Below are 288,358 nucleotides of genomic sequence, written 5' to 3' on the forward strand. Positions count from 1 at the left end.
AGGAGTGTATTTCATACCTTCCACTCATGTCACCATGGTCCCCAATATTCATCCCTATCATCCATGATAGGGACAGGGGTGAAAAAGACTTACAAGGAACCCAGGCTATCAGATTGTGGTAGTCCACATAGAATTGTTTGGATGGGGGCTGGAGAGAATTTCCAAGATCTGACAAGTATTACTCCACACAGATGACAAAGAGTAATGGATTGGCTGTAGGTAATTCATGGTCCTTATCAGAAGGTAATGGGAAGGATAACAACTTAGCACCATCTTGGTTTACTCAAAGCTCTTCTTTGCTGGTGATGCAAGCAATAGCTTGCTGTGGTTTACAAATTCTCCATTTTATCCTCTCTATTCCAAAAGTTGTCTTCCTCCTCCTTTCCCCAATGCTGTGTGTCTTTTAAAATTGTCTTTTAGGCAGAGAATGTTGCCCTCTATAAGAATGCAACCCCACTTTTCTGACCTGTGCTCTGGTGCATGGATATTTTGGTTAACATGTGAGTATTTATAGTTTTTTTTGGGGAGGTTCTGTAGTGCGTAGGTCCAATCAAGTTGTTTGGACTTGGGGAATGAAGTTCAGTGGCTGCAAGTAGGCAGCATAGATTAATTCTTAGAAATATATGCCACTGCAATAACATACTGTTTATTGAGCTGTGCACACAATGAGCCAAACACTGCATAAGGGACTCTTCAAACATTTTCTCCTCCAACAAATAGGAAAGATGCATATTACTATTCCATTTTAACCAATGAGGAGATTATGAATCTGAATGTACCACTAATTCCCAGGCCTGAGAATGCAATTGGATATGTCTGATTCTGGAACATGTGATCTTTCTGATAACATCAGAAGGCTAGCCTGCCTCATTATGAAATTTCCAAGGTCTTTTTTTCATGTCTCATTTTTCTTTTGGTTCATTTTCCCTTGTCGCCAGTGTTCAGTGATAGGTCCTATGTGATCCTCTGGCATGTCAAACCCAGATCTGACAGCGTTTGTTTATAATGTTACATTGCTGCTGTTGTTTTTTTTTAGACTGCATTTCTGAAATTAGGTTTTGGAGGTTAGTTCCATGTAGAGGAGCTATTCCCAAAGAGCCTTGCAAGGGTCTGTAGGTGCTGGAATAAGATTTTTCTAGCATTGTTTCTTATACAGTTTTGCTAGACAAAAATTAGGCCAAGTAAGACAATACTCTGCAAAGAGACTGTGTAGTAGACACTGTAGTGCCTCCCCCAGTTCCCCCGTGTTGTGCACCCATCTTCTCAGCTTCTGTGAACGTCAGCTGCTCATGTTTCACAGACACTCATCTTTTCTGGAAAATTACCCTGGAATGAGGGAAACTATCTGGCCTGCAAAGTTATGGGGTATAAACTTCTTTTTCTTCAGAAGGGGTGCCTCTGAGGTGTGGATTTCTCTCCAGACCCCTCTATATATCAGGGCTAGACCAGACTATGCCTGAGACCACATTCTTGCTCAACATCTTCCTCTTGCTCTTCCTACCATCCTTCCTTCACAGGTTTCTCATAAGAGTGCTGTCCCAGCAAACCACACGTACTTGATTCTTGTCTCAGGCTCTGCTTCTAGAGATGTTTACCTAAAATAGGCTGCTGATATCAGTCTGGTCTGTTCTCAGCACAGAATCTTGAATTTGATAGCTGAGCAAGATCTATTTTATTTCCAACAGCTATTCCTAATTGTGTTCGAAGGAGTTATTTAATAGATTTTGGAGACATTAAAAAGGCTATTTGAGAACAACTGAACCCACTTATAAAGTAACAACCATATAGACTTTTCAAGAAAGTTGACTCAAACATAAGTAATCCAACAACTATGGATACTATGTAATGGGTCCGTGTACTAATTTCTGACCTTTTCCCCCTTGACCAGATAGATTTTCCCCAAGGGCTTATTCTCTCTTGTCTTCCAGTCTGCACTTTCTTTTCTTCCATTTGTCTGTGTTTTGCTGTGAGTAAATTGCTACTCTTGTCTCACACTATTTTTATTTTTTGCTGGCATGCAAGGAAAGTGGGGTTTTCATTTCAGAATGCTGAGTCTCAGTCTCTCCTTACATACTTGTTTGAAACTTATTTTAAATATTTTTAAGTGCTAAGTGCTAAATATTTAATGTTGTGGAAATGCTTCTTTGTTTTGAGGTCTTTTGCTGTCTGCCTAGGGCCTGCATCCGTGTGCTGCAACTCTGTTATTTTGCTCTTCATTATACCCTGCCTTTTTCCTGAAATGATTCTGATCAGTGTCTGAGCTGAAAACAAATCCCTTTTGGGGATGAATCAGGGCACCACGACAATTCCTGTGTAACCTCACCAAACATCCACTCTTGTTGCAGATTAGAGGCTCTAACTGTTGAGTTACTTCATGTCCAATATACTTTGAGTAAATGATTTAGTCTGATATACATTCTTTGAAGTTTGTGGTTTCTGGTAATGTTGCCTATGAAGGTTTTTAAGTCAGTTTTCCTTCTGAATATGTCGTTCTGAGTTTTACAAAGTGGGCCTTAAAATCCTTCAAGGAGGGAGAAAAGAGTAGAATCAGAAACTACTATTTATTGTATCTTTTTTTTGATATAGGAAAGCAATTATTGAGTTAGGCAATAGGTTGGGAAACTTCTTATTTGCAAGGCCCCTTCACCATCGCATATCCACTGAACCAATACTCACTGACATACCTTTGTCCACACCATTCCCTCTGCTTGAATGCTTTCAGCTTTCCTGTCTACTAAGCTACATTTCATTCGTGTTTCAAGATCATATCCCACTGTCCTTAAAAAGTCTTTTTTAACTGTACTGTCCAATTCTTACATGACTTTACTGTCTTTTGAACTCCTAAAGCATTACTTGTACACGAATGGCAAATAGATGTCATTGCATATGCATACTCTGACTCCTGGTGGCTACCAACTATATTGTGTTGAGAAGATGTTAAACTCAGGCTCTATCCAGGCTTGTTGGGAAAAGGAAGTGCTGTAAACTAAATGGTTGTGACCACCTCAAATTCATATGCTGAAGCCTAATCCCCAATGTGATGATGTTAGGAAGTGGGCTTTTGGGGGTGGGGGCGGGTAATTAGATCATAAGGGATTAGAGCCCTTATAAAAAGAGACAGGGGAGAGATGGTCTCTTTCGCTCTCTTTCTTGGCCTTGTGAGGATACAGTGAGAAGGTGGATGTATACAAGCCAGGAAATGACCCTTCTGAGACACTGGATCTGCTGGCACTTTGATCTTGGACTTCCCAGACTCCAGAACTATGAGAAATAAATGTCTGTTGTTTAAGCTGCCCAGTCTATGGTATTTCTGATACAGCAGTCCTAACTAAGACAAAAAGTATGATTGATTGGGAATGTCTCCCATAGGTATCAATGGTAGGCATGGCCCTATGTTTGACATACTTGGTTTATACCATTCATATAACAATTTTTAAAGTTATTGTTTAGAAACATAATCTATCTCTCTAGCTAGATTGCATACTCACTGAGCAAGTGGACCATCTACTTCTCTATAGCCACAGAGCTTAGCTTCTCACACAGAAGGTATTTTTCATAATAAACCATTAATGACTTGTACGGCACAAATAATATCTATAGGCTCCTACAGCTTCATTGTTCTTTAGATAGTTAAGAACTCCTCTTGGAGCTTCTCTTGAGTGCTTAACCTAAAACCAGGCGGAAATGCACAATTCAAAGAATCATAGGCATGAAACATGGTTTCACAATTAAAATCGAGAGAAAGAAGGTGAAGCTCCATTTGACTTAGAAACACTAAAAACACCCTTTCATTTGCCTGTGGGAATTTTTGTTTTTAAAAATTTTCCATTGCAAACAATGATTTTCAAAAGAAAACCGCTTATTAAAGTGAGCTTAAAACTTAAGTTGGATCCTTTCACGGAAAACTAATTATGAATTATATCTTTATTAAATACATATCCACAAACATGCAAAACTTTCCAGATTGGGAACATATTTCCCCACTAAATCTAAATCCTAGAAGAGTTTGCGTCATTAAGGAAAGAAAACGAGCATATATTCAAAGTCCAAATTCATTAAACAACTGAGAACAAGGGTCAATATATGAATGAACAATCTGTTTGTTTAACTTTCAAAACGTTTCTGAAGTTTCTGATGTACCATAGGGATGTCTGTTTCTTTGGAGGTGAATAAGTAGAATAGTTATTACCAAGTCCTGGACCTCAACACTTGGTTTATTTATAATAAAAAAAATCAGAAAATTGTGTGACAGCAATCAGCATGTGATCATTAGTGGAAAGTATAGAATTTACCTGAGGGCAATTTTCAGACTCATTCAGCAGCTTGAGAAGCCCAATAAACTATAAAGACAAATTTTTAGAATGACATCTTCCAGTGAAGGAATTAACAGTACAATTTTTATTGTAATTGAAAGCCAAAAGGTACACATATTAAGTGTCTAATAGGTGTCAGGCATTGTGCCACACATTGCATACTTACAAAAATGAATAGTTCGAAAGTAATTAGAAAGAGTATGGGTCTGACACTTCATTATTACGGATTAACATCTGGCAGTATAACTAATTGTGGAAGCCTGGGGAGGTTACTGATCTTTTCTGAGCCTCAGCTTCATTATCTATAATCTAATGATGTTGACTTCAAATGCTGTTATGTGAAATAGGTGAGATGAAATAGATCTAAAGACAACTGGGAGAGAAACAGAAGCTGCTTGTAGAAGACTTAGGTGGGAAGCTGCCTGTTGTTGGGAGATAAAAGACCACATGATGTAGGATAGAAGCCTTTCTTGAAAAAGGGAGAATATATTAGTCGGAGGTTCTCCAGAGAAACCAAACCAAAAGGATCTCTCTCTCTCTGCCTCTGTCTCTCTCTAACCAAATATATGATGGTGGTCTCATAAGATTATAAAGAAGCTGAAAAATTTTCATTGCCTAGCCACATCATAGCCATTGTAACCTCACAGAGCAACACATTACTTACGTGTTTGTGGTGATGCTGGTATAAACAAACCTACTGTGCTAGCAGTCATATAAAGGTATAGCACATACAATTATGTACAGTACATAATAACCAATAATTATAATAAATGACTATGTTACTGGTTTCTATATTTACTGTACTATACATTTTATCATTATTATTGAGTGTACTTTTTCTACTTACCAAAAAAGTGTAAAACAGCCTCAGGTAGGTCCTTCAGAAGTATTCCAGAAGAAGGCATTGTTATCCAAGGGAATGATGGCTCCATGCATGTTATTGCCCCAGAAGACCTTATTTCAGGGTGAAATAAGAATGGGGGTAGAAGACAATGATATTGATGATCCTGATGCTCTGTAGGCCTAGGCTAATGTATGTGTTTATGTCTAACTTTTAAAAATATATTGTTATTTTTAAATTTTTATTTTTATGGTTACATAGTAAGTGTATGTATTTATGGGGTGCATGAGATGTTTTGATGCAGGCATGAAATGTGTAATAATCACATCATGGAAAATGGGATATCCATCCCCTTAAGCATTTATCCTTATGTCACAAACAATCCAATTATATTCTTAGTTATTTTAAAACGTACAATTAAATTATAATGACTATAGTTATGCTGCTGTTCTATCAAATACTGGACCTTACTCATCAATTCTAACTCTTTTTGTTGTACCCTTTAACCATCCCCATCTGTCCACCAACCCCCTCACTACCCTTCCCAGTATCTGATAACTCCCCTTCTACTCTCTATCTCCATGAGTGCAATTGTTTTGATTTTTAGATCCCACAAATAAATGAGACCATGTGATGTTTGTCTTTCTGTGTCTGGCTTATTTCACTTAACATAATGACCCCCAGTTCCATCCATGTTGTTGCAAATGACTGAATCTCATACTTTTTAATGGCTGAATAGTTGTCCATTGTGTATATGTACCACATTTTCTTTATCCATTCATCTATTGATGGACACTCAAGTTGCTCCCAAAACTTGGCTATTGCAGACAGAGCTGCAACAAACATGGGAGTGAAGATATCTCTTCGATATACTGATTTCCTTTCTTTTGGGTATATACCTAGCAGGGGAATTGCTGGGTTGTCATATGGTAGCTCTATTTTTAGTTTTTTGAGAAACCTCCAAACTGTTCTCCATAGTGGTTATAATTAAATGTACATTCCCAGCAGTGTACTAGGGTTCTCTTTCCTTCATGTCCTTGTCAGCATTTATTATTGCCTGTCTTTTGGATATAAGCCATTTTAACTGGAGTGAAATGATATCTCATTGTAGTTTTGATTTGCGTTTCCATGATAATCAATGATGTTGAGCACCTTTTCATATGTCTCTTTGCCATTGGTATGTATTCTTTTGAGAAATGTCTGTTCAAATCTTTTGTCCATTGTTTAAATTGGATTATCAGATATTTTCCTATAGAGTTGTTTGAGCTTCTTATAGTAGTCTGATTATTAATCCCTTGTCAGATGTGTAGTTTGTGAATATTTTCTCCAAGAGTAGGAGAAACTGTTTGTCTCTTTATTCTATTGATTGTTTCCTTTGCTGTGCAGGAGCTTTTTATCTTATTGTGATCACATGTGTCCATTTTTACTTTGATTGCTTGTGCTTATGGGGTATTACTCAAGAAATCTTTGCCCAGACCAATGTCCTGGAGATTTTCCCCAATGTTTTTGTGAAGTAGCTTCATAGTTTGAGGTTTTATATTTAAGTCCTTAATCCATATTGATTTGATTTTTTGTATATGGTGAGACACAGGGGTCTAGTTTCATTCTTCTGCATATGGATATCCAGTTTTCCAAGCACCATTTATTGAAGAGACTGTCTTTTTCCCAGTGTATGTTCTTGGCACCTTTGTCAAAAATGAGTTCACTGTAGGTGTGTGGATTTGTTTCTGCGTTCTTTATTCTGTTGCATTGGTCTATGTGTCTGTTTTTATGCCAGTATCATGATGTTTTGGTCACTATATCTTTGCAGTAAGTATACTTTGAAGTCAGGTAAAGTGATTCATCCAGTTTTGTTCTTTTTGCTTAGGATAGCTTTGGCTATCCCGAGTCTTTTATGGTTCTATATAAATTTCAGAATTGTATTTTTGTATTTCTGTGAAGAATGTCATTAGTATTTTGATAGGGATTTCATTGAATTTGTAGATCGCTTTGGGTAGTATGGACATTTTAACAATATTGATTTTTCTATTCCATGATCATGGAATATTTTTCCATTTTTGGTGTCCTCTTCATTTTCTTTTGTCAGTGTTTTATAGTTTTCATTATAGAGGTCTTTCACTCTTTTGATTAATTCCTAGCTATTTAATTGTTTGTGGCTATTGTGAATGGTATTAGTTTTTTGATTTGTTTTTCAGATTGTTCACTATTGGCATATAGAAATGCTGCTGATTTTTGTATGTTGATTTTGTATCCTGCAACTTGACCGAATTTGTTTATCAGTTCTAACAGTTTTTTGTGGAGTCTTTAGATTTTCCCAAATATAAGATTATGTCATCTGCAAACAAGGATAATTTGACTTCTTCTTTTCCAGTTTGGATGCTCTTTCTATCTTTATCTTTTCTGATGGCTCTAGCTAGGACTTCAAGTACTATATTGAATAACAGTGGTGGAAGTGGGAATCCTTGTCATGCTCCAGATCTCAGAGGAAAGGCTTTCAGCTTTTTCCCCATTTAGTATGATACTAGCTCTGAGTAGGTCATATACAGCTTTTATTGTGTTGAGGTATATTCCTTCTATACTCAGGTTTTGAGGGTTTTATCATGAAGGGATGTTGAATATTATCAAATGTTTTATCAGCATCAATTGAGATAATCATTTTTTTGGTGTTTCATTCTGTTGATGTAATGTATCACATTGATTGATTTGTGTATGTTGAACCATCCTTGCATCCCAGGGATAAATTTCACTTGATTGTGATGAATGATTTTTTAAATGTATTGTTGAATTTGGTTTGTGAATATTTTGTTGAGGATTTTTGCACCAACATTCATCAGGGATATTGGAATGTGGTTTTCTCTTTTTGATGGGTCTTTGTCTGATTTTGGTAGCAGGGTAATACTGGCTTCGTAGGATGAGTTTGGAAGTATTCCCTCCTCATGATATTTTTCTGAATAGTTTGAGTAGGATTGGTGTTAGTACTTCTTTAAATGTTTAGTAGAATTCAGCAGTGAAGCCATCAGGTCCTGGGCTTTTGTTTACTCAAGGACTTTTTATTACAGCTTTAATCTCATTATTTGTTATTGGTCTGTTCGGATTTTTGATTTCTTCCTGGTTCAATCTTGTTAGGTTGTATGTTTCTAGGAGTTTGTCCATTTCCTCTAGATTTTCCAATTTATTGGCATATAGTTGCTCATTGTAGCCACTAATGATCCTTTGAATTTTTGCAGTATCAGTTGTAATGTCCCCTTTGTCATCTCTGATTTTCTTTATTTGTATCTTCTCCCTTTTTTCTTAGTCAGGCTAAAGGTCTGTCAATTTTGTTTAACTTTTCAAAAAACCAACTTTTGTTTCATTTATCTTTTATATTGTTTTCTTAATTTCAATTTCATTTATTTCTGCTTCGATCTTTATTACCTATTTTCTTCAATTTTGTGTTTGGCTTGCTCTTGCTTTTCTAGTTCTTTAAGATGCATTGTTAGGTTGTTTATTTGAAGTTTTCCTTCTTTTCTGATGTAGGTATTTATGGCTATAAATTTGCTTCTTATTACTGGCAAGGGAGTGTCTATCCTTGGGATAAATTTATCCCTGGGATGCAAGGATGGTTCAACATACACAAACACAGCATACCATAGGTGTTGGTATGTTGTGTTTCCATTATCATTTGTTTCAATAAACTTTTCCATTTTCCCCTTAATTTCTTTATTGACCTACTGGTCATTCAGTAGCATATTGTTTAATTTTGATTATGTATATAGTTTCCAAAATGTATATTGTTATTGGTTTCTAGGTTTATTTCTTTGTGGTTGGAGAAGATTCTTGGTATTTTTTTTTAATACTTTAAAACTTGTTTTGTGACCTAATATATAGTCTGTCCTTGAGAATGATCCACGTGCTGAGAAAAGAATGTGTGTTCTGAAGCTGCTGAATAAAATGTTCTGTAGGTAGCTATTAGATCTATTTGGTCTATAGTGCAGATTAGGTTTGAGATTTCTTTTGATTTACTGTCTGGAAGATCTGTTTAATGCTTAAAGTAGGGTATTGAAGTCTCCAGCTACTACTGTATTGGGATATCTCTCTCTCTTTAACTCTGATAATATTGCTTTACATACCTGAGTGCCCCAGTATTGAGGGGATATATATTTAAAATTGTTATATCCTCTTGCTGGATTGACTCCTTTATCATTATATAGTGACCTTCTTTGTCTCTTCTTACAGTTCTTATCTTGAAATGTATTTTGTCTGATATGATATAGCTATTCCTGCTCTCTTTTTTTTTTTTGGTTTCAATTCCATCCCTTTATTTTCAGTCTGTGTGTATCTTTATAAGTGAAGTGTGTTTTTAATAATCATTGGGTTTTGTTTATTATTTTAATCCATTCAGCCACTCTATATCTTTTGATTGATTGGAGAGTTTAGTCCCTTGATATTCAATGTTATTATTGATAAGTAAGGACGTCTACCATTTTGCTATTTGTTTTCTGGTTGTTTTGTGGTCTTCTCTTCCTTATTTCTTCCCTTCCTGTCTTTTTTTTTTTTTTTTTGACAGTTTCGCTCTTGTGCCCAGGCTGGAGTGCAGTGGTGCAATCTCGGCTCACTGCAATTACTGCCTCAGCCTCAGTAGCTGAGATTACAGGTGCCTGCCACCACGCCCAGCTAATTTTTGTATTTTTAGTAAAGATGGAGTTTCACCATGTTGACCAGGCTGGTCTTGAAATCCTGACCTCAGGTGATCCCACCCGCCTTGGCCTCCCAAAATGCTGGGATTAGAGGTGTGAGCCACCGTTCCTGGCCCCTGTCTTCTTTTTAGTGAAAGTGACTTTCTCTTGTGTTATGATTTAATTTTTTTATTATTATTTTTATGGATCCATTGTATGTTTTAAAATTTGAGGTTAACATGAGGTTTGCAAATACTATCATATAACCCATTATTTTAAATTAATGACAACTTAATACTCATTGTATAAATAAACAAGCAAAAAGATAACTGATAATTCTACACTTTATCCCCCGATTTTTAAATTTTTATTTTTTAATTTATATCTCATTGTACTCTTTATTTCTAATTTTTTAAATTTCACTTTAAAATTTTAATCTATTTATGTATTTATTTATCATGTTATGAGACTGGCTAATTTTTGTATTTTTGGTAGAGGCAGGGTTTCACCATGTTGCCCAGGCTAGTCTTGAACTTCTGGGCTCACATAATCCACCTGACTCAGCCTACCAAAGTGCTGGGATTACAGGTATGAGCCACCATGCCTAGCCAGTCATTGTACTCTCTTTGTCTTAAAAAGCTGTTGTAGTCATTATTTTTCAATGGTTCATCATTTAGTCTTTCTGCTTAAAATAAGAGTGACTTACACACCACAGTTACAGTGTTATAATATTCTGTGTTTTCTGCGTACTTGCTATTACCAGTGAGTTTTTGCCTTCAGATTATTTCTTACTACTCATTAATGTCTTTTTCTTTCTGATTGAAGAACTTCAACACTTCTTGTGTAGGATAGGTTTGGTGTTAATGAAATCCCTCAGCTTTTGTTTGTCTGGGAAAGTTCTTATTTCTTCTTCATGCTTGAAGGATATTTTTGCTGGATATAGTATTCCAGTGTAAAAGTTTTTTTCTTCAGCACTTAAATATGTCATGCCACTCTCTCTTGGCCTGTAATGTTTCCACTGAAAATCTGCTTCCAGATGTATTAGAGCTCCATTTTATGTGATTTGTTTTATTTCTCTGTGTGCTTTTAAGATCCCTTTTTTATCTTTGACCTTGGGAGTTTGATCATCAAATACCTTGAGGTAGTCATCTTTGGGTTAAATCTGCTTGGTATTCTATAACCGTCTTGAACTCAAATATTGATATCATTCTCTAGGTTTAGGAAGTTCTCTTTTATTATCCCTTTGAATAAACTTTCTACCCCCTATCTCTTTCTTTGCCTCCTCTTTCAGCCTAATAACTCTTAGATTTGCCCTTTAGAGGCTATTTTCTAGATCTTGTAGGCATGCTTTTTTGTTTTTTATTGTTTTTTCTTTTGTTTCCTCTGACTCTGTATTTTCAAATAGCATTTTTTTCAAGCTCAGTAATTCTTTCTTCTGCTTGATCAATTCTGCTATTCAGAGACTCTGATGCATTCTTCAGTATGTCCATCACATTTTTCAACACCAGAATTTCTGTTTGATTCCTTTTAATTATTTCAATCTCTTTAAAAAATTTATCTGATAAAATTCTGATTTTCTTCTCTATGTTATCTTGAATTTCTTCGTTTCTTCAAAACAGCTGTTTTGAATTATCTGTCTGAAAGGTCACATATCTCGGTTTCTCCAGGATTGGTCCTGGTGCCTTATTTAGTTCATTTGGTGAGGTCATGTTTTTCTGGGTGGTCTTGGTGCTAGTAGATGTTCTTTGGTGTGTGGGCATTGAAGAGTTAGGTGTTTATTGTAGTCTTCACTGTCTGGGCTTGTTTGTACCCATCCTTGTTGGGAAGGCTTTTCAGATATTTGAATGGACTTACGTGTTGTTTTATCTAAACAGTTTCTGCTTTAGGGGACACTTGAAGCCCAGTAATGCTGTGGTTCTTGCAAAGTTGTAGAGATACCACTTTGGTGGTCTTGAATAAGATACAGAAAAATTCTATGAATTACTGGGCAAAGACTCTTGTTCTCTTCCCCTACTTTCTCTCAAACAAATGGAGTCTCTCTCTCTCTCTGTGCTGAGCTGCCTGGAGCTGAGGTCATGGGGACCCAAGCACTCCTTTGGTCACCACCACTGGGACCTCAGTGGTTCAGACCTGAGGCCAGCACATCATTTGGTCTTGCCCAAGGCCCAGTGTAACCACTACCTGAGTGTGGCCTTTGTTTGGTTAAGGCCCTAAGGCTCTACAATCAGGAGGTGGCAAAGCCAGTCAGATTTTTGCCCTTCCCTTCAGAGCAGTAAGTTTTCCCAGGCTCTAGGTAGGCTCAGAGCTGCTATCTGGGAACCAGGGACTGGAGTCAAAAACCTTAAAAATATTCCTGGTGTTCTATTATATTGTGGCTAAGCTGGCACTGTAACCATGGGACAAAGCCTTTTCCACTATTCCCTTCCTTTTCCATAGGCAGAGGAGCATCAACCCATGGCCACCACCACCACAGGCCCATGGGGAGTACTGCCAGACTACAGCTGATGTTATCTTCAGGCCCAATACCTCTTAAGTCAGCTTGTGGTGAATGCTCCCTGGCCTGGGACTCACCCTTCAAGAAGTCTGCTCCTCTGGTCCAGGACAAGTCTAAAAATAGCATTCAAGACCCTAGGCTTTGATTTGGGGACCTCAAGAGCCCAATGGTTGCTCTATGACTGAGCTGGTACTTAAGGTACAAAACAAAGTCCTATTTACTTTTCCTTCCACTTTTGTCAAACAGAAGGAGTCTCTCCCTGCAGCAACCATAGCTGGGAGTGTGCTGGTTCTCACATGAAGTCAGGTCTTCTAAGTCTCATCCAAGGCCTATGGCATACTACCTGGGTATTGCTGCTGGTTATCCAAGGTTTCTTTAGTCAGCAGGTGGTGAATCTTGCAAGGACTAGGTCCTCCCTTTAAGACATCTGGTTTCCTTTTGGCCTAGGGTGTGTTTACATGTGTAATCCAGGAACTTGGGCCTGGAATGAGGGCCTCACAACTCTGTCTAGTACCCTATATCCAAGATGCAAGACAAAGTCCACTTTATTCTTTTCTCTCCTCTCTTCGAGCAGAAGTAAGGAGTTGCTTTTTTATTGCTGCAAATTGCACTCCCTGGTATTGGGAGCGAGGTGGCACAAGCACTCCATTAGCCATCTGGCTGGTATCTCGAAGGTCATGTGCCCTCCAAGTCCACTGGGTCTGAGCCCAGCACAGCATAAAGACTTGCATAGGAATTTTCGTCCTTGTGGCTTAGATTGCCTTTCAAGTTTATTTAGGACCCCAGAGCCCTATGGCCCACAGTGGTGAGGCTTGCTGGTACTCTGAGTTCTGACCACTGGGATGGGTGATTCCCCTCTGGCTAGGGCTGGTCTAAATACTTCCACCATGGATGGGTGTCAGCTGAGTTTAGCCTGGTTTTGCTTTTATTAATAGTTGTGACAGGGCAGCACTGAGTTCAATGCAGGGTCCCACAATTACTGTACTCTCCCTTCCCCAAGCACATAGATTCTCCACATCGCATGGATGCTGCTGGAGGGATGGGGAAGGGTGGCATCAGCAATTCAAGACTGTCGTTCCTATCCTTTTCAGTACCTCTTTCAGCAATATAAAGTTAAAACCAGGTACTGTACTTGTTCACATGATTTTTGATTCTTATGAAGGTGCTTTTTTTGTGTAGATAGTTGTCAAATTTGGTGTTTCTATGGGGGAGGATGATTGGTGAAGGCTTCTATTTGGTCATCTTGCTCCACTTCCTCTTCCTAATAAACTCTTGACCAAGGTTCACACATATGAATGCTATTGATAAATAGGACATGTCAGTAGAGGGAATCTGATTTTTTTTAGTAGCATTTGCCTTCTTTGTTTTTTCCTCTTAGGGTTTTCTCTTTTTATTTTGAAATAACTTCTGATTGCCACTACTATCTTTCGTTCTTCTTCACTTCCAGGACTCTAATACACGTCTTCTTATTGAGGGCATTCTTGTATTATAATCTGGTTAGGCCAGCAATCTTAGGTGGTCATTTTCAATAAGAATTACTGAGAGGGTGCATAAAGAATGAGAAGGTTGACATTGATATTTTGGAGATGAGCAAAAATAAGTTGCTGAGGTAAAGTGGTAGAGGAAAAGATAATTGAAAGTAAGGCAAGGAACAGCGTGTCTATGACATTGACTGGATTTTCAGTCATGTTAAAATAACCAAGAACAATGACAAGAATTGAGAGGAAAACAATGAAATAAGAACGATGTCTGAGGAGTTAGGAGGTGGCTGTAGGATGTGGGAACAGCAAATGACGTAGGCTTTGAGCATGCATCTCAAAGGAGCTGAGGTTTTTGGAAGTGAAGGGAGGAAAAAGTTCTGGAAATAGCAATGAGGATCTGGAAGGACATGTGTCAACCTCATTCTGCTCATACAGAGTCACTGAAGCTGTGGGATAAAAACAGCAATCTCATGAGAGGACAGGAAAAGAAGCAGTGTCCTTGGGTTCAGCCAGGTTTCAGCTAGTACAAGAAGCTGAAAGAAACTTTAGCCTGTAACTTTCCCATAATGTTAAAAGTTTCTCCTAGTTTGGCACTTGGCACAAAATTGAAGTAGAATATTAAATCCATTTTAATATGGAACAGCTACAATTTCCAGTTATCAGAAAATGTTGATAAAGATACGGACATCAGGTCTAAGGTACCAACTTATTAGTTGTACAAATTTCCAGGAACTCTTTTTATCCGTGGTGAAAAGCCTAAATTAGGGTTGTTTTGAGTGAACGTTCAAAAGAGAATTACTCCTCTATCATATTGAAGAATCTTGCATATATATATATATATATGCATATATATTCATATACATACACATATGAATATATATATTCGTATACATACACATATGAATATATATATTCGTATACATACACATATGAATATATATATTCGTATACATACACATATGAATATATATATTCGTATACATACACATATGAATATATATATTCGTATACATACACATATGAATATATATATATTCATATACATATACATATATACATATACATATATTCATATACATATACATATATATTCACTTAGAGGTTTTTATTTTTGTTAGAATGTAACTTTCACATCAAATGAGTATCAATTTTATTTTCTGAAAAAGTATTAAAACTAAAGCATTTTAATTTCTATTTTGTTTGGGGGAAGCCAGTCTTTTTAAACATCAAGTTTTGGTCTATAGATCCTTTCTTTTCCTTTTTTTTGTAACATTGCAATTCAATCACACAGAAATGTTGAAAGTTTGAGAATCCCTGTCATAAATGGTAAGAAAAAGGCTCAGTGTCCTACAAGGACACAGACACAAGGCTAGCACCTGCTTGTGAGAGTTAGCAAGTGTGCTGCAGGTTTTTCTGGGTCATGTTCAAGAGAATAATTGGCATTCACATGTCTATAGGCTATGGGTTTTCCTTCTAGTTGTTGAAATATCAGAATAGTTGTGGGCCCCAGAGACTGAATGAGATTGTTAGTCATCAGTGACCCTACAGTAATAGCAGAACTTGCTTAATTAGAAAATCATGGGCACTTATGTAGTTTGTATTTTCTTATTGAAGAAGTTTCTTCAATAGAAATAACTTACTAAAAATCATCCGGAACAAAGCCAGGTTTCTGGTATCCCCAATTCAATGTCACTCCCTTCAATGAAGGACAGCTTGGGAGCTAAAGTGGAACAGAAATATGATACAGATTTTCAATATGGTACCACAGGAAACCCTACCATTCCTTTAATTCTAGAAAACTACTCAACTTCAGAGAGTTGGCCCAATAATGACTTGATTGCTTTACAAAGTGAGATGAGCTCACACATAAAACACAAAATAAACATTCAGGAAAATGCTCTTGGTGTTATGGTACATCATGAATAGGAATGAAATAGAATTTACCAATAATAAAAGGCTCTTGGGTAGAAGGACTAAATGACAGGCATTATGCCTTTCAGACCAGGGTTCCCAGTATAATAAACTCTCAAATGAAAGTAGAAATTTCTAGAAAACTGACTTTCATTAAAAATGCAGTTTATGGGAAAATAGCAACTTTTTTTTTCTTCTGTGGTCTTGATTGTTCTAAAGCATGCTGTGGCAAGGGTCTCAGTTTTGTATGAACCTCCTTTAAGAAATAATTTAGAGTCATAGACCATTAGAATGAGTTAAAAGCAACCCTAGTAAACCCTATTTACGTTCAGATGCTCCTTGACTTACGATGGGATTATGTCCTTATAAACCCAATTGTTGTGGGAAGTCACGGACCCCGAATGGAGGGACTGGCTGAAGCCATGGCAGAAGAACATAAATTGTGAAGATTTCGTGGACATTTATTAGTTCCCCAAATTAATACTTTTATAATTTCTTATGCCTGTCTTTACTGCAATCTCTGAACATAAATTGTGAAGATTTCATGGACATTTATCACTTCCCCAATCAATACTCTTGTGATTTTCTCTGCCTGTCTTTACTTTAATCTCTTAATCCCATCATCTTCATAAGGTGAGGAGGATGTATGTCAGCTCAGGACCCTGCGATGATTGTATTAACTGCACAAATTGTTTAAACAATATGAAATCTGGGCACCTTGAAAAAAGAACAGGATAACAGCGATGTTCAGGGAACAAAGGAGATAACCACTAGGTCTGGCTGCCTGAGAGCTGGGCAGAACAGAGCCATATATCTCTTCTTTCAAAAGCAAATAGGAGAAATATCGCTGAATTCTTTTTCTCAGCAAAGAACATCCCTGACGAGAATGCTTTCCCAAGGGGAGGTCTGCAAAATGGCTGCTCTGGGAACGTCTGTCTTTTACGGTTGTAGATAAGGGATGAAATAAGCCCCGGTCTCCCATAGCTCTCCCAGGTTTATTAGGATGAGGAAATTCCCGCCTAATAAATTTTGGTCAGACAGGTTGTCTGCTCTCAAACCTTGTCTCCTGATAAGATGTTATCAATGACAATGTGCGCCCAAAACTTCATTAGCAATTTTAATTTCACCCCAGTCCTGTGATCTTGTCCTGCCTCCATTTGCCTTGTGATATTTTATTACCTTGTGAAGCATGTGATCTCCGTGACCTGCACCCTATTTGTACACTCCCTCCCCTTTTGAAAATCACTAATAAAAACTGGCTGGTTTTGTGGCTTGGGGGGCATCACAGAACCTGCTGACATGTGGTGTCTGACCCGGACATCCAGCTTTAAAATTTATCTCTTTTGTACCTTTTCCCTTTATTTCTCAGACCGGCCGATACTTAGGGAAAATAGAAAAGGACTCATTTGAATATCAGGGGCTGGTTTCCCCCAATACCCAATAAGTTTATAAGTTGAAAATATCATAAGCCAAAAATGTATTTAGTATGTCTAACCTACTGAATATCATAGCTCAGCCAAGCCTACCTTAAATGTGCTCAGAACATTACATCCTTAGCATGGTTAACTGTCGTCAGTAGTGCTGCCCCACATTACCAGGAAATATTATACTGCAGCCTGGGAAAATAGCAAATTTCCAAATTCAGTGTTCAGGCTCTACTGAATGTGTATCGCTTTCATATCATTGTAAAGCTGCATAGTTGAGTTATCATAAGTTGGGGACTCGCTGTATGGGTAAATGAGAGTCCATTTGTTAATGGTAGAACTGGAAAGAGAACTCCATCTTTTTGTCTTTTCTCCTCAGTCACCTCCTTCTTCTTCGCAGCCCAGAGTGTTTTCTCTTCTAGCTTGGATGTTTTATCACTTTAGTTCAAAGTTGAAGCAAAGTTAAACATGATACTATATTTCTGCTTATAGAAATAGAAGTAACTTCTGTTTCAAGAAGTCAATTTGAAGGCAAACACATATAAATGAGAACATAAGAGTGATTTTGCATCTATAGATACAGACTTTTTGAAAGGCAAGAAGACAGAAATAATCAGTTATCACATATGAAATGTTCTTAAATTATGTATTACAACTTTTAGGAAAGAAAATAGAAATGTGATCTGTTTACCAGGTTTCAATTTCCATATAGCTTTAAACTGTTCTGGAAAAATAAACTTCTAAAAGCCAATGTAAGTTTAAAATGTCATAAATAAAAAATGTATTGAGAAGGCAGACCTTTCTCTGCATTTGCTACTCAGGTTATCATATGATTATATGTTCTGGAGCAAATAGATTGTACTATAAGTGTGGGTGAGCTCTATCTGAATTGCTGAAAATTGTCATAAAGCTTTATTTGAAAAATATCCTGTAAAGATAAAGACTTAAAAGTTTACTTATTCTGTATATTTGTAATTTTGTGTATTAATTCCTGTCAAAATTCTTATAGAAGACTCACTTTTAAAGAGTAATAATTGTAACAGTTTATAATTATTGGGCTTGTGCTGTATCTTTTAAGTTTTAGAGGCTTTTTTGGGAGATTCCAAATAGTTAGGTTTTATTGTAAATATTCTTTCTCATTTTACAAATTCACTTTTCTTTCACTAGCTACATTAGTTATAAAATAAAGGAAATCATCCTGGTTTTCTAAGCATCTGGCTTATATTATTACTCATCAAAGGAGCAGGTAATCAGTTTTTTCCAAGAATAATTAAGAATACTTCAGAAATGTAGAGAGAAAAGAAAAGAAGAATTCCAAGCCTCTTGAATTTTCATCTTCATTACAGAGCAAACAAACCTTCATACTTCCATTACTCTATAAAATCATTCATGGCACAAATGTAAACTGATGTGTTTCTTTAGACCAGAGGATGAGTTATAAAACACCTGTTTTTTTATTATGCATTATTTTTCAGAAAGATGATTAATTTTTAATGAAATTGTGGGTTGATCAGTTAGAGAAGTGAGGACATGGCTATGGACAAAAATAAGCCCTAAGCTATGGTGACTCAGTTTTGGGAGATCAGTAAGGAATCTTCACAACCCTTGAATACTAGGATGCTCTGATGGATTAGAGTAAATCTAAAGGGCATGAATGTAATGAGCTCTCTACAAAAAGTAGCTTAAACATTGGCCTATCTTCTAGTATTAACACATCTAAAGAGGCAATCAGAGAGCTGGAAAGCATCTGCAAGGTCTGGAAGAGGGGTTCTGAGAGGAAGTTTTGTCTAAGCACAAGTGTTCTAGTCTGCCTGGCTACGCTGCTGCTCTTAGAGATGTGAGCATCAGGAATTGGGATTGGTTCCAAATCCCAATTCTATTTTCCCTGCTTTTCTTTGTATTATACAACCTTATGGCTATAATTTATATTGCCATGCAAATTTGCATGTGTGGTAAGATGTATCTAACTGTGAATATAAATAATATTAATTTTAGCAGTCACCATTTATAGAAAGCCTGTCATTGTACAGTATTATGTCATAATCATAGCTTGCTGCCCTATGCAACCTCAAGTCTCTGCTCCCCACATTTTGGCACAGCACTCTGACCACCCCAGGTGTGGCTCAAGAAGGTCCAGATATGGCTCAGATTGCCCCTCTGGATGGCATAGGTGGCAAACCTATGTTTACCAGAGGTGTCCAAGCAGTGCCATAAGTGTGCAGAGTGCATGAGCTGTGGGGGCATGGCTTCCTCCACCTAGATTTCAAAGAGTTCCCGGGAGAGCCTTGGGTCCCAGGCAGAGAACTGCTGCTTGGATGGGGCCACCACACCATTGCACCACTGGAGCAATACCTACTGGAACATGAGGGTGGGGCAACTGAAGAAAGCTCCCACTAGGGCAATGCCTTGTGGAGCTGTCGGGGTGTGGCAGCTTTCAATATCTCAGACTGTTAGAACCACTAAAGTGTGATTCCAGCCTGGGAGAATCATGGGTACTTGATATGGTTTGGCTGTGTCCCTACCCAAATCTCACCTTGAATTCTAATAATCCCCACATATCAAGGGTGGGTCCAGGTGGAGATAATTAAATAATGGAGGCAGTTTATTCCATACTATTCTTGTGGTAGTGAATAAGTCTCATGAGATCTGATGGTTTTATAAATGGGAGTTCCTCTGCACAAGCTCTCTTGCCTGCCACCATGTAAAACATGACTTTTCTCCTCAGTCACCTTCTGCCATGATTGTGAGGGCTCCCCAGCCATGTGAAACTGTGTGTCAGTTAAACTTCTTTCCTTTATAAATTACCCAGTCTTAGGTATGTCTTTATTAGAAGCATGAGAACAGACTAATATAGTACTTGACTTCAACCTGTGACAGACACAGTGTGGATGTCACCTGGCAAAACCATGGTAGTGGGATCATCTGTAGTTCACAGGAGCCCACTCCTTTCTTTATTGTGTCCTGAAGGAAGAATATGGAATTAAAGAAGATTATTGTCAAGTGTTAAGATTAAATGTTTTCCCTAGCAGGCTTTAGATTTGGCCAGGTAGTGGGTAGAAGTCCAAGTTCCCCATTTAGTCTTAACTGACACATTGGTTGGAGTGGTAGGCCTCATTACAGGCTGGAGGGAATGCATTACAGGCTGGAGGGAATCCCACCTCCAAACTTGGTATTCCATTCTTCTTTCCTATTTCTCCATTTTGGAATGAGAATGTCTAACCTATGCCTGCCCCACCATTGTATTTTGGAAGGACATAACTTATTTGATTTCACAGGCTCATAGCTGGAGTGGAATTTGCCTCAGGATGAATCACACCCTTGAGTCTCACTCATATCAGATTTAGATAATATTTAAATGAGACTCTGGGCTTTTAGACTTTTGAGTTGGTGCTTTGGGAACTATTTAGGATGGAATGGATGTATTCTGCACGTGAGAAATACATAAATGTATGGTATGAATGTTTGTGCTCCCCAAACAAAATTATACTTTGATACCCAATCCACAGTTCAATAGTCTTAAGAGGTAGAACTGTTAAACGGAGGAAATTACGTCATGAGGGTGGAGTCCTCATAAGTGGGATTACTTATTTCATAAAAGAGACTTGAGAGAGCCTATTTGCTTTCTCTACCATGTGAAGACACAACAAGAAAGTGCCATCTATAAGAAACAGGCCCTCACTAGATACTGAATCTACTTATGCATTAATCTTGGACTTCTCAGCCTTCAGAACTGTAAGCAACAAATCCTGTTGCTTTTAAATTATTTAGTCTAAGGTATTTTGTTATAGCAGCCCAAATGGACAAAGACACTCAAAAAATAAGAAAAATGATTGAGATGAAGTAGGGGATCGGATACTCTCAAAGTGACAAATGTTCTTATTGGTCTTTTAAAAAAAATGATATTATGGTAATAATACCATGAAAATCCCTAGATTTATGCTTCTGGGAAGATGAAGTAGACATACTTCTCTCTATTCCTTTCACCAAGTACAAATAAAACACTGCACATTTATATAAAATAAACATAAGAAAGTACTGGAAAATAAGAGAAGGTAGAATAGCTAGAGACCTCAGCACCTGAGAAACAATGTTGTAGTTCTTTGGGTCTCATTTTTGCCTCCCATATCTGTAACTTTGAGATGAAGAATCTGGCAACCTGGAAGCACCAATGGGTTCATATTTACCCAAATGAATGTCTTCTCTCTATATCCAAAAGACAAGAGGCATCCCAGCAAGATAGAGCACTTTTTAGATAATAACTGTTATACTCCAGCCAAATTTCACAGAAAAAACTGTGGTTCAACCTCCATTTCCACCAGCAAAGGCTCAGTGGGTAGCCTATACTTTTCCATATGTGAGGCTGTAATAAAGAACTCCAATACCCCTGTCTGGGTAGTGTAAGAGCAGACCAAGTATGGAGGTGGGACTTTCATTCCTTCCAGCCTGTAATGAGGCCCATTCCTTCAATCACAATATCAGTTAAGACTAACTGGGGATCCTGGACTTCCACCCTAACCTGACCATGATGATTTGTCTTTTCCTTTCCCTGCTAGGATGGTGTTAGAGGAAGCCTAGTGAAGAGTCAGGACTTTAACTATCACCTAGAAAGAGAGACCACAAGCACTGTAGCATCAGTGGATCAAGTGAGGAGTTGGAATACTTAGCCTTGCCAAGAAATAACAAGGAGCCAATGGAAGCTGAGAGGGGAACCCAGCTTTCTACTTTCATTTGTCAGCAATGAGGTGATGCTCTATTTTCCCCTGCCGGGGTCAGAAAAAAAACAGCTAAAACAGAGGTTTAAATAAAATCTAGAGTCTCATAACATAATACAAAATTGTCCAGGTTTCAACTGAAAATCTTTTGTCATACCAAGAATCAGGAATATCTCAAACTGAATAAAAAAGACAATGAATAGGTGCCAACACAAAGAAAACAGGTGTTAGAATTATCTGAGAAATATTTTAAAGCGGCCATGATAAAATTCTTCAATGAGCAATTATGAATATAATTGAAACAAGTCAAAAAATTAGACTCAGTAAAGAAGTGAAAAAACCTCAGAAATAGAAGATGTAACTCAACTATATGTTGTCTACAAGAAACTCACTTCAAATATAATGATACAGGGAAGTTGAAAGTAAAAGAATGGAAAAAGATATATCATGCAAACATTATTCAAAGGAAAGTTGGATTATATTAGTATAGGACAAAGTAGACTGTAGAACAAAGAAAATTACCAGAAATAGAGGAGGACATCATACAATGATAAAATGATCAATCCGTAAAGAAGATACAGCAACCCCAAATGCATATAAACTAAATATATAAATTATATACATATCTCTGTTTCTACCTTTATCCATCTATCTCTATCAGATATATGTAATTATAGTTGTGGACTTCAAATCTCTCTCTCAACAATTGATAGGACAAACATACAGAAAATCACCAAGAATAGAGAATAACTCAACATCATTATCAACCAACAGAATCAAAGGGGTATTTATAGAGTACTCCGCCCAACAATACCAGAATAAACATTCTTTTCAAGTGCCCATACAACATATACCAAGATAGGCCCTATCCTAGACTATAAAACAAACCTCAACAAATTAAAAATAATTAAAATCATACAGAATGTGTTCTCTAGCAATAATGGAATCAAACTAGAAATTAACCACTTTAAGATAACAGGAAAATTTTCAATTACTTGAAAACTAAACAGCACATTTCTAAATCATCCATGGGCCAAAGAAGTCTCAAGAAAAGAAAACAAAACAAAACAAAATACATTGAACTTAATGAAAATGAAAACACAATGCAGCAACAAATGTGGGACACAGCTAAAGCAATGTCAGATGGAAATTTATGTTACTAAATGCATAATTTATTAAAAAAAAGAGGGGGGGAGGTGGGCGTGGTGGGTCATGCCTATAATCCCAGCACTTTGAGAGGCTAAGGTGGGGGTGGATCACGAGGTCAAGAGATCAAGACCATCCTGGCCAAGGTGGTGAAACCCCGTCTCTACTAAAAATACAAATATTAGTTGGGTGTGGTGGTGCTCACCTGTAGTCCTACCTATTCTGGGGCCTGAGGCAGGAGAATCGCTTGAACCTGGGAGGTGGAGGTTGCAGTGAGCCGAGATCGTGCCACTTCACCCAGCCTGGTGACAGAGTGAGACTCTGTCTCAAAGGAAAAAAAAAAAAAAGAAATCTCAAGTCAATAATCCAATTCTCGCCTCAAGAATCTAAAGAATGAAGAGAAAAATAAACCCAAATAAAAGGAAGGAAATAATAAAGATAAGAGCAGAAACTCATGAAACTGAAAATAGAAACACTTTAAGGAAAATCATTTCCAGTCTTTTGCATTTGCTGAGGAGTGTTTCACTTCCAATTATGTGATCAATCATTGAATAAGTAAGATGTTGTGCTGAGAAGAGTGTATATTCTGTTGATTTGGGGTGGAGAGTTCTGCAGATGTCTATTAGGTCCGCTTGGTCCAGAGCTGAGTTCAAGTCCTGAATGTTCTTGTTAATTTTCTGTCTTGTTGATCTGTCTAATATTGACAGTGGGGTGTTAAAGTCTCCCAGTATTATTGTATGAGAGTCTAAGTCTCTTTGTAGGTCTCTAAGAACTTGCTTTATGAATCTGGGTGCATATATATTTAGGATAGTTAGCTCTTCTCATTGCATTGACCCCTTTACCATTACGTAATGCTGTTCTTTGTCTCTTTTGATCATTGTTAATGTAAAGCTTGTTTTATCAGAGACTAGGATTGCAACCCCTGCTTTTTTTTGCTTTCCATTTGCTTGGTAGATCTTCCTCCATCCCTTTATTTTGAGCCTATGTGTGTCTTTGCACGTGAGATGGGTCTCCTGAATACAGCACACTGTGTTAATATTGTTATGTGTGAATTTGATCCTGTCATTATGATGTTAGCTGGTTATTTTGCTTGTTAGTTGATGCAGTTTCTTCATAGCATTGATGGTCTTTACAATTTGGTGTGTTTTTGCAGTGGCTGGTACCAGTTGTTCCTTTCCATGTTCAGTGCTTCTTTCAGGAGCTCTCGTAAGGCAGGCCTGGTGGTGACAAAATCTCCCAGCATTTGCTTGTCTGTAAAGGATTTTATTTCACCTTCACTTATGAAGCTTAGTTTGGCTGGATATGAAATTCTGGGTTGGAAATTCTTTTCTTTAAGAATGTTGAATATTGGCCCCCATTCTCTTCTGGCTTGTAGGGTTTCTCCAGAGAGATCCGCTATTAGTCGGATGGGCTTCCCTTTGTGGGTAACCCAACCTTTCTCTCCGGATGCCCTTAACATTTTTTCCTTCATTTCAACCTTGGTGAATCTGACAATTATGTGTCTTGAGGTTGCTCTTCTTGAGGAGTACCTTTGTGGTGTTCTCTGTATTTCTTGAATTTGAGTGTTGGCCTGCCTTGCTAGGTTGGGAAAGTTCTCCTGGATAATATCCTGAAGAGTGTTTTCCAACTTGTTTCCATCACTTTCAGGATCCCTTCCTTACACCTTATACAAAAATTAACTCAAGATGGATTAAAAACTTAAATGTAAGACCTAAAACCGTAAAAACCCTAGAAGAAAACCTAGGCAATACCATTCAGGACATAGGTATGAGCAAAGACTTCAGGACGAAAATACCAAAAGCAATGGCAACAAAAGTCAAAATTAACAAATGGGATCTAGTTAAACTAAAGAGTTTCTGCACAGCAAAAGAAACTACCATCAGAGTGAACAGGCAACCTACAGAATGGAAGAAAATTTTTGCAATCTATCCATCTGACAAACGGCTAATATTCAGAATCTACAAATAAGTTAAACAAATTTACAAAAACAAAACAAACAACCTCATCAAAAAGTGGAAGAACAAACAGTTCTCAAAAGAAGACATTTATGCAGCCAACAGACACATGAAAAAATGCTCATCATCACCGGTCATCAGAGAAATGCAAATCAAAACCACAATGAGATACCATCTCATGCCAGTTAGAATGGCGATTATTAAAAAGTCAGGAAACAACATATGCTGGAGAGGATGTGGAGAAATAGGAACGCTTTTATACTGTTGGTGGGAGTGTAAGTTAGTTCAACCATTGTGGAAGACAGTGTGGCGATTCCTCAAGGATCTAGAACTAGAGATACCATTTGACCCAGTGATCCCATTACTGGGTATATGCCCAAAGGATTATAAATCATGCTACTCTAAAGACACATGCACATGTATGTTTATTGCAGCACTGTTCACAATATCAAAGACTTGGAAGTAACCCAAATGTCCATCAATGATAGACTGGATAAAGAAAATATGGCACATATACACAATGGAATACTATGCAACCACAAAAAAGGATGAGTTCATGTACTTTGCCGGCACATGGATGAAGCTGGAAACCATCATTTTCAGCAAACTAACACAAGAACAGAAAACCGAACACCGCATGTTCTCACTCATAAGTGGGAGTTGAACAATGAGAACACATGGACACAGGGAGGGGAACATCACACACTGGGGCCTGTCAGGGGCTGGGGGGCTGGGGGAGGGATAGCATCATGAGAAATACCTAATGTAGATGACGGGTTGATGGGTGTAGCAAACCACCATGGCACATGTATACCTATGTAACAAACCTGCATGTTCTGCACATGTACCCCAGAACTTAAAGTATAATAATAATAATAATGATAATAATAATAATAAATAAAATAAATAAAATAAAGAGTTATTTTTTGAAAAGATCAATACAATTGACAAAATTCTGGAAATACTGACAGAGAAAAGGAGGGAATACACAATGAGCCAATTCCTCTAAAAGCACAAGCTCCTACAACTCACTCAACTTGAAATAGATAATGTGTTAATACTAGCTTAATAAAATGAATTGGAAAGTGTTCTCTCTGCTTCCATATTCTGAAAGAGATTGTGTAGAATTGGCTATAAATCTTTGATGGTAGTTTGTGCTTTTGAGGAATTGGTTCATTTTATCTAATTTGTCAAACTTATGTGTATAGGGTTATTTGTAATGTTCTTTTATCCTTTTGTGTATACAGTTATGTATATAGAGTTATTTGTAATGTTATCATATGCTTTTGATGTCTGCCAGGTGTATAATGATATCCCTTGTTTTTTTCCTGATATTAGAAATTTGTGTCTTCCCTCCTTCCAAGGATGGAAGTGCTTGTGTCTTCCATCCTTCCAAGGTATGGTTCAAATATTGAATCATCCTTACATCCTTTGTATAAGACTAGCTTCATATAATAGCTCACAAATGCAAAGTAGGTATGGTGGCTGATGCCTATAATTCCAGCACTTTGGGAGGCTGAGGCAGGAGGGTTGCTTGAGCCCAGCCCGGGCAACGTAGCAAGACCTCGTCTGCACAAAAACAAACAAACAAAATAAGCATGATGGTGCATGCCTCTAGTCCCAGCTACTTGGGAGGCTGAGAAGGGAGGATTGCTTGAGCCCAGGAGCTTGAAACTGCAGTGAGCTATGATCACTCCACTGTACTCTAGGTTGGGTGACAGAGTGAGACCCCATGTCTAAAATAAAGAAAATAAAATAACAAATGAAATTTTATGAAGCCAGTCCTATCCTGATACCAAAACTAGACAAAGGTAGTACAAAAAAGGAAGACTATACATCAATATACCTTGTGAATATAGATGCAAAAATCTTTATAAAAATCTTTAGATAAATCAGTAGGATTCAGCAATATATAAAATAATTATACACTATGTCCAAGTAGTGTTATACAAAGGATGCAAGGATGGTTCAATATTTGAAATACATGAAAACCAATCAATATAATCCACTATATTAACATGCTAATATCAACCGATGCAGAAAAAGCACTTGAAAAAATTCAACATCCATTCATGACAAAAAATCTCAGAAAAGTAGAAATAGAGGGGAACTTGCTACATGATAAAGAGAGATTCACAAAAAACACCTAACTTTATACTTAATGGTGAAAAACGGAATGCTTTCTATCTAGGCAATGGTATCTACTCTAAGTATTCTTATTCAACATAGAGCTGGAAGTTCTTGCCAGTAAAACATGGTAAGAAACGAAAACCAAATGCATATAGATCAGAAAGGAAAAAATAAAACTGTCCATATTTGTAAATGACATGATTTTCTACATAGAAAACCCCATGGATTCTAATACTAAACAAGTTCAGCAAGGTTACAGGATTAGAGACAAACATATAGAAACCATTTGTATTTCTACATACTAGCAATTAACACAAAGACACTAAAATTAGAAAATATAATACTATTTAAAACCACTTCAAATAAAATATTTAGTGGAAATCTCACAAAACATGTAAAATTTTTGGATCAGATACAACATTGATTAAAGAAATCAAATAAGATCTTATAAATGGAAAGCCATACTGTGTTTATGGGTTGGAAGACTCAACATGGTAAAGGTGTCAATTCTCCCCAAATTGATATAAAGGCTGAATGCTATTCTTATCAGAACACCAGAAAGATTTTTACAAATATATAGTATAGACAAGATTATTCTAAAATTTATATGAGATAAAGCTAGAGTATCCAAAATGATTTTGAAAAAGCAGAATAAAATGAGAGAACTTGGTCTACTCAATTGTAAGACTTATTATATAGTTATAGTAATCAAGGTAGTGCAGTATTGGTAGAAGTGTAGACACATAGATCAATTAACAAAATAACCCACAAAAATAATCTAAAATTATCCCCAAGTGTTTTTTTCACAAAGGTATAAAAGGCACAAAATTCAATGGAAGAAAGAGAGCCTTTTCAACAAATGGTGCTGGAGCATTTAGACATCCATAAGTTAAAAAAAATGAACCTTAAAACATAAATCTCACATCTTACATAAAAATTGACTGAAAAAGGAGCACTAACTTAAATGTAAAATGTTAAACTATAAAATTTTTAGAAAAACATGAGAGAAAATCTTTGAGATCTGAAGCTGGACAAAGAGTTCTTGATTTGACATGAAAAACATGATCCAGAAAAGGAAAAGTTGACAAATTGGACATTATTACAATTTAAAATCTTTTGCTCTGAGAAAGACCCTGTTAAGAGGATAAAAAGACAAGCAAATCACAAAATATTTGCAAATCACAAATCCAACAAAGGACTAGTATCTAAAATATTTAAAGAACTCTCAAACCAAACAATGAAAAAACAAACAATCCAATTAGAACATGGGCAAAAGACATGAAGAGACATTTCATCAGAGTATATACAGATGGCAAACACATGAAAACATATTCAATATCATTAGCTATTGGGGAAATGCCAATATAAGCCACAATGAAATGTCACATTGTGTATATAACATTTTACATTCTATGCATGTAATGAAATTTCACATGTACTCCAAAAATATGTACAAATATAATATATCAAAAAAGTAAATATAAAAGAAAATCACTAGACACGTATAAAAATGGGTAAAATAGAAAGTACTGCTCACACCAAATACTGACAAGAATGCAGAGAAATCCCATCACTTATTAATTACTAGGGGGAATGTAACATGGTACCATCAGTGTAAAAAACAATCTATCAGTTAAAAAACTAAAAATACAACTACCATATGATTCAGTAATCACGCTCTTAGGCATCTATCCAAGAGATAAAACCTTATGGTTGCATGAAAGCCTTTACATGAATGTTTATAGAGGTGTTATTCGCAATAACAAAAAACTGGAAACAAACCAAATGTCTTTCAATGGATGAATGGTGAAACAAACTGTGGTACATCCAGACCATAAAATACCACTGAGTAATAAAAAGGAACCAACTGTTGATCCATGCCACAACCTGGATGAATCTCCAAAGGATTATGCTGAGTGAAAGAACACCAACTCTAAAAGGTTATATATTATATTATTTCATTCATACAACATTTCCTAGATGACAAATTCTAGAAATGGATTAGTGATTGCTAGGAGTTAAGGTGGGGATTTGGGCTGAAGGGAATTGGATGTGGTTATAAAGGGGAACATGAGAGATGCTTGTTGTGATGGAAATGTTTTTTATTTTGACTCCATATCAATATTCTGTTGTGACATTGTGCTGTGGTTTTGCAAGATGTTACCACTGGGGGAAACTGGGTAAAGAGTATGTGTGATTTCTTTCTACTATTTCTTACAACTGCATGTAAATCTATAATTTTCTCAAAATAAGTATAGTTTTTAAAATCCCTTATGAAAAAGCAATAATGTAATTTTCACTAGGTTAACCTAAAGTGAAAGGATACAGACCTAAATGTAATGTCTTAAAGACATCAAGGTTAATTTCTTGTTAATGTAACTATCCCAGGTAAGTGTTCAAGGGAAGCGGTGGGTTCTTCCCCATGTGATAATTCAGAGACAAGGGTGTGATTCCAACATCCGCTAGAGCCTTGCTATCAATGATTGAGGCTCCAATGTCATATCCATGGTCCCACTGGTAGAAGGAGAGAGTACAAGAGTAGATTGGCCCTCTGTGTGTGCAAAACCTTGACCTGAAAGTGGTTCATATTTCTGCCCACATTCTGTTGAAATTTGGCCACATCTAGCTCCAAGGAAAACTGGGGAATGTAGTCCCTGTCAAAAAAGCAGCTTCTGAGATAAAACCATGAACAGGAGAACAGATTTTAATGGACAGATTCCTGCTTGAAATCTAAAAAAATTCAAGGAATTTGAAAGAATAAAAAAGAAGAAAACAAATGCCCTGGCTTTCCTGTTCCATTCTCTCTACTCCCAGAGGTCACCACTGTTAGGGTGTGCAGTATTTCTTTTCAGACTTTTCCTAGGCATCTACACATGTATTCATAGATAAAGAGCCCCCACAGGGAGACTCACCAAAATGAGTGCATGCTCTACATAACATTGAACAACTTTCTCTTTTCACTTACCAATATTTCTATTGTTCTCTGTCACTGCCTTTCTGTCTCTACCCACACAGACACACACACACTTCATTTTAAAGAAATGCTTCTATTATATCCATGGTAGAGATGTATTGCACAGATTATTTATATTACTATGGAACCATTACCTTTTGCCCCATATATAGACTGTTTCTAATTTTATGCTACTATAAGTAGCACTTAGTTAAAGTTTGGGTAAAAAGCTGTTTCTCAGTTTAGTATTTTTCCAATTATGAGATTCAGATATAGAACTAATTCCTGGGCCCAAGACCACTGGGTAAAAGGCCTGCAAGTTTCATTTTTTAAACCCTTGTCTCTTTTTTTGGATGCCTTCGTGTGTTTGTCAGCTAAGTTTTCCTCTGCAAAGGTTTACCAAATTTACTGAGTTCAAAAAGCCAAATTTTATTTCTGGATTTGGTTTGAGTTTTATTTTACTTTTTGGTGTTCAGGATTCTCATGTTAGTATGTATGTGGAAAAATAGGGACAAGACACTGTCTTATTCTTGGAAAATTGCAATTTCTCATTCTCAGGAGATCGTCTAATAAAAGGCAGATCCCTGGGTCAGTCATCCTGGACTGTGCTCTGCAAGGGGAGAAGTCGGTAGTATTAAGGTCATTCATACACACAATTTATGCTTCTTAATTTAGAAAAGTTTCGAAAAACTTATCAATTCCTTCCTGGCTGGACAATTCTCTTGAGTTTGCAGGTCCTGACACTAGGTCTATCCCTTGGGCTTCTGGCTGTCCTCAGCCTCAGATCCTGGCTTCAGGAAGTGTAAGAACTTCTCTCTTGGTCCTATATCTGCTGATTAGCTTTGCATTGGAACAGTTTTTACTGCTCAGTTGACTCAACGAATAATTCTGCTCTGGTCCTTCTGGTTCCTCTTCTCTAGGAAATCCATATTTTTTCTCTCTCTTATCTCCCTGTTTTATGACCTGGCCCTTTCTCTTCTCTCTGTATAAAAGTCACAAAAGCATTTTCCCCCCTGTGGGAGTTTATTTCTGCCTTATAAGTGTTCACTGGGTTCTGCCCTGCTCCTCAGTCAACCTTACTTTGGCTTGTTTCCTCAGCTTCCCTCCCTTGTCCTATTTATTTCCCATCTGACCTGTGTCCTTCTGTGTGCTTTACACTTGATCAGTTTGATCACTTATTTTACTACTACAGGGTAGCAGGCGTAGAGCCCGGCAGCCCCCAGTGGGAGATGGCAGAGATCTGGGTTAGCAAAGGAGACTGATGATGAATCACTGTCGGGCAGACAGTGTGGTATAAAGAAAGAGCATGCAATTTGGAGCTAGAATGGCATGGTCAAACCTGTGTGTGCATGTGTGTATGTATGTGTGTGCATGTATGCATGTATGTGTGCATATGTGTATGGCAGACAATGGAAAGCAGAAAAGCTGGGAAATAAAACAGAAAAGAAACTTCAGCACAGCCAAAGGAAAGGAATAAGGAAACATATCAGGGGCTTTAGGGAGGTCTAGAAGAAGAAGGATGGAAGAAAGTTGTCTGAGAATAATTTTTTAAAGTATTAAGGGCATTCTTTTCTTAAGAAAAAAAGAAAACTGGTGAGAACAAAAGCTAGACTTCATGGAATTAAGGAAGAAATCAGTACAGAGCTGAAACTCAGGCTCTGGAATCTGACTGCCTGGGTTTAAATCCCAGCATCACCACATACCAGCTAATTAATATAGGATAATCTTGTTTCTCAAGTTCTTCACCTGTGAAACGAGGATAATAATAGTGCCTGCCTTCTAGGACTGTTGTGAGGATTAAATAAGACAGTACGTGTGTATCACTTGGGGTTCCATCAGAAAAGCAAGGCTACTCTAAGTAATAAAGAAAACAAAATTTATTATAAGGATGTGATTTTGTAGAGATTGGGGGAGGAGCCTATGTCAGACTGTGTATCTCTTCATCTAGTGTTGGGCCTAAAGTAGCATGAGGGTACCCAGGCCGGCAGCTAGATAGAAATGTGGGTGTGAGCAAAAGCAAAGACAAGCTGGACCCCATGAGGATGAACTGGAACTTAAGTCTGTCTCTTCCCACCAGCAAATTCGATGCCATGACTAACATGCAGGAGCAGCTGTGCCCCTCAACAAGATGCTGTGTACATGTGTGAAGGAGCTGAAGGAGGAGATAAAGCAGGAATTGGAAGAACAGCCAGTGACAACGTGAGTGAACTGCCGAAGTGCCTCGTGCCTCCTGTTGACCTTCAGAGCATCAAAAACATGGGTGGGTCTTCATTTCTGCTTTTTAAATATCATGCAATATTTATCTTGTGACCTTCACTGACATGGAATCATTTGGGGATGGGAATTCTGGGAAAAGTATTTCGAGCTTAGCTATGTTGTCATGGTGCAAAGGAGGGTGATGGTCCCCAAGGCCCACTGTGTTTGTGGTGGAGGTGGTTGCCGTGAGGTGGAAATCTTTCTGCTTCTTCCTGTCACGGTTACCGACAGTGTTTCAAGCTGGCAGATTGGAGCTCTGTCCTCTCACAGCTGCTGATCAGAGCCCTCTAGTCCTCCCCATGCACAAAGGCCCTTCTTCTTAGGCCCTGCTGGAGCTATTCTTTCCTCTTGAGAAGAGGTTTACTGTAGCCATGGAAACTTGGTCCAAAACGGAAACTTTTTGTTTCCCATGAGAGGTATCACACTGCACACCTTTGGAGTTCCAGCTTATCTACTTGTCCTAACCTCACTGACTCAGACTGTTTACCCAGTTCAGGCAGACCCTGCCTCAGCACCCCTTGACCCCAGTACTGTAATCCTCTCAGCTACATTAGAATGGTGGGCTGCCTTCTCCAAGAAACCACAGCCATTTTCTCTGGGGATTCCTGCTGGCTTTCTGTGCACCCCTGTGAAACACTGGTTTTCATATATAAACTAAAAGTGTACACATAAGGAATGAAGAATCCATAACAAGTCTTCTGATTTATCTGCTCCATGCCTCAGTTTATTTGTATGGAAGATAAGGTTGTCAACCACCTTCCTCAAAAGGACATTCTGAGGCTTCACATTGAAGACTTGATATTTATTAACCAGGGTCATATGAAAGCCCCAATTTAATCTCTGTAAAAATGCTTTGAGTGTTTCAGACATAGGGACCATATAAGCATAAAGAATTTTGCCCATAGCTCTTGAAGGAGATGGCAGTCAGTCAACAGAGGCATGGGTCAATCCTTGGTTTACCCTGCTTTGCACTGTGCTCAGGCAAGTTAAGTGGGGAATTGGAGGTGATCAGCATGTACTATGCTGGTTTATTAACTATTAACTATTCACATACTGAACAAAAGATATTCTGAAAATATTTACCATATAAGACTAAGTCACTATTAAAAAACTACCTACTTGTGCAGTAAGAATTTTTTTATTATTATTTATATTCAAAAAATTACTACAGTGCGACTGCCTCTTAATAGGATAATACCACTCTTGGGGGGCAAAAATAGTTAAAAAAAAAAAAGTGACCTTTCTATGTGCCACACATGACAATATACACTTTCACTTAAATATCTCCTTTAATTTGCTCAACATCTTTTCAGGTGGATATTATTATCTCTGAGGATCAGAAAGGTTAAATAATTTGTCCAAGGCCACCAGCTAGTAAGGAACTATATTAGGTTGCTTGTATTAAAAAAAAAAAAAAACTATGCTCTTCTCACTATCTTATCAAACGCTAATAGTTGCTTTCTAGCTTAACAGCTGTATTATTTAAGATTTACTCTTTATGTTCTTTCTTGTGATGCAGTGGCAATATAAGTAAAATAAATATAAAATAATCTTGTAAATACTATAGCTATTAGAGCACACAATTACATTTGTAGTATATCTAAACTTATAGAAGAGCAAATAATGTTGTTACTGTTCTTGTGCACTTAGGAAACAGATTAGACTCCTTCAAAGAATGATTGTGTAAGTGGGAAACAAATAACAACTAAAATCATGTGAAGGGAAGGCCAAATGCATTCAGTGCTGGGAAGCTCTAGGGAACCGAAGCAGGCGAATATTTCAGAGAAAGCAGAAGCATTATTAAAAAACTACTGACTAGTGCAGTAAAATCATGGCATTTTGCTGTTTGGTGTGGGGTATGATTTCTATTTTTCCAAGAGTGAACAATCACTAAGAATCCCTCATTGTTTCTCGTCTGTGATATGTTGGAAAAGTGACTTTCCAAAAGAAATCTATTTGCTTTAATTATCCAAATCTCAAACCATAAGCCTAATAAAAATCATTTTGTGTTCAGCATGAAGGGAAGGCATAAATAAATAAGCACACATTGTATTCACATGAGCAGACAGCTGAGTTGAAATAGTGAAACTTTCAGAAGTAGGTGTCAGAAACATGACATGAATACAGTGAAAGACAGTCCCAGTTGTTTTGCCATGTTGCAGAGATTGATAGTGTATGAAGAAGTATACTGAGATGCTCGGCATGGAGATGTGTCCTCTAGGGCAGGAACCAGGGAAAGGGTCTGGATGGGAGAAACCCTTGGAGCTCCTCTAAGTCACTGTTTTAAATGGAGGCTTTCCTTGGTAATTAAACATGGTATTTGTATAATTTTAACTGTAATCTAAGTTCTTCTGCAGAGAGTAAGTCTTGTCAAAAGGGAGATTTCTAGTCCTGTTGAGCACTTTAGTGTGTTTGGTTGTGCAAAGGGAGGGAAGGAGCTGGAGAGAAATACATTGTTTAAAAGAGTGAGAGGAATTTGGAGCTCCTGGGAGCAAGGTGGGAGGAATCAGAAGGGATCAGGAAAGAAGGGCAGGGAGATAGTGGAAAGCCAAGTGCCAGGACTCCTCCTGAGACTCTTTGTTGATATCATCAGGTCAAGTCTACTAAACTCAACACATGATTTATGGGAGTGGATTTCTCATAAACAATGGTGAGAAGACTTAGTTTTGCTTCCAGCTTGAGCTAGCGCAGCTCAGAAATAGCTTGCAGTTCCTCCTTCTGGGTGCTCTCAAAAGTCCTACAGTTAATCTAAGACATAGATTTGCTCAATGCTGTTTACTTTTAAGATTACTTGTAGTTTGAGACTTAAAAAGCATAACATGCAAATAATTCCTATCCTTTTCCCCCAATCCCTACCTGAGCTGAGCTGTCTCTAAGAGCACTAGAGATTGGAGGGGGTGGATGCACAAGAGGACCTTGTGGAGCAGCCTGTCAGCGAGTGCTCTTTAAGTTGCTTTTGTGGAGGTGGCGATGGATCTGCAACATCACACCCACACCTTGTGACTGGGGCTAAAGCTGGAGTTTCTTGCCAAGGAATAGAATATAATCAAATCTCTAGCTCAGGTCTTGGATTTGATTTCTATCTTAGTGGGCTTTGTTGACTGATTTAACTTCTTACAGACAAAAGTCATGGTCATCTAGTACCATGACCTGGATATGTAAGAGGTGAGAGAGTGTGCTGGTAACAGTGATTTTTCTGATGATGTCAGTACTCCATGGCATTCTGAAATGATCACAGAGATAGTTTCCCTTGACTCCCACCTGCAAGGCAATCAAGTCTAGCATTCTGCCCTCAAAAAGTCTACTCACTGAAATCAATTTTTAAAATCATCACTAGTCAAACAGGAAGTGATAGACGCCGCTTGAGCAGTTCAGGGCAGGGCTATGCAGTTTCAGAAGAGCTGAGTTTGGTCTGAGGCCTCTGGAGAAACCTCCACTGCAGAGGCTGGACTTGCTTCTGTATCCCTGGGGAAGCCCTTGGAGGGTTTTTAACAGGGTGGCAACAGGATCAAAGTGATACTTTAGGAGGATGATTCTGGCTTTGAGGTTGACTCTGGGGAAGAACCACCACCAAAAAAGGCATTGCAATGGTGGAGGAGCTGTGAGCACACGGTGCCAGCAGGTTGCTGCCAAACAGGCTGCCTGACCTTGCTGTGCTGCCATGGGTCTCTTGTTGTTGCCCTATATGGCTACAGACTGCCACTCAGTCACGGCCTCCCTCATTGCTAGCCTGCTCCTCTCTTGTTCCTAAAAGTGTCTTCCCTTCTGTTTCAGCTCTCCCAATACCAACTCTGTCTTCACCCCAACACCAGTTAGAACCCTTACTGAATGTCACTTTCACCTATACTTCATGGTGCCCCATAAACCTCTTCTTGGGTTCCTTCACCTACCTATATCACCCCAAGCATGTTATATTCTTGTTTCCCACAATCTTCTCTTGCTTAGAGACCTCTTTCTCTCATGCTTTATGAGTTACTCATTGCTGGTAATGATTGATCTGTGTTGAGATAGAAATATAGAACGTATTTGAGAAATAAATTACAGGCTAAGGTGGAAATGCTCATATCTCATCATCTCCTTATCATCAGACCAGAGCTTATCTTCGATGCTGCTTTGCTTTCCCAGGTCACACAAAGCCAGCGGTCACTGCGACCAAAATTTACCCTTCCCTGCTGAGAAAAATAAAAACTGGAAGGAGAAAAACAGATTTTTAATATTCATCTCTGGAGGCTATGAAGTTTACAAGACAGAAGAAAGGTATTATTTCCTCAAGGAGGTGGAATATTTCTGAGTGTGGTAGTCTCTGGATGGTGGTGGAGGTGGGGACAGAAGGGTTAAAGAGAGATGCAAGAAAAGAGAGGCCTAGTCACTGAGACTGCTTCTTGTGTAAAAAGCAGGTAGGGACTGGCTTTGAAATCAATCAACTGACTCAAAGAAGAAATAACTGCTTAAATCTTTATCAGAGTGCAGTATAAATTCCATCTGAGTGTGTGTATGTGTGCACGTGAGTGTACGCATGTGTGTATGTATGTGTGTATACACGCATGCTGGAATTCCTTGCCTTCTGATTAGAACATGTACTGCAGTAGCATCCTCAGTGTAGGCTCCAAGGTGGCAGGGACAGTGTGCCCTTGGATATAGTCCTAGTGGCCAAACTGAGGAATCTTTCCCCACTTCTCTCATCCGAGGCTACCTTGGCAAAGGAGATAATAACTTTCCTACACTGGTTACACATTACCACCATGCTATTGGATTTTTCCCATTCTCTTTAGCTGGCTTTTTCTGAGCTTTGGGAGCTCAATATTCTTTAGGCATAACAGTGGGGTTCGGTTAAATTTCTCCTGTTATCTCTCCACCTTTCCAAGTGGCAGTGCAATGCTGTATGTTTCCTATTGGTGCTGTAACAAATGACTACAAACTTAGTGGCTTAAACAATCCAAGTGTGTTATCTTAGAACTGTGGAGATCAGAGGTCCTTAATGAGTCTCATTGGACTAGGGGTACAGGGGGCTCTCTTCAAAGGTTCAAGAAAGTTCAGCTGTGGTCCAGCTTGCAGGCTCCTCAGCAAAACCAAAGCCCTGGAGGTAACAGGAACTACCCTTTCTAGAAGTCAGGTTAGCATCAATCTGCTGTTACTTCAGGTGGTGCATTGAGGGTCTCACACTTCAAACCAAGGGCTCTTCAAGTATTTCTTCCTTCAGTAGACACAGAGCTGAGTACAATCTGCTCAGTCTTGCTACATTTTTGGTGATTCTTCGTTGCCTGGTGCTGCCCCATCCCCACCCGACAGCTTGCTGTATCTGGAACCTCATCTGAGTCCTGCTACTGCCCTCTTGGTTGAGTCCTTGGACCCTCATTGTCCCATTCTTTTTATTTTACTTCACAGGCAAGGTCTCACTATGTTGTCTAGGCTGGAATGCAGTGGACCAATCATAACTCATTGCAGCCTCAAACTCCTGGGCTCAAGTGACCCTCCTGCCTTAGCCTCCCAAGTGGCTAGGACTACAGATGCATGCCATCATGCCCAGCCTAACCTCCTTGTTCCACTCTTTCTCTGCAGAGTACACTATACTCCTTAGATGGCTGATTCTTCTGTGAGCGCAATAGATGTTTCTTGGTCCTGAAAGCTCATAGATTTATTCCCAGCACTAGATCAACACGATTTGCCCTGCACTGCTTCATTGCATTGAATTTTATGATTTTAATATCACATCTGCAAAAGTTGTAAACTAATTTCTTAGTATTTAATGTTTTGGTTCTCCCCCCACCCACCAGCTGCCTGTGATTGAAAGGGAGAAAAACAACTTTGGCAGCACTAGGGGTGAGCAGTTTCATGTTTGGGATCTCTCTTTACCACGAAGGCTCTTGTGAGATCCATCATGAATGACAGGAATTTGGCCCAAATCACAAGATGCCTGTGATTTAAAAAAAAAAAAAAACCTGGTTCCCTCGGTTGTGAAGAAGCCTATATATTTGTTTCCATTTTGGTGATGTTTTAACCCTTATTATTCTATGAATAATTTTCTTCTGGAGTCCTAAACATCAGGACAGATGTGGGAAGGATGGGGCCTTACCTGGATGGATTATTCTTCTTAGGACATTTCTCTAGAGATGAGATATGAACCTAAACCCTCTTTGGAATTATATGTTGCATAAGTCAGCAGCTTCTTTCTCCTATGGCCCCCATCATGCCTCTACCTAACCCCATCCTCTCTTCCTCACCAGCTCCTCTATCCCTCACCCAATCTTCTGCTAATACTGCTAATATTGCTCAAATACTCAACACTCCAACATGAAGGGCCCACACAATTTTTTGTGTTAAAAAGTAAAAAAAAAAAAAACCCACAAAAAAACCCTTAGCCCACAAAATCTAACTCTGCCCAATCTCCACAAAATACCCTCCTTCATCATCCATAAGTTCTAGTGAAATTAAAGTGCTTCAAGTGTTAGGAAATTATATGAGAAAGAGCTGAAAGAAGGCTGCCTTACCATACTTCCAATATAAAATTGCCTTTTTGGAAAGTGAGAACATTTTTAGCATGAGAGCTTTGAGCTTTGTAGGTCCTATTCCTACTGAAACCAGTAAATCCCAGCATGCTCTTATGGTTCACTGTACTTTCTCTATTGTAGCACTAATCACACATTTTTAGTATTACTTGTTTGATTACCATCTTTCCCAGTAAACTACAAATACCTGTTGATTTTACCACAAAAAGAACAACCATTGTGTCTTAGTTCATTTTGTGCTGCTATAACATAATATCACAGACTGGATGATTTATAATAAACAGAAATTTATTGGCTCACAATCCTGGAGGCTGGGAAGTCCAATATTAAGGTGTTAGCATCTTGTGAAGACCTTCTTGCTGCATCATCCCATGATGAAAGGCAGAAGGGCAAAGAGAGGGCAAAAGAGAGAATGAATCCACTCCCAAGATAAAGACATTAACCCATTCATGAAGGCAGTGCCCCCATGACCCAAACACTTCCTATTAGGTCCCACCTCCCAACACTACTGCATTGGGGATCAAGTTTCCAACATTTGAACTTTGGAAGACACATTCAAACCATAATACATTGTCATGACCAAAGAAAAGTCCATGTCTTGAAACCAGCATCTTGTGATTCACCGTGTCCAGATTTAGATACTCTTAGGTATGAACATATTTAATCAGTTCATTATGTGATTTTTACCTTTACCAGTCTTGTAGGTGGCATGCATTGGAGCTGTGATATGAACCCCATCCAAAGACTCAATCTTTGAGAACTTGGAAATAAGGGCATACTTGCCTTTTGAAAGTTAAAATTTCAGAAAGTTAAGCACAGACTAGATAAAATTGGAGAGATTAAAACTCTCTTTGAAAAGAGGCACTCCCTGGTTAGGGCAAGACTTACCTGAAAGTAAGAAATGTGCCTCTAGCGGTCTATCAATTTTGTTGATTGATAGACCGCTAGCAAGATTAATAAAGAAAAAAAGAGAGAAGAATCAAATAGATGCAATGAAAAATGATAAAGGGGATATCACCACCGATCCCACAGAAATACAAACTACCATCAGAGAATATTACAAACACCTCTACACAAATAAACTAGAAAATCTAGAAGAAATGGATAAATTCCTCAACACATACACCCTCCCAAGACTAAACCAGGAAGAAGTTGAATCTCTGAATAGACCAATAACAGGAGCTGAAATTATGGCAATAATCAATAGCTTACCAACCAAAAAAAGTCCAGGACCAGATGGGTTCACAGCCAAATTCTACCAGAGGTACAAGGAGGAGCTGGTACCATTCCTTCTGAAACTATTCCAATCAATAGAAAAAGAGGGAATCCTCCCTAACTCATTTTATGAGGCCAGCAACATCCTGATACCAAAGCCTGGCAGAGACACAACAAAAAAAGAGAATTTTAGACCAATATCCTTCATGAACATTGATGCAAAAATCCTCAATAAAATACTGGCAAACAGAATCCAGCAGCACATCAAAAAGCTTATCCACCATGATCAAGTGGGCTTCATCCCTGGGATGCAAGGCTGGTTCAATATACGCAAATCAATAAATGTAATCCAGCATATAAACAGAACCAAAGTCAAAAACCACATGATTATCTCAATAGATGCAGAAAAGGCCTTTGACAAAATTCAACAACCCTTCATGCTAAAAACTCTCAATAAATTAGGTATTGATGGGTCGTATCTCAAAATAATAAGAGCTATTTATGACAAACCCACAGCCAATATCATACTGAATGGGCAAAAACTGGAAGCATTCCCTTTAAAAACTGGCACAAGACAGGGATGCCCTCTCTCACCACTTCTATTCAACATAGTGTTGGAAGTTCTGGCCAGGGCAATTAGGCAAGAGAAGGAAATCAAGGGTATTCAATTAGGAAAAGAGGAAGTCAAATTGTCCCTGTTTGCAGATGACATGACAGTATATCTAGAAAACCCCATTGTCTCAGCCCAAAATCTCCTGAAGCTGATAAGCAACTTCAGCAAAGTCTCAGGATACAAAATCAATGTACAAAAATCACAAGCATTCTTATACATCAATAACAGACAAACAGAGAGCCAAATCATGAGTGAACTCCCATTCACAATTGCTTCAAAGAGAATAAAATACCTAGGAATCCAACTTACAAGGGATGTGAAGGACCTCTTCAAGGAGAACTACAAACCACTGCTCAAGGAAATAAAAGAGGATACAAACAAATGGAAGAACATTCCATGCTCATGGGTAGGAAGAATCAATATCATGAAAATGGCCATACTTCCCAAGGTAATTTACAGATTCAATGCCATCCCCATCAAGTTACCAATGACTTTCTTCACAGAATTGGAAAAAACTACTTTAAAGTTCATATGGAACCAAAAAAGAGCCCGCATCGCCAAGTCAATCCTAAGCCAAAAGAACAAAGCTGGAGGCATCACGCTACCTGACTTCAAATTATACTACAAGGCTACAGTAACCAAAACAGCATGGTACTGGTACCAAAACAGAGATATAGATCAATGGAACAGAACAGAGCCGTCAGAAATAATGCCACATATCTACAAGTATCTGATCTTTGACAAACCTGACAAAAACAAGAAATGGGGAAAGGATTCCCTATTTAATAAATGGTGCTGGGAAAACTGGCTAGCCATATGGAGAAAGCTGAAACTGGATCCCTTCCTTACACCTTATACAAAAATCAATTCAAGATGGATTAAAGACTTAAATGTTAGACCTAAAACCATAAAAACCCTAGAAGAAAACCTAGGCAATACCATTCAGGACATAGGCATGGGCAAGGACTTCATGTCTAAAACACCAAAAGCAATGGCAACAAAAGCCAAAATTGACAAATGGGATCTAATTAAACTCAAGAGCTTCTGCACAGCAAAGGAAACTACCATCAGAGTGAACAGGCAACCTACAAAATGGGAGAAAATTTTCGCAACCTACTCATCTGACAAAGGGCTAATATCCAGAATCTACAATGAACTCCAACAAATTTACAAGAAAAAAACAAACAACCCCATCAAAAAGTGGGCGAAGGACATGAACAGACACTTCTCAAAAGAAGACATTTATGCAGCCAAAAAACACATGAAAAAATGCTCACCATCACTGGCCATCAGAGAAATGCAAATCAAAACCACAATGAGATACCATCTCACACCAGTTAGAATGGTAATCATTAAAAAGTCAGGAAACAACAGGTGCTGGAGAGGATGTGGAGAAATAGGAAGACTTTTACACTGTTGGTGGGACTGTAAACTAGTTCAACCATTGTGGAAGTCAGTGTGGCGATTCCTCAGGGATCTAGAACTAGAAATTCCATTTGACCCAGCCATCCCATTACTGGGTATATACCCAAAGGACTATAAATCATGCTGCTATAAAGACACATGCACACGTATGTTTATTGCGGCATTATTCACAATAGCAAAGACTTGGAACCAACCCAAATGTCCAACAATGATAGACTGGATTAAGAAAATGTGGCACATATACACCATGGAATGCTATGCAGCCATAAAAAATGATGAGTTCACGTCCTTTGTAGGGACATGTATGAAATTGGAAATCATCATTCTCAGTAAACTATCGCAAGAACAAAAAACCAAACACCGCATATTCTCACTCATAGGTGGGAATTGAACAATGAGAACACATGGACACAGGAAGGGGAACATCACACTTCGGGGACTGTTGTGGGGTGGGGGGAGGGGGGAGGGATAGCATTGGGAGATATACCTAATGCTAGATGGCGAGTTGGTGGGTGCAGCGCACCAGCATGGCACATGTGTACATATGTAACTTACCTGCACGTTGTGCACATGTACCATAGAGCCTAAAGTATAATAATAATAATAATAATAATAAAAAGAAAAAAAAATTTAAAAAAAAAAAAAAAAAAGAAATGTGCCTCTGAGAAGGGGACATATTTCTATGCTATGAAAGCATAGACAAAGTGAGATCACTAATGCAAAAGTGAGCATTGGCCATTTTAAGCACTTGAGGAAGAGAGGAACTCTTATCCAATTATCCAATAGGATGGGTACCATTGTCAAGATCATTCTTATCATGCATGTGGCTCTTTCAGGTTATGTCAGTTGGATGCTACCAAACACATCTCTAACCTCCATAGTCACTGAGTGCCCTTCCAAGTACAGGGGAGATTTAATGCAGTTGCCCTCAGGGAGACCAAGTAGTATAGATATGCCAGTAAAGTTTGTCCCTCAACATAGTGACTGTATTATTTTCAATGTGAGCTCATAAATTATTATTTTTGGGCCTATGTGACTTTTTGAGGTTGGTAAATGTAAGTCCTACTCTGAGAAGTGAAGTTCTCCTCCATGCACCAACACGTCAGGTTCCTGAGTCTGCAAGGCTGAGGGTGTGTCTCATGGATCCTTGGAAATTCATAAGTGTAATGCAGACTCTTCTGGCACCACCTCTACATCATTGTATGCTTTTTGCTATAATCATCTATAAATCCACTAACTTGAAACTATTATTATCATCAAGGAAATAATTACAATAAACTATATAGTAAGGCATGGCACCAATAATAGTTATTGCCTGCATGTTATTCTGCAACTCCAACATTTAATTTTGCAATCAAATGCTCTCAGTAGCCAGCCACTTAGGAGCACTAGGGATGCTGTTACAGGTACAAAACCTCATTCCAACTTTTATCAGTTATGTGACCTTGGGCAAGGGATCTAATATTTATGAGTCTCAGTTTCTCCATCTGAAAAATGCAGACAATAAAACTCAGCTATCAGGATTATTGTCAGGAATAAATGAATTCTTACCATGCAGCAAGTATTTATATCAGGATAAGATTGATTATCCCAAACCTACTTTATGCACTCTTTAGCTATGTGCTTCTAGTAATACCACTGCAGTAGAAGATATATTTTGGTACTTCATTTCTTATATGCCTAACATGAAGGAAAGAAAAGGACCCCAATACATTAAAATTAGGAACTTGTAAGTTTCTTTGAGTTTATCAGAAAAACCCTTAACAGCTTTTCAACAGTGATGGTGGGTTTCATTGTAATTTATCTTTCTGTCAAGATTCCATGACCCAAATACTCTGCATTTGAAATTGAAATTTTCTAAGAATATCTTTGGAACATCTTCATTTAAAAGTGGTTCCTTTACAGTTTGCTCCAGGGAGCTAAAGAGAATGTTTACTTAGGAAATGACCTGAGTGATTCATCCTACATGTATTATAGAAAGGGAGACTGCGGCAGAAAGAACTGGCTGCTATTTCCTCCCTGCAAGGCTGGCTCTAAGGAAGTGATTGGAGGGCCTTGTAGAATATCTTTTATTGCAACCCCACTGTTGCTTGTCCTTGTCTTTGACGGAGCACATGAGCAAAAATAAATAAGAATATAGATATTTAGGCTGGGCGCAGTGGCTCACACCTGTAATCCCAGCACTTTGGGAGGCTGAGGTGGGCGGATCACCTGAGGTCGGGAGTTCAAGACCAGCCTGACCAACATGGTGAAACCCCATCTCTACTAAAAAAAGTTAGCCAGGCGTGGTGGTGGGTGCCTGTAATGCCAATTACTCGGGAGTCTGAGGCAGGAGAATTGCTTGAACCCGGGAGGTGGAGGTTGCAGTGGGCCGAGATCACACCATTGCACTCCAGCCTGGGTGACAGAGTGAAACTCTATATCAAAAGAAAGGAAAAGAAAAAAAATAATATGGATACTTAAAGGATATGTTTAATAGATACATGTTGAACTCTGTATACTAAAGACATGACTTTTCCCCCAGCATCCATTGAACGTTTATAAAGATGAATAATATATTAGAGCACAAAACAACATGCCAATGAATTCCTCAAAGCAGAAATCATATGTACCATATTTTCTGACTATAGTGCACAATGGTTTAATTAACACGCACTAAAAATCAAATAAAAAAGAAAAACTACAATTAAAGATAATTTATAAGTGAATGAAAATAGAAACAGCTATCTAATGTGGTCGAAGCTGAACTCAGAGGAAAATTTATAACCTTGGATGGTTTTTATTACCTAAAGAAGGAGTAAAAGTAAATAAACTAAGCACATAATTTTCAAAAAGCTGATAAAAACAAAGATAGACAAAGAAAAATTTTGCCATGTATAGAAAAAGATGGATTCAGGTAATAACCTGAAAACCTGAGTAAATAATGCCAGTGGAGGAATTCTAAAGATGATCCATGATCTTGGAAATAGGTCTTGTACTTTTCCTGGGTGTGTTTCCAGGACTTTGGTATGTCCTGACTTCCATGAAGACATGGAGGATGTTCAATAATTGTGTAAGCTTGAAAATGAGCTGACAGAAAAACCCTGCCATCTTTTCATTTGCAAAAGGGGACTGTTAAAATAAATGGCTATTATCTTGTTAAAATTTCAAGGTATGGATAAATTTGTATTATCCACAGGAAGATTAAAGACCATTTAAAACTTCTCATTGAAATCTAAGAAAAAACATGCTCTAAGGGTCAAAACACCAGGTGTTGTATGAAACACACAACAGAGTGGCAACTTAGCAAAATCTAGGAGATAGTTACACGATGTCATTAAACTAGTTTTAATTTTCTGTCCGAGTTATTTTTAAGAGTTTCTGTTTTGTGATAAATCTGTGGAGCACACCTGCTCACTCAGTTTCCTGGGGATGCTATTTTGGGCAATGATGAATTTTCTTTTATTCCCAGATTTACACAGCCTACTCCCTGCTGGTGTTTGCTACAGCTATCGGTGTGATAAAACTAATCTTTCTCTGGAGTTTTTCACTCTTGGAGTATACAGGTTCCCACTTTAGCTTATTCTCCTACCAACTCAGATCCCAGAGTAGATTGTCTTCATTCTTATCATTATGATTGTGTGCTTTTGCCCTTTGTAAGTATTTCGGTGAGATGTTGGAAGAGAGGGGATAGTAGAAGCATAGGGGCTATTGGGTGATCTGATATGAGAATGCTTTACTGCAGAATTTCCCAAACTATGTTCCTTGGAATGTTGTTTTAGGAGAGGCTAATAGGTGATCCACAGTTTTAAATCTCCTTTTTGGAGATTTACTATGAGAATTAGCAAATTAAAGGCTCTGAGAAGTCCTGAGTAAAGAAGTCAGGTTCACTTTATTTAAATCTCAGCTTTGTTCTCCCACACACCACTTTTTCACAGCTGCATCTCTGACTGCACCTGGCTGTAGGCTGAGGCTGGCCAGTAGATTTCCTTCTTGGCTCTCTCCTCCTTGGAGTAGCCAATTTCCTGGACAACTGGCTCTTTTGTCTTTTAACAGTACTTGGCACCAAGGTGTTGTGATCTTCCCACTGGTTTTTTCTCTCTTTAATAGCAAAGAACACTAACTCTAATAGATCCTGCCATATTCTACTCCACTATCTGCTCTAAATATGCAACCCAAATGCTGGACCCTTCCTTTTAATGGGAGTGAATGAGTGTGTGTGTATGGGTGGTCGTGGTGGTGGTGGTGTGTGTTGTGTATTTAGGAAGGAAAAGTGGTCTGTGAAATCAACCATCTGTGAAATCTAGCCATGTGGGCATCTAACTGTCTGTGAAATCTAGCCATCTGGATATCTACGCATGGGCTCTCTTTGCCACCCTGCTGCCCACGTGAGAGGTGCTGTAGATGTCTGCTAGTGATGGGAAGTAAAGGAAGTTCTATTCTCCACCTTCTGGAGCCCTGAGGAAGGTTCACTCAGTTCTTCATTTCAAATTTACTATAATAGAAGTAAAGTCTTATGGCACTGGTGATGAAGTATAGGGCATATCTTGCCTGGTGCAGCTAGGTATGTACCATCCCTTGGCTGTAGGCAGGGGCAGGAGGTAAGGGGGTACAAGGCTGTTTTCTTATACTACAAAGCGTATCCCTCAGGTTCCCTTTTTATTCTTCATATGGACACTTCCCCTCCTTCCCTGTCTCCTCACCAGAGTATCTCCTGAGGTCTTCATCTCTTCTCCACTCAAAAATTATGGTCCTTCCTTTAGCCATTTTCTGAGTCTTGCAAACCTTTAAGACTTTGGTAGGCCATAGCTATCCTTGTGCTTTTAATTTCTGCAGACAGGCAGGAGAAAAAAAGCTGTGGCTCCTAAAATCTCTGTGTTTGTGTAAGCATTCATGGAAATCTATACTATGAGGAACATCTTGCTTTTTCCCTTAGGTCTGGATGACTCCAGATCTTTAGGGAATACTAGATATCTTGTATTTAGAGGGGTAATTGCCTGCTAACACGATGTTTGCAATGCTTTTGGGCCTCATTGTACAGAAAGAGCGTTTTTCTCTTCTAACATTGACTCAAATTACAAAACCCCTGCTTCTGTTATCTGTTTCTGTATAGCAAATCACTCCAGAACATAGTGACTTAAAAAATCCCCACATAGTTATCTTGCTCATAAATCTGTAACTTGGGCAGGGCTCAGCAGGGATGACTCATCTCTGCTCTGTGATGTCTGCCACCTCAGATGATGAAATATGTAATCTTTCCACAGGGTCTTTCCTGCATGGTGGCCTCAGGGTAGTTGAAATTCTTATGGCATCTCAAAGTTCCAACAGTGAGTGTTCCAAGAGATCAAGGCTAAAGCTGCTTTTAAAACTTAACCTCAGATGCAATCTGAGATGGGGTCATTACTATGTTTTGAATATGGTTTATCCCCTCTGAAACTCATGTTGAAATTTGATTGCCATTGTGGCTATATTGGGAGGTGGGCTGAATGGGAGGTATTTGGGTCATGGGGAGAATCCATCATGAATAGATAATGCTATCCCAGGGGTGTGAGTGAGTTCTTGCTCTCTTGGGACTGGGTTTGTTACTTCAAGAGTGAGTTGTTAAAAATCAAGGCTGCTCCTCACGTTTGGTCTCTCTCTATTTCTTTGCACATGCCTGCTTTCTATTCTGCTTCTCTGCCATGTTATGATACAGCACATGGCCATCGCCAGAAGCCAAATAAATGCCAGTGCTATGCTTCTTGGACTTCCTAGCCTCTAGAATTGTCAGCAAAATAAATCTCTTTTCTTTATAAATTAACCAGTCTCAGATATTCTGTTATAGAAACAGAAAATAGACTAAGACAGACTTGTAGTACTACTTCTGCTGTGTTCTATTGGTCACATAAGACCAGCCCTGATTCAGTGTGGGAAGGGACTACACAAAGGAAAGAATATGAGGAGGTAGGGATCTTTGGGATACTACCTTGGAGGCTAGATACCACATCTTCTTTCTATTCAACTGTAAAAGGCAAACTGATTTTTAAGATTCATCTTAATTAAACATGCATATGATGTGACATCACTGTACCAAAAAGTCAATGGATATCATGACAGAAAGAAGAGATCAGGACACATGTTTCTGATGCTCCTTTCCAGCCACTGTATTGTTTTTATTAAATGGAATACTGAATTAGAGGCAAAGAGCATTTGTACTAGGCATCCAATTTTACAGAAAGGCAGTCATATGATCTACCCTGGCTCTCAAAGAATCCATCTTGACATTGTACACCTGGTTTTGCATGTGGCATCAGAGAGGGGGGAAATTCTGGATGCTGGCTTTAAGATAAGAGTAAGGCATCCAAACTTCTGTGAAACCAGCAGCCATCCCCTCTCAGTTCCCAACTTCACACTGAGTGGGAACAAAAGAAATAAATGGAGATGAATGATGCTTTGGTTTGGGAAATAATGCTTACATGCATAGGATGCATCCACTTAAATCTTTTAAAAACCATTGTTCTAATGATTTTATTGCTCTGTAACAAAATAAATCAAACTGACATTGATTCCAAGGTGATTGTGAATTGAAGTTTAACCATGTTAATGACTAATAGGATGGAAGTTTGAATGCTAGGAGGCTTGAGTAGGAAGGCATCACAGTATATTGCATTCTTGTAAACATTAGTACAAGTACAGAGTAATAGAGATTCCCCTAGATGATGCTAATTGGGCCCCTAGTTCCTCTACTTTCAGAAGGATGAAGCATTAGGATTCTTTTCCATTTTACATCTGCTAGGATTTCATATACTGCCCTAAAGAAGAATGGATTCCAATTTGGCTACATTTCTTCTAAGATGCTGTTGTTTGTTCCCCTCCATGTTCCTAGTTCCCCGCAACGTAGGCTTAACCTTCCAAGTGGAGTCCTATAGGACAGCATGAGGGAAAAATGCTGCCTCCAATAGAGAAGATGTAAAATGAAAATGGAGACTTTTTGTTATAGTCTCTTCCCCAGGTCCATCGCCTCCAAGCAGGGACTTCATAACTGAAAGGGCTGTATAATCTTCAATAAGTAAGAACTCTCTGCTCCACCTTTCCCCACTTCTCCTCCCCACTGTATCTATGTCTCGTGTCCTGCTCTGTCACCCAGGCCAGTACCTAGAACAGCAGGAAGGATGGCCTGTCATCAGTCTTTAGGCAGGTCAGGTCTTTGGAGGTGATGCCATGTCAACATAGCCCTCACATCTAATGCACACCACCAGAGAAAGAAAGAATAAGCTGGACACTCTGGACAGCACAATCACAAAGAGAGGGAGCCTAGGGAGCACTGGAATGCTGGGGTCTGGGAAGCAGGCCTTTCTGATGCTTTGCACAGAGATTGCTTGGGGCCTGAAATGTGATGACACTGACTGATTGGTACTGGTGACATAGGTCTGGAACCAGGATAATACTTGGCTACATGGATCTGAACCTTGCACTGGGCTACCCTGCAAACTGGAGCACACTCCAGTGTGTTAACTTACACCACACAGACAGGAAAGGAGTGGGATCCTGGGAGATAGCTGTGGTTTACAGTCCTACTGCTGCTGCCAAGCATGGCATCTGGCTCTGCCTGCTGACTCTCTCAGCCTCGTCCCCACCTGTGGCAGCCTGGATATGCTGTGCAGTGGGCCCTCTGTTTTGTGGCTGTTACTCCACAGTCTCAGATACTTGATTCTTGTCTCACTGTTTCCTGGGGGGCTGGGTCAGTGCGGCAGCTCCTTTGGGTTGACGCAGTGTGAGATGAGGCAGAGGCATCGCAGCAGAGCTTGCCTACTGCAAGTGGAGGATGAGCCAGCAATCAGATGTTTTCTAGTACATCAAGGGGGATGAGGCCTTTCTTTTTTCCACTGAGGACTCTGATAAAGCCATCTTGTTCTTCTTCAGAACTCACGCAGATCTGAATGCCAAGGAAGGAAAAAACAAAATACTGTCAGCAAGAAAGAAGTTAGAACCTGCAGCTTGAATCCCTGCTGACTGAGGTTGCAGGAGCAACAAACTGGAAAAGGGAGAGCAGTTTCAGGGTGGGAAACCAGCACAGTGAGAAAAAGGTTTGACAAAAAATTAGGCAAAAACCTAGGTTTGGAATGAGGCCCAGGCATTGAATGTTTTCTGAAATTTAGCTTTATGAATGAAGATCAATAAAATGAGGATCAATAGTACTGTGACCCTCTGAAGAGTCACTGTGAGGACAGAATGAGATAATAATGTTTGTCATGGAGCCTAGCATGTGACATGCAATGAATTCTCAAGACATTATTTTAAAGGACCAAAATTATAGCTATCATTCAGCAGACTCCTGTCATGTGCTCAGAATTTTATATGTGCCTCATATAACATCAGGAAGTCAAAGGGAACTATTTCACTCCTGGCCTCAAGCAAACAGATGCTAGCATTTCCCATATTCCAAAATAAGGCCACCTATGCTAGACTTTAAAAAGGAGTTGATAAACATTCATTTGGATACTCTTGCCACTCATCACTTATCGGCCACTGAAGGGCATAGAAGGGTGGATGTGGCCAGATGAAAATTAGAAGAGGTTTATGAACAGAACTATTGCTGTGTTGTGAGTTCCTCCTGCCTCACCTGCTTCCATGGATGACAGGCCTTGTCTTAGATTGGATTCCCCAGAAACAGAACCTGACACAGGGATCCTTGTGCAAGTGACTTATTGAGTGGGTGCTCTCAGGAGGTGGGAAGTGAGGGATGCAGGATGGGGCAGGGGAAGGAGCCCAGCAATGAGAGGTTTTCAGCTGGAAGGCAGTCTAGCTTGGTTCCCCTGGGAGCTCTGGAGCATGAATTGCATCACAGAATTGTCTCACTTTGAAGCTAGGGCTTCAGAATTTTGAACCCCATGTCAGTCAGTCATTGGCCATTGGCTGGCCTGTAGTGTGAGGGGCATAACCTTCCAGGAGAGAGGGTCCTGCTCTCTCATAAGGCCTTCCCTGAGAAGGGCAGCTGTGAGTTGTTCCCGGCCAACATAGCAATTGGGAGATGAGTGCACCCACCTGGTGAAAGGGATCTGAGCAAGGCTCCAATAGAAACCACCACAGTGGGCTCTTCCATCATGTAGAAGAAGGGGCTTGAATAGGACACTCAAAGAGCTTGATTTGTGACTCCTGGAGCTTGGGACATACAATGGACTGGTATCTGACTCATGCTTCAGAAATCTACTGTGTGAGAAACTTGACTAGATAGAGGCTCAGACAGTGATGTGAAGAGAAGATAATTTGTAAGAGTAGAGGATGTGTTGACTGTTTCATGAAGAACAGATGTGGGTCTCTTGTGAGAGAAGTAGCTGATGGGTCATGTTAGGTCCCTTGACATGACTTCAAAAGGGATGGTCTACTTGATTTTCAAAAGCTGAGACCTGCAGCTTTTTTCATATGTTTGTTAACAAACCTGCACGTTCTGCAAGTGCATCCCAGAACTTAGAGTATAAAATAAATAAATAAATACATGCCCAACATAGTACCAGATGCCCTAGGTGATACAAAGGGAGCACAAAACATAGTTTTTGCCCTCAGAATAATAGGGTCTAATCAGAGTGAAAAATTGTACCTCCACAAAATAAATAAACAAACAAACAAATAAATAAATGCAGACACCTGGCCGGGTGCAGTGGCTCATGCCTGTAATCCCAGCATTTTGGGAGGCCGAGATGGGTGGATCACTTGAGGTCAGGAGTTCATGACCAGCCGAGTCAATGTCGTGAAACCCCATCTCTACTAAAAATACAAAAATTAGCTGGGTGTGGTGGCGCACGCCTGTAATCCCAGCTACTCAGGAGGCCGAGGCAGGAGAATGGCTTGAACCTTGGAGGCAGAGGTTGCAGTGAGCCGAGATCACATCACTGCACTCCAGCCTGGGTGGCAAAGCTGAGACCTGCCATTGCCCATGCCAGTAATACTGAAGGGGGGAGGCTCCAGTGATGAGCAGGGAGTGTGTCTTGGAAGAACACACAAAAATGCCTTGAGAGGAGGATTTACCTTTACAGTTTGCCAAAGAGTGTGTTTTCTCACCTACTTCTATGTGTCAAAATTCAACAACCCTTAATACGAGTCCTACCAGTCAGCATCAATAAAAATATAAACACCCGCCCTTTGAGTAGACTGGTTCTAGGTGAAACACGAACCATGAAAACATGTTGAATTTAAATATTTAAATTAAAAAATCAAACTTGAAAACAATTTATTGACATATACACACAAGAATGCTGTATTGTGGTGATGTGGAAGAGTGAGAATACTGGGCAAGGAGTCAGAACACTGAAATTCTGGCCAGAGCTAAGAGCCTTACACCATTACTCCATGCCTTGGAACAAACAAAAACTGGACTGACCCAAAAAATGTCTTTTGGGTCATTTTCAGAGCATTTCATCATCTCTGTGAAGAACAAATTTCAATTCTTGGAGCAAAAATACCACTGAGGTTCAAATGTGTGCCTGTATATAAGATAGACCTTTGCTTTTTTCTCTTCTCTTTCAAGGTTTTTATGCAGAAGAGAAACATTGCTTGATAGAGGCTGTGGAAGAGTTGTTCGGAAGTGTCTCTGAAATAGGAAGCCAAGAAGCACAGTGGTTCATGCTTTGTTGAATGCACTGGCTTATTTTCAACCTTCCGGTTTGGCATCTCTAAAGTGCTTTGATTTTGGGAGACCTTTTTAAGGATGAGAAGTTTTGAAGATGATGAGTACAAACGGCTGAACACAAGCTTCAGCCACTTTGACTCTATCCAGAAATGAGGGATCCAGAGTTTAAAATTCTGATGGTAAAATACATAACCTCTCAGCCTTGAGAATCTACCATTTTAGGAAACAATGGCAGAGCCTGAAACATTTCCATTCATTTAGAGGCAGAATGGAAATATCTTCCCAGAAGATTAGTTACGGGTGGAAAAGAGTGGAAAGTGAGGACAGAGGAACTCTTTTGGTTTGGAGGGCCATAAGTAGAGGGTGACCAACTTGTCTCGGTTTGCTCAGTATTTGTTCAATATTAGCACTGAAAGTCCCAAGTCCTTCAAAACCCTTCAATTCCAAACTGTAATTGAACAGTTGATCTCCCTAGCAGAAATGTTTTACTCATCAGGTCCAGTTAGAGATATTTTCATTGTCTAAGGATCCTCAATTTCCTGCTTTCCTTATTTATTCACTCATTCAACAACTCTATTGAGTACCTACTATGTGTTAGATACCATTATAAATGCTGGGGAACTAGTGCAATACAAGACAGACAGATCCCTGACAGAGCTTTCTGGGTACAGCTGTCCCAGCTGACATTTATTGAGAAATCAACAATGTGGTGAGTGCAAGGGCTGTGGCTGTTTTGATGGCTGATTGTCCTGTGGACAACATTTAGTAATCTGACTGACAACATAAAACATAACATTTTTTTTGCATGACTTAATGAATAAAGAAAAGAGTACTAATGGGAATACTTATGGAAACCTGATCCAGCCAATGGGGTAAGAAACACCTTCTTGAAGAAGTGACATTTAAAGAAAGAGAAAAAGGTGTAGGAAGGAGGAAAATAAGACTAGAATCAGAACAAATTCCAGCATCAAGAGATTGGGACACTTTGAAGTAATGGAAAAAATTCAGTGTACCAAAACAGAGAGATGGAGGGAGTAATGGGTGTAAGATGCAGCCTCAAAATCTGTCAGAGCCTAGAGTATGCAGGAAATGCGAGCCACGCTAAATTCTGCTAAGACCTTTGGCTGACCTTCTGACCTGTATCATGGACTAGAATTGAGCCACAAGCAAACCACTAAAATCATCACCGACAAGGAGAATGGGATCAATTCAGTTAGCATTGCCTGAGTCATTTAATATATAGGTGGACAACAGAACAAAATCAGGGCTCTGCAGCATGGGAAAAGGGCAAATAGGTGTTAAAAGGTTTTAATTGGAGGAATGAGGTGGTCAGATTTATTTAAAACAATTCTTTCTATTCTCCTTTCCCCTCCCTTCTCTTCCCTTCCCTTTCCCTCTTCTCCTCTCCCCTACCCTTGACTTTCCTCCTTTCCCTTTCCATCTTCATCTGTCCTCTTTTTTTCTCTTGCCACCCATTCTCTCTCCATCCTTCCTCCCTCTCTCTAACCTAAAGAGACTTCCCGAAAGCCGGACAAATTTTCTTCCCATACTGATAAATCCTGACCTGACCAGCCAGCTTGTTGACATGAGCATCATGTATGCAGCAGTGGTAAGCTGGATGTCCCAACACCAAGGTAAGTGCAGCATATGCAGAGCAGAGGCACCCCACATAGACAGCATCCCATCTCTAGCCAGCCCAGCACATACCTAACCATGTAGCTCAGCTATGGCCAGCTCCTCAGCATCTCTCAGAAACTTTGCTTTCCTAGTATGGAACACAGGCAGTTTACGGTCTTCTGGATTTGAATGACTTACTCAATTTCTTCCCAATCTCATTCTCCAGAGCCTAGACTCTTTAATGGCTTGGAGGTCCTTGCTTTGGAGTTAAATGTTAACATTCAGTGTTCAATCTTTGATATTTTAGACTCCTGATCACACATCCATGTCCTCTACTTTGGTTTTTGAATTTTGTGGAAACTGAGCTGGAGCCAGACTAATTCACTCATCGTTTCAGCTGGGCAACCTTAGTTCTGCATCAATCACTCACTGTTCTAGAAAAACTAAAACCTTGAGGCAAACACTGATGATTGGTACTCATGGTCATTTCTGTCGTTTTCCCACGAAGCAGAGTCCTGCCTTTCATTCTGTTGCCCATCCCTATCCTATGTGACTTAGGTAAATTTAATTGATCCAAGTCCCGTTTCTATCCTCTTGTTAGTGATTCTTAGTGGTTTACATAGAACTTAGTTCCAGCCAATGAAGCAAGATGAAATATCTGCTATGGAACTTCTGGGAAAGTTTTTTTTCTTCCCCCCTATTAAAAGAGATGCCTTAACAAGAAAATCTTTCTTTCTCTGGAAGGATTCCTGGAGTGGCTGCAGCCATCTGTGACCACTAGGGGACGTAGCTATCATTTCAAGGATGGCTTAGCAGAAATGTGGAAGAATTTGGTTCTCTGACCAGAGGATCAAGCCACTGAATTATCAACCCAAGAACTGACCTCTATCAGACTCTTTATTATAGGAGTAAAATAGACCCTTTGAGTTTGAGTTTGAGTTTTGTAACTTGAGATGTTTATTCATTTGCTATTACTGTTGTAACAAATCACCACAAACTTAGAAGCCTTAAACAACACCATTTATTATATCACAGTTTTGTAGGTCTAGTGGACTTGGCTGGTTTTCTCTGCTCTGGGTTTTATAAGGCCAAAATCAAGGAGTCAAAAGGGCTCTATTCCTTTATTTCTTTGCTTTTTCTCTAGGGGAGTATTTAATTTTAGGCTCATTTAGGATGTTGCTGAGTTCAGCTCCCTGTGGCTGGAGGACTGAGATGCCTGTTTCCAGCTTCTAGAGGCCACCCTCATCCTCTGGCTTGTGGTCCTCTTTCTCCATCTTCACATGCATTAATGGTAGGCTGAGTCTTTCTCATACTTTATCTCTCTTTGACTTACACTTTTACCTCATTTTTCATCTGTTCTCCTCTGCTGCATCTCCCTGACTCTAGCCAGATACATTTCTCTGTTCTTAAGGGCTCAAGTGATTAGATTGGCCCACCTAGACAATCTAGGATATCTCCCTATCCCAGAGTCCATAACCTTCATCACATCTGCAAAGTCCCTTTTGTGTAAAATCTGGATTAGTTTCCTGTTGTTGCTACAATAAATTACCCCAAATTTGGTGGCTTATAACAACACGAATTTATTATCTTACAGTTCTAGAGTTCAGAAGTCCTAAGAACAAGGTGCTGGCAGGGCTGCATTCTTTCTAGAAGCTCTAAGACAGAGTCTGTTTCCTTGTCTTTTCCAGCTCTAGAGGTCATCGTCTATATTCCTTGGCTCACGGCTCCTTCCTTCACCTTCAAGGCCAGGAGCATAGCATCTTCAAACCTCTCTCTCTCTGACCCCAGCTTCCATCATCACATCTCCTTCTCTGACTCTGGCCCTCCTGTCTCCCTCTTCTAAGAATCTCTGTGATTACACTGGGCTCATCCTGATAATCCAGATAATCTACTGGCCACAAGATCTTTGACTTAATCACGTCTACAAAGTTCCTTTTGTCATATAAAGTAACATATTCCAAGTTTTGGATATTAGGACCTGGGCATCTTTGGGGAGTTGTTATTCTGCCTACCGCAGGATAAAAGGACCAAGACTATTACAATAAAACATTTTAAAAATTGCAGAAAATATGCACATATGTCTCAAAGTTCTCCTTTCAGACATGCTGAATGCAGTAGGTTGAAGGAAGACTTGGCCTCAGTGTTATAAGGAGAAAATATCTTGAGGTAAAGAGATGATGCAATGAGACGCAAAGAAAACATGCTGTATAGCAAAGGCATAGATTCAACCTAAATGCCCATCAATGGTAGACTGGATAAAGAAAATATATGTACCCCAAACCTGGGGTACATATACACCATGGAATACTAAGCAGCCATAAAACAACAAGATCATGTCCTTTGCAGGGACATGGATGGAGCCGGAGGCCATTATCCATAGCAAACTAACACAGGAATAGAAAACCAAATACCGCATGTTCTCACTTGTAAGTTGGAGCTAAATGATGAGGACACATGGACACACAAAGGGGAATAACACACACTGGGACATTTTGGGGGGTGAAGGGTGGGAGGATGGAGGGGATCAGAAAAAATAACTAATGGGTGCTAGACTTAATACCTAGGTGAGGAAATAATCTGTACAACAAACCCCCAGGACACAAGTTTTCCTATATAACAAACCTGCACTGTACCCCTGAACTTAAAATAAAAGTTGAAGAAAAGAAAAGAAAAGATTCTGTAGAAGAAAGGGACTGACTGAGAAGAAAAGTCTACAAGGAAATAAATAGTAAACTAATATGTATTAGAAGCAATGACAAACTGAATTGAAACTTCAGAAAAATCAAAGTGAAGTGAGGACTATCTTGAAACAGTCTCTTGGGAGGAATTAGAGAGAGATAGAGAAGTGTAAAATAATAAAGACATTAAAACTGTAAAGGAAATATGGTAAACTAGAAATGATCCAACCAAAGAATGATTAAGCTCCTGGAGAAAGAGGCACTGAGAGCGAAGGGCAAATGATGAACTAGAGAAAGTATTGGTCACATGTGGTACACCAGACATAAATATTCTTCAAAGGAAGAAAACTTTTTAAATAATGTAAGAAAATGGGCAAAGTACATAAATAGATTATTTAAAAAAGCCCTATATATATGAGATAAAACGTAAGCCTCTTTAACCATCCAGAAAATGCAGATTGGCATGAAATATTATTAATCTATCAAACCGACATAATGAAAAATAATAATGTTCAGTTCTTGCAAGCATGTGATGATCTGGATATGCTCATGAACAGCTGGTGTGAGCGTAAGTTGGCACGACCTTTCTGAATGCAATTTGGCAGTATGCATCAAGAATTGCACAAGTCTTGATCTGTTTTCCTCTAAATTCCAAAGTACATCCTAAGAAAATAATCAGAGTTAGAGACAAATATTTATGTTCAGAGATGTTCATTGCAGTTATCAATAACAGTTTAAAAAATAAAAACTCTGAATATCCAATAACAAGAGAAACTTAAACACATTCCTGTACATCTAGACTAAGGATTGGCAAACTTTTTCTATAAAGGGCCAAGTGCTAAATAATGTAGGCTTTGCAGGCCATCTGGTCTCTGTTGCAGTGACTCAACTCAGCTATTTAGTTGTAGCATGAAAGCAGCCGCAGACCATACATATATGAATAAATTTAGCTATGTTCTAATAAAACTTTCTTAAAACCTGTGTTTTGATAAACATTTAATGACTAAATTTTTTAAATGTTAGGAAACTAAAGAGGATATGATATCAAAATATGAATTAAAAGTTTGGCGTGAAATATGCCAATGTTTATGTTGGTAATAATTTAATGGTTGAATTGCTTATGGTCTCTATTTTATCTTTTATACCTCTTAAAAATATTTTCCCTCAAATTGTCTCCAAAATAAATGCATTTTGGTTTTATAATATAAAATATTTTTTCTTTTTTTTTTTTAAAGCTTTGATAGAACACAAACAATAAATGAAAATGGTTCTATAGGTGCAATAAAACTATGCATGAATTTAAAGAATTTTTTTTCAGGAAGATCTTTAAATAATGTTTGGTCAACTAGAGTAAAATAGACTGAATTCCACATAAATATTCAATTTATGGACTTAATTAATTTTCCTAAGTATTTTAAAGTCCACTTTTTAGATCAGTATTTTTTGTTTTCTTTTTTAAAATTTTTATTTTAAGTTCCAGGATATATGTGCAGGATGGGCAGGTTTGTTAGATAGGTAAATGTGTGCCATGGTGGTTTGCTGCACCTATCAACCCATCACCTAGGTATTAAGCCCATGTGCATTATATTTTTATCCTGATGCTCTCCCTCTCACTACCCCACCACGCCCCTGCCCTGACAGGCCCTGGTGTGTGTTGTTCCCTGCCTGTGTCCATGTGTTCTCATTGTTCAGCTCCCATTTATGACTGAGAACATGCAGTGTTTGGTTTTCCGTTCCTGCATTAGTTTGATGAGGATAATGGCTTCCAGCTCCATCCATGTCCCTGCAAAGGACATGATCTTGTTCCTTTTTATGGCTGCATAGTATTCTATGGTGTATGTGTACCATATTTTCTTTATTCAGTCTTTCATTGATGGGTATTTGGGTTGATTCCATGTCTCTGCTATTGAGAATAGTGCTGCAATGAACATATGCATGCATTTATCTTTATAATAAAATTATTTATATTCCTTTAGGTATATACCCAGTAATGGGATTGCTGGGTCAAATGGTATCTCTGGTTCTAGGTTTTTGAGAAATTGCCACACTATCTTCCACAATGGTTTAATTTACATTCCCACCAACAGTGTAAAAGCATTCCTATTTCTCCACAGCCTCACCAGCATTTGTTGTTTCTTGACTCTTTAATAATCACCATTCTGACTGGAGTGAGATAGTACTCTTTGTTGTTTTGATTTGCATTTCTCTAATGATCAGTGATGTTGAGCTTTTCTTCATATGTTTGCTGGCCATATAAATATCTTCTTTTGAGAAGTGTCTGTTCATGTCCTTTGCTCACATTTTACTGGGTTTTTTTGTTTGTTTTTTGTTTTGTTTTTTCTTTTTTTTGTAAATTTGTTTAAGTTCCTTGTAGATTCCGGATATTAGATCTTTGTCATATGGGTAGATTGCAATAATTTTCTCCCATTCTGTAGGCTGTCTGTTCACTCTGATAGTTTCTTTTGCTGTGCAGAAGCTCTTTAGTTTAATTAGATCCCATTTGTCAATTTTTGCTTTTGTTGCAATTGCTTTTGATGTTTTTGTCAGGAAGTCTTTGTCTGTGCCTATGTCCTGAATGGTTGAGTTAATTTTTGTATAAGGTGTAAGAAAGGGGTCCAGCTTCAATCTTCTGCATATGGCTAGCCCACTTCCCCAGCACCATTTATTAAATAGGGACACCTTTCCCCATTGCTTGGTTTTGTCAGGTTTGTCAAAGATTAGATGGTTGTAGATGTGTGGTCTTATTTCTGAGACCTCTATACTGTTCCATTGGCCTATGTATCTGTTTTTGTACCAGTACCATGCTGTTTTGGTTATTGTAGCCTTGTAGTATTGCTTGAAGCCAGGTAGTGGGATGCCTCCAGCTTTGTTCTTTTTGCTTAGGGTTGCCTTGTCTATATGGGCTCTTTTTTGGTTCCATAAGAATTTTAAAGTAGTTTTTTTTTCTAATTCTGTGAAGAATGTCAATGGCCATACACCCTCCCAAGACTGAACTGGGAAGAAGTTGAAACCCTGAATAGACCAATCACAAGTTCTGAAATTGAGGCAGTAACAAATAGCCTACAAACCAAAAAAAAACCCAGCACCAAACAGATTTACAGCTGAATTCTACCAGAGGTACAAAAAAGAGCTGGTACCATTTCTTCTGAAACTATTCCAAACAATTGAAAAGGAGGGACCCCTCCCTAATTCATTTTATGAGGCCAGCATCATCCCGGTACTAAAACCTGGCAGAGATACAACAAAAAAAGAAAACTTCAGGCCAATATCCCTGATGAAGATCGATGTAAAAATCCTTGGTAAAATACTGGCAAACTGAATCCAGCAGCACATCAAAAAGCTTATTCACCATGATCAACCTGGCTTCATTCTTGGGATGCAAGGCTGGTTCAACATATGCGAATCAATACATGTAATTCACACATAAACAGAACTAAAGACAAAAACCACATGATAATTTCAATAGATGCAGAAAAGGCCTTCAATAAAATTCAACGTCCATTCATTTTAAAAACTCTCAATAAACTAGGTATTGAAGGAACATACCTCAAAATAATAAGAGCCATTTATGGCAAACCCACAGCCAATATTGTACTGAATGGGCAAAAGCTGGAAGCGTTCTCCTTGAAAACTGGCACAACAAAGATGCCCTCTCTCACCACTTCTATTCAACATAGTATTGGAAGTTCTGGCCAGGGCAATCAGGCAAGAGAAAGAAATAACAGGTATTCAGATAGGAAGAGAGGAAGTCAAAATGTCTCTGTTTGCAGATGTCGTGATCCTATATCGAGTAAACTCCATCATCTCAGCCCAAGCTTCTTAAGCTGATTCACAGCTTTGGCAAAGTCTCAGGATACAAAATCAATGTTCAATAATCACAAGCATTACTATACACCAACAACGGGCAAGCAGAGAGCCAAATCATGAATGAACTCCCATTCACAATTGCTACAAAGAGACTAAAATACCTAGAATACAGCTAACAAGGGGAGTGAAGGATCTTTTCAAGGAGAACTACAAACCACTGCTCAAGGAAGTGAGAGAGGACACAAACAAATGGAAAAGCATTCCATGCTCATGGATAGAAAGAAAAAGTATCATGTAAATGGCCATACTGCCCAAAGTAATTTATAGATTCAATGTTATTCCCATTAAAGAAATGTTTTATGGTATTTTAAAGTTGATTTAATAAGGATACATTTTAAAATTTAAAAATGAAGAGGCCAGGTGCAGTGGCTTATGCCTGTAATCCTAGTACTTTGGGAGGCTGGGATCGCTTGAGCCTAGGGCTTCGAGACCAGCCTGAGCAACATGTCAAAACCCCACTTCTATATTAAATATAAAAATCATCTGGGCATGGTGGTGCACACCTGTGGTCCCAGTTGACTGGGAGGCTGAGGTGGGAGGATTACCTGAGCCTAGGGAGTGAGACCCTGCCTCATAAAAAGAAGACGAAGAAGAAGAAGAAGGAGGAGGAGGAAGAGGAAGAAAAGGAGGAGGAGGAAACAGAAAACATACTTGTGTCAATGCAAACTCTCATTGTGTTCATAACAAATGGATAACTTAATTGTATTTGGAAACAAGGGCTCTGCAAAAAAAAAAAAAACAACAAACAAACAAAAAAACAATAATTATGAGACAGATTAACCCTAGAAGTAGAAAATGTGATTTAATCAAAGATGTGAATTGCATTTATCTTTAGAATCAAATTTCTTTTATTTTCTTGTTAATGTCCATTTGTCTCTTTATATTTGTAGGGCTATAAATATCATATTGGCTATTTTCTGGTGCTTACTGGGTAAGTTTAGGTGGCATTAACCACTGCAGATGAATTCCTCATTTAGGCTTTATTCTTTAGTGATAATGGTAGCCAGGAAAATGACTTCTGCTATGCATCTGTGGGGGCCAGGCACTGTGCTAAGGCTTTATATAGGTGAGCACATTTAACTCTCACATCAAGTTCAAGAGAGAGATGCTACTATGCTGATGAGAAAGTTGACATTCAGAGGCTACTTTGTCAAAATGACACAGGATATAGATCCATTTCTGTATGACACTAGTATCTGTGCTCTTTCTATTACATACTCCCTGCAATTAACAAGCGTATTTTGAAATCTTCAACCTAAAATAACTTAGGACACTGAAGTGAAGACAAATTTTGAAATTTGTTTCTAAAATTGATTTTTAAAAGGCATTTTTTCTTTGAAATGGCTGATGTATTTAAAAAATTGATACTATGTTTATTACCTGAGTGGTGAAATAATCTGTACACCAAACCCCCGTGACATGCAATTTGCCTATATAAGAAACCTGCACATGTTGTACCCCTGAACCTAAAATAAAAGAAGACAATAATTATGAGCAGACTCATTTGGTTCCAGGTTCAGACTGAAATGCTCTGTTGCATCTTGAACGTGTCTAGCTGAAGAGGCTGAATTGTTTGCCTTACCTCCTCCACACCCCAAACCCCAGCAGATTCAGTTTAACCATGAGGGCAGAGAATGCAGGTATGAGGCCCATTCCCAGAAAAAAAATTGTGGGGAATATGCCAAGGAATTGGTGGGAGTCACTGAACAGATGTTCTGCTTGTAGAAATTGGTCAACTTGAGCAAATTTTAATTTGCCTTCTGGTTTCACTGATTGTATTTTAACAACATAAAAACAATGTTTGACCTCAAATGGGAAAGCATAAGATTATTCTGAAAAAAAAAAAAAAACAAACATGCTAGCAAGATTATTGAGTAACACTTTGCCAGTAAAGATGAACATTCTTCCCAAATTTATTTTATTCAAAAGACTTTCCAAATTTTTGGAACAGGAAGGATACAGTTGGGTAAACTTGGGGAAGGTTGAAGTGTTGGCATGGAATCAAGCTGGGAAAAGTGCCCATTTGCTTTGTGAGTTGTGTATCGCATCAGAGATGGGGTGTCAGTCTGATGATGATGCCTTTGCCTGGAATCAAGAATGACCCAATAGGGAGCCCACATGAGCAAGAACTTGTTTTCAGGAGTCCTTTGGTCCCAAGACAACTGCCTTTATGACACTCGTCATTCTTGGGAACTAAGCTGCTCTTTACTGTTCAGAGTTCTTTCCACATTGTTCAGGGCACATGGCTAGTGGAAAGCCTTGACTTGGAGTTTGCAGACCTGTGTTTACGTTCCAGCCTGGACACTTACTAGGCTTTTGCCCCTTGAGCAAGATACATAACCTCTATGAGTGTTTGTTTTCTCATTTATAAAATAGAAATAATGAATCCATAAAATTCACAGGGCATGTGTATAAACTTTATTTATACAGTGTGTCTGTATGACATTAAATAATGACTAATAATTATGATTCTTATAACAATTATTATTGTGACAATGTTTAAGACAGTATTAATTTGTTCTTTCCTTTTCTGTGAGCCAGGGACTAGAGATAAAAGTTTCTCTTTCAAAAGCAGACCCCAAAACAGGTCATCGCATCCAAAAAGGAATAGTCATGTGGGGTTTGCGTATACTTTTATAGGAGACAGAGTGGTCAGTGCAGTCTTCCAAGGGTAGGGGTAGTAGGTTTCCAGGGGTATTGTCATTAAGGGGACTCTTTGGATGCCACTGCTCTTTATAGGCAGATGCTGGCTTCTGCTGTTACCTCTTTGGGGAGTGTGCAGGCAAGTGATAGGTTGGCAAATAACAGCCCCGGGGGAACAAACAACTTTGGGCAGAAAATGAAGGATCAGGTGCTCTTGAGTGAGGTATATTTCATGTCAGCACATTGATGACTTTTGATCTCTTTAAACATATAGTCTGTCTACAAGCAACCAGGTAAAAGAGAGCTTGTGCAATTTACAAAATGCAATGTGTCCTGAAGTGGGCATATCATATAAGCAATTTTTATAAAAGGGAAGGATGTCAATTTCAAGTAAAACTGTAAAACCAGGGCAAAACCATAGAGCCCAGTGACCCAATTTCCTAAGGATATTAGAGATTTTAACAACCAAAAATCGTTAGATGGCATACGCCTCTTGGGGTTATTGCATCTATATAAGCAGCAGCAGATAATGCAATTCGATATAGCAATTGTTGGATATGGTGATGTGTGTGTGTGTTGTGTGTGTGTGCATTTGTGTACACATGTGCAAAGTTGAGGCCCAGGAAAACCACAGCAACACTGTGTACCTTTATGTTATTAGATTCAAAAGACAAGATTGAGTATTTTAAATTGTGCTACTTTTTAAATTTTATTTTTGTAAATATATGCCATGAAAGTAATTTAAATGGAAGAGAACAAAGCCATTAAATTTTTTACTACCATTGTATCATTAATATTTATTTGTTCATGGTTTATGAAGCCATCATTTAAGATGGTGACACAATATTTGAAGATATCTGCCCTCTCTCCTAGGTCTCTCCTCACTTCTCCAAAGGCAGAAGATCTAATTGCACCACAGGTGCCAGGGGTTTCTCACTGTCTCTTAAAGCTTCCTCCTCTTTTGTTCCTTCTGGGAGGGAATCAGGCCATCTTATGCCAGTTTTGCCACAGTCCTTTCTGCTCCCTTTCTCCCATGGGGCATCTGGTACCATTAGATTCTCAGATTCAGGCCAGCCCATGGTGGGTGGTAAGGTGGGTGGGCTGTGGTGAGGCCTCTTAGGTCTCTAGATCACATCTGGTACTCTGTCTGGTCTACTATGGTTTCATGAATGAAAATAGGGCTTCAGGTCCTGTCTGCATCTCTCCCTTTGTGTTTATCTTGGGAGAACAGTGACTGGGATCTGGGTTCAGATTCCACTATTCCAATTCCATAATATTATCATAACACCATCAAAATTGCTTAGGTTCCTAACGTCCATTAAAGAGAATATTGTCATTGAGTTAATCACTTCCGTTGTTTGTGCAATTGTTCCTAATTCTCACCATCATGAATATCACTCTGATGACTGTCTTTTTGCATAAAGTCTCCCCCTGTTTACTTCAGGTTATTTTCTTGGATACATTATAGAAAATGGAATTACTGTATTCATGAAGTTGAGCAATTTCATGGCTCTAAATACATGGTACCAAATCAGTATCCAAATGAGTGGACTAATGTCTCCCAGCATTTATGAAAGTGCCAGTTTCAATGACTCCATCTCCACCTTTGTTAAAATATATAGGGAAAATAATACTCAGAATTATTGGTCTCTTGTTTTCAATGATTTTCATTTACTTGAATTTAAAGGGAGGGTGAGTTACTTTTTTTTTAAAAAAGCTGTCCTCCATATTATCATTTTTCTTTAGATTTTTCCTTTTAAAGATTCTTTTGAATAGCCATAAAGAAAAGGTAAATTGGCCAGGCGCGGTGGTTCACGCCTGTAATCCCAGCACTTTGGGAGGCCGAGGCGGGTGGATCACCTGAGGTCCAGAGTTCGAGGCCAGCCTGACCAACATGGAGAAACCCTGTCTGTACTAAAAATATTAAAAAATTAGCCAGGCGTGGTGGCTCATGCCTGTAATCCCAGCTGCTCTGGAGGCTGAGGCAGGAGAATGGCTTGAACCCGGGAGGTGGAGGTTGCTGTGAGCCGAGATTGTGCCATTGCACTCCAGCCTGGGCAACAAGAGTGAAACTCTGTCTCAAAAAAAAAAAAAAAAAAAAAAGAAAGGGTAAATTATTATTATTTGAGGATATATTTGTTAGTTTGAAAATGATAAAGTCAGTTAAAGCTACATGTAGAATATACAATGGTTGATTAAGTGGGGCAAAACAATTTTTAAAACTACAAATCAGCTATAATTTTAAGGTAATGATTGATTTTCTTGTGTGACTTAGAAACTATCTTTGAGGCAATCCTAAAAAAGGCATTCAAGATATGTTTTCAGCAACTCTCTTGAACAGAGATGTATTAAAATTATTAATGCCTTTTTCATTGTGAACTTCCTTGTAGGGCGAGCCTTATCAATTTCAACTTCAGGCATTCATTACCTTGGGAAATAATACAATTCTTATACCAAGAATGCAGAAAGAAACAGAAAAGATTTTTGACTCCAAAGTTGAAAATTAAAGGCCTCTGTGAGACTTTATTGGGAGAGGAAATAAATTTTTAATTCCACAAATCCTCCACTAATATATCAAGAACAAACCAGGCTGGGGTGCAGTGGCGCGATCTCGGCTCACTGCAGCCTCCACCTTCCTGGTTCAAGAGATTCTCCTGCCTCAGCCTCCTAAGTAGCTGGGATTACAGATGTGTGCCACCATGCCCAGCTAATTTTTGTATTTTTAGTAGAGACGGGGTTTCACCATGTTGGCCAGGATGGTCTCCATCTCTTGACCTCGTGATCCGCCCTCCTTGGCCTCCCAAAGTGCTGGGATTACAGGTGTGAGCCACCGAGCCCCGTCGTAAGTCCAAGCATATCATTTTACTCTGTAGTGAGGACACAGGACATGACCTGAGGGGAGCTGCAGTCAGAGAAGAAGGGAGGGTAGGAAGGCCTGTCTCTGCTGGAAGACAAAGACAGGAAGAGTAGGCCAGAGAGTTAAAGTGTGAGAATGCTGTTTCTTTGTCTCTATCAACATTCCAGCCATGAGATAGTGGAGCTTAAAGACATACAAATGTGGGGGTTCACATTTTACTTCTCAGGAAAATTGACAGCATCAAAGAGAACTCTACATTCAACATGGCCCTGGAGCAAGATGGTGACAGGCACCTCTAGATTAGACATACAGAGACGTTCATTTATGAGCCTGAGATAATATCTGGTTATCTAAATTTAGTCCGTGTCTTTTGCAGTGATATGAAGGTGTTATGGGCTGCAGTGAATAGGTAGAGACTTGGAGTCCAGATAAGAAAACCCAAGAGGTTCCTAATAGCAACAACTAATAACAAAGTATTCATTAGAGAGCACTGAAGAATTAACCACACCATTGGTGGACGCTAACTCAGAGCCCGAATGAGAGAAGCTGTCCACATCAGAGACCAGTGGTCCTCTGAGAAGAGCATGGGGGACGAGATGTCCTCACCCGCCACTATGACGTTTCGTTTATGAACAGGTGTCACCAAGTGAGATTCCTAAAATTTTAGTTTGCATGTTTAGCTCCTACAACACTGACATCATTGGAGTAAGTATATCTTTTCTCAAAGTGAATACTTTGAATGTGACTCCACTCATTCAGATTTATACATATTATTAAGTTTATTAAAATGACACCCTATTTGGCTGATATCTGGAATGTGTTTGTGTGATTTACTCACCTGATTCTCTTTCAGTGTTATCTGCCCCTGTTCTTTACACCCAATGAAGGTTCTAACACATCTAAAAATCTTCTCATTTTGTTGTAGTCTCTGAACAAAGTTGGCTGGAAAGAAGCCAATTCTGTCTTGAATTTTCCCCTGAAAGGAAAAAGGAGGCATGCATCCACAATTGTAGCATGTATTGTAATTATAGTTACCAAATGATTTTCTCTTTTTTTTAAAGAAAGAGGAACACTTACTTTCCACCAGTCTTCATTGGAATCCTCTAAAAGAGTAATTATGTCTCCTGGCCTAAAATGAAGAATGAATGAGTTAGGTAAAGGAAAAAAAAAGAAAAATAAGATACTTTAAAGTCAGGAGTAATCATTTCTCATTTACACAAATAGTCTTAAAAGAAATAGAAATAAAGTAAATATAACTTTTACCAGTTCTTCCTACCAAGAAAATAGCTGTATTACACATTGAAGGCAAACATGATTTTATGCTGTATTTTAAAAATAACTCTTTTTTTTTAACAGAGTCTCACTCTGTCGCCAGGCTGGAGCGCAGTGGCGCGATCTCAGCTCACTGCAACCTCTCACTCGCTGGTTCAAGCTATTCTCCTGCCTCAGCCTCCCGAGTAGCTGGGATTACAGGCACCTGCCACCATGCCCAGCTAATTTTTGTATTTTTAGTAGAGATGGGGTTCCACCATGTTGGCCAGGATGGTCTCAATCTCCTGACTTCGTGATCTGCCCGCCTTGGCTTCCCAAAGTGTTGGGATTACAGGCATGAGTCATCGAGCCCGGCCAAAAATAACTGTTACCTGTAGTTTGATACATAAATGATCATGAAGCTCCAAAATTTCAAGATATAAATCTCCCTTCTTCTCAGCCCCATGATCTACCTCCCATCCCATGTGTCCTTCTAGACTCCTTCCCACACACTTACATTTATACATAGATATGTACATGTATTTTTTGTTTAGTATTGACATCTAGAATTGGTCATTATCTTTATCATTATCTACACCTTCCCAATACCTTCTGAAAACCTAGCACACTTTTGCTTAGCTCCATTTTTCCTGTCTGCCATCTTTTATGCTGGTGTAATTGGAGTTTTGTACTAGATTTGTGTATGTGTGCATGTGTGTGTGTGTGTGTGTGTGTGTCTACATCATTTATCAAGAATTACTTGGGTTTGGCTGAAGACTAATGTGTTTTTGTTGTTTAATTCTTTCTATTCAACACAGCTGTGACAATTGGAAGACTGTTATTTTTCACACTGGGAAAATTTTCTCTACTATTTCATGTTTTTCTCCCATCTTCTTTCCTTCTGGAACTTCTAGTCAACACATGCTGGACCTTCTGAATCCATTCTCACATTTTTTGTCTTTCTTACACACTTACAGTCTTATTTTCCTCTATGTTCTTAAATTTTTTTCTCAATTTTATTTTCCTGATCATTTATTTTGTATTTGGGCTTGTCTCTTGTATTATTTATCATAATACTGAGAATTGTTTTAGAAAAAGTTTTCAGAAAACATTTTTAGAAAAAAATAGTTTCTAAGGGTTCTTTATTATTTCTGAAAGTTTTCTTTCTTTCTCATTATTTCCTTATTCTCTTCTGAAAGAGTTCTGAAAGTGGCTTTCCATCATGGATGCAATGTTATAATGGATTGTATAGAGATTATTATATTTTCAAAACAATATTTCTTTCTTTTACTGAATATTTGTTTCCTCTGAAATTAGTTGGCCTATCCTTTATCTTATTACTTCTTTTTCATGTCAAGTATTTTTTCTAAAATCTAATGTTTCTTGGTTATCTCTTTTTATGAAAGACTGAAAATGGAAAATGGAGGTAGGTGGATGTGGACAGGCTTCTCCACTATTCTATACCTGTGGTCTGCCATGGGTCTCCCTTTCAAGTGCAAGGGCTATTTACAGGCTCTGTTTAAGGGAGCTGCGTGTGTCAATTGGTGCATCTCCTCCCTTTTGGATATTTGAACGTATAGCAGAAAAGCAGTATGGTGCCACCTCCTCCTCCTATCCTAATAGCTGTAGCAAGGAGGATTTTCTTACCACTGGTGAGAGAAAAGGTCAGTTTATTTTTCTCCTAAGTAGAGCTGCCTTTTCCTTTTTTTCCATGCCCTCTAGAAGGTCTGAAGGTCCAGAGTTATCTCAACACAGTTCTTATTTCCCAGGCTTCTATGCTCACATAAGAGCCCTCCTTAGGCATGGGTTCTTTTTCTTTAGAGTACAGGTGTTGGCTTAATTCTGGAGTTCAACATCATTCCTGCCAATTGTTCATTATAAGTAGTAATGTGGTGCTATGAATACAGTTGAGACTGTATCAGTTATGTATTGTCACAGTAATGCCGTGTGATAAACAGACACAAAACCCCAATGGCTCACTCACAGGCCTGGGTGTTGGCTGGCTTTTGCTGAGGTGACTGGGGTGACTTTGCCCTATTCCACATTTCTCATTCCTTGGAAGGTCAGTTTCATAGCAATGATCAAAGTTCAGGAGCAGTGCATGGAAACATGCAAAGCACATGATGCCTCTAAGGCTTAGATCCAGAACTGACACATTGTCACTTTGCTTCATTTCATTGGCCAAATTAAGTCTCAAGGCCAGTTCAGACTCAAGGGATAGGGTAACAGGCTCCACCTCTGTTTTGAGAGGAACTGCAAAGTCCCATGACAGGGGCATGAATATAGGGAGGGGTGAATAATTAGGGCCATTAATGCAATCAATCCACTGCAGACTCTCATGCTTTTCAGTGAAGTCCTGTGCATTCCGTGTCTCTTTAAATGTGCTCCTCCTTCTATAGCTGTTTTGTCCTGAGTATTCTTTGGTCTCTGGTCATCTTCATTGTTCACAATTCAACTGCATTTGCTGTAGTCTGCGAGGAAATTCCCAAGATTTCTGGTTCTCTCTTAGCATGTGTTCTTGTTTTCTAGTACTGCTATAGATGTGTTAAAAAAAAAAAAGTATTTTCTGACACATTTAGGAATTGGAGCAAAAGTAGATTTGCGTATTCATTTTGCTATTCTGATCCAATCTCCTTTGCTGTCATTTTCAATTCTCAGTTAATATCTATCTTCATCAGGGATTCCAAATATAACAGGCTTGTCACACTTGGAGCATTAAGCACAACTGGCATTTTGGTATTTCAACAGTCACAGTTTCATGCTGATGCCACAGAAAGCGAGGTGGCTGAAAATCACTCTTTCCCAGGTTAGGGATTTAATTAAGCAGCAAGGATGAAAGTCAATGTAGAAAAATCTTCTAAGCCCCAGCAGATTTTATTTAAACCAGTAACCTAAGAAACCATGAGTTAGTATCAAACACAATGACTTTGCTGCTGCTCTGGTAGAAACTGTAAATAGGGAATAAAGCTGGGGGAGGTACCTTTCCCTAAGAGTGAAAGAGGCAGACTGTGGGAGGTACCTTTCCCTAAGGGTGAAAGAGGGTGCTGCCTGCATCCAACCTCTATTTTTTTTTTTTATTATACTTTAAGTTTTAGGGTACATGTGCACAATGTGCAGGTTAGCTACATATGTATACATGTGCCATGCCGGTGTGCTGCACCCATTAACTCGTCATTTAGCATTAGGTATATCTCCTAATGCTATCCCTCCCCCCTCCCCCTACCCCACAACAGTCCCCAGAGTGTGATGTTCCTCTTCCTGTGTCCATGTGTTCTCATTGTTCAATTCCCATCTATGAGTAGGAACATGCGGTGTTTGTTTTTTTGTCCTTGCGATAGTTTACTGTAGTCTACTGAGAGACTCACTCTTGGCTGTGCCTAGAGGTGGACAGTCCCCAGCACTTGACCCTCGTTAACTGAATTACACATTAGAATAAGGCACTCACTGGGATAACAGGCTATAATCTTATGAGAAATACCAGACATACTTCTGGAAGTGTGATAAGGGTTCTGTCCTTTCCTAAAAAAGAGCTCCACCAGGATCAGAAAATTGCTTGGTGAGTGATTTATTTATCCATTTATTATTTCCTTGGTTTTTGTTTACCCACTCATTCAACAAATATTTATAGAATGTGGGCTCTGAAAGAGTGTCATCTTACTAGGCACTGGGTTTACTCTGGTGAATAAAATCCTCACTAGAGCTAATAGTCTAGTGAGAAAGATAGATAATAAACAAGTAAATAGATAAAACATTTAATAAATAGATACTAATAATAAACATATCATATATAATTATTAAGTATATAATTGTAAATTGGCTTAAGGACTATCAGGGAAATTAGAAGATGTAGCCAAAAAGGACCAGTAGACTCCTCTTGAGATTAGTCAAATACTCTAAGTACCTGGCAGAGATAGCCAATGCCTCTTTTTCACTATAGAGAGGATCTTGCTCGAGGGTAGCCCTTGAATCCAAGGTAGTGGTAGTAACTCTCTAACATCTAGGCCAGCAAATCTGTGGCTTGTGGGATTTTTTACGGCCCCCATACCCTTCCAGGCATCACCCAACAATCTCAGCACTCTTTCCCACAGAGTCTGCCTTCTGATTTAGAATCGTTTTCAACACTGGGCTCTAGGTGGTGGATCTGAGTAGGCATGCAAGGTAAAACCACTCTGTGTAACATAACTTATTATTTTTATATACATATATTTTATTTATTTATTTATTTTTTGAGATGGAGTTTCACTCTGTCGCCCAGGCTGGAGTGCAGTGGTGCTATCTCGGCTCACTGCAACCTCTGCCTCCCAGGTTCAAGCGATTCTCCTGCCTCAGCCTCCTAAGTAGCTGGGATTAAAGGCGCCCGCTACCATGCCTGGCTGATTTTTGTATTTTTAGTAGAGACAGGATTTCACCACGTTGGCCAGGCTGGTCTCGAACTCCTGACCTCATGATCTGCCTGCCTCAGCCTCCCAAAGTGCTGGGATTACAGGCGTGAGCCACCGCGCCCGGCCCGCTTATTATTATTTGTTAAAAATTAGTCTTGACCCAGTTTTGAGGCTCTAGCTGGAGGCTGGTCAGTTCCCCTTCTTAAGCAGGTGATTAAGTCCCCACCCCAACAACTTGTTGATGAGGGCTCTTGTACTCTGGGCCACTCTGTACCACCCCTAATGTCCCACTCTAGAACCAGGTACTAGATAATGTGGGACATCCCCTGTGCCTTGGAACCTGTGAAAATTATTCAAATTAATCAATCTACAGGGAGCCCCTGGAAACCTAGCCTACCCCACAGCCTGCCATACATAATCTGCTTACTGTAGCTCCAGCTTCCTGTTACCCTGACTCCCACAGCAACCTTCGGTGTTGCCCTTAGTGGCAGTCCTTCACTCTCAACTGTGAGTTTTCTTCTGTACCCTTTCTTAATTTAGTTCTCTTCTCTTGCCATGGTGTTGGTGTGTTGTGTGATGTCATCAAAGAAACAAATGAAAACAGTCTGCCAACTGACTCAATTTAGGGAGAGCCTTGACATTGGTCCCAGAGGAATGGTGGCCTAATGCTTAAAATTCTCCTTTCCCCAGGTTAGACTTGGCTAATCCATGACTCTGCCCTCAGTTGTTTCATGCTTCTGTGGCTGTCAGGCCCTTTCCATGGAATAATTCTTCATTCAGGTTATCACACTACAGGCACATTTGAGAAAAGTACTTCTCTGGCTTAATAGTTATTCTCTTGCTTTTAGGAGACTTTATGTTCTTGATATATTATGTCTAGATTTTACAATTTAACTCTATTTCCAAATTCTTGGGACCAACTTGATGGGCCCCCAGTTACTTAAAAAACATTTCCTTTGCTTAGTTCAATCAGAGCATTGTACATTTAGGTAAAGGTTTTGCTTACATTGTAATCCACAATTGTATACCATGATATAAAGTATAACGCAATTCATAAACAATTGAAGCATCAGTTTCCTTTAGTGAAAAGAGGTCAGAGCACCACAGCTGGCCTTTTGCTTTTGTTTGCTCAGTAAAATTTGCCATAAGCCCAGAGGAAGGTTTGCAAGTTAGTTATATAATGATTTATAGGAACTCTTGAAATGGTGAAAGGGCTGTGGGCTCACAAGAATTAGAGTAAAATAACAAAAGCAACTACAGAATTATGGCTTACCAGTGAGGAGGACAGGGTTTAATTTTGAGTGTGTGTGTACTTGCACACATGTGCTTGAGAACCAGTGGTTGCTTTCTGGGTTCATTCTCAGCAGTCCTGTCTCTCTTATTTCTCAGTTTTTCATATGGGCATTGGAACCATCTCTTCCACCACCAGGTAAACTGTCTGCAGGGACTCAGTGTACACAGAGGGTGTGAATGATACGAGCTGAGCTTGGCCAGCTACATGGAACTATTCTGCAAGATGTTAGAAAGATGGTTTGATCTTCCAGGGTGGGCTCTTAGAGGAAGGAGTATGAGTTGTCCTGAGGCATCCCCCGCCCAGCCCAGCCTCTCTCCAATCCCCAAGTAGAGCACAAATTCCTAGGAGAGGAGACATGACACCCTCCAGACGAGGACACTGCTTCTGAGAGAAACACTTTCTCTACTATCTGAGACAACCTGAGACCTTAGATTGGCCCTACCTTGGGGAGCACATGGTAAAAGCAGAATGCCCTAGGGCCTTTGCTTTCTGAATGTTTTAAAATTCAAAGAAAAGGAGTCTCTTCCATTTCTGCCCATTTATCCTAGGAAAACTATATGACATTCAAGTATTTTCTAAATGTTTATAAAATTTCAGGTATTGGGTGTGCATTGGGGGATACAAAAATGAAAAAAATTATCTAAGCCTGGGTTTTCTTATCTGTAAGTTTAGGATAATAGCACTTACCCCATCAATATTTTTTGAGGACTAAATGACAAAATATTTGTAATGCATATTTAGATAAGCCCCCATTAGATGGTGGCTATTATTGTAAGACATAGTTACTGCCCTCAAGATGTCATTAATTTCAAAGGATAAAGACAGTAAACTGTTTAAAGTAAGGGTCATCCTTGAGGGAGAAGCAAATGCTAGGGTGGTAGGGAGATGACAAACAAATATAGAATTGATCCCAAACAAAAATCCCAAATACATGTCTCTTTGAGGATTGGCTATCTCAATTATATTTATATACTTATATATTATGCATGATAAATTATTGTGAGCTATATTTACTTTACAAAGTTAAATCTTTTTCTTCTTTTTTTTAAAGACAGTCACACTCTGTTGTCCAGGTTGGAGTGCAATGGTGCAATCATGGGTCACTGCAGCCTCTACCTCCTGGGCTTGAGCAATCCTCCTGCCTCAGACTCCCAAGTTTCTGGGACTACAGGTATATGACACCACTCCCAGCTAACTTTTAAAATTTTTTATAGGATCTCACGATGTTGCCCAGGCTGGTTTCTAACTCTTGGCCTCAAATGCTTCTCCTGCCTCAGCATCCCAAAATGTTGGGCTTACAGACATGACTCACCATGCCTGGCCTCAAAGTTAAGTCTTTATCACTGTGATTGATATTCAGTAGGGCTTAAAATTGCAATTTTCTTGTAAACCTACAGTTTTTCACTTGTAAATTAGAAGATTTATTCTAATCATTGCCTTTTATGTTTATGTCTCATTAGATTTTTGGCAGGGATGTTTGGTTAATGAAATAGCCTTGACTTCAGTGGCTTCAGACACTAACATTTGGTGTGATTCGGAGCTATGGAAAACCTTCTCCCTCTCTTCATACTATCCTTCTTCCCCTTCCTTGTCCACTCCACACAGTGACCACAAAGGTGTATCAGGGCCCAAGGGCTGGACCTAGTATTCTATTACCCAGGTGGCTGATTGTAATGGAGATGTTGGCAGGGTTGAGCCTAGAGGGCGATGGCAATGTTCACTAAATGTTGTCATGAACAGTTGCATTTTCATACAAGTAGGCAGGCTAAGAGAGATTTCACCATTTACAGGCAAGGTTTGAATCTATGACTAACTCCACTAAATCAAGCTGCCTCTTGCACCACCCATGCTGTGTCAAAACTCATCAGAACTGCCCACTTTACTATATAGTTATTTTGAGCCTCTTTAATATTTCCTGCCCTTTCTCATTCATTAGGCAAAATGAACCTTAAATCAAGTTTATAGCAACCAGTCACTCAGCAAAAATAGATACCCTTGAAAAACCAAGCTGAAGGGGGCAGAAAAAGGAGACAGCCAAATGGCTCCATTAATCTTAGATCTATGACTTAATTTTTCACCAGACTTATTTCCCAATTTACATTATCTTGGTCCAGAATCTTTTACAGTCTTGGCACATGGGTATGTAATAAGGAACTCCTGAATTTGCATTTTGATTTTGTCTTAAGCCTGATATCCACAAGACTGCCTGCACTTTCCCAAGTCCATAGACCAGCTCAGAGAAAAGCATTCAACTGAAGGGCAGTTTGGAAGGAATTTGGTAAATGTTCTTGAACTGTCATGGATCACGCTCTCCAGAACCTAATTGAGAGAGGCATTTGAGTGAGAGGGAGGCTGCTAAACACATTAGTGACATTTGGGAAGATCTGGGTTTCTTGACATAGTGCAGCATCAGAGCATAATATGCATCAGAGACTTTCCTCAAATAGCCTTAATTGCATTTTGATGTCCTGGTGACTGTGAAGATTATTTTTAAATCAAATTGGTGCATTAGAATTACATTTAGTTTTAATTAAGTTGATGCATTTGCCAAGCAGTAATGTACTTAGAGAATAGAAACGAGACACCAAGGGAGTCTTACTCTGTCTTACTCTGCTTTGAAACCTTGCAGGGTGAAGGACATTAGAATGTACACAAGTCACAGGTCAGAAAGCCAATGCAGACCTGTGCACAGAGCATTGACAGAATCGGGAAACCTCTGTTCTGGTTTTTGAGTCTGCCACTCACTGGCCCACTGCCTATCTCTGGATAAGTCACAGTTCTCAGATAGTGCAGATAATCAGAATTCAGGAGGAAATTTAACCATACAGATTTCCAAGTAGGATTTGACTCTCTAGGTCTAGGTGAAGCCCAGGAATCTCTATTTTAATAATATTTTTTAGGAGATTCTTATGGCTTGTAACAAGTGACTTAACCATTCTAACTCAAGTTTTCTCCTCTGTGAAATACTACTTGCTTAGGTAACCTCTGAGATTTATTAAAAGAACTCAGGAGGATGCTAGGAAAAATTACGAAAGACTTTGAAATGGGCAAAAAACATGACTGATCTGGATGTCCTGTCTGGCATATCCTTTGAGATTACCTCCCCTTTGTCAATGCCTTTGAGTTATTTTACATCTCAAGCAAGTCGCAGAAAACTGGTATTAAAGCAAATGATTTTTGTCCAAAGAAATGCAAGTGAATTTTGCCTGGTGGAATATAGTCAGTGATTACCCTTTATCCTGTGACTACTGACTGGTTTTGCATCTATTTATAAATTCCTGGCAGCATTCCTCATTGCCTATGTATATGTGATGTATTGAGTTCTCCTTTGAACAAGGTGGAGCATCTTACTGGTTCTCTCATTAATTAATGAGCCATGTAAAAATTCTGACATGTGTTCAGTTTATATTGCATGAGAGTCATGTTTTTATCTTAAATTTAAAAAATTATCCTTTAACAGGAGTGACTTCTCAGTAACACGCTCTATAGATCACAAACTTCCTGGTCTTAGCAACCATACTTAACAAACCTAATGCACTTGAAAGAAGTGATGTGAGCGGCCAAAAAGGGATAAAGTAAAGTGCTACCTACTCTTTCTGATTAAAATAGAATTGTCAGCTTTATCAGAGAGAAAACTTAGAACAAATGAACCTAGGATTGAAAGTGTGGTGGAGGAGAAAGATCAGTGGACTGGGAGTCACCTCCAAGGGTTCTAGTCCTAAGCTTCCATTTTCTACCTGTGAATTATTGGGCTTGGTTCTCCTACCTCACCTCCAGAAAGAGAAAAAAGAACCATACATTGTCTCACTGGAATATGAACTAAACAGCCAAGCGTCCATTCACTAAGCATTACCAAGTTTTAAGGCAGTCTTTCAGAATCAAGACTGGAATTAATGTAGTTATCTAAATATGCTCCTGCCTCTGCATGAATTTTCACCACCTCTTTTTGTAATGAGGCTTGCCTTTGCCCCTGATTTGGCACCTCTTAAAATAATTATCTGGTTCTGAAGTTTAACCCCATTATTCCCTTATGCTTTCCTCACTGGAGAGAGAGTGACTGCTCACTAACCAGGCTTCCCAGCCACCCATGGCCCCTCTTCCTTCTGGAATCCCAGCTTCTTTCATGTCCCTTTGAGGCTGCTGTAAGTTACCTGGACTACCTCACACCCACAGCCCTGCACACTGGATTGTAACTTCTGGTCTACTCTTCTGCTGGTCCCCTGGCCCATGACTGCCTGAACTCTTTGAGAACAGGGCCTGTGAATGGTTCTCCCAGAAAAGAGCAGATGCTTGGCTATCATGTGATGAGAGGTGAATAGATGAAGTAAATCCTGGAAATAGCATACACGAGTTCACATCACTTTTAACTCTTTTTAAAGTAGTGCTTTGAAAATACCCCAAAGAGATGAATTCAGGCCATCCCATCTCCAGAAATTCTGGCAAATACTAACTAATGAGAAAAATGATTGCTTGCTTTCATTCAGACTTGCCCAGGGAGAATCTGAGACTTGCTGCTTCCAGGAGTGGCCATTCATGAATCTAAATTTGCACTTGGAGTTACAAAAGAAGATAGGATTTTCTTTGAAGCCCCCCCAAATTTAGGTGTTCTGACATACATTGAAGCAGTAATTAATTTGTATTTCGTTTAGGATTTAATAAATACTGAAAGAGCAGTTCTCTCTTTTCCTCTCTTGGCTTATAGTCATTTTTTTTCCTTCTTTTTTCTACCCTTATGAAAAATGGCCATTATCATATAAATCTGTTTGAGGAGAGCTAATAAAAATGAAAATGACTTAGATGTGGGAAGTCAAAATGAATTCTTTGGAACAGGCATTGTATGATTGCTAAAATTGCATTTAAACTTTTAAATCTTTTATTTACTCTTAATCCTTTGTTTCAGTGTCCCTAAGATGTTTTAGGAGTTTATGTTTACTTGAAGTCATTTATATCTGCTGATTATTTACATAAAATATCAACTCAGCAAAGTCATGAAAGTCATTGTTGATTGAAAAGTTTTTATCAGCTTAAAAAAGGTGCCTTGGTGTGAATAATAAGTGATGACTCCAAGACTCTGTTTTGCAGACTGCTGAGCCCAAAAGCAGTGAGGATAATGTGACTGGTTATGTTGTAAGTGTTGAAGGCAGGATTTAATTTCATCAAAACTAAGTGTGGGTTATCAAGCTTTGGCTAACAATGTGTGTGTGTTTGCGTGTGTGTGAATGAATGTGTACTTGAATGTGTATAAGTGTGTGTGTATGTGCATGTATGTGTGTGTGTGTGACTGTAAGTGTGTGTGGGAGGTTATTTACATGTATAAGTGTATCACACACACGTACATACCCACTTGGCCAGAAGGATGATGTGACACATGGTCTGTGTTAATTCACAGAGCAGTATATGATAATAATGACAACAGTGCTGATTATAATAGGGTTCTCCAGTTTATATTCTATTTTCATTAATTAATTAATTTAGATAGATAGATAGGGTCTAGCTCTGTCATTCAGGCTGGAGTGTAGTGGTGTGTTCATAGCTCACTACAGCCTCAACCTCCCGGGCTCAAGCGATCCTTCTGCTTCAGCTTCCTGAAGAGCTAGGGCTACAGGTATGCACCACCATGCTTGGCTAATTTTTTATTTCTATTTTTGTGGAGATGGTGTCTTTCTGTGTTGCCCAGGCTGGTTTTGAACTCCTGGGCTCAAGCAATCCACCTGCGTTGGCCTCCCACAGTGCTGGGATTACAGGCATAAGCCACTGCACTTGGCCATGTATTTTTAGCAGCATTTAAGAGCTTTGTTCATGAATTAAACTGGCAGTCCATAAAGTGTAGTTTTCAGGGCTCTTCAAAAAAGTTGACAATAAGGGTAATTGGTGGAACCTGTCCAAGACTCTTAATTTCAGGAGATTATCCACTATACCACCCTGCTATACCCTGATAGAAGAACCTGGGTAGCCCTTTAACGTTATCAGGCCTCAAATTTTCAGCAATGTTTGAGACCCCATGCATGATGGCATCACAGCTTGGGTATCAGTGATAAAATTTCATATTGTAGCTCATCATATCAACAACTGCAAAACCTGTTCCCAAGATAAATATTGGATATCACAGCCCCTTTTTGCTGGACCAGTTGGACAAGGTCTCATTGGGCCTGCTCAAAGGGAGAGTCTTTAACTGTGTTTTCTCTACTCTGTATCCTTAGGGTGGTGTTAATGAGGTTGCTCAGAAGACTAGGAGAGAAAACACATTGTGAAAAGATGTAATTATGAAGAAAAGGTATCTAAAATCTACTGTGACCTCACTTTGTACTGGGCATGAAATTCCACATTTTATTTATATTATCTTGTTTAATACCCAGTCTTCCTAGGAAGGAGAAAACTGAGGCTCTAAAAGATTAAACAGTTTGCTAAAATTGACACAGATAGTGTCAGAGTTGGAAACTAGACTCAGGCTTATCTGACTGCCAGAAATTTCTCTTTTCTGTTTTGCCAGCTTGCTGTCCTGCTCTCTGCCCTTGATGGTGGAAAAATAGAGAATTATCATGGTCTGCATTACCTCCAGAGGTTTAGGTGGGAAATAGCAAATTAATTTATAAAGGAAGTTTATTTCTACTTTTTCATGGCAGTGTGGAAAAAAATAAAGGAAGTTTATTTTGCACTGGAACTGTAGCAAAGGAGACTGTATAAACTCTCTGCCTTTATATGGGATTTGGAGACTAATGATGGGTCCATGGCACTTCTAAGAAAAGTATTCACTCACCTAAGAACAAGAGGGCAGCAACCAGCTCTTCCTCTTGTGAAAGGAAAATAAAATCTCAGGACTGTAAGCTCACTATGTCAAAGGGAAAAAATGAGGGCCGGGCGCGGTGGCTCACGCCTATAATACCAGCACTTTAGGAGGCCGAGACAGGTGGATCACGAGGTCAGGCGTTTGAGACCAGCCTGGCCAACATGATGAAACTCCATTTCTACTAAAAATGCAAAAATTAGTGGGGGGTGGTGGCCGGTGCCTGTAATCCCAGCTACTTGGGAGGCTGAGGCAGGAGAATCACTTGCAACTGGGAGGCGGAGGTTGCAGTGAGCCAAGATCGCGCCACTGCACTCTGGCCAGGGCAACATGAGTGAAACTCTGTCTCAAAAAAAAAAAAAAAGGAGAAAAATGAAAAACTGTTAAGCTTGGGATCTGAGTCACGCAACAACTGCCTTCCTTTTTGTTTCTAAATGGATAGTTGCAAAGATAGAAGGCCACATATCTCCCCAGGTGGGCTCCCTCAAATTGCTCACAAGGGAATTCCTTGTGGGTCCCAAACTCTTTACCCTAAAACGGAGTTCTGTTGAATCTCACCCTGACAATATAAGTTAACAGCTTTTCTTCACAGGTACAGGACAAAGACAAGACAAGAAAGCATCCGTCCACCTACCTGAGACAAATCTGACTACTTCCTCTACTCTGTGTTTATTCATATCTTATGTAAAATGCAGATTTACTGCTGAACACCAGACAAATGCATAATTGACTGTTCCTCTACCTCCTTTCACTTATAACATGTAGATTCAGTTAGCATTAATCAAAGCCTCACGAGAATGGGATCACGTATCTCACTACCTACCCTCCCCGCTTTTATTCTTTCCTCCTTACCTTCCTGATGCCCTTTCCCCTTCAAACACTGAAGTCTTCAAAACCCTTTTTGGAAAAAGCACAGACCACTTATCCTACTGTAGCTTGCATCTCTTTTTCCCAGGCACATTCTCAACCCTGGCAAAATAAACCTCTAAATTGATTGAGACCCGTCTCAAACAGTTTATGGTTTATACTCTCTGAGGCCTCCCCTTCCTGTCAGCTGTGAGTACTTCAGTAAAGGCTTAGCAGGGCTTCTTCCAAGTTGTCTTAAAACCGTAGTTATTTGTGAATGGAACCACAGGCTACTTTTAGCCTCCCCCTTTACAATTTCTTCTTGATGAATAACATTTATCCTAGGCTCAGGCCCATCTGTTCCAGGAAACAGGCCCCCTGACTAACCACTCTCAGCTTGGTTTGCTTCCTCATTTGTAGTTTCCATTATATTATTATTATTTATTTATTTTTTTTGGAGACAGAGTCTTGCTCTGTCGCCCAGGCTGGAGGGCAATGGCGTGATCTTGGCTCACTGCAACCTCCACCTCCCTGGTTCAAGCAATTCCCCTGCCTCAGCCTCCCGAGTAGCTGGGATTACAGGCACACACCACCATGCCCGGCTAATTTTTTTTGTATTTTTAATAGAGATGGGGTGTCACCACGTTGGCCAGACTGGTCTCCAACTCCTGACCTCAGGCAATACGCCTGCCTTGGCCTCCCAAAGTGCTGGGATTACAGGCGTGAGCCACCTCGCCCGGCCTACAGTTTCCATTATATTATCATAGACTTGATTTGCCCACTTAAGTGTATATGCCAGGCATAGCATTAGTTCATTTAATCTCCACAATACTCATTCATTTGTCAAATAATTATTATCTACTATGCATCTACTATGTTTCAAGAATGAGCTCATGCTCTAGGGATATGAGGGTTAGTAATTACAGACTTGTTCTCATGGAGTTCACAGGAGAGATAGAGACTAACCAAATAATTCCAGAAATATATAAATACAAGTAGAGGTAACTATTTGCGAGAACTATGGCATCATGAAAGGATATAACAGAAGAATGTAATCCAAAGTAGGGTAACAGGAAAGGCTGCAACAAGGAAATGAAATTTGACCTGAGATCTAGTGGATGAATCAGAGTCAACTGGAAGAGTGTGCCTGTGTGTGTGTGAATGTGTGTGTTTGATGGTTGTGGGTAGGAGGATGGAGGGAGAAGCAGACTCTGCAGGAAGAAAAATCCTTTGGCAAGTGGGTGGTGTGGTCCTTTTGTGAAAAAAAAAGAAGGCCAGTGTAGATGGATCAGAGAGGTCACCATGGATGAGACTGTGGGTCCTGGAGTCCCCAAAAATATTCTAGATTTTACCCCAGGGCAATGGGAAGACATTGGACAGTTTTGAGCAAATATGTGTGTTTTGAGCAGACTTAGGGCAGGCAAAGTGATTATCTCCTTTTACAAGTCAGGAAGCAGAGGCTCAGATGGTTAGGGTAACTTTTTCAGGACTCATGGGGGTCACACAGCTAGACAGTGACTTGGCTAGGACTTAAACCCAGGTCAACTAATGCCCACACTTTTTATTCTTAAACATTCAGTGAATGCTCATATATTCTCTCTCTCTCTCTTCTCCCCTCCCCCTCTTTCGCTCCCTCTCTCCCTCCTTAATTCTGGAAAGGAAGCATCTACTTTTGAAATACAAAAAAGAACTGACTGGAATTAATATTATTAAGGTCCTACTATGTACCAGATATTGCTATCTTATATAATCACATCGATGCTAGATCTAAGGGCGGTAAGGGCAGGACTTATTATCCCTGTTTTCAAGATGAGAAAACAGATTCAGAAAGTTAGTTAGTAAGCCTTATTGTTAGAAAGTAGAGAAGGGATGTGAATCATTCTGTGTGACTCCAAAGATGAGATGAAGCCTGGAACACTGTACTGTTACCTTGGTGCACTATCACCCATAGTGGATAGGAAGGGAGAGGAAGACTGAAAACACAGAGACCAGGAAAGCTCTTTTACAACAGTCCAGGTAAGAGATGAAGGTGGGAATAGATACAGTTGATTTTAGGCAAAGAGAAGAGTAGGAATTGAGCATCAAATACATTTTGGGCAAAAGTAGAGTGAGTCCTCTCCCTGGCTGGCTTGAGGCCTGGGCAGAGGTTGACATCATTCATCCTAAGGGGCAGGTTTGTGGAAGAGAGGGCAGAGCTGCCATGCTGTGTACATTGCTGGGGTAGGCAGGTGGGTAAGTGAATCTGGAGGTTCGGGGAGAGGTCTGGAGCATTGGCCTTTGGCAGAAGCTTTTCTTATTATTGAGCAGATATATAATGAATATTTGCTGATGTGATGATTCATCTGCTCTGATTTACAACTGCTGTCTTTGCCAGTTGGGTCGTCTTTGTCCTCAAGCTCACACTCCTAACATATCCTATACCCTCACTTCCTTGTTCTCTTTCCTGAGGGCAATACCCAGTGTACTCCCCTGGATCAGAAGGTGGGTGGATAAGAATGCTATTTTGTTAAAAGGAATTTTTTTCTACCTTATGATCTGAGGAGAAAAAGATAATTCACAAAGCTCCAGTTCATTCAAAGAGTTATGCTGAATCCCAATGCATTCCCAAAGGATTGCCTTACACATTCTAAATCAAGTGCCTGGCTTTTAAAATGGGAACCTACAATCTCTTGGCAAAAAAAAAAAAAAAAAAAAAAAAAAAGTAAGTGTGATTTATCACTCCAATCTTGCAGTCTATGCAATGCAGACGTTTTACTTCTGGGAATGGATAGTCCTGATTGCTTCAAAGCAGACTGTAAACGTTTCATTCGTGACCAGACAACTTGACTTCTAATGGCCTGCAACCAACTAAAATAAGCATGCAGAGTGACAACCACCACCAGGCAGCTAGACATCATTCCTCATTATCCCAGTAACATTATTTTTTTTTTCTGAAATTACTTTTTTAAAAAAATGTTATGACTTCAGAATAATCTTCTAATATAAAGCTGTAGGATCTCTATAATAGAAAGCTGTTAAATCTTAAATGTTACACACCCAAATGACAATCTAAAAAGGACCTAATATGGTGTACTTATTGCAAAGTAAATATATGCCACCCTTGTCTTCATCAGCAGATAGTTAATTGTGGGTCATCTGCTGAAGGCATGGCTTCATCCCAGCAATGAATTCTAGGCAGGCTCTGCTCTGGCTCACAGGGCTTGTCATGTCTGTAACAGAACAGGGCTTCACTCGATAAAGGCCGTCTCCTCCTCTCCCACTGATTATGCTAGACTGTTCAGGTAATATTTACAACTTCAGCCAGTGAGTTCAGCATGACGATTTTACTCAGCAATAGAGAAAACTCAGATGTACAAGAGCTTAATTGTCTCTACAAATCTAAGGAGCCAGGACTCAGGCCCCCAAACTTTGCTCTGGAAAGACCCAAGAATCACCTGGCAGCAGATCTCAACCTAATTGTGAAACAAAGCTGACCTCAGAGTGTGAGCCAGGGAGAGAATTGTGAGACTCCAGCAGGATAAATAAATCTGCTATGATGTCTTGCTGGATATTATATCCACCATGAGATGTGGTGGAGCTGCTGGAACTGATCCTGATAGCATATGGAGCCTGGGAAACAGGGTCTAACTGAAGCATTTCAGTGGCTGTCGCCATTTATAAGAGTTTGGGTAGGTGAAAGTGGAGAAGGGTAATTTCACTGAGGTGGTGGACCATGCGTGGGAAATGACACAAACCTGAAGAATTGGGAAAGCCCAGGTCATTCCAGTGTGGAGAGGCAGGCTTTCCAGAAGCCATGTGAAGAGAGTGACTGGTGATTGATAATTTGGCTGGCACAGCATTCAGACAAGTGGCGTCTACCTCCAAATGGGGGCTATTTTCCCAATGCTCTGGCAATTAAATAGTTTTGAGTGCTGATTTATCTCTGCATTTTTTTTAGAAGAGGAAAGAATGAACCTCCAAGGGACCATTTGACTGGAAAAGTAGCCTTTTCTATCCTGCTCTAGGATGGGAAAACACAGAGAGCCCTATCATGAGATTACTCACATTTTGGGGTCATGAATGCATGGAAGCAGAAGTCTTTTCCTTGAGATAGGCCAGTGAATACCACATTATAAAAACTGTGGTAAGTACTCGTTGCTGAGTGTTTATGATTATAGGCACCAATGTGTTTAATTTCTTTTCTATCATTGTAGTCTCACCAAATACCTTAAGGGGAAGAGATCATTATTATTCTTTTATAAATAAGGAAATCAGAGAAATGAGATATTTATAAATTGCTTAAGGTCACACAACAAGTAGGATGTGAACCCAGAATTGACTCTAGCTGAACAACCCCTGAAACACGAGGAACCTCAAGCTGTGGTAAGAGAATGGTTTAGATTTTGAGAAGGTCGCAAGGCTCACCTATTCTATCTAGTATTTCAGTTACCACCAAGTGGATAGTTCCTAGTTGACTCTGATAGTTTTAGTTTGATTTTTCTATCAATGTTAATTTGGAGATTAAATATATATATTATATATAAATATATTTTAATTATACTTTAAGTTCTGGGATACATGTGTAGAATGTGCAGGTTTGTTACATAGATATACATGTGCCATGGTGGTTTGCTGCATACATCAACCCGTCATCTACATTAGGTATTTCTCCTAATGCTATACCTCCCTTAGCCCCCCAACCCCCAACAGGCCCCAGTGTATGATGTTACCCTCCCTGTGTCCATGTGTTCTCATTGTTCATCTCCCACTTATGAGTGAGAACATGTGGCGTTTGGTTTTCTGTTCCTGTATTAGTTTGCTGAGAATGATGGTTTCCAGTTTCATCCATGTGCCTGCAAAGGGCATGAACTCATCCTTTTTTATGGCTGCATAGTATTCCATGGTGTATATGTGCCACATTTTCTTTATCCAGTCTATCATTGATGGGCATTTGGGTTGGTTCCAAGTCTTTGCTATTGTGAAGACTGCCACAATAAACATACGTGTACATGTGTCTTTATAGTAGAATGATTTACAATCTTTTGGGTATATACCCAGTAATGGGATTGCTGGGTCAAAAGGTAGTAGTTCTGGTTCTAGATCCTTGAGGAATCACCACACTGTTTTCCACAATGGTTGAACTAATTTACAGCCCCATAAACAGTGTAAAAGCATTCCTATTTCTCCACATCCTCTCCAGCATCTGTTGTTTCCTGACTTTTTAATGATCACCATTCTAACTGGCATGAGATGGTATCTCATTGTGGTTTTGATTTGCTTTTCTCTAACGACCAGTGATGAGGATCTTTTTTTCATGTTTGTTGGCTGCATAAATGTCTTCTTTTGAGAAGTGTCCATTCATATACTTTGCCCACTTTTTGATGGGGTTGTTTTTTTCTTGTAAATTTGTTTAAGTTCGTTGTAGATTCTGCATATTAGCCCTTTGTCAGATGGATAGATTGCAAAAATTTTCTCCCATTCTGTAGGTTGCCTGTTCACTCTGATGATAGTTTCTTTTGCTGTGCACAAACTCTTTAGTTTAATTAGATCCCAATGGTCAATTTTGACATTTGTTGCCATTGCTTTTGGTGTTTTAGTCATGAAGACTTTGCCCATGCTTATGTCCTGAATGGTATTGCCTAGGTTTTCTTCTAGGGTTTTTATGGTTTTAGGTCTTACGTTTAACTCTTTAATCCATCTTGAGTTAATTTTTGTATAAGGTGTAAGGCAGGGGTCCAGTTTCACTGTTCTGCTTATGGCTAGCCAGTTTTCTCAACACAATTTATTAAATAGAGAATCCTTTCCCCATTGCTTGTTTTTGTCAGTCAAGCAGAAGAAAGAATATCAGAGATTGAAGATCAACTTAATGAAATAAAGTGTGAAGACAAGATTAGAGAAAAAAGAATGAAAAGGAATAAACAAAGCCTCCAAGAAATATGGGACTATGTGAAAAGACCAAACCTACATTTGATTGGTGTACCTGAAAGTGATGGGGAGAATGGAACAAAGTTGGAAGACACTCTTCAGGGAATTATCCAGGAGAACTTCCCCAAACTAGCAAGACAAGCCAATATTCAAATTCAGGAAATACAGACACCACCACAAAGATACTCCTCAAGAAGAGCAACCCCAAGATACATAATCGTCAGATTCACCAAGGTTGAAATGAAGGAAAAAATGTTAAGCGCAGCCAGAGAGAAAGGTTGGATTACCTACAAAGGGAAGCACATCAGACTAACAGAAACCCTACAAGCCAGAAGACAGTGGAGGCCAATATTCAACATTCTTAAACAAAAGAATTTTCAACCCAGAATTTTATATCCAGCCAAACTAAACTTCATAAGTGAAGGAGAAATAAAATCCTTTACAGACAAGCAAATGCTGAGAGATTTTGTCACCACCAGACCTGCCTTATAAGAGCTCCTGAAGGAAGCACTAAATATGGAAAGGAACAACTGGTACTAGCCACTGCAGAAACATACCAAATTGTAAAGACCATTGACACCATGAAGAAACTGCATCAACTAACAGGCAAAATAACCAGCTAGCATCATAATGACAGGATCAAATTCACACATAATAATATTAACCTTAAATGAAAATGGGCTAAGTGCCCCAATTAAAAGATGCAGACTGGCAAATTGGATAAAGAGTCAAGACCCGTCGGTGTGCTTCATTCAGGAGACCCATCTCATGTGCAAAGACACACATAGGCTCAAAATAAAGGGATGCAGGAATATTTACCAAGCAAATGGAAAGAAAAAAAAGCAGGAGCTGCAATCCTAGTCTCTGATAAAACAGACCTTAAACCAACGAAGATCAAAAAGGACAAGGAAGACCATTACATAATGGTAAAAGGGTCAGTGCCACCAGAAGAGCTACCCTAAATATATATGCACCCAATATGTAAAGCACCCAGATTCATAAAGCAAGTTCTTAGAGACCTACAGAGAGACTTAGACTTCCATACAATAATAGTGGGAGACTTTAACACACCACTGTAAATATTAGACAGATCAATGAGACAAAAAATTAACAAGGATCTTCAGGACTTGAACTCAGCTCTGGACCAAGCAGACCTAATAGACATCTACAGAACTCTCAACCCCCAGTCAACAGAATACACATTCTTCTCAGCACCACATCGCTCTTATTCTAATATTGACCACACAACTGGAAGTAAAACACTCCTCAGCAAATGCAAAAGAACGGAAGGAAATCATAACAGTCTCTCAGACCACAGTGCAATCAAATTAGAGCTCAGGATTAAGAAACTCACTCAAAACAACACAACTACATGGAAACTGAACAACCTGCTCCTGAATGACCACCAGCTAAATAACGACATTAAGGCAGAAATAAATGAGTTATTTGAAAGCAATGAGAACAAAGACACAATGTACCAGAATCTCTGTGACACAGTTAAAGCAGTGTTTGGAGGGAAATTTATAGCACTAAATGCCCACAGGAGAAGGCAAGAAAGATCTAAAATAGATACCCTAACATCACAATTAAAAGAACTAGCGAAGCAAGAGCAAACAAATTCAAAAGCTAGCAGAAGACAAGAAATAACTAAGATCAGAGCAGAACTGAAGGAGAGAGAGGCACGAAAAACCCTTAAAAAAAATCAGTGAATCCAGGAGCTGGTTTTTTGAAAAGATTAACAAAATAGATAGACTGCTAGCCAGACTAACAAAGAAGAAAAGAGAGAAGAATCAAATAGACACAATAAAATATGAGAAAGGGGATATCACTGCTGGTCCCACAGAAATACAAACTACCATCAGAGAATACTATACACACCTTTATGCAAATAAACTAGAAAACCTAGAAGAAATGGATAAATTCCTGGACACATACACCCTCCCAAGACTAAATCAGAAAGAAGTCGAACCCCTGAATAGACCAACAACAAGTTCTGAAATTGAGGCAATAATTAATGGGCTATCAACAAAAAAAAGCCCAGGACCAGATGGAATCACAGCCGAATTCTACCAGAGGTACAAAGAGTAGCTGGTACTATTCCTTCTGAAACTATTCCAAACAATAGAAAAAGAGGGACTCCTCCCTAACTCATTTTATGAGGTCAGCATCATCCTGATTCCAAAACCTGGCAGAGATTCAACAAAAAAGAAAATTTCAGGCCAATATCCCTGATGAACATCGATGTGAAAATCCTCATAAAATACTGGCAAACCGAATCCAGCAGCATGACAAAAAGCTTATCCACCTCGATCAAGTCAGCTTCATCTGGGGATGCAAGGCTGTTTCAATATACGCAAATCAATAAACATAATCCATCACATAAACAGAACCAATGACAAAAACCACATGATTGTCTCAATAGATGCAGAAAAAGCCTTCGATAAAATTCAACACCCCTTCATGCTAAAAACTCTCAATAAACTAAGTATTGATGGAAGGACAAAATAATAAGAGCTATTTATGACAAACCCACAGCCAATATCATACTGAATGGGCAAAAACTGGAAGCATTCCCTTCAAAACCAAGCACAAGACAAGGATGCCCTCTCTCACCACTCCTATTCAACATAGCATCGGAAGTTCTGGCCAGGGCAATCAGGCAAGAGAAAGAAATAAAGCGTATTCAAATAGAAAGAAAGGAAGTCAAATTGTCTCTGTTTGCAGATGACATGATTGTATATTTAGAAAACCCCATCATCTCAGCCCAAAATCTCCTTAAGCTGATAGGCAACTTCAGCAAAGTCTCAGGATTCAAAATCAATGTGTGAAAATCACAAGCATTCCTATACACCAATAATAGACAAACAGAGAGCCAAATCATGAATAAATTCCCATTCACAATTGTTACAAAGAGAATAAAATACCTAGGAATCCAACATACAAGGGATGTGAAGGACCTCTTCAAGGAGAACTACAAACCACTGCTCAAGGAAACAAGAGAGGACACAAACAAATGGAAGAACATTCCATGCTCATGGATAGGAAGAATCAGTATCCTGAAAATGGCCATACTGCCCAAAGTAATTTACAGATTCAATGCTATCCCCATCAAGCTACCACTGACTTTCTTCACAGAATTAGAAAAAACTATTTTAAAGTTCATATGGAACCAAAAAAGAGCCTGCATAGCCAAGACAATCCTAAGCCAAAAGCACAAAGCTGGAGGAATCACACTACCTGACTTCAAACTATACTACAAGGTTACAGTAACCAAAACAGCATGGTACTGGTACAAAAACATATAGACCAATGGTACAGAACAGAGGCCTCAGAAATAACACCACACATCACCAACTATCTGATATTTGATTAAATATATTTTTTGATTCCCTATTAGGCCCCACCAGATGCCAAGTGCATTTAACATTCAACCTTCATGAAAACTCCCATTAGCAGTTCTGTTGAGCATGTACTAAAGTGGTGCTTCCCAAAGTGTGTTCCTTGGCCAGCATTGTCAGTGCCACCTGGGAACTCCTTAGGAATGCAGCTTCTTAGGCCCTGCCTCAGATCTGATGAATCAAAAACTCTGGGGACAGGGCCTGTGTGTTAACCAGCCTTGCAGGTCATTAGATACATGCTAAAGTTTGAGAATCACAGCTGTAAAGCATTAGGAGGGGCACAGATGGAATTACTTTTTCACATGGAGAAATACTGACTTTAAAATTTTACTCTTTTTTTTCTTTACAGAAAGTTTTTACCTCATTTCCAAATCTTCATTCTCCTGTGGTACAAATTTGTACAAGGCAACGTAGGTGTTCATCTGTAATGGGTCTTTGGAAAGAGATCCCTGAAAGAGAAAATAAAAGAAAAATGAGAAAAGAAAGGTGAAAGAAATTGAGAGAGGAAAGAAAGAAAACAGGAAATGGAGAAGTCATTGCAATGTAATTTCAGTGTATGGATCATAAGTGTTAAAATATCTAACCATTATTAAAGATTTTCTTTCAACTTTGCATTTATTTTTAATTTCTTAACTGAGGTTGGTTTCACTATAAACAATTTGAAAACAATTATTTGGAGCTCTTTGTCAGAAATATTGCAATTTTCTTCAAATAAATTTTCTTTGATAATATAGTTGTTCATGAAAAATGGTACAGGTTAGACTTCAGAAATGGGAATATTCTTTCTAAAGAAAGAGGGACACATGAATAGTAGTGTATAACTCTCACTTCCTAAAATTAACTGTTTTGTCAGTTAGCCGAAAAGTTGGTATCTAGTATATCAAAGGGAACCAGGTATATTCATCTGGCAATTAGTTCATTTATGTTGAGAAAAAAGCATAGGTTTTGGCATGAGACTGATTTAGTTTACATCATGGTACCACCATCTATTGGCAATGAAACTTTGCAATAACGACAATACAAGCTGCTGTTTTATAGTTTGTTGTGTGCTAGGTATTATGTTACATACATTAGCATACTTGAACTTAACAACAACTCTGTTAGGTAGATTCTGTTGTTGTCCCCAATTTACAGATGATAAAAGACTCTTGTAAGTATCATATAAATATTAGCTGTTATTACTAACCAAATAAATGTTAATGCTATAAAAACATTTATGCTTTATAATAAACAAGTTAAAATTATATATTATCTCATATATAGTTGCATCATATATCTAACTATATACTAATATAAATACATGCTATAAATTTATAGAAAACATACACAAAAGCTGTACACAACTATATATATCTTTTTATCTATAATTCACTCTGCTCTTCAAAGCTCAGGTACATTATATATTATTCTAGTCTGTCTAAATTTCACATATGTAAATGAACATAAAATCTGACATATGCTATAAAATACAGTGATAATATATTATATAATTCTATAATCTACACATTATATAACAGAAACAAGAGGTGCACAGTGCAATGCTTACCCTTTTTACCTTTTATGCACTGTGCTAGTTCTGTTTATTCCATGCTATGGTACGTTGTGCTATATTATTCTATTCTCTAAAGATGCTGGTCTGGACTCACTAAATTGATTTCATGACCCACTTGGATGGTGACCTGCAGGTCTATCTAAGGACTGCTGTCTGACTTGTCTTCTGTGACATCCATAAATACCTGGTGGTTTATGTTCTTCGCTGAATCTCTGAAATCATCAGTGCCATTTTCTGGATATGTAAACACTGAAGGAGACAAGAGAAAGCAGGTGCTCTATGAATCTAGTTACCATTTAAAAAAATATTCCTGAAAGATGGCTTTATTTATTCTAAGTACCATAGCTTCTACTTTACTACTTATTGCCTTTTCCTCACCCTCTGTGACCCAGCGTTCAGGTGGTCTTCCACATGTCTCTTCTCCTGCCTCCCCATGCAGCATTCTGCACCACCTTCTCTGTGCTCCCACAACTTTTGTACATGCCTGACTAGCACTTGCCTCTTGTAATGATTGGCAGTAGTGTGTTCATATTTGATCTCATTTGGTAGCGTACCTCTCAGAAGCATTTGTCCTTGTTGAATGCATCAAACCACTTGTTAATGGGGTGGTGGGTAAGGTATAGTCCAATTTAGTTGTATTTGAGCTGCCTCTTCTAAATATGATTCTTTAATCTATATTCAATATCTTGATTGTAGTTTCTTGAAGATATCTACATTCTATTTTGAAGATTAAAGCTTTAGTTTTAAACTTCAAAATATTTCCTTGATTTCTTATTGTCAATGCATTGGGGCTACTATTTGGTTTTTCTTTTAGTTTATTCTTGGGAAGTATAATTTTCTTCCTTTTGTATTTAAGTATCCACTCTGTAGCCTTTGATAGTGGACAAAGCTTCACAAAATGGGCAGGAAGTCTGGGCACCGTGGTTCACGCCTATAATTCCAGTACTTTGGGAGGCCAAGGTGGGTGGATCACTTGAGGTCAGGAGTTCAAGACCAGCTTGGCCAACTTGGTGAAACCCCATCTCTACTAAAATACAAAAATTAGCTGAGCATGGTGGCATGTGCCTGTAATCCCAGCTACTTGGGAGGCTGAGGCAGGAGAATCGCTTAAGCCTGGTGCGAGGTGGAGGTTACAATGAGGTAAGATCGCACCACTGCACTCCAGCCTGGGTGATAGAATGAGACTCCATCTAAAAAACAAAAACAAAAACAAAAAACAAAAAACAATAAACAAAATTAGCAGGAGTTTTCATTGTCCACATACCCAGCTGTGGGAGGTTCCTGATGGATAATGCGACTTCTGCCTTATCTAGTTTGGTCAGCCTAACCTACATCCATGACTTATGTCATAGCTTTATCATTCTCATTATATGTATTTTCCTTAAACAAAAATGTGGTAAATATTTCCAAGTTTATATAATAAAGCTTTGTTCTTTAAATTACTCTACCGTTTCGATGACTTGAAATTTTTAGATTATACATTGCTGCTTTATTCTTCTCTTTGATTTCCCTTCAGATTATCAAGGAAATGTCAGTAGAGGGAGGGGATCACCACAGAAAGTTCTATAACCTATTTCATTAGTGCACTGACAGTCTTTACTGTTCTTAAAATAGCCTCAACAACAGTGATACAGAAAACTTGCTTCAGAACAAGAGCCTCTGTAAATGTACGGATGCTTATCAAATATCTATTCTTCTTGGCTTATAGTTCAAGAGTTTATGGATGCAATTCCATTATCCCTAGGAAGCCAATATGCAGTCATTGGTGGAGCTCTGGTTTGTAAGTAACCAGAAAACGAAGGCCCGGTTCTATGAATCTTGTGTCAGTATTTGGCCACTTAACTTGATGTTTACCAGTCTAAAAGGAGTAGAGATTAGCAAAACCTTTTTCTGGTATTGTGTGACTGTCTGAAATCCTGCTGTAAACACTTGATTCCCTAAGTATAAAACTGGACACCTCTGAAAGAATATTAAATATTTGAATGGAAATATAAAGAGAGTCTTCCTAGAAAATTCTTGATTTGGCCTAAAAGGGCGTCTACATAAAGTGCATATACAATGTTCAGTGTGGATTGATTTTACAATTTTGTAATTTCACATTGTTTTAATTTTTGTATTGAATCTCCCTCTGGCCATCTGGCTCAAAATGTGTATCATCTTTGTAAACTTTGCTGAAAAATATTTGAAGTGACCCTATATATGTTTTCACGTATGGTTGCAAGAAGAAATGGAAGGTTGCAAAAATAATTTTTAAAACCTATTCCAACCATTTATAAGACTTTGAGTTAATGGAAGGGGAGAAAAGAAAGGTAACTACCAAAAACATATCATACACCTTTTATTTTTGGTGCTTTAAATTATTTCATGAAAAATAATTTGGTTGTTTATTTCACCCTAACAAGAATTCAAAGAATATGTCTATTATGTAGGCATAGTTTCTGATGTTACAGAAGCAAAATGAACCTTTAGTTCTTACCCCATCCCCAAAGAACTTTCTTCTTTTCCTATCCCATATGCTGTCTTTTGTTTTTTACCTTGCAGACCTGTGAGGCCCAAGACCACTGTGTTTTTTAGTCAGATTATTATTTTTTTAACCTAGTAATGCAGCAAGTTACATTACTGGATTATCTGATGTGAGCCCAAATTTGGATCCCTGGAATAAGTTCAACTGGGTAATTATACAATGTCTTTTAAAAATACTTTATGGGTTCAGTTTACTGAGATTTTGCTTGAGATTTCTGCATCTGTATTCAAGAGAAAGACTGGCCAGTGATTTTCCTTTTTCATGACATCCTTGTTTGGGTTTCAAGTCAGTACAATCCTAGCCTCATAAACTGAGTTGGAGAATGCTGCTGTCCTTCCTCCTTGCTACTTCTTGTTTCTCTGAAAGAGCTTATGTAATCTGAAAATTTTCTCTTCCTTAAATGTTTCGTAGAATTTACTTATAAAGTTTTTCAGGGCTAGTATTGTCATTGTGCAAAATTTAAAATATTGATTCAGCTTCTATAAATATTATAAGAAAATTCATGTTTCCTATTTCTATTTCTCCTTGAGTCAGGCTTTAATCGTTGATATCTATCTTTATATCTGCCTATTTAAAAATGTTTTAAAATGCATTGGCATGAAGTTGGTTATAAAGTTCTTTGGTTTTCTTTTCAATCTCTGTTATGTTTCTCTTTTTGTATAGATTTTTGTTTCATCTCTTTTATCTTAAAAAATCATTAGAGATTGTAATTTTGTTGAAAAAACACTCAAGATTTATTGATCTATCTTTGTAATTTAATAATTTCTGCTCTTGTCTTTATTATTGCCTTCTGCTTTTCTGAGTTTATTCTATTTTCCTTAAGTATAGTGCTTAGATATTACTTTTCAGACTTTATTATTTTTTAACACTCATTTTAAAGCTAAATACTCAAATCCCAACTTTAGCACTTTGGATACATGTTTTGATATGTTTTCATTCTTATTTAGCTTTAAATATATTCCAGGCTTTATTATGAATCCCTTTAACATGTGATTTTTTTTTTTTTCTTTTTGAGACAAGGTCTTGCTCTGTCGCCCAGGCTGGAGAGCAGTGGCACAATTATAGCTCACTGCAGCCTCGACCTTCCAGGCTCAAGTGATCCTTCCCCCTAAGCTTCCACAGTAGCTGGACTATAGACATGTGCCACCCTGCCCGGCTAATTTTCTTAAATTTTGTATAGAGACAGAGTCTCCCTAAGTTGCCTAGGCTGGGCTTGAACTCCTGGTATCAAATGGTCCCCCAACCTTGGCCTCCCAAAGTGTTGGGATTATAGGTGTGAGCCACCATGCCCAGCCCAAGCTATAAAAATTTTAGAAGTGTTTTTATTTTACAAGTTATTGGTTTTCCTAGTTATCGTTTGACTATTGATTTCTATCTAATTTGCACTGTGGTCAGAAAGATGTATTCTATATAATAATAATTATTTGAAATTCGTGAAATTGGCTTTATGACCTAGTGGGTGACCAGTATTTTAAATAATTCCATGTGTTCTTTTTAAAATTAATTTTAAGTTTAATTCTGGGGTACATGTGCAGGTTTGTTACACATGTAAACATGTGCCATGGTGGTTTGCTGTATCTATCAATCCATCACCTAGGCATTAAGCCCAGCATGCATTAGCTATTTTTCCTAATACTCTCCCTCCCCCACCTCCTTCCCCTGACAGGCCCCAGTGTGTGTTGTTCCCCTCACTGGGTCCATGTGTTCTCATTGTTCAGCTCCTACTTATAAGTGAGAACATGCGGTGTTTGGTTTTCTGTTTCTGCATTGGTTTGTTTAGGATAATGGCTTCTAGCTCCATCCATGTTCCTGCAAAGGACATGATCTCATTCATTTTTATGGCTGCATAATATTCCATGGTGTATATGTATCACATGTGTTCTTAAAAGGAATGTGAATCTTCTACTTGTTAGATGGAGTGTCCTTTTTGGGTAAATTAGATTAGGATTGTCAAATGTGTCATCAAATCCTCTGTATCTGTACAGAATATTTTTGTCTATCTGGTTTGCCAATAACTGAGAGGCATCTTAAAATCACTCAAGAATTTTGGAATAATTTTGTCAATTTCTCCTTGAGTTTCTATCATTTTTCAGGCTATGTATCAGGTATATGCAAGTTTAGAATTTATATCTTCAAATGAAGTGAACCTGACCATGTAAATAACACTTTTAAATTCTAGTAATGCTTTCTTGGTCTTAAAGTCAATTTTTCACACATTAATCCAGCTATATAATTTTTTTTGCTTAATATTTGCCTGTGGTTGCCCCTTGGTTTCTATATCTGGAAAGTTATTTATTCTGCCTATGTTTTTCTTTCTTCCCTCTGCAGAAACTTAAAAAAAAACTTTTGTTTTTTTAACTTTCTACATCCTTATGTTTTAGATATTTATAAGCAGTATATAGGTCATTTAAAAAATCTAGTCTGAAAAACTTTATATTTTATTCAGAGTGCTTAAATCAGTTTACATTTATTTTGATTACTGATAAGTTGGGATTCCTTCCTAACATTTTATTTTGTATTTGTCCCAAATTTTCTATGCTTTTTCTTCTATTTTGCCACTTTCCATCCCTTCTTTCTTTTGAATTGATTGATTTTTTTCTCCTTCCCATCTTTCAGTTTGGTTCCCTTTCTGGTTTGGAAGGTTGAGTCTATTTTTTATTCCTTTAGCAGTCATCTTAGAAATTTTATGAGATATGTTTTAACAAAATAGAAAGTGAAATAGTATATTTAATCTCCTCCCAAGCAATACATAATCTCTGAATGCCCATTTCCCACATAAAGTCAGTATTTCAGCTAATGTTTTATTAACAACTTTTAAAAAACATTATTTTAAAAAATGTATCCAGTGTTTGCTTAGATTTAACCACATGTTTACCACTTTCTTTGCTCTTTATTTCTTCTTACATTTTAGTCTTTCCATTGAGGTCATATTTTCCTCTTTGAAGTACATCTTTTTAAAATGTTTTGAATATAGGTCTTTCTTAATTGAACTGTAAATACAGTTTTTGTCTGAAAAATATATTATTGAAAGATAGTTTTGCTTCATTTACAATTCTAGGTTAAGAATCACTTTTCTTTCAGCAAACTGAAGATAGCATTCTACTGTTATTTCACTTATACTGTAATTTGTAAGAAGTAACAGTCTAATTTTCATTTCTTTGTAGGTAATCAGTCTTTTGTACTGCATTTTATGTTTTCTTTTATCTTTGAAATTCTGCAGTTTCAGTAACCTATGTCTAGGTATAGATTTCTAAATTTGAGTAATGGTGTCTTTAATCAATTCTGGAAAATTCTTCACAAGTATGTTCTTAAATATTGTCTCTCTCTCATTCTCTTTCTCTCTCTCTCTTTTTGAGACAAGGTCTGGTGCTGTCTCTCCCAGGCTGGAGTACAGTGGCATAATCATGGCTCACTGCAGCCTCAACCTTCCAGGTTCAAGCAATTCTCCTACCTCAGCCTCCCAGCTAGCTGGGATTACAGACAGGCACCACCCCGCCTGGCTAATTTTGTATTTTTTGTAAAGATGGAGTTTCACAATGTTTCCCAAGCTGGTCTCAAACTCCTGGGCTCAAGCAATTCTCCTATCTCGGCCTCCCAAAGTGGTGAGATTACAGGCGTGAGCCACTGTGCCCGGGGCCCCATTCTCTCTTTATGTACTTGTAAATTGTCAGTTAGATGCATGTTGGACTTATTCATCTTTCATGTCACTTTTAATCTCACAAATTCTACTACTTTGTCTTCCTAACTATACCCTAACATTTCTTTGGTTCTATATTTTAGGGAACTAATTCTCTCTTTATGCCTAATATGTTGTTAAACCCATCAATAAAATTTCTACTTAAAAAAAATTCTCGAAGTTCTATTTGACTTTCCTCAGGCTTACCTGTTTACTTCTGATAGTCTCTCTTTCCTTTGTTATGTTTTATGGTCCATTTTTAACATTTTAAATGTATACAATTATATAGTTATATATTTCTTAATTTGATAATTCTTACATGTAAAGTCTTGAAAATCTGACCATAAAATTGGTTGTTTCTGCTAATACTTACTCATCATGGCTCATTTTCTCATGTGTTTGGTGAATTTTGATTGTTAGCTTGTGTTCTTTGAGTGTTCATTTCTGAGAAGTTTTTGAGGTCTGGTTTAAAATTTTCTTCCTCTAGAGAGGGTTTATATTTGTTTCTGCTGAATGCCTGGTGATCTTACTGTACCTGGGCCACTTTAAACTATATTAAACTAAAATTTCATATTATTATATTATTTGCCCATACAGGTAGTATGAATTCAGGCCCTAAAATCCAAGTAAGAAGACTGTTTCTTTCTTTCCTCCTTTCTTCCTTTCTTCTCTCCCTCCCTTCCTTTTCTCTGCCTGTCTTTCTTTCTCTTTCCTCTCCACTTTTTTGTTTCCATTCTTTTCCACCTGAGTTAAGGCTGATATAGCATATTCCTCTGCAGGAAATTCTCTTTTTCCAGTGATCCTAAGGGTATCTTTTGGGGTATTAATATGTTTCAAAAGGGCCTTTCATCCAACCTAATACGCTGGCCACTCCCCATTTTATTGTCTATTGTTCATAAATGGGGCCTATTATTTCCCAAGCTAAGGCTCTAGGGATGTGCACAGTAAATCCTTTACCTGCTTATATCTCTGAATTCATGTTTTATTGTCATTCCTAGACTCTAAGGAATTGCCTTATTTTGCTGCCAGCTCAGCCATGCATTAACTAGAATTTTTTTTAGAACAATTCTTTCTCTTAACAGTTTTAGGTGTGCTAAACTGGGAAAAATTCCTCTGAATATCCAGTTCTCCACATTGCTGGAAAGGGAATCTTCTGTTCAACTTTAAAAAGATCTTTACCTGAACTTGATACAAAGCATGTGTTGCAGAAACATACCACAAATGTTTGCATCTGTAATGTAGAAATTATCCACTGGAGTGGTACCAAAACCAGGGGCATCTGCCAACTTAACCACGAAAATATCTGCTCTTTTTGACACCTTAAAATTTGAGATATTGAATTAGTACATGCTAAAGGCTAGGATATATTTTCCAGATCTGAGCTTGCCTTTTTTTTTAGAATAAAATTTCTTTGCTTTAGTGCAAAGTGAGGTAATATTCGATTTTGTAATATCCTTAAGTGGCTGTGATTAACCCAGCCCTTTTTGAAGAAAATTCTAGGAATTTGTATTGCTTATGTCCTCTTCTGTCTGTTTCTCTTCCAGGAAAATTATGATCACATACAGTCATTCTGAAATGCAATTACTGAAGGCAGCCAATAACATTATTATTTGGCATTTGGAGCTGAAATAGGCAGTCCAGATTTTACTTCAGGCGAGATTTTACTTCTCTCTTTGCTTGTTACTTTGTTATGAGTGAAGCTTCTAGCAGTTAAGCCAAAGGTGAAGACCAACAATTTCCTCCATGTATATTTATGATGCATCCAGGAATAGTGTTCAAAACAACAACCAGAAATACTCAGACCTGCCAAGGATCATTTATAAGAGAGAAAGGAGAGACTGTACTCTTAGCAGTAAAGAAATTAGTATGAATTGTACTTCCTTCCAATGTAGCTTTGGAGATATTCCTCAAGGAATTTGACATAATAGCTGGCTGGAAGAAATGACACCTGTATGCACTGCATGTTTTTTAAGACATAAATAAACATGTAATGCAGAACTGGTTGTGACTGTAATCCTAGACACTGCTTCTGAACAGCAACACCCTCCTTGCATGACTGAGAAGATCTGTGGGAACTTGGACCACATATGTAGGGTGTTTTCTCCATGTTGTTTCTCAAACTGCATGGACAGGACATTAAAGCCAATCAAAGGAAAGTGTTTTGAAGCAAATTGCTGCATAATTAATCCACCTAGCTTCTCAGGGTGCATTGTAGAGAAAGCTATTGCTGATCAAAAGAATTGTTAATACAACTCCAACACTTTTTGGGTGTTTATTGCTTGCTAAGTTCTTTCACCGGATCTCTTTGAAAAAGGCTGTGAAAATGCCCCTTAACACAGAAGAGATGGAAAATTGTCAACTTGGTGTCTTTGTGTGTACTACTCTGTGACTTAGTTTCCTTATCTATACGGGGGGTATTGTGTGCATGTGTGTATATTGAAGGGGAGGGAATTGGACTAAGTGACCTCTAGTCCTACTTCTTAAACTTTAATGAGCCTATGAACCACAGATTCATATGCAGATCCTGATTCAGCAGGTGTGGAATGGCCTGAAACTTGCTATTTCTAATAGGCTTTCAAGTGATGCTCATGTGAGTTGTCCATGAGCCACATTTAGAGTAGTGAGGCTCTACCTGCATCTCTGACACTTTACGACTGTATGATGGCTTTGTTAATAGCAGTGATGCTACATATCAATGATTGCTAAATATAGCCCTTCCTATTTTAAAATACGATTAAGACCACCTTTTGAGAGAAGAAACTCTCAGTGTAAATTGTGTTCTAATTCCTCAAGGAATTGGCGAGCAACAGCATAGACAGAGCCAGGCCAGGATGGCTGAGGCAGAGAGTTAAGCAGTGAGCACATGCTGGGCATAATTTTGAGAAACAGCAGATAGAGTTTGCTGATGGATTACATCTGAGGTGTGAGAGGAAGAGGGAGTCAGGGCTGATGTCAAAGACTTTGGCCTAATCAACTGGTTGAATGGAGTTCCTATTTACTGAGCAGAGACAATTGTGGGAAGAGCCAGTCTGAATGTGTGGCTGGGTGAGGGGATCAAGAGTAAAGTTTGGGTATGTTAACTTTAAGATGACTATTCTGCATTCAGATGTCAATGTCCAATAGGTGATAGGCATCTGGAGGCAGCAAGGAAGCCTAATACTGAAGATGAAGTTTGAGTCATCAATGTATGGATAGTATTTACATTCATTATCTCATCCAAAGATCATAAGAATCCTATGGATTTGGTGTTATTATCTTCATTTTAGAGATGAGGTGATTGAAGCAGAGAGAGGCTAAGTCACTGCTTCGGGATCACACGAGCATTCAGTGAAGTCCAGCACTCTGCTTCCAGAGCAAAAATGGGCCAAGGACCAAATGTTTCCAGCTCAGTTAGTGAGGAGGAGGCCAGCAGTGATGTTGATGAGAAGAGTGTCAGGGGAAGGGGGAAAGCAGAGGTCAGACTCAGGACTGAGCAGCTGATCACACTTAAAGCATTATCATGCAAGTCTCTGGTGAGTCAGATATTGAGAAACTTTAGGGCTGCTGTTTAAATTCAGTTGCTGGTCTTGCAGTGCCAGACAGTTGGGCTGGGATGGCCCTGCTGTGCTGCTGACCCGCTATAAAGTTCCCCTCGAAGCCAATACCCTCTAATTTGTCTCTCTAATGGCACTGCTAAGTGCTCAGTGGTTGTTTGCATTATCTAAAAGTACAGTTTCCCTCATGTGATGCCAAAGAATCCTTACCCCAGTGGTGAGCTTTAAAAGATGTGTGTGGGCCTGGCAAGGGGGGGCATGGTGAACACTGGCACTTATTTAGGAAGGAAAATCCTGGGGCAGCTGAGCACATGGTGCCTTGTGGGAATCACACAGGCATAGTCCTAACTAAAGAAGAGCCATAAATGAATTCCCAGAGTGAAGGAAGTAAAAGTGATACCTCATCAGAAAGCTGTTGACAAAACAGCTATGTGGTATTGAATGAAGAATTTCTGCATCCAGACTGGAAAAGGCAGGGCTTGGAGTGGAGTATGGAGGGGTAACTTCTGCCATGAGAATGCATTCAGCTCAAGTTAACAATGCAACTCAGGTCCTGCAGGACTTTGACTAATACACTTTTGCTAATGATAATAAATGCTTCATAAATATTTTTTGATAAATGAGTGAAGGTTAAGTAGTTATTGATGTCAAAAAGGCCTAGCAAGAATGCATCCATAAGGATCTGGTCACATGTCTTTCAGCTCTGGATTACGAGGCGGCTCTTTCTTAATGTCAGCAAGTGGAAGTATGAAGTTAGCATTTAATAAATATTTTAGAAATCATTATAACAAAGACTTACATTATTAGATTAAATAATTTTAATATAGAATGTTTGGCTGGATTGTACATATCAGTTTTTTGAGCTTCTTAGTTGTCTCTGCTGATGAAGGAGCCAAATGTGAGGCCCACATTTCCCTCCTGGGCCCCACCACCACTTGGTTTCAGGTACCTAAGGTGTAGCACAAATTAGCTTCTCTGTGGTATGGTTTGCTAATCTAATCTAGCTCAGTGGAGAAAATGACATATTCACAAAAAGTTCTGGAAGCGACTCTTAAACCCCAATACAGCTCAGTTTATATATACATATATACATATATATATATAAGAGTATATATACTCTCGTAAGAGTATATATACTCTCATAAAGTATGAGAACTCAGGATATAGAGCTCAGGAAGATATTAGAGCAAATCACTGAAATCCACCGGAAACAATGCTCACATTCTCTCCAGAACATTGAACACTCGCCCTGATTAAATTCCAGAGCTAGCAGAGAAAGCAAGGGGACTGGAAATCAACTTGATCTGCCCACTGACCCTGACTCATGTGATCACATTTGTGCTGTGCCAACTCCCTCACTCACCGCTGTTGCTGCGTTTCCTTAGGTCATACCCGCCTCCTGGCCCATTGGCTTCCTCAGGAACCTCCACAAGATCTGAAGTCTTGGAGGAAAGAAGAAAGAGCATGGGATGAGCAATGTTATATCTGTGAGTCAATTGAGCAGAGATTTTGGTGTGAGAGAGCTTAGGTAGAATTTGCATGACACATAAGGACCCAGTGATTGCTGTCTTGGCTGTTGGGCTAACTTCAGAGAAGCTATGTCCATTCGTGGGCACTGTACCTCCCTTCAGGTGTCTATAGCAGGCTCAGGCTTGGTGATGGTAGGTATCCAGTGAGTATTGAATATTCATGAATGTCTAGAAGCACAGGCCACAGCCAGGCTTCTTCCCAGGAGTAGGCAACAGAGAGAAATCAGGATTCCTGTCCATATCCTGTCACTTAAAATTTTCAATGAAACACTAGCTCTTTCTACAGGTGTTTTAAATATTAGTTTTAGAGAATGGGATGCACTATGGAGGGATGCACTACTTAGGTACAAGTTAAATACTGTTTCCACTGCTGCAAAATTAATTGTTTTTATAATATGTATCCTGACTCTCTTTTTAAAGTGAGTCACAATCATTCTTCCACTTAGGTTACAGAAATAACAAGAACAAAAACCACAATAATAACAATAACAGCACTCTAAATAGCTAATGGTTCCTGATCATTTACCATGTAATGTTTTTAAGGACTTTATAGATACCATCTCATTTATTCCCCAAATTAATCCTATGATAGACCAATTTTTCAGAGAGGAATCTGAAGCCCGGAGAGAATCAGTAGCTCTATTTGAGGCCCCATAGTTAATACATGGTGGAGCTGGGGCTGTGAATCACAGGCGTTGCCTCCAGAGCTCGTGCTCTTAAGCATTGTGCTTTATTCATTGGTGTGCTAAAGCATCTCTGTGGGCTGGTGAGAGTCTCATGGTTATCACACTGGTGGCATGAAATGGATCACCACAGGAGTTTTACTCCATGGAATTGGCAAACGCTACAAATCAGGGTCCAGCTCTGACTTGGTTGTTAAACATTTACTAGCATACCACTGAGTGCCTCTTTCAAAGGGCCACGTGAAGCAGCTTCAGTCTAACTGGCTCTATCCTCTTCACAAGAGGAATTTAGGGGGCCTCTGAGGACCGTCACATATATATATATATATATATATATATATATATATATTTTTTTTTTTTTTTTTTTTTTTTTTTTTTTGAGATGGAGTCTTTCTCTGTCGCCCAGGCTGGAGTGCAGTGGTGCAATCTCGGCTCCATTTCCTGGGTTCCAGCGATTCTTGTGCCTCAGCCTCTCAAGTAGCCAGGATTACAGGCACGCACCACCATGCCTGGCTAATTTTTGTATTTTTGGTAGGGACAGGATTTCACCGTGTTGGCCAGGCTCATCTTGAACTCCTGACCTCAGGTGATCTGCCTGCCTCAGCCTCCCAAAGTGCTGGGATTATAGGCGTGAGCCACCACACCGGGCCTGACAGTCATATTTTAAAAAATTATTTATTTATATCTTATCAGAGAGGGACAAGTTATCTTCTTAGCTCTCCTAGCCAGCTCTAGAGCCTTTTAACACCACCCTCCAGAGACTGATTTTTGTTACAATTTAGCTTTAAGATTTTTTTCAAACACTGTTACTATCATGACACAGCAGAAAGAAAAAAAAAGTCACAGGGTCTCTAAGTCACTCATGTCCTGCTCCCTTTGAAGCTCACAATTTCTGTATAGAAGTTGGTTTGTAGAGAATTTCATTTGTTAATTTAATCTTATGAAACTGAAGATTATTCATAAACTAGCCAACTAACTCCTAGAATGTTGTTTGAATTTAGTTTCTTTTAGCCTTCCCAAAGCCATCAAGCCTTTCATATTTTAGAACATTTGAAAGTACATTGAGGAAAACGTAACAATTTGGAAACAGCCAAGCAGTGACTTCTCAACAATGTAAAACAAATGCCTCTGAAGCCTTGGAAGAAAATAAAGCTGTGGAACAAAGCTTTGCTATGCAGGCATATGTTAACTTTAGGACATAAAAATACTAAAAATAAAATAAAATAAAAAATGCAGGATGCTGAAGTTCATTATTACTGACCTGCTGGCAGGAGCAAAATCACTTTAAAATACCAATCAATGTTTCTGTTTTCTTCCTTTGAGGATGGTTGGACTTTGGGGAAAGAGTGAAGTGACAGATTTTAAGTACAATTTGGTTTGTCTTTGTCTCCCTGCAGCTCTCAGAACAATGCCTTCACAGAGCTAAACTCCAACAAATATCTACTGGTGGAACCAGTGCCAGTATAAGTGGATGGTGATAAATGGACATCCCTTTGACACTCAGAAAACTATGCTTTTTGCTCCTAAAACCAGTCTGTAGGGTCCAGATCTTGCTAAAGACAAAGCTATATTAGAGATGAAAGCAAATTGGGACATCCCCAATTGTCCCTCTGGTGGTCTTGCTGCTTCTTAGCATCAGCCCCAAATGAGGAGGCTGACATGTTCATTGCCTACTATGGAATGTTTCCAAGGAGGTCTGTTTGTCATAGTTCAGCAAAGCTCAGAACCACAGGAGCAGCCATCTACTGCTCATGCAGACAGATCAGAGCCATCTCTGGGGAGCTGTCTCTCCGCAATTGCCTCTATGTGCTGGGTTTTCAGTTGCCCTGCCACCAATGCCAGCCTCCCACAAGCGTGGAAGAGGCTTGCACTGAAGTGAGATGACCTACTGGCTCTCACCAAAGATTTCAGAAAGGCTTGTTCAGGATGCTGGTCAAAGTGGACAGAGATCTCTCTACTCTGACCAGTTTTGTTTGTGCTTTTCCTTTGATTGCTGGGTGGCATCTACAAACAGTCTTGACTTGTAAGGGGAGATGGTTGCAGGCTGAGTGAGCTCTGTGTGGCTTTGGGGAAGCAACTCATTGACAGCAATGGCCCTCCTCACTCCCCTGAGAAAGGAGATGCAATGTGGTACATGGGGTTAGGGAGATGATTAGCATTCTTGGATCTCTGTTTCAAACTTCAGATCCAGGTTTGTGGCACTGTAAATGTGTCACTCAAATGCTGTTCACACAGAGAGGGAGTAAGAGCAAAGGTGAAGAGGAGAGAGATAGAGGGCTGATTTCTTCAGAAGCAAACTTTAGTTTTTAATTTAACTCAGTAATTCTCCAACTTTAATGTGCATCAGAATCACCTGGAGGGTTTTTTAAAATGGAAATTGTTGGGCTCCCCAAATCAGATTTTCAGATTTTGCAGTTCTGAGAGACAGAAACCCAAATTTGCATTTCTAACAAGTTTCCAGGTGGTGCTGATGCTGCAGATCCAGAGACCACACACTGAGAACCACTGATTTAGCTCATTGCCAGCCCTCTATTACAGAAGTTTAGGCAGTTTTGACTGAGGAGGGTGCTCATTCATTCATTGATTCGTGCACTCACCACATATGTATTGACACTCTGCAAAGGGCTCGCAGAACCTGGGCCTTTATATTGTTACAAAGTTCTCCAGGGGATTCTGATATGCCCCAGCATTTGAGAATCACTGGTATAAAGTAATGAAAACACAAAGCTGTGAATAAAAGAGTCCTTGCATTTAAGGAGGTTAGTCTGAGGAGAGGACTGGGAAAGTGAGAGAAAAATCAAACAAAAAAGTGAAAATTACTAAGCAATATATGACTAATGGATTAATGAACTGGATGCTCCGAGGGACCAGGGAAGAGGTGGGTGCCCAACCAGACCCAGAAGCTTGGAGAGATGTTGTCTGAGAGAGGTGGAGATAGTTTGAATGTCTGGACAGAGCATGGCTATGCAGAAAACGGCAAACTGTGCCCAGAGCTTAAGGTGTGAGAAATGAAGTGTTGTGTGGATCCTGGAGGATCTGAGGTCAGTCTTCAAAAGTCCCTTGTTAATTCTTCCTCATTCTTCACACGTTTCTTGAGTATTCACTATGTGCCAGGCACTCTATGAGTCCCTGATGTAATAAGATGAATAAGGAACGGGACCTAGATACTCATCAGACACTCAGTATTTATTCAGGGAATAGACACAAAGGCAGATGATTACAATGCAATCATGTATATTCTATAAGAAAGGAATTCTTGAAGGTTTGTGGGAGGAGCAACTCACCATGCATGGGGGAGTCTGGGGACTCTTCATTATTTGTGTAAAAATAGAGTGGGTCTTAAAAAATTTCAGCTCGGTGGAGCAACATGTTCTAAGGAATGGATATGTTATAGGGCTTGGGGATTTCAGGGGAAAGTGGGTTTTTAGGGTAATGACAGGACTCATATGCCATGCCTAAGAGTTTGGGCATTGTTGTTCTGACATAAGCAACTTAATAGAGGATTTTAATTAGGGAAGTTGCTCAAAGCCTTTCTTTAAGGGTTGATAAATCAGGGGGTACTGTTAAGGGTAGGCTCAAAAGGGTAGCACAGTTATTTCTTTATAATAATGTAGGTTAGAGATAATGAGGTTCAAACCTCTAGTACTGGTGATAAATACTAAGGGTATCTTTGATATTATTTCTGAGTTTTGAATTATAGGACCTAATCATTCATGGAATATGAGTTTAGTCTGAATCTGCTGATTTTGCAGTATCTGTAGGACTGGTTTGGCGCTTGGTCAAGAGGAAATACCTGAGGGAGTCATCAATGTAGAGATGGTGCTTGAACCAAAGGAATGTGACAGAGATCAACCAAAGAGAGTAGAATAAGAAGACCAAGCAAAAGCAGACCCCTGGGAACACTTCAACTTAAGGAGTTATAGGAGGACACATCACAGAAGGAGATGGGCTGAGCACAACAGGGAAGTTACCCTTGAGTAAGTCAGGGGTTTCTAACACTGCCCAAGCATGAGTGGCTCTGGGAAATGCCCTTCTCAGGTAACATAATTGCCTTGTTAATGGATTACATCCTTGTTTAACTTCATAATAATTCAGGTTCAAAGAAAACACTGTTAAGGCTAGATGCGTAATGAAAATGAAACAGCTGGGTGCGGTGGCATGCACCTGTAATCCCAGCTACTCAGTACACTCAGGCAGGAGGATCGTTTGACTCCAGGAGTTTGAGGCCAGCCTAGGCAACACAGCAAGACCCCATCTCTAAAAAAATTTTTTTAAATGAATTAAAATATAGAATAGTAACAATTTCCATCCATTGAGTGTCAATTATGTCAGGCCCTGTGCTAAACACTTTATGTATATTATTGTTACCCAACCTAAGCAGCCTTTATTTACATATAAATCCTACCCATGTATGCTTTGTATATTTTCATCACATTTAGCACCATTTTTATCCTTCTTTCAGTAAAAGAATTAGCATTATCTTTTGGATGCCAAATAACAATGATCTCCTCCCTAAGGAGGTCATCAGGTATCTTAAAATGACACACATTATCCCCTCACTGCTTTGAGGCAATGTCTACTGAAGCGAAACATTTTTCATCTTTACTATGAAATGCTTCAGTACTCATATGACACAGTCATTATAAGATCCTTAACACATGTATGTTACGTTCTCAATCTTAATAAAGTGGGATAAGACATATAAAAGTGTGTTTTTTTAAAAATGGTAAACAATGCCATCATTGTCAAATTTTTTCGCTATTGGTTTGGTCTTCAGAAATAAGTTGTGAATTCTAAGGGTACAGAGCTATGTCTTCCTCTTCTTTTGTGTCCCCTACCGTGCTGGTAAACTGTAGTCCCTTCATTCATGTCTGCTAACTGAGTAGAAGAAAGAACTATCTGATGTCAATTTTATGTACAGTAAGGAAAAAGAGTAAAAATTATTTTTAGTTCTTTCCTCTTAGAAATCAGTGGATGCATGAAGAACAGGGCTTTCAGTGAGTTTAAAGATGGCTTTGAGGATAGCCACATGGCAACAGGCAGAGGACCTATAAACCTACCTACTTGCCTACCCAACCTATTCACCTACCTACAGTCTTGTGGCTTAAACTGCACCCAATAGAGGACCTATAAACCTACCTACTTGCCTACCCGACCTACATTCCTATTCACCTACCTACAATCTTGTGGCTTAACCTGCATCCAATGAGGAAGCTGCTTCATCTCGGTCTCTGAGAACCCCTCCCAGGCATGTGCCCTGCCCCTCTTCCCACAATCCACCTAGTCACTTGATGTTGAGAGGACTCAGTGGGGCAGACCATTTGAAGGCTCATCTGTGTCTTGCCTGGAAGCTTCCAGCCCAGCAGGGGCTGCAACAATGTAACTGGCAACTAGGTGCTGGCTATCCTAAGTGGCCATGTGAACTGGAAAGTCCTTGCCTCTTTGCTGGAGGAATGGTGGCTTTCAGCATGGGCTGCAGAGTTGTATGGCATCTTGGAGCATTTATAGAAATTCTGGTTGAAACAACCAGACAAGATGATGATAACAGGTCACAGAGATGCATGGAACAGTCAGTTTAAGTCAGATAAAACTTAGGAGAGGTGCTTGGAAGGGTGAGTGTCCCTCAGGGTCATAGTTCAAGTACCTTTGAGAGGGCAGTTTTTGTGTGCAATCAAGAGGTGTGCCCTCTCTTAGAGAGAAAAGACAAAAAGATGTGAGAAATAGCTGTGTCTTTGAACTGGAATGTAGCTAAAAGGAAAACTGGAAATAGCCAGGATTTCCAAGTTCCTGACCATTGTTTGAGCCAAACATTTCTGTGTGTTGACTCATATGTTATTTAATATTGGTGGGAGGGTAAAGGAGAGGGGGTCCATGGGAAGGGTCAAGGAGCATGAGGCCAAGGGGATGGTCTTTGGGCAGGAAAGTAAAATAATCCCTGGGTGTTGACAACAGGAAGTTAATCCTTAGTGGCTCAAAGCACTTTGGGTTTCTCTTTGGCAGGTACCTGACTCCCTGAAGACCTGCCCTCATGAAGCAGTTAGGTGAAATCCCCCATACTGCAGTGTCTGAGGCCCGCTCTGCCCAAGACCACCACAGACAAACTGAGGAAGGAAGAGGATAATTACAGAGGTTCTGTGAGGTGAGTCAGAGCCACTGCCGGAGCTGCCCTTCTTTGTCCTCTGGGCCAGGGAGGTGCCAAAGCGGAGGGTCTCGTAGACAGGGTCCACCTTATTGCCACAGGCTGCAACAGAAGAGAAAGTTCATCTGAGGAAGCTCATCTGAGAGGACCCAGTCAACTGCCTACCACATCTCCTGGGTGAACAGCGCCTGAGAAGCAGGCTCTGTGCAGAGGAACTTAGCCTCTGGGTAGACAGGGCTTTCATGGCCAAGTGTTCCTCACAGATGCACCCCCACCCAGCATGTTCCCATTGGCAGGTCCTGCCATGTACCAACTAGTATTCTGCTCCCAAATCCTCCCTGATTGGATTTCCTCTTTTGTTACTCCTCTCTAATTTCCAGGTTCTTGCAGGGATCAGCTTTATCTCCTCTACTGGGAGGCTGTGCTCACCAAGGTTCAAAGACTTGAGACACAAAGTTTACAGTAGGAGGCAACCGTTTTAGAAATAACTTGTCACTACTGGGCCTCATTAATTTCTAATTGAAAGCTTTCTAATTTACAAATTTCTAGTTTAAAACTTGCCCCCCCTAAAAAAAGCAAAAATAGATGTCGAGATTTTCAGAGAGAGAAAAAAAAATAATAGAAGTAAACTGAAAGATATTGTTAGAGAAGAATCCAAGCCAAAGCTATCAATAAATATAGGGCATCTTTTGATCTTCATTAGAGAATAATATATTCACTGAGCTCCTACTAAGCATTGGTGTATAACCTATATTTATTTTTTATAGCAAATAATGAAAAGCAGCAATTGCTGTTCTCATTTTGTGGGGGTTGACTGGTCAAGTAACTTGTTCAAAGACACACAGTTGTCAATGGGGAGCTGGGCTTTGAGCCTGGTCTGGGGGAAGCCATGCTCTGTGTTCTTTCCACTCCACCATGCTGCTGATGGTGGAATTACTAATCAGTAGCCTTTGGGATTTAGGTGTTTTCTGAGCTACATCAGGGAGAGGATGAAAATTCCTGGAGAATTTGGTCCACTTTATGTTTCCCTTCCAGCAAAACACACAGTCATACCCCAAATAGCCACCAAACAAACACACAGAGATACCCCATGGGTTTTGCAGCCATGGGAGGACAGTAGCCATTAATGTTAACTTTGCTGCTTCAAACTCAACTCAACCCATCAATGTCCCAACTCACCAATGGGCATAACTTCTTTAATGCAGCCAAACTGTTCATGAATGAGCAAGGGGGAGCTGTAGTAACGCCGAAACCCCTTTGGCTGGAGAGAGAATGAGGAAGGCAAGGGGTTAATGTCACTGGAGATGGAGAAAACCATACAAGAGCTCCCTAAATAAAACCAATTGGTTTCTCCAGGAGCACCCTCCTGTCTCCCATTAACATGCTGACTTATCCTATAATTCCACAATTTAACCCCAGCAGGGACACAGAGGCAGGGAGGAATAGTGGCAACACGCAAGTTACACTCTATCCAGAAAACAAGGTCCTGGCCCTGGCCTCCCCAGTCCTGTCTGTTCTCCTTCTGCAGTGCACTGCAGCCTCCTTTGCATCCCAGATCCTCATTGCCTCCTGGATTACAAGTGGACTGCCACATATTATTTCACCACAGTTTGTTATTGTGGTTTGTTAAAATAATATAAATAAAAGGCCTGGGCATGGGCAAGTGGACATCAGAGGGAGGCCTAAAAACTCTTGCATATCTGAAGAGCTTTAACCAGAATCATTTGCTCTGTATTCTGGATTCTATTCTTTGTTTTTCTGACCTCTCCTTCATGGTCTGTCTTGGCTTATGGGAATCACCACTGGAGAAGAAGTGGAAGCAGGGGAGGCAGAGGTTTGAGAAAAGAGACATTGCAAATCAGAATAAATAGATAAACTAAGAACCTGGACTTACTATACTCCATCACTGGATGGGAACTTGGTGGCCCAGTCCCTACTAGAATTCCAGAATCCTCTCTAACATTCCTGGAAAGTGGTGTCCCTTGTCGTTACACTGTCAGTGAAGGGAGTGGGTGAAGAAGCATTCACTAACCCTGGAGGCAAGACATTATCTTTTATTGTTAAGACTTAGTATCCACTGATCTTAAGTCTTTCCCCAGGAGCCTCAAAGGACAATGGAGTTACTCTTCTAAATTTTAGGTCTAAAATAGTTGAAGACAGATGTTGATGTCCTGTTAATTATTCTCTAGGGTAGACATTCTTGGTCCTTTCTACAATTCTTTGGCCATCCTAGTTTCAAATACCCTCAAATGTGCTCTGTATTGCTTTTTGAAAAAAATTTTTGAGACAGGTTCTCACTCTGTCACCCAAGCTAGAGTGCAGCTGCGCAATAATGGCTTACTGAAACCTCTGCCTTCTGGGCTCAAGTGGTCATCTAATCTCAGCCTCCTGAGTAGCTGGAACTACAGGCACACACTACCACACTCAGCTAATTTTTAAATTTTTGTAGAGACAGGGTCACGCCATGTTGCCCAGGCTGGTCTCGAACTCCTGGGCTTAAGTGATCAACCCACCTTGGTGTCCAAAGTGTTGGGATTACAGGCATGAGCCATTGTGCCTGGCTTGAATTGCCTCTTAATCAGTATGTGGCACCAGGCCTGAAGCCCATCCTCCTGAGATGGTATGATCAGCCATCTCAAGGGCCAGTCAATCTCCCTTGGTTTGGCCAACATGATTCTGTTAAAGTGGTGCAGATATTTATTACTCTCTCTTCTTTTGTGGGGGCTTAGCTCTTGTCCTCTCTTGCTACCCACGGAGCTGACCACAAAAGAAGCACTAGGGTGACCAACCATTAGTTTGCCTGGGGCTTAGGGGGTTCCTGAGATGCATGGCTTTCACTTTTAAAACCTGAACAGTCCCAGGATGTGGGACTTTCAGTATTAAAACTGAGAAAGTGCCAACCTGGGAGAAGTTGGTCACTCTGTTAATGACCCTGACTCCCTTTCAAGGTGGGGCATTGTTGATTAGGTTGACAAAGCCCTTGTCCTTGTTTTCTGATTATGCCAATTAGGAAGCCAAGCTGGCAGCCAGTTCTGGGGTGCTTTGCTCAGGGTTTCAGGGAAGGATTTTGGAGGGGGTGATCTCACTGCAGCAGGCAAGTGCCCTAGCAGAAAGGTGTGGGCCTCACTCCTGGCACAAGCCCTTACCAGCTTGCCCATGCACCGCTGGGGTGCCAGGCCATCTGTGCACTTGTGGTGGATGCTCATCTTACAGGCTTTGCAGCGCAGTCCATGCTTAGCATTTGTTCCTGTCAGGTACATGGCAAACTTTGGTTAGGATACAACCTGCCGTTTCCTGCTGATTAGTCTAAAATCACAGAAAACGAGGTTCCCCAGGTAATTCTTTCCTACAACTTTTTCATGAAGCTTTCAAAATAGAAAAAATACATATGCGGTAGATTCTTTTGCTTTCTCCTACATTTTCCACCTAAGGTATACACTCTGGTTTATCTCCATCTTTCCTATTCACTACTCCAGCAACTCTAAGCCTCCTCCATGCCCTTTGTTCTCTCAATTCAAGCTAGTAAATTCCATTTTCTTTGCCTTTCATGTAGGTTACTCAATTCTGCTTTTCTGTGTCTTACTGAGTAGTGCAAGTCCTGAAATTTCATGTATTTTCTTCTGTATTTCTATCACAGGATCTGAACTGTTGGACAAATTCTCCGGAAAATGACTGATTAAGGGGGAAGGGCAGGTCTGTGTGAGAATGGGGCTGACAGTCTCTAAAGAAGGGGAGAGAGGACTCAATCAGATGCCAACCCCAGCCTGGGGAAAGAGGAAGAAGATGCGAATGATAATGAAATTGTGGCTGCGGTGAGTCACTTAGCTTCTTGGGACAGGGTGCTATTATGGAGTGAGAAGAAAGAAGGCTGAGAAGAAAAGGCAGAGAGCCATCCTGGTATCTGCATGCACAAAGGCCCAAGGCAGGAGCACTGGAGAGGAACTGGGAGGCCCAATAAGAGGGCAGGGTGTGGGGGCTTCAGGAAGATGGCAGGTGCTGCACACCGGTGTTCATTATTTCAGAAAGTGGCTGGATAAAGGTTAAGACAGGATGTTAAAATGGGTGTGTTCTGCCTTCATCTAGTCTAAGACAAGAGAATGCCATCTGCTCTGATATCCCAAAGTAAGATGGTAGGTTCCCAGGCAGGTCTCAAAAAGGTGCCCAGATGGATTTTTGCCACTCTTAGATGACCAAGCATCTCATGTATTAGAAAACAGGAAGAAAGGTAAGGTGGTGGAGAGAGTATTTCTTTGCAGAGTTGTTGAGGCACTATCAGTCTTATCTCTCCTCCTTTACCATGATGAGAAGGATAGGGTGTGCTCTGTTGTCTCCTCAGTCCTGAGAGGGTCTCAAGGAGACTATTTTAACAGCCTGACCTATATGAGTCTGTGGGACATATGGCTGTGGCCATACCCATTCTTGGAAAAACCTAAAAATAAGAGACGTGGGTGGCCAGGGGTCCTGTCAGCCTACTGAGGAGACAGCTGTGTGAACAAGGCCTGCACTCCAAAAGCTTGTTAGGAAAAGGGTTGGTGAGTCCAACAAGTATGTGATTCTCATGGATCAGATATGGATTATGTAGAATGCTATCCAAGATGACAACCTGGGGAGACAACAGGATTTCAACAAAGTAAGTCTCTTTAGAGGGGAGATACAGGAATGAATATGTCCATGTAGTATGAGACATGAAGTCAAGATACCCCACTGTACAGCACAGCTGTCCACAGACCCAAAGTGAGGATGTCCTAAGATTACAAAATCCACCCTCTTCTCCACAATTGCCTCACCATCTAGCCAGTCTCATTGCTTCATCTCTTTTTGTCCTTCTCCAACTCAATGTGTGTGCAGTGGTGGGGTAATGTTTTAAAAATGTAATCAAATCATCTCTATTTCTTGCTTAAACATCTTTCAGCAGGTTCTCTCTGCCTTTCTGATGTATTATAAGGTGCTCATCATACTGGCGAGGCTCTGCATGCTTTAACTTAATCTCAGGCCAATCCCTCTTGTTCACCATGCTTTAGCCATGTGGTCTTCTTATAGTTCCTTGAATACTCGAGCTCTTTAATTCCTCAGCTCTCTACACATGCTGCTTCATATGCTTGGAATGCTGTTTCCATCACTCTTCAGTTGGCTAGCAACCCCTCAGTCTGTGGATCTCTTGGCATTTCAATGAAGCTTTCTTGAAAACATTTCCCACCCCTGTCTAAATTATCCTTTTCCTCTTACTTTTTCTCCCAACACTCTGTGGTTATCTTTCACATCATTTATCACAATTATCATTTATTTGAAAGTTTGTTTTAGTCTGCCTTTCCCTCTGGACCATGAACTCAATGAGGCTAAGGACTGTGTCTGTTAATTTGCCTCAATATTCCCAGCTCTTGAGCATGATGCCTGATAAACACATTTTTTCATGGTCACTCATGAACTGAAGCAATGGTGGCTGGTTTGAGATAATTCATGGAAGTTGATTAATCAACGATGCATAAATAGTATTCAAGAGCTGAAAGGGGGAACTTGAAGACCTATTTGTATTATTTTATTTCAAAGATGAGATGCCTAAGGGTCCAAGTGGTAGAAGATTTGCCCTAGGTTGGAGAAGGTCCTGCCTAGTTTCACTCTTTCATTGCTTGTTCTAAATATTTCCTCTGTTTATTTGGGTTGTTTAACCTACATGAAGATGATGTTGGGGCTAACTGGATGATAAAATAAGGGTGGGTAAAAACCTGGCATGCAACCTGGAAAAGCAACAGGCAAATCCCTGAATGAGAAAAGAGTTAGAAACCCTTCAGGAGGTATGTTACCTGAAAACTTTCTTCAGGATGGCATCATTTAACATGATGTGTGTCTGCTGTCATAATCACTTCACAGAAAGTTGAAGTGACACATAAACACACTATAAATTATTGGGCATGTATGCTTGTTTATAAATACTCATTGAAAAGTCCCTTTTCCTGTTTGAGAATAACTATTTCGCTGAAAGACTGCTATGCTTTTAAAAGACTGGACTTTGAAAGCAATTACTTACTTTTCGTTTTCAAATTAGAGAATGCTATTTGTGCTCTATGTGGGAATTTAAGTAAAAGCTTCAAAGAGGAAGTTATTTCATTGTGTGCTGGACTCTGAAATAGTATCATTATATGTTAAAATATATATATTTTATTCAGACCCAAACACCATGATTTCAGTTTTCCTTGTCTGTTCTTATACATGTAGTACACTGTCTTGTATGAACCAGACCACCAGCAATTATTTGGTATCTGATGTTCCAATGTCCACTCTGGAATACCAAGAATGATTGAAGAGGAAAGCTTGCATTCTGCAGCTCAGAGAATAGTTCAAAGGAATAATTCACATCACAGCAGTGGCATTAGTTTATTGTAGCAAGATATGGAGAAGCCATGGTCTGACTTGTTTTATCACTAGTGACCCCCATCACAAAGTCGTTGCTGCAAGTGACCCTTATGCCTGAGTAGAGTAGGAAAAACATAGTTTTAAATTTGAATCTGTCTCAGTCTGGCTCTTTAAATTTAAGAAAACTACTAGCATTTCTGGAACCTCAGCTAAATCATTAAATGGGACTAGTATTACCTACTCTCAGAGTTGCTAACAGAATAGTATCATAATGTATGCAAAAGGATTGCATGGGTTTAAATACCTGGAAACAAAGATGCCACTGAACTTTGGGTAAACAATGGTGGACTGTTCATATAAATTTCCCACTTAGTCCTACCAACACCCTACTAAAATTACAGTCCAGGAATTTAAAAACAAAGCATATACTCCAGAGAACAAGGTTACTGGGAGAAATAGCAAGAGTAGATGAGAGTTTAACATATATTTGGAAGATAAAAGGCAAGTGGAGATATGGTAAGCAACTTAGTAGATGATAGGAAGATTGAATTTCTCAGTAACAACTTAGAAACTAGAAGATGAAATTTCAAAAGCTGTTAAAATTTTCTGAGAAAAAAAGATTTTCAACCCAGAATTTTATACCCAGCCAAATTATTAACATGTATGAAGGTAGAATAAAGATATTTTCCAATCTTCAGGGGTTCAGAATATTTACTTTACACATACGTTTTCTTAGAAAACTTCTAGAGAATATGACTCAGAAAAATGAGGGACTAAATCAAGAAACAGGAAAATATCAGATCCAGTACATAACAGAAGAACTGACAACTGACACTGAGGAGTGGTAAGCGGTATCCCATTATGATAACTCTGCAGTACCTGTACACTGGAGCGTCAAGAAGAAGTAAAGCAGCAGACTTGGAAAAAAATAGCACTTAAAAGTTTGTTGATAGCCAGACACAGTGGTTCATGCGTATAATCCCAGGACTTTGGGAGGCCAAGGTAGGTGGAGGCCAGGAGTTTGAGGCCAGGAGTTAGAGACCAGCCTGGGCAACATGGTGAAACTCCGTCTCTACTACAAATTCAAAAACTAGCCGGGTGCGGTGGTTCATGCCTGTAATCCCAGCACTTTGGGAAGCTGAGGTGGGCAGATCACTTGAGGTCAGAAGTTTGAAACCAGCCTGGCCAAAAAACCCATCTCTACTAAATATTCAAAAATTAGCCGGGCATGGTTACATGTGCATGTAGTCCCAGTTACTCGGGAGACTGAGGCATGAGAATTGCTTGAACCCAGGAGACAGAGGCTGCAGTGAGCTGAGATTGTGCCACTGCACTCCTGCCTAGGTGACAGAGTGAGATTCTGTCTCAATAAAATCAATCAATCAATCAATCAATCAATAAAGTTTATTGATACCTTTGAGGTTTTGATACTATAATAGATATGGCATTTGACAAATCTGTGAAGGCATATAAAAAATAATTATAGATACATGAAATGTTTAGGAAGTAAAAAAGGCAATTTTTAATTTGAGGAAAAATAAAATCTGTGTAAGATTGTAAGAAATGTACAATACTTGAATCAGAAGTTAACAATAGTCACAATAGGGCATAAATTGGCCATGTATCACAAAATTGTGATAAAACTACTTCAGAAGATGGAAGTAAGGAAGCAAAGATTGTGATATGACTCTTTGTGGAAGGTGACAGCAAGGAAGAAAGAAACAAGGGGTGTTGCTGGAGATATGAGAGCTGAACCCTCATCTTCTATAGCAGGAGGCCAACAAAGTCAATAAACAGCAGCAGAAGCATAGCATTTAGAAATGCTGAAATAAGTGACAGAAGAAACAATGAAAGAGGACAAAAGTGGTTGCCTTTCAGATGCGAATCTGGGATGAGACAGTTTCTGTTGTAGAACTTTCAGTACTATCTGCCTTTAAACTATTCTCATGAACTACTGTAACAAAAAGCAGATTAAAAAAATGAAGTCTCTGGAAACATGGTCAAGTCATCCCTCAGAATGATGTGGCTCTTGGGATACGGAGATGTTGGGAAAACATGGGGCTAGCTCATCACATAAGTCATCAGTTCTTCCCTGGGCATTTGAAGTTCTGGGCTAAATTAAGACAGTTTTATGAGTTACAGCTGAAAATTATTAAAATGTTAGTCATGATGTCCAAATGGAGTTTGGAATGGATCAATGCAGGCCAATACAACACTGATTAGGAGGTAGGCAGTGCGCTGTTTTATGAGCGTGGTATCATTTACCACTATGCTTAAGCGAGCTGTCCGCAGAGAGCCAAATATTGGAGTACAAAGACATCTGTACATAAATGTTGGAAGAAAATATTGAAAAGCTTTTCTCAATGCTGGTGGATGAACCTACTACACTAAATGGCATGCATCAACTTTAAAAAAAATGAAATTAATTACATATATCTGTAAAATAATAGGCTGGACTCATTTTGATAACATTTTGCCATTGAGGCATTGCTTAATCCTCAATCCAATTTCATATAATGTCAGAGTTAAAGATAAAACAGGATAAAAAGGTGATTTACAATTGAGATTACTTAACTACAAAAATAATTTGGAGAATGAGTAAACATAAACTTGTATAAGAAAAGAAATGTAATCAGTACAGTACTTAAATCAACAATGAACAACAGTTATAATTCTTGTTAATAATTAGTCTGCTTCCAGATTACACAAGTATAGAATTACTCCTATAATTTATTTGATGAAATTAGTATAAATTAGTCAAAAAGACTCTTTACTATGATTTAAGAAAAAATATTTTAAAAATCTGTAACTGCATATATAGAAATGTCCATAAATATTGCTTAGCTTATATAAAATATCTATAAGTGATTCTAAGGTAAATACAGGCAAGATAGTCCAAAGACTTTCTAGGCATCTGCTTTTCCAGGTTTAGCTATTGGACTCCTCTCAACATCCACCAGTACAGGGTCATGGCTGGGAGAGGGGGCTGTGAGGGATGCCTGCATCAAGAGTTGTGCAGAGCCCAGAGAAGGTCAGATGATCATGTCACAGAAGGGTCTTAAAGCTGGAGAGAGGAGAGCAAAAGAAATGGATAATTTTCAGTGCCAAGGCAGACAAGAGGAATTTAAGGGCTAAGGATGATGCAAACAGTAATAATGATGACAGAGTCAGTACTTTTAAACTAAAGGCTATAATAAAACTGGTGCTAGACAATAAAAACAGGCCTAATAATGCAGCTAGCTCTATTCATCAGCAGTTTGTCCTTGAATATACACTAACACAAGGAAGAAAGGGAATCACATGGAGATCACTGAAGCAGCTCGCCGCCGTGCAACCCCTCCCTACTTTCCTTGCTTCATTTTCAACATGACACCTTGGGTTCCTCCTTTGCTTTATCAGATCATTTATGGTTCCTGGTAAGGGTGGCTGGGTCATGCCTCTTGAGGGCTGCTCATGCTGCCTTCCCTGCCTTTCTTGTTTGACTGGTAAACAGTCTTACTTTCTATGAACCACCTCTAAGTACTTTCCAAAGCCTCCTGCACACACACCCTCCTTCCCTCCACAGGGAACCCACCACTCTCCTCTGTCCCCTCATCGTTTTCAGAGCACCTATTACAACAGGACATCTCCTCTTCTATTATGTGGGACTTGACATGAAATGGTGGTTCCTTTACCTATGGGTCCCTGTGGTCAGTGAAGTGCTTGGTACAAAGTACATCACTGTCCATCAGGAAAGATTAGCCTACCCAGGCCTGGGCAGGACAAATGTCCAGGCTGAGAGAATACTGGGGCTTCACCCCTTTAATTCTATGGAAAGAATTGGACTTGTTTATGTGGCCCCTGACTCCTGGAGGCCTGCATGACCACCAGGTTCAAACCTGTCTACAGATCTTTATGTATGGGCTTCCAGCTGGCTAGCCTTGCTTTTTATTCCGATGTTCTAATGTGACTGCATCTAGAACTCTCCAACCTCCCAGGTCACCCTGCAATGCAGGCCAGATATTGTTCCATCAGACTCCTGCCTGACCTAGGAGGCCGGCTGAAAGCTGATTCTGGGAGTCACTCTCTCTGTCTCTGCTACTGGCTCTTCATATCCTCCTACTCTCCTCAAAGTAGATGTTGAAATCTATCTAGACAAGAACTAAGTTAGCTGTGCCTCTTGACCTTTATAATTTTGCTTGTGGACTTCTCCCTGTTAATAGCTTGCATTGGCCTCTGCCTTCTCCTTATAGAATGAGTTTTCACCATGCCTCCCCGGGTGACCCACGACAGCCTCTGTGAATGCTTAGTTATCCTGACAGATGCTTCAGATTTCTATTACTGCTTTTACCTCACATATATAACCCAGAAATGCCTGCCATCATATACCTAAACACATGTAATAATAGGAGTGTGGAAGCATAACAATTTAGTCATAGTTTCATGTAGTGATTCAATGCAAAGGCAACTGACTAAACATATAAATAAGGCCTGAATGATCACATGTCTGGAATATTGAGTTCCACAATCAGAGGAATGCATAAATTATACATCCTTAGTGCCATTATTGAAATCTGTGGCTTCAAAATCCAAGAAATCACGATGATTTGAAGAAGTCAATGCTCCATAGCAGAATTAAAAAAAAAAATAACATGTGATGTATTTTCATTACTTTCACATGCTACTTCTCTTTGATGTGAAGTAATGATGTGGAGACAATTTCTAAGATTCTGAAATCATATAAAGCCAGCTAAACCAAATGGAGCCACTGAGCATGATTTTCCCCTTCTCATATAGACAAAGGGTAATTTGAAAGAAAAAAAATGAATTGAGGAAAAAATCAAACTAAGTTTGAAAGAGTTTGTCAGTGAATACACACACACACACACACACACACACACACACACACGAGAAAAGCCATTGTATGAGAAGTCAGAAACTTGAATTTTCATCCTGATTCTACTTTTTTACTTCTGTATTCTTACATTTGAATAGGAAAGAAAAAAGGTAGGAAGGGATTAAAAATGATTGAACTCTTATGCACCATTAGGCAATTTCCTGGATGCTTCCTCGCTTTATTAATAAAAGAACATTACCTTTTATATTAAAAATATTATTATAACAGGGGAAGTAGGGATAATAGATAACTTCATTGGAAAGAATGAATAAATGTTGAGTTGGGATGGGTATGTAATTCACTGGCTGTGGAGCTCATATTGAAACTTTTCTGTCCTCTTATGATCTCAGCAGTCTGTGTGGCATTTCCATTGCTTTATTTTTATAGGTTATGCATGAAGGCCCAACAATATGCAGCTAGTGAGGACAGGAACAGGACTAGGGTCTGGGTCTACACAACTCTGAAGCCCAGCTCACTTCCCTTCTCCTCATTGCCTCTGCCAGCCATCTGCACGCTGACAGATCTCTACTCTGTTCTGGTCTAGATTTCTTCCACTGAAAGTGAAAGGGCATCTGTGCCTCTCTCAACACTGTCTATGATAATGATAAAATTAAAATATGTATATGTAACCATGGTCAATGAGGATGAGGTTGAGAGAGAAGTAGCAAGAGTTTTCAGGTGCCAAAAGTTTACCTTAGAAGATTCTGGGGCTGCAACTATCCTGGCCCAATACCCTCTTCGGAAGGGACATTTGTCTCTTTGGAAGAGAAATGTGATTCTCATCACATTCGTGGTGGCTTACATATGGGGTCTCATAGTTGACAAATGTGAACAGGAATTTTCAGGGTGGCCGGCTGCTGTAGAGATGTGGGTACCCATAATAGATTCCTATAAGGGTCTTCAGCCCAGTATATATACTACAGCCCAGTATAGGCCTTTGGAAATATGTAGCATGCACACACTATTGCCAAGCCCTCCAAGCTGGTGACTACATACACTATCACTAACACATTAGAAGTTAAAGGTGCAGATGCAGTAGCTAATGTAAGTGTATGCTGCTCTTTCTAGTTTTGTCACACACCTAACTATTCAGGGGTTTATTTTTGTTTTTTAAAATGATATTGATGAATAGTCCTTATTTAATAAAAACAATGTTCTCAGCTTTGTTGATTCTTTTAAAAGCTTCGAAGAGTGAAGCCAGGGTGGCGAAGTTCAAATACAGGAATACAGAAGTAAAAAAAGTAGGATAACAATTTTACAAATTTTTAAAACCTCTATGTATAAATTATATTATATTTGGGTGTTCATATATGAATATGTATGTGTATGTACATACATATATAGTTTATAAAGACACCATGGCGGAGTGGTAAAAGTCATGCTTAAGGCATCAACAAACTTAGGTAATAGTATTCAGCTCTGAGACTTTGAACCAGGCACTTGATCTCTGAGCCTCAGTCTGCGCATCTGAGAAAGGCTGTCATGAGCACAAAATGGGAAAATGAAGGGGCCCTCTCTTTGGAAAACATACATCTCCATGCAAAAGTAAGTAGTGTGATGGCTAGAGGGTGTATCGTCTGCAATTCCCCATAGTGATTTTCCTGAGGTCATGATTTCCAGATTCTTTAGGCTGCACTGCATGCACATAGCTAACTCAGGTATGTCACCTGTGATCAGGCATGACCTCAGATAAAGCACAGGCTATATGGTTTGGCTGTGCCCCCACCCAAATCTCAACTTGAATTGTATCTCCCAGAATTCCCATGTGTTGTGGGAGGGACCCAGGGGAAGGTAATTGAATCACATGGCTGGTCTTTCCTGTGCTATTCTTGTGATAGTGAATAAGTCTCATGAGATCTGATGGGTTTATCAGGGTTTTCTGCTTTTGCTTCCTCCTCATTTTCTCTTGCTGCTGCCACGTAAGAAGTGCCTTTTGCCTCCCACCATGATTTTGAGGCTTCTCCAGCCATGTGGAACTATAAGTCCAATTAAACCTCTTTTTGTTTCCAGTTTCAGGTATGTCTTTATCAGCAGCATGAAAACAGACTAATACAGTAAATTGGTACCAGTAGAGTGGGGCATTGCTGAAGAGATACCTGAAAATGTGGAAGTGACTTTGGAACTGCATAATAGGCAGAGGCTGGAACAGTTTGGAGGGCTCAGAAGAAGACAAGAAAAGGTGGGAAAGTTTGGAACTTCCTAAAGACTTGTTGAATGGCTTTGCCCAAAATGCTGATAGCAATATGGATAATAAGATCCAGGCTGAGGTGGTCTCAGGTGGAGATGAGGAACTTGTTGGGAACTGGAGCAAAGGTGACTTTTGTTATGTTATAGCAAAGAGACTGGGTGGCATTTTGCCCCTGCCCTAGAGAGCTGTGGAACTTTGAGCTTGAGAAAGATGATTTAGGGTATCTGGTGGAAGAAGTTTCTAAGCAGCAAAGCATTCAAGAGGTGACTTGGGTGCTGTTAAAAGCATTCAGTTTTAAAAGGGAAACAGCATCAAAGTTCAGAAAATGTGCAGCCCCACTATGCTATAGAAAATAAAAACCCATTTTCTGGGGAGAAATTCAAGCTGGCTGCTGAAATTTGCTTAAGTAGCAAGGAGCCCAATGTTAATCCCCAAGACCATGGGGAAAATGTCTCCAGGGCATATCAGAGGTCTTCATGGCAGCCCCTCCCATCACAGGCCTGGAGGCACAGGAAGAAGAAGTGGTTTCGTGGGCCAGGCCCAGGGACCCCATGCTAGGGACTTGGTGCCCTGTGTCCCAGTCACTCCAGCCATGGCAGAAAGGGGCCAATGTAGAGCTTGGGCTGTGGCTTCAGAGGGTGGAAGCCCCAAGCCATGGCAGCTTCTATGTGGTGTTGAGCCTGTGGGTGCACAGAAGTCAAGAACTGATGTTTGGGAACCTCCGCCTAGATTTCAGAAGATGTAGGGAAACGCCTGGATCTGCAGGCAAAAGTTTGCTGCAGGGGCAGGGCCCTTATGGAGAACCTCAGCCAGGGCAGTGCAGAAGGGAAATGTGGGGTGGAAGCCCCCACACAGAGTCCCACACAGAGTCCCTACTGGGGCACTGCCTAGTGGAGCTGTGAGAAGAGGGCCACCATCCTCCAGACCCCAGAATGTTAGATCCACTGACAGCTTGCACCGTGTGCCTGGAAAAGCAGCAGACACTGAATGCCAGCCTATGAAAGCAGCTGGGAGGGAGGCTGTACTCTGCACACCCACAGGGGCAGAGCTTCCCAAGACCATGGGAACCCACCTCTTGCATCAGCATGGCCTGGATACGAGACTTGGAGTCAAAGGAGATCATTTTGGAGCTTTAAAATTTAACAGCCCCACTGAATTTTGGACTTGCATGGGCCCTTAACTCCTTTGTTTTGGCCAATTTCTCCCATCTGGAACAGCCATATTTACCTAATACCTGTACCCCCATAATAGGAAGTAACTAGCTTGCTTTTGATTTTACAGGCTCATAGGTGGAAGGGACTTGCCTTGTCTCAGATGAGACTTTGAACTGTGGACTTTTGGGTTAATGCTGAAATGAGTGAAGACTTTGGGGGACTGTTGGGAAGGCATGATTGGTTTTGAAATGTGAGGACATGAGATTTGGGAGGGGTTAGGGGTGGAATGATATGGTTTGGCTGTGCTCACATCCAAATCTCAACTTGAATTGTATCTCCCAGAATTCCCATGTGTTGTGGGAGGGACCCAATGGGAAGTAATTGAAACATGGGGGCTGGTCTTTCCCTTGCTATTCTTGTGATAGTGAATAAGTCTCAGGAGAACTGATAGGTTTATCAGGGGTTTCTACTTTTTCTTCCTCTATCAGGGGTTTCTGCTTTTTCTTCCTCCTCATTCTCTCTTGCTGCTGCCATGTAAGAAGTGCCTTTTGCCTCCTGCCATGATTCTGAGGCCTCCCTAGCCATGTGGAACTATAAGTCCAATTAAACCTCTTTTTCTTCCCAGTTTCGGGTATGTCTTTATCAGCATCATGAAAATGGACTAATACAACAGGTCTATATACAGCACTCTACTCTCTGTTATAAACAACTTCCAAATTCCTCCCTTACATATTAATTTATAAGCAATTAAGTTGATCCTTGCTTTATAAAAGTTCACTTTAAACATAAAAGTAGGTAACATGTGAAAATTTTTGCATCAAATCAAGAATTCTGGCCATACTTCATGAACTTCAAAATCTGGCAAGATCAGCCTCTTGGGAGAAATCATCGGCAGTCATTTTTGATAGCATTTGAAATGGGAGATTTTGAAGATGGCAGACAGGAGGCAGGACTAGCTTGCAGATCCCACTTGGGGAGACAGCAGCTTGTGCAGACTCACATCATGAACTTTTGCTCTAAGAACTACCACAGGAGCATACCAGGAAAGCTGAGAGAATCAATAGACCGTTTGAAGAAACTGGATCACCGCTACAGACTCCCTGAGACAAGAAAAACTGATGAAAGCTGATGTGCTCTTGAAGGTGCCACCTCCTGGCTGGAGGCCAACCAATACAAAACCAGTGCAATAAACAGAAACATAACCAAGGACTCACAGAGTCTGCTTCTCTCCCCAGCTACCTCCACTGGAGCCAGTGCTGGAATCCATAGGTGAAAGACCTGAAGATGGATCACATCACAGGACTCTTTGCAGATACTCCCCAGTACCAGCTTGGAGCCCGGTAGCTCTGCTGGGTGACTAGACTCAGAGGAGCAAAAATGATCACTACTGTTTGGCTTTCAGGAAGCCCCATTCCTAGGGGAAACAGGAGAACACCACATCAAGGGAGCACCCTGTGGGACAAAAGAATCTCACAGCAGCCCTTGAATCCCAAATCTCCCCTCTGACATAGTCTACTCAAATGAGCAAGAACCAGAAAAACAATTCGGTAATATGACAAAACAGGGTTCTTTAACACCTCCAAAAGATCATACCAGCTCACTGGTAATGAATCCAAACCAAGATGAAATCTCTGAATTGCCAGAAAAAAAATTCAGGTCAATTATTAAGCTAATCAAGGAGGCACCAGAGAAAGGTGAACTCCAACTTAAAGAAATAAAAAACATGATACAGGATGTGAATGCAAAATTGTTCAGTGAAATAAGTAGCATAAATGAAAAACAATCACAACTTCTGAAAATCAAGGACACTTAGAAAAATGCAAAATGCACTGGAAAGTCTTGGCAATAGAATCAAACAAGCACAAGAAAGAATTTCAGAGCTTGAAGATAAGGCTTTCGAATTAACCCAATCCATCGAAGAAAAAGAAAAAAAAATTAAAAAAAATGAACAAAGCCTCCAAGAAGTTTGGGACATCCAAACCTGAAAGTAATTGGGGTTCCCAGGGAAGAAGAGAAATCTAAAAGTTTAGAAAGCATATTTGAGGGAATAATCAAGGAAAACTTCCCTGGCCTTGCTAGAGATCTAGACATCTGAATACAAGAAGCTCAAAGAACACCTGGGAAATTCATCACAAAAGATCATTGCCTAGGCACATAGTCATCAGTTTATCTAAAGTCAAGACAAAGGAAAGAATCCTAAGAGCTGTGAGTCAAAAGCATCAGATAACCTATAAATGAAAACCTATCAGATTAACAGCAGATTTCTCGGCCCAAATCTTATAAACTAGAAGGGATTAAGGTCCTATTTGTAGCCTCCTTAAACAAAACAATTATCAGCCAATAATTTTTTATCCAGCAAAACTAAGCTTCATAAATGAAGGAAAGATACAGTCTTTCCAGGCAAACAAATGCTGAGAATTAGCCACTACCAAGCCAGCACTGCAAGAACTGCTAAAAGGACCTCTCAATCCTGAAACAAATCATTGAAATACACCAAAATAGAACCTCCTTACATCATAAATCTCACAGGACCTATATAACAATAACACAATGAACAAAAAAGGTATTCAGGCAACAAATAGCAGGACGAATAGACTAGCAACTCACATCTCAATACCAACATTGAATGTAAATGACCTAAATGCTCCATTTAAAATATACAGAATGGGAGAATGGATTAGAATTTACCAACCAAGTTTCTGCTGTCTTCAGGAGACTCAGCTAATACATAAGGACTCACATAAACTTAAGTTAAAGGGGTGGAAAAAGATTTTACATACAATTAGACACCAAAAGTGAGCAAGAGTAGCTATTCTTATATAAGACAAAACAAACTTTAAAGCAAATGCAGTTAAAAAAGAAGAAGAGGAACATTATATAATGATAAAAGAACTAGTCCAACAGGAAAATATCACAATTCTAAATACACACACACACACACACACACACACACACACACACACACACAGATATATACATGTATTATATATATATACATATATATGTATTTTATATATATAATGATAAAAGGACTAGTCCAACAGGAAAGTATCACAATCCTAAATATAACAGCAGGTGCATATAAATATATATGCACCTATAAATATATAAATATATATATATATAAATATATGTGCACCTAACACAGGAGCTCCCACATTTATAAAACAATTACTACTAGACCTAATAAATGAGATAGACAGCAACACAATAATAATGGGAGACTTTAATACTCCACTGACAACACTAGACAGGCCATTAAGACAGAAAGTCAACAAAGAAACAATGGACTTAAACTATATCCTACAACAAATGGCCTTAACAGATATTTACAGAACATTCTACCCAACAACTACAGAATATACATTCTGTTCATCAGCACATGGAATGTTCTCCAAGACAGACCATATGATAGGCCACAAAACAAGTCTCAGTAAATTTAAGAAAATTAAAATTATATCAAGTACTCTCTCAGATCACAGTGGAATAAAATTAAAACTATATCAAGTACTCTCTCAGATCACAGTGGATCACAGTTGATTTTAGAAATCAACTCCAAAAGGAACCCTTGAAACCATGCAAATACAGGGAAATTAAATAACCTGCTCCTGAATGATTGTTGGGTCAACAATGAAATCAAGATGGAAATTAAAAAATTATTTGAACTGAATGTCAGTAGTGACACAACCTATCAAAACCTCTGGGATACAGCAAAAGTGGTGCTAAGAGAAAAGTTCATAGCATTTAAATGCCTACATCAAAAAGTCTGATAGAGCCCAAATAGACAATCTAAGGTCACAACTCAAGGAACTGGAGAAACAAAAACAATCTGAACCCAAACACAGCAGAAGAAAAGAAATAATAAAGATCAGAGCAGAACTAAATGAAATTGAAACAACAATAATAACAAAACAATACAAAAGATAAATGAAACAAAAAGCTGGCTCTTTGAAAAAATAAATAAAATTGATAGAGCATTAGCGAGATTAGCCAAGAAAAAAGATCCAAATAAGCTCAATTGCGTATGATACAGGAGATATGACAACTGATACCACAGAAATACAAAAGATATTCAAGGTTACTATGAACACCTTTAAGTGGATAATCTAGAAAACCTAGAGGAGATGGATAAATTCCTGGAAATATACAACCCTCTTAGATTAAACCAGGAAAATATAAAACCTCTGAACAGACCAATAACAAGCAGTGAGACTGAAATGGCAATAAAAAAATTGCCAACAAAAAAAGTCCAGAACCACACAGATTCACAGCTGAATTCTATCAGACATTCAAAGAAGAATTGGTACCAATCCTATTGACACTATTCCAAAAGATAAACAGTAAATTCTCCCTAAATCATTCTATGAATCCAGAATCACCCAAATACCAAAACCAGGGAAGAACATAACAAATAAAGAAAACTACAGACCAATATCCCTGATGAATATAGATGCAAAAATCTTCAACAAAATACTAGTGAACCAGATCCAACAGTATATTAAAAAGATAATTTACCATGATCAAGTAGGTTTCGTACCAGGGATGCAGGGATGGTTTAACATATGTAAGTCAATAAATGTGATACACCACATAAACAGAATTAAAAATGAAAATTACACGATCATCTCAATAGACACAGAAAATGCATTTGACAAAATCGAGCATCACTTTATGATTAAAACCCTCAGCAAAATCAGCATAGAAGGGACATACCTTAAGGTAATAAAAGCCATTTATGACACACAGCCAACATTTATATTGAACAAGGGAAAGTTGAAAGCATTCCCCCTGAGAACTGGAACAAGACTAGGATGCCCACTTTCAACATTTCTATTCAACATAGTAGTGGAAGACCTAGCCAGAGGAATCAGACAAGAGAAAGAAATAAAGGGCATCCAAATCAGTAAAAAGGAAGTCAAACTGTCACTATTTGCTGATGATACAATCCTATACCTAGAAAACCCTAAAGACTCATCCAAAAAGCTCCTAGAATTCATAAAGGAATCCAGCAAAGTTTTAGGATACAAACCTAATGTACACACATCAATAGCTGTGCTATATACCAACAGTGACCAAGCTGAGAATCAAATAAAGAACTCAATCCATTCCAGAATAGCTGTAAGGAAAACTACAAAGCACTGCTGAAAGAAATCATAGATGACACAAACAAATGGAAACACATCTCATGTTCATGAATGGGTTTAATCAATATCGGGAAAATGACCATATTGCCAAAAGCGATCTACAAATTCGATGCAATTCCCATTAAAATACCAACATCATTCTTCACAGAATTAGAAAAAACAATCCTAGAATTTGTATGAAACCAAAAAAGAGCCCACATAGCCAAAGCAAGACTAAGCAAAAAGAACAAATCTGGAAGCATCACATTACCCAACTTCCAACTAAAGCCATAGTCACCAAAACAGCATGGTGCTGGTATAAAAATAGGCACATAGACCAATGAAACAGAATATAGAACCCAGAAATAAAGCCATAGACTAAGCAAAAAGAACAAATCTGGAAGCATCACATTACCCAACTTCCAACTATACTGTAAAGCCATAGTCACCAAAACAGCATGGTTCTGGTATAAAAATAGGCACATAGACCAATGAAACAGAGTATAGAACCCAGAAATAAAGCCATATACTTACAGCCAGTTGATCTCTGTGACAAAGTAAAGAAAAACATACAGTGGAGAAAAGACATCCTATTCAACAAATGGTGCTGGGATAATTGCAAGTCACATGTAGTAGAATGAAATTGGATCCTCATCTCTCACCTTATACAAAAATCAACTTAAGATGGATCAAATGTTCAAATCTAAGACCTGAAACCATAAATATTTATGATGATTAATACTGAATGTGAGTGTCAACTTGATTGGATTGAGGGATACAAAGTATTAATCCTGGGTGTGTCTGGGTGGGTGTTGCCAAAAGAGACTAACATTTGAATCAGTGGGCTGGGGAAGGTAGATCCACCCTTAATCTGGTGGGCACAATCTAATCAGCTTCCAGTGAATATAAATCAGGCAGAAAAATTTGAAAAAGAGAGATGGGCCTAGCCTCCCAGCCTACATCTTTCTCCCGTGCTGGATGCTTCCTGCACTCAAACATCGGACTCCAAGTTCTTCAGTTTTGGGACTCAGAGTGGCTCTCCTTGCTCCTCAGCTTGCAGGCAGCCTGTTGTGGGACCTTGTGATCATGTAAGTTAATATTTAATAAACTCCCCTTGAGTACTGTTAGTTCTGTCCCTCTAAGAGAACCCTGATTAATACAATATTCTAGAAAATAACATTGGAAAAACCCTTCTAGATATTGGCTTAGGCAAAGACTTCATGACCAAGAACCCAAAAGCAAATGCAGCAAAAACAAAGATAAATAGATGGGACTTAAACTAAAAAGCTTCTTCACAGCAACAGAAATAATCAGCAGAATTAACACACAACCCACAGAATGGGAGAAAATCTTCACAATGTATACCTCCAACAAAGGACTAATATCCAGAATCTACAAGGAACTCAAACAAATCAGGAAGAAAATAAAACAAACAATCTCATCAAAAAGTGGGCTAAGGACATGAATAGACAACTCTCTAAAGAAGATATAGAAATGGCCAACAAGCATATGAAAAAATGCTCAACATCACTAATTATCAGGGAAATGCAAATCAAAACCACAATGTGATACCACCTCACTCCTGCAAGAATGGTCATAATGAAAAATTAAAAAAAATAGATGTTGGTATGGATGTAGTGAAAAGGGAACACTTTTACACTGTTGGTAGGAATGTAAATGAGTACAACCACTGTGGAAAACTGTGGAGACTCTGTAAAGAACTAAAAGTAGACGTACTGCTTGATTCAGTAATCCCACTACTGGCTATTTACCCTGAGGAAAAGTCATGATACGAAAAAGATACATGCACATGCATGTTTGCAGCAGCACAAGTCACAACTGCAAAAATATGGAACCAGCCCAAATGCCCATCAATCAACTAGTGGATAAAGAAAATGTGTAAAAATATATATATATACACACACACACCATGGAATACTACTCAACCATAAAAAGGAACAAAATAATGCCATTCGTAGCAACCTGGATGGAATCAGAGACTATTGTTCCAATAACTCAGGAATGGAAATAACTCAGGAATGGAAAACCAAACATCATATGTTCTCACTAATATGTGGGAGCTAAGCTTTGAAAAGGCAAAGGCATAAGAAAGATACATTGGACTTTGGGGACTTGGGGGAAAGCGTTTTCAGGGGTGAGGGATAAAGGATGGCACATTGGTACAGTGTATACTGCTCGAGTAATAGGTACACCAAAATCTCAGAAATCACCACTAAAGAACTTATTACGTAACCAAAGCCACCTGTTCCCCAAAAATCTATTGAAATAAAAAAAAATTAAAAAATAATCTGACAAAGGGCTGATGTCCAGAATCTACAATGAACTCCAACAAATTTACAAGAAAAAAACAAACAACCCCATCAAAAAGTGGGCAAAGGATATGAACAGACACTTCTCAAAAGAAGACATTTATGTAGCCAAAAGACACATGAAAAAATGCTCATCATCCCTGGCCATCAGAGAAATGCAAATCAAAACCACAATGAGATACCATCTCACACCAGTTAGAATGGCGATCATTAAAAAGTCAGGAAACAGCAGGTGCTGGAGAGGATGTGGAGAAATAGGAACACTTGTACACTGTCGGTGGGACTGTAAACTAGTTCAACCATTGTGGAAGTCAGTGTGGTGATTCCTCAGGGATCTAGAACTAGAAATACCATTTGACCCAGCCATCCCATTACTGGGTATATACCCAAAGGACTATAAATCATGCTGCTATAAAGACACATGCACACGTATGTTTATTGCGGCACTATTCACAATAGCAAAGACTTGGAACCAACCCAAATGTCCGACAATGATAGACTGGATTAAGAAAATGTGGCATATATACACCATGGAATACTATGCAGCCATAAAAATTGATGAGTTCATGTCATTTGTAGGGGCCATAAAAATTGATGAGTTCATGTCATTTGTAGGGACATGGATGAAGCTGGAAACCATCATTCTCAGCAAACTATCGCAAGGACAAAAAACCAAACACTGCATGTTCTCACTCATTGGTGGGAATTGAACAATGAGAACACATGGACACGGGAAGGGGAACACCACACACTGGGGCCTGTTGTGGGGTTGGGGGAGATATTTGGAGATTTGGAGATATACCTATTGTTAAATGACGAGTTACTGGGTGCAGCACACCAACATGGCACATGTATATATATGTAACTAACCTGCACGATGTGCACATACATGTACCCGAAAACTTAAAGTATAATAAAAAAAAGAAAAACTACAAAAAAAATTAAAAAAAATAAAATGAGAGTTTTTTTATAGACACAGACATATGCTTCTTGTGTTTCAAGATTTTGGATGGATTTTAGAGCCACACATTCCTGGATTCAAAGCCCGGTTCCAATATATTCCATCAAAGGTGTAAGGAGGACAGAGAGAAGACTTTAATAGCCTAATGACTGAGGATGAAATTAAAAGAAAAATTATTTCAGGAACCCCTGCCAAAAGGTACATTGTCTACACAATTGTAAGAATAGCTTTTTATCAAATCATTGAGAGAATTCCCTTCTATGAAGTTGCACAATATAACAAAAAAGCTTCTGAATTAATTTTATAAGTTGCATTAAAAATGAAACCAAAATTTCTCGAAGCAAAGAAGAGAAACTACAGATGAATCTTACTTATAAGTGTAAAAATTTTAAATCAAATGTTAGCAAAACAAAGTCCACCTTGTACAGAAAGAAGAGTCACATGATCTTGTCAGGTTTTTTTTCCCAGGAATGCAAAGATCACTTATTATGAGAAATAGCTGTCAACCTAACAATCATATAAAATTGTTATAACAATCATATAAATAGACTTCTCATTCTGACATAAACTGTGACTAAATATGGGACAGAAGGGTACTTCCCTATTATAATAAGGAATACACATGTGAAATAAATTTCTATGATATGTAATGTGGAAACATTAGAATCTCTTCCTCACCATCCACAAAAATTGCTCTCATCAAGGTTACTAGACACCATGATCCACTTGGCTAAGTGCCACAGTCAAAGTCCTTCCCATAATTGAGCTATCAACAGCATTTGACAAGGCTGATCATTCTCTCCTCAATCTATTTTCCTTTTTGGCTTTGAGGACAACACATTTTCTTGGCTTACACCTACTACACTGGTCACTCCTTCCCAGTCCCTTTGCTAGTTCCTCCTCTTCTACCCAACTTTTTAACATTGGAGGGCTCCAGGGCTCAGTCATTGGTCCTCTTCTCTGTCAATACTTACTCCCTGGCTCATATCAAAATGTCTTATGCCTTTAAATACTATTTATATGATGATTATTTCAAAATTATATCTCTAATCTAGACAAGACTCTCAAACTCCAGACCTACTTATACACCTGACTGCTTGACACTTTTTTCTTTTGGCTTGGCTGTCAAATAAACATTTCAATTTTAACGTGACTAACACTGAATTTTCCCCCAATGCATAGTCCAGAATCTACACAACTTCACATACTCCAAAACTGATAGTAGACAGTTTCCCTATCTAAGTTGATGGAAACTCCGTTTTTCAAGTTGCTTAGGCCAGAAACCTTGGAAGCATCCCCATCTCCTATTTTTCCCATACAGCCAACATGCAGAAAATCAATCCTGTTGGAGTCATTCAAAATATATGAACAATCTGACCCCGTCTCTATTCTTCCCGCTGTACCTTTATCTCTTACCTGAATTACTGTAATAGCCTCCTAACTCTTCTGCTTGGGTCAATCCTCGCCCCCACGCCATCGAAGTCTATTTTTCACGTAGCAGCAACACCAACCATTTGCAAGTATAATTAGATCCATGTCCTGTAATTACTCTACAGAATAAAAGCCAAAGTCCTTGCAGTGGCCTACAGAGTTGCACAAAATCTCTCTGCTCCTTTACTCTGTGCTCTTTATTCGCTCTGTTTTAGCCCCACACTGGCCTGTGGCTGTTACTTAAAGACACCAAGTATGCTCTGCTTTGAGGTTTGCTCTAGCTGTTTCATTCACTTGGAACACTTCTTCCCAGGAGTTCCTTCATTTTCTGCAAAATTTACTCATATTATCTTCTTGATGAGTCTCACTCTGACCACCTCATGTGATACTGCAACCTGCCCCCTGCCTCTGCACTTCTTTCTCTTCTTGTTTGTTTTACATTTTCCTTCTTTCCATATCATTTATCACCTTAGGAAATTATCTATCTACCTATCATCAATCACCTTCTTACCTATCTATTCATCTCTATCCATCCATTCATCCGTCATCCATCCATCGTCTCCCCAGTTAAAATGTCAACTCTTTGAGAGCGAAGATCTTTGCCTGGTTTGTTCATTGATGCATCCCAAGTGCTCAGAACACGGCTTAGCACAAGAGGAGATACTCCATAAGTATTTGCTGAATGAATTCCTCTTTAAGTTTGAAAAAATGCAAAGATGTCTGATATTAATAATACTCAGCGTGCTTATTAAATAAGAAAAACATTTCTTGAAGGGATGCCAATTTTCAAGTGGTTCTGCAGATTTGCCAGAATTCCAGTTGAAATATCAATGGGATTTGGGTGGGGGACTTCGTAAAATGATTCTAAAATTAATATTGAAAAGTACATGCATGAGAATATCAAATCAGTTTTGAAAAAGAATTTGTTGTAAACATCAATAGTACTTAAACTAGAGAGCTACTGGAACTAACAAAATAACCAATAAAGTGAATTGAGAGCCTAAGTATCTTTAAGAATTTAGTTTTTGATAAAAGTGACTTTTCAAATCAGCAGTGAAGGAGGAATTATTCAACAAATATTGGTGAGTTAACCTGGTTGATTTTTTGGGGAAAACACCAGATACTTAATTCATAGCATATTCTAAAATAAAATTTGGATGGGTTGCAAAATTTAAACAAAAGTTGAAACTACTAAATTAGTTGGAGAAAACATAAGTCCTAGGTTATTTATTCTTGTGTAGAGAAATCCTCTCTAAGCATCATTTTATGAGAGAAAGCAATATACCAAAAGATTGGTACATTTTGCCACATAAAAATAAAATCATTAGTACAAAACTGAAAGGCAGATAAATTAGGAAAGATTATTGCCTTATATAATTAAGGATATTATACAGTATTATATAGGATTTATAAGCAGTTCCTACAAATTAACAGAAAAGGATAACTAAGTCAAAAATATATTGTCTAAGGACATAAACTGACAACTTGAAAAAGAAATAAAATGGAAAGTTAAGCATCTAATAAATCACATACTTAATTATTAATCAAATAACTAGAAATAAGAATAGCAAGCTATCTATTTTTTTCCCCATCAAATTTGCAAGATTGAAAAAACCCTAAAAGTTACCATCATTGATGGGATGCAGGGTAATGGTCACTCTCACACACTACTGCTGGAAGAGGAAAATGGTACCACAGTTGTCAGATTAATTTGAGGACATGCATCAAAAGCTTTAAACATGTGCATTATTTTTTGATGAAGCAATTTTAATATTAGAACTGCGTCTTACAAATTAATTAAGCGTATCTGCAAATATTTAACTACAAAGATGCTTACTTCAGTTTGGCATATACTAAAAAATGAAAAACAACAAAATATCACAAAATAGGTTATTAGTTAATGGAAATGTGGTACATCCATAAACAAAATATTTTGGTCGCTGAGATAATTTTTAACTAACGTTTTAATTAATGTTCACAATACAATGTTAAAGTGTCAAAATTAGGGTAAAAACAAAAATATTTAGAAAACTCTCATTCAAAATATGCATATACATACATGTAAAAAAAGTCTAGCAGGGCACACACCAAGATGTTCATAATATGTCTATCTGGATTGTGGAATTGTAATTCCTTTTGTTCTTGTTTTTGCTTACTTGTATTTCCTCATTTTCCATAATGAGCATATTTTCTTATATTAAGAAATAAAACACTACATATTTTTGAAAGGAAATGTTATTATTTTTGAAGAATTGGCTATTCAGGATTTTTTTGTGGTTTCATACGAATTTTAGAATTGTGTTTTATACATCTATGAGAAAGACATTTGAAAATTTTGATAGGGATTGCATTGAATCTGTAAATCGCTTTGGGTAGTATGGACTTGTAACCATAATAGTTAGCTTTCAATGCTTTATAGACTTCAAAGCATGTTTTTTAATTCACATTTTCTGACAGGTTTTCCAGCCTCTGCACTACTGACACTGAGGCCTGATAATTCTTTGTTCTGTGTATGTGTGCAGGGCTGCCCTGTGCATATTTAGCAGCCCTGGCCTCTACCCACTAATGCCAGCAGCACCCCTTCTCCCACAGTTGTAACAACCATAAATATCTCCAGACATTGCCAAATGTCCCCTGGGGGTAGGGTTGCCAGATAAAATACAAAAAGCTCAATTAGATTTTAATTTCATATAATAAATTTTTTTTGTGTGTTAGTGTTTCCCAAATATTGCATGGGACAAGTGTGTCCCAAATATTGCCAGTGACCTATTAAAAACATTTGTTGTTTATCTGAATTTCAAATTTAACTGGGTGTTGTATCTTTTTATTTGCTAAAGTGTGAGGCAAATTGCTCCAGTTGAAAACCAGCAATGTAGAGCAACAGTTACTTTCAGCTATTTTTTTTAATAGCTGAGGAACCTGGCTTGGGGAGGGAAGTGCTTGGTCTAAGGCTATAGGGCAAGAATGGTGCAGAGATGAGATGTGAATGCAGGTATCCTGATTACAAATTCCCTCTTCTTTCCTTTGCATAGAAGAACTATTCATCTTTATTCCTGAAGGGTTGAAACTGAGAGGTAATAAAGATCAAGGTCACTTGACACAGGACTGTGCTCAGGGTTGCCAAGAAGTAGAGACTGCATACATTTTCTCTAACATGGTTCTTTGAAGTTAGCTATTATTCCTCACCTAACAGATGGAAAATTGAGGATCAGAGAGTTTAAACAATGTTACTAGATTAACTGGTTAGTGAGTGGTAGAGCTAGAATCCTAAAGGAGGTCTGACTTAATGCATACCTGACATTGCATTTCTGGCTGGTGTCCTTTACTTATTTATTCTCTCCCTCTTTCATCAACTAGGCTTACCTGAAACCTTCTAGCTAGATTTTCTGGTTGTATAAAGATACAAGTTCTTTGATCTATCATAATTTGGAAATCAGGAATAAAAGAATAAACTGGTCCAGAAGTCTTTTAAAATACCGTTTCTGACCAAAACCAAATCATGAAACCATTTGATTTTCCTTTTGGATATGGTGCCTCCTAAATGAGGAGTTCATTAAAAGAGAGACAATGGTTAAGCTAGAGCAATCTGTAGACTATGTATTAACTTCTGGAAAATTAAAAATTGATTCTGTTATGCTTTTATTTTAAAGAAAATATGGGATGTTATGGTTCTTTGTACACAACAGGATATTGCTGCTAAGAACTGTAGATAGTTTGGTAGAGAGTCATTAACTCCTATTCATCCTTCAATACCCAACTCAAATACTACATTCTTTATGGAACTTTCATTGACCTCTTCCTCCTGAGGTAGAACTATTGTTTCCACATGTGGCTTTCCCTAGTACTTTGTATATGCTTTGGTTCAGGTGTTTTTATGTGTATCCCCAATTATTTACCAGGATAATCTGTATATATGAAGCATCTGTGGGGAAAAAAGAAAGAATTAGATGAATATGTATGCAAGAAACAAAGTAAAGATGTATTAAAAAATAAAATTAGCTCTTTTCTCAACTAATTTTGTATTTCCTTTTCTCTCTCCCCAGTACCTAATGCCTTTCACATAACTCTTATAAGTTACTTGCTGAATTTTAGTTTCAGAGAATTTTGTCAGGAAGATATGTTAAAGCCTTGCAACTAAAAGTGTAGTTCATGGACTAGCATCACTAGCATTACCTGAGACCCTGTTAGGAATGCAGAATCTCAGGGCCTAACCAGATCCACTAAATCAGAATGTGTATTCTAATAAGACTTCCGGGTGACTTAGATACTCACTAAATTTCTGAGATGTCCTGGCTTATAGATCAGCAGCCTAGGAAAAGCAAATACATATGCGTTGAAGTCCTTCATTTCGGGTACATGACAAACATCACTAATCCATGACAATTTTTTCTCTAAATTGAGGTGCAGGTTTAGAAGCTTCTTTGGTGAGGCACTTTCAATCAATTAGTATGGAAGTTGGTTTGCCCTCCCAGATCTAGCCAACCCTCTCATTTTACCGATAAACTAAGGCTCAGAGAAGCAAAGTGATTTGGTAGATATCATACTGTTCCTTCACGCAGAGCTGGAATTAAAATACTAATCTCCAGCCTCATGGTCTTATGGTCTTCTTGTCACACCACACTGGGAAGTTAAGCAGACATGGCTCGAACCAGGGCTTACAAGTGACCTCTTTCTCATCATCCCAACAGGAGACCTAGATTACTTGTCACTGTCTTCTCAGTGTGATATTTTAGAAAGAGCTTGATATTTGGAGTTAGATCATTACAACTTAAACTGCCCCTAAACTTTAGATATCTCTCAATAGTTACAAAATTTTCTATTTAAGGGGAAGAAAGGGAGCATATTTTCTATCACAGTTGAACTCTAGTATGGGGCCTCAATGAAAAATAACCCATTCCATCTCTCCCCTAGTCCAAGTTCAGTTGAACAAGATGGTTTCCAAGTTTTCCAGGAAATTCAATAATATAGTAATTCAGCAGTGACTTTTGAAATGCCATCAAGCAAGCAGAAAGGACTCTTTAAAAATGTGAAGACCCCAGGGCCATCTTTCTCTGCCTGTGTTCCCCACTCCTTGCTCTATTACATCTTTTCCAACCCTGTCTTAGCTTTAAAAAAATTAATGGCATTCATTGTTTATAAATGCCTCTGTTGATCTTTCCTATTTCGGTTCCTGACTACTAGTGGAAAAACTCTTTCTACTTCCCCCGCCCCTCACCCGCACTTGGCTTTAAAAATAGCAATTAGAGTTAGGTTGGCTGAGGACCTTGTGGTTGGAGTCCACAGCCTTTGCCCTCTGGGTCGCTGGTTCACATCCTAATACCATGGCTGGTAGGTTTTTCTTCTCTTTTGTGTGTTTTGCTTAAAGTTTTGGGAGGAGGTATCCTCCTGGATGATCATTTTCTCACGACCATCTGGGAAACATCTGGACTTGACATCCCTGATCCCGGTATTAATAATATCTGCTATGCTGTCTTCTTCTCCTCTTTTCTGAAGTCTGCAGTGTTCACAATTTCATGTGCTTTCTTCAGAATTGCTCTTCTAGCTCAAGGCTGAAGAATTTGTACTGATCCTCAGGTCTCCAAAGAATGGACTGGCCAGTTCATGCTCAACCCCTTTTCCCTATTTCCAGACTGCTTTCCTAGGAATTTGATATACGGTTAATATCAACCTGCTTTTCACACATAAAGACAGCTTTAATAATAGTGAACAGGTTTTAAGTCGTATAGTCCACAAAGTCCTTTCACATGTATTACTTTAGCTGTCAGTAAATTCTATGATGTATGTATTGTTATTTCTACTCTCATTTTAAAGACACTTAGATTGAGAGAAGGTAAATCAGTTGTCCAAGACCACTCGATCCACCAACCCTCTGACTCCTTGGCATGATCCTGCCTCTCTCCTGTCTCTTGCAGGTCTATATTTTGAGTTTGTTTGTTTGTAATGATCCATTTGCTGATGTTCACCTGTGGCACTGTTGATGACTGTTAGGGGCACTGAAAAAGTTTTACTTTCTATGAATCCAATGAGACAAAGTTCTTACTTAACCTTTGTTAGTTACTGGAGGTTTGAGCAAGTCAAACTAGGCAGCATGATCTTAATTCTTCGGGCAATGAGGTAGTGCAAACATTCTTGAGAAAAGCAGTAATGTGATGCCAGTTTGTTTCCAGAAGAGATATGGCAGCAATGTATTAAGTGGATGAGGAGATATAGATAAAGGGAAATAACATAATTTAGGAAGTTCTTGAAATAGTTTGTATGAAATGTACTAAAGCCTGAACCAGGGTGGGAGCTGTGGGGAAGAGAAGTGGGTGCCAATGAGAGAGAAGCCACAGAAGTAGCACTGACACTGTGGTCATGGAAGGGATTCTCAATAAAGGGGCCAGGTAGTGAGGATGAGGTGCCATCTACCCTCAGAGAAGAGAGAACATCAGTGAAGTGGCAAGTTTTATTGAGGGAGGAGATGCTTTGTCTCACTGTGGATGTATTTAAGCATTTTGGCACCAAGAAGGCATCTGGGCAGCAAACTTCTGGCAGTCGATGTAAGAGACTAGACCTCCGGAGAGCAGGGAGGCCCACAGCAGCTTCGCATGGTCCCTATATAGCAGGGGGAAATGCAGTAAGACAGGGAAGAAGCAAAGTGCCTTGAAAGTTACTAATAACTGAGCATGACTCATTTGGGTACTGGCTCATTTAAACTTGAAAAAACACCTATTAGATAGGTGTCTTTTTTTCTATTTTTTAAAATAAGAAAATAGATACTCAGAAGGAATTCCTTGAAATTTCCTTACAAACAGAAATATTAGGATAACATCAGGCAAAGTGATATAGTTCTTTCAGGTCAACAGAGTCAGGCTCGTTCATCGTCCTTCATCAGTTTTAATTATATGTGATTCTTGGCACTTCTCTTTATGACATTATAAATGAAGGGATGGTGTCTGGATCTTAGATTGCAAAGGATCTGGTACAGGCTGAAGTGGATATGAACCCTTTAAACCACAGTCTTGCTATGACAACAGAAACATACTTCCCTGACTGGAGGCAGGAGTGTGTGTGTGTGCGTGTGTGTGTGTATGTGATGCACATGCATGTACATGTGTATGTATGGGCCTTCCTATGTTTATTTATTATAATGTTGTTGAGGCAGGGGCTGCAGGGTTGCCATACGCTTCTGCATTTTCTTCCCAAGGTATGCTTAACATGTGATAGAATGATACTTGCTTTGTTTCTGTGGTTGAACAATCAGATAGTGTTTGATAAGACTATGGAGAAAACACTTTAACAGGATTTAGCCATATATTTCTCTTCCCTCTATACTTAATAATTGGGTCACAATGTAGACACACACACACACACACACACACACACACACACACCTGCCTGTTTTACTGAGTCCCAGACATATACAAAGGACTGCCCTATTTTATACTACCGGCCCAGTTCTGTCATTTTACGATGTGGTATCCACTGTGGCTGCACAACCAAGAGGACCATTCTAAAGTAGGTCAGTGGAGCATTTCCTGTTATGGCAGCTGAATGATAGTGCAGGATGACATTTTCCAACTGGTCTCCATCTTCTTTGTGTTTATAGCTGCAGCTGTCCTATTCCTGTGGATTCCTAGCCTTTACACACAGAAGTAAGAATGAGTCAAAAGGCAGGCAGCCTCTCAACTCTGTCATGGCTTGGTCTGAACCTTAGGCAGGAAGGCAGGAATCAGCAATATCACAGGCAGGAAAAGGCTTTGCAGCTTCAAGTAAAGAACTCTTAAGTGCATCCAGGATTCATTGCTGTGTCTACTTTCTGTCCACCTCAAGCTTCACCCAAATTCCACCTCAGATAATTTCTCCTCCTGTCCTTCTGACCTGGGCAATATTTCTATTTATTCCTGGATGGAACAGGGATAAATATATGAAACACAACTGGTCTCAGAAGAACATGAAAATCTGTATTCAGAATATATGTGCTGTGATATTACTAAATAGTATCAATTTGGTGAACTCTAGGGAATGACTAAAAATATAACAAAAGACCACCTTAAATGATCAGACATTCTCCCCTTTCTGGTCTATTATTTAGTCACTGAAAATATGTTCCTGTGGGTCACTTCTTTCTGCTAAGGTATGATCTGAAAAGGCTCCTAAAATACAAGTCTCTTTTTAGGGGCAGGAAAAACATTACTTTCCTGAAAGATCATCTCCACACAGTGGTTCAAGAAATCACCAAAGCACTTGCAAACATCATGAGCTGTAATTTGAGAGAGACAGCCTCTTTCCTTTGGCTGACTTAAAAAATATTCCCCCCTCCCTGAGTTTGATCATTTAAGACTTCAGTCAATTACTATTAATAGTAAAATAAACAGTTTACAGGAAGGAAGTTCTGTATTTTTTTTCTTACACTGATAAGATAGAGGCAGTGTCTGACAACTTGGCAAATTTTTATTTTCTGGAAAGTTGAATGCATATGAAGACGTTCTCTTGCCACTTGGTCCCTTTCTCATTCTTAATAGTCATGAGATGTTTAAGGATGGAGTGGAGAGGGGAGATAGTATCCATGTCTTTCTAAGATTAGCATATATGTGTGTCTGGAATTGGTGGGTTCTTGGTCTCACTGACTTCAAGAATGAAGCCGCGGACCCTCGCGGTGAGTGTTACAGTTCTTAAAGGCGGCGTGTCCGGAGTTTGTTCCTTCTGGTGTTCGGATGTGTTCAGAGTTTCTTTCTTCTGGTGGGTTCGTGGTCTCGCTGGCTCAGGAGTGAAGCTGCAGACCTTCCCGGTGAGTGTTACAGCTCTTAAGGGCGGCGCGTGTGGAGTTGTTCGTTCCTCCCGGTGGGCTCGTGGTCTTGCTGGCTTCAAGAGTGAAGCTGCAGACCTTTGCGGTGAGTGTTACAGCTCATAAAGGCAGTGTGGACCCAAAGAGTGAGCAGTAGCAAGATTTATTGCAAAGAGCGAAAGAACAAAGCTTCCACAGTGTGGAAGGGGACCTGAGCGGGTTGCCACTGCTGGCTGTGGCTGCCTGCTTTTATTCTCTTATTTGGCCCCACCCACATCCTGCTGATTGGTAGAGCCGAGTGGTCTGTTTTGACAGGGCACTGGTTGGTGCGTTTACAATCCCTGAGCTAGACACAAAGGTTCTCCACCTCCCCACCAGATTAGCTAGATACAGAGTGTGGACAGAAAGGTTCTCCAAGTCCCCACCAGAGTAGCTAGATACAGAGTGTCCATTGGTGCATTCACTAACCCTGAGCTAGACACAGGGTGCTGATTGGTGTGTTTACAAACCTTGAGCTAGATACAGAGTGCCGATTGGTGTATTTACAATCCCCTAGCCAGACATAAAGGTTCTCCACGTCCCCACCAGACTCAGGAGCCCACCTGGCTTCACCCAGTGGATCCCGCACCCGGGCTGCAGGTGGAGCTGCCTGCCAGTCCCGCGCCTTGCGCCCTCACTCCTCAGCCCTTGGGTGGTCGATGGGATTGGGCGCCATGGAGCAGGGGGCGGTGCTCGTCAGGGAGGCTCTGGCCGCACAGGAGCCCACCGGAGCGGGTGGGAGGCTCAGGCATGGCGGGCGGCAGGTCCCCAGCCCTGCCCCGCGGGAAGGCAGCTAAGGCCCGGCGAGAAATTGAGCACAGCAGCTGCTGGCCCAGGTGCTAAGCCCCTCGCTGCCTGGACACTGTGGGGCCTCCCGGCAGCTCCGAGCGCGGGGTCTGCCGAGCCCCCGCCCACCCGGAACTCACGCTGGCCCGCAAGCACCGCGCGCAGCCCCGCGAAGCCCCTCGAAGCCCCGCGCAGCCCGGGTTCCCGCCCACGCCTCTCCCTCCGCACCTCCCTGCAAGCTGAGGGAGCCGGCTCCGGCCTTGGCCAGCCCAGAAAAGGGCTCCCACAGTGCAGTGGCGGGCTGAAGGGCTCAAGTGCCGCCAAAGTGGGAGCCCAGGCAGAGGAGGCGCCGAGAGCGAGCAAGGGCTGTGAGGACTGCCAGCACGCTGTCACCTCTCATATGCATAGTAAGAAAAACAGATTTAGAGAAATATGTGGTAGTACAATGACCAAAGTCAATGAGATGAACTAGACTCTAACAGTTCCTTTGGCTTCCCAACTTCCACAAACTGGTACCCAAAATGGGGTTCAGATATCCTCCCATTAGCAATTTGGCTTTAGGATATTCCGGTCTGATCACCTGGATAGGAGTCTGGGTGGGATGGCCTTGGAAGGCCAGGGAGAGCACCAGAAGGCTTGTTGAGCCCACCTTGCCCACCTACAACTGAAGTGTCAGTCATGGAAGGAGGCCCCACAGGCCTTTGGCTTATAGTGGCAGGGGCTCCTCCTTTCTGCCACTTTCTAGGTAATGTCTATTCCCCTTTCCTTTGCTACTTCTCAGTCTCTTACTTGAATTTATGGTGATGTCAGACTTGGTGTTCCCAGATATCAGTATAGGGCCCCTCACACAGTTGGTGCTTAGTCCATGTGTGATGGATAAATGATTATTTAAGTTATCTGCAATTCTACCTTCTTAATTCTTGGTATTTTGCTTTATGTATCATAAAAATGATCATAACCATATTTCTGATGATAATATTTCTTGCTGGTTGAACACTCATTCACTCACTTAACAAATTCATACTGGCCAACTATTAAATAGGTGCCGGGCTTAGTGCTAAGGACACTCCAGAGAACACAGAGAACACAGCACACCATGGTGTCTGCCCTCTGGAATTTATGTTGTCACATTTGCGATGTGCCAGTCTATGTGACTGCATTACACAACCTGTCTCCTTTACCCCTTTAGACAATGCCATAAGGAAAGGCACGCCTTGAAAAGTTATACTATATTAAACAAAAGGCAATTATAAATAGCATCTGCTTTTGGTTGGCAATAAAATACAAGAGAATCAGATAGTATGATAAAGGAATCAAAAGAAGAAATTTTAAAAATATGCTGAAATGATGTGTGGGGTATAGGGAAGCAAAAAATAAAATTTCACAATCTAAGTCCTTCTTAGAGGCAGTGAAGGACAGACCTGATACTGCAGCTGATTTAATTGCTAACATAAAGCAGCAGTGTCCAGGTCTTTAGATTTTATAGACTAATATAAAACGCAAGAATGTGCTAGTAACTTCAGTGAGAGCAAAGCAGACAGGGAAACAATGCTAAAGAGTGGATCTGAGTAAAGCCAGCAGAAAGCCCTGAGTTGACCTCTGCTCACCAATCTGCCCCCACCTGCAAGAGACTCATTAGCTAAACAAGTGGGATCCATGGCAATTTGCTCCCTTATGTATTTGCTACTCACGTTTTCTTCTTGAAAAAATATTACTGAAAATAAACTTTGAACAACTGAGAAACAAAACAACAATAAGAGCTTAAGAAAAGGGAAGTTAAGTACAGCTAGAAGAGAAGATTTGAAATATTCCCAACACAAAGAAATGATGAATGTTTGAAGTGACGGATAACTTAAATATCCTGATTTGATCATTAAACACTGTATGCATGTATCAAAATAACACATGTAACTCATAAATAGGTACAATTATTATGTATCTATGAAAGGGAAAGAAAAGAAGAAAAAGAATTGGGAAGTTATATAGTAATAGAATAGAATGGTGGTGAATATTGAGACTGGTTAAAGCTAGAAATATCTAACAAGATGTATAAATCTTGTTATAAAATTTGTATATATCTTAAGATTTATTCTCAATCAAAAGTATGAATTATAAAACACTGAAATAACAATAAAAATCTGAATTGATTTTTAAAATCTGGATTAATCTGCAAAAACAGGAAGGAGAAATACTGTTGCTAGGGAGGTGGGAGTTGAGATGAAAAGTTTGGTAAATTTATCTGAAATCATAGAGGAACAAAATACCATATTTATTTTTACTTTTTAATAATTTGAGAAATGTAGAATAAAGAATGTTTTTTGAAACTCTCAGAGGTAATTATTAGTAGAAGAACATATTATATATCTGCCAAAAGATGAGAAGCTATTAAAAAGAAAGAACACAGAAACCACATGTGAAACACAGTACACACACACAAAATAGAAGGAAACACAAGCTAGAAAGCATGTAAATCATAAGACAGAAGGAAAGCCAAATATTTCACTCATGACAAGAAATGCAAATCCTCTTCTGTTTGAGAATAAAAATTCAGGTTGGGCAAAAAAGAAATCTAAAAACAAATTATGTTTATTTTCAAAAGAAGCACTTACAGAACATGACAAAAAAGGCTGAGTGTAAATGTAGATAAAGGCCTATCAAACAAACATAAAAAAAACTAAGGTGGAAATATTATTATTAAAGTGGAATTAATGACAGAAGCTTTAAATGGGATGGGATGCCACTGGCTGGGTGCAGTGGCTCACACCTGTAATCCCAGGACTTTGGGAGGCCGAGGTAGGTGGATCACCGAGTTCAGGAGTTTGAAACCAGCCTGGCCAACATGGTGAAACCCCATCTCTCCTAAAAATACAAAAGTTAGCCAGGCTTGGTGGCGGGCACCTGCAATCCCAGCTGCTCGGGAGGCTAAGGCAGGAGAATCGCTTGAACCTGGAAGGTGGAGGTTGCAGTGAGCCAAGATTGTGCCACTGCACTCCAGCCTGGGTGACAGAGTGAGACTCTGGATAGGATGCCATTTTATTTGGGTATGGATATAATTCACAATGAAGATATCCCTGTTATGACCTTTGTGCACCAAGTATCTTTGCATTAAAATATGCAACACAAAGGAGAAATCAAGAGAAAGATGACAGATGAGGGAAGAGGGTCTCTGTGTCAGGCTGCCTTTTGGGCAGGTTGGAGCCTTGATATACTTGGGAGTGACTTTTAGAAAAATCAGAAAATTTTTCCATGTTGTTCTTCTATTTTTGCTTAAATTTGCTTCTATTTCTGTTGTTTTTATTTGAAGGCAAACTATTTTTTTTCCCATTTACTAATGACTTTTAAAAATACTCACTGTGTGCCAGGTGTATGCTGTGTAGCTTCAGTGGGAATAGGCACATAAATTAGAGCTGGCTGTATCTTCAAGGAGCTTACCAAAGTCTACACTGTCAATAACATGGAAATTCAGAGGAAATAAGTGATCACCATAGAACTGCAGAAAGCATTTTAATTGGGTCTTGATAGATGTAGGACTGGATTGATAGAGAGATACAGTAGGAAGGAAGGGCATTCAGATGTTCTAGTAGGAAGAGCCAAATGACTAAAAATGGGCCCAGAAAATAGTATTAGGACATTCCATGGAGAAGTGAATACTTGTGGGAGAGCAGTGGGAAATATGGTAACAAGAGCAGGCCTCCTCACTTCCTCTTGTCCTGTCTTCTCTTTTGATGGCAGCTCAAGGATTTTTTAAGATGACATGCAATGCTCCAGAGCACAACAGTATCCCCTAAAGAGTGTCACTTCCATTTCTGTGTGAGACTCTAGGATACGTCCTCCTTGAAGTCTACCAGCATCAATTTTTGCTCAATCTTTGCTGGAAGGATTGTGGTTTACTGTTTCATTTAAGTAATTTTCAATGACAGATTTCTTAAAATACACAGTACTTGGCAGCAGGCATAAAATTTCAGAAAAATAATAGCAGACACTAACTTAAAAGTATGTTGTGGTTTTTTTAGTTGAAAGGTGCTGTGTACAAGCCATATGTTCATGTGTGTCATTTATAATTAATAATCTCTGTGAGAACACTGGATGGACCTTATATTGAAGTCTTAACAACTCTAATGAATCTGCCCTTGTGAGCATTAGAAATTCTCTCTGAATTATGTATATTAAAGAGATACATGCCAAATTGTGTTCAATAGCAGCCAAATGGAATTACGGAAAAGTAGCTGTTGATAGAGAACTCCTTAGTTACAATCCATTTGGCCCACTGCCTCTGTTCTCCACTGAGAACACCTGGGTTGTTTTCAGGATGGCAGGACTTCAAAATGCTAATGTGTGCTGTGAATATCCGAAGGGGGTAGGCTAGACAGCATTTTCCAAGCACATAGTTTATCCCCTCCTCTAATCCACAGAGCCTACATCTTCTTTCTTAATTTTTTTTTAAGAGATGAAGTCTCACTCTGTTGCCCAGGCTGGAGTGCAGTGGTGTGATCATAGCTCATCGTAGCCTCGAACTCCTGGGCTCAAGTGATCCTTCTGCCTTAGCCTCCTGAATAGCTGAGACTACAGGTGTGTGCTACTATGCCTGGCTAACTTTATTCTATTTAATTTTACTCATTTTATTTTTTTTTTAGAGACTGCGTCGGGAGTGGGGGGGTTCACTGTTTTGCCCAGGTTGGTCTTAAGCTCCTAGCCTCAAGCTATCCTCTTACCTTACCCTTCCCAGTAGCTGAGATTACAGGTACAAGCCACTGTGCCAGTGGAGCCTACTTCTGAAACTGCTTTAAGAAACTCCTCTTGTTAGTGTTTTGAACTCTGCCTCACAGTATCATCTGTCATTTTGCACTTGGGACTCCAAGTGAGTTTAAACGTTCTTCCAGATGAGATCTTTTCAACTATTTTAAGATAACAGTTTTCAAAGTCTTTTCCAGGCCAAACATTGCCACCTCCTGCAAACATTCCTTATCTGCTGGGTCACCATCTCCTTAGCATAACTATGTTCCAGCTTTACTTATTTTCACTTAAAATTCCGTGACCAGGCTGGGTGCGGTGGCTCATGCCTATAATTCAAGCACTGTGGGAGGCCGAGGTGGGCAGATCACTTGAGGTCAGGAGTTCAAGACCAGCCTGGCCAACATGCGAAACCCCGTCTCTACTAAAAATACAAAAATTAGCCAGGGACAGTGGCATCTGCCTGTAATCCCAGCTACTTGGGAGGCTGAGGCAGGAGAATTGCTTGAACCCAGGAGATGGAGGTTGCAGTGAGCTGAGATTGTACCATTGCACTCCAGCCTGGGTGACAGAGCAAGACTCCATCTCAAATAAATAAATAAAATAAAATAAAGTAAAATAAAATAAAATAAAGTAAAATAAAATAAAATAAAATAATAAAATAAAATAAAATAATAAAATATAAAATAAAATTCTGTGACCATAATTAGTAGGATTCTCTCAAGTGCTGAATGTGCAAAGAAGAGAAAGGAACTATTTGCATCTGTTGGACCAGACATTACACTGCATTTTTTGTCCTGTAGTAGTAAAGTAGCAGCAAAGTTCTGGACACCAGAGATTAATAATTGCATTGGGCAAACTACTGAGTTCTGGGTGCTGCATTTTAAAATGGAAACATACTATGGCCCAAAGGAGAGGATCTATGTGAAACATTAAAAATAGAAGTTTTAGAGAGCATTTGCATTTTATTATTTACAAGCTGTACAGCTCCTAAAACAACTTCAATTAAATGATGGACAGAACCTCAGAGATGCAATTTCATTCTAAGAATACCCAGAGTTGACATTTACTTTTTAATATTCCCCTTGATCTTTGTTTGGCCTTTCTTGCCAAGAGACAACTTCATCGATGAGCAAACATTGCTTTGTCTTTTTAGTTCAATGTCTTTATGTATGTGTGTGTGTGTGTGGTGTGTATACATATATATAGTTTTTCCATTCAAGGTTTGATTAATGACTTATGGCTTTGTTGAGCAATGGGATGAGGTCAGAATAGATCAGAAAACAACCTAATGGTCAAACAACAGCCCAGCAGGAAAGTCTGGGACTCAGTGTAATGTATTATTTTCTCATGATATATTATTCATTATAATGGCAATATAATGTTTTAGGTACAGCAATTGCAAGGTTCATCTGCATTTTAAATTTGTTCCTAGTGGGGAGTGTTTTATACTTCATCTTGTAGCATTAAAGTATGTTTACAGATATGGTGGACCCTTGTCCTGATCTTATTTATCATTCTAGTGCTGTGAGTGTTGGCAGCCAATGACTCACAGATGCCCCCCTTTTTTTTCCAGGGAGCTGTCCTTGGCCAAGAGGGATGCTCCTTGCCTGGAATGCTGCACTCTCACTACTTCCTGGGGGCAGACATAGCCAATGACTGAGGGACAGAAATGTACAAAGGCTAGTCCTTTGTCTGAAGGTAGGACCACTCGGTGGAATCAGTCTGACGCAGATTCCAGCTGAGACCACACCCTTGCTTAGCTACTTCCCCTGCCTCTCCTGCTTATTTGACTCTCCTTCTGCTGAGGGCACTCCCCAAAACAAATCCCTTTCATAAGACACCCCATCTCAGGCCCTTCTTCTAGGGATGCTTTGCTAAGACATTGTCATTATTATTTTCCCCAATGGATGCCAGTTATGGAAGTGAATGATTTTTTGTGTAGCAACTGTATAAAGAAACTTTAAATTTTAGGCAATGAAATACAGCTTTTGAAATATCTGTTTAGGAAATATGATTCCATTTAATATGCTGTGTCTTCTAAGTGAATTTCAATTAAAAACATTTAGTTAATTTAAAAATAGTTTTTGAAACAAGATATCTGGCAATAAACAGAATGGAGTCCCTTAGAAACATCTCCTTATTTGATGAAGTAGACTCATGCACTGAGTTAGTTATATTAATAGTACATGTTGACTTGTTGAAGTCTTTGAAATTTCAATGAGATGCAGATTATCACACAGATTTAATGCTTTCCTGAAATGAGTCATTGTAGACAGTTAATTCAATGTAAGATAGAATGCCATAAATGGAGTACATTTAGGTGATACACAGTGAAGCTGAGTTCTCCCACCCCTAACTCTCATTGTCAAGGCCTAAGAGTGGATCTGCTTGGTGGAGGAAGTATGTTCCTCTAGCCAAGTACAAGAGACAGCTCAGAATTCTCTTAGACTAAGACTCAGTATGGAGTCCTGGTGACTCAAAGGCAGGGGCATTCAGCACTGAAGCTGACAGACACACCTAACTGCCTATTTCTCTCATGTCTCCATGAAGAGCTGGGTTGATCATCTTTGGCTTGCTTAGGTGACCAAAGTTTCTGGGAAGGGATAGCTTAAGAGGTGATCATAAAGGGTAGCAATGTGTTGAAGGCAAGGTTAGGTTAGCTGGAGGGCATGCCACGGTGCCTGCTTAACACTACAGGTCTGAGAGCCTGGTAAGTAGCAGTTTCAGGCATCAAGTCCAAGGGCAAGGGCCTAGCTGGCAATAAGAAGCTAAGGAAATTGGAAATGGATGGGCAGTGAATGAGACTGGGGTCCTGGTCTACTTTTATTGATCAGGGATCTTATGGCAAAGGTGTGGCCTTTCCATCTTCAAGGCACAGGTGTTGGGAAGGAACAAATGTGAGTCCTTGTAAACTGAACTGTGAGTGTACACGGAGAGTGTCAGGTTCATTTTATTTTTAAAGAAGTATCTGTCAGCTGGAAAGTGCATAGATGAGGTTTGATTCTTCTTGGCTATCATTATATAGCCTTTGGTTCCCAGTAGAAAGGAAAAAACAAACAGCTTTAATATCTTTTCTGAGATGTCATTCTAAGGGGATAATAGCAGGTAGTCTTTCCCTAAAATCTAGAATATGAGGATAACCTGTGGCTTGAAGGAAAGAAATCTTTAGGTAATCTGTGTGGAGACAGAACGCTATGTCTGAAGGGTCAAGAAAGAGAGAGAGGCATATCAATTGTGCTCTATTATCAGATAATTAAAATGCCCTATGTATTGTTTTAGGAAGTTAGAGCATACACCAGCCCCTACTTCATCTCCATTTCTTTTCCTCTTCTCACCTCCTTCCTCCTGCCTTTTCTTTCTCTCCCTTTCCTTTCTGCTCCATATCCCCTTTCTAAACCCCTTTGTTCTTTCCTGAAAGGAGCCTAATATTTGGTATATTTTGTTTCTGTCCTTGAAAAGAGCAGTGAGACTTGTTGATTCTTTTTTTTTCTTTCTTTATAAAGATAAAATGGCAGCTGCAACGTAAATTTATTTCTGACAAGAGAAAAGTGCAGTGCAATTCTCTTTAGCATAGGACATTTTTTTTTAGTGATATTCAAAATAGAGTCTTTCAAAATTGTTGTTGTACTTGAGGTGTACCTAGAATCCTCTTTAGGGTAATGACTATGACATTCCTCAGAGGTGAACTCATTTCTGTTACTCATTTTTAAAAACACATCCTCTGTCTTTTCACACTCATCACAATGAGATCTAAAATAGAGGCTCATCATCACCTATTTAAGGGTTATTTATGAATAACACTGCCTTGAAAAGGCCTGGTGGAAATGTGTGTGGAAATTGAAAGTGACACAGATTCAGAAGCCAGGCAGGCACAGAAACTAAGTTAGAGGCTGAAGTGTCTAAGTATTGTTGAGCATGAGACGTGATGAGACCCTCCACCGCCCCCGGCCCAGCAACCCCAAGCTGACATTCAGATGCTAGGCATTAAGTCCATATGGAGATGTGAAGTAGAAGGGTGGGAGCTCCAAGACTTAGCAGACTCTACCAAACAAAAAAAGATCAGTAATCCAGAGGGCATCCTAAATGGTAGATTACATACTGAGCCCATTCTCCACCCCTCCCTATATCCAAGCCCATTGCCAGGTGGCTTGCAGTCCTTGCTACTAGAGATGGCAGGTAGGGGCTAGGGGGTTGCCCCTGCCTTGGCTATGGATTTGGCCACATAACTTAATTTAGCTAACTAAATGCCAGTAGACTAAGTCACAGTGTGCCACCTCCGGCCCAAGGCCTTAAGAGGCTTTGCATGCTCCCAGTTGTCCCCGCCATGAGAAGTGCATGATGTAGCTAGCCCACTGGTTCAAGGAGAGGGCAGGAGATAATGAGTAGAGAGAAGATGCAATAACAAAGCTGAGTCTGGATCAGCCAAATCTCAGCTGATCTGAAGATGCCTGAGTGAGAGTAAAACATGGCCATTTTTAAAGAACTTCTAAACTTTTCAGCACTTTAAAACTACTTTTTAGGTGGCTTTTAGGCAACTTTCTGGTGGAAATCTTTGACTGATACAAGCACTGTTCCTAAATGTGGCCATTTAAAGGAAGAAAATGAGTCATAGGGACTAGAAAATGAGAACATGAGTACATAAAGGTTTTCTGAAAACGAGAACATGAGTACATAAAGGTTTTCTGAAAACGAGAACAAGCCTTGTGTGTGATTGTAAGAAGGGTTAATATTGCCCACCATTTTGAATATCCTACCCCTTAACTGAGCCTTGGCAAAGGGTGAGGAGAACTGCAGAACCCTGACTTCCAGGCCATATTGGATGTCACTGATATGACCATGCACATATGACAGACATTGGCTTTTTTTTGGGGAAGCAACAAACATTCCAGGTCTCACTTGTTGCCCATATGCAGTGACAGGCTGATGCAGGTGTTCAAAGACCCAGACCTCGAGCCTCAATGCAAGAACACGCTAAAGGACTTTAGGGATCTACAGGGGATCAGCTGAAGTCCTGATTACAACTATATCACAACCCACTTCTCCCACTACCCAGTGCTGCTTCCCTTACCTTCTCACAAATATTGTTCCCCAAAGCACTCCTGAATGATCTTCCCACATGTAAATCTCTGAGGCCTAGCATCTGTCCGTAGGTACCTGGACCCGTGGCATACCACTCTCACTCAGCTTTCCGGGGGTGCTGGGATCTGGAGAAAGGGGTGGGAGGCCTTACCCACTATCATGTGGTTGCAGACTTCACAGAAAGTGGGCTTCTTGAAGATGTATTCCTGAAAGGCATGAGCCTTGCCACCTGGATGCAGGCCAGCCCTGGCGGGTGTGGACGTCAGGCTTCCTGGAGCAGGGAGTGGGCTGGAGCTGGGGCTGATCTCAGCCACCATGTGTGCTTGCAGTTTCGTGTCTTCGCTGTTGGTTCGCTGGAAGAAGTTGTCAGCACTTTTGCTCCGTAAACTCTTGGTCTTGAAAGAAAGTGATCGTTTTAGTTTCTGGAGCTGCAATGCAATGACAGAACAGTCTCTCTTATGATCAACGGATCAAGCAGACCTAGGCTGTGGGGGTAAGGTCTGCTGTGTGCACTACACAGTCCCCACTGACACCCTCAGTCTTGAGGAGGCTCATAAATGTCCCTGTGTGGGTGGGGTGATGGCAGTGCCTAGTAAAGAGGGAATTTCCCCCGCCCCTGCCACTAAGCCAGATGAGCAGAAAGAGGTCCTATTTTGCCTTTGATTCTGCCCCTGCTCCTCCTCCCCTGCCTCCTTAAAGTCCTACCAGTGTGCTGTCAAAGTGTCCCGCCACATTGGATTTTGATATAATTTGCCTTTTGAATTTGAATCATTGGAAATATTAAGTATACAAACTCATGGGCTCAAAGGCTACATGTGTAAAGCTGGCCTTTCTCTCTTATGATCACTTAACAGCCACTTGTCTCTGCACACAGCAAAGCAGAAGAGTCTATTGTCTGGCTCAAAATCAATCTCGCTGAACTATCCACAGAGCACAAACCAGGAACTCTCAAGTCTGCTTGGGTCTGAAGCATATGGATAAGTAACCTGTGTGTGTGTGTGTGTGTGTGTCTCTGTGTGTGTGTAGGACATAGGACATATTGTATTATCCTTTTGACTTTCTCTGCTCTTCCTGCTGCCCTCCCTCTTGTTTTGGCCATGACAAACTAGACCATTTCTCCTTTGCCTCTGGGACTTATGAAAAGGCACCAAAACAGGTTTGGAAAAGCACAAGATTCTGACAGGTCTGGGTTTGAGTTTAATCTACCCCTCTATTCTGGCTCCAGGAACTGGAAGATTCCGGACTCTGATGACAGCTTGCACCATGGTGCACCTTGCTCTGTCCATCCCCACAGTGGCCTTTTAAAAGTCTCTCCTATTTACTCTGTTTTCTCATCCCTAGTCCTTAGTACGTAGTTTTTCTTTTCACCCAGCAACAAGTCACTTCACCTTTAAGGTGGTTTCTTTTTGTAATTGAATATCCATGGGAGTTCTTTCTGTTGCCTGGAATAAACATGTATGGCCTAAAGCTGCAGAAAAAAAATGCTCAGATATCAAACTAAAAAGCTTCTACACAGCAAAGGAAACTGGAAGAAGCTGTCAGCACTTTTGCTCCGTAAACTCTTGGTCTTGAAAGAAAGTGATCATTTTAGTTTCTGGAGCTGCAATGCAATGATGGACCAGTCTCTGTTATGATCAATGGATCATGCAGATCCAGGCTGTGGGGGTGAGATCTGCTGTGTGCATGGCACTATCCCCACTGACACAGAGTGAAGAGACAACTTATAGAATGGGAAAAAGTATTTGCACAATATGCATCAGACAGGAGATTAATATCTAGAATATACAAGAAACTCAAGCATCTCAATGGCAAAAAAAAAAAACCTCCAAACAATCCAATTTAAAAATGAGAAATGATCTGAACAGACATTTCTCAAAAGAAGACATACAAATGGCTGACAAATATATTTAAAAAGTTCAACATCACTAATCATCAGGGAAATGCAAATCAAAACCACAGTGAAGCATCATCTCACTCCAGTTACAACAGCTATTATCAAAAAGACAAAAATAACAAATGCAGAGAAAAGGGAACTCACAGACATTTTGTTTGTGGGAATGTAAACTAGTACAACCACTATGAAGAACAGTATGGGCGTTCCTCAAAAAGCTACAAATAGAACTACCATGTAATTCAGCAATCCCACTGCTGGGAATTTATCTAAAGGAAAGGGAATCATTATACTGAGGAGACATCTGCACCCCCACGTTAATTGTAGCACTATTCACAATAGCCAAGATATGGAGTCAATCTATGGGTCCAACAACACAATGAATGGATAAAGGAAATATGGTACGTGTACATGATGAAATACTATTCAGCCATAAAAAAGAATGAAACTCTGTCATTTGTGGCAACATGGATGGGACAGGAGGACATTATGTTAAATAAAATAAGCCAGGAAAAGAAAGTTAAATGCTGCATGTGCTCACTCATATGTGGAAGCTAAAAAAAGTTGATCTCGTAGAAGTTAAAAGTAGAACAGAGGATACTAGAGACTGGGAAGGGCAGGGAGAAGGGAGGATAGGGAGAGATTTTTTACTAAAAAATGACAGCTAGATAGGAAGAATAAGTTCTAGTGCTCTATAGCACTGTAGGATAAGTATAGTTAACAACAATACATTATATAGTTTCAAATAGCTAGAAGGAGGATACTTTTGAATGTTCCCAACACAAAAAAATGATAAATGTTTGATGTTATGGATATGCTAATTACCCTGATGTGATCACTATACATGTGTTGCAAAATCACTATGTACTCCATAAATAGGTACAATTATTTTATGTCAATTAAAAATAAAATCATAAAAGTAATTTAAAAAGAGAAAAAGAAACAAATGGTGCTCAGTACTCTTGTCTAATAAGGGTCTCCATAAGTGTGGTCAGACTCCCCCTACACAATATATCAGACAAGTTTATACGGCCTTGCCAAGCCCAACCAGCTCTGTCTTAACCCCGTAAGTTCCACTTCAAAAGTCCAGGAAGATATGGTGGTCATTAGTGTTTGGGGTAGACTACAAAAAGACTGCAGTTCTCTCCCCTTTCCCTTATCCATGCACTTTGCAAGTGAATTTGCATCTCAATCTATCAAAAGGAGCCTAGTTTCCCACTCCTTGAATATTGTTGGTTTCTGAAATTTGACCAATAGAAGGCAGCAGAAGCAATTTTAAGGCAGTTCCAAGCCCAGGCCTTAAGAGGCCTTGCATGCTTCTTTCCTCCCTCTAGAAACCTACCAAACTGCCCAATGTAGCCTGAAGGATTATGAGACACATGGTCCAGTCAATTCCCTGCCACTCTAGGATAGAGTCCAGAAGCAGAGCCACCCTGCTGTCCTGCAGGCATAAGGGAGCCTAGATGAGACCAGAAGTGCTGTCCAGCTGAGTCCTTGTCAAATTGTCAACCCACACACTCTTCAACTAAAAAGATGACTGGTGTTCTAAGTCATTAAATTGGGTATCTATTGTGTGTACACAGCAATAGATAACCGGTACAATGCTGTTCTCCCCACCCTCCTGCATGTTATGCATGTGGTGGGATTGTACTTATTTGCCCTCCTGAAGTCAGGTGTGGTTGTGTGAAGCCAGCTCTTCACTTCAGGGAGCCATACAAAAAAGAGGCCCTGCAAAGCCCTCTGAAAAGCCCCACTAGGGCTGCTAATAGGACATCATCAGCTAGCAAAGGCTATCCACAGAAGCTGTAACAACCTGCAGAAAGGTCAGAAAGAGTGGGCCAGCTAAGACTTTTGTCCCTTTCCCTCTGCCCTGTGGCTCAAACTAACGGAGGAGTCAGAACTGCCAAAGAAGGGGGAAGAGGGAGGTGTCCCTGAGTTATTGTGGAGTTGCTTGTTGCTGAGGCATAAGCTAGTGTATCCTGATGGATACAGGGCAGTGAGTCCTGTGTCCTTGGGAGCATAGCATTGATTTTGAAGAGGACACCTCATCTCTGAAAAAGCTAAATGAGAGGGGGCTATGAGACAATCATTCATTGAGATTGAGCCACTTTGAGGTGAGGACCTGGATGCAGCAAAGGAGCAGTACAGACCCTCTTCACTTCAAGTCCTTCAGGCTATAAACTGGACTGATGCTGGAGGAAGGGAGGCTTACACAGGAGGTGAGACTGAAGTTTTATTTTAGAAGGACATTTAATACATTAAAGTGAACAGGAAGGTAAAGAATCTGCCAAGGTTTTGTCATGGGATGTGCAACCCAGGGAGAGGTTTATCAAAGTAAACACTATCACACAGAAAAATCAAAATCATTTACTGTTTGCTCCCTACTGAGTTCAGATGATTCAATAAATTGACTACTCATGTCTCAAAATCAGAATAACACCCACCCTGTCGTGAAGGACACAGAGGATAATGTGTGGGAGAGCCCTCTGAGAACTCCACAGGATATAAGTGGATGGTGGATGATGGGGGACAAAAGTGGGGAACCAAGGAGCTGGGAATACGGAGCTGAGCTAACTGCTTCACCAGGCGACCTATCTTAATCCTCCCAACCATTCGGTGAAGATGCGATTTTACCCCTGGAGAAATGGAAGCTGAGGGTGGTTAAGAAACTTGCCTAAGGTCACACAGATTCTGTGAATCAAGACCAGGGTTCAAATTGAATCTGCCTTCCTCCAATCCCCATCCCCATGCTCTTTCCACTGCTGGTGAGTCTTTAGGGGATAGATGGAGGGATAGAGGAGAGTTATCCCCCACCTCCAGGGAGATGACACTACTTCTGGCCATCAGTGAGGATGTGGAGCAGGAAAGCAAATTTGCTTTTTGGGGAACTATTTCTTTCATTTTATATATTTCAAATTTCTAAAAAATGATAAAAGAGCATGTCTTGTTTATCAAAGGAAAGCATCAAATGTCACTGCATGGCCTCTGCTGCCAGGACAGGGAAAGTGACGGGGAGGATGCTTACACACATCCAGTCTTGTCTCCCTCCTGTGCTCAGGTGCTTTACTTCTCCTTTCAAACCCTTCGTCATATGTGGTGTGGTGTTCTGTGTTCCCTGGAAGTTTATGTATGATGTTCAAGTATGATACTAGGAAACCTGCCACATTTTTCTTGCTCTGGGTGATGTGGCTTGGAAATTGTATGAAGCCATCGGACCCTGCCTGCCTCTAGAGCTGGAGAATTTGTTTTGGAAGTCAATGTGACTTGTTCAAGTGGAAATCTTAAGAGAAATACCTATAAGTTAAATTGAACCCTAGACATGAGCTCAAAGGAACATGCTTTCTCTAATTATCCCTAAAAGAGCAGAGGCCAGATGAGAACATACGAAATGCAGAAATAGAAGCAAACCCTGATAATCACAGATGTCACAAAATGATTAGCTTCCATGTACCACTGCCATGGCCCAGCTCCATTTTATTTATAATAATAATGGTAAAAGAAACAGATATTCTTCAGAACCTTACCATGTGCTTGAAACTACTCTATATCATTTACTTCATGTAATCATCCTAGCAACCTTGTGGATAGGGGATCATTCATTCATTAAATAATTCATTCAGGCTGGGTGTGGTGGCTCACACCTGTAATCCCAGCACTTAGGGAGGCGGGTGGATCACCTGAGGTCGGGAGTTCGAGACCAGCCTGACCAACATGGAGAAACCCTGTCTCTACTAAAAATACAAAATTAGCCAGGCGTGGTGGCGCATGCCTGTAATCCCAGCTACTCGGGAGGCTGAGGCAGGAGAATTGCTTGAACCTGAGAGGTGAGGTTGCGGTGAACAAAGATCACACCATTGCACTCCAGCCTGGGAAAACTCCATCTAAATAATAATAATAATAATAACAATAATAATAATAATGTCAATGAATATCATGGGTACTGCTCTGAGCTAGGCATAGACCTTGATTTGGGGGCTACGGCAGTAAAAAAAGGATTAAAACCTTCCTTTTAAGGTTTTAAGGTCTAGTGGGTGGAGATAGACTATAGGTAGATAATCAAAGTGGTAAATAATATAAATTTGGAGAGGGAGAGGAGGTACAAAGGAAAATAAGGCCAGAGTTGGGCATTAGAAGGTGACAAGGAAGGCTTCTATGACCGGTGACAGTGGAACAGAGACATGAAGTAAGCAGTGACTGTTTGAGCTATACTGGAGAAGAGCATTGTGGGCAGTGGAAAAATCTAGAGCTGAGGCCCCAACAAGAGATCAAGGGAAGGGTATCTGAGAAGCACTGGGAGGTCGGCATGTCTGGTTAAGAACAATGAGGGAAAGAAAGAGCAGAGATGTCAAGGCTAGCTTCTTGCTGGACCTTGTAGGTCATGGCACGGGCTTTGGAATTTATCCTAAGGGTGATGGTTTTGAACAGGGAAGTGACAGGCTCTGACTTTTATTTAAAAGGGTCACTCTAGCAGCTGTGTGGAATACCAACTGTAGGAGGGCAAGATGGAAACAGGGAGACAAGTTGGGAGAGGAGACTCTTGCGATAATCCTGATCAGAAGTAATTTTAGCTTGTATAGTTATGGTAAGATATGGCTGAATTTGGAGTTGAGTTTTGAATAAGTTTGAAATGCTTATTTGGAATTCAAGTGGCGTTGCCAGTTAGGCAGCTGGATATATGATTCTGGGATTCCAGGGAAAGGTCCAAACTGGAGTAATACCTTGGGAGTAATTAGCATATTGATGGTATTTAAAACCATGAGACTAGATGAGATCACTACATAGGCAGTGAGTGCAGACATGGAGGAGAAGTGATCTGAGGACAGAGCTCTGGGGCATTCCAGTATTTAGAGGACAAGAAGATTGGTAAGGACAAGCAAAGGAACTTGAGAAGGAGAGGCTGGTGAGGAAGGAGAAGACTCAAAGAGAGGAGTGTGTTAGAAGCTGAGTGAAGAAAATGATTCAAAGAAGAGAGAATAGCCAAAAGCATGAAATGAATCTTAAATAATAACGTCAAGTAAGGCGAGGTTTAGGAATTGGTTATTGTATTTGGTAAAGGGAATGTCTTTGGAGGCCCTTAATAGTAGCAGATTCAGTGAAGTGGTGAGTGTGAAAACCTAACTGAGGAGGTTTCAGGAGAGGATGGCTGGAAGAAAAGTGAGCAGAGGTAGTGAACATGGACAGTTGTTTTGAGAAGCTTTGCTATAAAGAAGATTAGTGAAAAGAGGCAATATCTGAAGGGAAATGTAGCATCCAGGGAGTTTTTTTTTTGGTCATGTTTTGTTTAAATACAGGAGCTTACTCCAGCATGTGTTAAATCTGATGATGCATAAGAGAGAAAGGGTCATGCTGGAGCCATGTCCGTGGGTAGTTGAGAAGAAGGGTTTCCTTTAGATTGGAGTGAGGCAGGCCACCATAAGGAGAAAGATGGAGAAGAGTTGGTGGAATTGGTATTGGCTGGATGTGGCTTTTCTCTTTTGATTGCTTCTATATTCTCAGTGAATAAAGAAAAAAGTCTGTCTCCTGAGTCAGAGACAATGGGAGGTGGAGGGAGGAGGTGTCCAAAGTTGAAAGGGAGATGTGGAATAACCATTTCAGAGACAGGGGAGGGTGAATGGACTAGAGTAATGCACAGTGGTAGGATGGGAAGGTAGCTCAGAGGGTCCATTTTAGGTTATTTCTTCATTTTACAGATGAGAAAACAGAAAAATGGCAACTTGCCCAAAGTTAAATGGCTAGCAAGTTGCAGAATGAAGATCTGCATACAGATCTCTCTGTCTCCAAAGCTCTTAAAGCCAAATGGACTTTCATAAGGTATCCCACCCTTGATGTGCTCTTAGTAAAATTTCTCTGCTTAGTGTGTTTTGTTTTCTGGTGCCTGCTGGAATTTCAGCAATAATCGATGTGGTTGCCAGGTTGAGCAACACTACTTATATGGCAATTAGTCAGGGAATGCAGAAACTGGGAGTCATGAGAGCACTGGAACACAAAGAATTGCAGCCTGAAGGTGAATGTAATAGCAGGTGTATTGATTTACCAGTCTGTTCTGCAGCGGCACATCAAGTTAATTAACCAGTGTGCACTTGATTATTTCTGCCAGGATCTAAAGTCCACGCTATATGGGAAAGGGGTGGTTCTGATACAAAGAGTCTGCCCACACAGGCAGTAAATTAGGAGGCACAGTCACCGTATCAGCTCAGTTTCCTGCCCATTGACATTTAACCATAAAGTCAGTTGCCACTATACAGACATTTCCTTGGCTATTTAACACTGTACCAATAATGCACTGGCTTTTACTTCTGAGTTGAAACGAAGTCATCAGGGAACCTTTGACAAGCGAATGTTTCCTCCTTGATACTCACATGTGGTCTACATCTTTGATTTTTAAATGGGCATTTTTTCTTTTTTACGTTTTAACTTTTCTAAAATAGTTATGCCTTGTTCATTGAATAAAGAGCATTGAAATGCTCATTATTTTCATTTTTCTGAGAAGATATTAAACCATTAAATGATGACATCTAAGAATTGAGGAAATACCTGTCATATTATGGCCTAATAGCCCTCGTGCATTGACTCTCGAAGCCAGCTCCCTTCACACTCCAGCTGCCATGCAGATTCTCCTCATCTATTCCAAGTTTGGCTGATGGTGTAGTTTGTCAAAGCACTTTCTACATTCACCCCTAACATTTTACATGTGAACTCAATGGGCAGAGAGTGAGCATTGGGGGTCTTTAGAAATGTAGTGTTTAGTATGAGGATTAAATTTCTCACCAACAGTTTTACCCCACTCACAGCTTGATTTCTTTTACGGCAAGTACAATACATTCCAGGTGCTGATTTGCTTTAGTTTCGATGGTAACTTCAAAGTTGAAATATTCTTCTTACATCTACCTGGCTCTGTCATAGCCAGCTCCAAAAACCAGTTATTAATGACTATATTGGTAAAGCAACAGTTATTAGATATGATTGATTGCATGCTCTGCCACTGTTGAAATGTATGGTCTTGGGAAAGTCTCTCAAGCTCCTTGGCTTAGGTTCTACCAGTAAATATAGAGGATGAGCTCAGTGGCTGCAAAGTTCCCTTCCAGCTCTGAGAAGTCAGCATGGTGAGAAAATACAAAAGACTTTAAATAGTCTCCACTTTTAGGAAGTCTAAGATCTAATTCTGGAGACAAATAGCAATGCATAAAACTTTCTGAGGGTGACACAAGCCCTATATTTATATTAACAAGTGAAGTTGAGTGTTTTGATCACTGCCTACTCTAATATGTCAGAAACAGGAGCTATCAATGGAGGCTGAAATAGTCAGAGGCATTCTTTCAAACCTTGAAGTATGAATCAATGTTAAAACACATAATTCAACTGTTTAAGTGCTCTGATGGCATCCCTCAGTTGTAGGTTATACCAGGTTCCTTACTGTGGGAAATGGGATCCTTCCTGATGGATTATGGCCATCCACCTGTCCAGTATTATTTCTAGTCATCCCCTCCTGCACCCCATGCACCTAGATATACTAAGAGCAGGCCCCAGTTTTCCAATGATACATAAACCTTAAGTGCCTTGGTTTGTTCTTCCTGGGAGGTCTGTATCTCATTCAGTGTATCTGGAACATGCCTGGTTCACCTAACTTTAACTTCTCTGTGGAGTCTAGCCTGGCCCTCCTTGCAGATGCTTCTGGGCACTCCCTCCTATGTGACCCCCAGTGTGCAGCATGTGTGATATGTTACCACCCTTCCTACCTCCTGCTCTGGAGCTCTCCTGCAGACCATGAAGCCTCTTCCAACAGGAAGCACAGTGACTGGTACATAGTAATTATATTAATTTACTACCAAGTAGTTATTGTACTCTTATTATACACCAGGCTCTATCCTAAGGACTTTACATGGGTTATCTTTTGATTGTCAAGCTAACCCTATGAGGCAGGTACTATTACTGTCCCTATTTTATGGATAAGGAGAGGGTGGTAGAAAGAAGTTAAATAATGTGCCCAAATCTTATAGATTGAGAAAATGGGACCGAAAGATGTTAAGTGACATGCCCGAGGTCCATAGAAGATGAGATGCTTTGAGATGCTTAATAAAACGACATTTTTTTTTGTTTTGTTTTGAGACGGAGTATCACTCTGTCACCCAGGCTGGAGTGCAGTGGCACAATCTTGGCTCACTGCAACCTCTGCCTCCTGGGTTCAAGAAATTTGCCCTGCCTCGGCCTCCTGAGTAGCTGAGATTACAGGCACCCACTACCACACCCAGCTAATTTTTGTATTTTTAGTAGAGATGGAGTTTCACCATGTTGGCCAGGCTGGTCTTGAACTCCTGAACTCAGGTGATCCACCTGCCTCGGCCTCCCGAAGTGCTGAGATTACAGGTGTGAGCCATCATGCCAGGCCTAAAGCAAAAGTTTTAAGGCTCCCCTTGTGTGCAGAGATAGAGGAGCCTTTCATACCTGAGGAAGAGACACAGGGAAGGTTTTGGGGTCAGAATGGCTTTGTTGCCCTTCCCAGCTCTGCTGGTCTCCAGCAGTGTGAGTGTAGGAAAGTTATTTAACTTCTCTGAGTCCCAAATTCCCCATGCATAAAATAGGAGTAATAATAGGTTCCCTGCAGATTTGTTGTGAGGATTAAATAAAATAAAGCATCTAAAGCATCTGGCAAGGTGCCTGGCACTCAAGGGCTACTTCATAACTCTGACTTCTCAAAATCCCTACCACACCTCTGCCATATCTGGTGAGGCATGTGGATGCCACTGTAACAATACAGGGCGATTGTTATCACCTTCAGAGCTGATTCAAAGATTCCTCTTAGGAAACAGAACTGAATATATGCAGAAGAAATACTTTGAATAGCTACCTGGCTAGGGAAGATGGTTCCAAGGATCAATCTCAATTTAAAAATAATAGCCCTTTTTTCTACTGAATACTGAGAGGAAGTGAAGTTTGCAGATGTAAGGTCTGAACTACAAGATGACAAGCAGTAATAGAAAAGGAGTTAGGGGTGAGGGGAGGCTGCCACGAGGGAGTTGTGCCAGAAAGAGCAGGGAGGAAACAAATTCTGGGGTGGTATGGAGGCAGAGATTTTTGAGTAAGAGAACTACTGACGGAAGTGTGCTTTATAAACCTCTCTCCCTTTTTTTTCGCCTCAAATTCTTCAGTAAATTTAGTACATTGCTCATTGATGTTTTGGGCAAGAGGCCTCCTTTTCAGGGAGAATGAAGAGGTGAGTTCAGAGAGTTAGCACCTGCATTATAATGGATTGTATGGCAAGTTTCAGAGCACGCTCCTCAGATCTGGAATCCTGTCAGAGAGAGCCCCTGCCTGCTCAGGTGGCATTGAGGTTGCAACTGAGAGTATGGGTTCTGAGCCATCCAGTTCCTCAGGTAGGAGTCATGCCAAGCTGTCTGATGCCATGGCCATCAAGCCCAACACGGGCGGCAGTGGCCACTCCCCACTCTGCATTCTGAGTTGCTGCTCCTGTTGCTGTGTGACAGTGGGGAGAAAGTGTACAGTCCCAGGGACCACACTGGTGTTTTCCCCCAAGAACAAAGAGAGTGCTGGGCCCTAGGAAGGTCAATGAAAGAGAAGATGGAAATATGATGGCTGGCTGGCTGTCTAAAAGGTAGAAAAACTGTGTTGAGAGCAGTGAGGATTTTACAGTATAGAGCTTTCTAGATTCTGATTGATACATCAAGTAGTTCTAGAGATTAAGTGATGGACAGCAGAACAAAAGGATTTACATTCAGTACTATGCTAGGTTTCATTTATCAAGTACTGCTTCTTATAACGCTGTGCAAATAGTGGGTATTTGCTGCCAGCTGAACTGTATCCCTCCTCAAATTCTTATGTTGATGCCTTAATCCCCTCAGAATATGACTTTATTTGGAGACAGGGCTTTTTCAGAGGTAGTTTAAAATGAGGTCATTAGGGTGTACCCTAGTCCAATCTGACTGGTGTCCTTGTAAGAAGAGGAAATTTGGACACACAGAGGAAAAATCACGTGAGGACACAGTGAGAAGGTGATTATCTACAAGGCAAGGAGAAAGGCCCCAGAAGAAACCAATACCTTGATCTTGGACTTCTGGCCTCTAGAGCTGCAAGAAAATAAATTTCTGTTGTTTATGCCACCCAGTCTGTGGTACTCTGTTATGGCAGCTCTAGCAAATTAATATAGTTCTCCATAAAAGCTCTCTGAGGCAAATATTATGCTCCTAAAACATCAATTGCAATAAGAAAGAGCTGCACTGAGGATATTTATATAGTATTTCTACTGTTGCACAGGCAAATATATTTAGCATTTGCTCCACTGGTTAATAAAGATGGAAACCTGGGCAGATTGTCTTGTCCATGCTGTATTGTCTGGGACATCTTCTGTCACATATTTTCCTGGAGACCTCCTGCTCATTATCTAAGTCTCAGCTCCAATATTGCTTCTAATGCCCTGCCTCAGGCTCTCCCTGACTTCTCCACATAGAGCTCAATATTCTATGCATGCAGGTGCCCTATCATTCTACCATAACCTGCAGCAGTAAGTCACCACAACTGACATTCTGCATACTCTTATTCTATGCGCTGAGGTCAAGGACTATTCTTTTCATCTTTGGATCTCCAACACGCAGGTACAGGCTTTGGCATAGGATAGGCATTCTATGTTGAGTAATTGAATGAATGGATTGCGTGCCTTACATGTTTGAATTCCCCACATTTAGTGGGAAGAAAATGACAGATGAATCATCTCTTCAATCTTCTGGCCTAGAACAGTGTTCTGGCCTAGAAGACTCTTTGAGTCCTCCCTTCTCTCATCTTGAACCCCATTTTCTACCAGTAACCAAGGCTAATCTCCCTTTCCTTAAAAATATCTCTGGTATTCATCTCTCCTCTCCAAGACCCTGACCCTTTTCACCTGTGTTATGACCTCCAGTTTTCCTTTATAATTTATTCTTGCAGTCTTATCTTCCAGCAGCCTGGGTCAGGCAGGGGCTAGATTCAAGAAACCATGGGGGTACATGAGGTTATCAAGCCAGTATAGTGTAAGGAGTTGGAGCAGAGTGAAATAGATAACAATGTTCCTGTGGACCCTGAGGCCTGAAACCAAAGGTGGAGTTATACAACTCAATTCCGAGGAGGCAAGGAGAAGTGGGGGCACATACTCAAGACTGAAGAGCTACCATGGTGGCCAGGCAATACCGAAGAGTGTGTTCAATCCAGAAAACAAGTGTATAGCCTTGAGGTGGCCCAAGGACATGCAAGGGGAGGAGGCATCTTCCATGCTACATATGTCAGCCCTTATGGACAGAGAGAGAGAACTGTGAAGGCTCTGAGCAAGTTCCAACCTGTTCCCCACCACTCCCAGGCCTCCTCCTACAGTGGACAAGGCCTAGAATGGGTGCAGAAACACATTGGCAGTCATAAGGAATATCTCTCTTTGCTCTGGTGCCCCTCATGTGTTCTCTGGGGCAGCACAAGGACCAGAGGTTCATAGTGGGACCTGAAAAGGTCAAATGAAACAGTTGGATTCTTATAGAGAAAGGCTCCTGAATTCCTGACTGGTGTGTCCTTGAGGACCTCTAGGAAGCAGTCCTCCAGATAACTTCCTCATTTCACAGACTCTAAGTTAGTAAAGGGCATAGCATTTTATCTAGTTAATAGACCTGAAACCTTGGAATCATCCTTGACTCCAATTTCTCCCTTCCTCTTTATATTCAGTCCATTAGCCAATACATTAGTCAATGAGACTTTCAAAATATATGCAGAATCTACCCACTTCATACTACCTCTACTATCATTATCCCAATCTGACATCTGGTCTCACCTGTACAACCGCCATCCTCAAGGTCTCCCTGACTGAATATATTAGCTGTATTCTATTTCTTGCTCCATGCTCCATACTTCCTTCAAAGTGGCCAAGAGTGATTACTTAAGATGGAAGTCAGACCATTTTACTACTCTGCTCAAAACTTTAGCGTAGTTTCTCTGTAGTTACAATAAAATCTAATGTCCTTTCCGTGATCTGACCTCTGATCATTCTTACCATTCTCCTTCATCACTTACTCTGCACCAGTTCCTCTGGCCTCCTTGCTGATCACAAACACACCAGAAAACTGCTATGTCAGGGCCTTCACCCCTGTTGTTCTGACTTCCTGTAATGCTCTTCCCTTCCCATGGTCTTCTCAATTCTCACTTCCTTCAGGTCTCTACTCAGGGGTCATTCACAAGAGACTTCCCCTGATCCCTGTGCTCTATCCCCATTTCCTCTTCAGAGCACTTATTACTATTTGATTTTGTTTCTTAACTTTTTATTTTGAAGACTTGTAAGCATATCGAAAATTGGCAATAATAGTTCCATGAATGCTGGTATACCCTTCACCCAGATTCAACAAATATTAATATTTTGGACAATTTGTTTTTTATTGTTCTTTCTGACATCCAGATATTATTGTGATTTGTTATTGTCATTGCTATTGTTATCATCACTGATCTGTTTGGGAATAAACTGCAAGCATCAGGATCTCTTATTCCCAAAAACTTCATTCAGTCTGTCTCTCTCAAGAATAACATATTTTTATGTAAATACAACATAGTAAATTAACATTAATGTAATACATTAATGCAACTCATACTCAAATTTTACAAAGAAGAGCTCTAGGGGGCCTCAGTCACATCCCACTCTGGATAAGAGATGAGCAGAGCAGAACTTGAGCAGAACTAATAACACCTTTCATAGCATTAAAAAATCTGCTTCAGGGTCTAATCTAGGATTATGCATTGCTTTTAGTTTTCAGGTATTTTTATTCTCATTTAATTTGAAATAGCGTCAGCTTTTCATTGTTTTTTGTGACATTTTTAAAGAGTACAGAATAATTGTCTTGTAGAATGTTCCTCAGTGCGGGCTTGCTGATGTTTCTTCACAATTCTGTCAGGTTACACATATTTTTGGTAGAAATATCACAGAAGTGACGCTGTGTTCCTCTGGGTACATCATTATTAGGAGGTATATGATTTCTTCATATTATATGCTCATTTCTTTGTTTCTTTGTTGAATATCTGCTTTGCAAGCTAGAATGTAGTTTCCACAAGGGTAGGGAATTTTCACTGCTCTATTAACTTCTGTCTCTCAGAATCTCAAACTGAGCCTGGCACATGTTAGATGCTCAATAAATATTAGCTGAAAGACTGAATCTAGAATCTAGTGAATCCGGAAGTGAATCTGGTGAATCTAGAAGTGATTGACTCTAAAGCCCAGGTACACTTAACTACTAGATGAACTGCTTACCACAGCATTTCCCAGAGAATTCCAGGAAAATGTCCCTATCCTACATATTCTTGAGCAGTTATAGCATGCCAGGCAGCCTGTAGACACCTTGGGGAGACAGAACAAAGCACATAAATGGCTCAGAGCTCTCTGGCACTTATTTCCGAGGCTGGCCCGGAGGGGACACTGCATTAGAGGCCTGTGGCAATCCTGGTTGGAGGAGAACTTGCAAAGATTTCACATACAAGAATTCATATATGATGCATATTGGGATGTGAAAGAAGGTCGAGGTGTTTCACAGGCTCACAGTGTTCTTCATGGAGTCACATTAGCCCCAAAAGCATGGAGAAGGTTCTGCTCTGCTCATCATTTATCCAGAGTGGGACATGATTGAGACCTCCTAGAGCTCTTGTTTGCAAAATCCCCTGTGGACTTGGAAGTGAGAAAGGTGGAGGCTAACTGGAAGAACAGACCACAGCTCATTTTCCCAACACAGGTTCTCAACCCAAGGGTTAGGCCTTAGTTAGGGTGTTTGTGGATGGGGCAAGAAGGAGGCTGTTGATGGGGATGAGTGGAAGGTCAGTGAGTTAGCTGTCACACTTACATTTTGCTTTAGATGGGTTGGATTTTTAATACCTAAAAATGAGACCCTTATGACCAACAATGAAAGCCATGAGACCTTCCCAAAATGTTGTTGAGAGGTGATGAACAGAATTTCAACCAACCAACCAAGTTAGAAGAGTGTGATGAGAAAAAAATAAAGCTAATAGCTGAGGGTAACCTTCTGAGTTCAGCCCACTTAATAAACTAGTGACCCTATCCTTATTTAAAAACTTGTTTTCATATACGTTACAGAATTTGATCTTAAAATTAGTAGTGGGGTTAGAACTTGAACCCAAGCTTCTAAGTAACATCTGGAGACCTTTCGTCTAGTCTGGTCCTGCTTTTCTGTATTGTATTGGCTCAAGAAAAATCTATGGCTTGAAAAAAGTAGCTAACAGATTAAGACAACACTTTATATGCAGAATACTTTGTGTATTTCAAACAATGTGTATAATCCTTGACTTTTAATTTTCAAAGCACTGCAGTATACTACTAAAGCTACATGTTAGATTTATAGGAACTTAGTAAATGGTTTTTGATTAAATAGCTTGCAGCTTTAAAGGCTGCTTGGAGAATTAGAGCAGCAAGTACAATCCCAACTCTGTTTAGAGCCTCATCTGATGCTTTCCTTGATTTTTATAATCTATCTAGCAAGAGATAAGATAAGGGCAGTTTCCTTTGCCAAATGAACAAGGAGACTTTCCTTCCTCCTAATAATTAAGAAAAACCCTAGAGTTAGATTACATCAAGTGAGAAAAAGAAACTATTGATGTTAAACATTAGCTATTAGGTGTTGGAGAATTATTCTGAATTTTTCAATTCAGGAGGGCTCTGGATTCCCTTTTTTCTATGAAAGAGCAACCCAGTAATACATTATCTGAAATACTCTTTGTTTTGTTTTGTTTTGTTTTTTGTTTTTTGAGAGAGAGGGTCTCGCTGTCAGTCAGGCTGGAGTGCAGTGCTGCAATCTCAGCTCACTGCAACCTCTGTCCCCCCCAGGCTCAAGTGATCCTCCCACCTCAGCTTCCTGAGTCGCTGGGACCACAAGCACACGTCACTATTCCTTGCTCTTTCTTTTTTGTATTTTTGGTAGAGACAGGGTCTCACCATGTTGCCCAGCCTAGTTTCAAACTCCTGAGCTCAAGCCATCCCCCTGCATTGGCCTTCCAAAGTGCTGGGATTACAGGGATGAGCCACCACTCCCAGCCCAGAATATTTCTTTTTCTAACATTTTCTTTTAAAATAATATTAGTCATAAAGAAAAGTTGCAGGATAGACTTCATACACACCTTTCATCCAGCTTCCCCTGCTTAACACCTTGTATAACCGTAGTAAATTGATTACAACCAGGAAATTAACACTGATATAAAACTATCAACTTATTTACAGATCTTAGTAGAATTTTGCCTTATCAGAATTAGTCGTCTCACTATTGACCTTTTTTCTGGTCCAGGATCCAATCCAGGATTCCATATTGCAATGAATTGTTCTTTCTTTAGTTTCCTTCAATCTGTATCAGGTCATTGGTCAGTCTTTCTTTGTCTTTCATAACCTTGAGCCTTTTGAAGACTACCGGCCAGTTATTTTGTAGATTATCCTTCAAGTTGGGTTTGTCTGATGTTTTCTGACTATTATATCAAGGTTATGTATTTTTCACAAGACTAAGACAAAAGCGATATGCTCTTCTTAGCTCATCATATTAGGAAACACTTGATGTCAACGTCTTCCATTACTGGTGATTAACTTTTGTCACTGGGTTAAAGTAGTATTTGCTGGGTTGCTCCACTGTAAAGTTACCTCTTTCCCCTTCGTAATAAATATCATGTGACTATAAGATTTTTTAAAAAATCATCCCATACGTCATTTCAAAATGTGACTATGAGACTTTGAGATGGAAAATATCCTGTACTCATCATACACTTGCCCTCTAATTTCAACATCCATTAATGAATTTTGCCTTCAAACTTATTACCTGCTGTCTGCCTAATAATGGTGTTCTATTTCTATGAGTCATTCTATATTTATTAATTGGAATCCTATTGCAGAATTATCCTTCATTTATTTATTTATTTATTCATTAATTATTCATTTCTATCAGTATGGAATGATAGATACTTGCTTTATTCTATGGGTTACAATTCCTGATTATCATTATTTATTTTGTTGCTCAAATTGTCCCAGGTTTGCTCATTCAGAGCTCCTTTTAGTTGGTACCTACATCCTTTTTGGCATGTCCCTTTCCCCAGTCAGTTTTGAACACTTCCCTACTTTCTAATACTACAAGATTTTCCCAGGCTTATCTTGTATTTTTCCTGTCCTGGTCTTGCAACCATGCATTTCTTCAAGGAACCTGGCTAGTTTTATTGGGGAATGGCATTTAGAAACTGAGATGTCTGGGTACTAGATGTGCTTATTGCTACTGGGGTGGCATTAATTTTAGGCTCTAAAATTCCAGATCTCTTAGTGGACAGAGCTAGGGAATATATAAATGAGTACGCATACACCTATATATATGTATCTATATTTTTATATCAATCTATCTGTAGAAATATTAAAAACCAGGGGTTCATATCAATGCATTCTCTTCTTTATTAAAATAAACTTCATTGCTCCATGATCGATATTTACATGGCTGAACTCTAAAACGAGTGTCCTTTAAACTATACTAGAGGAAGAGAGAACAGTTGTTTTTTTTTTTTTTTTTTTTGGGAGAAAATACACAGGGCAAAAGAGAGAAATTGGAAAAAATATGAAGAGCAGAGAATCTACTTAAAAGAGCAGCCATATAGTCACTTGATAAATGTTTGTTAAATTAAGTGAGTGGGGGGATCTTTTCATTTCCACAAATACTTATCAGCTACATGCTCCTGTCATCTGTTCTGCTGGGGACAAGGAGAAACAACAACATGCCCCTCGTCCTCAAGTTTTCACTCACTTGGGGAGAGAGATACATGAACAGATCCATTATATTCATTATATGGCATTAAACTCAGTCTTGTGAGAAAAAAATTAAAATGTAGGGCAGCATCATTTTTGGAGGCATATTTTAGGACAATAGATTATTTGTGAGCAAAAGAAGAAAAATGAGGAGGAAGGGAGCTTCAAATTCAAAGCCTAAGACAGGAAAAGGTCTCGATAATGTGTTAATAAGCCTGACAACATCTTGTAGCAACAGATAATTGCTGTATGTGTTAAGCAAGGTAAGAATTTGCTCATACTTATATATTTACATCCTATAATATTAATAATGATACACACATGGTAAACAAAATACAGTACAAAAAAAGAAACTTATCGAGAAGTAAGTCTTCTCACATCAGAGCTCTAGTTCAACTGAGGATAAAACCTTTATGAATAGTTTCTTCTTCCAGCACTGTTCTGTCTGTATGCCTGTGTATAAGTGTATAGATCGCCTCTTTTAAAAAACACACATCTAATACACAATGTATATTTTTCTGTATCATGATTTTACATTTCATAATATATACTGGGGATCCTTTTATTATATGTATCTAGTAGCATGGGAGATTTAACTTATTTCTTATTGAAGCCTAATATTTCATTGAATGGAGACAGCAGAATAATTAATTATTCCATTTTCTAATGCCACTGCTGATCTAACAGGAGGCAGAGCTCAGGCAGTAATGCTCACTAGCCCGCCACTCACCTCCTGCTGTGTAGCCCAGTTCCTAACAGGCCACAGACTGGTACTGGTCCATGGCCCATGGGTTGGGGACCCCTGGTGAAAATGCTTACTATTGGAAAAGCAAGGGACTGAAAAAGGAAGTCAGGTTATGTGAATTTCCTCATTTTATATGGAGAATAAGTAACAATGATTACAGCAATGGTATCAGTTACACTAGCATTTGAGTCTTTCTGTGTGCCAGATACAGTTCATAGAACTTTACAGTTCTTTTAATCTTCTGATCCACGCTATCTGGTAGGTCCTATCATTATTCTTAGTTTGGATAGAAGAGGAAAAGGATGTGTTATTCTATTCTCAGTGCTAACTAATACTATAGAGGTACATAGTTACAATAGTGTTAAATAGAATTTTAAAAGTAGCCATTAGTATATTTTACAAATTAGATTGTCTTCAGTTTATCAGGAAAAAAGTTCATATGGCAAAGAATAATTTAAAAGGAAAACAAAAAAAATAGCAAGGAGTATGATAATCTCCAGAAATAGAAAATAAAATGACAGAGGCAAAATCAAACATATGGCAGTTGTTGGGGCCCAGAAACCTATACCCCAAATATGGCGCTTTGACAGGCCGAGCTGAAGAAGCAGCCTTATGGTGTCTCGGGCCTTCCTCTGCTCCTGTCTCTCAATCCTCTGTGTTTTCCAAAGCACAGGATGAGGTTGTTCTCTGAAGTCCTCTTATCTGCCTAAAGTCCTCTTATCTGCCTAAAGTCTGGACCTGCCAAAGAAGAAAACAGTTACCTCTGGTCTCTTCCCTGACCTGAACAGACTTTTGTCATAAACCATTGTCTGCTCTGAGGGTCCAAAAAACTTTCTGTCAGGCCATTGTATGTTCTTCAAGCCCGTTGAATTCCCCTAAAAATCATGTGTTGCCCCCTTAAATCATCTGCACTTCCTCATCTCCCTTTCTCCTAAGAAGAAGAGTATATAACCATCTTTACCCCATTGTGTGGTGGTACAATCACTCTGTGATTCTCCCACACACACTAACAAATTTGTATGCCATTTCTTCTACTAATTTGCCTTTTGTGTGTTAATTTTTGAGTGAACCTTTAGGGGGTGAAGGAGAGGTTTTCCCTTTGTCCCTGCATAGTAAATGTTAATGGGTTAGGTTCCAATTAAATAAATTTACAATGTAGTTTAAAAGAGCCACACTAAAGCCAAAATAACTCGTAAAGATCAAATAAGAGAATTAGGAAAGAGAATGACAAAATGCTGACAAAGAGGAGGGCTTTGCAGTATTAATATTAGACAGAATTGAATTTCAGTTGAAAGAAGTTAGTGAGAGTCAAACTTAGTGGTGAATGGTACAATCCAAAATTAAGTTTAAATAGTTATGTTATTGTGCACCAAATAACATGACATTAGATTATTGAAGATAATTTTTTTTTTTTTTTTTGAGATGGAGTTTCACTCTCGTTGCCCAGGCTGGAGTGCAATGGCGTGATCTCGGCTCACTGCAACCTCCACCTCTCAGGTTCAAGCCATTCTCCTGCCTCAGCCTCTTGGGTAGCTGGGAGTACAGGCATGCGCCACCATGTCTGGCTAATTTTGTATTTTTAGTAGAGACAAGGTTTCTCCGTGTTCGTCAGGGTGGCCTCAATCTCCCGACCTCAGGTGATCCACCCGCCTCGGCCTCCCAAAGTGCTGGGATTACAGGCGTGAGCCACCACATCAGGTCAAAGATAAATATTTTAAACTATAAGAAGAAATAGAAAGAAATGAATCAGTAGTAAAATACTTTGATATCCTTCAATCCATGATTAATCTCACACTGTAAAAGAAAGTATAAAATATATGAACAATTGAACTTATAATATTGATTTAATCGAGAGTATTAAGATTTTTACACTTCAGTAAATAAATTTTATTTTCAAGTGCCTAGGAAACACTCACCAAAAATTACCTTATAAGAAACCATAAAGGAATTCTCAATGAGTTCCTCAGAATAGATGATTAAACAGGCCACATTCTATTAGCACAGAACTGTAGAATCATTTAATAACCCAAAGGCAAACATTAAAACACCTAAACAACTGGAAATTAACCCCCACCTCTCATTAGCATGTATGCATGCACACACACATCCTCTTCTGTTTCAGGGTATTAAAAATAGTTATGAAAATAATAAGTGTAAAAACTTTAAGAGATACTATCACAGTTGTATTTAAGAGTAACTTCAAAGCCATTAAAGAGTTCATTGTTACAAAGGAAATAGTGCATATTGGTGAAGCAAGAAGCAATTAAAAAATTATAAAAAAGAAAAAGGAAGCCCTAAGAAATCAGGAGAGATACCGAAAAATCATAAAATAGATAAATCAAAGAACTAGTTTATTGAAAAAAAAGTTAAAATAGAAAAATTTACTTAGTCTAATCAATAGGAAAAGAAAATATCCCACTAAAACAAAATTTAGAATAAGAAAGGTGGTATAACCACAAATGCAAATGATTTGAGAACCTTCACTCATATACTTGAATATTTGGCCTTAAAAAATAATCTCTCTAGGAAAATGTAAATTGCTAAAATTAATTTGAAAATGAAAGAATAGCTGATTAGCTTAAACATCAAAGAAAATATGGAAAATGATTTTTAAATAATTATCTGCAAAGGAGTGGCTGGACTGGTGTTTTATGGGCAAGTTTCTCCAAAATGTTAAGGAACACATAAATTCTATAATACGTAATCTGTCCCATAGCATAGATCCAATTCATCTTTTTTCAAACCTATACTATTCCCTTGCTGGAACCCAGTGAAGAGCATGTGAACAGAAATATAGAAATGTCCACATTCTACAAACCAATTTCCTTTCTAAATACAAAGAGAAACTTTAAGTAAAATACTAGGAAACCAAATAAATATGTTTTTCAATTATATTCTGTGGTCAAATAGGGTTTATTCTAGGAACAAAGACTATTATTTACATTGTTCTGAAAACTCTGGCTGTAAACTGTAAAGCAAACAATAGAAAAATTTATATACGTGTGTGTGTGTTTGTGTGAGTGTTTGTGTGTGTATAAGTACACTGGACTGTAAGAAGAGTGATCATAAACTATGCTGATTCCCCTGAATCCATTCCTGGATGTGCTACATAGACAGGAAGAAGGTTGAAGGCTCCAAGGACACAGGAAAAGAGAGACACTACTAGGCCTTTGGGTTCCATTTATATGGGAAAAACATCTTAAACTTAGAAGAGAGCTGAGCACCATAGCATACACAGGGTATCATTTTTTTAGGGGGGCCCTTCCCTCTCCTACATGGCTTTAGGAAGTTCATTGCCTCCCACACTCTTGTCCATGCAGAGCATTTATGCAGCAATGCCAGTTTGGGGCACACTGGAGGCTGTGGGGTCGCAGAGAATCTTTGGATGCCTGGTGCCATGAGGGGCAGATATATCAGGGGTAGGCCAAAGACCTGCCCCAAAGTTCTCCCTGGCCAAAAAAAAGTGCCTAACGTGAAAGTGCAGGGAAGTTTCCTGAAAAGCAGCATTACTTGGTTGGGTGATGGGGGTTGTAAACAGGGAGTGGTTGAATCCAGATAACAGTACCAGAGGAAGCCTGCTCTTTGGTGCATTACTCACTCCTCAAATAAGAGCAAGGGACATGCTCAATGGCTTGCGCTTTTGCTTCCCAGACCAGATATAAATTACCAGCCAAGGCAGCAAATACTCCCAGGGGAATATAGCCCTCAGGAAAAAATAACATGGCATAGAGAAGACAATGATTGGGCCAGAATAGAATATAAACTTAATATATGCATAATACATATCCTAAAGAATTAAAGGGCAATGTCAGAGGCATGATGCAAGAATAAGCAGTCTTTCACAGGGAACCAACTGGAGATGATGGGCACAAAAAATACAAGACTTGATATAAAGAGCCCAAGAGAAGGACTGAATAGCAGCAAGGATAACTTTGTGCAGATAATTAAAATGTTTTATTAAAGTATATATAAAGAGACCTGAATAATAGGAAGGTATACCATGTTTATGAATGATATGCCAGAGTGCAGTGGCATGCTCATGGCTCACTGAAGCCTCAAACTCATGGGCTCAAGCAGTCTTCCCACCTCAGCCTCCTAAGTAGCTGGGACTACAGGCATGTGCCACCATGCTTGGCCAATTTTAAGAAAAATTTTGGAGATACCATGTCTCCCTATGTTTCCCAGGCTGGTCTTGAAGTCCTGGGCTCAGGTGATCCTCCCACACCAGCTTCCAGAGTAGCTAAGGTTATAGGCATGAGCCACCATGCTTGGCCTGACTAACATTTTTAGTAAGTCAGTTCTTTCCAAGTTACTATAAAAATTAAAAGTAATTCCCAAAGGATACTGAACAAATTAACATCTGCAATAAAAATTGTATTACAGAATAAAGGAACCAGAATAAAAAGCCAAAGTCCTATCTAGAAAGAGGAGCAAAGAGAGTAATATCCTAACTAGATTTTAAGACATACTAAAAAGCCACAAGAATGTTAAAAATACATGATACTAATTTTTAATAAATATATATTTATAAAATACCATATACAACCATATATATCAATGGAATTGAATGTAAACATAGAACCCCAAAACAGGTGGGTGAGTGCATGTAGAATTTTGTGAATACCAGAATGGTTTAGGACAAATTGGATTCCTTCTTCTCCTTGTGTTACACACAGATTTACAGTTGAGTTAAATATCTAGGGTGGTTCCAAGATGGCCAAATAGGAACAGCTCCAATCTGCAGCTCCCACAGTGAGCGACGCAGAAGATGGGTGATTTCTGCATTTCCAGCTGAGGTACCGGGTTCCTCTCACTGGGGCTTGTCGGACAGTGGGTGCAGTACAGTGGGTGCAGCGCACTGACTGTGAGCTGAAGCAGGGGGTCAGGGAATTCCCTTTCATAGCCAAGCAAAGCTGTGACAGATAGCACCTGGAAAATTGGGTCACTCCCACCCCAATACTGCGCTTTTCCAATGGTCTTAGCAAACAGCACACCAGGAGATTATATCCCACGCCCACAGAGCCTTGCTCATTGCTAGCACAGCAGTCTGAGATTGAACTGCAAGGTGGCAACGGGGCTGGGGGAGGGGCGCCTGCCATTGCTGAGGCTTGAGTAGGTAAACAAAGTGGCTGGGAAGCTGGAACTGGCTGGAGCCCACCGCAGCTCAAGGAGGCCTGCCTGCCTCTGTAGACTCCACCTCTGGGGGCAGGGCATAGCTGAAAAAAAGGCAGCAGAAACCTCTGCAGACTTAAATGTCCCTGACTGACAGCTTTGAAGAGAGTAGTGGTTCTCCCAGCACGCAGCTTGAGATCTGAGAACCAACAGACTGCCTCCTCAAGTGGGTCCCTGACCACTGAGTAGCCTATCTGGGAGGCACTCCCCAGTAGGGGCAGACTGACACCTCACATGGCCAGGCACCACTGTGAGATGAAACCTCCAGAGGAATGATCAGACAGCAACATTTGCTGTTCAGCAATATTCGCTGTTCTGCAGCCTCCGCTGCTGATACCCAGGCAAACAGGGTCTGGAGTGGACCTCCAGCAAACTCCAACAGACCTGCAGCTGAGGGTCCTGACTGTTAAAAGGAAAACTAACAAACAGAAAGGACATCCACACCAAAACCCCATCTGTATGTCACCATCATCAAAGACCAAAGGTAGATAAAACCACAAAGATGGGGAAAAAACAGAAGAGGAAAACTGAAAATTCTAAAAATTAGAGCGCCTTTCCTCCTCCAAAGGCACGCAGCTCCCTACCAGCAACAGAACAAAGCTGGACAGAGAATGACTTTGACGAGTTGAGAGAAGACGGCTTCAGATGATCAAACTTCTCCGAGCTAAAGGAGAAAGTTCGAACCCATTGCAAAGAAGTTAAAAACCTTGAAAAAAGATTAGACGAATGGCTAACTAGAATAACCAATGCAGAGAAGTCCTTAAACGACCTGATGGAGCTGAAAACCATGGCACGAGAACTACGTGATGCATGCACAAGCTTCAGTAGCCGATTCGATCAACTGGAAGAAAGGGTATCAGTGATGGAAGATCAAATGAATGAAATGAAGCAGGAAGAGAAGTTTAGAGAAAAAAGAATAAAAAGAAACAAACAAAGCCTCTGAGAAATATGGGACTATGTGAAAAGACCAAATCTACGTCTGATTGGTGTATCTGAAAGTGATGGGGAGAATGGAACCCAGTTGGAAAACACTCTGCAGGATATTATCCAGGAGAACTTCCCCAACCTAGCAAGGCAGGTCAACATTCAAATTCAGGAAATACAGAGAATGCCACAAAGATACTCCTCGAGAAGAGCAACTCCAAGACACATAATTGTCAGATTTACCAAAGTTGAAATGAAGGAAAAAATGTTAAGGGCAGCCAGAGAGAAAGGTCAGGTTACCCACAAAGGGAAGCCCATCAGACTAACAGCTGATCTCCTGGCAGAAACTCTAGAAGCCAGAAGAGAGTGGGGGCCAATATTCAACATTCTTAAAGAAAAGAATTTTCAACCCAGAATTTCATATCCAGTCAAACTAAGCTTCCTAAGTGAAGGAGAACTAAAATCCTTTACAGACAAGCAAATGCTGAGAGATTTTGTCACCACCAGGCCTGCCCTAAAAGAGCTCCTGAAGGAAGCACTAAACATGGAAAGGAACAACGGGTACCAGCCACTGCAAAACATGCCAAATTGTAAAGACCATCGATGCTAGGAAGAAACTGCATCAACTAACGAGCAAAATAACCAGCTAACATCATAATGACAGGATCAAATTCACACATAACAATATTAACCTTAAATGTAAATGGGCTAAATGCTCCAATTAAAAGACACAGACTGGCAAATTGGATAGAGTCAAGACCCATCAGTGTGCTGCATTCAGGAAACCCATCTCACATGCAGAGACACACATAGGCTCAAAATAAAGTGATGCAGGAAGATCTACCAAGCAAATGGAAAACAAAAAAAGGCAGGAGTTGCAATCCTAGTCTCTGATAAAACAGACTTTAAACCAACAAAGATCAAAAGAGACAAAGAAGGCCATTACATAATGGTAAAGGGATTAATTCAACAAGAAGAGCTAACTATCCTAAATATATATGCACCCAATATAGGAGCACCCAGATTCATAAAGCAAGTCCTTAGAGACCTACAAAGAGACTTAGACTCCCACACAATAATAATAGGAGACTTTAACACCCCACTGTCAACATTAGACAGATCAACGAGACAGAAAGTTAACAAGGATATCCAGGAATTGAACTCAGCTCTGCACCAAGCGGACCTAATAGACATCTACAGAACCCTCCACCCCAAATCAACAGAATATACATTCTTCTCAGCACCACACTGCACCTATTCCAAAGTTGACCACATAGTTGGAAGTAAAGCACTCTTCAGCAAATGTAAAAGAACAGAAATTATAACAAACTGTCTCTTAGACCACAGTGCAATCAAACTAGAACTCAGGATTAAGAAACTCACTCAAAACCGCTCCACTACATGGAAACTGAACAACCTGCTCCTGAATGACTACTGGGTACATAACGAAATGTATGCCTCACCACCCCAAATTTGTAAATTCCTTGTAGATTGGATTAGGCCTATTTAGAAAGAAGAGCAAAGATAGTGATATCCCAACCAAATTTTAAGACATACTGCAAAATCATAGGAATTTTAAAAATACATAATATTTTAGGTAAAACCATATATATCAATGGAATTGAATCAAACATAGAGCCCTGAAACAGGTGGGTGAGTGTGTGTAGAATTTTGTGAGTATAAGAATGGTTTAGGATAAATTGGATTCCTTTGTCTCTTCATGCCACACAGAAATTTACAGTTGAATTAAAAATCTAAATGTGAAAGAATAAAACTAACAAATGACAATGTAGAAGAATATCTTTGGCACTTTGTATGTTTCTTAAAGCAGTTCTCAGTCTTTTTTACCCCGAAAGACTTTCTTTCCTCCCACTGCAGACTCTTTTAGTTGTATACTCAATTTCCAATTCCTGCTTCTCTTTCCCTTTAAAAAAAAACCTCTATTTTTCTTGGAACAGCAATGTATCCAGCTTTCCTTACAGCTAGAAATGGCCATGTGACAGTTTTGGCCAATGAAATGTACATCCGATGTAGCTTTCTCGAGAGTTTTGCTTTCCTAATAAAAGAGAGAACATGGTTGTCCCTCCCTTTCTTTCCTTTCTTTCCTTTCCTTTGTTTCCTTCTTGTCCAGAACATAGGCATAATGTCAAAAGCTACAGCAGCCCTCCTGCCATTTCAGTGAAATAAGCAAGAGTACCTAAACCAACCAGACAAGGTGGCTGAGCAAAGGAAGATCTTCATGACTTTGCTGAGTAGTTGAACTAAGACAGCCATTTCCCACCTCCAGACTTCTTGCTATTTAAGAAAAACAGACTCATAATTGCTAAGTTAGGTTTTTCTGTTACTTTTAGTCAAAATTATCTTTAACTTGTACAGTTAATATATTTAACTGGCATAGCACATATATGCTATACTCCCATGGGCATATGTAGATTTTTGATAAATCCAAAATATTATTGTGAGAAGTTAAATCTGCAAAATTTTGAAATATCAGGAGACTGAGACTCAGAAAAGCCAAGTGACTGCCCCCAGTTACATGACGATAGTAAGTGGTGGAGTCAGGAATTTAGGTCTCCTAAGACCTCAAAAGCCATGCTTGTGACCCACCCATATTGTCTCATGACAGGACATATGTGCTGCCTTCACAGCCTACAACCCTTGGCCTAATCTCTTTTAGGGGACCTACAACCTGGGGACATCTCATCATTGTCTCTGGAAAACCTCATCATGGAAGAACAGTCTCTCCTGGGCTTAGATGCTATGGTCTTACTTCCTATGGTGCAATTTGTTGGCAGAATACTCCCTGCCTTTCCTGGGCACTTCTTTTAAGAGTCAGTTTGGAACTTCTCCCACTAGCACTCTTTGATCCTGGTCATTTTCTCAAGCTGAGATGCAAATATATTCTGTGTGTTTGAGGAACATCAAGGAGTTGAGCTTCAATGACTGGAGCAGACTAGGAGAGGGAGAGGAGGAGGCAGAAGATACAGATAAAGTTACATATGCAGATTCTTGATAAGGACTCTAGATTTATTCTCAGTGTTATATAACATCATTACTTGACTCTAAAGGAACTGACTATTAAAAAGATTGTACTGACTTATGACTTATAGAAAGAACCAGCATTTCTATAGACAGAAGATGGCTTAGGCCAGGGGTATGGCAGTGGACATGGTAAGAAGTGGTATGTTCTGGACATATTTTGAAGTTATAGTCTACAGGATTTCTTAGTGGGTTGGATGTGGGGTTTGAGGAAAAGAGAGTAGCCAAGGATGGGTTCAGGTTTTTTGGTTTCTATAGTTGCCATTAGAGGGAGTGGCCATTTACTTAGAAGATAGACAGTGTGAAGAAGCATGTCTGATACATGAAGGGGATAGATATTCGGCAGTTGCTTTTTATGTGTTAATTTTGTGTTGACTATTAGACATCCATGTGAAGATGTGGTATAAAGAGAGTTCAAATCCCCTAAATGTATAGTCCCAAACATCACACAAACTGATTGTATGTGCCAGAGGCCAGATGACAAGGCACTAGATTGAACTAAGTGGATTACGAGACATATAATATTTGAAGATAAAGACAAAGATCAGTCAGGAATTACAAACACCCTCAGATGTTAGTTTTTCAATTTCAATTTGCTGCTGAATACATCAATGTGTTACCAAGAATATGGGTGTGTGTGTTTGGTTAATTGTCTCAGCCTGAGTAAATGTACTGATTTAATACAGACAATAAAAAGAACTGATATCCTTTAAGCTTTTCTCCAAAACAAACAGAAAATATCCAAACACACATATAAACACAGTCACTATGTAGCACAGCAACCTAATCAATGGCAATGGGCCCTGGGGAGCTGTTTGCCCAAAATGGTCAAGCTGCTGGGATCCAAATTTTGGTTCTGATTCTAATAGTTCTATTAGCCTCTTTGTTGAATGGAAAATGTAGGCTGTTGAGATAATTTAAAGAAAGAATCCCCATAAAGCTCTTAGTACAGAGTCTGGGCACAGTATCAACCCAATAAACATTAGTTAGCTACTATTACTTACATTCACAGAGCATGGGATATAGACACACATACCCACGAAACACATAACTTAACACTTGTGCACTGATAAGCATATGAGCAGGCGAACACACACTAGTAAATCGATATATATAGTAATATGTACACAAATACATAGAAAATGCCTTATATTTTCTTATTCCCTCACTTCCTGTCTCACCTGCCTTTGTAATTGATAACATTTCTTTTTAATGCTTTTCAAGAATGGAAAGATTTTTCTTGTAAGAGCTGGCTGTTACTACTGATGCCTGCCATGGCTCACAGCGGGATGAATGACAAATTCAGCAAATCACTTTCTCTAAAAATAGGCCACTCCAGATGATCTTTGGCTTCGATTCACATTTCCATATACCTTTAAAAGAAAAGAAAAACTCCATTCTTGTAGAGACCTACTGCTAACTTATTCCAAGCAATATGACTTGATGAACATGAACAAATCTCCTCTCAAGGTCTGCAAAATGCCCTAGCTTTCCCTCATCTGTTTATTGGATTTACATAAAATAGAAATATAAGGCTGACGGATTTCTCTAGACACTGCCAGTAGAATGTTCATTCTGTTTGGCTTTATGGAGCCACTTACCTGAAATATATTACCTTGATAATTTAATGCATGACTTGCCTCCTCTATTTTTACCCAAGATGCACGTGGATAGATGGAGTGGATATAAGATACCTTCAAGTCAGTGTCACTGTGCAGAATCATTTGTGTTGCTCTCAGCACTACAGGCCAACTAAACTTTTGATGGACATGATTCCTCAAGAGTTCACTTGGCTTTCTGGGTCAAGAACCACTCAGTTCACATCATCCATAGGGCTGGGATGCATGTTTATGGCAAAAATAAAACAACAACGAAAACAAGCAAACCTCACTGAGAATGTATTTTTATATTGGGAATATCGACTGTTGACCCAATGGTAATGGAGCCTGAGCATGAATTCTATTTACCTCCTTACAACCTCGTTAAGCATAAATCAACAAAATTCTGATTTGGACTACTCTGCTCCACTGATTTGGATTGGAAAGGGGCATTCAATCAAGCTTTTAATATCAATTCATCAACACCCTCTCTAAAGTCTGTCACTGGCACACTTACTCTGTGTTTTCAAACTGGATAATGCTAAATCTGGAAGTCTATAGAAAATATGTCAAACCCATGTTTAGATACTTCTAGATGCTGTTCAGGAAAATCAGGGACAATTGATTTTGCAAATTTCATGTTTGTGACCTTGACATCAATCCTTTGCCAGAGGCAGCTTCTGTCTACTTTGTTGCTGATGTTATTATCATCATCATCATTAATGTTTCCCACTATAGTATGTGAAGTAAGGGTACCACAATATTTTGCATAATTTTGCTGTGCTCTGTGGAGGGTATCACAATTAAAAATTGATACACCATCCACCTAATCATTTAGGTGTTTACAATTGGAGGTATATGAAACCGAGTTTCAACCTGGTCTAAACAATATTGTTTCATACAACAAGAGGTCTTAATGCAGAGAGACTCTAGGGACAGTTAGTTCAGCAGCAGAATGACATCACTAAGGACTCAGATTCTCTCCATTCTTTTACTTTGCCTTCCTCATTCCAGCCTTAAAGCTGGCTTCTCTCATGGTCAAACAATGGCTGCCCATTTGCAACTATTCAGAAGCAGAAGAATGATGGCATTTTCTCTTGTATGTGTTCTAATCAGTCTAGAAAACCTTTTCCAGGAGCCTCACCATTAGATTTCCTTCAGGTCTCATTGGCCAGAATTGTAACAACCATGATTGCTTTAACCAATCAGGATTTGCGTCTTTGGTGTTTGGACTGAGAATATGGTAATATGGAGTAGGGTGAATATCAGAGCAATATTAGCATTTTATTAGAAAGGAAAAAGAGGAATAAGTGGCTTTGGGGTAGGCAAACAATAGGGTCTCCTAAACATACAGAGACCCCTGGTGGAGAATGACAATAACTGGGCTAGTGGTAGGAGTAGGAGGAGATGAGCAGAAAGAAGGGGATAAGGAGAAGAGGAGGAAGACAACAAAGACTTAAGGGAGCAGGAGTACATAGTCCCCTCCCCTAAAGTGTGGGCAGGGCCTATGGAGAGGATGGGATAGTAACTCCCTTGATTAGCTTACATCGTATGGGAAAAGTGATGGGATAGTCACTGTGATGATTGCTACGTTATGTTATTGTATACAAGAATCCACCCTAGCAGACTGGAGTGAGACTATCCTGTTGTCCTTGAAGAAGTAAGCTTCTAGGTTGTGAGAGGAGGGGGGCCATGTGGCAAGGGTCTACAGTGGCCTCTAGTTACTGAGCACATCCCTGGACTATGGCTAACATGAAAACTGGGACCTCAGACATACAGCTGCAAGGAAGTGAATTCTTCCAACAAGCAGTGAACTTGGAAGAGGACCCCAAGCCTCAGATGAGGTTGAAATCCTGACACCTCAATTCCCTCCTCGTAAGATGCTAAGGGAGAATCCAGCTAACCTATACCCAGACTCGTAACCAACAAAAACTGTGAGATAACAACTTTGTGTTGCTTTAAGCTGCTAAATTGGTGGTGTTTTTGTTATATGGCAATAGAAAATTAATACACCCACTTTGGACTGTTGGATAAATGAGAAATAAACTTCTTCTTTGTGCTAAAACACTGAACTTTGGAGGTTAATAGCATCTAGTGTTACCTTAGCTAAATACAATGTCATTAACAAAGTGGCTCATATAAAAGCATTAAAAGCCCCATCAAATGTGCAGTGACTGGTGCCTCTGGAAATCTTGCTTTGGAGACAATCTTCTGGGGCTGGCCCAAAGCCTGGCTCTACCTGCTAATGAAATGGAATTCTGAATGGCTATGACAGATTAGTCATCATCCTTAAATTTTGGCACTTCTCATTTATGGGATCTGGCTTCCACCAATTCATTAGGATCTGGGCCAGATATATAAAGCATGATGCCTCTGAGATCCACCAGGATTGTCTGTCATATTTATGCAGCAGGAAAGGCCTTGTGTTTCTGGCAGGTGCTAAAGGTTTATCTATTTTTTTTTTGGTTTGTTTGTTTCTTGTTTTGTTTTGATAAGACAAGCACTACTAACATCCGGCCTACTCATAAAGGGAAGACGGACATAATTCAGCCTTTTTCAGCCTTAAAGTATAACATAACTTTTTGAATAGACCTAATGGCTCTCACTTAAGTGAACATATAGTATGTGCCAGGTAATGTGCTATTAGTCTACATATGCTTTTCCATTTAATGTTTACTACAACCCTAGAAAGGAAGTAATAGGTCTTATTTTGTTGATGAGGAACCTGAATTTAGAGAGGTTAATCCATGTGCCCAAGATCGTACCTTTTGAGTGGCAGAACCAAGAATCAAACCCAAGTTCATGTGATTCATTCATCCATACATTAATTCATTGGTTATTCCTCTAAAACTTAATTTCCAGGCAATAGTGAATATTGTGTAAGATAATAGAGCAGGAGTTGGTAAACTTTTTCTGTAAAGTGCTAGTCAGTAACTGTTTCAGGCTTTCAGGTCAACATAGTCTGTCACTACCACTCAACTCTGCATTATAATATGAAAATAACCATAAACAATGTGTGAATGAATGAACATGGCTGTGTTTCAGTGAAAGTTTATTTACAAAACAGGCAGTGGGCTGGATTTCTCCTGCAGGCTGTAGCTTGCTCAGCCCTGGTCTAGAGGGAAGACTGACACATTATATCACATGCTGGTAAGTGCAGAGAACGGTCATGCAGCGGGAACTGTGGTGCACAGCCCAGATCACCAGCCTTATTCCCTTGCTGTTGAAGCATTGTTGGCTGCAGGTTCGCAGTGAAGGGGGCAGCCTCAATCAAGACCATGTCCTTTCCTTGGAGGCACGGCTGGTAGATGTGAGAGTATAGGCCCCATGCTCTTTTGCCAATTTAGAACAACTCTGATGGACCACTCCAGCTTCAGAGCTCCTCATGCAATTGACCAAGGCCTTTGCTGTAACTGCACTGCAGTTCAACATCTCCCTTAGCCCATTCTCACTTTCCCTGGTGTCTTCTAGGGCCTTTTCCCAAAAGTGCCTCTCAGAAACTACCTGCATGTGATTCTCCATCTCAGAGTCTGTGCAGCGAAGCAGACCTAAGCAGGCCATTTAACCCAGGCTGCTGGGTAGGGAGGGGGCTGAGGGTTGAAGAGAAAGGTTTCCTGATCAAAGTTGTGTCTTAAAGCACTACTGGGACCATGCTAATAGAGGGGGCAAGAAGTAGGGGAAACAGGAAACAGTCTTCTGGTCAGAAGGAAGAGATCTGCTAGTTGTGGTGGCTCATGCCTATAATCCCAGAACTTTGGGAGGCTGAGGCATGAGAATTGCTTGAATTCAGGAGTTCAAGACCATCCTGGGCAACAAAGTGAGACCCCATCTCTACAAAATAAAAATTAAAAAACAGTCGGGCATGGTGGCATGCGCCTGTAGTCCTAGCTACTTGGGAGGCTGAAGCAGTAATTGCTTGAGCCCAGGCATTTGGAGGCTACAGTGAGCTATAATCACGTTACTGCACTCCAACCTGGATGACAGAGCAAAACTCTTGTCTCTAAAAGAAGAAAGAAGAGATCTGGTTAGAAGGGCAAAGAAATGGAAGCAAGAAACACATGATGAATTCACTAGTTCACAGTTGCTGAACTGTCATGTGTGGCTGGGGATTTAGCTATATCATATATGGAGCTGGGGAGGAGGCAAGGGTTAGATCATGCGGGGTCTTTAAATAGCGATCAGTTGTGTATCTGGGGATGGAGTAACTGCTGAGCGACAGCCCTAGGTGGTGAAGGAGATCCTTCTCCACCTTTCTACCATGAAATTGGAGGTACAGTGCCGGGAGAAGCTTTCACTGGAGAGGGCTGCAGGAAGCTGTGTGTCTTGGGGAACTCCTGGCCTCAGTGACTCATTAGACAGAGAAGCTGTGAAGACCCTCAAAATACAAGGGAGCATAATTATCACAACTCAAGGTTTCAGAGCACATGGTGGAGGGTTGGAACACTTGGAGAGTGTGGCACAGTAAGTCAGGGGTAGCAAGCTCAGGTAGGAATGGAGATGAAGCTGAAGAGAGAATTGGTGGCTGAGGGGTTTGCATTCGGGTTTAAGCATGGGTGGCCCCAAGGTGAGGCCGGCAGCTTGGTGCAAGCCTCCTTCTTCATTGAGGGCGACCCTGCTGGCACAGGGATCTCCTGAAGCTCAACTACAACCTGAAAACACTGTCCTTTCCTATTTCATAGTTTTTAAAGTAAACAAGAATTGTATGATATTTTAAATTTTTCAGATAATATATTAGGATGGCACAAAAGTAATTGTGGTTTTGCCATTTAAAGTGATGACAAAAACTGCAATTACTTTTGCACCAACCTAATAGATGCATTTGTAATAAAGAATATATAATAGCTGTATATTATAGAATTTATAATATCATCAATCTTTGTATTCTATACACAAACAATTGGTAACAGTTTCGTGCGTATAATTCCAGAACCATTTCTGTGAATTTACTAACATATATTTACTTTTATTTAAAAACATCTATCATCTGTCTACCAATTTTTATAAACTTTTTACATGAATGTGTACACATGTTGTTTCATGACTTTCTTGGTTCATGTCAGATTATAGGCATATTCATAACAAATTTTAATAATATTTTTCCATGCTATGGGATATAGTATATTGTACTTAATCATTATAATTATGATACTGATAGAAATTTAAGGCCTTACTAATTTTTGCTGTTATAAATACTGCTGCAATGAACATTATCATACATATATGAGTATTTATATACATGAGCATAATATGATATAAACTAAGATTTGTGGGTGCTATTATCAGCTGGTAATTGTGCTAAGTGCTTTGCATGTGTTATCTCATTTAATTCTCACAATTACCCTTTGAACTAGGTTTCATTATGATCCCAATACTACAGAGGAAGGGAATGTGCCTGAGAAAGTTTAAGTAATCTGCCATTAATTTTCTCAGAAGAATGGTAGACTGAATTTGTCAATTTGCATTTTAAAAAAAGACTTGTTGGTATATGATTGGAATCAACTTGAGCTTACATATTTATTTAGGGTGGATTGACATCTTTACAATATTGAGTCTTCTCATCTAAATGTCACGTTTTTCCATTTGTTTAGATCTCCTTATTTGTCTTTCCATAATGCTTGTATATTTTTTCACATAGGACCTACATATTTCTTGTTAGAGATATTCATAGGTGTGTCATAGGTATTGTTGGTGTAAAGGAATTTAATGGAATTTGTGTTTTGTATTTTGAACTTGTAGCATACAGAGTTGTGTTACAAGATAAAATATAAATACCTTTCAAGTCAGAGTCACTGTGCAGAATTGCTTTGTTAATGCTTTATCCAGGATTTAATTTCTATTTGTGCTCTTTAGGGAGACATGTTGATGACTTGTTTTTTTCAGAGTCATTCAAATTACTCAGTATTGGATTCCAGATTGAATAGACTTTCTGCTCAGAATCTGAAACCGTGGCACCCTTGACTTTTACTCTCAGTTTGATGCCCCTTTGAGTTTCATCATGATAAGGTCACCTGTTTCTTAATTTCTGGAAATATTAAGGATTTTTCTCTATTTTTGTAGTTTATAAATGCCACATGATTTTGCTAATTGTGTATGCAAAGTTCTTTCCATTTTATTTTTCATTTTTCACATATCATTTTTACATTTTTTGTTTTTACTGCATGGCACTTCTATTTTACTTTCATCGCTCATTCCTTATTGAGTCGTTTCAACTTGAACACATAACTCTTTCTTTTCTACTGAATTTTTTTAAATTTTCTTTTTCCTATTAAAAATTTTCCACTAAAATGGAGGTGAAAAGAGATAACTAAAAATAAAAATAGAAGAAAATTGAGAATTTAAAAAAATAAACTATTTTTTTCCCAGTGGAGATGACTGACTGGTTGACCTGTGTCAACTTTCAATATTTCAAGACCTTCCTTTTATTAATTATCTGTCGTTTGTTCTATGTATTGGGAGATTTCCCAACTTTATCTTTCATTTATCTGATTCAGTCTTCAGAATTGCTCATTCTATTTTTCAGGCCTTGCATTGATTGTTTTAAAATTACTTATTGTAACTGACAAAAAATTAGACAGAAATCTGATTTTTCCAAAAAATTCATTCCTAGGCATTGATTGTACCTTTTTAAAAGAAATAAAAAACAGTTCCTTTGAAATGGTCACAATACTTCTTGAATCTCTCCAAAGATATCAATTAGAAAGTTTTCAAGGCTAGCTATAATCCTTGTGTTACGTCTTATTTCTCTGGGTTAGTTGTTTGGTTTGTGCACAGTGGTCCTTTTGGTTTATGCTTTAGTTGTCTGTTCATATTTAAAGGTGAAGAACTAGCTTGATCATGTGGGTAGCTAGAATGAGTTTCCTCTGCAGATAAGGCTCTGAGTAGACAATTCCCCTGAACCCATCTGAGGTGGGAAGACTCACAGGCAGACTTTGCTTTAGGATACGTGGGTGGGATCAAGCAGGCAGGATGGAGACTCCCACAAATGCCAATGTATGGAGGCTTTTACTCTGGAATTTGAATGTTTTCGTTTATACTCCTTCTTTATATTCCTGTATAGAACTGCCTTCTGTTTATTGTTATTATTTTCTTGCAGTTTACAACTTTTGAAGTCTAGAAGTATCTAGGACTCTGTTCCCTTGCCTAGCCCTTAAATCCATTTTGGGTGACTTCCTACACTAATGTCAGATGTTGTTTAGACAGAAACCTTGAGCCTTTAGCATTGAGCAAGTTAACTAAGTGCTGTAAGCTTCTAGCTCTGCATCTGTAGAGTGGGCACAAAACCAAGGCTTCTTTGAGAGGATTATTGTGATGATTAAACAGAATAATGCATATAGGATTGTATGTAGTAACTGTCCGGCACAAGCTAACCTTCCTTCTTCCTCACTGCCCTCTTTCTCCCCATCTTCTTCCTCACTCTTCCCTTCCCTTTTCCCTTCCTTCCTTCTTCTTCCCCTCCATGTCTTGTGTTTCTACTTTTATTATTATCATTACACCAGGATTTGGACCATTTTCTAATTATCTTATTCATTACATTATTCACTCTTTCTTTGGCTTTGTAGGGAATAGAAGTTAAAAACATATGTAAGAGCTTTTCCTACAAGCCAATACTGCTTCAGGAATATGAATGTGGAAAAGTTTAAAACAAAAACAAACAAACAGACAGGGACTTAGAGTCAGAAATGAATCTCAGTGTAGACACATATTAGGCATATGACCGTGGGCAAGCGGCTTTACTTTTCTAAGCCTCCACCTCTCTAGTTTCATCATCTGTGAAATGAGACTAAATAAAATGATGTACCTAAATCACCTTACGCAGCAAGTCCAAGTGAAATGTCCATCCCCTCTTCCCTTCCCTTTCTTTTGTTCTGCCAAACTATGCCATGATGATCATGCTGCAGACCTGCTTCATGGGTGAGATCTGTGTGTGGGTGCATCGGGCCCTGCACTTAGATAGACCCCGAGTTTGGTTAAGTGCTTTTTGCTATTGCTGTCTTGAAATTCTTCAAAATGTTTGAACAAGGAGCTCTGATTTCCCTTTTGCACTGGGCCCCCCAAATTATATATCTGGCTCTGCCTTCTGTGATTCAATTCATTAAACAATCCATATTTCTGTCTTGCTAGTAGACAGGGAGGAAGCAGGTTCCCAGGTGCCCAAGGACAGCAGCTGGGGAATCCTGTCTATGGCTGCAGCTCTTCCAGTGTGATTTCTACCCAAGTTCCTAAAGCAGCCAGTGTCCTTGCATTCCCTGCAGCATTTCTAACTACAGTTCCAATTTGACACACTGGTTATTTTCTATCCAGGTCCTTAAGGTAGCTTTCTGCAAGGTTTTGGAAATAAAGCAACTCATTGCCTTTTTGTTAATGACTTTTAAAAGAATGAGCATTTTACTGAGCATAAGAAACCCTCTAAGAATATACTGGAAAAGGCAGGCTCATGCTGTGGATGAACAAGAGTGTGTCCTTCAATGTGAAATCCCTGCCAAGGAAATGCATAGCTGAGAGGTTCCCTTTGCCTCTTTCATGACCTGGCTGACCATCTGTTCCTTTATTTCCAGAAGGAATGGAGACTCTTTTCCACAAAAAGTGACTCCAAAATGTAGAGATATGTACATTTTTAGAGGCTTGACTCCTGAGTAGTTTCAAAATAAACACAAAACATTATAGGGAGGTTTCAGTGAGCTAGTCTCAGCCATATGAAGCCGACCTCCTTTGCCTTCTTTAACCAAGTCCACAGCTGGGGAAGAAGGGATATGGGGTATGAAAGGTTGGACTAACCCAGTGTGGTCCTGGCATTTTCCTCCTTGCTACATGAATTAATTCTGGCCATCCATGGAGTGACAGAGGCTATAATCGAAGCCCTTTCATATGAAGGGAATATCTACAGGCCAGCCTGGGTCAAGAGAACACCTGCATGTAATTATGGTCAAAGCAATAAACAAATAGGATGGATATCACAGGCACTCAGAGTAGGTATTTACCTCTATGGCAGTGGTGCTCAAAGTCTGGTCTCTGTATTACTAGCACGAGCATCAGCAGAAACTTGTCAGAACTGCGAAATCTCAGCTCTCTCCCAGTACCTACCAGATCAGAAACTCTGGGGATGAAGTCCAATAATCTGTGTTTTAATTGGCCCTCTAGGTGATTCTGATGCACTTAAGTTTGCAGCCAACTGCTCTATAACATTCTTGAAGGTCATTATAGGATGTCCCAACCCAGTGTATAGGTCTAAATGTTCTGTCTTGTGGATTTTGCTTGTAGTATGTGTGTGTTATTGCGAGAATAATTCAAGCTCTGTAAACCTCAGTTCCCTCAACCCTAAAATCATGGGGTTATCTGTGATGATCTCAAATGTTCCTTTACATTATATTTTCAGTGAACTGAGATTCAGAATGCTCCATTAAGGCTCTTGAATAGTTATATAACACGTGGACAAATGAACATTTGACAGTAGCTGAGCAGCAAGTGCTGTGTGTCTGTTTACATATTTCTATCTCTGTATCTATCCATTTATCTCTCTATTATCTATCTGAATCTGAAACATAGTAGCCCAGGTTTGGGAGTCATGTGACCTGAATTTGACACCAAACTACTTATCCTGTGTGAAATTGAGAAACTACCCACCTCGCAGGGGATGAGACATTGAAAGCAAAGTGTTTAGTGCTGGGTCTTGAGCAGGAAAGCTTCCACAGGTCACTCACTATTACTTTACTGCTTGTACCTCTTTCGACTGGGGCATCAACCCACCACCTTTTAAGCACTTTAATCCTTTCTTTCCATGTATTAATTTCCTTCAGTGTTTTCCAAAGCACTTGCACATGAGTGCCTCCATTTTGCATGGGGCTGCCTAAGTCATAGAATTAGCAGTGGCTGGTCAAAGCTGGCTTAACCTTGAGGCACAATCCAGGTTGACTCCAGATCTGGGCTTTGATTTATCTGTGACTTCAGTGTCAGTTGGGAGACCATTTTAAAAAACTGTGAATGTATATGAGTCAATTTAATTGAAATCTTTCCAAGATTCTCGAGTAAGTTACCCGAGAGCCATGGTTTTTTAATAAATTGAGTTATTTTAGATTGAAGGATGGCCATATGAAGGGACAAGATCACTAAGTCTGTCTTAGGAGAGCAAGGCAGCTGGGCCACCTGTCCTCCATCACTAAGCACTTTAAATTGGCCAAATGAAATCTTGCCAAGTGCTATCCCTCCCCTCCAAATGGTGTTTTCTGAAAGGAAACACCCTCCCTGAAAATCAATAGTTCACACTTTCTGCTGTTACTCAGTGTCGCGCTGGGGGTAACCAGCCAGTTCCCAAGGCCAAAAGCGCTCATAGACTTATGTCAGGTGTCTATCAACCCATTGTCAAATGCAGCACTCTTCTTTTGAAGCAAAAATTGTAATAAAATTCCAAATATTAGAGCATGGAAAAGGGAAACGACTGCTCTGGCTAAAGAGGCACGGGCAGGAACCCACTGTAGAGGGTGCTGTGGGTGCCCAATCCAGACCCTCCCTGTTGGGGCCCTTGCCCTGTCTCCCAGTGGCTTTGGCAGGCAGATCTCTCTTCCTTTAGAGAATCAACTAATGGGAACTGTCAGTTCCCTCAACTAATGGGAACTGTCAGTTCCCTCAACTAATGGGAACTGTCAGTTCCCTCAACTAATGGGAACTGTCAGTTCCCTCAACTAATGGGAACTGTCAGTTCCCTCAACTAATGGGAACTGTCCACTCTGGGAGATTGTACTCCTCTCCCTATTCCATTTCTAGAGCCAAAGACTAGCTGATACAAAGTTAAAAAAAAAGTCCTGCCATATTTCTTTAAGGGAGGGGAAACTCTGGTGCACTCTGTACCCCATGTGGGTCAGGCCAAGGTAAGACTTTACGTGAGACCACATTCTTGTTTAGCCCTCTGTCCTGCTGTATCCTATCTAGGGTTTTCTCCTGACAGCACACCTTCCATGAATTATATGCTTCTGAACCTCAGGCTCTGCTTTTTAGAGACCTCAACTAGAGGTGAGGAATAAGGGATGATAGAAAATCTGAACTCAATACCTTCCACAGCAACAGCAACCTGTATGTCAGAAGGAGGCTCCTTCAAGTCAGATGATATGATCTGATGGGTGACTGTTTTCTTCCCTCCCTCCCTTCCTTCTCTTTTTCTTTCTCTCTCTCTCTTTCTTTCTTTCTCTCTCTCTTTCTTTCTTTCTCTCTCTCTCTTTCTTTCTCTCTCTCTTTCTTTCCCTTCCTCTCTTTCTTTCTTTCTTTCTCTTTCTTTTTTAACATACCTTCATAGATGGCAGTAAAATAGTCTTACTACAAAGCTCATAAACTGGCAGGTAACATTTTAGTCTGACCGTCAGGGGATGAGGTTAAAGTTGCTGCTCTCCTCATGAGCTTCCTTCTGTTTCACAGCTGCTGCCCAGAGTCTGGGAACCAGATGTATGGGCTCAGAGAGCTAGATTCAGGCTCTTCGTTTAGCTGTCCAACCAGGCTATGGACAAACTTACCAGTGACGGTCCAATTGAGAGCCAGGAAAGATCCTGCCATGGAGCTAGCTACTGCCATGGAGCTAGATGGCTTGGCATTTTGCTCTTGGCTGCTCAGACACAAGTTTTAAATATCTCCCATCATCAACACTATAATGTATTACAAATTGAGCTTAGGTTGTTTTATTTTTGTTTTTTTTTGCTGCCTGCTGCATGCAAAAGTCATCCTATTGGCAATCTATGAAATAAACTTTGCCAAAATAATCCTAACCACAAGAACAAACAAAGAAATAACATATGAAACAACTTATATTGCTTTTTCAGACAAGCTCATAAAATCCTTGAAATTCTAAGAGCACTTGGGTGATCCGAAGTGGATTGAAGTTATTCATCCTGGAAGGTAGATTTTTCACAATGATTAAATATCTGCACGATTTGGAGACTTCAGTAGTCTGAGCGGTGGTCTGACATGAGGCCTCTTGATTTTACGTCATGTTCTTTCTTGTATTCATGGGAAGAAGCATAAATTATATGCTTTATTTTTGTAAACGGATTTTTCTTCTTTTGCTATTTTTTTTTTGCCTCATGCAACATATTCACGGAACATTTATTTTGATCATTTTCACTTACGAGACATGTAACTGAATAGAAGAGATAGTGCCCAATATGGCAGCTTAACAAGATCCACTCAGATATTGACAATAATGAAATCTTATATTTGAGAATTTATTTCTTCAATGTTAATTAGAAGGTCAGATCCATCGAAAATAATGACCAGTAAACTGATCAACACATTAAGCAACCAGCAAAAATGTATTAATTAAATAAGTGAGTACCAGCAACTTTAGCTTAATTGATTTGCCTTTTAAACAAGAGTTATATGTAACTAACCTGCACATTGCACACATGTACCGTAAAACCTAAAGTATAATAATAATAATAATAATAATAAAAGAAAAAAAAAGAAATTTCAAATCTATCAGGAACTCAGTATCTGACAAAATGACTTATAGGAAACATAACCAAGAATAAGAAAATATAAACAAAAAGTCTGAACTACCAGATTAATCACTAAATAAAAAACAAAAACCAAACACAAAACAGTAAAAGACAAAACCGTGTTTACTTTTCTGACTGTCCATTAGGCTCAGTGTCCATTTTGTTTTGAGGAACAAAAAACTCCAACTAGTTTGGTGATTTATTTTCCACTACAAACGCAAATTAGCAGAAGCAAATTAGAAGCCTTAGAGTAGACTAGAGAGAGGGATAGTCTCTGTGTGGGAGGAGATAGTAAAATGTAAGAATCAGACACAAGAACCAGGAGAGAATAGCAGTATAGAGTCATTAGTGTGAGGAAAAACTACCTTACGTATAATAAGTTCAATAACTGGCATTCAGAAGAGTGATTCTGAGTAATTAGGAAAAGGAAATTATAAAAACGATAAAATTGCTTTGAAATTTACAAAGCATTTGCAACGCTGTTATTATATGGGAATGAAATTACATTTGGTATATTCTGCTTTTAAAAGCAGGGAAATGTGAGCCAGAAAGATTTACAAGCAAAATTATCAACAGGAAAAATGCTTGGAACATTTTCATGCCCCCCATTATTAGTATGGCTTGATTCTCCCAGATGACTCCTTTCCTGAGCATCCCAATGAAGCATCCCTGTACTTCTGTGAGATGGAAAGCACTAATTTCCCCTAAAATATGGAACTCTGGAAAAATGTAGTGACTAACTTTGTATAGTAGTAATAATGTGTTATCAGAAAATTATCCCTAGCATTTTTCAACCATAAATCTGATGTAAAAGATTTATTGCATTTGTATCCTGTGATTTTTATTATTTTTTATAATATTATTTTTCCAAGGAACTTCATCTCAAATTTTTTAATGAAACTAGCAGAAAAATATTGTTCAATAAACCGAGATCCAATCTATAATTAATTTTTCATATGTATATCTAAGTCATGTATACTCTGCTTGATAAAACTTTGGTTCAATATCTGCTAAAACAAAATATAAAAAAAGAAATCAATATGAACATCTCTAAGCTTGTTGAATTCCAGGGTGGGACTCCCATTGTGTTTTTAGAATAAGATTAACTGGGGAAGGAGGAAATAAATTTCTATGATGAAAACTATGATCAGAGAGTTTTCTCTCTCGCGGAAGTAAATATTATGTACCAGAAAGACTCTAGGACTGAAGTAAATTACTCTAATCCAATGTCTTTCTACTTGACTCTCACCTTTTTTTTTTTTTTTTTAACTTTGTGGAGAGATGCTTATAGAAGGCAAAAATCAATGTATTTTCTTGTTGTATGATTCTGGCCCTTGCTGCTATCTTCTTGCTACATGAGGAGATTTAAATGTAGATTACTGGGACTGACAGTCAATCCTTATGACTGAAGGTTGACTGATAACCTACATGGACCAAGCAACATAGAAGAGAAGAGCTTCCATAAGCAGTGAGACTAAAACTTTTAATTCTTGATGACTTTGTTTGCACCTCTTTCCATCTTGCTTCTTATCTTCTAACTGCTAACATTAGCCCCTTTTGCTCTGTCGGTTCTCACCCCACCATTGGAATTTTCCTTGTCTCCACATTTCTGGCTCTGATCTTAGAATCTCTATTCATGTATTCTGGTCATTCACTCTGACCAAATAGTCTCTAGCCAGATAAGGGCTCTCCTGATCCCAACTTCCACCTCTTGTGCAGGCTCTGTGAAGATGGGTCCCTGATGAGGAAACAGACACTTCTACTTGTCATCGAAATTCCTCTCATGTCTGCTCTTTTCTCTTTCTTCTCATTTGCTCTCTGTCATCTTTTAAAGACTGGACTACTCACCTCCCTGGCTTTAGGTGCTCCCCATGCCAATCCATCTTTCACTTCACTATTACAATATTAGTGACTTCTCTTATCCTCACCTTTCAAATCTAAATCCCTGTGCCCAGTTTCCAAGACCTTCATCTGACCTCTTCAGCTTTCTTGTCTGTCTCTTCCCAGTATGCAATTTCAGTCAAGCCAGTTACATTGTTTCTATCTTTGCAAAGTTATCCATAAGATTAAGTTCACATCCAATCTTTTTGACGGTTACTATGACTGCTACCAACTTACATTTGCTCAGGGCTTCTTGGATCATAAAATATTTATATATATATATATCTTTTGATTCTCCTATTAACCTTTTAAAAATCATTCCTGAGTTATCTCTCTCCTTCACATCTCACAGTATACATTCATAGGAACTCTTGTTGATTTTATTTCTAAAATATTCCTTTTTTTTTTTTTTTTTTTACAGAATTTTACTCTGTTGCCCAGGCTGGAGTGTAGTGGCACACAACCTCCGCCTCCCAGGTTCAAGCGATTCTCCTGCCTCAGCCTCCTGAGTAGCTGGGACTACAGGTGTGCACCACCACACCCAGCTAATTTTTGTATTTTTAGTAGATACAGAGTTTTGCCATGTTGGCCAGGCTGGTCCCTAACTCCTGACTTCAGCTGATCATGCCTTAGCCTCTCGAAGTGCTGGGATTACAGGTGTGAGCCACTGTGCCAGGCCTATATCACTTCTTAAATTGTCCACTATGTGTTACCAGATTCTCCCTAATCTGGACTGCCATAGCTTTCTAACTGGCCTCCTTACTTTTACTCTTGCTATGCTGCAGTCCCACTGCATACAGCAGCCACAGTAATCTTTGTAAAATGTGAGTAATGTACTGTCCAGATCCTCCTCCTCCCTGGCTTTCTCCAGTGGTTTTCTTTCAAACTTGGATAAAAATCTAAATTCCTTAGCACGGACAATGAAGTCCATAGGACCAAGCCAGCACTGTCCACTAGAGCCTTGTGCAATCATGAAAATGTTCTCTAATCTGTGGTGTTTAATACAGTAGCCCCTAGCCACATGTGCTTACCAAGTACTTGAAATATGGCTAGTGCTACTGAGAAACTGATTTTTAAATTTCAATTAATTTCAATATAAACTTAACTAGCCACATGTGGTTAATGGCTACCATATTGGACAATGAAGATCCAGCCACTGGACTCACCTCTCCATAGGTGAGTTTAGGTGTCTGTACTCACCTCCTGTTATTTTTCCTGTTGTTTACTCAACAATAAGCACCCAAGATTTGTAGCTGCTCTTCACAAATGCAAGCCTGTTCCACCTCTGGGGCTTTGCTCAGATCTCTCCTGCACCGCCGGCTTCTTCTCTTCCCCTAGATCTTCACACAACTCATGCCCTTACTCCATTCTGGTTTCTGAAACAAAACTTACTTTTTAACAGAATCCTTTTCTGGTCACTGTCTTAGAGAGTTTGAGCTGTTGTAATAAGAATACCACAGACTGGGTGGCTTAAGCAATCAACATTTATTTCTCACAGCTCTGGAAGCTGGAAGTCTGAGATCAGGGTGCCAGTATGATCAATTTCCTGCTGAGGGCCTTCTTCTTGTTTCATGGATGGCTGATTTCTTGCTACATGCTCACATGAGGGAGAGCAGAGAGAAGAAGGAAGCTCTCTCTTGTCTGTTTTTATAAGGCCACTAATTGCATCATGAAGCTTTCACCCTCATAACCTAATTATCTCCCAAAGGCCGATGTCCAAATACTATCACATTGGAGATTAGAGTTTCAACATAAATTTGGAGGGCACACATATTCAGCCCATAGCAGTCAGTCTATGTAAAATAGCTCCCTGTGCTACCCTATTCCACAAGTACTCTTCTATTTAGCTTTATCACTGCCTAAAATAATGTTATGCTTTTTTTTTTACCTTGTTTATCATCTGTCTTCTCTACTTTCTCCAGAAGTACAGGTTCAGAGTAGGTGGAAAATGAGTTTTAGGTAGATTGAATTTTCTAGGTGATGCTGAACAAAGGGACACAGGAGCAAGGGAGTTGAGGGTGTTTGCAAAGAAGTAATTACGATGAAGGAAAAGTAGAATCTAAGAACCTAAAATGGGTGAGGAATAATGAAAGGAGGGTAAATTCACTGATTTAATGGATTTTATGCTCTGGTGTGGCTGAAATGCTATTGGAATAGAAAGGCTAAAGAGAATTAGATGGTAGCCACAGAGTGGGAAGCTTGAAAGGGAGATTCTAGAGAGGGTGTAATGCTTGTTTGAATGAAGTCTTGGGAATGCTCATGGAAGTGGGTGGCTGATATGGAAGAGGGTGGAAGACAAGATCATAGGAGAAGAAAAGTTTAAGGACTCAGGAGGTCAGGGTATTTGGAAGAGTCATCTTCAGTGTGTGAAAAATCATAAAGGATTATGTACAACAGGAATAGTGCTGGAGTGAATTAGGGTAGGCCTGGCTTTAGTAGACAAGACCTCCCTGGGATTGGGAGGTGACTGCTGATAACAGCAGGAAATAGGAGAATCTGAGAGCATGGATTTTAAAGCTGTGAGTTTTAAGGGAAGAGAGACAATGAACTGGAGGCAGCAGTAAGGCTGCCTCCCTGGCCACCAGGCATGATGAAGGAAAAAACAACCATCACCTGAAAGCTCTGCAGGGGCCGGGCATGGGGCTCATGACTATAATTCTAGCACTTTGGGAGGCTGAGATGAGAGAATTGCTTAAGCCTAGGAGTTTGAGACTAGGCTGGGCAACATACGAAGACCTCATCTCTACTAAATAAATAAATAAGTAAATAAATAAATAAATAAAAATTAGCTGGGCATGATTGTATGTGCCTGTAGTCCCAACTACTTGGGAGGCTGAAGTGGGAGGATTGCTTGAGCCTGGGAGGCTGAGGCTGCAGTGAGCCATGACTGTACCACTGCACTCCAGCCTAGGTGACACAGTAAGACCCTGTCTCAAAAAAAGAAAGAAAGGAAAGGACTGGATATTAGCATAAGAAGTGAAGGACTCATCAGAGAGGAAGTTGAGGATGAAGAGGATTTTGCTAAAAAGTGAATTCTAGAGAGTAGAGTGGAGGGTATTGACCTGCAGGGAGGTTGGACGATGGACAGGATTAGCAGATGTACAGATATGTTCAGAGAGGAAACTATGAGAGGAAGGGGCCTTGCAGCCTTGTGCTTCTAGTGATTGACATCACTGGGAAAGTGGTGTGATGGGAATCTTTTCCAAGGTCTCCAAGTCACCTTGTTCTGAAAAAACAGAGTGTTAGAGGGGAGGGGAGGGAATGTGGGATCTTATCAAGGCATACAGAACTCTGGTGCTGCTTTTCACTCCCCTGATATCAGTTTGGAGGGCAAGGGAGCAGTGGCATTCCTGGGAGCCTTGGGGTATTCTGGGACTTCCTTCTTTATTCCTTTCTTCGTGTCTGACCTCAGTCCTTCATTCTGTGGTCACAGTTGCTTCCAGACCTGAGAAAAACATGCTGGCTGTAACTTCAGCTATGAGGGCCATTAGAAACAGGCAACAGGTACATGTTTCATTTTCAGACAAATGAAGCATGCTCTGGGAGCTGCAAGACATCTTGTCTTCTCTCTACCTGCTGCCAAACAGCCTCCTCCCTGCTCAGCCCACCCCACTCAGGATCATCAAGGGCTTCTGGTTTTCTGGATTGGTTGACTCCATGGATGATGCTTCTCTATGGAGGAGCTCATCAGAAGAAGAGCACATAAGAAAAAACAAATTAGAAAAAAACAAAAACAAAGAGAGCACAGAAGAAGAAATGGGGTGACAGCTGAATCAAGAATGATAAATTCCATTGAGGGTAGCTTGAATTTAAGATGTGGGCATCAACAGAGACTGTCCAAAGGGCAGCAGGATATATTGGTCTGGCGATCACTAGAGTGATGTCTGGATTGGATGCAGATTTAGGAGTTTTCAGCTGGTGGATGAAATAATAAGAAGTAAGATTTAGCCCAGAGAGATTATGAAGCATGAGAAGGGCTGGGGGTGAAAAACAGAATGCTGGGGAAGAACAATATTTGAAAGATGGGCAGAGGACAGATTGCCAGTGGGATCAAAGAGCAACTTCTATAGCAGTAAGAGGGGAACCAAGAAAGAGTGAGAGATTGAAAGAGGGAGCAAGGGATCCTTTCTTTTGGTAAGGTGGAGATGTGAGCACTCGTGCTTAATGCTTCAGATTTCAAATCCAGATCTAAGGAATCAGTGTTACACAGAAATAGAGACGTATAAAAGAGGGTATGAACAAGATGGAATTCATGGGAATCCTGCCAGAGAGAGGGAAGATGGGATGAGACTGAAGAAAGTTCCCAGGGCTGTCCTCCTATAACCCATCTGGAGATGTTATGAAGATTTAAGTAAAATGGATAATTTTCTGGTAAAATACAAGTTAACAAATCTGACTCAAGCCAATTTCGGAAAAAAGGAGTAGAATTTAATAATGGAAAAAAATTTTCAAATTTTGTTTTAAGATAGGTGACAGGTTTAGATATTATTGGCATTTTTTTAAACATTCAAAGAGAATATTATTTGTGGGTTCCATAAAATGTTCCACACATAAAAATACAAAAACAAAATAAAAACATTCATGGACATATTCCCAATTCATTTTCTGAAACTTGGCATAGCCTTAAAAATAAAATCTGACCAAGAACACAAAAGTGACAGTTATCGAACAATCTCCCTTATGTATGTGGATGTAAAAATAATAAAGCATTGGCAATCAAAACCCAGAAGTTTATTAAAAGAAAATCCCCATGGCCAAGTAGGACTTGTTCCAGGATTGTAATAAGAGTTTAATATTAGGATATCTATTAATATAATCCATCAGATAAAGAGGCCAAAGGACAAAAAAAAAAAAAAAGAAAAGAAAAATCACATGATTACCTCCATACTTGCCAAAAAGTCATCTGAAACAATTTCACATCTATTCCTGATGGAAATTCTTCATAAGCTAGGAGCATGACCTATCTTTAAGATGAGAAAGACTGTCTCAGTTTAATTGTGAACATGAGTGGGATGTCTGGAATTTGTGTAGAAGGGGATCTTAAGGAATGACTTAGTTGGAAATGGATTTGTCTTTAAGTTGAATTTGCAGTGCACCACGTGATTTTTCTCAGGCTGTATAAGTACTTTTGGTGGCTTCTAGAGTGGCTAGTGGTTTACAGGAGAGCTAAGGCCACCTGTCAGCACCAATACTGTACAACATTACATGTATAGTAAAACACTAGTGGCATTTAAAGTTAAGTCATGTGCCAGCCTGGTATCTCTCTAATATTTACCATACTTTTGGAAGTTCTCCAGCAATAAACCCCTGTCCCTACCCACTGCACTTCCTTTCCCTACCAAATGAAAGAGAATTATAGTTACAGAGGCAAAATTATTATTTCACATATTATGATAATATGAAAATAATAGCTGTCATTTACTTGCTATATGCCAGGCTCTGTGTTAAGCACTTTACATACACTAATTAACTTGAATGGCGATGCCGCAGAGGACATTATTATGCTCACTTTATAGAAAGCACAGTGAATCTCTGGGAAGTGAGGGACAGGAAAGCTTGTTAAGTGGCATCCCAAACTGGCACAATGGGATTTGAACACGACTGTGTCTGTGCCCATGCTCTGAACTAGTAAGCAACATTGTATTTCTTTGTTAATGGATAAGAAATGGAATATAAATGATTTTAGATTATAAAATTAATATAACAATGAATTTCTTATGTGCCAGCTATCACCAGTTAAAAAATAAAAAATATAAAAATTGTAATTCATAATAGTAAGTCAGAGTATAAAATACTGTGTGCTATGTTCTTAATGTTTGTGTCCCCCTGAAACTCATTTGTTGAAAATTAATCCACCAGTATGACAGTATTAAAAGGCGAGGCCTTTGGGAGGTGATTAGGACATGAGGGCAGAGCCTTCATGATTTGGATTAGTGCCCTTATAAAGAGGCCTCAGAGAACTACCTTGCCCCTTCCACCATGAGACAACACAGCTACAGGATTCCATCTATAAACCAGGAAACAGGCCCTCTGCCGATGCCTTGATCTTGGATTTTCCAGCTTCTGCAACTGTGACAAATACATTTCTGTTGTTTATAAACCCAGTTTGTGACGTTTTGTTTTAGCAGCCTGAATGGACCAAGACACTTGGAAAATAGCCAACAAAGAATTTTGGCAGGAAATATTTGAAGACAATTTCAAGCATTTATGAGAGGCATAAAAGACAGGCATTTCAATAACTACAGATATACTATGTTTTTGGATAAGAAATCTCATTATTGTAAAGATTTCACTGAAATAATATTAGGAGTTTCATGAAATTACTTTCAAAATATTGTTTTTATAATTTGGTAGAAAATGAAAAGTTGAGTGCAGATAAATATAAAACTTCCAAGAGGGTACTTGTATTATTAATTATCAAACTCTATTATTAAGCTACAATAATTAAAGCATGATAATAGTCATGCAAGAGTACAGTACAGTAATAAGTGCAAAAATAAAGTTACAAAACATTAGAATATGACAGATAACTCTAAAAGAGAGTCTAATACATATTACCATTTGTTACATAAAAAACGTAAAATTTCAAATCAGTGAAAAAAGAATAAATTATTCAACAAATGGTTTTAGAAATACTGATTCATCATTTGGGAAAAAATAGATTTCTTCATACTACATAATGATATAAATTCCAGATGGATGAAAATGATAAAAGCAAAAAGTACATATTGAGGATCTAGAGAAACGATACAGGTTATTTTATTTTTCTGTTCTCAGGGTTGGGAAGTCCTTTCTAAATATAATTGAAAAGAAGAAAACATAGCTAAATAAATTTGAGACATTTAAAACCATAAAAAAGGAAACTTCTACATTGAAAATGTAATAAAATTGAAAAAAGACAAATTTCAATCTGGGAAAATGTTAGCAATGTATCTGAAAGGTTGAATTTGATATTTATAAATAATTTTTTTAAAACCAATAGGAAATGAATAAACAGTATTAAAATGGACAAGGACATGAACAGATAATTCACATACCAAAAAAGACAAGTAATAAAAAAGCATGAAAAATAACCCTTTCAATGAAGAAATGTAAGTAAAACGATAATAAAATTCAATACTTCTGCATCATTCAAATTTGCTGGTTAGAAAGCTATAATACTACAATCCAACAACAAAAACCAAACAGTCTAATTTTAAAATGGACAAAGGCCTTGAGTAGATATTTCTCCAAAGAAGATATACAAATGACCTATAAGCACATAAAAATATGATCTACATCACTAAACACGAGATACCATCTTGTACCCATCAGGATCCACAAAACCCAGAAAATAACAAGTGTTGGTGAGGATGCAGAGAAACTGGAATCCTTGTGCATTACTCGTCAGAATCCAAAACTGTGCGACCACTGTGGAAAATAGGATGGCAATTTCTCAAAAAATTGAACATAGAATCACCAGATGATCCAACAATTGCAATTCTGGTTATATACCCATAAGAAATGAAAGAGGAGACTTCAACAAGTATTTGCACACCCACTTCATAGCAGCATTATTCAGAATAGCTAAAAGGTAGAAACAGCCCAAGTATTCACTGATGCATTAATGGATAAACAAAATGTAGTATATACATACAATGGGATATTATTCAGCCTTAAAAAAGAAGGGAATTCTGATACATGCCACAACATAGATGAGCTGTGAAGACATTATGCTAACTGAAACAATTCAGTCACAAAAGGACAAATATTATATGATTTATCTTATATGGTAAAACCGGAATAGTCAAATTCATATAGATAAAAAGCAAAATGGTAGTTGCCAGAGACTGGGGAAAGAGGGGGATGGGGAATTAGTAATTAGTGTTGAATGGGTACAGAGTTACAGTTGGAGATGATAAAGATGTTCTGGAGATGAATGGTGGTTATGGCTGCACAACAATGTGAATGTACTTAATGCCGTAGAACTGTACACTTAAAAATGGTTAAAATGGTAAACTTTATGTTACGCATATTTTACCACAGTCAAGAAAAACCTAGGTTGGTTTCGATGTCTACGTGGAGTGGAATTTAAAAAAGAAGGAAAACAATGAACTAGAAACAAAATTCTTACCAACTCAGGTTGATGATAAAGAAATCTTAGTTTAGACTTAAGGTGGACAAAAATAAATAAGTAAATAAAATATTTATGTTGGAATTCTTATTCATGGATCTGCCCTCACATAGATTTGAGGCTTGAATTTAGACAACAAAAGTTGGTTTGGTAAACCCCAAACTGAAAAAGTAACAAAATTTGGTTCCTCTCAATGATGTCCTAGGGGACTTGACAAAAGCAAATACTCTGGAGTGAGAACATGCCCATTCTCTCCACATGGATTTAAAGATTCAATGCAGTTCCATTCAGAATCCCAGCAGGTGTTTTTGTGCAAATTGATCAGGTGATTCCAAAGTGCATGTGGAAATGCAAGGAGTCAAAAATAACTCAAATCTGTTTTGAAAAAGAAGAGCAAAGCTCCAGGGCTTACGCTACCAGATATCAAGACCTTTTAAACAAAATCATTACATTTAAGACAGTGCTGTACTGGTAGAAGGTTAGAAAAAGAGGCCAATGGGCAGAATAGAAACTTCCACATATACAGTCAAATTATTTATGGATAGCCAAAGTGGTATAGTCAAAATGAATCTTGACCCTTACCTCACACCATACCAAAAAAGCAATTCCAAATGAATTGTAAATCCACCTGTGAAAGGCAAATAATAACAATTCTAGAAAATAATAATAGGAGAATATCTATATGACTTTGGAATAGGCAAAGATTTCATAAGCAGTATACAAACAGCACAACCATAGAAGAGAAAATGTAAGAATTAGGCTACATTAAATTAGGAATTTCAGTTAAGAAAAAAGGTAAGCCTTTTTTTTTCAGTGTAGAAGAGAGTATCTGCAATACATTTTTCTCTCAATGTTCTCATATCCAGAATATGAGAAGAACCCCTACAAATTAATAAGAAGCAAATAACCCAATAGAAAAATGGGCAAAAGAACAACTGCACAAGAAGATATCAAATGCCGTAAACATGTTAAAACTGCTAAGCTCATTAGTCATTGGGGAAATACAAATTAAAACCACATTGCAATACCATTAATTGCTTATTAGATGGCCAAAATGAGAAAGACAATATGAAACAATGGTAGCACAAAGAGTGGATTGAAGTCTTATACATTGCTGGCAGGAATATGAATTGGTACAGCCATTTTGAAAAGTATGTTAAAGCTGAACATGTGTATACCCTATAAGCCAGAAATGCCACTTCTAGGTATATACCCAATAGAAGAGCTTCATATGTGCCACAAAGAATATATATAAGGAATGTTCATAGCAGTGTTGTTTTGGGCATATAGCAGCCCAAAACAAGAAACAATCCAAATGTCCATCATCAGTAGAGTAGGTAAATAAATTGTGTTCCATTCATACAATGGAATGTTATATGGTAATAAAAATGAAAACTACTGCTACCTACAATGGCACAGATAATTTCAACATAATGTTGAGTGAAAGAAGTCAGGCATAAAATATTGTATGATTCGATTTATCAAAAGTTCAGAAATGAGCAAATAATTTATGTTGTTAGAGTGAGGATACTATTTACCTTTAGGAGGTTAGTGATTAGAAAGGGGTACAAGAGAGATTCTGGGGTGTCAGTAATATTCTTTTTGTGATTTACGAGGTGGTCACACAAAGGTCAAGAGTTTATCTTTTTGAAAATTCATCAAGCTATAAACTTTTAATGTGTGCAGTTTTGGGGATGATGTACTTCGATGAAAAGTTTACTAAAAAAAAGACTATAATACAACTTTTTCTGAGGTCACTGTGGTTATGAGAATAAAATAACAGACGTGTTTATACTCAGACCTAGTTAATTCTATTTGTCATGAGACTGATCAGAAACATATACAAATATTTATGCATTGGAATGTATACTTTATTTTTTTAAATGTATGAAATCTGGGAAAGAACCTAAATATGAAATCAGAAGGGACTGATGAAATTGATGTGGTAGAACAATGAAATGGAATATTAGGCTATCTTCAATATTTGTGTGGTTGATTACTTAAGAGTATAGGAAGACTACATATAACATTAGGTGGAAGAAAAAGCAAAACTTGGGTTTATGTATACACTATTCTAATTCTGTTTTCAGTGGGCATCTGTATAGAAAATACTGATGCTTGAGATCTCTCTCAGAGATTTCAACTTAGTGGTTCTAGCCTATGGCTTAGGTTCCCTTGGTGATTTCAATGCAAAGCCAAGGTTTCGTTTTCTTTCATCTTCTTTCCTGAATAGAAGTTAAATTCCTGATTAATAACAGCTTCACAAATATGTATGAGATATGCTGGGCACAAAGTAGGCACTCAATAAATAATTGCTGATAGATGGACACAGAAATATTTCTGGGAGATTCAGGGCATGTCTTCATGGTTAGAGATTTCTTTTTCATAGGTTGGATTGTGGTCCAGGTTCAGAAATAACCCTCCAGGAATGAGGGTCACTTTGGTCCATTGCTCCACTAGGGCACTGGGTGGCTTATAGCACCATTTCAAAATCTAAGTCACATGCCGGTGAGTCTATGGCTTATCTTCTTGGGGATGCAAAATAGCTGAAGTGAAGTCTCATTGTAATCAATTAGCATAACTAAAAGCCCAAAGAGGTAAACTCAGTTACATTACGGTAATGTCAGTTGTGGTTATTGAAATTATTCCAATGATGACATTTGGGGTTGGCTGGTGGTAGCAGTCATCTGATTTGAAACAAATAGAGAAAATAAATAATGTTTATGTTGGTGTATGCTTATAACAAACATATTAGGTGTATTACGTATTCTTAGGCCTTACAAAAACCACACCAATTGGGTAGTAGCAGCCCCATCAGCATCCCCATGAGGAAGCTGAGGCTTTGAGGTATTAGGCATTTTCACGAGGTGTGTCAGTCTCAAAGCCTATAATTCCTCAATATCATCAAAATGTGACCTTGTGTCATATAATTGATGACAAAGAGATTTATACCAAACCTTCACATTAGACACTAGCAAGCTTTCTATGTTGTCAATAAGTCAGTAGGAGAAAAGATATTCATTGAAATAAGGGATAATGGGACATTATTTATATTCCCATAAATATATTATTCATATTCCCATATATATTGTTTATATTCAGTGGTCTCTGTCAAGCCCTTAAAAAATAAATTAGGCTGTCATCTTTCTGAAATAGTTAGTGGGAAGATAGAAGGGTATGATACATCAGTGGCTTTCAAACTTATTCAACTCAACTAATTTCATAAAGAAGAAAACCCACAATTACATTAAATTATATTATGACTTGTGCTTACAGAAATTTGCTCTGAGGAAACTGTACTGGCATACCAAAGTCCAAGACGGGGTTTGTAGGTAAGGGTATTGCCAGTAACTATCTGTGTGATCTCAAGCAAGTCACTGCCCCTTTTTGGGCCTCAATTTCCTCAAGAAAGAGAAAAAGGACATTAAGATAACCTTTGAAGCTATAGACCCTTTGTGAATCTGAGATAAGCTATAAATTCTTTCCCTAGATGATGCACATATGCATGTATACGGACAACTTTGAATGCTGGTTCAGGTTGTTCACAGATTTTCCAAAGACTATTTGTGGGCTTCTAAAGAATATAGTGGCCCTTAGTTTAAAACACCTGAAATATGTGCTAATTGGGATTATAGTCATGTTTATGAAAATAACCCTTATCCTTGAGAGATGCAACCTGATAGCATATTTACGGGTGAAGTTATTTCATGTCTGGAATTTGCTTTAAAATGATCCAGTATGTGTAGGGTGGTGGTGGTGGTAGTAATACATAAAATAATACTGTCCATGAATTGATTGTGAAGCCACATGATTAGGTCCATGACAGTTCTTTATACTGTTTTCTCTACTTTTGTGTATATTAAAATTTTCCATAATAAAATAAATTTTCACAATGAAAATGATCTAACCTTTCTTGGCTTCCACTTCCCTATCCATAAAATAGAAATATTAACAGAATCTTCTGTTGTGAAGATTAAGGTTGTATCTGACTTACAGTGAACATTCAGTAGATGCTTACTATTGTTCTCTCAACTATGTAAATATATAAACAGATTTAAAAAGACATAAGATACAGATCAAAGTATTATTAGTAGATGCTTCTGGATGGTAAACCAAGAGCTAATTTATTTTTCTTTTCATCATTTATGTCTGGACTGTTCAAATATCTACAAAGAGTATTTGTTACTCTCATAATAAGACAAAAAAACCTAAGTCTTTAAAAAAAGTAATTGTAAGTCTTCCTTGAGAGAGTTTAATGCCAAAGGGGCCTGAACCATGTTTGTCCCACAAGATATTTTACAAACAAGAGCACTTCATGGAAGAGTAAGATGGAATGCTTATTACTGTCTTGTTCACATTTTCCTCACCAAGCTCTCATGCTCAGGGTCAAAGATCCTTATAAATGCCAGTAAGCTTTAACATGTGGCCTTCCTAGAATAGAATGAATTGAGCCCTCCTCTCCTCCAGTTTCATGCCATCCTACTCCCTTACCTTACCACACGTTCCTCCATACTAGCAGTTTAGCCTTTTTTAAGGGGCATGGATCCCTTTGAGAATATCATGAATGCTATGCCAAGAAAAATTCACATTTAGGCATACAATATTGCATTCAATTTCCTAGGGTTCATGGGCCGTCATAGTTCATCTCCACTAATTAAGCTTACTGAGGCCATGACATCAAATTTAGGAATGTAGAAACACACATCCGGTGTATAGACCACTTTGAGAAAAACTAATTTGTACAAAACCATAAGCCAGATAAATTGGTGGATAATTATGGGCATTACATATGTGGTTTTTGCTCTGCCAAATAATTTCCATTAGGACATCTATAAATAGCAAATCCATATAATGCATTTGAACCATGCCACTGTTTGCCCAAATGCTAAGCCCTTTCCAGAACACGCCTACTGCAGAGCAACAGGCCTATTCAAAAAGTTCAATACTAGTTTTACTCTTGAGTTTAGCTACATTCATTTATAGAATTCTAGTTTAGCTACATTCATTTATAGAATTCTAGTTTAGCTACATTCATTTATAGAATTCTAGCTTTCCTCTAAAATGGCCACTAACCTATATCACTCTGGGGACTGATGTTCAATGGGAGGCAATGATACCCAGAAACTTTTTGACTGAGGAGAGGTAGTGCATGTGCATGGGTTATCAGATTGCTTTGGAGTGGATCATTTGAGATGAGATGGATTCCATCTCTTTATCTCAGGAAGGAAAAGGATAAACATGATTGAGTCCTCACAGTATACCAGGTAGACATTAGGGCCTCTCATGTACTCCTCACAATGTCTCTGGAAGTGGGGGCTTTTTCCCTCATTTCCAACCGAGTTTTAGAAAAGTTGACACACATACACCAGGTCTGGCAGCCAGTAAGTAACAGGAAAAAAATATAAATAAATAAGATGTAAAGCTTTCGGGCTTAGATTACCATCATTGATGGTTAACTTCAGGGGGCTGGGAAATGTACAGTGCCCAGTATCACACCAAATCCCCAGAGCCACTCAGGCTGTGATTTTCATCCTTCTGATCGTTATCAGTGGCTTCCAGGGATGCATGTGAAGAGAGACAGGATCACAGTCTTCCTTGCCCCATCTGGCCTGTCCCTATCCTACGAACTGGCAACCCCTTTCCTTTGCTGGTATACACGGACTGCCTCACATTCCCCAAATGCCTGGGGATCGCACAATGAAATCAGAATAAAGAGCCAGGAGCTCTATACTTAAAAGAATCCACATAACTACAAACTCCATCTTAGGATTTCCACCACCAGCTGAGTTGCCATTTGGCATTGCACTGCTAGCAGCCACATTTTACTCTATCCTCTTCCAAGATTTTCAAACATGTGCCTGGCACCCACGAGAGTTTCAGAGGAAGTGTAACAGTGACAGGAGAACTGCTGCGGGCTTGGTTTTGTGTATACGTGTTAGTGTAACTTTCATAAAAGCAAGTATAGGTTCTTAGAGTATTAACTTTCACAAGAGGAACATCAACTTTCAGACAAACGCAGGCAAACCCTTTCTTTTTCTTTTTCTTTTTTAGTGAGTAGTATCTGAAGGTAGGGGTGATCCCTGTTAAGCAAAAGGTCTCTGAGACCCTTGGGATACATACATGCTTTTCTGGCCCAGTACTCAAGCTTTTCTGGAAGAGTATCCCTCGGCTGTCTCCATCTCTCAGCCTTCAGAAGCCACCTAATACCTACCTACACGTGCTTTGGACACAAGCAGGTTCAAAGCACAAAAAAACCAAGCCACCACCCCGCAAGAAATCCAGCTCTGAACCCGGAGCCACCATGAATTGCGTGTGTGAATGTGTGGGCGGGAAGGCTGGGTCCACAGGGACGTGGTCCAGCATCGTGAGCAGCGGGTCCTACCGGACGTTCAAGTCTCAGCGGGTCCTACCGGACGTTCAAGTCCTACAGCCCTGGGCTAACTAGCAAGTCTCAGACCCCCACACCCGTGCTAGATCGGAGGAGAGACAAAGCTGGACCGACAGGAGAGGAGAGTGAGTTTGTGTTCTCTTGGGGGCAAGCGTGCTCGGTACCTTGGATTCCTGGCTGCTGGTGGATGCAGGAGAGGGCGGTTGCTCGGCGCCCACCGCCTCCTTGGGCAGCCCGTCCACGCCGTCCTCGCGGGGGCCGCTCGGAGGGATCATCGTGGCCGCGCGGGAACGGTGTTGGGCTCCCGGAGGAACAGCGAGGCTTCTGTCCTCCTGCGCGCCCTGCCCGCCGCGCGCCAGGCTGCTCAGCTCCGGGTCCTCGGGACTCCCATCCTCGCCGAGGCGCCGACGTGCCCTCCTCCAGCCTCGCTCCCTCTCCCTCCCCGCCCTGCCCACCTCCCCGGCACTTCCGCGGGCGTGGAGGAGAGTGCGCCCTGCCCCGCCCCGCCGCGCCCGCGGCCACCTCGCTGGCGACCTCACAGTCGTGACTGCCACTCGGCAGCGGGCGGGCGGGCTTCTGCTCGCCCGCAGGAGGAGGAAGGAGGCGGGGAGGCAGCTCCAGGGCGGGGCTGCGCGGCCAGCGCCTGGAGTAGTGAGGGCAGGCAGGGGGCAGCGCCCTGGAGAGGGCTGGGGGAAGGCTGGGCGCACGCCGGCACAGGGTGGGGGTGATTCTTCAGAGAGGATGCTGAAAATTCAGACCCAAACCCCAAAGAATAGAAAATCTGTGAATGATATAGCCAGAAAGGACCACTTGCAACAACTCGCTCATTCCTTACCCCAAGAATAGTGACTGAGAGAGACAGTGACTTAGCTAAGCTATTTATAGGGTTCAGTGACAGAGAGCAGGGGTCGGAGTGGGGGTCCCCTGACTCACGGTCACTGCGCTTCCTCCATTCAGCTTTGATCTGAAGCAGAGAGATAATGCAGTGTGTATATGGACACCTGTTCCTCGTTTGTTGTGCACTTATTGTACTAAACCCTTTCTTTTTACCTTATTTAATCCTCCCAGCTACTCTATGCGTCTAGGGATTATCACTTCCATTTTGTAGATGAGGAAGTTGAGGCTGCAGGAAGGCTGAGTAATTTGCTTTAAGTCACTAAACTATAATTGGTGAAACTGGAATTTGAACACATTTGGGCTTCAAAATCCATGCATTTCCGACTGTGGAGCCTCAAATCTAGGCCAGGTCTTGGCTGAAGAGCAATTGGATGTTGCAGTATAGCAAGAGATGAGGACTGTTCACAGAGGGGCAAACCAGCCTGCCTTACTAAATCTTTTGGAAACATAGGAATAGCCCCATTGAATAAAGATACAGAGGGTCCAGTTTCTTTTGAAGACAACCTCAGTGTGCAGGGAAAAGAAATACACCTAGATATTTAAAAGCCTCTTTTCCCCCATTAATACAAAATACCCTCAATTTTTTAAAAGAAAATTGCAAACTTCTGTTCAGATTTTTAAAATCAGCTGTAGATGTTTGCAAGAACAGCTTCATGGATGTGCAACCTGTGCAGTCACACAGGGCCCCACACTGATGCTGCCATCTTGAAATTCGGTAAAAATATTTAACAAGAGATCACATTTTCATTTTGTACTTGACCCTGCAAATTATGTGTTTGGTCCTGCATCCATGCCCTAGTGCATGTCTTTTAGAATAAACTTACTCTTACTCTTTCCATCCCAGATGTCAATTGAAAGTTACTGTTCTAAGTGTCAGCCTCTTACTCAGCATTTAGCTTTCAAAATGCTCTAAATTTTCTGGTGACCCTCAGTACCGGGCCAGATTGGCTAGCCCAAATGGCTTCAGCTTTTTCCTTCTCACAACACAATGTCTGATTGTTTGATAGAGACAAAATTCTAGTAGCCAAAGTCACAAACACAATGACAGGAGCAGCCATATCAACACATTTTTATCAAGCATCTATTCTGTATCAGAATTGTGCCAGAAATTAATGATACAGCAGAGAGAAAACACAGATTAAGTCTGTTTTCCTGGAATTTAAGTCTAGTGGGAGAGACAGTGATTAATTAAATCACACACACATTAAAAAAAAAAACTATGATAAGGGAAAGTACAAGACTTTGATGAGTGTGTACAAATGAAGCCTGAGCTAGCATGGGGCCAGACGAGGATTTTCTTAGGAAACAAAACTCCCAGGGTCTACTGGCAATTCCAGTCTTGGTGAGCAAGCATGTCATGGCTTACAACGATACATTTTTCATCTTTTTTTCTTTTGGATCTTCCTTTTTTAAGAACTGAAGATGTCATCCTTACTTTTAGTAAGTGCTTAGCTCAAGTTAGCAACAGTATTAGCCAATAGTATATGTTTAAATGTTGTCCCCTGAAGGAAATTTAGAGAAGCTAGTACCTCCTTTCCACCCCACCCTGATCCCAGCAACATAAATCCTTAGTCTGATAAATAATACCTACCATAGGAATTAGCCATGGTGTCCCAAGCTAAATCACGCCTTTGTTTATGTGTTTGTTTCACATTATTTTCCATCCCATCTTTTGTTATCTAGCTAACTTATCTTATTCTTCAAATCACATATCCAAGTATTTACTACTCTTGACATCTCCTTCCTTGACCCATTTATCTGATTTAGATTCCCAAATCAATGCCATGTTCCCATGACTTCCTTTCCGAAGTAATCAATGATAAGGTTGCCTGCTCTTCTGTTGGGCTATGATCTCCCCTAGGGCAGGGGCAATGCCATGTTCATCTTGTTTCTCTAGCTCCTGGTATAATGCTTGTTAACAAGGTGGTGAAAAGAGGCTACCCTTGTAGCCCCCAAGCTCTAGAAATTGTCTAGGCATTAGTTATTGCATGTGTCCTCCACATACTGAATGGAAAAAGACTCTGAATGCTTCTGTAAAACAATGGGATTTGTCAGTGCTTTGAGTCAGTAGATGGTAGACCAGCAAAGTGATCCTCAGAGTACCCCTCATGAAGCATTGATATCCCTGAGCAGAAGTGTACATTTTCATGGCTATGTGTGAGATACCCCATCTGACACCCAGGAATGCTTAGGTGAGACCTCACAGAAGACTGGAAATTCTGCCTTAGAAGCTTTATGACATTTTAGCTATGGTTGTCAAGATTTCTCATTTCTACTGCAGTCTGGTAAAGCCTGAGGAGAAAAGATTGTGAATAATTATTCTAAGTCTCAAGTCTGTAGCTTTGTGATTTTTGTAGATTCCCTTCATGGTCTATTTCACTCTGGTTTCTGGGTAAATATCAAGCCAGCAGAAGTATGAGGTGTACAGAAATTTATCTGCACAAACTCGAACTGGAAGCTCCCACTTCTGGTTTGTTTACTTGTTCATTAATTTGTAAAGAGGGCGAAGGCCTCCTCCTGACTGCATCCAAGGGCCTTTCACAGTAAACACCATTAAGCAGAAGACTGTATAATGCTGCTAACCTCCTCTCATTTCTTTGTTCTGAGTTCGTATAAAGAGCCTGGATTTCATCCTATGGACCTTGACCTCTTCTAGAGCCATTTGGTAAAAATATACTAGTAAGACTTCTTAAATAGAACAGACATACTTATGAAGGGTACAGAAAAGAACAACAAGAAAAAAGAAGAGGGAAGATAATATGGAGCACTGTTGAAGATAAAGGAGAGGATCTCAAGGAAGGGATGGCTCTCCATGCGTGATGCATCAGAGTCATGATGCATACACAATATAACACAGTATACGAGAAAGGCATAGGTTGCTGATAACAATAATAGCTAACATGTATTGGGTTTCTAATACATCATAGACATTGTATATTTGTTCTTTCATTTAATCCCTATGAAACCTTAGCAAGATAAAGAAAATTATCCTAGGTTCTACAGTTTAGGAAGGACTCAGTTATATCCTGCTCCTGGGCCAAGTTTTGGCCGCTCTGGTTTGCAGCCACCTAGAAAACAGCAGAACCTGGATGTCCTGAAAAGGAAGCAGGCCTTAAAGATTAGGAGCAACGCAGATTGAGAGCTAGAGGCATAATAGAAGGCACAGGGCAAGTTCCCAAATAATGAAGAGTTGCTCATTCCATTCTTTTGTCTTAAAAGTAAATAATGAGCATATCTACACTTTGGAGATGATAGCCAAGAGGTCTAGACAAATGTAAGCAAGAGGCATCCACTTTTTTATATATTTTATTTTATTTTATTTTATTTTGAGATGGAGTCTTGCTCTGTCACCTAGGCTGGAGTGCAGTGGCGCGATCTCGGCTCACTGAAACCTCTCCCTCCCAGGTTCAAGTGATTCTCCTACCTCAGCCTCCTGAGTAGGTGGGACTACAGGCGTGTGCCACCAAGCCTAGCTAATTTTTGTATTTTTAGTAGAGATAGAGTTTCACCATGTTGGCCAGGATGGTCTCCATCTCTTGACCTCGTGATCCGCCTGCCTCGGCCTCCCAAAGTACTGGGATTACAGGCGTGAGCCACTGGGCCCAGCTGGCATCCACTATTAGCATCACTTGTCACCCCCTAGATCCAGACTAATGGATCTGCCTTCAAGCTTAGAGAAACCAAATGCTTTGCCCAAAGTCTAACCACTGACACTACCACCACCACCACCACCTCTTACCTTGAACAGCTGCTAATGCTAGGCTTCATTATGGTCTCATAGCAATTCATGATTGGTCTGTTCTCAGAATCAAAGCTAATAATTTAATTGGGAGACTCATTTTTTTTTCTTTTATTTCTTTCTTTCTTTCTTTCTTTATTATTATTATACTTTAGGTTTTAGGGTACATGTGCTCAATGTGCAGGTTAGTTACATATGTATACATGTGCCATGCTGGTGCGCTGCACCCAGTAACTCGTCATATAGCATTAGGTATATCTCCCAATGCTATCCCTCCCCCCTCCCCCGACCCCACAAAAGTCCCCAGAGTGTGATGTTCCCCTTCCTGTGTCCATGTGTTCTCATTGTTCAATTCCCACCTATGAGTGAGAATATGCAGTTTGTGGTTTTTTGTTCTTGCGATAGTTTACTGAGAATGATGATTTCCAATTTCATCCATGTCCCTACAAAGGACGTGAACTCATCATTTTTTATGGCTGCATATTATTCCATGGTGTATATGTGCCACATTTTCTTAATCCAGTCTATCATTGTTGGACATTTGGGTTGGTTCCAAGTCTTTGCTATTGTGAATAATGCCTCAATAAACATACGTGTGCATGTGTCTTTATAGCAGCATGATTTATAGTCCTTTGGGTATATACCCAGTAATGGGATGGCTGGGTCAAATGGAATTTCTAGTTCTAGATCCCTGAGGAATCGCCACACTGACTTCCACAAGGGTTGAACTAGTTTACAGTCCCACCAACAGTGTAAAAGTGTTCCTGTTTCTCCACATCCTCTCCAGCACCTGTTGTTTCCTGACTTTTTAATGATTGCCATTCTAACTGGTGTGAGATGGTATCTCATTGTGGTTTTGATTTGCATTTCTCTGATGGCCAGTGATGGTGAGCATTTTTTCATGTGTCTTTTGGCTGCATAAACGTCTTCTTTTGAGAAGTGTCTGTTCATGTCCTTTGGCCACTTTTTGATAGGGTTGTTTGTTTTTTTCTTGTAAATTTGTTTGAGTTCATTGTAGATTCTGGATATTAGCCCATTGTCAGATGAGTAGGTTGCAAAAATTTTCTCCCATTTTGTAGGTTGCTTGTTCACTCTGATGGTAGTTTCTTTTGCTGTGCAGAAGCTCTTGAGTTTAATTAGATCCCATTTGTCAATTTTGGCTTTTGTTGCCATTGCTTTTGGTGTTTTAGACATGAAGTCCTTGCCCATGCCTATGTCCTGAATCGTAATGCCTAGGTTTTCTTCTAGGGTTTTTATGGTTTTAGGTCTAAGGTTTAAGTCTTTAATCCATCTTGAATTCGTTTTTGTATAAGGTGTAAGGAAGGGATCCAGTTTCAGCTTTCTACATATGGCTAGCCAGTTTTCCCAGCACCATTTATTAAATAGGGAATCCTTTCCCCATTGCTTGTTTTTCTCAGGTTTGTCAAAGATCAGATAGTTGTAGATATGTGGCATTATTTCTGACGGCTCTGTTCTGTTCCATTGATCTATATCTCTGTTTTGGTACCAGTACCATGCTGTTTTGGTTACTGTAGCCTTGTAGTATAGTTTGAAGTCAGGTAGCGTGATGCCTCCAGCTTTGTTCTTTTGGCTTAGGATTGACTTGGTGATGCGGGCTCTTTTTTTGTTTCCATATGAACTCTAAAGTAGTTTTTTCCAGTTCTGTGAGGAAAGTCATTGGTAGCTTGATGGGGATGGCATTGAATCTATAAATTACCTTGGGCAGTATGGCCATTTTCACGATATTGATTCTTCCTACCCATGAGCATGGAATGTTCTTCCATTTGTTTGTATCCTCTTTTATTTCCTTGAGCAGTGGTTTGTAGTTCTCCTTGAAGAGGTCCTTCACATCCCTTGTAAGTTGGATTCCTAGGTATTTTATTCTCTGTGAAGCAATTGTGAATGGGAGTTCACTCATGATTTGGCTCTCTGTTTGTCTGTTGTTGGTGTATAAGACTGCTTGTGATTTTTGTACATTGATTTTGTATCCTGAGACTTTGCTGAAGTTGCTTATCAGCTTAAGGAGATTTTGGGCTGAGACAATGGGGTTTTCTAGATATACAATCATGTTGTCTGCAAACAGGGACAATTTGACTTCCTCTTTTCCTAATTGAATACCCTTTATTTCCTTCTCCTGCCTAATTGCCCTGGCCAGAACTTCCAACACTATGTTGAATAGGAGTGGTGAGAGAGGGCATCCCTGTCTTGTGCCAGTTTTCAAAGGGAATGCTTCCAGTTTTTGCCCATTCAGTGTGATATTGGCTGTGGGTTTGTCATAGATAGCTCTTAGTATTTTGCGATATGTCCCATCAATACCTAATTTATTGAGAGTTTTTAGCATGAAGGGTTGTTGAATTTTGTCAAAGGCCTTTTCTGCATCTATTGAGATAATCATGTGGTTTTTGTCTTTGGTTCTGTTTATATGCTGGATTACATTTATTGGTTTGGGTATATTGAACCAGCCTTGCATCCCAGGGATGAAGCCCACTTGATCATGGTGGATAAGCTTTTTGATGTGCTGCTGGATATGGCTTCCCAGTATTTTATTGAGGATTTTTGCATCAATGTTCATCAAGGATATTGGTCTAAAATTCTCTTTTTTGGTTGTGTCTCTGCCCAGCTTTGGTATCACGATGATGCTGGCCTCATAAAATGAGTTAGGAAGGATTCCCTCTTTTTCTATTGATTGGAATAGTTTCAGAAGGAATTGTACCAGTTCCTCCTTGTACCTCTGGTAGAATTTGGCTGTGAATCCATCTGGTCCTGGACTCTTTTTGGTTGGTAAGCTATTAATTATTGCCACAATTTCAGAGCCTGTTATTGGTCTATTCAGAGATTCAACTTCTTCCTGGTTTAGTCTTGGGAGAGTGTATGTGTTGAGGAATTTATCCATTTCTTCTAGATTTTCTAGTTTATTTGCGTAGAGGTGTTTGTAATATTCTCTGATGGTAGTTTGTATTTCTGTTGGATCGGTGGTGATATCCCCTTTATCATTTTTTATTGCATCTATTTGATTCTTCTCTCTTTTTTTCTTTATTAATCTTGCTAGCGGTCTATCAATTTTGTTGATCCTTTCAAAAAACCAGCTCCTGGATTCATCAATTTTTTGAAGGGTTTTTTGTGTCTCTATTTCCTTCAGTTCTGCTCTGATTTTAGTTATTTCTTGCCTTCTGCTAGCTTTTGAATGTGTTTGCTCTTGCTTTTCTAGTTCTTTTAATTGTGATGTTAGGGTGTCAATTTTGGATTTTTCCTGCTTTCTCTTGTGGGCATTTAGTGCTATAAATTTCCCTCTACACACTGCTTTGAATGCATCCCAGAGATTCTGGTATGTTGTGTCTTGGTTCTTGTTGGTTTCAAAGAACATCTTTATTTCTGCCTTCATTTCGTTATGTACCCAGTAGTCATTCAGGAGCAGGTTGTTCAGTTTCCATGTAGTTGAACGGTTTTGAGTGAGATTCTTAATCCTGAGTTCTAGCTTGATTACACTGTGATCTGAGAGATAGTTTGTTATAATTTCTGTTCTTTTACATTTACTGAGGAGAGCTTTACTTCCAACTATGTGGTCAATTTTGGAATAGGTGTGGTGTGGTGCTGAAAAAAATGTTTATTCTGTTGATTTGGGATGGAGAGTTCTGTAGATGTCTATTAGGTCCGCTTGGTGCAGAGCTGAGTTCAATTCCTGGGTATCCTTGTTGACTTTGTGTCTCGTTCATCTGTCTAATGTTGACAGTGGGGTGTTAAAGTCTCCCATTATTAATGTGTAGGAGTCTAAGTCTCTTTGTAGGTCACTCAGGACTTGCTATATGAATCTGGGTGCTCCTGTATTGGGTGCATATATATTTAGGATAGTTAGCTCTTCTTGTTGAATTGATCCCTTTACCATTATGTAATGGCCTTCTTTGTCTCTTTTGATCTTTGTTGGTTTAAAGTCTGTTTTATCAGAGACTAGGATTGTAACCCCTGCCTTTTTTTGTTTTCCATTTGCTTGGTAGATCTTCCTCCATCCTTTTATTTTGAGCCTATGTGTGTCTCTGCACATGAGATGGGTTTCCTGAATACAGCACACTGATGGGTCTTAAGTCTTTATCCAATTTGCCAGTCTGTGTCTTTTAATTGGAGCATTTAGTCCATTTACATTTAAAGTTAATATTGTTATGTGTGAATTTGATGTTAGCTGGTTATTTTGCTCGTTAGTTGATGCAGTCTCTTCCTAGTCTCGATGGTCTTTACATTTTGGCATGATTTTGCAGTGGCTGGTACCAGTTGTGCCTTTCCATGTTTAGCGCTTCCTTCAGGAGCTCTTTTAGGGCAGGCCTGGTGGTGACAAAATCTCTCAGCATTTGCTTGTCTGTAAAGTATTTTATTTCTCCTTCACTTATGAAGCTTAGTTTGGCTGGATATGAAATTCTGGGTTGAAAATTCTTTTCTTTAAGAATGTTGAATATTGGCCGCCACTCTCTTCTGGCTTCTAGAGTTTCTGCCGAGAGATCTGCTGTTAGTCTGATGGGCCTCCCTTTGAGGGTAACCCGACCTTTCTCTCTGGCTGCCCTTAACATTTTTTCCTTCATTTCAACTTTGGTGAATCTGACAATTATGTGTCTTGGAGTTGCTCTTCTCGAGGAGTGTCTTTGTGGTGTTCTCTGTATTTCCTGAATCTGAATGTTGGCCTGCCTTGCTAGATTGGGGAAGTTCTCCTGGATAGTATCCTGCAGAGTGTTTTCCAACTTGGTTCCATTCTCCCTGTCACTTTCAGGTACACCAATCAGACGTAGATTTGGTCTTTTCACATAGTCCCACATTTCTTGGAGGCTTTGCTTGTTTCTTTTTATTCTTTTTTTCTCTAAACTTCCCTTCTTGCTTCATTTCATTCATTTCATCTTCCATCGCTGATACCCTTTCTTCCATTTGATCGCGTCGGCTCCTGAGGCTTCTGCATTCTTCACGTAGTTCTCGAGCCTTGGTTTTCAGCTCCAGCAGCTCCTTTAAGCACTTCTCTGTATTGGTTATTCTAGTGATACATTCTTCTAAATTTTTTTCAAAGTTTTCAACTTCTTTGCCTTTGGTTTGAATATCCTCCCGTAGCTCAGAGTAATTTGATCGTCTGAAGCCTTCTTCTCTCAGCTCGTCATTCTCCGTCCAGCTTTGTTCCGTTGCTGGTGAGGAACTGCGTTCCTTTGGAGGAGGAGAGGCGCTCTGCTTTTTAGAGTTTCCAGTTTTTCTGCTGTGTTTTTTTCCCATCTTTGTGGTTTTATCTACTTTTGGTCTTTGATGATGGTGATGTACAGATGGGTTTTTGGTGTGGATGTCCTTTCTGTTTGTTTGTTTTCCTTCTAACAGACAGGACCCTCAGCTGCAGGTCTGTTGGAGTACCTTGCCGTGTGAGGTGTCAGTCTGCCCCTGCTGGGGGGTGCCTCCCAGTTAGGCTGCTCGGGGGTCAGGGGTCAGGGACACACTTGAGGAGGCAGTCTGCCCGTTCTCAGATCTCCAGCTGCGTGCTGGGAGAACCACTGCTCTCTTCAAAGCTGTCAGACAGGGACATTTAAGTCTGTAGAGGTTACTGCTGTCTTTTTGTTTGTCTGTGCCCTGCCCCCAGAGGTGGAGCCTACAGAGGCAGGCAGGTCTCCTTGAGCTGTGGTGGGCTCCACCCAGTTGGAGCTTCCCAGCTGCTTTGTTTACCTAAGCAAGCCTGGGCAATGGTGGGCGCCCCTCCCCCAGCCTCGCTGCCGCCTTGCAGTTTGATCTCAGACTGCTGTGCTGGCAATCAGTGAGACTCCATGGGCGTAGGACCCTCTGAGTCAGGTGCGGGATATAATTGCCTGGTGCACAGTTTTTTAAGCCTGTGGGAAAAGCGCAGTATTCGGGTGGGAGTGACCCTATTTTCCAGGTGCCATCTGTCACCTCTTTCTTTGACTAGGAAAGGGAACTCCCTGACCCCTTGTGCTTCCCGAGTGAGGCAATGCCTTGCCCTTCTTTCGGCTCGTGCACGGTGCGTGCACCCACTGTCCTGCACCCACTGTCTGGCACTCCCTAGTGAGATGAACCCGGTACCTCAGATGGAAATGCAGAAATCACCCGTCTTCTGCGTCACTCACGCGGGAAGCTGTAGACCGGAGCTGTTCCTATTCGGCTATCTTGGCTCCTCCCGGGAGACTCATTTTTGTGAGGGCAAATTAGATACAGCTTAAGCATCCTTAACTTGTTTTTCTAAGCACCAATTAGTAATAATAACAACAATAATAGTTGATCACATTGTAAAGCACTGTTTGTCTGCATTCGAGTTATGTCCACTGGAGGTTCCCAGAAAAAGGTAAGGTAACAAGGCCCAATCCTCATATAACTGTTTACCTTATGGGTTAAGACTTATCCCTTTTCTCTAAAATGTATGGCTACTTCTAACTGGTTATAGCCTCTATGAGAAAGAGGATGGCTTGAATCTTTATTCTGTATTTAGTGGAAAAGGCCAGGAACCTAAAATCCAAACATCCCAGCTCTTCCACTTAAAAGCAGTGAGATCTTAGACAATTGATTTGATCTTTCTCAGCTTAAATTTCCTTAAGTCAAAAATGGGATAATAATCTCTACTTCATAGAGTTTCTGTAAGAATGAATGCCTAATCAAAATAGGATCTCATATTACTATTATCATCGTCATCAATACCATCCATATGATTTTGGACAAATGTATTTGATTTGAGTTGGATTTACTATTTATTATAGTCAAATACATATACAATATCAAAATTAGATGTATTCTACATTGCTAAAACTGGTAATAGCTTTTGTTTAGAATTTAGAAGCAGCAAATATCTAAAATTTCTTGGAAATGCCTATAAAGTAAATTCATCCTATATATTTTGGTCCTTTGACCAGTAATTAACATTTAGCTTTATATTTTCTTATTCTATGAGTTTAGGGTAATAGTTTAAGAGGTGTATGATCCAGCCAACCCTGGTCTTATTGCTCCTCAAAAATGCCTGGTCTCTCACCAAGTTTTAGTGCTTGAGTTCCCTGTATCTGAGGGATCCCCACTATTCCCTATGACCAGCTCTTCTCATGTTTTGGACCTCAGTGCCCACCAACTGAAAGCATTGTTTCTTTGTTTCCTTATTTGATGTTGTCTAGAATGTAAGCTTCATGAGGTCAAAGGCCTCATCTTTCCTCTTCACCATATATCCCTGATGCTTAGGTGCTCATATAATAAGTGAATATTTGTTAAATTAATGAATTGATGAATGACAAAATGTCAGTGTTGTAGAGGAGCTTGTAGATCTAATAAAAAACTGTTCTGGAGATGGGAAAATCAAAACATAAATAGATTAAGTACTTGCCCAAAGTCAATTAATATGTGACACAATGAACTAATGTCAGTTTACTTGCTCACCAATCCCATTGGTCATTGTTTTATTCAGCTTTGAAATATTTGACCAAACTACTAGCTGCACAGCTTTCTTTTCCAAGTTTTCAAATTAATTTTGATATTATGCATAGTATCTCTAAATATTCTTTTGCAAATAGCTTTATCATTAGTCAAGCAGTATTCAAGAATACTGAATAAATTTAAAATCTAAAATTCCACCACCGATTGGTAAAAACTATTAGCATTTTGGTAAACTTTGTTCTAGACATGCATGCATACATGGGTACATTTTACATTTGTATTTATTCATATTTACATAAAATGATCTCAGGACATTAAGCATTTTTGTAACATCCTTTCCCTTTAGTTATATATCATAGAGATAGTTCTGTGTCAAAAAATCTAAGTATATATCATCCTTTTCTAATAACTGTGTGTTTTCCTCTGAATAGAAACACAGTAATTTATTTATGAGGGATCATTTATGCTTTTTTCCAGGAACTGTTAGAGAGCAATTAGAAACTCATTGTCTCTTTCTAAATAGCAACCTGGCAAGGTAAGTACTATTAGACCCATTTTGTAGATGAGGTAATCAGAAGCTTGAGAAGGTTTATGGCTTCCCTAATGGGATATGGTAAGTGCAGAGTGGGGAGTCTAGCCCACATCTTCAGACTCTAAACCTCAGGCTTCTCACAGTACCTAAGCAAACAGTAAAACTCAGTGTGATCACTGTTGTGCAAGAGGTCTGCACAACATGATTTGAGAGCATGTGCAGGGGAAGGATAAGGTTCACCAAACGGAAAGGATGCTGGAGAAGTTTCCAGTGAAATTTGAAGGGTGACTATGATTTTTCTGGAAGGATAAGGGGAAGCAAAGAATCTTGAGCAAAATGCATGGTATCAGTACAAACATGAGGTGTGCATGTGCAGACCTTGTTCAGTTTTGGTTCCACAGTTTTGTTTTTTTTTTCCTTTGGGAGTAACATTTACTGATCATATGGGCAATGCTTGAAAAAAGGGAAAGATTAGAGCCAGAAAAATGCTTTGAATAATAGTTTTAAGTACTTTTACAAATGGCCCTTGAGGAAACTTGGATCTCAGTCAGCCTGGGAGGAATGCTACTGTTTTAACTAGTAATAGAGGGAGGGGAAAAAAAAGCATCATAGGGATTGCTGGAGGGTTAAATGGGTCACAGAGTAAAAAGGAGCCAAAATTCAGAGCTCTGAGAGACACACATAGAATCTCCATTCCGGGAAGCCAGACACAGAGAACTCTGGTTCTCTTTGACACAGAAACCCGTTCTGTATATGGGGCCCTAAAATTTAAACACACATGTAGCTTGCACATTTACAACCTCTAAAGGCTTATGAATATCCCACTTAATCATTATGTATCTTAAATGAAGTTCCTAAAAGTGAGCAGTAGAATTGCCTTTCAAAACAAAGAACAGGAATTCCAGCAAAAATGGATAATAGTTGATGCTCTTTATCCATAATGCTTTGTACTTACTTTGAAATATGTTCCTAAAGTTTGTAGAGCCATGCTGGCAGCAAATGAATCTCAAAAATTCTTTCTACTATATTTTTCAGGATGGGGGTTATATGACTGCTTTGTCTTTCTGCCCCCTATAACCCTCTATGTTTCTCCAATTGCTCCCTTGGCAGCCATGAACCATCCATCAGGCACTTGACAATTGGCCTGGAAAAGATGACTCAAGCCTTAAGCCTTAAATACCAAGTTTCTTCCCTCCATAGCTGAGGCAAATTTACCAATAAAGCCCAGACTTAAGAAACATACATATGTTTCTTAACATATGTATGTTTTACATATGTTAAACATATGTTTAATCTACCTTTGTTCTTGCAGAACTGGCCAAAAAAAAAATGGAGATTTTTGTCTCTTCAAACAATAATAACAGTTAACAATAGTTCATAATGATAGCTTATCAGATAGAAGGTACAGTGGGAGATAGTATGAATGCAGTTGTTATTCAGGCAGACCTTCTGAGGAGGTTTTTGACTGCATCTTGGTCCTGTTTCATCCCTAAAATGTAAGCTGCCAAAATGCCAAAGTCTACCAAGCAAATGGCTCAGTACTTTGAGGAAGCCCAGCCTGGATACCAACTCTGTGTTGCACAGAATTGCTGAGTTCCCTAGAATGCAATTACAGTGCTAATGGATGAGATGAGATAAATACCCATATTTTAAATAAAAAAAATTCCCTATTTTTCCATTCACTTTTCCTCAACCCACTTATGTAGTGAGTCACCATGTCCTGTTGTTTCTACCTCTTATGTGGTCATGGGGTCAAGGAATTAGTATTCAGCTTAAGATATTTGAGATTGTTATGAAATAAGGTGTAGATGTCTAATGAATGAAGTCCTTGTTTTATTCACCAATTTATTCATCAAAATTTGCCAAGGGCTGCTGCATACTAGGTGCTTTATTAGTTCTAGGAATATAGGCAAGTATATGCAGATTCCCTGACCCAAAGGAAAATTCAGCTTCATTAGAAAGGCAGAATTTAGGACAAATAACCACAGGTAGGCTGGGCGCAGTGGCTCATGCTTGTAATCCTAGCACTTTGGGAGGCCGAGGCGGGTGGATCACCTGAGATCAGGAGTTTGAGACCAGCCTGGCCAACATGGTGAAACCCTGTCTCTACTAAAAATAAAAAAAATTAGCTGGGCATGATGGCACGTGCCTGTAATCCCAGCTACCCAGGAGGCTGAGGCAAGAGAATCGCTGGAATCTGGGAGGTAGGGGCTGCAGTGAGCCGAGACCACCCACTGCACTTCAGCCTGGGTGACAGAGTGAGACTCCATCTCAAAATAGTAATAATAATCATCATCACAGGTATAAAGAGACAGCTGTGGGAATCTGGAAAAGAAAGGGCTAATTGAACTGAGGGGTCCAGGGAGGATTTACCAAAGAAAAAAAGTTAATAGTGAAAGGTAATGGAAGTTTTTCAGAAAGAGAAGAGGTAGGTCATTCCTGGCATCTTACGATTGGTGTATATCCAGCTTATGTTTTCTTGTGGTATGCTGTGTTGGCTATTTATTTATATTTAGTGTTATTACGTTGGAGATATTGAAAGGACCCAGAATTGAGTTATTCATTGCACTGTCAAAATCAGTCCTTGCAACCCCATTTCTCCTTTTAACTTATTTAATTAGCTGTTCCAAATTTACTGTAATCCTCACTCAAAATCCCCTTCCTTCAAATGATGCTCACTATAATGTCTTAAAAATGTATATCATAGACATTCATGCATATTTTAAAAATATGTGGAATTAAAGTGTTTTAAATTGCATTCAACATATTGCACTACGGCATATTTCCTCTTTCTTTCTTTTTTTTTTTTTAAGATGGAGTCTTGCTCTGTCACCCAGGCTGGAGTGCAGTGGCGTGATTTCGGCTCACTGCAACCTCTGCTTCCCAGGTTCAAGTGATTATCCTGCCTCAGCCTCCCGAATAGCTGAGATTACAAGCGTCTGCCATCACGCCTGGCTAATTTTTGTATTTTTAGTAGAGACGGGGTTTCACCATGTTGGTCAGGCTGATCTTGAACTCCTGACCTTAGGTGATCCACCGGCCTTGGCCTCCCATAGTGCTGGGATTACAGGCATGAGCCACTGAGCCCAGCCTATATTTCCTCTTTCAGGAAACATAGTTTGATTTTTAAAACTACATTAAAAGTAAAATGTGCAACAGTATTTAAAAATCATTGAATACTCATGTTGTTGAATGTTTTCTCTTTCATTGTTGTATAGAATTCTATTGTTTGGACCTGCCATGATTTCTTTCTTCCACTGTGTGTTGATGGACAGCTGAATTGTTTCTATTTTCAGCTTATTATGAATAGTGCTACTATGAACATTCTTGTACATGACTTTTGATGCTAACATGTAAGTGTAAATTAAGGATTCCAGTTGTTTTCTTCAACACTTATACAGTCATTATTTTTAATTTTATCACTGTGACCTTATTCACATTTTGCTGATGATTAATTAAGTTTAACACTTTGTCATGTGGTTATCAGTCATTCAGTTACTCTCACAAACACAGAGTTAAAAAAGTCAACACAGAAGAGTGCATATTGTATTATATAATATACATAACGTTCAAAAATATCCCCACTAATCCCTAGCATTAGATGTGATGACAATGATTATCTTTGGGGAAGAGGGATAGATAATTTATAACTGGGAAGAAATACTATAGCTTTCTAGGGTGCTAGTAAACTGCTATCACCTCACTTTTGGTGGTGGTAATTCATTTGTGAGCTTTTCTGCAGATATATTTCAATAAAACCTAAACATTTACCTAAAAATTTGATAAGATGTAGATAGCCCAAATAAAAGTGAGTAGACCCCTGCTTGTTAGTAGAAGGGGTAGACGTATTTTTCCCTAGCTCTTTAATTGTCTAAGGACAATTAAAATCCCTGGACGTTATGTATAAAACTGACATAATAAGACTCTAAAAGGCAGACTGAAGAAAGTGGAAAGAAGAAGAACGCACTCATATGTGCTTTCAGGAATTCACATTGGTGAGTTCCCTGGATTTTCTTTTTGCCTTGTATATCCCAGACTTGGAGATGAAGAAGCTTGCAACCCAGAAATGCCAGTGGGAAGACAAAAAAAGCACTAGCAAAAGCCTGCTCTCTTTAGCCAATGGACCAAAAAAGGGAGTAGGCAAGCAAGAGAGAAACTTACAGACAACAATTGCTCTATTACAGCCAAACATGCAGAAAACACCATGGTTCTACCCCGACCTATACCAGTATAGGCTAAATGGGGAACCCAAATTTTCACACTCATTAGGGTATAAAGAGGTGCCTCAAAAAAAGTAGGGAATCAGGATTTTAATCCCTACCAGCTTATAATAAGGCCCACCCATAGTGTCAGTGGAGACCAGTGAGGAGTGAGACTTTCATCTTTACCCAACAGTAATAAAGGCCATCCTCCCCTAGAGGATCTGGACTTCAGCCTCCACCTGGCTGTAACAAGGTGGTACCTGCCCCACTTCCTCTGCAAGAGCAGTGTCAGAGAAAGCCAGCTAAAAGTAAAGATAAGATTCAGAGTCTTGTGACATAATACAAAATTGTCCATGTTTCAATAAAAATATTCATTATATAAAGAAACTGGAAGATAGCAAATGGAATGAAAAAAAAAAGCAATAAATAGATACCAACAGAAATGACAGAGTTGTTAGAATTACCTGACAAAGCTTTTTAGCTGGATGTGGTGGCTCATGCCTGTAATCCGAGCTACTTGGGAGGCTGAGACAGGAGAATTGCTTGTACCTGGGAGGTGGAGGTTGCAGTGCGCCAAGATCGAGCCATTGCACTCCAGCCTGGGCAACAAGAGTGAAACTCTGTCTCAAAAAAACAAACAAACAAACAAAAAACCGAATTACCTGACAAAGCTTTTAAAGCAGCATGATAAAAATGCTTCAGTCACCAATAAAAACATTCTTAAAACAAATGAATAAACAGAAAACCTCAGCATAGAAATAGTAAGTATCAGAAAACAGATAGAAGACATAAAGAAGAACCAAATAGAAATTTTAGATCTGCGTTCTGTAGTGGGCAAGTCTATGTGAAACTTAGCCTTCAAAGGCCAAGGAAGCTGAGAGGTCCAAGAAGTCTGACAAATCCAGTTTCTCAGAATGAAACTTTTAATAGGGACTTCTGAACAGAAGCCATTATCTCAGGCTGCGGCCAGATGACATGGTGGACCCCTGCACCACTAACCCCCAGACCAAGGGCTTATATACCATAGGGAAGGCATATGTAGGACAATTAAAGTTGACACCCCCAAGGAAAGGCAAGAGTGCTATATCAACCTGCCTAAGGACAACATTTACAGAAACAGTAGATAAAGGAGAAATCTTAGAGGCACTCCTGGATCAGGCGTTAATCAGAAGTCAATGCGGCAGATTGGCATCCAAAATGAAGTTTGTGTTCCACACTCCATTTCCCTAACCCAGCTCTTACAATCTCATGCACACTTCTCTTCCACAATGGTCCCAGAGCCTTTAGGGAGAATGCTTGATATTGTATAGCATTTAATGTGGTGCATTGCCAAAGGCAGACAGATTGGGCCCTGTGGGATTCCAAATGAAGAAGATTCGTAGGCTTTGTTGAATAATCTTCTAGTCTTTGGGATATCATGACTTTGGTTTTCTCAGAAGAAGAAAAACAAGATAAATAACATTAATATGCACACAAGGATTACCAGAAAAAAAAAGAGCATGAAGAAAAATAAAACTTGGTTTTTAATTTAGAGAATTGTTGTAGCCAGGAAATAATTCAGGATTCAGTTCAAATTGTGGGCAAATAATAACAAGTCAAAAACAATAATTAGGGCTAGGAACAAATGAAGGATTTACTATAGTTTTCTTCTGAATATTTTTTTTCCCCAATTACTCCATTTCTAGAAGGATAAATCACATGTTGACCAAAAAAGTCACAAGTTTATTAATTTAGAAAGGAAGACTTTATTTTTAAAAGAGCCCACCACAATGTGCAGGTGGGAAGTGAAGCCTGCGGCTGAAATTGAAAAGCGAGTGCTTCAAGTAGGGGCAGAGGGAATAAGAATTTATGTTGAGCAGGGTGGCCAAGTATACATATTCAACAGGTTATAGGAGCTATGAATATTCATGAAGGAGTGGCATGGGCAAGCATAATAGGCTAACATGTATGCAACATGCATCCCATGTTCACCTTGGGGTGGAGACTCAACATTTAAGTGTATTACAATTAGGCCCTTTACATCAAAATATGAAGCAGAGAACGTGAAGGCCTTTTGTGACAGCCTCTGTAGACTAACCAGAGCCACTTGGTGGTCCTTGGTCTCTTATCGGGAAGGAATACTGGTCATTTGTTGCGCTGAAACCACAAAAAGGGAGGGGCAGCATCAGGCAATTAGTTGATATCAGCAGTGGAGCCAACATTTTAGGGCTGGTTTCTGTCTACCCCTTTGGGGGAAAATATTAAGGGAGGGAGTGAAGGGGTATGATAAGGTGTGTCTGACCTCACTTCCCATCATGGCCAGGAACTTAGTTTTCATTTTTTGTTTGTTTTTGAGACGGAGGGTCTTGCTCTGTTGCCTGGGCTGGAGTGCAGTGGTGCGATCTTGGCTCACTGCAACCTTCATCTCCCAGATTCAAGCGATTCTCCAGTCTCAGCTTCCCGAGTAGCTGGAATTACAGGCACACATAACCACGCCTGGCTAGTTTTTTTTTGTATTTTTAGTAGAGACAGGTTTCACCATGTTGGCCAGGCTGGTCTCAAACTCCTGACCTCAAGTGATCCACCCACCTCGGCCTCCCAAAATTCTGGCGTTACAGGTGTGAGCCACCGTGCCCCGCCAGAAACTTAGTTTTTTAAGATTTCTGTGTTGTTCCCTTGGCCAAGAGGGGGTTATTTCAGTTGGTTGGGGGGACTTAATGATTTTGTTTTTATTTCTCACATAGTAGGACCAATTTATTTGAAAAACAAATTTTAGCCTCATTATATTTGGCCTGATTATTTGCATAAAGTGCAGCAAGAATAGTGGCTGGCCATATTGGCACTTTTAAAGATGGCTTTGCCAGAAAGTTTTCAAAAGGAATCTCAGATTAGCCTCGATTTACAAGCCTCGATTCTAACCAAGCCAATGATTCTGCATCAGACTGTGCCTGTAATACCTGTATGAATGGTTGTATTCCTCTCTTCTCAAGGTCCCAAAATAACTTGAGGTTCCTGAGACTATCAGAAAGTCACATTCTTTTCTTACCACAGTTCACAATGTGCAAGACCAGTCTTTCCAAGAGGCTTTTTATTGGCTCTGTAAAGTCAACTTCAGTTCCTCAAAGCAGTCTAGTCATGTCGGAAAATATGGCACTCTAGTCAAGGCCTTGGTAAAATAACCAGTGTCTCTAATTGTGTCCTTTTACAAAAGAAAACAGCTTCTTACTGAAATTATGCAAATAAATTATACTGCCATGACAGAAGAATACTCATGAATAGTTTCCAAATTTTGGAGAACTCAGGTCGAGAGAAAGGTAAATTTTGCTCACAAAAGTATACTTTACTCAATTATTGTAAGCTCTAAATAGCTCAAAAGAAAACAAGGTTTTCTTGACGTGATGCTTCTTTAATCAGAGTAGTAGCCTTCCAATTAGGATGTTGTCTGTTCATCTTGGTACTAGACACAAGCAGGGAGAAAAAGAGGCTCCCTGTTTGTGACTATCTCTTCTTTGCACTTGCCAGGTAGCATTGATATAGGAGTTAAGAAGAAATCACTTAGGCAGATAAGGGTATGGGGGCACTCGGAAAGGCTTTTCTTTTTAATGAAAAGCAGCCCCAAATAATTTTCTCACAAAGAGGAGCCTGTAAAGTCAAGCTGCAGACATGGACAAGCAAGCTGAGAGCTTGCACAGGTGAATGCCAGCAGGAACTAGGGACTAGACATGTTCAAGATGGTGGCTCCATCTTCCCTTCTCTTTGCCAGCCACGTGTACTGTAAAGAACAGACAACAAGGCAGTGATCAACCAGAAAGCCCATTTGCATAATAAGATTAGGGTAGGGCGACCCACCTTCACTGAGCTATGTAAATGTCATACCTGACTGAACCAATCTATAAGCCCTATGTAAATTAGACACCACCTCCTCAAACTGGGCTATAAAATTCCAGGCATCTGCCACCAGCTGGTCTTGTCCACATGAAGATCCCTCTCTCTATGGAGAGAGCTGTTTCTCATTTTCTTCTCTTCCTATTAAACCTCCACTCCTAAACTCCTCATGTGTGTCTGTGTCCTAAATTCTCTGGTGCATGACAACGAACCCCAGTTTATACCCGAGACAACATAGCCTCTTCAGCGTAAATCATTTCCATTTTATTATGAAACTCTTCTGTGTACTGCTATCCCCATTAGAGGTTTCTATGACATCGTCTGAGATAACATGGGTATTTCAGATGTCAGGATCTTTTATATCTTCAGTCATAGGGGTAGCTTTAATTAACATCCCATAACAAGGCAGTTAATTCCCCTCAAGTGGAAATTCTCTAGTCCAAAGTGCCAGTAGTCATTGTTGAAAAGGGTTTACAAGTTTTTCTCATAAGCCCCAATAAGCACTGCACAAAGGGCTATCAGGTGGAGAATTTGTTCCTACCAGCACTGCAGCTTCTACTCTATGCTTTGTGGGCTGGGGAAATCTTACAGGTTCTCATTTAGCATGTCCAATTAATATTGCTCAAAGGAAGGGTTTACATGCCCTCTGTTCTGCAGTACTAGGTAGGAGAAATATTTCCCAGTTAGACACAATGTTCATTCTCATAAAATATTTAGATAAAAGAGACAAAACTACTATACATAAAGCCTGCTTAAATATTCCAACTTCCATAAGCCTATCAGCTCTTATATTTTTATGTTCTAGTCTTAGGAACTTCACTTCTTCACTACAAGACCATTTACCCGCTCTTGTAAAAAAGTCTTTGGGTTCCCAGATGTGGTTCAGCCAGGGAACCCGGGCTCTTTTGTCAATTTTTACCTTGATTAATCTACCTCAACATTGCCCCCAAGCAATTGTTGGTCAGCTTTCTCATTGTATTCTTTGCCTTCTGATTTTTTTTTTTTTTTTTTTTTTTTAATTCTCCAGTCTGGGGTAAATACAGAAAACTAGTTTGGGGCCCTATAATGTTAGAGGATGAGCAGAGGCTTCCTGTGGTCCACCCAACCTTCAATAATGTTGTATTAAGACCTTTGTTTTAAACCCATCAACTTCTATTTTATTTGTTCCATTTTGTAACAACCATCTAAAGATTTCCACCTTGCTGTGATGAGTTATTTGACCTTCCCTTTTGCCTTTCCTCATTCTCTTGTTAATTAAACTAATGTATTTATTAGGATCTGCAACATCCACAAGGGGAAGCTGAGACAAAAAATTTGACAAGGCTTTTCTGATAGTCTTTTGGTTTTATAGCAACAAGATTATATGAAGTGCCCGTGAAAATAGGGCCCCCTTAACCATAGCATTTACCATGACCTAGGTAACAGGCATATTCAGTAGGTGAATATCCCAGTCACCATGAAGGCAGTCTCACATGAATTGCATAGGAAGCATTTCAGCTACTTCATCTGGGGTCTTCTGCTTGGCATTTATAGGTGGAGTCGGGCAGACACTTCTCAGGGTAAACAAACCTTACAGTGGCATTTATCCAGTCCTGCAGGCTGGCTGTTCCCTTGGGAATAGCCTCCTGCGTCTGGACCACATTAAGCTGTCTTTGATTGTTCAACAGTGAGCTGCTGGTCCTGCATCAACCCAAACATGCTCTTCCACTCTGAAGGATTTAAAAGCAAAGATACTACCCCTAAATTAGTTACTCTCATAATTGATTTTAGTAAAGGTTCTTCAGGAAGCTGATGATACCAATCTACAAAGTGGAACAATTCATTTGCTCTAGCACTATACCCTCTGGCTTCAATAGTTACTTACTTGGTTTTGTTCTTCCCCTACATTGGCTGCCTTCTTGGTAACTGCAGGTTTCAGAGGTACTTTCTGTTGTTCCTGCATAATTTTGCTCTGGGGGATCAGCTTTAAGGCTAGTAAAGGAAGCTCAAACTCACTGAAATCCCACCTTGGTTTAGCATCAAGGTCGAACCCAGCACTCTCATTTAATTTCATTTTAGCTATTATAGATAACAATAAAAAAGAGATTGAATATTTCAGTTTTTCTTATTAGTTTGCATTCCTTATGGATCCAAGGAAACAATTCCCTAAGAGTTGGATCCATCTCTAAATTCCACTGGTAACTTTTACCTTTAGCAACTGAGCAAAGCACAATTGCAGCTCCATACTTTGGGTGACTATGTAGCTACCAAGGAATCAAAGGTCCTCATTCCCCACCATTTTATAAACTGGACAAAATTACTTTTCCTTTAGCAAAAACCACATCCTCATTTTTTTCATAACCTTCTTCACCAAAAAAAAAATCTTACTTTCTTTGTAGAGTCTGTATGTAGAATGGTGTCTCTAAGATCTAGTAGTTTTAATTACATATGTTAATTGCAATTTTATTTTACCAATAATTTTAAAACTATCTTTAATTACCAAAGATTACTAAAGGCATGTGAACTAAAAGGCATTTGAGTTAGGTTCAATTTTTCTGATAAAACATGTGATTTAAGCATTTACTTTTTCTTTAAGCTAATTAATTAGAGCTCTTTCACATATTTTGATAATGATATATCACATGCATATAACATATATAAACATGTCAGAACACTTAGATGCCCCTCAATCAAGGAGCCCATTTTTACACTGAATCTTGATTCCCCAAAAGGAAAATGCCAAGAGACTTGACAGTGCAATGCTTCCATGTCATCCTCACTGCAGTGGCATTCACCTGAGGCTGGTGGGCAGCCTGACAGCAATCAGCTCACTCTGTGATCAGCCCATCCCCCATGGACTCCTATCCCTCAGTGGGACATGTTTCCATAGCCTCTAGATGCCCAAACGATACTTTTCTTATCTAAATGTGCAAATAAATGAGCAGCCCCCCTGTAGTAATAACTATTTACCATAAACAACTGCCATCAGCCGCTTCTAACACTGCAGTTCTCTCCGCTGACTCATCAGTCATTACGCACACACCAAGGTCAAGTCCTCTCACGGTACAAAGTAACCTCTAATACCTCCAAAAGCCAAAGAGATTAGTAATGCAAAACAAAAGAGAGCAGAGTTTTAGACCTGAGAGGAATCTCTTTGCTTCTAACTCTTGGGATTCCATGAGGGAAAGCAGAGAATCCTTCCAAAAGAGGATTCTGTGGTATCTTTTCTGTTTTCCTTAAAGGATTCCAGGCTATTAGAAATTTTTGTAGGTTCTTTTATGTGGATGGAGGGTGTCAAGAGGAAGGAGGGACAGACAGAATTAAATAGAGAAACAGAATTTGGTCAAATGAATTGTTTTACTTGACATATATGTTTTGTTTTAAGGCCTCTGTTCTCACTCTCTCATATATATACACACACATACATATACATATACAGCCTAAAGTCAACTTTGGATTATAGAGCTCTTAAAAAATATTTTTCCTAATTGTACTTTCTACTTAAGCTGTTTTACTTTTGCTTCTGCTGCTAGCTGGGTTTTTGTCACCAAATGGGCAGCCTTCAGAAGCAGCCAACTCACGGCAGCAGCTGCCCTCTGCCCTTCCTCACCACAGTGTGATAAGATGTCTGATAGATGGCTATCAGTTAATAATCACTCTAAATCTGCCAGCATTTTCTGGGCATCCCTGTACTCATGTACAAGTGTCTAAAAGGCGAGTCACACCACTCCACATAGAAGTGGCTGGCCACCCTGGGATTTCCCACACAGATACTTCATTTCCTTTCCCCATTTCTTGGTCTCTCAGCTCCTAGAGAGCTCGCCACGTGTTATGCAGTGGGCAGGTCTAGGCAAACCTACCCCTAAATGCCAAGGAAGCTGAGGGCACAAGAAAGAGGCTGAGAAATTCAGTTTCTCAGAAAGAAACGTTTGATAGGGATTTACGAACAGAAGTCATAGTCGTGGGCAATGGTGAGACAAGATGGTGGGTCCCCATGCCATTATCCCACAGAAGTAGGGCTTATATTTTGTATGGAAGGAATGTGTAGGATAGTTAAAGTTGACCTCCAGGGAAAGGCAACAGTGCTATGTGGATCTGCCTAAGGGCAGAATTTATTGCCAAGATTGTTTTGACCTGAGGGCAGGATTTATGGCAACTAGGTAAAGTAGAAATCTTAGGGGCATTTCCAGAACAGGGATTGATTGGAAGTCAACATGGCAGGTTAGCATTTAAGGTAGAGTTGCTTTATCTTCCACAATCTGAAAAAATACAAAACCTGAAATAAAAAGCTCCATGGATGGTTTAAATAGCAGATGGAAAATGCCAGGGAAGAATCAGTGTACTAAAAGTTATAATAATAGAAATTACCCAACCTGAACAGTAAAGTAGACGGAATAAAATGGACAGAGCCTCAGGGACCTGTGGGGTTATAACAAAAGATTAACATTCACATCATCAGAATCCTGAAAGGAGTGGATAAATAGGATGGGGCTAACAAAGTACTCAAGAAAACTATAGCTGATAACTTACCAAATTTATCAAGAGACATAAACCTTCAGATTTGAGAAACTGAGAGAGCCCCAAGAAGAAATTCAACAAAATCCATTTCAAGATATATTATAATTAAACTTATGAAAACTAAAGACAAATAAAGTGTTGAAGAAGCCAGACACAAATGAAACCTTTACCTATAGAAAAAAAAAAGGAGAAACAATTCAAAGGACAAAGGATTTCGCATCAGAAACCATAGATGCCAGAAGAAAGTGGCATATTTTTCTTTTTTATTATTTATTTATTCATTTTTCCTTTAACTTTTGTTTTAGGTTTAGGGGTGTATATGCAGGTTTGTTATATAGGTAAACTCGTGTCACAGGGGTTTGGTGTACAGATTATTTCATCACCCGGGTACTAAACATAGTACCAGATAGCTATTTTTCCTGGTCCTCTTTCTCCTCCCACCCTCTACCCTTAAGTAGGCCCCAGTGTCTGTTGTTCCCCTCTTTGTATCCATGTGTTCTCGTTATTTAGCTCCCACTTATAAATGAGAACACACGGTATTTGGTTTTCTGTTTCTGCATTAGTTTGCTAAGGATAATGGTCTCCAGCTCCAACCATGTTGCTGCAAAGGACAATGATTTCATTCTTTTCTTTTCTTTTTTCTTTCCTTTTCTTTTTTTTTGAAATGGAGTCTCGTTCTGTCACCCAGGCTGGAGTGCAGTGGTGCGATCTTGGCTCACTGCAACCTCTCTCTCCCAGATTCAAGCAATTCTCCTGCCTCAGCCTCCTGAGTAGCTGGGATTACAGGTGCCCGCTACCACACCCAGCTAAGTTTTGTATTTTCAGTAGAGACAGGGTTTCACCATGTTGGCCAGGCTGGTCTTGAACTCCTGACCTCAGGCAATTTGCCTGCTTTGGCCTCCCAAAGTACTGGGATTACAGGCATGAGCCACTGCGCCCGGCCCCGATCTCATTCTTTTCTATGGCTTCAGAGTATTCCATGGTGTATGTGTATCACATTTTCTTTATCCGGTCTACCATTGATGGGCATTTATGTTGATTCCATTTCTTTGCTGCTGTGAAGAGTGCTTCAGTGAACATACACATGTATTTTTCTTTATGGTAGAATGGTTTATATTCCTTTGGGTATATACCCAGTAATGAGATTGCTGGGATTCTGTTTTACGTTCTTTGCAGAATTGCCACACTGCTTTCTACAATGGCTGAACTATGTTACACTCCCACCAGCAGTGTTTAAACATTCCCTTTTCTCTATAACCTCCAGCATCTGTTACTTTTTGATTTTTTTTTTAAATAGCCATACTTACGGGTGTAAGGTGGTATCTCATTGTGGTTTTGCTTAAGGATTAGTGGTGCTGAACATTTTTTAATATGCTTGTTGGCTAATTTATGTCTTCTTTTTAAAAGTGTCTGTTCATATTATTTGCCCACTTTTTAATGGGGTTATTTTGTTTTTGCCTCTAAATTTGTTTAAGTTCCTTGTAGATTCTGGATATTAGACCTTTGTCAGAAGCATAGTTTGCAAAAATTTTCTTCCATTCCATAGGTTGTCTGTTTACTCTTTTGATAGTTTCCTTTGCTGTGCAGAAGCTCTTTAGTTTAATTAGATCCCATTTGTTAATTTTTGCTTTTATTGCAACTGCTTTTGGCATCTTTGTCATGAAATCTTTGCCTGTGCCTATGTCCTGAATGATATTGCCTAGATTTTCTTCCACTGGGTTTTACATTTAAGTCTTTAATCCATCTTGAGTTAATTTTTGTGTATGGTGTAAGAAAGGTGTCTAGTTTTGGTGTTCTGCATATGGCTAGCCAGTTAACCAAGCACCATTTGTTGAATAAGGAGTCCTTTCCTTATTGCTTGTTTTTGTCAGCTTTGCCAAAGATCAGCTAGTGATAGTGTGACATTATTTCTGGACTCTCTATTTTGTTCCATTTGTCTATGTGTCTGTTTTTGTATCAGTACCATGCTGTTTTGGTTACTATAGCCCTGTAGTATAGTTTGAAGTTGGGTAACATGATGCCTTCAGCTTTTTGATTAGTATTGCCTTGGCTATTTGGGCTGTTTTTTGCTTCCATATGAACTTTAGTTTTTTTCTAGTTCTGTGAGAATGTTTTTGGTAGTGTGATAAATAGCACTGAATCTGCAAATTGCTTTGGGTAGTATTGATTCTTCCTATCCATGAGCATGGAATGTTCTTCCATTTGTTTGTGTCATCTCTGATTTCTTTAAGCAGTGTTTTGTAATTCTCATTGTAGAGATCTTTAACATCCCTGGTTAGCTGTATTCCTAGGTATTTTATTCTTTTTGTGGCAATTATAAATGGAATTGTGTTCCTGATTTTTCTCTTGGCTTGGATGTTGTTGTTATACAGGAATGCTACTGATTTTTGTACATTATTTTGTATCCTGAGACTTTGCTGAATTTATCAGCTCAAGGAGCTTTTGGGCAAAGACTGTGGCGTTTTGTAGATATAGAATCACATTGTCTGCAAACAGGGAGAGCCTGACTTCCTCTCTTCCTATTGGGATGCCTTTTATTGTTTTCTCTTGCCTGATTGCTTTGGTCAGGACTTCCAATCTATGTCGAATAGGAGTGGTGAGAGAGGGCATCCTTATCTTGTGTAAAGTTGCATGTTTTTTAAGTGATAAAAGAATAGAACTATCAACACAGAATCGTATTCAGCAAAACCTACATGTCATCCTTCAACAACTGAGTGTTTAAATAAACTAGAACATCCATACCATGGGATATGATTCAGTAATAAAAAGGAATGAACTATTGATAATAATTTTGTTGAGTGAAAAAAGGCAATTTCAAAAGGTTACATACTATATAATTCCACTTATATAGCACTCTTAAAATCATAAAATTATAGAAATGAAAGATGATTAGTGGCTTCCAGGGATAAGAAGGGGGTAGGAGGAGGGAATAGTGAGTGTGGCTATAAATGGACAACATGCAGGATCCTTGCGGTGTTGAAAACATCCTGTATCTTGACTGTATCAAGGACAATTTCCTGTTTGCCATATTGTACTGTGGTTCTGCAAGATGTTACCTTTGGAGAACTACATGGTATCTCTATATTATTTCTTACAGCTGTATATGAATCTGCAAATATCTCAAAATCAGAATTATAGTAAAAAACACAAAATGTGAGTAAAATACATGAATAAGAATATCCAGTTTATAGACCAGGATACCTAAAAAGGTAAAGAAAATATTAAATTACGCTCAATGTTCATTTGGATTATAAAAATGAAAAGTTAAGCAAATTATGTTTCTACTGTCACCCATTAGCTCCATAAAAGTAAAAAAAGAATCATGGGCCAGGTACAGTGGCTCTTGCCTTTAATACCAACCAACACTTTGGGAGGCTGAGAGAGGAGGATCATTTGTGGCCGGGAGTTCAAGACCAGCCTGGGCAAAATAGCAAGACCCTGTTTCTACAAAAAATAAAACAAATTATCCCGGTGTGGTCGTGTGTTCCTGTAGTCCTAGCTACTAGGAAGGCTGAGGCAGGAGGATCACTTGAATTTGAGAGTTCAAGGTTACAGTGAGCTATGATTCTGCCTCCTCACTCCAGCCTGGAGAACAGAGCAAAATGCTGTCTCAAAAAATATATATAAATAAAAGAATAATAGCATTTCTCCAGAGGGAGAATGTGAGGAAATCCACACTCTCTTGCTAATCACCCCAATCTCTTGGAAAATTACATGTTGCAATAGCTACTCAAATGAATAATTCAGTTGTATCTGCAGTCTTATTTCTAAAGATTAATCACATAAAAATCAAAGCTCTAGTGTATAAGGAAGTGAGAAGGGCAATGATAAGAGAGAGATTTATTTTTTTCTTATAATCTTTATAGTTACACAACCTGTAATTGACTTGTCTTTATGTTGAACTATGAAAAATAAATATCATGACAGAGGTTTAAAAAACAGATTTCTGGTTTCAGCTCTGACATGTAAAAAGCTAGGAAGTCATCACCCCATTTGGATTGGAAAACTTGATGTTGTCATGATGTCAGTTCTTCCCAACTTGATCTATAGATGCAATAAAGTTTCTATCAAAATCTCAGCAAATTATTTTGTGGATATTGACAAATTGATTCTAAAATTTATATGGGAAAAGCAAAAGATCCCAAATAGCTGACTCAATACTGAAGGACAACAAAGTTGGAGGACTGACATTACCTGACTTTACGACATACAATAAAACTTAAAGCTACAGTGATCAAAATAGCATGATACTGGCAAAATGATCAAAATGGCATGATACTGGCAAAATGATAGGTGCATATTCAATGGAAAAGAATAAAGAGCCCAGAAATAGATCCACACAAATATATTCAACCTAGCTTTGACAATGGAGCAAAGGCAGTTCAATGGAAAAAACATTTGTCTTTTCAACAAATAGTACTGAAACAGTTGGACATTCATATGCAAAACATAAATCTAGTCAAGTCCTTACACTTTTTATGAAAATCAACTCAAAATGGGCCATAGACCTAAATGTAAAACACAAAAATAGAAGACTTCCAGAAGAAAATGTAGGAGAAAACCTAGGTGACCTTGAATTTGGTGTTGAGTTTTTAAGATATAACACCAAAAGCATGACTCATAGAAGAAAATGTTGAAAACTTTGTCTTTATGAAAATTAAAGACTTCTGCTTTGCAAAAGACACTATTAAAAGGATGAAAAGACAAGTCAAAGACTAGAAGATATTTGCAGACAGTTGGTAAAAGACATATGTAAAATATTTAAGAAACTGTTAAAACTCAATAATAAGAAAACAAACAGACCAATTAAAAATCAAAAGAAAAATGTGAAAAGACATCTCACAAAAATCGTATACACATGGAAAGTAAGCATTTGAAAAGATGCTCAACGTCCTTTCTCATTATCAGATTGCAAATTAAAACAAAAATGAAATACAACTATACTTTCATTAGAATGACTGAAATCTAAAAAATTTTACAATTACAAATGTTGATGAGGAGGATGTGGAGCACCATGAACTCTCGCTCATTGCTTTGTGAATGCAAAAAGGGACAGCCACTTTGGAAGACAACATGGCAGTTTCTTACAAAGCTAACCATAGTTTTACCAGATGATCCAGAAATCACGCTCAACTGATTTGAAAATATATGGTCACACACAGAAAAACCCCGCATGTGTCTATTTAAAACAACTTTGTCTGTAATCACCAAAATCTGTAATCAAGATACTCTTCAATGCGTGAATGGATAAACAAACTGTGGTACACTCATTCAATAGCCCATTATTCATTTATAAAATAAAATGAGCTATCTGGCTGCGAAAAGATGTAGAGAAACATTAAATGCATATTATTAAGTGAAAGAAGACACTAAAAGCCCACGTACTGTATGACTCCAATTATGTAACATTCTGGAAAATGCAAAACAATATAGAATAGTAAAAAGGTTAGTATTAGCCAAGGGCTATGAGGTTGGGGAGAGGGATGAATAAGTAAAACATAGGGAATTTTTAGGGTGATGAAACTGTTCTGTATGATTCTGTAATAATAGGTATGTGAGGTTATGCATTTGTTAAAACCCTTTGAACTTTACACTACAGAAAGTGAACCTGAAGGTATACAAAAATTTTAAAATTATTTAGGAGTTTGGGGACCTCAGGAAAGGATGTAGACTGTGATAAGAGACACAAGTATCCATATCTTGGTTTTTAATACCATTCTCATTAAAAGGAACCAGTGTTTCTTGGAAAAATGGCTGTTTCTAGGACTGGGACAGGAAACACGTAAGATGAGCCTGGAGTATTGTGTAATGTCAGAAGTTAAGGAAGTGCACAAACAAACAAATCAGCATACAAAAACAACACGAAAATATATTGGTAGGTGTGTGTCGTCAAAGAGACACAGGAGCCAACTGAATGAGCTTTCACTTACCAAAGCTGAAATAATTTGAGCAACAAAGTAAATAAAGCAGTATATTGAATTATAATCGAATGTATGAAACAAATATTAATGAGTTCAAACTCATAATATAAATAAATAATTGAACAAATAAATAAATTTGGAGAAGAGACAAATTTTCCTTGCAGAACTCCAAATAATTTGTGTAGATAGGTTGACCTTAAGAAAGTAGAACATAAGTCTCTACTTACACTGTGAGTTGCACCGAGTGACTTCCTTTCAAATAGTTCAGCATGGAAAGGAGGAAGAAAGTGTAAATTTACAGTAAAGAAACCTGACAAATACTATCTTAGCCAGATGATCAAAGTCAACATTAATAGTCATAAATCACATTGAGGGCCGGTGTCCTTGATATAATGCTCTGAAAATGGCACTTGACCTCTGTGATCTTCCTCCCTAAAACCTATAAACAATGTCTAATGGGAAGAATATCAGACAGATTAAAATTGAGGAGCATCAAAATATACCTGATCAGTATTCCTCAAAACCATCAAGGACATCAAAAACAAAGAAAGACTGAGAAACTGTCACAGCCAAGAGGAGCCTAGGGAGATGTGACAAGTAAATGTAATGTGGTATCCTAGATGAGATTCTAGGACAGAAAAGGACATGCATTAGTCAGGGTTCTTCAGAAAAACAGAACCAATAGGATATTATATATATGTGTGGGTGATATGATATATATATGTAGATATATATGAGAAAGATTTCGTATATGGATGTACATATATAAGATTTCATATATAGATATATATGAAATATTTTATTTTGGGAATTGGCTCACTTTCAAAATAATTCCAGTGTGGATAATATAGCATATAGTCACTTTCGTGTTGGCACCATTATCATATTCAAGGTACTGTGTGTTCCCTTTACAAAAGGAACAGGTAGAACTGAGCCCAAAAGAGCTTTCTTAGTCATTCTCAGGGAAAAACATTATTCCCATATTCTTTTGAAGTGTTCTTAGGTAGCTTTAGTTCTTCCAGCTGATGTTACTGTGTGTTGCATGACTGAGGTTGCAAAGGCTAGCCTGTATTTTTAATATCTGTCCAGGTTGTCATCTAGTTAACCTACTTCTATCTGATGTGTAGTATTCTATTGTATGAACCCACTTATATTTATTATATTCCCTTTTTTTTGTGCGTGTTATGACACTATCTTAGGTTAGGCTGGGTTCTGCTACTATAGTAAATAAACTCCCAATTTAGTAAACCTCCACATTAGCGGATTAGCCCCAAAAGACTTACACCTTTTTCATTTAAGTCCAAAGTAGACTGATAAAGGCTTTCACCAGGCATTGATTTGGAAATCCAGGAGCACTACATTTTGTAGCTCTGCGATTTAAATATGTGGTTCTCACAGTAACTGCTGAAGGGAAAGTGACTCTTAGTTGCCTCACTCCAGAAGTGATAAAAATAATTTCCATTCATAGTGTATTGGCCAGAAACTGTAGACAGAGATTGGGAAATATGGGGGAAGATCATATAGATGATCTGGTGTACATTAAGGGTCTTTACCCTGAGAATTAATTTTGACTCCCTGTAACACAAACATTTCTGGCCTTAAATATTCCCTTGCATTTAGCAGGAATTGATTATCAGATCATTGTTACATTAATATTTAATTTGATTAAGTACAATCAGATTTCTCTCCAAAGTGATTACACCATTTGCTTTCCCATTAGTAGTTCAAGAGATATTCTATTAGCCTGCTTTTTTTAATTTATCAAAAATTTTAATGAAAAATTTCTTGTCCATATTGGAATTCCAACCTTATTACACATGATAATATTTGCATTTTGTCATTAAAACACTGATATCTGTTTATTTTATGTTTCAGATTTCTATCTGGAAAAGTACTATTGTAAGCATCTTATATACAAGAGCATTTTGTCACCTTTTAAAATAACTTATTACATTCAACTGCTTTTCTATTTTAATTTTTCCATATTTTATATCATAAATATGATTGTTTACAAATTGTTTATAAATGCTGTCCTATTTTCCTATTGTAAAAAACCCTTTTTCTCATTGATATTTAGAATTTTTACAATGAGTAAGCACTTTTGGGGGGATCTCCATCTCATTTTATTTAATTTTATTATTTATTTATTTTTGCTTCAATAGGTTTTTGGGGAACAGGTGGTGTTTGGTTACACGGATAAGTCCTTTAGTGGTGATTTCTGAGATTTTGGTGCACCTGTCACCCAAGCAGTGTACACTCTATGCAACGTGTAGCCTTTTATTCCTCACCCCCTCCCACTCTTCCCCCGACCCAGCCCCCAAAGTATATTGTATCATTCTTATGTCTTTCCATCCTCATAGCTTAGCTCCCACTAATGAGTAAGAACATGTAATGTTTGGTTTTCAATTTCCATCCAGGTTGCTACAATGGCCATTATTTCATTCCTTTTTATAGCTGAGAATGGTCATTTTCACGATATTGATTATACCCATCCATGAGCATGGGATGTGTTTCCTTTTGTTTGTGTCATCTATGATTTCTTTCAGCAATGTTTGTAGTTTTCCTTGTAGAGGCCTTTAACCTCCTTAGTTAGGTATACACTTAAGTATTTTATTTTATTTTATTTTCTGCAGCTATTGTAATAGGGGTCTAAGCTCTTGATTTGATTCTCAGGTTGGTCATTGTTGGTGTATGGCAGTGCTACTGATTTGTCTACATTGATTTTGTATCCTGAGACTTTTCTGAATTCATTTACTAGGTCTAGGAGCTTTTTGGATGAATCTTTAGGGTTTTCTAAGTAAATGATCATATTATTAGCAAACAGTGAGAGTTTGACTTCCTCTTTGCCAATTTGGATGCCTTGATTTGTTTCTGTTGTCTGATTGCTGTGGCTAGGACTTCCAGTAATATATTGAATAGAAGTGGTGAAAGTGGGCATCCTTGTCTTGTTCCAATTCTCAAGGGGAATACTTTCAACTTTTCCCTGTTCAGTGTAACATTGGCTGTGGGTTTGTCATAGATGGCATACATGTCGTAGATGGCTTTTATTACCTTAAGATATGTCCCATCTATGCCAATTTTGCTGAGAGTATTAAAGAATGCTAGATTTTGTCAAATCCTTTTTTTGCATCTATTGAGATGATCATGTGATTTTTGTTTTTAATCCTGTTTAAAACAAAACACATACACGTGGTGTATCACATTTATTAACTTGTGTAAATTAAACCATCCCTGCATCCTTGGTATGAAACTCACTTGATCATGGTGGATTATATTTTTGATATGCTGTCAGATTCAGTTAGCTAGTATTTTGGTGAGGATTTTTGCATCTATGTTCATCAGGGATATTGGTCTGTAGTTTTCTTTTTTTTGTTATGTCCTTCCCTGGTTTTGGTATTAGGGTGATACTGGCTTCATGGAATGATTCAGGGAAGATCCTCTTTCTCTACCTTTTGAAATAATGTGAATAGGATTGGTACCAATTCTTTTTTGAATGTCTGATATAATTCAGCTGTGAATTTACCTGGTCTTGGATTTTTTTTTTTTGTTGGCAATTTTTAAAATTACCATTTCAATCTTGCCGCTTTTTATTGGTCTGTTCAGAGTTTCAGTTTCTTCCCAGTTTAGTCTAGGAGGGTTGTATATTTCCAGAAACTTATCCATCTCCTCTAGGTTTTCTAGTTTGTGTGTGTAAAGGTGTTCATAATAGCCTTGAATAATCTTTCTTATTTCTGTGGTATCAGTTGTAATATCTCCAGTTTTGTTTAATTGAGCTTATTCAGATCTTCTCTCTTCTTTTCTTGGTTAATGTCACTAAGGTCTATCAATTTTATTTTTCCTTTCAAAGAAGCACCTTTTTGTTTCATTTATCTTTTGTATTTTTTTGTTACCATTTTGTTTAGTTGTGCTCGGATCTTTGTTATTTCTTTTCTTCTGTTGGGTTTGGGTTTGGTTTGTTCTTGTTTCTCTAGTTCCTTGAGGTGTGACCTTAGATTGTTTATTTTTGATCTTTCAGACTTTTTGATGTAGGTTTTAATGCTAACTTTCCTGTTAGCACCACTTTTGCTGTATCTCAGAGGTTTTGATAGGTTGTGTTATTGTTATTGTTCAGTTCACAGAATTTTTACATTTCTATCTTAATTTCATTATTGACCCAACAGTCAATCAGAAGGAGGTTATTTAATTTCCATGTATTGCATGGTTTGAGAGTCTCTTTTGGAGTTGATTTTCAATTTTATTCCACCGTGATCTGAGGGAGTACTTGATATAATTTCAACTTTCTTAAATTTATTGAGACTTGTTTTGTGGCCTGTCATTCTATCTTGAAGAATGTTCCATGTGTGATGAATAGAAAGAATATTCTGCAGTTGTTGGGTGGAATGTTCTGTAACTGCCTGTTAAGTTCATTTGTTCTAGGGTATAGTTTAAGTCCATTGTTTCTTTGTTGACTTTGTGTCTTGATGACTTATCTAGTGCTGTCAGTGGAGTATTGAATTCCCCCACTAGTATTGTGCTGCTGTCTATCTCATTTCTTCGGTCTAGTACTAATTGTTTTGTAAATCTGGGAGTTCCAGTGTTAGGTGCATATATATTTAGGACCATGACGTTTTCCTGTTGGGCTAGTCATTTTATCATTTTATTGTGTCCCTCTTTGTCTTTTTAAAATTCTGTTGCTTTAAAGTCTGTTTTGTCTGCTATAAGAATAGCTACTCCTGCTTGCTTATGATGTCCATTTGCATGGGATATCTTTTTCCACCCCTTTAGTTTAAGTTTATGTGAGTTCTTATGTGTTAGGTGAGTCTCTCGAAGACAGTAGATTCTTGGTTAATGAATTCTTTCTTTCTTTTTTTTTTTTTTGAGACAGAGTCTCACTCCGTCACCCAGGATGGTGGAGTGCAGTGGCACAATCTCAGCTCACTGAGACCACCACCTCCTGGATTCAAGCGATTCTTGTGCCTCAGACTCCTGAGTAGCTGGGATTACAGGCATGTGCCACCACCTCCAGCTAATTTTTGTATTTTTAGTGGAGTGGGGGTTCACCACGTTGGCCAGGCTGGTCTTGAACCCCTAACCTCAAGTGATCCGCCTGCCTCAGCCTCCCAAAGTACTTGGATTACAGGTGTGAGCCATCATACCCACCTGGTTGGTGGATTCTTATCTCTTCTGCCATTCTGTGTCTTTTAAGTTGAGCATTTAGGCTATTTACATTCCATGTTAGTATTGAGATGTGCAGTACTGTTCTATTCATCATGCTAGCTGTTGCCTGAATACCTTGTTTTTTTTCCATTGTTTAATTGTTTTATAGGTCCTGTGAGATTTATGCTTTAAGGATGTTCTATTTTGGTGTATTTTGAGGATTTGTTTCAAGATTTAGAGCTCCTTTTAGCAGTTCTTGAGTGCTGGCTGTGTATTGGCAAATTCTATCAGCATTTGTTTGTCTGAAGAAGACTGTATCTTTCCTTCATTTATGAAGTTTAGTTTCACTGGATAAAAATTCTTGGCTGATAATTGTTTTGTCTAATGAGGCTGAAAATAGGACCCCAAATCCCTTCTAGCTTGTAGGGTTTCTGCTGAGAAATCTGCAGTTAATTTAATAGGTTTTTTTCTTTATAGGTTGCCTGATGCTTTTACCTTACAGCCCTTAAGATTCTTTCCTTTGTCTTGAATTTAGATGACCTGTTGACTATGTACCTTGGTGTTGATCATTTTGTGATAAATTTCCTGAGTGTTCTTTGAACTGCTTGTATTTTGATGTCTAGATCTAGCAAGGCCAGGGAAGTTTTCCATGATTATTCCCTTAAATATGCTTTCCAAACTTTTAGATTTCCCTTCTTCTTTTGGAACACCAATTATTCTTAGGTTTGATTGTTTAACATAATCCCAAACTTCTTGGAGGCTTTGTTCATTTTTTGGATTCTTTTTTCTTTGCCTTTGTCAGATTGGGTTAATTCAAAAGCCTTGCAAGGAAGGCTTGAATCTCTCAAAGGGGCCCTCAAGTTCTTTCTTCTATTTGTTCAATTCTGTTGTTGAGACTTTCCAGTGCAGTTTGCATTTCTTTAAGTGTGTCCTTCATTACCAGAAGTTGTGATTGTTTTTTATTTATACTATCTATTTCTCTGGAGATTTTTCCATTCGTATCCTGTACCATTTTTGTGTATTCTTTAAGTTGGTATTCACCATTCTCAGGTGCCTCTTTGAGTAGCTTAACAATTGACCTTCTGAATTATTTTTTCTGGCAATTCAGAGATTACTTCTTGGTTTGGATCCATTGCTGGTGAGCTAGTGTATCTTTTGGGGGTGTTAAAGAACCTTGTTTTGTCATATTACTAGGATTGTTTTTCTGGTTGCTTCTAATTTGGGTAGACTATGTGAGAGAGAATATCTGGGGCCCAAGGGCTGCTATTTAGTTTCTTTTGTCCCACAGGGTGCTCTCTTGATGTAGTGCTCTCCACCTTCCCCTAGGAATGGGGTTTCCTTAGAGCCAAACTGCAGTGATTGTTATTTCTCTTTGGGCTCTAGTCACCCAGCAGAGCTACTGGGCTCTGTACTGGTACTGGCAAGTGTCTGAAAAAGGTCCTGTGATGTGATTTGTGTTCAGGTCTCTCAGCCATGGATACCAGCACCTGCTCCAGTGGCTTTAGCAGGACAGTGAAGTGGACTCTGTGAGGGTCTTTGGTTGTGGTTTTGTCTATTGTGCTGGTTTTTTGTTGGTTGCCCTCCAGCCAGGAGGTAGCACTTTTAAGAGAACATCAGCTGCAGAAGTATATGGAGGATACATGCTTGCCCGAGGGTCACCTGGATAAGCACTCAGGTTTCTCAGGTGGTGGGCTGGACCATGGAGCTCCCAAGAGATTATTTCCTTTATCTTTGGAGTTTTTCGGCTGTCTCATGCAGCCTACAGAGGCAAGCTGCTTCCTTCAAAAGGTCTGTGGATTCTCTCCTGTTACCCTACTCTTTATGTACATTTGTTACTTTTTGATGTCCTAATTTATGTTAATCTGATAGATAGAAAGTAATATCTTTATTGATGTTATTCTTTATTGATGATATTCTTTATCTCAATATTTGATATAGCAAAATTGTTTTTCCTGATGTCTTTTGAATCCTTGCATCTCAGTGGTAGATTCCATCTCTCTTAAATTCCTAGTATGGAAGAGCTATTCTGTGTACATTTAGCAGCTGGTGAACAGGTGAACATTGGCAGATCCCATCCTCCCTGGCCTGGCTTGCAGAAGAATTATACCAGGCAGTGGTGGTGAGTGGGCAGTGGCACCTGGGCAGTGACAGCAATTCATGGCTCTCCTTGTGCCCTTTCCCACAGTTTCTGCTCAGTTGGGAAAATATGGGTAGGATATCCAGCCCTCCTCCTCCCCTTCAAGCTTCTGTTCCATATCATAGAGCATCTGTCTGGGGGATGGTCAGAGCAAGCCTCAAAACTGACAAAATACTGTCTCTTGCCACAGAGCCTGACTTTATCTGTATTAGACTATTGGGCAATTTATATCCCAGGGTTTTCCAGAGTATGATAGAGCAGTCAAGTAGCAATTAGTAGAGATTATCAGATGAGTGTAATACCAATAGAAGCACAAGCCTGAAGTCTTCTGCAGAGATCAGAGAAAGAGATGGTCAAAGAGAATCTAGGGTGACTCACACCTACCTGTGCTCTTGCCATGAGTGACTGGTGAGGGAGCATCTGAGTTTCAAGTCCCTGACTGAATGCTGTGCAAACTCAAACTCCCTGAATGGTGAAAGCAATCCCCAAGCCACACATAGATCCAAAGGTAAAAGGTGAAAATCTTCCTGGTTCAGAAGAGTTAAGCAAAATCACTGAACAATCAATGGTTAACCACTAAATGGTGTTGACCCCTAAGAAGCCAGGCTTAAAGATAAAAATAAGGGAGGAAAATAGAACAGTGCTGTCAGAGGCTCAAGTAAGTGGGAAATAGACTTCACTGAACTGGTATAGATAAGTCACTAACAAATAAGCAAGCAAATAAACAATGACCACAGCCTTGAAGGAGAGGATCAGTATCAGGAGTTACTACAGTATGTTAACTAAAATTTTTGGCTTTCAGATGAGATTGGGCATGTTTGGGATGATATGGCCACAGGCAGATTTTGGTGTTCAGCAAAAAATTGTGATACATGCAAAGAGACATGAAAATGTGACCCATACATAGGAAAAATAAAGCAAACAATAGAAATTGTCTTTGTGGGAGCCCAGATGTTGGAATTAGACTTCAAAGCAGCCATTATAAATGTGCTCAAAGGACTAAAGGAAAGCATGTTTAAAGAATTAAAATAAGGTATGATGACAATGTCACATCAAATAGAGAATATCAATAAAAGTAAGTTTTAAGAAAGAAACACAAAGAAATCTATAACTAAAAAGTACAATAGCCAAAATGAAAAGTTAACAAAAGGGCTTAACAGTAGTTCTTACCTGGAAAAAGAATCAGCAAACTTAAAGATAAATCAATAGAGACCATGAATCTCAAGGAAGTCTTTTTATTCCCACTGTTTTACTAAATATTCATAAGATGAATGAGTGAGCAGACACCTTAAGGTTTATTTTCCTACATTATTATAAGGACATTTTAAAAAGTCACATTTCTTTGCTTGAGAAACTATTGACTATCTACGTATTATGTATCTATCTATCATCTATCATCTATCTATCTATCTATCTATCTATCTATCTATCTATCATCTATCTCCATTTTATGCATCTGTTTTTTCTTCTTCTATATCTCCATCTACCTAGCTATCTTTCAATTAGAGCTTCTAGGTCAACTTGTCTTCCTACTTCAGGTGATTTCACAACTACTAAAAGAAGAAACCTAGTTTTTAAGATAATCTGACTGGTAGCTTATCCCTAAGTAAATGCACAATTTTTACTACATTCATTTTCTTGTATATTGAAAATAAACCCTCAACTCTTGTATCTACTCTAGGAATTCTTAGGAGGCTGAAGAAACTATTATCTTTCTTTGTTTTCTTCTTTTGTTTCTTTTTTCCTCTTGGGGCTTCCTTCCCCGATTTTACATTACATAGTCCCAGACTATTGGGGTTAGAAGAGATCTTGGGGAGTTAAAGTAGTGCATTCTCCTTATTTCACCAATAAGAAAGCTGAGCAAGTGATTAGCCTACTCAAAGTCATCCAACCTTGTTACCCAGTCGTTCCACCAAGTGACATCTCCTGTCTTTTATTATGCTTTTTAAAAAAATTTTTCTTCTCAACACTCAGCCTTTAATTCTTCAGACTTTCTGGCCTCTCTTGTAAAAAATAAAAGAAATACAAAATAAAAGAATGAAACTTAATGCCTGTTGAGAGGGGGGAAAAATTAAGAAAGACTCTGCTTTGTGTAAATGTTTGGAGAAAACCTTTATCTTTTTTTAAAAAAATGTATAATCATCTTGCTTCATAAAATACCAACTCAGAGACAACATTTCTATTTCTCTCTGTGTTGTGCATGCACATGGGACATGCTATTAGGGGTGCTCAGCTAGTCACAGTATATTTATTCAGAGATGTAAATGACTGGATAGATTATTCTTAATTATTATGACATATAACAAAATAATTGTGAACCTAAAAGAGGAATTATTGTATAATTAGGAATACATACTGGGGAATTTTAAGGCTCTAGGCCGTTAATAATATAAAAACAAAATCTTTTAAAGAAAATTTGTATTGTTTTAAATTTAAAGTTATTTTTGTTGAGCATCTCTTCACTGTGGACCAATTACAATTCACACACTTGGGAAATCAGACCATTTATAGAAGAATTACTGACAATGGACAGTGACAAACCTTGAAATTCAAAGTTATTTTCATCGCAGTATCTAAGAGAAGGAAATTAAAACTGCCTGTACTTCCTAAGCAGGCCAAATGCCAGTAAAGTTGTCTGGAGATGATGTGAGATGGTCATGTGGCTACTTTCTTTTTTTCTGGAAAGTGAACCCTTGAAAGTAGGATCCATAAAAATATCAAAATAGCATTATCTCACACAAAAAATTACAATTGTGAAAATTACGCACAATAGGAAAGGAGAGAATATTTATCTCGTCATATAGGGAATATTTGACTAATGCCACAAATCTATTTAGTAAAAGAAAAAAACAAACATTTCAGAAAAGTGGGATAATTTATAAACTTCACTCATTAGAAATTATAATATGACAGTACTGTGAAGCTAGCATGCATTAACTAAGACACGACTCCACTGTTTAAAAATCCATGTGACAATTAACAACCACAGCAACACATTATAGAGTTTTTCCAGAATGCTCTAATGTAATTTATAAATGCCATTCCTCTTTTATAATAAATCATCTTTGTGATCAATATTTTCCAGTCAATATCCTCCTCCCCAAAAGCAATCTGGACTATTGGGCAGAAACAGAAGCAGTCAGTAATTTGAACGTTTGTGTTTCTTGGTTTCTCTAATAATAACTTGACACTGTTTCTGCAATAGGCACCACCACACTCGAATTCCCATGTCTTCAATGTTCCTTTCATCATCAGTCACATTTACTTCCATTTTGTTAGTAATTAGATGTGGGGTTGACCTATGCAAAGGAACCACTTCTATACATAGTGTCTTGTACCCTGGATAGAAGATACTCGCATGCTGCATTTTGCAGGCATGTTCAGGCTTCTGCATTAGCCATATGTCCCTGGGAATTGTGCTCAAATCCAGGCTGCATTATACCTCAGCAATTCCTTCTTCTTGGGACTTACATATCCGTGATTCCACATCACACAGCCCAAGACTATATATAGTGTCATATAATAGTTGTTTTAGTCTGTTTTCTTTTATTATAACTGAGTAACTGGTCCTGGGCAATTTATAAAGAAAAGGAACTTACTTTTTACAGTTATGGAGGCTGAGAAGTCCAAGGTGAGGGGCTGCATTTAGTGAAGACCTTCTTGCTGGTGGGGACTCTATGCAGAGTTTCCAGGCAGTGCAGAGTATCATATAGTGATGGGGTTGAGCATACTTGCTCAGGTATCTCTTTCTCCTCTTGCAAAGCCACTAATGTCACTCTTGTGATAAACCATTAACACATTAACCTACTAATCCATTAATCTGTACATGAGGGCTAAGACCTCATAACACAATCACCTCTTAAAGGTTCCACCTTTCAGTACTGCCACATTGGGGATAAAGTTTCAATATGAATTTTGGAGGGGAGAAACATTTAAACCACATCAATAGCATTTGGTCACTGACAACTGGACATGAGATCCCTCAGTACTGTCAACCTGTAACAAATGAGGGTCCCACTGCAGTGACTGTTATAACTGTCTGCAAACATGATCTGGACCATTGCATTTTAGTCACAGGAAACATTCAGCAAGGGTCAAGCTTACTACACAACAGCAGTGAGTATGTATTGAGTGGCGATTATGTGCCAGTTGTGGAGTCTTGATAAGTAAGCAACAAAGAGGAAGGGACCCCAGGTAGGAGAGGGACCCAGGTGGGGAAGAACAATGAACAATTGTTCTGAGAAATAAGAAATCACAATGACCTTGTTTAGCACATAGCCCCCTCCAGTACAACCCTATTAAACTTCCCTCCAGGACCCCCCAACCTTTGCACAACCCTATTAAACTTCCCTGCAGCTCCTCCCATCCACCTCATGGCAGACAGCCCCTTCTCTGCTGTGCTGCCTATTGCAACCTAACAATGTATTTTCATACTTTCTCTAAAAAATATGCCTTTCTTTATTTACAACTGTCTTGGCGAATTCCTTTACCACCTGTGACACCGGCCCCAACTAGTCACACCTGTAACATTTTGGTGGCCTGTATGGGGCCTTCTTGGGGACCTTTCTACTACTCTATCCCTTCCCTCTCCTCCAATTCCAGACTCTTGGTGGTCAGTGTTCAAGTCCAGAGACAATTGAAGGTCCCTGGCAAGGGCCACTCCCAGGCAGACCAGAGGTCCTGGTGGGAAGATGTCTGACTGCCATCGCCTGATCAAATGAGAGTTCAGAGTGTTCTTTCCTTTTCAGTCTTCTAGTGGACAAACTCTAGTATCCCTCTGGAGATTGATGGCCACTCCCTGGTACAGCCTGAAGGCCTGGGGTGAACAGGTTTGCCTGCCTTGCAGGGAAGGTAGGCAGGCTCTCTGTTATCTTTTCTGATCAAGAGACTCCAATCCCTTATGTGTAGTGCAATTGGCAGCAGAAGTTCAACCAGGGTGAACCTACACCCATTTTGGAGAACACAGGCTCCCTCTTTCTCCCTCTAAACTCTCCTGTGAAGACAGCCAGCCATCCTGCTCCAGACGTCTTAAGCCAGGTGATCCCAAACAGCACCAGGATGATGAGTCTTCCCTCAACGTTTTTCTGGCATACCTGGATTGAGCACACAGTGTAATTTGTACCTGGACTGACCTTGGGTCTCTTACCCAGTGTTCATCCAATGTAAGGCTCTATCACTGAGAGATCCTTTCCAATAGGTGGAATATCTCTTTGGAAAGTGCATTTTGAAGTCCTTAAGTAAAGACTAGTGGAGCCCTCTTCCTTTGCAGGAAGCTTCAAAAGAAATTGCAGTTCATGTTCCCAGGGGATGTTTTTTTTTTTCCCCAGTCCCATCATGGGACAAAGCCCCATCCATTCCCTCAGACTTAACCCTGCACTGCATTTTAAAGCATTGGGATAAATTTGACACTCAGACTCTTAAAAAGAAATGTCTAGTTTTCTTGTGTAATACAGTATGGCCACTTTATAAACTTCCAGATCAGGAATCCTCCTGGTCTCCAGGCTGGACCCTTGCCCCTAATACCATTTTACAGCTTGATCTTTTCTGTCACAACTCTTCTAAATGGTCTGAAATTCTTAATGTCCAGGTTTTCATGACTCTCAGAATCCTAATCTCCACCAGACCTGTTGAATGTGCATGGCTAGATTGTCTGGTCCCACTGACTCTTCTTACATTTTGATGATCCTTCTTTTACTCTCTACCATTTTCCATACCCGGCTGGACAAGTTGAGATCATGCTTTCTTTCCCTAACAAGCCACCTTCACATCCAATTATGCTGTCTCCATTTGCTCCTTCTCCCTCACCTTCCCCCTGACACCCAAACCTTGGATGTCATTTTCTGTTGCCTCCTTCTTATCAAGGACACTTCTCCCCTTCACATACAAGTCAGGAGCCACCTAGGATCCCATTTCAGGCCCAGAAAACGTTCTGCCACTCCAGGAGGTGGCAAATGGGAATCTAGGAACCATCAGAGTCCATGTTCCTTTCCCAATATCTGATCTTTTCCAAATAGAAACTAAGCTCAGCTCTTTCAGCCAAGACCTTTCTCACTTCATGAAGGAATTTAAAGAATTCGCTGTTTCCTTCTACCTCACTTGGTAGGACATCTATATTATTTTCACCACTTGTTGCACCCACAAGGAAAAATCCTGCATTTGGTCTCTGGCCCAAAGATGGGCAGATGAGGTACATTCCCCAAACCCCCAGGAGTCTGGCCCTGGGAGAACCACAGTGCATGACACTGATCTAGGTGGTGGTGTCAAGAGGGAGACCACAGCAAGGAACATCATCATCACATGATCATTTGCCCGATTGAGGGCATGAAGACAGCCACCATAAAACCTGTAAATTATGTCACACTAAGGGAAATAACACAGGCATCAAATAAAAACCTAGCCCTATTCCATTTCAGGCTGGCTAAGGCTATGAGAAAATATACTATATGAACCCTGAGAGCCCAGAAGGCCCACCATCTGGGCTGTTCATTTCATCAGCCAGGCGTCATCAGACATTAGACATAAACTCCAAAAGCTAGATAAGGAACCACAAACTCCTTTCCTCAAATTGCTGGACATGGCCTTTAAGGTCTTCAGTAATTGAGAGGAGGTTTCAAGAACTGAACAGGATAGGAAGGAATGAGAAAGAGATAAGCAGCAGGCCCATTATATGGGCGCAACTGTTGCTGACTCCCTGCCTATCTCAAAGGCCCCGGGTCAGCCATCAGGATACAGCCCAGCAGCCAATAAGGGAGGCCCCCATTTGCTATCATTGTAACCAGTCAGGGAATATTAGCCAACACTGACAAAACTCTCTCCAGCCATTATCTGGTCCCCAGCAACTGCCACCTGGCCCCTACCCACATTGCAAACAAGTGGGGCACTGGAAATGGGACTTCCTTTCTCTCTGTCATGCAGGAGGGTCACCCTTTACTAGCAACTCCAATTGCAGGCCAACTTGAGAGAATGGCAAAGAGTCCTTGACTCTGTTCCTCAACTATGAGGAAACCAATAGGAACAAAAGGGAAGAAGGGATGAGTCCCAGGAAGGGCCATTCCCTCTCTTTCCCAGATTGACAGGTCCCCAAAACCATTCAGGCTCCTGTGTTTTCCATCACTATGGCTGAGCCTTTGGTAACCCTAGACGTGGCAGGAAGAAGAACTGAGTTATTGATTGATACAGGAGAAGATTACTCTGCCCTAATTAATTTTCCTGGACCTACTTTTCAGTCCTCGATCCTCCTCACCAGCAGAGATGGCCAGCTAAAACAGGGATAATTTACTTCTCCTTTAGTATGTACCTTTGCAAAAAATATTTTCACTCATTCTTTCCTTGCTTTGCCAATTGCCCAATCCCGCTACTTGGGAGGGACATAATGACAAAGATCCAAACCAAACTTCAATTGTCCGAGCTTCCCTGCCCATTATTAAGCTTACTTGCCCCTGACACCGAAAACCCAAAGATAATAAAGCCTTCTGTTCTACAATACGTTCCTTCAGAGGTATGGGATACTTCCACTTCAGGAAGGATTTTTATAGGATCTGTTCATTGTTCACAGATCCTATAAAAATCCACCTTAAAAGTCCCAAATCCTTCTCTAGGATGCCCCAATAACCTTTAAAGCCAAAACTCAAATAGGCTTACAGCCCCTAACAGAGAAATTTTTGGCCATGGGGTTACTCTGCCCTTGTAACTCATTACATAATACACCCATCCGGGCAGTGAAAAAGTCAGACAGTTTGGGAGGCTGCAGCAGCTTGAACCTGGGAGACGGAGGTTACAGTAAGCTGAGATCACACCACTGCACTTCATCCTGGGCAGCAAAGTGAGACTGTGGCTCAAAAAATAAAATAAAATAAAATAAAATAAAATAATAAAAAAGTCAGACGGCACCTATACAATAGTACAAGACCTGAGGGCCATCAGTGAAGCAGTAATCCCAATACATCTAATTGTTCCCAATCCTTAAAGCCTGCTAGGGCAAAATTCCTTCTGGCACTTCTTGGTTCACAGTAATAGATCTAAAATATGCTTTCCTTTGCATTTCAGTACACCTGGACTCTGAATTTTTATTTGTCTTTGAATGATGACCCTTCTAATCATGTTTCCTAACAATTAACCTGGAGAGACCTCCTCCAGGGATTTAGAGATAGCCCACATCTATTTTGATAGGCTCTTGACAAAGATCTCTTCACCCTTCAACTCTCCCTGATATTGTCCTGCTTCAAAATGTTGATGACCTGCTTATTTTCAGCCCAACCAAACATGTCTCAGACCTAAATACTATTAAAACTCTTCAGAGATTGGCCTCCTGTGGTTATAAAGTCTCTGCTTCCAAAGCTCAAATCTCCTCTCAGGAGGTCCAAATCTTGGGACAAACATTAACCCCAGGGTCCAAGGGTCTCTCAAAGTGCTGCAAATATCTTATCCTAAACATGAGCATTCTATTCACCAGACAGCAGCTATGGTCCTTTTGGAGAATGGCAGGCTTCTGTCACACATGGATAGCCCAGTTTGGGATTATAGCAAAACCTCTGTATAAGGCACTATGAAGACCAGAGGAGGAACCCTTAAATTGGAGCCTTGAAATAAATAATGTCCCTAAAACCCTGAAACAAGCACTCACCACCACCCCAGCCCTGCCTTGCCAGGTCTTAGAAAGCCTTTTTACTTGTTTGTACTTGAAAGAAGCGGTATCACCCTTGGAATCCTCACTAATCCACTGTGACTTTCTCAACGGCCAATTGCTTATTTATCAAAAACCCTTGACCCAGTGGCATAGGGATGGCCTCTATGCCTCTGAGTGCTAGCATCTGTGGCTCTCCTAGTTGAGGAGGCCTTCAAGCTAACTCTGGGTCAAGGAATAACTCTATACACCCCACATCAGGTAATGGATGTCCTAAACTCAAAGGCCTTTCACTGGATCTCAGACAGCTGTATTAGCAAATATCAAACACTCCTTCCACAGGTACCAGAATTGAGTATTAGGCCCTGCCAAACTCTTAATCCTGCCACCCTTGTTACCTGACCCAAATGTGGAGAGACCACTTGAACATTCTTGCTTGGAAACCATAGATTTGACTTGTAATGCTAGACTAGACCTCCTGGATATATCTCTTATAGATCCTGAGGCCACAGATGGAAATAACTTATGACAGGTGGAACCCGATTGTTAGGCTATGCTATTGTTAGCCTAGCTGAAGTCACAAAATCTAGACCCCTTTCAAGAGACACTACCTCAGCCCAAAAGGCTGAGCTCATTGATTTTACCTGAGCCTTACAGTTAGGGGCAAGCATGAGGCTTAATATCTAAACAGACTTGTCCTATGTCTTTCACGTAGTGCATGCCCATGCAGCCATTTGGTGGGAAAGAGGGCTTTTAATGGCCCCAAATATTCGAATTAAACATGCTCTTGAAATAATGGCCCAGTTGGAGGCAATTATGTTTCTCTCACATTAGCTATCATTCACTGCAAAGCCTATTAGAGGAACAATGATGAAATCTCTATTGGGAACAACCAGGCTGACAAACAAGCAAAACTGGCTGCCAGACTGCCCCTTTAGGCTGTCCTAGTTCCCACCCTAACTCCCTTGTCTCCACACTATACACGGGAGGAAACCCAAAAATCTCTAGAAAGGGGTTTCTCCCATAACTCAGAAGGCTGACTTAAAAGGTCCTGATGGGAAACTCTTGCTTCCAGGAGCCTCACAATGGCAGCTTCTAAACAGCTTACACCAATCAACTCATCTAGGGGCTAAGGCCCTCCAGAGAGTAATAAAGCTGCTGTTTACCAGCAAGAGGGTAGCCCAAACTATGGGCCATCTCATAGGCCTGTTTCACCTGCTGCCAAATAAACCCAGAGGGAGTCCACAAACCTTCCCTACTCTTTCAACCAATTCAAAGACGAGGGACCTTACCTGGAGAAGACTGACAAATAGAGTTTACCTACGTGCCACTATGTAAGGGACTCAGGTACTAGTTAGTTTTTGTAGACACCTTCACTGGATGAGTAGAGGCCTTTGCCACTAAAACCAAGTGGACCTTAGAAGTCACTTTGGCCCTTTTAGGTCACATTCCTCTTCATTTTGGGCTCCCTTATACCCTATAGTCAGACAATGGCCCCACTTTTATTTCTCAAATAATGCAGGGAATCAGTGCTTTCCAGATCATGCATGTGGCTTGACATCACAATCTTCTGGGAACGTGGAGAGAGCCAACCAAACCATAAAAAAGTACCTCATGAAGTCAATGCATGAAATCCAACAGTCATGGCCAACTTTACTCCTCATTGCACTCTGAAAAGCCCATATCACCCCAAAATATGAAACTCAGCCCCTTTGAGATTCTCTATGGAAGATCTTTCCTCCAAACAGATCTTTTGGTAGAACCAAAGAGTCGTTATCTCATGCAATATGTTATACCCCTGGGACAAACCATCAAGGCCATTAATCATTATCAGAATTTTCATAGCCCAAAACCTAAACCCTGTTTTTCAGGAGACATTCACCCTAATCTTATGCCTGGAGACTGGGTATGTCTCTCACAGGACAAAAAGCCACTGGAGCCTCTTTGGACTAGATCATACCAAGTTCTCCTTATGACCCCAACAGCTGTAAATCTCCAAGGCCTCTCTGTGGATTTACCTCTTCAGGGTCAAGGTGGCACCAGCACCCAACAAAGAACACTTAAACCTGTGAATCAGTTGGAGACTTTCATCAATTGTTCAGGTGGGACCTGAACTCCAGTGATATCCACCCTAATATGTAGAGGGCTTACTTTATCCTCTTACAGTCCTTAAGCCAGTACTCACAAGTTTTCCTTGGTCAGCTTTGTCTTCTGCTATAAATACTTTTATGAACAACTCACCCAAACTTGCTATCTTCAGGGGAATTTCCAAGACTTCCACCTGGACTAAATTTCCTTATATGTATCTTAGCTATATCATTCACCCCCACCCCACAATACAGGTTTGCAGAAGTTCTAGGACTCTGTCCAGTTGTTTTCTTATATTTGTGGCTCTTCTCTCTTGTCTCCCTGAATTCATTATATATTGTTACTTTTAATATGGCAGGCTTCATCCCAGTTATTTGGATGTCTCTCCACTTAGTGTTAACACTTACAGTGAACCTTACTCTGCCTAGCTTCATGGATTATACCCTACTTGAAGGGGCCCATAAGCTATTAAGGGAAAAACATTCTCTGCATGGAAAGGATTTTTGGCTTTGCTTACCACTAACCCCTGAAAGGTATGCTTCTGCATTCCCTATTTCTATTCAGGATTGGATCCATTTTAACACCACTTTGTACCCTAAATTCCTGTTCCCCCAACTCCCATGGGACCTTAAAAAGCATACATGAGGCATGATATCTGCATTCTCTGCCTATTTAAGCCAATACACAACCAAGCTAAAAACAGCAACCCTCTGGAAGGGCTGGTCACCGAGCCAAGAGACAATGGTAGACTCCAAACCCTGCTGTAGGCCCCCTTTCTAAACAAGTCCAACCCAAACATCAAGCTCCTATTTGTCTTAAAACAACAGATAATGAACATCGCTCCAATCCTGAGGGTAATATTCCTAACTCCCTTCAAAACTACACTGTAACTATAAGTATCACCAATAGAAAAACATATCAGAGGGAAAACACAATTCAGTACCAGTTAGAATATCAGGCCCAACTGCCCTCAATTCCCCAAATCTCCAAAATATAAACTCTCACTTCTGCACAGGGTGCCCCTCTCAAGACACTTGTCCTGACCCAGTCCCGTGGCAAAATTGCAAGGTTGCAAATTCCCCAAATAATTGCCTACACATTCCCGTGCTCAGCAGTCCCAAATCTCAGATGTTTCTAGACGCTCAATGCTTTCATTTATTCTGGGAAAACGAAACCCACCAAATGCAAACTGTAATATCCAGCCTTAACAGCCTCTTACAACTATGCACTAGCTATTCAGTATTTCTTCAGGTCAGAAGGCCAAAATACACTGTTTCTTCACTTTAAGTCTTACATCTTCCCTTAAATCTAAGGGAGGTTTCTTCCTCTGAGAATCAAATGCATACATTTGTCTTCTAGCCAACTGGACTGGGACTTGTACGCTACTTTACTTAGCTCCAGACATCCAAATTTCTCCTTCTGATCAATCCCTCTCAATTCCACTTTACAGTTCTAGTGGGGAAAAATGGGCCATCCATCTGATTCCCTTACTCATTGGCCTAGGAATTGCCACTGGATTAGGTACAAGAATAACACGTGAGCCTTGCAGTCCCTACTTATCATGCCCTCTCAATCAAACTCACCCCTGAGCTCAAATGCATCTCTGACACTCTGGAAGTCCTCCAAGATCAGGTAGACCCCCTAGCAGCAGTTATTTAAAACCACCATGGCCTAAATCTGCTTATGGCAGCCCATGGGGGGCATTTGTTTAGCCCTTAAAGAAGATTGTTGTGTTTATATTAATCAAGCAGGAATAGTGTAGGACCCTATCAAAAAACACTGAAATTGAGGAAAAGGCATCACAAGGATGGTCTTCATGGACATCCACCTGGGGATGGTTCTTCTGGTTGCTCCTTGGGTCACTAACAGGTATTTTATTATTCCTTCTTTTTGGCCCTTGTATCTTCAACTTACTTGTTAAATTTGTGTCTTCTAGAATTCAGCAGTTTCACCTTCAAATAATGCTGCAAATGGAATATCAGTCTCTCCCCAGTGATGCTCACTAACTGAACAAATCTCCCTTGGATTCAGCTGGACACCAGTTTCACCTTGACATGCTCCCCATCTCTGATGATTCCTTCCCTCCAGCAAGATCCAATATCCTAAGTCCCACAGTCCAGGACAATGACCCACAGGGTCTCCCGACAGACCAACAACCATAGTTAGAGTCAACTCTACACCTGAGGCCAGTAGGAAGTAGTTGGAGGATAAGACCACTGCCCTAGTGCCAAAGACTTGTCATTGTTGTTCTGTCAGAGGGGAAAAGGGGAGTCTGAGGAAGGGTTCCCAGGTGGGGGAGGGTCCCCTGAGGGGAGAAACAATAAACAGTTGTTCTGAGAGATGGCTAATCACAAACAACCCATGGTTACAACGACCTTGTTCCACACATAGCCCCTCCAGCATGACCCTATAAATCTTCCCTCCAGTCCCTCATCTCTTGGCAGACAGCCCCTTCTCTATTGTACTGTCTGTTGTAACTTTGCAATGTATTTCATACTTTCTCTAATAAGTCTGCCTTGCTTTCAATACAACTCTCTTGGCAAATTCCCTTACCACCTGCGACACCAGTCCCAGGTAGTCACACCCGTGACAACAGTCACTGTTTTAAGTGCTTTTATGTGCATTATCTTGCTTAAGTCTAAGAGGTAATATTATTATATTATTATTTTCACTTTGCAGATGAGAATCCTGTGGCTCGGAGAGGCAGTACAACTTGCCTGAAAGCACAAAGTTATGAAGCAAAGGCATTCTGATTATAGAGTCATGCTATTGTACATTATATGGCCTCCAAATTGAGCACCCTGCTAGGATTCAAAATACGAGTGGGAGATTCAGACATATTCTTGTGATTTAAGAACCTTATCTTTCATTTAGAGGCACACATGATTAGACTCTGTGGTGTAAATTAATTCAAACAAATTGGAGGAACTGATGTTACAAACGTAAACAAGGTTCTCATTAAAATCTCCCTCATTAATTGTTTTTATGGGTGGCTGTTTGGTTTTTGTAGCCCTTACACATGTTCTTGCATTTATATTTCAGGTTCAGGTGAAGCTCAGACTGAAGCTGTAATAATGCTCTTGCCTACCAGGAAACAGCAGTTGGTAATGCATTCCTGGATGTTCTTTTGATAGTTCTTTCATGGAGGATAAACATGTTACCTAGAGCAAGGATTTGCATCTCAAGATTTCTACCATTGAGGGGAGCATTGAGGGTAGATGGAGCTCAGTTCAAAGATAGTTGTAAAATATTAGCATATAACTAATTTTAAAAAGGTAAAATTTCTTTATTACAGTGTATTTGCTGCTAGCTTAAATTTATGTCCATTTCTGACTTTAGTTGGATATAAACACTCATAGCTATCAGATATTAGTTGAAGTTACTTGAAATAAATTAAAGCTACACTATTGAAGAGAAAGTTTGAATGTTTTTCTAATTGTATTCCATTAGGACAGAATTTTAATTTTTAGAAAATTAATTCTGTTAGACTTGATGTTCAAGATAGAGAAGTGGAAAGAATCGAACCACTTAGCACTTAATTTTTTTTCAGAGGTCATTAGCAAACCCACATATTCTTCCTGTGATCTAATTCAATATTTTTCCCATGCTTCCCCCATGGAAGATGAATTGGGAACATGTACGTGCTGCTGAAGTCACAGAAAGTAGAAAATTCACCTGCTAACACTTTGCTGTGTCAAAGCGATGGTTAAAGAAAAAAAGTTGAATTTAGGGAAAAAAACACCCCACAAAAACAGAGCACATCACCAAATAACATTTTTCAATTTTTTAAACCTATTAACTAATGTATGAAACACTGAGATAAGCTTAAACATCAAACAAACAACAAAAATCCCCAGTGTTTCCTTTTAAAATCTGTCCCAGGCAATTGTGTGGCTCTAGTAGTTACTGAGCATACACGTCCTTTAGAGTCACCACTGACCTCTGGCTGAATGAAATTCTGGGTATAAGAACATAATCATACTATTAGCCACAATTTATCTGGTGTTTTCTGTGTACTAAGCACTATACTAAATAATTCATATGCATTATTTTAGTTAATACTCTCAGCAACCTAGGAGACAATTACTATTATTTTCATGTTATAGATGAGGACACCCAAGTTTAAAGAGGTAAAGCAAATTATCCAAAGTCACTGAGGATACCAATTAACTTTTGTTCCATAACAAAACACCTCAAAATTTACACTAGAACAGCAATCATTTACTCAACTCAGTAGTCTGTGAGTAAGCCATTAGCACAGGCTTAGCTGGACTATTCTGTTTGTACTCTCAGTGGGCTCACTCACATGTTGAAAGTCATCTGCCAGGCCTGACAGTCTCTTTCCCTTCAGCGGGCTAGCTCGGGCTTGTTCACATGGTGGTCTCAAGGATCCAGGAACCCAAAGAGAGGACAAGCCCTAGTGCTCAACTGCTTGCCAAGCCTCTGCTTCTGTCACAAAGCAAGAGACATGGCAAAGGCTAGATGCAAGAGGTAAATAAACAGGATCAACCTTTTGATTAGAGGGGCTGAAAAGTCCTCTAACCAAAAGTTTGAGTCTGTTTCTTTACCTCTTTTCCTCTAGTCTTCTTGTACAGAAGAGTAGAAGGATTTGGCTATGTTTTCAAATTCACCGTAGACAGCAAGAGCCAGAGCCAGAGCCAGAGGCAGTCTTGAGCACCGATTCCAAAGCCCATGTCCCTAAACTGATCTTACAGTGTCTCTCAAAAGCTGTTCCCTTCACAGTTTTCAAGAATTCTGTCCCACTTTTTGGAGGGATGTTTGCTTTCTTTTTATTTAACAAGCTGCTACTCTTTTTTTTTTTTTAACTCCCATCAAACATTAGTTGTCTCTGTGCACCAATGTTCTGTACATTCATCCACTAGAGCATTTATCACATTATAAGGAAGCACCTATCATCATTGAGTGTTTACTCTCTAGACTAGGGCAAGGATTATTTCTAATTACTCTCTACAGTTCTGATGCTTGGCCCAGTCTTGGGGTATAGGGATTGTGCTCAAAAATTGTTATTGAAGAAGGTCATGATAATTTTCCAACTGAAAATCAGCTGGTTTTTGCAAAGGCAGCAATGCTTATTACCATCAACTTCAGTAAAACATCCTCAAATCCTTTGAACAAAGCAATAATAGGTATTTTATTTTTGACCTCCAAATTGTAGAAAAGTTTTTCATTTCTTTGTTATTTTAGATATGTCCAATAATAGCAACACCAGTTTCAAAAACAAGACAGAAGAAAAAGAAAATTAGATGCACAGAATAAGAAAGGAACTTAGAGCTGACTTTACTTTCAGTTTAGTTACACTGGAGATGGGATGTGGTTGAGGCTCCCCAATCTGCCTATCTATGTGTTTTAAGAAGGGTGCTTTCCGTACCCTCCTTCTTTCCTGGAAAGTTAGCTGTGCTTTGTGAAATAGTGTCCGAGGGGCCCGTGGCTATGTTTAGAGCCATTGCTTTACTTGTATTTTCCTTTTTTCAGTAACTGATGACAGGTGCCTCCATGACCATTTCAGTTCTTTCCTCCACCCAAATTTGGTGAACTCCTCCATATCTCTCTAGGCCTTACTCCTCGTCTGTAGGCTGAGGGTTGAATTGTCTTTGAGTACTCTTTTAAGTTCAAGTTCTGTTGTTGAATTTACAGGCAACAGAGCGAGCATACAGGTAAGCACAAAAAAATGGGAAGTTGGTGCGACTCATACTAGGGGCAGGAGCAAATGAGACAGAAGTGAAAATACTCAGATCAGTGACTTAATATTTTTCTTTAATTTTTCCAAAACCACTAAAGAGCTGGAAGAATGCTAATCCACTTATTTTTCCCAGATTAAATAAGCCAATATTTTCATAGGCTGTTATACACAAAGCACTTTTGTACTCTACAGTTGCCAACTGGAAACTCTGGCAAGTTACTTAGTTGGTGAGTTTTATTTTCTTCATGTGTTCCTGTGTGTGCACGGTGTTGGTGTGATGATTAGACAGATCCATGTATGTAAAACACTCAACACCATGCCTAATCCATAGAAAGTACTCAATAAATTAAACTACTGTTATTATCATTATTACTATATATAGGGCATCAGTGTACTCCCGATGTAAATCTCAATTCTTAGCTTAACTTTCTGTATTTTATTATTTTTACGTTGAAGCTGTTTTTTATTTAAAGAACAGATTAAAATACATAGACATAAAAATGAATAATCCTCATTTCTACTACCATTAGCAAATCCAATTATTTTCATCTTTTCATGTTTCCATCCTGTCCTTGTCCGTATACATAAGTAATTTCTTTTCCTAGTTGCAGTCATTATGAAAGAAAGGATTTTGATGTGTGTTTTAAAATTTCCACTTAGTATTGTACCATGGAAAATATTTAAATCATCTGAATGTTAAAGGCTCAGAGAACTGTAGCCAGGTAGAATACTGGTGTTGTCATCTACAATAAGCTATAGGGCTCCTTATGTTTACATAATGCTTTGCAACTTATAAGGGCTTTCAGATATGCATTTTTATTCAACACAATAATCTTGGAAGATTATAGTAATAAAATACTCATTATGGCAAATAATACTTTTGAATGCTTACTGTGTGTCAACCTATTCTGACCATTATTATCCCTATTTGAGTCTCAGGGAAAGCAAGTGTCTTACTCAGTCTCACAAATCCAGTGAAATATTGAAATGAGTCAAAAATCAGGATCTTCTGGATATTTGTTCAGTCTTCTTTCTACTTTACTGTGCCCTTCTAGAGAACCACAATTGGTGGATTCAGTTCCTTCATGGCATACATTTTCATTGAGGTGGCCACACGTGAGCTGCCATGTAATTTTCTGTTTCATTTTCCTTCACTTGGATGTTTTAAAAGCTTCCTTTGGCAACATGTCTTGGGCACAGCATCTTCTCTTGGCAGGATCAGTTGGTGTCACCTGTTGTAGGCATTTATTGTCCCCAATCTTTGATATAGGCCCAACTCTAGTGACTAAACCAGGGGCAGGAGAAAGAGCATGTAAGCAGGAAGTCAAAGAGTTCTCTACTCTTCATTTTTAAGATGAATGCTCATTCCATGGGTGTCATTTCCATAATGAGTTTTTCTTTTTCCTGGGGAACCAGGAAAGACCAGGCATCACAAGGTCACCCTTCTTTCTCATGCAGTCTTTTCCTCTGACATTATTAAAGCTTTACAAATCAGAGCATTAATTGCCCTCAATTAAGAAGTTCTAGATATAGACTTAGAGCTGTGATAGCTACTGATATAAAACTGAAGATAATTTGGCGTGGCAAAAATAACATAAGAAATCTGTTCACTGCCCTAGGTCTCTGTTTCCTTTTTGGCCATATCAGGCCTTCAATGAAAATTTTTTTTTAACCATTCTTCCGGCATCCTTCCTGCACTCTGAGTCTACTCCTGTTTATAGATGTATTCACCCACCCACAACTAGCTACTTTATTGTCTAGTTGGTAGTTTTAAAAATTACATAAGTATCATCACAAAAAATTCCCATGTGAATATTCTATTTGCCCGTTTTCTTATTAATATAACCGTATTAAAGTGCTATTGAAGTTCTTTGGACTTTTTTCTGTGTGAGTGCCTGAATTATGCTATTCATTCACTGAACACATAAATTAAATATTAGCATTGTTAAAACTATAGACACAATGACTAATGCCTAGAGGAAGATATGTAAAAACAGCATAAATTAAAAATGAGACATAAGTTCTAAAACAAACCAAAATGATAAGCATTTGGTCTTGTAAGTTCTACTTTATGATCCTTGAAAACTGACAGTTTTAGAATTTATATTTTGTTTGCAAGAACCACGGAATCAAGAGAGACTTTACTAGCAAACTCATCAGACTTTTAAAGCTTATTAATTTGAAAAAAAAATACATGTGGTGTAACTGTGTTACAGCAATAGAACATGACATAATATAACAACACATTGTTAGGTAAAAACTCTCTCTCTCTCTTTTTTTTTTTTGAGACAGAGTCTCACTCTGTCACCATGCTGGAGTGCAGTGGTGTGATCTTGGCTCACTGCAACCTCTACCTCCTGGGTTAAAGTGATTCTCCTGCCTCAGCCTCCCAAGTAGCTGGGACTACGGGCGTGTGCTACCATGCCCAGTTAATTTTTGTATTTTTAGTAGAGATGGGGTTTTACTATGTTGGCCAGGATGGTCTTGATCTCTTGACCTCCTGATCCACCTGGCTCGGCCTTCCAAAGTGCTGGGATTACAGGTGCGAGCCACCACGCTAGGCCAAAAACTCTCTTAATATTGCTAATAAGCAATAATTCTGTGCTTAAACATATATTCGTTTCTTTATATTCTTTTTTTCTAGACTCTAACATTCTGCAATCCAGTACTACAAATCCCATTTTAAAGTTTGGGAAATTGAGATTTAGTGAGTGATGAAAATAGTGCCCTCCAAATTGATATTGAATAGTAAGTCAATTTTCTGTTACTAACAAGTGTACGGAAAATCACGACTTGCTTAATTAACTGGTCATATTTTATTTTTTTCTTGGACATCTTTTACATAATTTCCTCCCTCCCTTCCTTCCTTCTTTCCTTCCTTCCTTCCTTCTCTCCCTCCTTGCTCCCTCCCTCCCTTACTCTCTCCCTTCTTTCTTCCATCTCTCCCTCCGTTTCTCCCTTCCTTCCCTTCTTTCTTTTGAATAAATACAAACAAGATACATAGTATGGAAATTATAAAAGAAAATATTAATAATGAACACTCATGTAAAAATAATTTGCTTTAAAAATAGAGCACCATCAACACCTTCATTTACTTTTCCTCAATCCACACCTATGGCTACATGGGGAGTTTCTGAAGGCCAGAAACTTATTCTCAATGGAGAGGAAGAATGGTGGAATCTGCAAAGTATGCCAGTTCTAATCTAATAAGGGTCTGTTATCAACCCTCCTTCCTCAAAAGATAGTGGTGAAGGAAAATCCTCCTGGGGGAAAAACTCTGGATAGTATATCTTGTTTTCTTCTTCTTGTAGGTGAGAAGGGTTTTCTGGTCAGTGGCTGGTGGGTAGGAATTGCAAAGAATGAAACTGGAATACATTTTGACAAGTTCTGTTAGGGTATATGGATGGACCTCTTGGAATAAGCACAGAATGTAAAGACATTGTGTCCCTGGTCAACTCAAACCAGGGTCAGGTGACAAGATGACCCATCTTGTGAATGTTGATCAGTCTCTTTTACTCAGCTGCCTAGTTCATGCTTAAAGAGCTCATGGCCAAAGTGGTCATGGCAGCAGGGATGGAGGCCATTCAAGAGGTCAACATGTTCTTCCTGTCACCATGGCTGATGTGGTTTCTGTCACTGGGGAGTGAACAGTTAGCCAACAGTTGGGGCCAAATCTGAGACATTTGGTGGAGGGAAGTTGGCTATGTGGTGGTAGGTAGATAACACTGAACCCCTTCTGTCACGCTAGGGACAGTTTTTGGTTCCTACAGGGATAGACACAAATTCTAGGTATACATTTAGCTTCTCTGCTCAAAGCACATCTCCCAACACCACCATTTGTGAACTTATGGAATGCCTTATCCAATACCGTAGTATCCCCCATGATATTGCTTCTGACCAAGGGACACATTTTATGGAAAAACAAGAAAGGCAATGCGTTTATGGTCTTACCATGTGCTTTGTCATCCAGGAGCTTAGTTAAATTAAGGAATCAGCAAAGCAAAAACAATGCCTGAGTTTGCTGTCCGGTGAATGCTAACCATGCTGAAAAACAACTGCCAAAATATGGAGTCATCTCTCCCATAACCAGAATGCATGTGTCCGGGAACTAGGGGGGCAAGTGGCTTTTCTCATCACTAAACCTAATAACCCACTTGTGGAAATTTGTTTACTATTTCTGTAGACTTAAGTTCAGTGGATTTGCAGTCCCTAGTGCCCAAGAAGACATACTTCCGTTAGAGAATGTTGTCATTGTTTTGAGAAAATAGAAGCTGAGGTCTATCTGACTCTTTAGATCTCCTTATGCTATTGAACCAATTTGCATAAAGCATACCTGAAGGCTGGGTGATTAATTCTCATCACAAGGAGAAATGAAGTGTGCTGTTTTACAAGGGATGGGGAAGCAGTGAACTCTACATTTGCAACCCAAATAATTCACTGGGGCACCTCTCAGAACTCCCTTGCTCCATAGAATTGGGCAATGAAAAACTTTGAATTTTCCCCTGAATCCCAACTACTCCCATTCCTAGCATAGGACAGTACATTTAAGGAAGGCAGTTAGGAGAGACAAAAAGAGAAGGATGTAGTGGGGAGAGATATAGGGAAATTTACTTTCAATGGCAAAAAGAGCAATTACTCTTGCACCAACCTGATTACTTAAAAGATGATTCAAACTCATATGAGAGTTCATTTGAGTCGTTGGTTAGAAAATTAAAGTAGAAATGGCAATAGCTTTCCTCTCTACCTGTGATAAATGAGAAACATAATGCAAAAAGGCCCCATTCACACAGTAAGTACAATTTTTTTTATTTGCTTAGCTTATTCTTTTTAAAAAAATTTTATTATTATTATACTTTAAGTTTTATGGTACATGTGCACAACATGCAGGTTTGTTACATATGTATACATGTGCCACGTTGGTGTGCTGCACCCATTAACTCGTCATTTAACATTGGGTATATCTCCTAATGCTATCCCTCCCCACTCCCCCACCCCACAACAGTCCCCAGTGTGTGATGTTCCCCTTCCTGTGTCCATGTGTTCTCATTGTTCAATTCCCACCTATGAGTGAGAACATGCGGTGTTTGGTTTTTTGTCCTTGCGATAGTTTGCTGAGAATGATGGTTTCCAGCTTCATCCATGTCCCTACAAATGACATGAACTCATCATTTTTTATGGCTGCATAGTATTCCATGGTGTATATGTGCCACATTTTCTTAATCCAGTCTATCATTGTCGGACATTTGGGTTGGTTCCAAGTCTTTGCTATTGTGAATAGTGCCGCAATAAACATATGTGTGCATGTGTCTTTATAGCAGCATGATTTATAATCCTTTGGGTATATACCCAGCAATGGGATGGCTGGGTCAAATGGTATTTCTAGTTCTAGATCCCTGAGGAATCGCCACACTGACTTCCACAATGGTTGAACTAGTTTATAGTCCCACCAACAGTGTACAAGTGTTCCTATTTCTCCACACATCCTCTCCAGCACCTGTTGTTTCCTGACTCTTTAATGATCGCCATTCTAAATGGTGTGAGATGGTATCTCATTGTGGTTTTGATTTGCATTTCTCTGATGGCCAGTGATGATGAGCATTTTTGTATGTGTTTTTTGGCTGCTTAAGTGTCTTCTTTTAAGAAGTGTCTGTTCATATCCTTCACCCACTTTTTGATGGGGTTGTTTGTTTTTTTCTTGTAAATTTGTTTGAGTTCATTGTAGATTCTGGATATTAGCCCTTTGTCAGGTGAGTAGGTTGCAAAAATTTTCTCCCATTCTGTAGGTTGCCTGTTCAGTCTGATGGTAGTTTCTTTTGCTGTGCAGAAGCTCTTGAGTTTAATTAGATCCCATTTGTCAATTTTGGCTTTTGTTGCCATTGCTTTTGGTGTTTTAGACATGAAGTCCTTGCCCATGCCTATGTCCTGAATGGTATTGCCTAGGTTTTCTTCTAGGGTTTTTATGGTTTTAGGTCTAACATTTAAGTCTTTAATCCATCTTGAATTAATTTTTGTATAAGGTGTAAGGAAGGGATCCAATTTCAGCTTTCTACATATGGCTAGCCAGTTTTCCCAGCACCATTTATTAAATAGGGAATCCTTTCCCCATTGCTTGTTTTTCTCAGGTTTGTCAAAGATCAGATAGTTGTAGATATGTGGCATTATTTCTGAGGGCTCTGTTCTGTTCCATTGATCTATATCTCTGTTTTGGTACCAGTACCACGCTGTTTTGGTTACTGTAGCCTTGTAGTATAGTTTGAAGTCAGGTAGCATGATGCCTCCAGCTTTGTTCTTTTGGCTTAGGATTGACTTGGCGATGCGGGCTCTTTTTTGGTTCCATATGAACTTTAAAGTAGTTTTTTCCAATTCTGTGAAGAAAGTCATTGGTAGCTTGATGGGGATGGCATTGAATCTATAAATTACCTTGGGCAGTATGGCCATGTTCACGATATTGATTCTTCCTACCCATGAGCATGGAATGTTCTTCCATTTGTTTGTATCCTCTTTTATTTCATTGAGCAGTGGTTTATAGTTCTCCTTGAAGAGGTGCTTCACATCCCTTGTAAGTTGGATTCCTAGGTATTTTATTCTCTGTGAAGCAATTGTGAATGGGAGTTCACTCATGATTTGGCTCTGTGTTTGTCTGTTATTGGTGTATAAGAATGCTTGTGATTTTTGCACATTGATTTTGTATCCTGAGACTTTGCTGAAGTTGCTTATCAGCTTAAGGAGAATTTGGGCTGAGATGATGGGGTTTTCTAGATATAGAATCATGTCATCTGCAAACAGGGACAATTTGACTTCCTCTTTTCCTAATCGAATACCCTTTATTTCCTTCTCCTGCCTGATTGCCCTGGCCAGAACTTCCAACACTATGTTGAATAGGAGTGGTGAGAGAGGGCATCCCTGTCTTATGCCAGTTTACAAAGGGAATGCTTCCAGTTTTTGTCCATTCAGTATGATATTGGGTGTGGGTTTGTCATAGATAGCTCTTATTTAGAGATACGTCCCATCAATACCTAATTTATTGAGAGTTTTTAGCATGAAGCGTTGTTGAATTTTGTCAAAGGCCTTTTCTGCATCTATTGAGATAATCATGTGGTTTTTGTCTTTGATTCTGTTTATATGCTGGATTATGTTGATTGATTTGCATATGTTGAACCAGCCTTGCGTCTCAGGGATGAAGCCCACTTGATCATGGTGGATAAGCTTTTTGATGTGCTGCTGGATTCTGTTTGCCAGTATTTTATTGAGGATTTTTGCATCAATGTTCATCAAGGATATTGGTCTAAAATTCTCTTTTATTGTTGTGTCTCTGCCAGGCTTTGGTATCAGGATGATGCTGGCCTCATAAAACGAGTTAAGGAGGATTCCCTCTTTTTCTATTGATTGGAATAGTTTCAGAAGGAATGGTACCAGCTCCTCCTTGTACCTCTGGTAGAATTCGGCTGTGAATTCATCTGGTCCTGGACTTTTTTTGGTTGGTTGGCTATTAATTATTGCCTTAATTTCAGAGCCTGTTATTGGTCTATTCAGAGATTCAACTTCTTCTTGGTTTAGTCTTGGGAGGGTGTACGTGTCGAGGAATTTATCCATTTCTTCTAGATTTTCTAGTTTATTTGCGTAGAGGTGTTTATAGTATTCTCTGATGGTTGTTTGTAGTTTTGTGGGATTGGTGGTGATGTCCCCTTTGTCATTTTTTTTTTTTTGCGTCTATTTGATTCTTCTCTCTTTTCTTCTTTATTAATCTTGCTAGCAGTCTATCAGTTTTGTTGATCTTTTTGAAAAACCAGCTCCTGGATTCATTGATTTTTTGAAGGGTTTTTTGTGTCTCTATTTCCTTCAGTTCTGCTCTGATCTTAGTTATTGCTTGTCTTCTGCTGGCTTTTGAATGTGTTTGCTCTTGCTTCTCTAGTTCTTTTAATTGTGATGTTAGGGTGTCAATTTTAGCTCTTTCCTGCTCTCTCTTGTGGGCATTTAGTGCTAGAAATTTCCCTCTACACACTACCTTGAATGTGTCCCAGAGATTCTGGTATGTTGTGTCTTGGTTCTCGTTGGTTTCAAAGAACATCTTTGTTTCTGCCTTCATTTTGTTATGTACCCAGTAGTCATTCAGGAGCAGGTTGTTCAGTTTCCATGTAGTTGAGCAGTTTTGAGTGAATTTCTTAATCCTGAGTTCTAGTTTGATTGCACTGTGGTCTGAGAGACAGTTTGTTATAATTTCTGATCTTTTACATTTGCTGAGGAGAGCTTTACTTCCAACTATGTGGTCAATTTTGGAATAGGTGTGGTGTGGTGCTGAAAAGAGTGTATATTCTGTTGATTTGGGGTGGAGAGTTCTGTAGATGTCTATTAGGTCCGCTTGGTGCAGAGCTGAGTTCAATTCCTGGGTATCCTTGTTAACTTTCTGTCTCGTTCATCTGTCTAATGTTGACAGTGGAGTGTTAAAGTCTCCCATTATTATTGTGTGGGATTCTGAGTCTCTTTGTAGGTGACTAAGGACATGCTTTATGAATGTGGGTGCTCCTGTATTGGGTGCATATATATTTAGGATAGTTAGCTCTTCTTGTTGAATTGATCCCTTTACCATTATGTAATGGCCTTCTTTGTCTCTTTTGATTTTTGTTGGTTTAAAGTCTGTTTTATCCAAAACTAGGATTGCAACCCCTGCTTTTTTTGTTTTCCATTTGCTTAGTAGATCTTCCTGCATCCCTTTATTTTGAGCCTATGTGTGTCTCTGCAGCTGAGATGGGTTTCCTGAATATAGCACACTGATGGGTCTTGACTCTTTATCCAATTTGCCAGTCTGTGTCTTTTAATTGGAGCATTTAGTCCATTTACATTTAAAGTTAATATTGTTATGTGTGAATTTGATCCTGTCATTATGATGTTAGCTGGTTATTTTGTTCGTTAGTTGATGCAGTTTCTTCCTAGTATCGATGATCTTTACAATTTGGCATGTTTCTGCAGTGGCTGGTACCCGTTGTTCCTTTCCATGTTTAGTGCTTCCTTCGGGAGCTCTTCTAGGGCAGGCCTGGTGGTGACAGAATCTCTCAGCATTTGCTTGTCTGTAAAGGATTTTAGTTCTTCTTCACTTATGAAGCTTAGTTTGGCTGGATATGAAATTCTGGGTTGGAAATTCTTTTCTTTGAGAATGTTGAATATTGGCCCCCACTCTCTTCTGGCTTGTAGAGTTTCTGCTGAGAGATCAGCGTTAGTCTGATGAGCTTCCCTTTGTGGGTAACCCAACCTTTCTCTCTGGCTGCCCTTAACATTTTTTCCTTCATTTCAACTTTGGTGAATCTGACAATTATGTGTCTTGGAGTTGCTCTTCTCAAGGAGTGTCTTTGTGGCATTCTCTGTATTTCTTGAATTTGAATGTTGGCCTGCCTTGCTAGATTAGGGAAGTTCTCCTGGATAATATACTGTAGAGTGTTTTTCAGCTTGGTTCCATTCTCCCTGTCACTTTCAGGTACACAAATCAGATGTAGATTTAGTCTTTTCACATAGTCCCATATTTCTTGGAGGCTTTGTTTGTTTCTTTTTATTCTTTTTTCTCTAAACTTCTCTTCTCGCTTCATTTCATTCATTTCATCTTCCATCATTGATACCCTTTCTTTCAGTTGATTGCATCGGCTACTGAGGCTTGTGCATTTGTCACATAGTTCTCGTGCTGTGGTTTTCAGCTCCGTCAGGTCCTTTAAGGACTTCTCTGCATTGGTTATTCCAGTCAGCCATTCATCTAATTTTTTTTCAAGGTTTTTAACTTCTTTGCCATTTGTTTAAACTTCCTCCTTTAGCTCGGAGTAGTTTGATCTTCTGAAGCCTTCTTCTCTCAACTCGTCAAAGTCATTCTCCGTCCAGCTTTGTTCTGTTGCTGGTGAGGAGCTGTGTTACTTTGGAGGAGGAGAGGCATTCTGATTTTTAGAGTTTCCGGTTTTTCTGCTCTGTTTTTTCCCCATCTTTGTGGTTTTATCTACCTTTGGTCTTTGATGATGGTGACATACAGATGGGGTTTTAGTGTGGATGTCCTTTCTGTTTGTTAGTTTTCCTTCTAACAGTCAGGACCCTCAGCTGCAGGTCTGTTGGAGTTTGCTAGAGGTCCACTCCAGACCCTGTTTGCCTGGGTATCAGCAGCAGTGGCTGCAGAACAGCGGATATTGGTGATCTGCAAATGCTGCTGCCTGATCGTTCCTCTGGAAGTTTTGTCTCAGAGGAGTACCCGGCTGTGTGAGGTGTCAGTCCGCCCCTACTGGGGAGTGCCTCCCAGTTAGGCTACTCGGGGGTCAGGGACCCACTTGAGGAGGCAGTCTGCCCATTCTCAGATCTCAAGCTGCGTGCTGGGAGAACCACTACTCTCTTCAAAGCTGTCAGACAGAGACATTTAAGTTTGCAGAGGTTACGCTGCCTTTTGTTTGTCTGTGCCCTGCCCCCAGTGGTGGAGCCTACAGAGGCAGGCAGGCCTCCTTGAGCTGTGGTGGGCTCCACCCAGTTCGAGCTTCCCTGCTGCTTTGTTTACCTACTCAAGCCTGGGCAATGGCAGGCGCCCCTCCCCCAGCCTCGCTGCCGCCTTGCAGTTTGATCTCAGACTGCTGTGCTAGCAATGAGCGAGGCTCCCTGGGCATAGGACCCTCCGAGCCAGGTGCGGGATATAATCTCCTGGTGTGCCATTTGTTAAGCCCATTGGAAAAGTGCAGTATTAGGGTGGGAGTGACCCGATTTTCCCGGTGCTGTCTGTCACCCCTTTGTTTGACTAGGAAAGGGAATTCCCTGACCCCTTGTGCTTCCCAGGTGAGGCAATGCCTTGCCCTGCTTCAGCTCACACACGGTGTGCTGCACCCACTATCCTGCACCCACTGTCCGGCACTCCCTGTGAGATGAGCCCGGTACCTCAGTTGGAAATGCAGATATCACCCGTCTTCTGCGTCACTCATGCTGGGAGCTGCAGACTGGAGCTGTTCCTATTCGGCCATCTTAGTATAATTTTTTTAAATTAAGAAATAGTCTTTATAAGATTGTGTAGCAATTTATATACAATGAATAAAGCAAAACTGAACACCAGCAAAAGCTAAGAGTTACCTGATGCATACCCTAGACATTTAGTCTGTAACTGTTGCATCAGTAAATGGTGAACAACACTTGAGATTTTAATGGTCGGAAGTATCTTGTTTATGGATGGGAAGACATAGTACCAAATAAATATTGAGTTTCAGTAAAATAATGATCAGTTTTATTTCCAGTACTGTGATGCTTGAAATTTGGGCAAATTTTGACTCAAACAAGTCAGTTTACTTTGCTGAGTTTTCAATTCTTCATCTGTAAAATTTTTCATCCCATGAAGTTGTTAAAATGACTAACTAATAAAATTGTCTTTAAAAGCTCTTTTGATAACGTGACAGGTTTTACACATGCCCTTTGGCAATACAAGTTTGACTTGTTGGTACAGTCATGCCTCTGAAGGGGGCATTTGGTCAAGGACAACTCTGCCAATGTATTATTTACCAATGAGTCTTAGGCACGTCATGTACAGGGCTTCCAGTCTCCACAACTGGGCAGGCAGTGGTAAAGCTAGATTTCAGGCTCAAGGTATCTGACACTGCCCAGAACAATCTGACTGTGACATGCTACTCAATTTGAGCACTGCTTTGGGGATCCTGGTGCTCTGATGTGGGTGCTCTTTCAGCCTCAACAGTTACAATTGCAGAGCATTCTGCAACTGACTCGTCCCTCCAAGTATTGTAAAAGTGAATTGAATTGTGACCTCGCAGAGTTGACTAGATTTAGTAGAAAGCTTACTGGAGTATAAATTTGTAGGCAGATATTTTTAACCTTAACATAGGAGAAAAAATGGAGAAGAGTTTGATAGCTCTGTGCAGAGAATCTGATTGGAACTTACAGGTACTTAAACCATGCTAGCCCCACCCCCTTGGTCACATCCTGATTCCTGGTTCAAGATCTGAGATCTCTGTAGTGAGCAATTCCTGAGGGTCTATTGTGAAAAAAGCAGATTCCAGAAAAAAAAAAAAAAAAGGCGGGGAGCACATGAAATGCAGGAGTGTTCCAAATTAGTCTTGCAGGTTTGAGCTGATAATGTAAATTGCCTTGGCAAGACCACCTAAAGGGAGCTTTCTTTGGAAAGTCTATTTTTAGCTCAGAGCCTGACAGCAACAAAGACCTAGCAAAAAGACTGCTTGTCCTTGACAAATGATGAAATGCACACACCCTAGAGAGGGGTTTCCTTCTCAATGCTCCAACATTACACTCATAGGATTAAGGTAGAGTCTTAAGTGTCAAGGTGGATTCCAGGAAAAGACTGCATAGCCTCTATCCTGACATGCTTGAGATCCTAATTTTTCTTAATTTTAGTGGCATATTTCTCTATTTAAAGGGATTAGAAAGGAGTGGGAGAACTTCTTAGGTGAATGCCTTCTAGGCACAGCACACTCATTCACTTGAGATTTATCTGCATGGCAGCTGCCTTTTCTGAGCCTTAGCTACTTTCTTCATCAGCAGGTGAGGGACCATTGAGTTCTTTATTAAATAGTTGTGCTTCTTCACTTTTCCCATTACCACTCCTCTCTCTACCCTCTCTTCTCCTTCAAGGAAAGAAAGAAAGAAAAAGTTGTGAAGGAAAAAATATAGGGCACTATCTCTTGCCTGGACTACTAAAATCAGCTCCCAGATGGTTTTTTTCCTCTTGTCTTGCCCGTTTTTCCAAAAACTGCTAAAGAGATATTTCCAAAACAAACTGACCGTGAATCCCTTGCAAGTCTATGATCTCCTCCAAGGAAGCAATCGAAGCACTCATCTTTGAGTCCTTGGCTCTGGACACATGCCTGGTACACGATAGATGCTGAACAAATGTTTGCTTAATTAGGGTAGCACTGGAGATCTGTCATTTATTAACATGCATGACAAAACTTCCTCATAAGCCTAAGTGGAGGCCTGTGTGTGAGCTCTCCTCTCCTCTAAATTTCCCCAGGCTGCATGACCTCAGAGTTAGTCCATAAAACATTTTGCTTTACAAGTGTTTCCCTGGCAAGGATTTAAATTACCTAACAAAGCTTAAGACCAGTTGAAAGAAGTAAGTTGAAAAACAGCTGAGTTCTGTGTAGTAGCTTTCCACTAACCTATCTGAGATGGTCTGCTAAACAACTTGTTTGCCAAAGACTTGTCTTAAAGGTTGTTTTTTGAAATTGCTAATATTAGACATTTTATGACCAACAAAATAACAGTTTCACAATACTCAATGTAATATTTACTGAGATCCTACTTGCCAAGGGATGTAGCGGGGAATAGTTACACCCAGTCCCTGCCTTCAGAGACTTTACAAGTCTAACATAAAGCATGTGCATTGAGCTTTGTGACAGAGAAATGTCAGGTGTTATAGAAGTATATAATGGAGGAGGAGGAGGAAGGGGGCCTTGTGGCAGATTCTGCTGCCTTTTTGCCAAAATCCAAATTCTCTGCTTTTTCCTGGGACTGCAGCTAGACTACATTTCCCAGTCTCCCTTGCAGTTAGGCATGGCCATATGACTGACATCTAGCCATTAGGTTGTGAGAAAATGTGATATCTGCCAATTTCAGGTTTGCTCATAAAACCTCCTATATGTGCTCCTCTATGCTCTTATCTTGGTCCAGCTGACTGGCATGGAGATAATCTTGGAAATCATGTGTTAAAAAAGTTTCAGATAATATCATCCATGTCCTCAAATTATCCTGCCTTGGACGCTATATGAGTGAGACACAATAGTTTGAGTCATTTTTGTGTTGAAGCCCATTTGTTACAGAAGGCAACTTTATCCTAATTCAGGGGACTACATAGCTTAGGGAAGTGAGAAGAGGCCTAAGTAGAAGTGAGATTTGAGTTGAGACCTAAAACATGAGATAAGTTTATCTAAGCAATGCCTGAAGAGGAAAGTTTGCAGGGTACATGGCCATTTGGATAGAGGTGCTGAGGAACAATTTGAAGAACTCAATGGAGCCCAGCAAGGTTGGGGAGCAGTTTGATTAATCCACACTTAGAGGGAAAGGCTGAAGCCAGATCCTACAGAATCTTTTAATCATGTAAAGTATCTGAGTCTTTTTCCTGAAATAACTAGGGGAATCTTTGAAGAAATTTTAGCAGAGGAGTGATCTGATTGAATAGAGATTGCATAGAGTCATAGGTAAATATTTTGAAAGTTACATGTAAACTTTTCTCCTGAGTGGCTGTGGTCCTTTACACTTGTCTTTGTACACATTTCCCTAACCCTGAAAATGAATGTGCTTACAAAACTTAAACATACTCAAAATCCTTTCTCTTACTATACCAGTGCCTTCTCTCTCTTGCCTTGCAGCTTGGGATTTGAGAGATTTTAGGACAAAGTAATAAGGCAGATAAACCTTTTCAGTAGAAGTTACTTCCTCAGATATACAGAGACATAAGCCCAAGAAGGCAAAGGTGGGAAGTTTGCCTTTGGTGTCTCAGCATCCCTGTTCTTCTCATCCTTAGTCTTCTTCCGGGAGCATACTGTCCCCCACTTTTAATGCCTAATATAAGGAGACAGCATTCATTCATTCATTTTCTCATTCATTTACATAGCAACATTTGGTGAGTGCCTACTATGTGCCAAGACCTGTTTTAGGCTCTAGGAATGATGTAACAGTGAATGCGGCAGGCAAAGCCCATGCTTTGTGAATCACATTCTAGTGTATGAGATGGATAATAATAATGATGGTGATAATAATAATAATAATAATAATAATAATAAATTACATGTTATTATGTCATTAGTATAAGTGTTGTAGGAAAAAATAAAACCAGGAAAGAAACCCAAGAGGGACTGCTATTTTAGATAGATTTGGTAGAGAAGAGCTTTCTGTGGAAGTAATATTTGACCAAAGACCACAATGAAATGAGAAAGTAAGTCATGATAATATCTGGGAGAAGTCTTTCAGATGAGGGAGAAGCAAAGGGAAATGCGCTAATATAAGACTGTGTTTTGCATATTTAAGGTACATGGGTATGGTTCAGAGAAAGAGACAGTCAAAGGCAGCCTAGCCAAAACCACTCTTATTCTAGAATGACTGTGGGCATATCCAATGCTGTGCCAATTGAGGACGAAAATCAGAGGCTTAAAAAGGATGGGAGATAGACTTCACTAAAATAATCCAACCAGTTCCTAAACAAATAAACAAACAAAGAACAATAACAATCCCTGTAAGGGGCATATTAGTATACAGAGTTGTGATAATATATTACCTAAAGTGTCCAGTTACCTACAAAAAATTATGAGAAATGAAAATAAATAAGAATGTATGACCTATATGCCATAAAGAAAAGCAGGCAACAGAAACAGACTGTGAGAGAGACAAGATGTCAGATATACCAGAAAAAGACTTCAAAGTAACTGTTAAATATGTGTTAATGAATGAAATAAAACTATGATTAAAGAATTAAAGTAAGGCCAGGAGCGGTGGCTCACACCTGTAGTGCGGTGGCTCACGCTTGTAATTCCAACACTTTGGGAGGCCGAAGTGGGCGGATCACTGGGTCAGGAGTTTGAGACTAGCCTGGCCAACGTGGTGAAACCCTGTCTGTACTGAAAATACAAAAACTAGCTGGGCGTGGTGGCATGCACCTGTATTCTCAGCTACTCAGGAGGCTGAGGCAGGAGAATTGCTTGAACCTAGGAGGCGGAGGCTGCAGTGAGCCAAGATCACCCCACTGCACTCCAGCCTGGGAGACAAAGTGAGACTCAGTCTCAAAAAAAAAAAATAATAAGCAAAGAATTAAAGTAAGATGTGATAACAATGTCACATCAAATGGAAAATACCAATAAAGAGATAGAAATCCTATTAGAAATTAAAATGTAAATTTTTGATTTGAAAAGTAGAATAAGTAAAATAAAATATTTACTAGAGGTGCTTAAGTAGATTTAAACTAGCAAAAGAAAAAATTAATAAACTTGAAGATAGGACAATAGAAATGATGCAATCTGAAGAGGAAGAAGAAAAATAAATGAAGGAAAGTGAAGAGAGCTTCAGCGAAATGTGGGACACAAGTGAACCAACATACATGTGATAGGAGTACCAGGAAGAGAGGAGAAGTACAAAGAAGAAGAAAAAATATTAAAGAAATAATGGATGAAAAGTTCTCAAATTTGTTGAATAATACTAACCTATGTATCCACGAAGCTCAACAAACTTCAAGTAGGTTAAATATGCAAAAAGATCCACAAATAGATTCATCATAGCAAAAGCGCTGAAAGCCAAAGACAAGGAGAAAATCTAGAAAGCAGCAAGAGAAAAATAACTTGTCATTTACAAGAAAAGCCCCAAAGATTAGCATATGACTTCTCAGCAGAGAAAAATGGAGGCCAGAGGCACTGGAATAAGATATTCAAAGTGCTGGAGTAAAAAAAACAAAAAGTCAACTAAGAATCTTATATTCAGCAAAGTTATCTTTCATAAATGAAGGTGAAATAAGGACATATTCAAATAAACACAAACTGAGCCAATTTGTTTCTAGCAGACCCACCTTACAAGGAATACTGATGGAAATTCTGCCTGAAAGCAAGTGACCCCAGATGATAAATCTAAATACACATGACTAAACAAAAAAAAGCACCTGCAAATGTGCTTATAATTACATAGTTATGTAATTATAAAGGTCAGTATAAATGCATACTTTTCTCTGTTTTATCTAAACTGATTTGAAAAGTTATTATATAAAAATATGTATATATTGTATTATAATGTATTTGCAAATAAATGAAATAGGTGAGAACAAGCTGTATTTGGCAAAGGTAATGACTTCAGATGGCAACACAAATCAATAGAAACAAATGAAGAGAATCAGAAAGGATAAATAAGAACATTAATATGACAATAGCTACACACATATACTTTCTCTTTTCTCAGCTTTAAAAATCATAAAATTATATAATGTAGTAATTTTAACAATGTATTGTTGAGTTAGCAATATTTATAGATGTAATTTGTATAACAATAGTACTACAAAAGGGGAAAAAGAGAATAGAGCTTTATGGGAATAATGTTTCTACATCTAACCAGAATTAAGTTAGTATAAATCTGAGATAAGGTAAGATGTATATGGTATGTCCTAGAGTAATCATTAAGGATATAACTAAAAAGTGCTACAAATTATTAAAGAAATTAAAGTGCTATTTAATAAAATGCAAAACAAAGCAGTAAAGGAGAAACAGGAACAAGAAAATGAGACATAGAAGACAACTATATCAGTAATAACATTAATATGAATGGATTAAACAATCCAATAAAAAGACAGAAATCATCAGACTGGATAAAACACTAAGATCCGCCTATATGTGATTAATGGACAGAACACTTTAGATTAAAAGATTTAATTAAAAGTAAAAGGGAAAAGATAATTATGCAAACAATACCTATAAGAAAGCTTGATATACTATCAGACAAAGTAGACCTTAGAACAGAAAAGGGATATTTTATAATGATAAAAGGGTCAATCCATTGGCAAGATAGAACAGTTATAAACATATATTCACCTAATAACAGAGCTCCAATATACATGAAACAAAAACTGACAGAAATGAAGGGACAAATTGGTAACTCAACAGTGGTGGAGATTTTAATACTCTACTTTCAACAACAAATAAAACAACATGAAAGGAAAACAATAAGGTATGTTTAATAGAACTGTTTTAAAAAATAAGAAATGGTCTCTTTTCTCACTAGGTGCCATGTTTACAATTGTTGCTTTGAACTACTGCAGTCATCTTGTGAAAATGGAGATGTGAATGAAGTTGACACTGGATAATGGAACAAAAAGGCAGAAAGATCAGTATTTCTTTAAGATAATGTATGCCCATGTTCTTATTATACCAGGGACCTGGCTCCCCTGAGTGATACATTTGCTATTGTTTAAGCCAATTCAAATACAGATTCCTTTCATGTGCTTCTGAAGCCTTCCTCATCAATAGCTATGTGCTATTAAAGTAAATATTTACTAAAGTAACATTTATATGCAAAATATCAGTAAAGGAGAGACAGGTAGTATAATGAAAAAAAATGAACATATAGCCAAAAGTCATTGATTCAAATCCTGCTTTTTTTACAAATTAGGTGTTAATACTTTTACTACTCATTGAGTTATTCAATTTATTCATGAGCTGGGGAAATTTTTACGTTACATTTAGTGCATCCAATTTGGTATAAATACGTAAATTGATTATGCCTAATACAGGTATAGAAAAGTCAAAGATAAAAATATTGCATTATTTAAAGAAGTGTCTAATAGATCATGGTTTGTTTTTGTTTTGAAGAACCATGAAGGAGATTTTCCTGTTTTCAATATCATCGTCTCTTGGGTACTTTATTTCTCTTTCTTTAAACTTATGATCACGGTGGATCTTGAAATTGATCATTTATTTTTTTCCTCTTGTCACTAAGGAGTTCTATACCAAATTTGCATCCCATCTACTTCTAGCAAGAGCACAGGACCTTATGGCATCAATTCGAATACAAACTTTCCATGGTCATATTTTATTTTCCTGGTTTTTCTTTTGCCCTACATTCTTTATTTTTATCCTGTTGTTTATATTTCTGTAATTTGCCTCAAATAAATAAGGATGAGATAAGACTAGATTACATAAATGTACACTCATTTGACTTTCTGTTTTATTTTTCTTGCCCTTTCTGGACCAGACCAACACTATCATTTATAAGAGGAAGAGAAAATAAATAACCTAATAGCAGACTGTTCTTATTACTCTGATCTTGTCCCACTTAAACTTAAGTACAATATTTTGTTTTTCCCATAAAGATCCTTCTCTGCCAGCAATGCTGATAGAACAATGTGGATATGAAACTACATTATTGTCATTGAATTAGACTGAGGTTGCTGGTACCAACTATAGCAGTAGTAGTATTCATCCAAAGGTAACATTGCTCCAAAGGGAGCATTTGGCAATATTTAGAGACAGTTTTGGTGTCAAAGCTGTGGGGCAAGGAGAAGGTTAAGGGGGAAGATTTGTAATTACAGCTGGGGGTCAGGGTAAACCTTGAGCAAAGACTTAAAGGGGACAAGAGAATAATCCTTGCGGAGGTCTGGAGCAAGTATTCCTAGCAGATGAAACAATCAAGGCATAGGCCCTGGCTAGGGTAGGAACATGGCCAGCCTGTTGGCGAAACAGTGAGGAGGCTAATGTGGCTGAAGCAGAGAGATGGAAGAGAAGGAAGTTCTACTGGCATCTGCCAGACAAGTGCTGGGAATGCTGCCAATAGCCTACAATGTACATGACTGTCCCCTACAACAAAGAATTATCCTGCCCAAAATGTTAGGAGTGTCAAGGTTGAGAAATCCTTGACTACAGGTATGTGCTATATCTAGAAGGTCTAACACGAATGTGGCATGAAGTGAATTAATTCTACCTGTAAGCCAAGTGTTCTCTCTAAGACCTCATTCTTTGTTGGAAAACTCTTTTCTTCTATATTATGAGTTCGTACCTTTAATTGCTACTTATGAAATTTACTAGTTGTATCAGTCTGCTTGGGCCGCCTTAACAAAATAACATAACCTGGGTGGCTTAAACAATAGAAATTTATTTCTCACAGTTCTTAAGTCTAGGAAGTCTAAGATCAAGGTGCCAATTTGGTTTCTAGTGAGGGCTGTCTTCCTGGCCCGCAGAGAGCTGCCATCTCGCTGTGTTCACATGGCCTTTCCTTGGTACCTGTGTGTGGACAGAAAGAAAGTGATCTCTCTCTCCTCTTCTTTTTATAAAGCTACAAATCCTATTAGATTAGGATGTCACCCTTATGACTTCCTAAAAGCCCTATGATATAGTTTGGATCTGTGTCCCCACACAAATTTTATGTTCAATTGTAATCCCTAGTGTTGGAAGTGGGGCCTGGTGGGAGGTATTGGACCATGGGGTGGAGTTCTCAAGAATGATTTAGTACCATCCCTCTTCCTACTGTATAGTGAGTGAGTTCTCACAAGATTTGGTTGTTTAAAAGTGTTTAGCACCTCCCCTCTCTCTTTTGGTCCTGCTCCTGCCGTGTAAGATGCCTGCTCCCACTTTGCCTTCGCCATGAGTAAAAGTTCCCCGAGGCCTCCCCAGAAGCCGAAACTACTATGCTTCCTGTACAGCCTGTGGAACTGTGAGCCAATTAAACGTCTTTTCTTTATAGATTACCCAGTCTCAGGCATTTCTTTATAGCAATGTGAGAATGGACTAATATATCTTATCTCCAAATATAGTCGTATTGGTGGTCAGGGCTTCAACATGTGAATTTTGGGAGTGGGGAGAAACACAATTTAATTCAGACAACTAATGCTCCCTTCCTTATTATATGATCATTAGCATAGAGAGGGTGCTCATTCCCATGGAACAGTAGTGCTCTGTCCTAGATTTTGTTTCAGTTTAACCCTCTGATTCAATTTGTCAAACCCAGACTGTTCTTGGCATGCTTGACTTTTATCTTCACAAGAATAAAAACATTTTTCAGAACCCCTTTTTTATGTTGTTTATTTCTAATGACGCCTTGTTGATCTGTACACATTCTTTTGAATTCATTGACCTATTTCCTTGAACTAAATTTTTAATAAATGATCTTAACTTTGTTCCCTGTAATTAATTTCCCTTCTGATGATCATGGCCCTTTCACCGGCATTCATCTTTTCTATGTTTTTCTAAATTTATATTTCCCTATTAAAAGGGTTCACTTATGATTGTCTTTGACAGAGTTCAGTTAGCAGTAAATAGTTTCTGTCATAAAAGTGGAGTATGTTAGCATTATATTATATAGGAAAATAATAACAAAGAGTGAAAACAGTAAGAATAGGGAAGAACCAGGCTCTAGTTAAAATGATAAGGACAGATTTTAATCAGTAGCACACTATTACAATAGGAAAAGAATTCGATGCAAACTGAATTCAACTTTGATTTATACAAAAGTGTCTTGGTTTATTTATGCTGCTATAAAAAAATACCTGAGACTCAGTAATTTATGAAAATGAGAAATTTATTTTCTCACTGTTCTAGAGGCTGGGGCATCCAAAATA

The 288,358-nt window shown here is 39.4% G+C and overlaps 1 protein-coding gene and 1 long non-coding RNA gene across 13 annotated transcripts; both read right to left on the minus strand.

The window, feature by feature from the left end:
- Positions 1 to 48,127: 48,127 nt before the first annotated feature.
- On the minus strand, positions 48,128 to 213,156 carry STAC (SH3 and cysteine rich domain). Of its 12 annotated transcripts, none has more exons than XM_063722145.1 (11): positions 212,763 to 213,152; positions 153,743 to 153,986; positions 112,919 to 113,019; positions 110,952 to 111,033; positions 109,759 to 109,874; positions 102,785 to 102,863; positions 91,873 to 91,937; positions 90,497 to 90,585; positions 67,355 to 67,406; positions 67,116 to 67,253; positions 48,128 to 49,924 (listed from the first exon to the last, which is right to left on the minus strand). In XM_063722145.1, the coding sequence occupies exons 1-11, from the start codon at positions 212,871 to 212,873 to the stop codon at positions 49,826 to 49,828; spliced, it is 1,176 nt and encodes a 391-aa protein (XP_063578215.1). In that variant the 5' UTR covers positions 212,874 to 213,152; the 3' UTR covers positions 48,128 to 49,825. The 12 variants fall into 12 exon arrangements, with proteins under 12 accessions (XP_063578215.1, XP_024101033.3, XP_063578217.1 ...); XM_024245265.3 differs by having other exon boundaries at positions 153,743 to 154,019; positions 212,763 to 213,148; XM_054552369.2 differs by lacking the exon at positions 48,128 to 49,924 and adding an exon at positions 61,312 to 61,498 and having other exon boundaries at positions 212,763 to 213,156.
- LOC134761016 (uncharacterized) lies at positions 204,476 to 208,897 on the minus strand. The gene is made up of 2 exons (XR_010139218.1): positions 206,793 to 208,897; positions 204,476 to 205,507 (listed from the first exon to the last, which is right to left on the minus strand). It is a non-coding gene; the product is annotated as an uncharacterized LOC134761016 (long non-coding RNA).
- Positions 213,157 to 288,358: the final 75,202 nt, after the last annotated feature.

This window comes from Pongo abelii, chromosome 2 (genome assembly GCF_028885655.2).
Source record: "Pongo abelii isolate AG06213 chromosome 2, NHGRI_mPonAbe1-v2.0_pri, whole genome shotgun sequence".
NCBI lineage: Eukaryota > Metazoa > Chordata > Mammalia > Primates > Hominidae > Pongo > Pongo abelii.

Bases quoted from the DNA above. Each gene is read 5' to 3' on its own strand.
- STAC (XM_054552368.2), bottom strand. From the start codon at position 212,873: ATGATCCCTCCGAGCGGCCCCCGCGAGGACGGCGTGGACGGGCTGCCC. The intron at 111,034-112,918 runs GTAAGGGCTTGT...TTCTCTCTCCAG, and splicing joins AGCGGTGCATGGGCAAGCTG to CCAAAGGGGTTTCGGCGTTA. The intron at 102,864-109,758 runs GTAATTATCCTC...CTTTCCTCCAAG, and splicing joins ACTCACCTCACAGAACCTCT to ACTTCAGATCTTGTGGAGGT.